The 283,553-nt window shown below is 56.1% G+C and overlaps 2 protein-coding genes across 6 annotated transcripts in view; one reads left to right on the forward strand and one right to left on the reverse strand.

Annotated features, from left to right (window-relative positions):
* Nucleotides 1–47,608: 47,608 nt before the first annotated feature.
* On the reverse strand, nucleotides 47,609–210,626 carry ITPR1 (inositol 1,4,5-trisphosphate receptor type 1; the record flags this gene model as incomplete). 5 transcript variants are annotated; one of them, XM_084248293.1, is made up of 60 exons in its annotated part: nucleotides 47,609–47,695; nucleotides 53,701–53,862; nucleotides 65,024–65,184; nucleotides 67,195–67,360; nucleotides 67,548–67,687; nucleotides 68,555–68,647; nucleotides 69,763–69,958; nucleotides 70,538–70,702; nucleotides 71,755–71,930; nucleotides 74,812–74,934; nucleotides 75,642–75,834; nucleotides 76,604–76,708; nucleotides 77,382–77,504; nucleotides 78,868–78,963; nucleotides 80,428–80,538; nucleotides 81,245–81,445; nucleotides 82,911–83,164; nucleotides 83,269–83,449; nucleotides 94,436–94,626; nucleotides 96,234–96,366; nucleotides 101,108–101,158; nucleotides 102,118–102,153; nucleotides 107,896–107,928; nucleotides 111,396–111,507; nucleotides 112,265–112,413; nucleotides 114,504–114,688; nucleotides 116,034–116,154; nucleotides 117,978–118,106; nucleotides 120,211–120,336; nucleotides 121,454–121,705; nucleotides 123,147–123,347; nucleotides 124,028–124,153; nucleotides 125,196–125,333; nucleotides 126,187–126,252; nucleotides 126,444–126,614; nucleotides 126,712–126,873; nucleotides 127,807–127,865; nucleotides 128,294–128,432; nucleotides 129,039–129,226; nucleotides 129,808–129,961; nucleotides 130,589–130,730; nucleotides 130,876–131,127; nucleotides 132,730–132,924; nucleotides 133,311–133,430; nucleotides 134,023–134,195; nucleotides 135,802–135,960; nucleotides 136,685–136,826; nucleotides 137,166–137,326; nucleotides 138,183–138,282; nucleotides 140,047–140,201; nucleotides 143,069–143,113; nucleotides 144,379–144,474; nucleotides 146,198–146,344; nucleotides 146,423–146,506; nucleotides 147,047–147,145; nucleotides 148,742–148,900; nucleotides 149,826–149,912; nucleotides 155,052–155,167; nucleotides 208,441–208,511; nucleotides 210,535–210,626. In XM_084248293.1, 60 exons carry the CDS (start codon nucleotides 210,624–210,626, stop codon nucleotides 47,609–47,611), a joined length of 8,250 nt encoding a protein of 2,749 aa, XP_084104419.1. The 5 variants fall into 5 exon arrangements, with proteins under 5 accessions (XP_084104419.1, XP_084104418.1, XP_084104420.1 ...); XM_084248292.1 differs by having other exon boundaries at nucleotides 101,108–101,155; nucleotides 129,039–129,248; nucleotides 129,803–129,961; XM_084248294.1 differs by lacking the exon at nucleotides 143,069–143,113 and having other exon boundaries at nucleotides 101,108–101,155; nucleotides 129,039–129,248; nucleotides 129,803–129,961.
* A 35,606-nt stretch (nucleotides 210,627–246,232) lies between these two features.
* SUMF1 (sulfatase modifying factor 1) overlaps nucleotides 246,233–283,553 on the forward strand; it is a gene marked incomplete at both ends in the record, with an annotated part of 39,748 nt that continues 2,427 nt past the window's right edge. The window contains 8 exons of the mRNA XM_084248297.1: nucleotides 246,233–246,514; nucleotides 250,871–251,044; nucleotides 251,601–251,682; nucleotides 263,869–263,944; nucleotides 265,607–265,729; nucleotides 266,344–266,458; nucleotides 267,441–267,554; nucleotides 279,694–279,753. Of these exons, the coding sequence (XP_084104423.1) occupies nucleotides 246,233–246,514; nucleotides 250,871–251,044; nucleotides 251,601–251,682; nucleotides 263,869–263,944; nucleotides 265,607–265,729; nucleotides 266,344–266,458; nucleotides 267,441–267,554; nucleotides 279,694–279,753 (1,026 nt within the window). The remainder of the gene's footprint in view (nucleotides 246,515–250,870; nucleotides 251,045–251,600; nucleotides 251,683–263,868; nucleotides 263,945–265,606; nucleotides 265,730–266,343; nucleotides 266,459–267,440; nucleotides 267,555–279,693; nucleotides 279,754–283,553) is intronic.

Raw genomic sequence — 283,553 nt, forward strand, 5'->3', positions numbered from 1 at the left:
ATTCTTCGAAGAGGGGGACGAAATGGTAGTAATTTAATAGGATGTTTCAGACAAACACATCCAAGCCGAGCCTTTGAAACCCAGCGGGGCGGATGTCGCTGTTTCTGCCAGGCGGGGATACGAACCCCTAACCAGAGACTGAAGGTGTTTTTGGATGGAGGCTCATGATGGAGCTGATATGCAAATTACCAATAAGACATCAGGCATGATAAACACTTGATCTGGGCATCACTTTCTCCTCCTTAGATGTTATGTCCTCAGGACTCCGCTTAGAAAGCTCCCTGAACAGATGCCTTTCCACGCGGGAGAAGCTCTGACGGAGGCTCCAGTCGTTTGTCCCACCACCTCGCCCCCACCCTAGGGTCCAGGCACGGGAGCAGGCAACGGCGTGGTGGGGGCTTCGGAGGAGGCAGTGCTGGATTTCAGTCCAGGGCCGAACACACACCTTCCTTGTCTCAAAAACCAAGCCACGCCTCTTTGGAACGGCCGCTGGTCCAAAATTCTAATATGAAACTATTGTTGGGCCAGCAATTCTCCCCTTGGACAGCCAAGGACCCAGGAGACAGGAACCCGTGTGCACACACGGACTGCCCGTGAGCGTTCACAGGCGCCTTGCTCAGCGGCCTGTGCTGGACGCAGCTTGCGCGCGCGTCAGCCGAGTGCTGGGGACACAGTGTGCCCGGTCCCTGCCGTGGGGCCAGCTGTGACCCACCCACAGCTCCGAAACATTGTAAGTCAAAGAGACGCACACGAGAGAGCATGTTGAGTTCCCGGGACATGTGCAGAAAAAGCGCGCTTGCAAAGACAGAAAGCAGGCTGCTGTGCCCGGGCCAGAGACACTGTCGAGGGCCAGGAGGGGTCTTGTGGGGGTGAAATGAGACCGACAGTAGCTTCAGCTGGTGAGTCCCTCAAGAACACTGAATTGTGCACGGCAGGCGTGTGCTTCATGCTCTGCGGGGCAAACTCCACTGAGCCGTGAAAGGGGGCTGCGGTCACTGCCCCCGCCGCTGGCAGGGGTCTGGCGTTCGACGCCGCTGGATCTGGGAGGGGCCTTCGCTGGACCAAGGCTGGCAGGAGGGGAGAGAGGCAGTCCTAATGTTGATGAGGGGCCTTGCTTTACCTGTGACAACAACCCTTGAGAGACCCTCCGTCTGTGTGAAAGGGAATTAACTTCTCTGAAACCATCACTTTACAGCATTTAAGCGCCACATTCACGGGGCAACTCCGGTGCCTTCGGTGAGTCCCAAAGCAGGCACAGGAGGACGGAGGAGCTGAGACGTCTCTCCCCTGAGCTGTTCTGGCCGCCCCGTGCACCTTGGGAGGTAGGAGGGCCCTGAGGAATTGACTTTTTAAACATTCAGAGAAGCATTTGTTCTCCCAATGGCTGAAATATTCTGCTCCGAGTGGCAAGAACTTGGCACCAACATTCTGAGCTGGGCGCCGTGTGAAACCATCTTCCGGTTCATTTTAATTTTACAGGGACTAGGAGAAGAACGGCTGCTCCGCAAGAGTCCTTCGGGTAAATGAGGCGCTCCCGGAACAGCCCCAGACTCCAGGCCAGCAGCGGGACCCTAGGGTGGGCCCATCCCCCGGCTGTTTGTCTTTTCTGGTCGGTGCCCGGAGGACAGTCTCTCCCTCGGGGCTGTCACGAGGATTAAATAAGGCAACATCGCCCTGTAACGAAGATTACATAAGGCAACATTTTAGCACCTAGACTGTGACAGCCAACCAAGACGCAATCCATAAATGTTGCTTTGTTTCCATGGAAAATGCCCATTGGTAGGAGTTTATAGAGTGCTGAGTTCTCTCTCCTCACAGTCCTGTCTTTTCAAGAAGCAGAATAAAAACCAGCGCATGCGCTGGCCTCTGAAAGAACAAAGCCACCACCACCATCGGCAGGATCGCATCGGCACCAGCATTTTCAGACGCCAGCGGAAGGGGGTCCGGGTGGATGGTGGGTCCGGGCAGGAGGGGTCAGCCCCGCCGTGTGCCCACAGCGCAGCCACGCGCGCTCCAGAGACCTTGACCAACTGGCTCAGCTGCCCTTGGCTGAGTTTCATTCACGAATTGGGGCCGTGACGGTGGCACCTGCGCCATAGCATGAAGATCACGTGACAGAATGAGTAGAAAGCGCAGCACTCTGCACATGGAGCCCAGAGAGGACCATGAGGAGGGCAGGCCTTAGATACTGTGTCTTTAAATGTTTTAATTTGTGTCTTACAAATTCACATGGTACAATATTCACATGGAACTGAGACGATTTTCCTCTTACCCTGCCCTCCACCCCAATCTCGTTTCCTTCTCTGGAGCCCATTATTTTTAATTGAGGCAAAACACATTCACATAACATAAAATTCATCATTTTAACCACTTTAAAGTGCACAGTTCAGGGCCTCCCTGGTGTTGCGAGGGGTTAAGCACCGCACTATGAAGCAATCCGCAGCCTCTGCAGCACAATCCCCAGCCCGGACAGGGAGCTACCCACATGGCATGGCAGACCTCTCCTGTCTCCCCACTGCTCCCCTCGGCAGTGTACTTTGGTCAGTCCACCTGTTCTGCTCCCCTCTTTGTCTCAGGTGAATCCTCTCACCCCCACATCTCTGGCCTGTACCCAGCTCTTGTATGCATAAATAAAAAAAAAATAAAGTGCACAGATCAGTGATTTTTAGTCACAATGTTTTGCAACTATCATACCTATCTAGTTCCAGAATATTTCCATCACCTCTCGGTTGCCCTGCTCTGGCAACCACCAAACTAGTTTCTGTCTCTATGGATTTGCCTGTTTGGGACAGTTCTTATAAATAGAATGGTGTGATGTGGCACAATTTGCGTTTTGGGCTTCTTTTACTTAGCGTATGTTCCCAAGTTTCATTCACGTTGTATCATATATCAGAAGCTAATTCCTTTTTATGGCTCAGTAATATTCCTTTGTATGGATGTACCACATGTTGCTACCCATTTACCCACTGGCGGGCATTGGAGTTGTTTGCTCCTTGTAGCTATTATGAATTATGCTGCTGTGAACATTCGCATGTAAGTTTTTGGGTGGACATCTGTTTTTTATTCTTTCGAGTGTACTCCTAGGGGTGTAATTGCTGGATCCTGTGGTAGCTCTGATGTTTAACTACAGTCATACATTGCGTACGATGAAGGTATGTACGTTCCTAGAAATGTCCCTGGGCAACTTCCTTGGGCAAAGGTCACAGAATGTAATTCCACAAACCCAGCTGGCCCACCCCTGGGCTATGCATCGGAGGGTGTTGATCCTACGTCCAGCACAAGTTCCGTTGTTGGCCAGGTTGTAGGGAAGCGACCACAATTGTATTGGAGAAACTGCTAAGACATCTCCCGCAGTGGCTGCACCAGGTGTCCATTTCTCTACATCCTCACCGACATTTGTTATTTTCTATTTTTAGTTTTATTTTTTGTATGACCTGAGTGAGTGTTCATTGCTCGTGCATAGAACCACAGCTGATTTTTCTGCATCCATCTCATATTCTGCAATCTTGCTGGACTTGCCTATAGCTCTGAAAGTTGCCTGGTGGATTTTTCTTTTTAGAGGTATCAATAAAAAGATCATTCTCTGCAAATAGACAGAGTTGTACTTCTTCCCTTCCAGCCTATCTTTTATTTCTTTTCCTGGCTACTTTGTAGTAGCTAGGACTTACAGTACAGTGCTGAGAAGTGGCGCGAGTGGATAGCCTCATCTTGTAATTTGTTGTTATTATTCTGTTCTATTTTGTTTTTATCATTCCTTTTCATTCTCCATCACCCAAGAAAACTGTTGGACAGTAGGTTACTTTTTCTCAGGCCAACAGGTTGAATGGTGTCCCCGACCCAGATTCTTATGTTTAAGTCCTAACTCCCAATACCTCTGGGTGTGAACTTATTTGGAAGTAGGGTGATGGCAGAGGTAATTAATCAAGTTGAAATGTGGTCAGTGGGGTAGACCTTAATCCAATATGGCCGGAGCCCTTATCACAAAAAGGGGACATCTGAATACATCTTGAACCCTGAGCCTCCAGAAATGGTGAGACAGTACATTTCTGCTGTGTAAGCAGCTCGGTTTGTGGTGCTTTGTTCCAGCAACCCTGGCAAACCCATACACTCGCATCCCCAGTCTGGTAATCAGTTCCTCGAGGAATTGTAATAATAGCTCGTCGGGAAAGTAAAGTCATCACAGACTCTCTTGTGTAGATGTCAGAACCCTGGCTCAGTTGAAAAGGTCCATTTTTCCTTTTCTTTCTTTTTTACAAATTCTTTCAGATCAGACATGTTTTCTGAACTGTTTCTGGGGCACTCGGCTGCTCCTGCGTCTTGTGCATAGGTACCTGTGTGCAGGTGCGTGTGCGCACCCACGGATGTGACTGCTAACCTCGTCCTTTCGATGGATTTTGACTCTTGGTGCCAAGGAGACAGACTAGAACTCATTATTCTCTAACTGAATTTAAATATCTTAGTTGTTTCCGGATACATATGGTCGCATCTACCATACCGAAAAATATTATAATCAGATTTTATGTAAAAAAAAAAATCTCAATAATTGTTCACACTTCCCATATGGAGACCCAGAAAGCCATCCATGGCAGGAGAGACGAGGTGCCTCTTTCAGCAGGACCCTGGGGAATGCAGGTGATCTGTTCAACATTTCCTTTCCTTTGAAGTTTCGCCTGCTCTTAAAATGTGGAGCTCCCCACGCCCGCTAGACTTCCACCAGTTGTCAAAGCACACAAATGCAAAGATGCTCTGGCTGGGGCAGGTGAGGGGCTTCAGAAAACCCTGTGCTCCTCAGACAGTGGCTTCACCCACGTCCCAGCATCACCTGCTGTGCTATGGAAGGGCTTCTTGGCCTGTGCCCCAGGAGGCCAGGTTCCTCCCACTTACAGAAGGCTCGTCTACACATAACGGTGCCTGTGGTTAGCAGGAGTGTGGATTCTTCAGACACGTCCGTTCAAGTTTCAGATGCTGACGTAAGCCCCCAGCAGCGACTTTAACAGCGTCATCGTGTGAGCTGAAGTGACCAAGTCTGGCTTTTGTTATAAAGGACGTAACCGTCCATGCTTTTGATTATGCACGAGGGGAAGGGCAGAGGCCCGGCCAGAGGGGATGGACGGGTCGGAAGGGCGGGGGTGGGCGGGCGGTAGAAGGTCCCTCGAGGCCTGTGCTGAGTGCCCTGTGCAAATGCAGGCAAAAAGCACTCACGTGCCTAGAAAGCAGCTCCTCGGGCACAAATAAAGGCTTAGAAACTGCCCTGACCTGCAAAAGGCAAGGGGTGGGTTAGGGGGAAGCGAGTCACTCCTGAGGACTCCTGTGCTCTCCGAGGCGGCAGCCGCCGTGGCTCAACTCCCACGCTCGGTCGGGAGGACAGCGGTTTGCTCGGGCACAGCGCGGGCCGTGAAAATGCACCGCCCAGACGTCAGACACAGCACTCCGCTCCGGCGGGCGTAGAGGGAGCGTGGAGATTGCTAGGAGCCGTGTGGACCGCAGATTTTCCTGGGCACATTCACAGGGTCCCAACGAAATGAAAATGAACGAGCTGCTCCAGGCCAAGGGCAGGAATGTGGACTCTCTGGCCTGAAAGGCTGCCGTGGCCTGGCCTCAGGGGTGTCCTATAAACACGAGCGGAGGCCTGTCTCCAGGGGTGAATTTTTTCTCGTTTTTCTTTATTGATGCTTCCGGCACCCTAAATGGTTCCGAAAAGGACTTGGTCATCCATCCATCAAGCCTTCTGAGACTGTCAAGTTTGTGTCTGAAGATCCCAGCTCCAGGCACTTCCATCTCTGAACCCGAGGGCAGGGCGGGCGTGGGGCTTCCATCACAAGTGTCAGAAGCAGCAGCAGTCGATATTAGTCTGATTGCAGGTGTTGTAGCCATCATACTTTGCTTCCAGAATGATGCAAATAGCACATTTGTAAAATGTTGGCAGTTTTTTTTTTTAAAGATTTATTTATGCATATAGGAGCTGGGTGCAGGCCAGAGATACAGGTGAGAGGATTCCCCAGAGACAGAGCGGGGAGCAGAACAGGCAGACTGACTGAAACACACTGCTGAGGGGAGCAGCGGGGAGACAGGAGAGGTCTGCCGCGCCATGTGGGTAGCTCCCTGGCAGGCTGGGAATTGAACTCGTGCTACAGAGGCTGAGGACAGCTTCACAGTGCTGTGCTTAACCCCTTGCACCACCAGGGAGGTCCCAAATGCCGGCGTTTTTATGACCTCACTTCACAACCGCCCCTTCTGGGACTCACCTGGCTTTGCTTCCCTGCAGCTGCTCCCACCCGCACCTGTGCTGAGTTGGGTTCTTTTGTTCCTGTTCACTCACTTCAATTTGTTATCGAGGTAACTTGGCTTACGGCACTGTTTGTGTTTTAGAGCTACTGGGGCTCCCCCTTTGGGTGTTGTACACCATACCCACCACCCAAGTACCCGTAATCCATGGTGTTTTCCCCACTTTGTCCTCACCTCGCCCTCCTGCACCCCCTCAGGTAGCCTCAGTTCTAAGGTCAGATTTGTAGGGTTTGTTTTGAGTTTGGCTTTATCTGACCCTTTGTCTTATTTCCCTGTATTACACAAACGTGACATCATCTGGTGTTTGTCTTTCTCCTTCTGATTTATTTCACTCAGCATCATCCCCTCCAGGTCCACCCAGGTTGTCACAAGTGGTAAGACTTTATCTTTTTGATCGCTGAGTAGTATTCCACTGTGCACATGCTCTGATTCTTCCTGACCCACTCAACTGCTTTGCGGTACTTAGGTTGTTTCCTTAGCTTGGCTGTTGTGACTAGTGCTGCAGTGAACACAGGTGAGCAGATTTCCCTTCAAATTAGAGTTTTTGCTTTCTCTGGATAGGAATTCTAGGAGAGGAATTGCTGGGTCCCATGGTAGATCCATTTTTAATATTTCTTGAGTGAATTTCTCAAGGTTCACGTGTCTGACAGACAGAATTATTTTGATATTTACTCATCTGTTTCCTTTATTATTTTATAGATAGGCTGCCAAACATCAACTCATCGAGACTCCAGGAACAAGGGGGAGGATTAACTCTTCAATAGCTAATTATTTCCGTTTTGTTCGTGCCTATCTCCAGGCACTGCCAGACAGAGTCTGCAACTGGAATCTTCTCCCCCTGAGCGCTCCACGGTTAGCAGAGGCACAGGAAGTGAGGAAGACAGTGGTTCATACCAGCTAGTAGCCCCAGATCCAAGGCTCAAATGCATCCCTGCACCCCACAACCTGGTCTCCCCAGGCGCAGGAGAGGGCAGGCAGGAGTGCACCTGTCTACGCTCCTTCTTAAGGGCCGGCTGATGCTCACAGCGTGGACGCATGGCCCGGCGGGACTGGATGGGACGTGGAGTGATGATTGTCCCTTCTCAAGTGTCAGCTCTCGCTCTCGCCCCGCCTTCTGCTGGCGGCCATCCCCCGCCACCCAAGCCAGCACGGGCTGGGGGCCGGAGTCGCACAAGAGTTCACATTGTGATTCAGGAGTTTAGGCCAATGAGACACAAAAGAGTTTTCTGAGGGTTCCAGGGACAGTTCCCTGGCTCCTAAAACAGAGACCAGCCTGTGGGGTGTTTATCCGGGGCTGGCCCGACTGCCTGTTTCCCAGCCCACTACCGCCCCCAGAGCAGGGCCAGTGCTGGGGAGGCTGAGCCAGACACAGCCCGGGTACGCAGAGAAGGCTGAAGGACTAAATGGGGCAGCTGACTGGGGCGGCTCCAGCCCCCCACTCCCTGATGTCCAGCCCGGAGCACTCAGGGCCTTCTTCTGGAGTAGGGGGCTTCCTGCTTCTGGGGTTTGGGGGCGCACCTCCCTCCAGGCCCTAGCACGGCTGCCGGGGACTGGGATGGGCGAGCAGGCTGAACAGCGCCAGGGCCGCTCGCCTGGAAACTGGGTTAAAAAAAGGCCGTCCTCCCTGCCTGTTGCCTCTTCTCTTTTCTGAGTGGGCCTGTCAGTCCTAACTCAGTTTTTTTTCATGGCAGGGGTTATGTAATCTACGAAGTCTGACTTGGTATTTATTTGTTGAATAGTTTATGAGTAAATAAGTCTATAGGGAACTACCAGATCATTGAAATAAAAAAAAAGTTGGTCTGCTTTGTGGAGAACAAATCCTTCTGCTATAGTACATTTTTCCATTAAAAAAAAAAAGGAAAGCAAAACTGATTTTCAGAGTCCTGCCAGCAACACTCTAGATGTAAGCGCTAGATTTGCAAATGGGCTTATATTCACATTTAGAGAATATGCATATTCAGAGACTTATTATTCAGGAAATATTTGGTTATCTTCAGACTAAGTAAAACTTACGGCTAAAAATAAGAGGGGTAAAATATAAATAGTGGGGAAGTTGGGGAGCACGAACGGCAGCCGTGACAGAACAGCCTGGAGAAGGGCTGAGGGCTGCGGTGCTGTCTGTTTGGGTGTGTGTCTCCTCCATCACCTGACATGCAGTTCAGCTCAACACACTCTCACGGAGGTGGTTTGGGGGAGCGGTGGCCCCAAAGGCAGAGGGTCAGGACTTGCGATCTGGGGAACACCAGGGAAGAAGAAGACTGACCCCTGTACCACTGGGCAGCTGGCATCCATGGCGGCATTCAGGGTTTGGACCTCGGTTTGGGCGGGGCTGGGAACAGCGGAGGCTCCGAGGGGGTTAACAACGTCACGGTGTCCCACGCCCTGCCGTGGATTGGTGCAGACACCAGGTCTACGCTGACATCGCATTCCCCGGGTTCAGGAATGATTGTGTGACCCAGTTTAGACCAAGGAGCCACACAAGGGTTTTCTGTGGGTTCTAGGGGAAGTTCCCAGCTTTTTCGCAAAACCCCTATTGGGTACAAATAGGAGGCCCAGACCACTGCAGCCTCTTGCTGTTTGTGTGAGGGTAAAACTTGTGAAGTAAGATCTGTAGAGTCAATGAAATCATGGAGAAATGGGTGGAGCATCTTGATCAAACCTTGCCTGAAGCTGCTGACAATCTCATTTTAGTGATATGTGTCAATTGATCTTTTTTATTCAGTTTTTGAGTTGACTTCTCTCATCCTCACTGCCGTGGGGATGACCACGTGGGTACAGCATTCATCAGGATCAGTGGATGGGATCAAGTTTGTGCTGCGAAGCAAAGCCGTGTCTATCCGGCGAGTCCTGATCCTAGTACTGACTGGAAGCAGCCCTGACAAGATGAGCCTCTAGAAGCTAAAGTAGGCTTGCAAAAGCCATGCACCCCGAGCAAACAGCAAACATTAAACAAGAGAAACCTAAGTCAGAAATGAATCATAGAACTTGAGAGTCAGAGATCTCAAAGCTTAGATAGGAAAACCCCTAGATTTCCCGAGCAAAAATGCGCCGGGGAGTCTGAGTGGCTCCCCCGGCCCCACAGGACCGCACTGAGCCAGCCCGAGGCGCTGGTCTCCGGGTTCCCACCCGGTTCCTTCTGCTGCGTGACAGCGGCTCCTCTAAAGATAGGAAATGAAATGGGGAAAAATGGTATTTTAAAATGTCAGCCTCGGAAGGAGAGTGAGCAAAGACTGCATTTTCATTCAATGGGGATTTAGGAAGCTCATAATAGAAATTTGGGAGATTTTGTTTTTAAATACGACCGTGGCCTTTACTGAAAGGTTGAGCATATGCTCCCGCGTGGAGGCACCTGGGCGGCGCGGCTGCCAAGCGCCCCACCTCGCCAGCCGCTCCTGGTCCGGCGCGCCCCTCCCCAGCCGTGGGCCAGCAGCTCTGCGCGCCTTGACCCTGGCTCTTGCGCAAGATCAAACATCAGGCCATCGGGGGTCAGGCCAACTGCGTGTTCAGCCTGGCGGGGCCCAGCGCTGGCACAGAGGGGTGCTTTTCTCTCCTCATCCTTCCACGGATTGGAGAGCGTGAGAGCGGCCTGGGGAGCCCACAGAGCAAGGGAAGGGATCACTGGGGCGAGAGCTGCCCGCGGGCCTCAGGTGTTCCCCGCTCACTGCTCCGAGGGCTCCGACAGGCTGTTTCATCTCTGAGTCTCCATTTCCCGGTCTGTTAAATAACAACTGCCCGGCCTACCTTTCGGGGCTGCTGGGAGATCAAAAGAGGCACTGACTGTGAAAGCAAAGGGTGATTTCTACGGCTTCTGATCAGCAGCCCCCTCACCGCCCCGGGTTTAGAGATCAGACACCTGGAGCCGCTGAATGAAGTCCTGGGTGGGCCAGTGACCGGCAGTCGAGCCTCCTCCCCCCGGGAGAGCAACAAGAGTCTCTGGGTGTATCCCACAAGCACCTTACAAGCCCCAGCTGCACACTGGATGCTGCCATCTCTTAAAACGATGCCCCAAACTCAACACAACATTGTAGAAAACACCAAGAGGGAAGGGCATCGGCCATCTAGCTGAAGAAAGCCCATTTTAAAGAGTTTCCCGCGCTACTTTGCTTCTCAGTGCGAAGGGGCATCTACTCGGGACAGGGAGGATGTGTGTGGAAGGAAACGGGTATTATTCCCAGGGGCCGGCACTCACTTTCCAGCCACCCTGCAAACCCTTCTCTTCCCACACGCTCCTTAACCTCCCCTGTCCCCGAGTTGCCAGCCCTGCAGCCGGAGGCTTGAGCTACTCACTCAGAGTTAACCTCCCCAGGGTGAACAATTCAAATGAGCTTTGCTGCGCCAAAAGGACTTTGAGATCTTACAATCTATCCCATGAACATTTTTTCAATATTCGATGTGTCTGCTTGCCATTTGCCACAGGATTTGAAGCCACTTAAATGAATCCTTTTTCCATGAGAAAACATAAAACGACGTGAGTTTGGGGAAAGGAAAAATACATACATGGGTAAGACCATACGACGCACCACCAGGCCGCTGCCGCCCATGGCCGGGCTCCGCTGCTGGCAGCGGGAGAAGGAGCTTCCTGGAGCCACGAGGAGGGCCGGTCCTCGCACCCGGGGCTCCTTCGCCTGGCCCTTGGCAGCCTGCGCGGGGCTGGCAGGAAGGGGCCAGGGCAGCTTGCTGGCCGCCAGTGCAGAGTCCGCCCACAAGCCACACCCGGGGAGCACGCCCTTGCACCCCAGCTCCGTCACTGGACACGCCCGTCTGCCTGTCCCCCACCCACCGCGCCAGGGAGTGGCTGCTGGACGTCTCCAGGGAGGACCCGGTCCACAGACCCGCTTACTCCAGCAACAAGGGCAACCTCGGAAACCAAGGCCCTCAGAGGCCGCTTGGCAGGGGCTGCCCCTGGTCACTGGCCGCCCGGGCCACGGCTGGTCCCCTCTCCCGACCGAGTCCGCGCTCCTACCTGTTGGTCTGAGTTCAGGCTTCTCCGCGCCGGGGCCTCCAACCAGGGCCCCTCGGCAGCCTGTTTCCTGTCTCGCCCGTTGTGTTTCTGTAGTGAACTCCCTGATCGGAAGACAAGGGAGTTTGCTCGCTTGGAGCAAATTAAGACTTGATTTAACTCGTGGTGCTGGAATGTTTTCACGGCGAACGCTTGTCAGCACCAGCCTCGAGTTCTGTGTGTGAAGGAAGAGAGTGGGCTTGGAATTCCAGAAACAGGTCTTTCTGCAGCTCGGCCCCTCTCCTCCAGCCTCTTTTCTGACAGCTGCACTTTGGAAACGACCTCGGCTTGTGGACGGAAGGGCTTGTGCAGTGATGGGACAATGGCGGGGCAGGGGAGAGAGGGTCAGAGAGGGAAGGCAGCAGTGAACGGGCAGTTGGGCCCAGCAGCTCAATGGCTGGCCTCTCATCCTCTTTTTTTTTAAAGATTTATTTGTATTTATTATGCATATAAGATCTGGGGTGCAGGCCAGAGGTGTGGGGGGCAAGAGGATTCACCAGAGACAGAGTGGGGAGCAGAACAGGTGGATGGACTGAAATCCACTGCTGAGGGGAGCAGTGGGGAGACAGGAGAGGTCTGCTGCGCCGTGTGGATCAGCTCCCTGGCCGGGGATCGAACTCATGCCGCAGTGGCTGGTGAGAGCTGGATAGTGCTGACCGGAACCCCGGCACCAGCAGAGATGCCCTCTGTCATCTTTTCTTCATGATGATTATTAATAAGGTTTTAAAAACAAGGGCCTCCCTTCAACCTCGACAGATTGTTTGTTTTAAACTATTTGGTCTATCTAACAGCTGGTGAGAAATTACCAGAACCTTTCCGAGAAGAGTCTTTAATTCATTTCTACAGACTCAAATGTTGAAATCACATGAACATATCATCACTTTTATTTTAGTCACAGTTTTCTTCTCTTGTTTTGATCTGCTGCATGACTTTTTGCCTTGCCAACCCGGATTCGACTGTCTTCAAAGATGTCTTTAGCTATCACTTCAAAAAATCAGCTAGCTTTTCTTTGGATAATTCTGCAGCCTGGAGGATTCAAACAACACCGCCTTGTTGTGCTGTTGACTCACGGCTCGCCTCAGAGAAGTAAATCCCTCTCACGTGGCCTGATGAGGTTTTGCACGGAGCTTCCCGTGAAAACAGGCTCCCGGGAGGGCGGTGGCGATTCCCTGCTTTCCTTTCTCGGCCTCTGTAGAGTGAGGAGAACGAACAAGGGGTACACATCACGAAAATGCTATGTACCTTTAAACAGGTGCGTAGGGCCTGGTGGCGCAAGGGGTTAAGCACGGCACTATGAAGCTGTCCGCAGCCTCTGCAGCACGAGTTCGATCCCCGGCCAGCCAGGGAGCAACCCACATGGTGCAGCAGACCTCTCCTGTCTCGCCCGCTGCTCCCCTCAGCAGTGGATTTCGGTCCATCTGCCTGTTCTGTTCCCCACTCTGTCTCTGGGGAATCCTCTCATCCTCCACACCTCTGGGCCTGCACCCCAGCTCTTTTATGCATAAATAAATAAATCTTAAAAAAAAGAACTCTGAATTTTAAATTTTAAAATTTTACTCTGTCTCTGGTGAATCCTCTCACCCCCCGCACCTCTGGCCTGTACCCAGCTCTTGTAAGATAAATAAATCTTTTAAAAAAATAAACAGGTACTTAACTGTACCTTCTTATCTGCTATTCACAGCTTTTCCCCCTCCCATTGAGTATAGTTCAGCAGAGGAAACCAAAGGTCTGTAACACTGATCTATCGGAATTTTTCTTTATGGAGTCTAAGTTTTTTTCTTTTTTCCCACCAAGAGCTGGTGGGAAATAGCAATGATGATGGAAACAGAATAACCAAGACGGGGTGCTCTCCGGTTTGGGAATATCAGCGACCGTCTTCACCTGGGAAACTGCTGCGCGCCAGGGGAGTCCCGGGGCCGGCGAGAGAGAGAGTTAGATAGGATCTCCCAGGTCAGGGCAACGAAGAGCTGGGGCCTCGCCACACGCCTTCTCAACTACGTTCCCCGGTGTAGGATTTTAAGGCTAAATGCAAATATCAGAAATATGATTTATGGCCAAACCACGTCACTAGAGATTCCCAGATTTGGACGCCCAAGCGATGTCCGTTTGACATAAAGACCTGCAGATCCCCCCATTGCTCCTGTCTTCCCCCCACTTCGTCAGATACGGTGTCGATGCAAAAAAAAAAAAAAAAGACTCAAATTTTAAACGGTCTTGCTCATCCCAAAGTCTCATCCGTAAAACTCAGACTTACCTCATAGGGCTGTTTCAAGGAGGAAGTGAGAAGATGCAGAGATTGTTCACACACGGTGGCTGAGCAGGGCCGGAATAAGGTGAACTGCCGGATCGCCAGGACCGGCCCAGAACGGGGGGAAATGGGGTTGCAAACCCCCTGGCTTGGGGCAGGTTTAAAGGGCGCTGGGCAGCAGGTGTTTACTGTGACAATGAGAAACTTTCTACTGGTCCTTCGAGAACCTTGGAAAGAATAAGACACTCTTCTTTTGCACAGTGCTGAGCCAGAGCTCCGCAGGTCGAGGGCTGTTATCTCTCGAGCGATCGCTCTGCTCTCTGTCTTCTAGTATCTGCGACCACGTCACCTGGCTTCTACCTGTTATCTGTTGTCTATTGTTATCTGGCATCTCGTCTCTGATAGAAGAATAAATTTCAGTCCTGTAAAACTGGTAACTGTCCCCACCGCCCTCGACACAGACAGCTCACAGGGATGACACAGCAACCACTTCTGAAATTGCGACACTGGATGATTTTTGACCTAAATAAGCGGCGATGTCATATGATTCAACCTGGTGTCTGAATTCAGACATCCAGGCTAAGAATTAAAGGCTGCCTTTCGTTCTCAGCTGCTTTCAAAACATGCGAAACCAACACACAGCAAGACACGCAGCAGAACGTTCAGCGGAGTTGTTCGAAGTTTACAAAGTAGCTTCTGCCCCTTGTGTTGCCCATTTCCAAGCGCCATGGCGGTGCTAAGAATGCATTTTCTAAATATCAAACATGAATATCAACGATATTCTTTCAAGCTGGTGGCTCTTTCCAGCACGAAAGCCCCGTCTTTTCATGAAACAAAGACATTTTATTGATAAAAGACCGTAGATGAGCTTTACTTTTACAGGACGAGGTTCGTAATAAATTTTTTCCCCGGCCTTAGCCCACAGGTGCTTATTAAGTGTTAAATAGCTCTAATTTTGAAGCGTATTTCTCACAAGACTTTTCTACCTTCCTTTGCTGCTCTGCTCCTTAATTGCTCACCTGGCCAGGAAAACGAGCGATCTGAAACATCGTGGCTTCCCTGTCAAATGGGAGAAGTCAACACGCTGTAATTAATGCTGTTTTCAAGACTTGGCTGATTATACTCCTGCCCATCACTCCCTCTCGCGGGCACTGCAACTGGCCATTACCCGGCGTCCCAGCTCTCTCCAGGCAGACTGACCTTCAGCATCCTAATCAAATCATGGCCTGTCCTGCAGGCTGTAATTAAATTTCACTCAAGTTCAGGGGGTTTCAGATGTGACATCTTTAAGACAATTTCATCTGCAAGTTTCCTAAAGTGCACTCTCAGACAAATTATCAGTCACCGGGGTTAATGCCGTCCTCAGCTGAGCTCCTTGGGAAGGCAGGCGGAGAGCTCCGTGAGGTTTATTGCAGAAAGCCTCCCCGTGGCACCTTTGCTGAAGAGATATTAAGCCAAACAGCTGCTGATATGGAAACCGGCTGTTTGAACTGTAACTCGGTTAGATCCGTTAATAGGGAATGCTGTACGGCCTGAGAAGCGGATGCAGGAAATGACTGCATTAACTGAACAGTTAATGCTTATTTCTTCTTTTAAAAAAGATTTATTTATTTATGCATACAAGAACTGGGGTGTAGGGCAGAGGTGTGGGGGGTTGAGAGGATTCACCAGAGACAAAGCGGGGAGCAGAACAGGCAGATCCACTGAAACACACTGCTGGGGGGAGCAGTGGGCGAGTCAGGAGAGGTCTGCTGCGCCATGCGGGTCACCTCCCTGGCCGGGGATCGAACTCATGCTGCAGAGGCTGCAGATAGCTTGATAGCACTGTCTTTAACCCCTGCGTCACCAGGGAGGCCCAAGTTAATGGTTATTCCTTTGCAGCTCTCCGGGGGCCAGGGGGAGGGGGTGGCACGGAATGGGCACTCCTGGCCTCCCAGGGCGGGAGACTTGAGGGCGACCCTTGCTTTGCTCTTCTTTCTAGACTTCAGGCATTATAAATATTAGCCTGGCCGCCATCCTCCCTGGGAGCAATCATTGACAGGACGAGACATTTTGCAATGCCCTGAAGAAACAGCCCTATCAGTGGTGCAGGCCAGTTTTATTATCCCACTTCCTACAAAAAGCTGTGAGGCCTCAACAGCTTTGGCAGAATCTTTGCAAACGTGATGGAGTTTGGCCCTTGAATGACGCAAAAGAGGCCAGCCATCTGCGCGGGTTTTGCAAGCACATACTTCCACAGACAGAAATGCTGGTTTCCGCCGTGTTTTCACCGTTTTAAAAGAAAATAAATACAGATCCTATAGTATGTTCGCTCCAAAGTACAAGGAGTTAAGGGTATAAAAGTGCATCTGGGTTCTGTGCCAAATTCGATCTTTCACAACGGTTGAGAAAAGGGAAGCGAGCAGTCTCCTTTACGAACACTGTTATTCTTCTGAACGGGTGCAGAAGTCGTCAAGGATGCCCAGATTTCCAGCAACACAGCACAGGTCGACTCCAGCAGGATTCAAGCCAAGAAATACTTGCCAAGCCAGAGGTCAGGCAAACTGTAGCTGAGGACCAAAGGCAGCCCCCCGCTAACCTGGCGCTGAGAGTGGTTTGATGTTGTAAAGAGCACAGGGGAGTCCGAGCCACAAAGCCTGGGATGCTGTCCCACGTCCCGGGCAGAAAGGGCTCCCCCCCCCACCACCAACCTCAGGAAGCAACCCCTGCTCTTTGAAGGGAAATCGTTTCCCATGACAGAGCAGGGGAGATGAGTAAAACCTAGCAGGCCCAGCCCTGCAAGTGGTTTCCCGGGACTCAGAGGGGCACCTCTGTGGGTCAGGAGAGAAGATGGCGTCAGATAAGGCAGCCACCTGGGCCGGTGGGGTGAGGGAGCAGCTGCCAGGGAGGGCATTCTCAAGATGAAACTGGAAGATAAAGGAGATTTTGAAGGACAGAGTAGGTGGAGAGAAGAGGGGTGGGGAGACCGGAATGCAGGGGTGGGTTCTGGAACCAGTGGGTGAGCCACTCTCAGAAGCCCCTGGGGGGAGGGGGGTGCTCAGGAACAGGGGCCCCCAGGAGGCGGGGGAGGTACACACGGTCTTAGAGGCCAGAGGACCCAGTCCCTGCCTCTGCTTGGGTGCCTGAGGCACTCAGACGCTGACAGGGAGCCTTTCATCAGAATCAGTGCAAACTGAGGGAAAGAGCCGCTGTGGCTGTGGGTGAGCTCCTCGTGCTAGAAGCGGCTCCTGCCTGGGAGGCCAGAGGACCTGGCCACACTCGGTCACCAGCCGCCATGAGCGCCGGGGTGTGTTCCTCTCCGCGTCAGGATTCTTGAAAGTCCTATTTTCCAGGCAGTTCAAACAGAGGCGAGGCCGCCAGCTCGGGAAGGCTGCCAGGGACACGGAGTTCTGCTCTGCATCTGCCCGGCGGGCATGACCTTCGGCAGAGCCCGGGGCTTCTCACTATCTCAGTTTCCTTGGCAATAAAATGGGGAGAACAGACCTCCCCAGCACCTGGGAGGAATGCTCCAGGGTAATAAATGTCCGCAAGAAGCTTTCAAGATAAGTGCTCCTGGAAACCCGGGAAAATTCTCGAATTTCAAGAGCTGAGGGAAAAATGAGGTTTTCAAAATTAAAATAGGACACTGTTGACTGCTGCTGAGAGCCAAGAGCTTTGCGAAACAGGAATGATTATGCACGGACGCTGGCAGCCGGGTGCTTGGGGTGCCTTTTAACCCCTGGTCAGTTCCGTGCTGGTAGTTTCTAAATTAAAATTAGGACACAAAATGTTTTGGTTTGATGGTGGGCGAGAATGATGAAAACGGGCACCTCGCCCTGGACGAGGTGACCACGGGCAGCTGCTTCCTTCCATCCTGCCCGGGCCCCTGCAGAGCCAGCGCCTCCTTGGTGAGGGCCGAAGCCCCTCCCTGCTGCCTTACCCCCCCAACACGCCTCCTCTCTCTGTCTCTCTCTCTTTCCCTCTTCCTCTTCCTTTATTAAATTTAGAACTCTTTACCTTATGGGTGGCCAAACAAGGGGTCAGGCCAGGAGGCCCCACGTGCAGCAGCTCACCCCCTGCTGGTTGGACAGCGCTGGAAACCACGGAGCCCCGACTTCAACCCTGCTGCTCTGCGGCTACCGCTGACTCATTTTGATAATTATCAGATTGAACCTTCTCTCCTGGTGCGATGACAACTGATGAGTGGAACAAGAACTTCAATCAGAAGCGCTTGCCTAATGGCCGGCCTCCTCACTGCCCGGTGGACGCACTCCCGGGTCTCTGAGGGCGGCAGGCGTGTGAGAGGGGCTGTGCCCGGCTGCCCGGGAGCCCCTGAGCCCGGCTGGCAGGCCCCGCGCGGGCCTCGCGTGAAGAGGTCCCAGCTGGGGGGATGGGCAGGTGCAGTAAGCAGTGAGCGTGGCTGAACAGGAGAAAGTGCCCCCAAGGAAATCTTGATTTTCTGTGGCTTCTCCGTCTTTGAAGGGCTGCTAAGCAGAACAGGAACTTGCCAGTGGCCGCTCTTTTTACCCTGGGAACTTCTCAGCCACTGAGGAGTGCCGCCCCACCCATCTGTAACTTCTCAGCACGTTTCCCTCCAGGTGGGGACACGCCCCAGAAAATCAGAAAATGCCTCTGTGACTTAGCAAGGTGCACCTGAGTCTCCCAGGCCGCGGAGCAGTGGTGGGGACTTCAGCTGCTGACAGCGCCCTGTGTGAGACAGCTGCCCCTCCCCCCCCATGATGTCGGGGTTCTGCAGGCCGTAGTTTGATGGTCACGTTTTAATCTTTCAATTAATTCGTTATTTGTGGGGTTTGGATGGTGTCCTGAGCCTGACACTGCTGAATTCATCTCGATGCTAAGTGAGGTGGGACAACGCCACGTTTCTGTTCAGGGAAGTTGTGTACTTTCTGACATTGAGCTACTTACAGAGCCATAGAAATTCTCGTGTAAATGGCCCCCGCTGCAGCTCCACACACATACACACGTGCGTGCATGCATATATCTGCACGCACATGTAGAAGGGAGTGTATGCCTGTGCACTCAAAAATAACATTATTCACGGCAACGTTATTGGTAACAGTCAAACACTAGAAAGAACTCAAATCCTACCCCCTGTTGGATGGGTAGGTCAGTTGGGGCACGGGATGGAGTAGCCATAGCAACGAGAAGGCGTGAATCGACGCTCCATGCAGCACAGGTGAGCTTCCCAAACCCAGTACTGAGCACAGGAAGTCAGACGCCTAAAGGCGCATGCTATGAGTCCATTTATATGAAGTTTATCAACAGTCCAGATGGGCTCTGGAGACCTAGTCTGATAGAAATCCTAACAAAGGGGCCTCCCTGGTGGCTCAAGGGGTGAAAACGGAGCACTATGAAGCTGTCTACAGCCACTGCAGCACGAGTTCGATCCCCGGCCAGGGAGCAACCCACATGGCGCAGCAGACCTCTCCTGTCTCCCCGCTGCTCCCCTCAGCAGTGGGTTTCAGTGGATCCACCTGTTCTGCTCCCCACTCTGTCTCTGGTGAATCCTCTCACCCCCTGCACCTCTGGCCTGCACCCGCCTCTTGTATGCATAAATAAATAAATAAAAAGTTCAGGAACTACATCTCTTTAAAAAAAAAAAAAAGAAAAGAAATCTTAAGAGAGTGTGTTTTTGGGAAGGTGGGGTGCAGTGACTTAAGGGGGACCAGGGAGCTTTGAGGGTTGGTGAGGATCACCTAAGTATCCTCCCCTGGTGAAAACACTGTACAATAACGACTTGTGAACTTTAGTGTCTATAATATACTTGAATAAAGATTTATTTAAAAACACGCGTCATCACTGAGGAAGTTGAGCTTAGCGGAACTTCACTGCGCACCAGAGTAAAGAGATCAACATTCTGATTAAGCTGCAAATAGCAGGTTAACAGCAAGGGCCGGCAACCTGTCCATATATGGGGACGATCAGGAAAGCCTGAAGGTCTCCGGGGACATGTGGCTTCTTGTCAAGACTGCTGGGCACGGTGTTGTAGCACAAAGCCCAGCTGAGGTGCCAACAGAGGAGGCAGCTCTGTTCGCCGAAACTCAGTGACCTTGGGGGCCAGCTGAGAGTTCCGCCTTCCGCCCGTGTTAACCTGAAAAATTAAATCAGGTAATGTCACAGCAGAAAATTATGCATTCAGAAGAAGCAGCTTTATTTGGCATTCTCCCCGCGGGGAGGATTTATATTTAAAGCACAAACTCCATAAAAACAAAGATAGCACAAAAATCCTAAAGGATCTTCAGTTATTTGCTGAAGCAGGATTGTCAAAATACCAACGAAAATACTGAACTGTTTACATGAGAACGATCAAAGTGACAAAGACTTTTTATTTATTTTAACTTTTATTTAGTTATTTCTGGATTAAGTAAGACACAAGATTCACATTTCACAGAAGACGGGGTGCCTGGGAAAACTCTTTCCTAGTTGTTCCTTCTCCAGAGGTTACTGATGGAGCAGGCCCTGTTCACCCTTGACTTTGCAGATGGTCGTGGAAACCATTCACCCTGGAGCATGAAGTGACTCCTCATCCTTTTTAACAGCCGTGTGATATTCCATTGTGCAGGCGCAACCGCAGCCTATTGATGGGCACGTTGATTGTTTCTAGTCTTTGACTATTACAGAAATTCTGTTAAATAGTCTAGCACCCACATCGCTTCTCACAAGGCCAAGCACATCTGCTGGGAGCCCCTGCAGGAGGAATTGCTGCATCAAAAATGTGCCCATTCATAATTTTGACATATATTGCAAAAGTGCCCATGATGGACCAATCTACAGTTTCAGCAGTAAATTGAGGTTCCCTGATGGACCATGTTTTCCCCCCACAGTGATTTTAACTTTTTCATTCCCGATGTGATCAGGGGAAATGAGATCTTCTGCGAGTAAACTAGAGCTTTGCTCCATTTCTTCCTTTTTTCTACAAACTGTCTTGTTAATTGAAACATTGATCATTTTCTTACTGACATGTAGAAAACTTTAATCTGTTGTATGACTGTAATTTTTGTAAAGTTTCTTGTCTCTCAACCTTGCCAATGTTCTGTTGTTGTTGTGACACCCGGAAATGTTTATTTTATGTATAAATCAATCTTTTATGGACTCTGGATTTTTTCCTATATGTCAAAGCATCTACCACGCTCCAAGATTATATAAAAAATTATCTAACATCTATTCTGGCACGCTCAGATCTCCTTTCTCCCTGCCTCCCCCCACACCCCCCTGCCGCTTTGTCTTTCCAACAATGTATTCTGTCTGGAATTTATCCTGGTGGAAGGTATAGTGTTAGGATTCAGCTTTATTTTTTTCCCTCCAGAGGGGCTACTCAGTTACTCAAACCCCATTTTTTCTCCTGCTTTATTGAGATACCATGAACAAAGGACACTTGTAAAGTCGACACTATATGGCATTTTGATTTGGTACATTTTTAAATTGCAAAATGATTCCTGCATCGGGATTAGTTACCACCTCTGTCCTATCACATCAGCACCATTTCCTTTTTTTTTTTTTTTCCTGTGGTGAAAATATTTGAGACCTACTCTCTCTGCTAATTATATCGTATCTGAGATGTGAACACTGAACAGGCATCTCTCTCTCCACTGCTGAGAGACTTGATTTTATTATATACTAATTTGCTTTTTGTATTGAGTCTATCTCTGTCCCCCTGAGTTACTGGCTACTTCTTTACCACCTCATCTAGTGACCATAAATTTATATATATATATATATAATATATATATATTTTAAAGATATATTTTATTTATTTATGCATCCAAGAGCTGGGGTATAGACCAGAGGTGTGAGGGGGTGAGAGGATTCACCAGAGACAGAGTGGGGAGCAGAGCAGGCAGATTGACTGAGATCCACTGCTGAGGGGAGCAGCAGGGAGACAGGAGAGATCTGCTGTACCCTGTGGGTAGCTCCTTGGCCAGGGATCGAACTCGTGCTGCAGTGGCTGCCGATAGCTCCATAGTGCTGAGACTTAACCCCTTGCGCCACCAGGGAGACGCCACAGATTTGTATTTTAATATCTGACACAGCGAAGAACCCCTTATTTTTCCACTTGAGGATTTTGTGTCTACTCTTGCTGATTTCTTCTTTCATATTGATGTTATCACCAGCTTGGATAGCTAGAAAAGTTCTTTTCATTGAAATTTTAAAAAATATTTCCAGATTTTGGGCGAGCACGGACATTTTGTCAAGTCTCTTTTGCTTCCATTTGTACAAGTCTTCTTTTTGACCTTGGTAACTTCAAATCTTTCCATTTCTTATTAAGTGAACTCTTGGGACTTAAATCTTCTTGCTGTTCATGCAAACGGGGCCCTTTCTTTTTCTCTTGTTTCATTTATTTTTGTCTCAGTAAGTGGAATTTTCTCGACCACAATAAGTAAGAAAGCACTTATAATTTAATTCTGTTGAAAATAGTTTCAAAGAAAAGAATCCCCAAGTTCATCCCAGTAAAAGGATAATAAGAGTCAATAAAAATACAGTCTTTATAAAAATTATTTCTTGATTCACCTTTTAATCTTAAAGTAGAATCAATATTTTCTCATTCTCAGGTCATCCTCCGTTCTTCTGCTGCCTAGCGGGCACGGATGTCGCTTTCACGGAAGCTTCTCAGGCTCTGCTAATTGCCTACCTCTCCCCGGCAAGACTGGCAGCTCACTGTTCCAGATCTTTCTCCCTAGATCTTCAGAGCCCAGGCTGCTGGGAACCGAGCTGTGAGGAGCAAACAGAGGGAACGGCCTCCTCCCCGACCCCTCAGCTGAGCCTGGAAAGCAATGGTGCCAGGGAACATAGCCCACCCCGAACTGAGGACATTTCCAAGGTCAGGGGGAGGAAGGGAGAGGGGAGCCTTTGAGAGGAAGCAGGGTGGAGGAGAGAGCCGTTCTTGGGGAGGAGGGAGGAGCTGGGGCTGGAGGATCTTGGCCTGGGGCTTAGGTCCTGGACAGGGTGGAGCAGGAAGCGTCTGCCTGCTGGGACCTTTCCTTTAGAGGGTGGCTGCGGGATTCTTGGGCGCTTCTCAGGACTGCATTGCTGGGAGATCTGACTTTGGAAGGAGGAGTGAGTGGATCAGGAGCCCAAGAGTAGGGTGACACCTGAACAGCCTCTCACAGGCAAAACCCCTATGATCACTGGGGGATCTGGGGGCCTCTATATTTACTGACTGGCAAGCAAGAGGTGCTTTGCAGTCATACTAACAAGGAGCAGAAAGCCTACATTTGGGGTGCTAAGCCCAGTGCTCAGCCCCCTCTTCTCACCCCCATACCAGCCCTAGATGTGAAATATTACTGTTATTTCAAGTCGACAGATGAGCAAAGTCAGGTTCAGGGAAATTAAATAACGTGCTTGCGGTCGCATGGCAGAGAACAGAATCAGGATTTGAAACAGAGCGTGACGTGGGCAAACATGTCTTTTACCACCACCCTTGGTTTTTAGGGACATTCGTGGCAAACCTCAGTCTTTTCAAATAAGGATGAGCAGAGGTAACAGTTGTCGATACACTAAATACTTCTCCCTGTAATTTTATGTATTACAGACGCATTGTAAAAATGTGGGTTTCCTAATATTTCCTAATTTCCTAATATTCCTAATATTGGCCGAGGTCAATTCCACGCACGGGCGTGTCATATTTCCCCCCTTAAGTGACAGATGTGCTCATATAGAAATTGAAGTGTAAACAACAAATCACTTAGAATGTTTATTCTACGCTGATCCAAACGCTTTTCTAACTTGCGACTATCATTCTGCACTCACAGTTTATAGCATTTCTTCCAGCGATGTCAGATGTGTGTGCGTGCATGTGTGTGTGTGTTTATGAATAATATGATTTCCTCGTGGGTGTGAATTTCATCCTCTCTGTGATTCCTCTGCCCTAACCATATTGCTAGGCAACACCAAGCAACACACATCCCACATTGTCCTCGTTCTTTGGATGTTTGACGAATGGACCTTTGCTTTTCTGTGCCGGCAGAACACCACCAGTGGGGCGAGGATTTGGACTTTTTAAGTAATCAGGGGTTCACTCAGATCAAAGCCAAATGAATCTGACTCTTAGAAACTGACAGAAAAGAGAAAGCAAGCATAAGGCGAATGCACGTGTTCACTTGAAGACTGGCGGGTGACCCATCGGTGACAGGGATGGAAGCCTCCGCGGTGACATCAAGGATGGCGCGTGCTGGTTTCCTTGTGAAGCCTCCTGGGGCAGGCCTAGGGGTTGTGCTTTCTGATATCGTGAGCAAAGAGGTTAAAGTCTTTTCCGTAAACTCTGTGTAGACGTTGCACGTGTGTCATCTGCTAGCTGGAGATCAGGTGTTCCCTGCTGTTCCCCAGTCTCAGGGACTGAGACTGCAGGCTGCAGTTCAGCAGTGCACAAAGGGTGGAACTTACATCACAAGCTAATGTGGGTCATCATCCTCTCACCCCAGTTCCAGGGAAAGGCCAGAGAGAGGCGTCAGAGGAGGCCTCAACGGGACCTGTGGTAGAAACACACAGCACTTCCAAACAACCCCTTAATTTTTCCCCGCACTCAGGCGCAGGCAGTCACAGGGAGGTGGGACTGGCAAGTGTCCACACTGCTCATCGCCATTGGGCCAGCAACACTGCCCGGGCTGGAGAGGCCCCGTGGGGTCTATCTGAATGGACCGTCGCCCGTGGAAGCAGGGGGCATATTGGGACCCATGAGTGCCAGGCCAGAAACACTGCCAGCCGGGAGATGAAGATGAGTGGAGGTGCCCCCAGGGTGAGAACTACACCTGTGGGAACTAACGACCCAATAGTGTTCTGACACTGCGTGCCAGCCCTCAAAGGTGGCGGGTGAGACAATAGTGCACACAGCAGGGGGCCTGGAATGGCGGGGTCACTCTGCATGTGTTTGTCTCCTGATCTGTTGTGAGTTTGCTGTGACACCGTTAAGCCGGGTCGCAGTCATCTGAAGGTCTGACCGGGGCTGGGAAAGCAAGCTTCCAGATGGGTACGCACGCCCGTAAGCGGCCTGCCAGGCTGGCTTCGGCAAGAGCTTCCGGCAACTCACTAGGTGGTTGGCTCCCTCCACGTCATCCAAGATGGTAGCTGCTTCCCCAGAGCCAACAAGCCCAGAGAGACCAAGGCAGAGGCCAGAATGCTCTCCGCGGCCTGCTCGGGCCGTCTTGCTGCATCCTTTCTGCAGTGTCCCGTGGTGATGGGGGTTGACCCTGCTCAGGGTGGGGGTGCTGCAAGCATGTGAACACCAGGAGGTGGGAGTGGTCTTGCAGGCTGGCCACCAGCACGATGGAGAGCCTCCCGCGCACACAGATTGAGAAGAGAGCCACGCGGTGGGGAGTGATGGACGGCTCTGGATTAGTGATCTCAGTGCAAACCGCAAGCCAAAATACTGGCTTCCCTGTTGCTGTCCTCCATGTTGGTATTAAGTCAGGGACGACGCCGAGGCTTGGGAATGACTAGTTTCAATGACCTTCAAGGCCAAGTGCAACCTGACCCCTGTTCCCCAAGCTGCCAGCTCACACATGTTGCCAAGGGAGTCGCTGAAAACACAGGTCTCCATGCTCTGCCTCCAGCTTCATGAATGAGAACCTCAGGGAGGAACATTTGTATTTCTCCTTAATTTTTAAAACTTTTGACCAGATCACACATTCCACAGGATTGGGAATTGGAGAAGCTATAAACGAGTGTCACTGAAAGCCTTTTCCAGTTCTGTCCTTTGACATCCCAGGTCACCTTCCTGGAGGAGGTGGCCAATGTGGCTGGGTTTTTTGTTTTTTTTTTGGCGTATTCTCCCAGCAATATATGGGCAGGTAAAACACAGAAGGTAAAAATTTTATTTTCCATATATATGCGTGTGTGTATGAATTATACCTCTTTGTTTATATAATACCCTTTTGTAATGTATAACACCCTTTTGATTTGCCTATTTTATAAATCAAAAATGAAGTGGACAAATCAAAAATCAGAAGAGCAAGCAGCGGAAAACAGCTTCCTTCCTGGTCCTGACTCCAGTTCTCTTTCGCCTCAGATCCTGTTGCCAGTTCCTACGGCCTTTCAGGGGTGACAAGACTTTGTCTTCACGAGTGACCTGGGTGATGCTGTGACCGTTGCTTTGGGGTCCCCAAGTCCATCCCAAAATGTTAAAACTGCCGGGAAACGTCACCTGGTGCCACAGGCTGTGTGAAATGCACTTCCCTGGCGTCTACCCAGGCTTGGGGAGAAGCCGAGCCCCGACCTTGTTGGCGTTATTTACAGAGACCTCGTCAGCCCGCTGTGCTTGGGGTGCCACGCGGCTCCGGGAGCGGGTGTCTCCTGGCAGGAGGCGATGTCCACCCCGAGGCCGGAAGGATAAAGAGGCAAACTGGGCACATGGGGAAGGAAAAGGGTCCTGCAAAGAGGAGAGGAAGTACCTGAGTTTCCATCCAGCGTTGCCCCTGGGATGCTGAGGAGAATCATCTTTCTGGTGGTGGCGTGTGGGAGAGGCTGGAGGGGAAGCGAGAGAGGTAAACTGAGGTCAAGGCAGATGGGGAAGACAGGCTGGCGCTGAGGGCCAGGGGTTGCTTAGGGGATGGGCGAGTCGGTGTGAGGAAGGGGAGGTTGATTCTAAAACCAGAATGGCAGCGGCCAGCGCGGAGGGAGGGCGGGCCAGCAGGACTGTGAGGGGTCACAACCCTGAGGGACGGATGCGCTGACTTGGAAGCTGCTGCAGGGGTGGGAAGCTGGGGCGCACGGGGAGTCATTCAAAAAGCAGGTTGAGCAGGACTAGTGCCCCACTGGAAGGAGAGCCAAGGGGGACACGCCCAGCTTCCTCGTCCAGGCAACTGGGAGCACCAGTGGGAATGGGACCTGGGGAGAGGCTATGGCAAGTGAGGGGTGAGTCTGACATGTTGATTTGGAAGAGGGAGGCGCAGCGAAGTTCCAGGTCCCAGAGCAACTGAGGAACACGCTGGTTGGTGGCGGGCAGAGGCGGGCCGGGGTCTCGGCCCCTCTTGCAGCCTGGCTCAGTTTGCATCTCCGCCTCCATCCCCCAAGCCCTGCTTTCTCCTGCTCCACTCTCCCTCCTGGTACCCGCGGTCCCTTCAACCCTCCGCGGCCCTCAGAGCAGAGACTGAGCGGGGAGGCTGCTCTGGCTCTGCAAAGACATAACGGCCTGGCCTTCGGTGCTTGTGAGCATCACCCCGGGGCTCCCTGCTCACCACAGCAGTGGACAAAGCAGATTCGATGCCTTTTTAGTCGTTAACTTATGCCGGGTACCACTTGAGTATCTGATTGGCAATGGAGTGCACCAGGGATGTTCTGAAATGAGGTCAGCCTGCGGCCAGAGTTTTCTTTGCCTTGGGGAGTTATTTATTCCTTTTGCCAGAATGAACAGAGCTTAAGCTAATGAGCTGTTTGAAAATACTCACCTTTGTTTTGTGCTGCGAACAACCAGCCAGAGGCATTGTGAAACTGCGAGGGTGACTGAGAAAATCAGATCTCTGCTATTGTGCGGAGAAATGTGAAGAATGTTCTCCGGTCTCCAGTCCTTTCTAAATGGTTCATTGTGTGCTGGGGATGGCATGGGTCTGGGACAGATTTCGCTCTGAACTTCACAGCATGGTGGGAGAGGCACTTCGCCTTTAGTGTTTCCTGGCAGCCGGTGCTGGTCCATTTATATGGTATATGTTCACAGGGGAGCTGACAAGTGTTGAGAGGTTTTATTTGATATGCATTTTTTTAAGTAGAAAAAAAATCCATAAAAATAGGTACTTGTTAGCTAGTTTTTCTAGTTAGTTTTAAGATCATCACCAATTCTGCTTTGTGGAGCGCCACCTCACATAGATGAACGAGCTATGTTAAATTGCCAAGCTGTTTTTAATATTCATGATGAGACCGTATAGGATATGGACAGTTTTTAATGATATAATTGCAAAATCACATTATTTCTCTGTGTAACTTGTAAAAGCCGTTCCTTCTAAAATGGGGCTGCTTATGCTAATTTGTTATAGTTAGTGAGTTGCAGGCAGCTCTGTGAATTTACTTTTCTTGGCAGTTCTAGAATATCCTGCCATAACACATACTGAAAAACTGTTTGATGGGTTATGAAAATCTGGATGTACTAAAGGTACATCTTGTGCAAACCAGACAACAAATACAGGATTACATTTTTAAAAATCTGTTATCTTATCAGGTTAAAGAAATTGTCATTACAACAACCCAAGGAAAATCCAATGGCCGCGATGGAAGCTATTTGTTCCGTTTGTGCAGGCTGTAAATATTCTTAATGCCCTGTGCTGGCTCGATTGTGCCGGCCTTTCTGAGATACCGCCTGCCGGGGGTAAGCCGTGCACTGTCTAGAACTCACCTTGGCGAAGGGTACCCCTCACCGCTTTGGTTAATGCTGTCAGTAAAGGATTAGCTGTCAGGATTACTGGTGCAAAATGTATTTTGAAGTTTTATCATTATTTTTCATCAAGCCAGCCAACTTTTATTGCTTCAAGGATATTGAATGGCTGGGTCTGTCGATAGTAATATTGCCAGTCATACCCAATTACCTTGTTAGAATAAATATGTAACAGATATATTTATTAATAAATATATATAATACTATGTATCATATTATAAATATGAATAGGTATATAGTTCTTCTGTAATATTCTACCTAAACCATCAGTCTGCAAGAGTCTCTCACCTTCCAGGAGCTTGTGTTCCCAACCGAGGGAAGGATGTTGGGGAGAAACAAAGGCAACTCATTTCTTTCTTTATTCACCCAACATATACACTGAGTCCAGGCACTTTCCCGGGAGCCAGCGCGTACACTGCGTGGAAGAGGAGAGAGAGTCAGCTTCTCTCGTGAGATTCTATCAGGGAGGCTGACCCGAAACAACAAATTATAGAATTAATTATTTAATAATTATGGGGAGTGTTTCAAAAGATACCTCCAGGCTGGATTGGGGGCAGATAACTGGAGTAGGGTGGAGGAGCCAGCTTTTCCCTAAGGGAGCACCTGAAGTTGAAACGGTGTTTGGATGGACTGGGATAAAATCTTAATGGTGTCAAGTCGTTGAGGTTGTTTTAAAGGATGAATCCTTATATTTAAAGGCGGAGTCAAAAGATCTCCAAAAGAAATGTGGGGTCATCTGGTAAGAATCCTCCATCGGCAGGAAAATGCTCTTGCATGTGCTGAAGACAATGTCTTAGCACTTGAAGGAATGAGTTTTAACCTTGTCATAAAAGTAAAATATTATCTTCCAAGTGAGGAGGAGGGAAAATGAATAAGAAATGCAGATGGCCAATTAACTTCTTCAGTCAAACTTTATGCACATGTAAAAATGTAAACTTTAACATAAAAATCTTTAACATACTTACATGCTTATGAAAGCTTCACATTGATTAAAATTCTCCAGTGACCAGGTTAGTCTCCTTGATCAGGGAACATTCTCACTCATTTCTAAGAAAAACGGAACGATTATATTTGAAGTAGACACATTAGGGTGGAGTTGTACAAAGAAAGTCCAAATTGACTAAGTAAAGTCAAGTATATGATTAAAATAATTTGTGGTGTTTACTCTTTCAATACTGAATTTCAACCAAACCTAACTAATTTTAAGTTTCTAGCGCAACATGCAGTCTTAGAAAATGTGTCATTAAGAGAAATATAATCAGAAGTAAATATAATCATCTCCTAGGCTTAGATTAGGTGAAAATGCTGATCTGAATTTAATTTTTGAATACTAATACCTATATTATTGAAAAATGTCAAAGAATTCCAAAGTTGAAATGCTTCTCTCCAAATGCTGTTCCCCATCCACTACCAAGATCTTAAACCACACACACAAACAGCCAGGCACTAGAAGTTATTATTGTTTGTATTATTGAAGTTATTACAGTTATGTGGCACCATAGGCTTGTCCCTTTTTACAGGAAAGGTGGGGAATACACACACACACCACCTTATCTTTATTTTTTTTTTTTGCAGTAAACACTATCTTAGACATCTAATTGCATTAGTAGGTAAATACTTTTACTCTGTCTTTTTTACTGCTGTATACTATTCCACTGTATGGATATGCCATGATTTATTTATCCAGTCTTCTATTGAAAAATGTTTGGGATGTTTCCAGTAAGTAATTCTTCAGTGTGCACCCTTGTGCATGGTCACTTCACAAGTTATGCAAAGCATATAACCATTAATAATTTTAGTAGATATTGCTAAAACGTGCTAAAATGCCCATAATGATTATACCAACTTACATTTCCACCAGCAACATGAGGAGGTTTGTTTTCCACTTGATGTTCTCAATCTTTTTTTTTTTTCAAATGACAAAAAACATTAAAAAAAGCATCCTACTTCTAAATTGCTTTCTATCTTTTAAGGTTTTCTGTTGGAAATTCAATTTGAAGATTTAAAGCTCTTTTATATTAGGAAGACCAAACCTTCATTACTAATGTGAGTTGCAAATATTTTTGTCTCAACTTATTTGTCTTTTGACTTGCTTGTGGTGGCTTTTGTTGGGGACATTTTAGTCCTGTATAAATGAATTTATCAATACTTTTTATGACTTCTGGATTTGATTCATATTTGGAAAAGACAATTATAGTCCAAGGTCATTAAGGGAGTATCCGGCTTTTGTTCTAGGGCCTGAGTAGTTTTCAGTGTTTATCTTTATATTTGTTGTCCATCTGTAATTTGTCCTGTTTCATATGTTCCCTTCTACTCTACCACCCCCCAGGTCCCCAATGCTACTCAGTTACCTCCTTACCAATTATTGAATTGTCCATATTTCCAGACTGGTTTTGTGAAGTCATTCTTATCCCACATCTATTTGGATCAATTTCTGAACTGCTTTTGATACATATATTTTTATCCATTTCAACTCAAAAATGTTCCCAGGCTGTTTCTGCTTTTAGGTTCTTTTTAGGCAACTGCAGAGTTCAAGTTTTTGTTTTAATTATGATCTTTCCTGTTAACAAATTTTGTATTAGCTGTTTCCTTGAGCAACATCTCTACAAAGTTATATGGAGTGAAAAACGAGTTTTGTGATTATGTGAATATATCCACAATGGAGCTAATTCTGCAAAAGCTGAAATCTTGTGAAAAAGAAAAATCTATTTCAAGTGAATCTCCTTAATCCCAGGGAACCTCCATATACTCGGACCAGAAATATTTTTTGATTAAACATAACATATTTTAAAGTGAAAAATGGACCAGTGGAATGAAGAATGGGAAGTAAGTGATTTCGGCCTGCCTCAGAATCCCTGGGCATGTTACTTAGAGGCTTAACCTTAAATCACATTTATTACAGGCTGGTTTTGTCACTTTATAAACATATTTTTAACTGGAAACAACAGCGGGCAGGTTATATAACACTCGCAGCTGCAGGATGGCCGTGAAAATATCAGGCCTGCAGGTTTTAGACCATCACATGCAAAGTCATGTGTCAGAGTGGGGAGGGGGAGGGGCAAAGAGCCGTCTGCTGCTATTTACTCTCCGTGGGGTGTACCCAGATTATTTCTGGTGCAATTTAATCTGGAAGATTATATGGCTGAGAATAAGAGATGAGCTCCAGCCATCATCCAGACTCCAGAATCTCAGGAGTCAGCGGTAAGCGCGAGGCACGTGGCGTGCACTTGACACTGGACAACTGGCTCATGTTCTATTCCTGACTTCCCTTCATCAAATCAGGTCTGTTCGCAAAGCTTGCAATTAGTATTCGTACAAACAGGGAAATGCTGGAACCAGCTGGCACTCTGTAAATGAAGTCAATAGAACAGGAACTTGCAATCCTTTTTTTCTCGATGATTTGGCTAGGGTAGCGCCACAAATGGCCCAAACCTACCATCATTCTCCGATGCTTCCGAGAAGACATCAGACCCACTGTCTTACAGGGTTTATTGAGTTATTTTCAAACACACGTGGAGGCTAACAGAGACAGCTATTTATAAGGACACAATGAATATTTGACATCCACGGAAGAGTTATGTAACAGGCTAGAAAAAACAAGTCTCGGTGCTGTCAGAACATGGGTAGGACTTAGTCTTAGCCGGAGCTTACATACAGGAAGGAAATCAGCAAGGAAACAACATGATTTTCTCCCTTTGGATCAGATGTCCCTCTCAGAATATGGATCCCCCAATGAAAGGGAAACAAAATGCAAGTTCAATCTCCTTTTCGGAAACATAACACGATCACTTGAGAAAAAGCTCGGAACTGCACACTGAGTATTTTGGCCCCATCAATAACATGTATAAAAGTGAAGTCAAAATTAATTTTAAGTTTGCTCAGTGCATGCCTGGATCTTTATTTTTTCATACTCTAAAGGCTGAAAAAATAAGCATCGCTGAGGAAATATCCACATGTCTTTTAAGAAAGTTTACGGAATAGGAATACAACTTTTTTTTTTTTGTTCTGAGAATAAGGATGCGGGCAAATTAAAGCTGGGATTGGGAACTGGGTGATTTCAGTGCTATGTGTAATCAAATGTTTAACCATGTTCTAAAAATTGTGCTTAGATTTTTCTGTGGCAGGGTTTGGCTTACTCTAGGAGGTGACTTGTGGTGACTAAGCGGTAACCAACAGCTGGGAAGAGCAGGTGCAGTTACTGTTGACAATGAAGAAAGGTCTGGAACAAGAGGACAGGAGAGAACAGCAAAGACACCCGTGTGGCTCATGTCGTCTGAGACAGGACTCTCCCCGTTTAACTGCTTCTCAGTGGTTCTTCATGAAAACTGCCTGTGACAAATGAGAACTGAAAGGGTGGTTTTCTTTTGAAAGGAAAATAAGACTGGTAGAAGATCAAATTTCTCTTTAATTAGTACATCAGAGAATACAATGACATTCCCGCAAAACTTCCTTTCCTGTTATTTCAGACAGTCTAGGGTTTGTGGTTGTGTTTTGTTTGTTTGCTTGTTTAAGTCAATGGGTGTATGAAGCCTCTCCTGTGCTTACTGGGATTAGACTGGGCCCCTGCTCTCTAGGCAAACGGTTTCTGCTCAGCAGCCACGCACATAGCCAGAGCAGGAATAGGTAAGCCTAAATGGCTAAATTAAGGTCATGGATTTCGGAGCAGGGAAGGCCCCAGGAACGAGAAGCTCAGGAAGGTTCTCCTGAAAAGAGAGATGGCGACTCTTCGTGCTCGGCTTCCACTCGTGGCCTGCGTTGTCCGGGAACCAGGGTCCTGGCTGTCTTGCACTTAGGAAGGAAGGCAGGACGGCGGAGGTCCCAGAACTTGTACTCCAGCTCAGAAAAATCACCTAACTTGGAGAGTGTGGGGTCTTCATGTTCCCACCCCAGTTATTTCTCTTCTGGAATTTTCCCTTTCCTGTGTTAGGAGCTGCAGATGCCCAGAGGGAGTGGCGCTGGTACCGAGAATGGTGACAGTTTCAGAGGGCTCAGCCTGAACCCGGGGAAAGACCTTGTGGGTGACACTGTTTCCTGAGAAACAAGAAGAACACGAAGTTCCTCTCAGGGGTGGGTGACGCTGACCCAAGCGGGACCAGCCGCGCGCATGGGAGAGGCCGGCGCCTGCTCTTGCTGGGACGGGGCTGGGCAGCCATAGCTCACCGCGCCGCGAGGCCCCTCAGGTCCGATTCATCTTCTCAGCAGACTCCTGGGCGTCGTTCCTGCCCTTTGGGAATCTTCCGGTTTCCATCTCAGGCTTCTCCCTTCCAGCAATGAGCACAAAGCACATCAGCAGGCCCTGACCGCTCCTTTCTAGAAATAATCTCTTCCTCTGAAAGAGAAGCGTCGTGTGCAGAGTCAGTCTCCTGCTTTCCGCTCACACTAAGGATGTCCCTCTAAAGTCCGAGGCCCTGGCGGCACACCTTTGGATGAATGACTCAGTCCTCAGGTCATTCCACAATCCAATGACTGGAAACCACCCTCTGCAGACCCCTGCACCTCCGGACGCTTCTTCCAGACCTGAGTTGTCCCGGAGGAGGTGCTCCTTTGGGCTCAGCAGTCTGCAGGTCAGCCCCGGGCCCAATCCGGCCTCTGCCGAGCAGTGGGTTGCTCAGCAAACTTTTCTCTTCTTTTGAAATCTAATCTCAGCTGAAAATCCATGACGACGCGTGTGGTCAGTGCGTCGCCCTGACCCTCGTGCAGCAGCCGGAGCTCTAACTTGGGACGCGGCGCCACGGCACTCGCTTCTCCCTCTGGGAAGGGCTGCGAGCACCTTGCTTCTTTTTTTGGAAGATGAAGTTGCCACTTGACCAGCACGTGTGACTCCCTGTCGCATTTCCTCTCTTTTAGTCTAGGTTTTTCTCGGTCTCCTGGATTTTCTACACAGATCATATAGCACTGCCATAAAAAAAAAATCTGAGTGAAAACATTTCTTTAAATTTCATCCAAATAGATAAAAAAGGACACTTTAGGAAGGTGATCTAGGGAGACACATGCACCCCATAGTAAGTGCAACTTTTTTTTAAGATTTATTTTTATTTATGTATGCATACAAGAACTGGGGTACAGGCCAGAGGTGCAGGGGTGAGAGTGTTAGGGGGAACAGGCTGTCCTAAAGCTAATCCCATACGGGCTTTGTGGACTCCACCCCCACCCCAGGCCAAAGCCAAAGACACAGGAAACTCCAAATCCCATCCCCACCCAAGGGAAGGGGGCTGGGACCTGAGGGTGGGGTTCAGCAGCCAGGTGGATATAAAAGGCAGACACGTGGGCTTTGGGGAGGGTCCCCCATTTTGGCTCCCACCAGCTCGCAGCGTCCAGCCAGCTCGGAGAGTGCCTTTGGGTCTCCAGGTCTGCGGATCGGGTAGGACGCATTAAAGACTTTATTTCCCTATTTTCTCCCTGAGTTGTACATTTTCCTTATTTCCTTTCCCCTTGTCAATAAACCTTTTATGAACCTTTTGTGTGTGTCTGTAGTGGAGTATTCATAAGTCCCTTGTAAGCGCGCGGGTGAGGACCCACAGCCAGGAACCCGTTCAATATCGGGGCTGCTCTATAACAAGAGGACTCCCCAGAGACAGAGTGGGGAGCAGAACAGGTGGATCCACTGAAACACACTGCTGAGGGCAGCAGCGGGGAGACAGGAGAGGTCTGCTGCGCCCTGTGGGGAGCTCCCTGGCTGGGGATGGAACTCAGGCCTCAGTGGCTGCGGACAGCTTCACAGTGCTGAGACGTTAACCCCTGCACCCCCAGGGAGGCCCCAGAAAGTGCAGCTTTTCCATGAGGGTCCTGGCTGGAAGCTTGCACAGCAGCGGCTCTGAGAGTCTGTCATGGCGGCTGCGTGTCCTCCTGTACTTGATGTGCAGGTGGAGGAGCTGAGGAGTTAGAAGTCAGTCAGCTCAAACCTTGCCTGGGCCTCCTTCCAGATGCGGCACAGGCAGGTGCCCGAGTCTCTAGCCAGCGCCGGTCTCGGCGTGTCTTGGTGAACTGAGGATCGGGGGGACAGCATGCCGAACGAGCTTCGGGGTGTTGGCCGGGAAATTCCAAGTCCGGCAACTTGATGTCAGCTTCCCCCCAGAACACTCCTGTGAGGTGGTGGGGCACGGGGCCTGGCTCCCCTTTACCGGTGGGGTGTGTAGGCGGCCTGAGAAACATACTCGAGTTTTGAGACCGAGTTCCAGAGGCGTGAGAATCAAGACTGGGCCACCGTCAGCCGAGCTCACGGGCCTTTCTGTGGCTGGAACAACCCCACCAGGAACTGGAAACACCTGCTGAACCAGTCTGGGGGGCAAGAGAACCCCTAAAGAGCCCACAGTCAGGTCATCCCTATGTCCCAGCTATGGCCTAAAGTTCAACTTAGGTTGAACATTAACAGGACAGGCTCAAATCAGTCTTCCCCAGGGGCCTGGGTGCGTGAGGGGGTGTGGGGGCGATGCACACCCATTTTATTAACTTCAGTAGCTTACTCATTTCTAAATGAAAATTACTTGCCTGAGAATTTCTGTGAGTGAGCAGCTCTCTTGGTTAATGTGGTTTGCGAGGGGCACAGGCCGGCTGGGAACCCCGGGGGGCTGGCTGGCCCAGGCCTGATTTGGCCAGAAGTGTCAATCCAGTGGTTTTACGTGAGGCAGAACTTGCCTTTTTAAGCTGCTGGAAAAGTTACACGTCTTATCAGCTGTGACAAAGACGCACGCTGATTTCTGCTCAGCGATTGTGTTTCCTACCTGATCAGACGTATTTTCTCACGGTGTTCCTCCCCGTGCCTCGGCACTCAGCCTGGTTTCGTTTGCTTTTTTGCATGTTAGCCCTCACGTTCTGCAGTTGTGCTTCTTGAACAGTGGTCTTAGCCTGCTCGGCTTCAAGGGAAATAAACTAAACGGTGAAAAATGCCCAGTGTGCCACTGAAGGGTGAGAGTTGCTGTTATTAGAGAGGTTTTTGTTTGCTGAGAGATTCTGTGACATATTTAATTTACAGGCGTGAGATGTCAGGGATCCGCCGGCCAGCCGGCTCTCTGGAACCACACTGTGGAGAAGATCCTTTCAAATGCCAACATTTTATACGCCGAAGTTTTCCACCGCTATTTGGTAAACTTCAAAGCGGAATCTCCAGCAGGAGTCTGGGAAGCCAACATTAAATATTCATAAAATCCTATCTTTGGATTATGAAGAAAACAGAGTTTGGGGAAATAAGCTGGAAAAAAGACGTTTTGAGTTCAGGCCTCAGATAGAGAAGTAATTCACATCGGTATGATAACCTGCAAAAATATAGGCTATTTTTACTTGCAACAATGCCAAGAAGTCGCTCCACAAAACAATTGCAAAATGCAGCTCCCTTGGGGTCCCTCATGTTTTTTGCAATAACAGTTTTTTGCAATAACAGAAACGACAGCTTTGCTGTTCACACAAAACCTTCAATTGGGTTCATTAAGTCTGAGGCATAGCATGACTTCCACCAGAATCCTACGCCACGCCCTGCGGCTGTCCTGACCGCTTGAGTGTTGCTAGGCGACAGATAAACAGGCACCACATACCTGTGCCAGGTTTCAGAAAAAATGAAACCAGGTGAGCTGGGCTGTGGAGCTGGAAATCCCTGGGGCAGGAAAGGCACCACCGAGTGCGCTGTGTGGTGCGTGCAGGGGTGCAGGGTCTTCGCGGTCACCCCGAGCTTGTTACCGAGCGCACAAAACTAATTTTCTTAAAAATATAGGGTTGCCCGAGCCAGATTAAATCCATGCCTCCGCCGTGTTATGAATGCCCCGCTTGTTTCAGCTGTAAGCAGTGAATCTATTTTTTTAAGTGGGGGAGGTTTACCAAACAGTGGATTATTCATGTTGCCCGTCCCCACGTCTGGCTCAAGTCTGGGGGGGGGACCGCACCCCCAAGTCAGGTGTTCTGAAGGAGCAGGACCTCACTCCCCCAGTGCTGGGGTGCGCGGTGGCCCCTGCTTGCCGCTTTCTAATCAGAGCTCATGGAATTAGTTTTTCCGTCTAGGATTTTTCCCGAACCTGAGGTTCCCGGGGTGCTCAGGAGCCGGGGCGCGGGCAGGACGCGTGGGAAACGCGGGCGCTGCTGAGCCCCAGGGGGCTCCGGTCCCGGCCACGCGAGGCCGCCCCGCGGTGCGAAGGGCGCGCCCAGCCGGGGAGCCGGGGCGCGGGGCGCACACGCGGCCTGGGCCGCAGCGGGGGCCGCGGGCACGCGTGGGGAGCCCAGGGCCTGCTCTGCGCCCGTGACCCCCCGGAAGCCGGGGCCTGCGGTGTCAGGCTGGCGAGGCGTCTGGGGTCCCCTGGGGCGGGGGCCTGGGGGGGAGCCCCGCTGGCCGGGAGCCCCGAGGGGGGCCGGCGCCCCGGAGGCGCAGGAGGAGGCGCGCGACCCGCACAGGGCCCTGAAATGGGGAGACCCGGAGCGACGCCTTCTGACCCCCCCCAATGACAAGGGGCCTGGGGGTGGCCTGCGAGCCCCACCCGGGTCCTCTGGCCGGACGACGCCCTCCGCCCGCGGCACGTGGGGTGTGGGGGTGCAGGCTCGGGCCGCGGGTCCAGGGCGTTGGTGGAAAAGCAGGGGCGCGCCCTGGCCCAGGCCCTGTGCGCCCTGCGGCGGCTCCGGCCAGTGCCCCCCCCCCCGTCCTCCCCCCCCCCCCCCCCCCCGGCCATGCCCCCAGGTTCCCCCGAAGGGCCTGGGCCGGGCCTGTTTCCCGTCGCCCCCGGGGGGCCGTGGCCTGGGAGGTGCTGGGAGAGGCAGGGCGCCCCGTCGGGGCCCACCTGCTGGCGAGCGTTGGGGGGGGCAGCTGGGGGCCTTGGGTTCGGGCCGCCCCGTGGGGGGCGGGCTGCGATGGCCAGGGGGTGCGCGTGGGCGCCAGGGGGTGCGCGTGGGCGCCCCGGCAGCTGAGGCCCCTGCAGAGTGGCGTGTTCGCAGCGCAGACAGCCCGCGGGCAGGGGGCGCAGACCCAAACCAGGCAGTGGGGTGCGGGGAACACAGGCCCAGCCCCTGCATCGGGGTGCGGGGGGCTGCAGGTCCAGACCCTGCAGTTGGGTGCGGGAGGGCCTCGGCCCCAGATCCTGGACTGGGGTGAGGGGGTGCTTCAGCCCCAGATCCTGCAGTGGGGTTCGAGGGGGCACAAGCCCAGACCCTGCTGTGGGGTGTGGGGGGCGCAGACTCAACCCCTGCATCAGGGTGCGGGGGTGCTGCAGGCCCAGGCCCTGCAGTGGGGTGCGCCGCGCTCACAGGGGAGGCCTTGGCGCGTCTGTCCCTCTCTGGCAGCCGGAGGACCGCGGGGGGGCGGAGTGTCCGTGGAGCGCGGGCGCAGGCGGGCTGCGGGGTCCCTGGGGTCCCTGCTGCGAGCTGGAAACCCTCGCTGTTTGGTGGTGTTACCTTTTTTTTTTGGGGGGGGTGTCTCAACAAACCCCTGCCGCCTGTCTCCAGGGTGGTCTCCAAAGGCTGGACGTGCGCTGCCGGCGCCCCAGGAGATTCCGGGGACCCGGGTTCCGGGAACCCCTCGCGGTGCGGATCCCAGGAGGCCGACCGCGCCCGGCCAGAGCCGGGGAGATCGAGCGGCTTCTGCTCTGGAGCGAACCTGCAGCTGAAACCGGGACTGGGGAGAAATAACCCGGCGGGTTCCCCCGAGCACCAGGGCCAGGCCCGACCCGCGTCCGCGCGCCCCGCGGCCTGCAGGGCGCCCCGAGCCCCGGGGACTGGCGGGGGCTCCCCGGGGCCACGCGGGGCTCCTCGCTGGGAAAAGGAATCATTTGACGAGGCTGCCGGTGAATACCGACGTGAAAATAAGTCAATTTTTCATTTTAAAGACGCGGAGAGGCCGCCCGCCGCTGCCGCAGGTGCCTGACCCTGCAGAGGGGGTGTCCTTGGGGTGACCTTGGTCTGTCTCGGTACCTGTCTGTGATGGACGGTGCGGGCATGCGGCGCACCTGCAGCCGTCAGAATAAGCGTTTGTTGGGCCTCCCCAGTGGTGCAGCGGTTGAGCGCTGGGTTGCGAAGCTGCCCGCAGCCTCTGCAGCGCCAGTTCGATCCCCGGCTGCTCCCCGGCCACCAGAGGAGGGTCCCACATGGCGCGCAGACCTCTCCTGCCTCCCGCTGCTCCCCTCAGCAGTGTCCTTCGGTCCTTCTGCCTGTTCTGCTCCCCGCTCTGGCTCTGGTGAATTCTCTCACCCTCCCGTGCTTCTGACTGTATCCAGTGCTTGTATAAATAAATAAATAAACTTAAAAATAAATAAATAAATAAATAAATCTTTAAAAAAAAAAAAAAAAAGAATAAGCGTTTGTTGCGGGTGTGCCATTTACAGCGCATACTGTTAGGATTTATAATTTCATCTCACCAGATTGGACACTGGAGAATCAAAAAGTGCTTACGGTATATGTTCTTCCACCCAGGAAATTTATATTCTCTCTTTTTTTGTTATTATTAAAGGAAAAACATTCTTCCTAGAAATGTAAACCTTTTAATTGTGATAGAGATTCTGGATATTCATAATGTTTCATTGAGAAATGCTGGTTTCCCTTAACATTTTTGTTTTTTCTTTGTTTCAAATAAAATAACTAAATCTTCCAATGTCCGTTTGACCTTTAGCCAAAATCAATCATTTATTTCTTTAATAAAGGGATCAAGAACTTTAAATTAGCACATAGTAATACTAAAGAATCTACTCATGAAATTAATATTAGACGATGGGGGTTTTAAAATAAGGGTTTTAGATGTCAGGAAAAGAAAGGCAAATGTGTACTTTATCCTGTGTTTAATTAAAATAAAGAAAAATTGAAAATACAGGAAGACAGTAGCAGAGAACACTGGTAGATAGAAATAAGCCATTAGACTTTGGCCACCATGAACTAGTTAATGACACAGATGATGTACATATGTGGAGACTGGCACACCGGGGTAGGCACCTAGACATCTCCGTGTGTGTATGATACAGCTACACATCCACTATTGTTTGATTTACAAGTGGCTTTCGCTTATCTCCTCTCATCTAATTCTCTTGTATCACTTTGATGTGGGTTTTTTTTTAAGAATTTTGTATTTTAAAAGATTTATTTATTTATTTATACAAGCACTGGGTACAGTCCGAAGCGCGGGAGGGTGAGAGAATTCACCAGAGCCAGAGCAGGGAGCAGAGCAGGCAGAGGGACCGAAGGACACTGCTGAGGGGGGCAGCGGGCGGCAGGAGAGGTCTGCGCGCCATGCGGGACCCTCGCCTGGCGGCCGGTTCTTTTTTTTTTTTTTTTAAAGATTTATTTATTTATTTATACAAGAAATGGGGTACAGGCCAGATGTGTGGGAGGGTGAGAGGATTCACCAGAGAGAGCAGGGAACAGAGCAGGCAGACTGACGAAATACACTGCTGAGGGGCGCGGCGGGAGAGACAGGAGAGGTCTGCTCGCCATGTGGGACCCTCACCGGCCGGCCGGGGATCGAACCGGCGCTGCAGAGGCTGCGGGCAGCTTCACGGCACAGTGCTCAACCACCTGCGCCACCAGGGGAGGCCCCCTTTTCTTGTTTCTTAGTGGAGGCTTGTATCGTTATGCATGACCATCTGAAAACTGCTTTTTCTCCATCCCATAGGTTTTGTTATGTTGTGCTTTAATTTGTTTCCTTTTTAATTGCGTCTTTTATTTCTTTGTTGACCCTCCCGTATTGACCCTCTGGTGATTTAGTTTCATGTTTAAGCTTCACATGTTGTGATATTTCCAGTTTTCTTCTCGTAATTGATGTCTAGTTTCCTACTGCCATGGCTAAAGAAGATGTCTGATATGATTTCAGTCTCTGTAAATTTATTAAGACTTGTTTTGTGACCAAAACAATTGATCTGTTTTGGACATTGTTCCACACAGTCCTGAAAAGAATGTATATCCTCTGCCTTTGGATGCAATTTCTGCATCTATCTGTCATCTAATGTGTTGCTTGGGGCCGATGTTCCCATACTGATTTTGTCTGGGTGATCTTTGCATTGGTAAGTAAGGTGGTAAGCCTTCCTACTCTTACTGTACTGCTACAGCTCCCCCTTTAAGTGTGTTGTCAACATATACTTTGGGTATTTTGGGGTTCCTATGTTGGGTGCATCAACATTAATGCTATGTCCTTTTGGGAGGACTGACTCCTTTATTATTGTATAGTGCCCATTTTTCTTTGTTGTAAAGTCTATTTTGTCTGATATAAATACAAGCCATACCAGCTTTCTTTCTGTTTCCATTTGCATGGATTTTGTCGTTGCATTTTAAATGGGTCTTTTATAAACTACCTATAGAAAGACTTGTTGGCTTGTCCATTCAGCATTCTCTTTTCACGGGAGACTTTTGTCATTTTACATTTAAAGGGATTATTGATCAATTTGTATATACCGCCTTTTGTTGTTTTCTAGATGTCTTTGTAGTGCCTCTTTGTTCCTTTGTTTTTCTCTTGCTTTCTTCCCATGTAGTTTGGTAACTTTAGATCTTTAGGTGCCTTCTGCATTTCCTTTTGTTTCTACTATAGGTTTTTGCTTTGTGGCTGCCATGAGGGTCACACAGAATATCCTATGTAAGTAACAAGCTATTTCAACTTGAGAGCATTTTTACTCCCCCTATCCCACCTTAGGATTTTGATGTCATTTTTGTACCTTTTTATTCTATTTCTCATAACTGATTATTGCTATTTTGGTTAGTATTTCTTTTGTCTTTTAGTTTTCGTGCTTGCTTTATAGTAATTGGCTCATAGTAACTGGCTTATATACTCTCCCAGTGAAATTTTTTCTTTTATTTGTTTTCTTGTTCTTAGTGCCATCGCCTTTCAGTTTACAGTAGTCCCTGTACTATGTCTTTAAGACTTGTGTAGTAGTGATCGCTCTTCTAGTTTTTGGCTTGTCTGGCAACCTCTCTATCAATCCTTCAGCTCTGAGTAACCCTGCAGGGTAAAGTATTCTTGGTTGGCATGTTTTTCCTTTTAGCCCTTTGCACCACTCCCTTCTATTGAAGAAACCTGCTGATATAAGAGTTCCCTTGAAAGTAACATGTTTTCCTTTTGCTGTTTTTAAGATTCTTTGCTTTCAACTGTTGACATTTTAGTTACAGTGTGTTTTAGTATGGCTGTCTTTGGGTTCTTTTTTTTAAACTCTGTTTTTCTGGATCTAGAGATGTTTTCTCGTTAGGGAAGTTTTCTACCATTAGTTCTAAAATTTTGCCACATTTTTGGCTTTGACAAAGCATTCATATTCAATAGTTTCTAATTCATAGATCCTCTGATGAGAGAGAGTTGAAAGGAAAAGCAAATCAAGTTGTATTAATTAATGTTGCAGCTCAAAACAACTATTAGGCCTCATGAGTCATCTATAAGGGAAAGCTATGATGGCAATTCCAAATTGAGACAATTATGACCATTGCAAAAAAGCACTTTTCCATCTTGGGTGCTGCATGCCACACTCTCTTCTCTGGCATCTCTATAATGTAAATAATGTTCTGCTTGATGTTTTCTGATTGGCCTATTGAACCTTTTTTTTTCTTTTTTTAATTTCTTCTTTGTGCTGCAATTCCAGGGGAGACCCACTGCTATTCAGATTGGGCGAATGTGTTATGACCGTCACTGTGGCTTTTTACCAGGTAGATTGTGTATCTCCATCTCATGAAGGCCTTCCCTGAGGCTTATCCTCTTTCTTTCCTCTGGTTCTGTGGATCGGGTGAAGCAGCCGCTCTCCCAGTCTAGACAGAGCAGCCTGGGGAGGTGTTGAAACTTACTATTCACCTTCACCCCGGGTCCCAGTTGTCTTCAGAAGCTTTGTGGGTGCCTGGGCAGCCCAGTTAATTCTTGAGAGACCCTTGGTTGAGGGTGTGATGGATCCTGTCAGTGTCCCCAGGCTCCAAGTGTTCCTGGTTACAGGCTGATTGGTGGTCAGACCCTCATTCAGCTGTCTGCTTTTAAAGTCCTCCAATATTTGTGGTCCTATGGATCACACGCAATACAGAGTGTCACTTTGGGGATAGCACCAAGAAACTAGGTTATAGACAAGTGAGTAACCTCCTTTCTGGGAGGTACTGGCAAGCTGTCGCTAGGCCAGGGGTGAGCAGACAGTGTTCCTGGTAACATTCCCCTGACAGCTTCGGCAGGGGTGCGGTGCTGGGGCGTGTGATCTTGGAAGTTACGGAGAGTCCTGGGAGTCCCTGCAGTTAGGTGAGGTGTGGTCTAGAGCTTTGATTTGACTATTAAATGAAAATAAAATTTAGGACCATGCAGACATCAGGGGTAATAGCTACTTAACAGGGTTGGGAGATTTAAGTGAGAATGTTGACAAAAGCACTTCATGAACTAAGGAAATAGATCACAATAATATCTTCCCTTGGAAAAAAAAATTTTGCTTCAACATTCATCACACATATGAAAATAAAGATCTGAAAGTTATGAACTGTATGGTCGTCTTCTTTCTGTACCATGTCAGTTCAAACTGGTAGCTAAAATGCAATTCGGCTGTCAGAGTTAATTTTGTAAAAACGACTCAATGTGTCCCAAGCATGTCATGTCAAGGCCTGGGGATTTAAGATCCCAGTTAGCAGGAACAGAAAGCGGCGCTGGTCATGCAATATTTAGCAGAGATTGTGGATGGGTGTGAGAAAAGGGAAATGACTGTACTGCCAAGGATAGGGAAATAAAATGCTCGAGTATCCATTAGACCCTGGACATTGGTACCTTTCTTATCGCTCCTGACAGCCCACAGAAGTGCTGGTACCCCCATTCGCTCCGTGGGGGTGAAGAGTCAGATGGTTGAGGAACTTGCCGAGTGGCTAAGCTCCAGCTTCCCGGTGGCCTGACGTCACTCACGCTCGGCACCCAGTCCCACACGGGGCAGGCCTCCGTACCAAGTCTTGGTTGTTTCCTGTCCAGGGAGCTTTTCCAGAGCTCCTGCAAGACCCTTTGGGATGCTTTAGGTGACCACATTTGGTCACTGGCTCGAGTTCTGGAATGAAGGGTTTCATTCCTGGGTTGTCTCAAGCTCTGCTGGGACCCACCGTCTTTCGTGAGGTAATTAGAGAAATGCCGGCAAACTCTTTCCATTAGTGGTTCTTGCACAGAGTTTGCATTTCTTATGTTGCGGGGCTCTTTTTTGTTGTTGTTGTTCAGAATTCACCTTAGGGGTTTTCTCAAACTCTGCATTCTTATACTACAGTGGTTTTTAGCTTTCTTTTTTCTTTCCAGGCTGGGTGGATGATGCAGTTTCACTTCTAGGTGTTAGGATTCTCTTTCACACTGGTTTGGCGTGACCTTAAACTATTTTAAGTTTCTCCATTGGTGATTTTTTTATAATGCAGTGCTACAGTAAGCTCGACATTTGCTTTACCGGATGCGTTTAAAATACCACAGCTGGGAGGGTGGCATGCCCACAGTCCACAAGAATTATCCGAGGTGACCAAACAGCACCATCCACCTGGCCTCTCGGCCTTCTTCCTTTGGGCAGGGATGGGGGTCCCGGCTGGAAGGCTACTTATGCTGATGAAAGGCTGCGGGGGTTGTTAGATGTTGCTGAATGTGGGAAAGTGTTTGTTATGATGGTGATTGTTTGAATTCACAGTTGCCCTCCCAGCTCTCCCCTGTAGATCTCTGAGGAGCCGAAGAGTCATCTTGAGCTGCAACCACCCACAAAAACCACACACATGGCACTTTACTCAAAACTTTACTTTAACCACTGCTTTGTGATGCAAAACTAGTGGAATTTTGGGTACTTTCTGTAAAATCGAAATCTTTATGGGGGTTTTCCAACATTCTAGTTGATTGTTAATGCGTTATCAGTGTAATGAAGAACAGAGCAGTTTGCTAATAAACATCGACTTGTGGGGTAGGACAGGATGCTAGCGTGTACCCGAGCATTTTCACATGGAGAACGCCCCCTTGCCTGGCCCTGATGGAAAGAAGAGCTTCCATTTCACAAATGCAATTCGAGGGGTGTTTATATGAGATTTGTAGTTGCAAGAGAGAGATTTAAGGAGCTTCTTATCTTTGCCACAACATTTTCAGTATGCAGTACTTTCTAATTTGTGAATCCTCTTCTGAAAGAGATTTGAAAAAGAAAAGCAAATCCATTTGCATCGTGACAAGTTCTGCACAAGGGGCTGTGAGACGCCCCAGCCCTGTCCAGGAGGGACGGACGAGCCACCTGTGCGGCTGGAGGAGTCAGGGACCTTCGTTTATTCCGGAGCGGAGTCCCGGAGCGACCTACTGTTTACCCCTCGGGAGACTTTCTTTTCATTAAAATTAAATGGGGGAAGATACCTCAAGTGTTAGACAAGTGGAATGGAACTTGCCATATCCCTTTAGGGACAAATGGCTTAGTTAAGGAAATAAGAAAAATCTTGAACTCTAACTTGGCACTAAAGCAAACTTTTAAAATTAAGTAATCAAAACCCCAGCAGCTTTCTTACGTGTCGGCACCTTCCTGCCACGCCGTCACTCCTGCCTAGTCACAGCGGCTCTTCATCTCAGTAAGTGGCTTTGAAGGGGGCTTGTCCCTTGATCCTTGAAACTGAGGTGTTCACAGTGTCTGGAGAAAGGTGAAATCCATCACATATCAAAGGCCACAGGAGTTTTAACTTCAGATTTTTGTTTCAGTTACGCTCGCTTTGTGTTCACACCCAACGCCAGGGGCAGGCTCTGCCGCACATTGGGTGGGGCGGCATTCCAGTCATTTATTTTCTGCTGAGGCTAGCAAAACTCGGAGCGAGGATTTCTATCTTTAGTGACAGGACTCAAAGGAAACGTGACAGGCCTGTGAGAGCTGCAAACGGAACATGTCAGTGCAGAGCCTTGACCTGGAGGGGACTTGGGGGGCGACCACACGCACTGACACAAGGGGGTCCAGGAGCGACCAGGAGGAGCACGTCCTTGTAGGCCAGCGCGAGGGTGGTGGGGTCAGCAGAGCACGCCATCTTTGCTTGGCCTTACTATGGAAAAGTTTTGTGGAGATCGGTTGCACTGAATGGAAAATCACTCACTTGTTTTGAGTTATCAAATTTATAAACTAGAAGCATCGGTGATGACTAGTCTTTTAGCTGGATTTTAATCCTGACCCAGTTCCCAACATTAGCTGGTGGTTATTCTTAGCTGCCTGAACACAGGAAAATCAGTGAGAAAGAGCAGCCAGCGCGATCACCGCTTTGAGACTAGAACAGTGAGCTTTTGCCAAACATCTGGCTTATTCTGTGAAATGATTGTCTGAACGAAGGACGCTTACCACCGAGCAGGGATGAAATGGGCTTCCTGCAAAAGGTCGCTGGCTGCACCCAGAGCAACACCCCAGGAGCGGGCACCACCACCCAGAAGAAGGGACCAACTGCAGAGTCACCTCCCCAGTGTTTGTTCCAGCGGATCTCACCGGGGGTCCACAGACGGGTGAGCATTTTCTGATGCTGGGAAGCATCCTAGTCATGCTTTCAAATTGTCCTAGAGAAATACATAATGGAGTAGCTGTTCAGACACAGACGAATGCCCCAATGAGAGCCACAGCCGTCCCTGTATATTATTCTGCATCATTTATTAAATATTTTCGTATATGCATTTACAAACTTTGCTCATTTCAGAACTCTGCTTCCGGATACATTTTTAAACTTTTTGCAGAGATTCTCCTGTAAAATGAGATCCAGGTAAAAACTAGGCAACAGATACAAAATTTTCCTGTCATACTTTCATTCATCAAGAAATCACGTGACAAAGGAATAAAATCAAAACGTGGCTCTTTCACAAGAATAACATGTCAGTGTTCAACCGCGGGTCGAGTGGGAGAGGTCGTGTTGGCCTTCGTCTGGATGTATATGATAGTTTTAATGCTCCTGACCTACTGTAGCATGTCGGTTCAGATGAAGAAAAAAATCAGCTCTACTGTTTGGACTAAGATAACCTAGAAACCGTCGATTATTCATTGCTTTATAAAGTGACACCACAATTCACCCAGGAGATGATACTGATTAGCCAGCAGTATGCATTTATCACAGACATTGCATAAAAAGTTCCCTTTAAAAAAGTCATCCACTTCTTCACAAGCTAAAGTTTGAGCCTCTAATCTAGCTCCTATTTAAAGCAATAGTTTAAATGTTCAATTCATAAGCTTTAAAGGATCTTCGAAACTAAAGTTGCTTTTCTTAAAATGAATGCTGACCGGGGGCACTGCCGCGACGAGACAGAGGCACTAACGCCACTAGCAACGAGGAGCAGGATCACCACAGGATAGTCACAGGCGCAGAATGCCCAGGGGCCTGAACTCACTAGTAATAGGATTTTGGCAGCAGCATCATTGGACATTTAACCATTTATTACATAGTCGTAACACACCAGCTTCAAAGATGTGCGCTCCCCCCAGAACAGGGAGTTACAAACTGACTGTGACTGCATCATCTGTATTGCACAGTTTCATAAAAAACATAAATACTGGCTATTCTAGTTTTAAATACAAAATACATGTCATATACTTTTGAGTCTATTCTCTGGTTCAAGTGCAAATCAGGTGCTTTCTTTCAGTCCTTCCAAAAAAGGCATTTTTACTATTTTTGGCACACATGACATGTCTTTGTGCCAACAGTTGTAATTACAATGCATATCTCCACGCCTTGAGAGTAGCAATCATATACATACAGTATAAAACCGAGTATTTACAAATGTACTAATAAGCCTCGATGTAACCTCCGTGGGCGATGCAGAACCGAGTAGCCACACCCACACTAATAATAATTAAAAAAGGTAAATCCGGCTCTTTATTTCACTTGCTTATGCTGGTTGCTGCGGGTTGACATTCATATGAGGAGGATGTCCTAGAAGACCGATTCTCTGTTTCTGCTTCCTTTGTTCTGTCATCTGGAAAGTTAAAAAGTTTCATCATTAGACCCAGACGCTTCCTGTACGTCAGATCACATACTGAACCATAGGTTTACCTCTGTGGTTATGGTTTGTACTGAAACCCACTTTCTACCAACAGTGTCCCGTCACTGTAGCAAACTCGCACAACTTCAAAAAGGACATCATCCTGGGCAGGGGGGGATTCTGTGGCCTAGTCATGCAGTGTGACATTCAGAAGGACCGCCTGCTGCTTGTTTCACAAACAAACAAACAAACAAACAAAAAACAGTAAAAGCAAAGGATTCTTGATTGTTTCCCAAATCCATTTCCAAGTGATTTCGTCTCATTGGAAAATGGTGGCTGTTTACAACGGTGACAACACATCGAACTATCGAGAAAAGCGGTGTGTTTAGAATGCCAGGTTTGAGGGGTTATGCCTGGTCTCCTGGGGTCTTGACTCCTGTCCTGTGACCCCCGAGTTGTCTGTGTGGGAGAGAAAGAGGCGAGGCCTGAGATGCCCCCGAGGTCCCCGAGGGACCGCCACGGAGGAGATGGCGGCGCTCTTGCTGCCTGTCCTGCCGCAAGACACCGAGGGGAGGGGGAAACCCAAGGGAAGATGCCTTCGTGACCGGAGACGAGAGGGGCCTATTCTCTCAACTGCTGAACCACTTCTCTCAGCAGCCAGCGCTGTTCTGGGTGTTCCGGGGCATGTTAATTCTCTGTATTAACCTCCTTCTCGCCCCAGTCGGTCCTGGCCCCACGCTGCATCCTGGGCACTCCGAGCAGTGAAGACGGAAAGGCCGCATGGGGGAAACACTACGTGGCTGGCGACCAGCGGCCCAGGAGCCTACTCCTAGATTTCTGGTTTGCTGATGTCAGAGAAGTGTCACAATATAGAAGTGAAAAGAATAATGGGGTTTGGAGCCAGACCTAGTTCCTTATGGTTACTCAGTTTCTCAGAGTCCGCTGGGATGATAATCCCTTTGACGCGGGGAGGCCTGCGAGGACGCACGTCAGGCCCTCAGGGCAGCGCCCACCGCCCCGTGACGCTTACACCTGGTCTCCTCAGACTCATTTTGGGTATGGAATATCCTGAGAGAATATAAAAATGGTTATTCTTTCATTTTCATGACAGAGCAGTTATCTTTTCAAATCAAAATACTATTTTTAGCCTCCTGTGAGATGCCTTCTCTTAAAATTTAGAATATTCACAAAGAATATTTCTAGAAGGTAACTTCTGATGAAGCTTTTCATAAGGAGCTGAATTAAGACAGTCCTGCCAGCCTCTGCGTCTCCGTAGGCCAGTGACAGATCTTTAAAGGCAGACTGCACCCCGCGCGGCCCGCGTCAGACCCAGGAGGCCCTTGTGGGCGCGGGAGCAAACGTGTGGGTCGTCATGCCACGAAGCTGCTCCTCTTACGGCCTGGAACTTAGGACACGTGGCTCAGAGTTTTCCTCTCAGCTTCTGTCTTTGCAAGTAACCCTGCGTGGGGTCCGGTAAGACAGCTGCAGTAGATTTAGCAGCTAAAGGTTTTAGCCATCGTGGTAAGTTCAAGCCCACTGAAGGACATTTACAGCTGCTGAAACACTTCAGTCGTTACAGCTGGCTATTAAAACTTTTTTCTGTAATTTAGCTACAAATAAACTCGTCTATCTCCACCTTGTTTGTTAAATTAGCTTATCTTCAACCTGTCGGTTACTGAGTGTTTCTATAACAAGTAATTTATACAGGATTTCCTACAGCGTGAGTCTTGCTCATTCTGCTTTCCACCCCTGTACTCTCCCCTGAGACCTCAGTGTGGTCCTATTCCAGCGGTTAGGTCTGTCTTTCTAAGATAACCATCACCTCACGCTCCTGCAGACCGGGCAGCTCCCTAACTGATGTACACAGTAGCCAGCTTCTCCACTCTCGCAGTCATCTTCCTGGAACCGCAAAGGTCTACACAGCTGCCTAACGCTGTTTTCTGGTTCCTTATAATGCTGGTCCTTAAACTGGAGCATATCCTAGGAATCAACCTGAAGCTTTGTAAAACCAGAGATCAAAGGCCACTGTTTCCGGCTCAGTAGGCCCAGGGCCCCCGGTGGAGGGGACACTGCAGGTGTGGGGAGCCTTTCACTGCTTGTCTCTGAAATAGGCCAAGTTCACTCTGGGTTTTTCCCCCATAGACTTGAACACTTCTGTTAAAAAGGTGCTTGGTGACATGTATCATATTTACCAAATGAGATCAAACTGGGAGAAGATTCTCGGCAGTTGAGCACACAGTAGGTACCTAAATTTGACTGAATTCTGTCTTGATCTGCCATGAACTTTAGGCAGAGTGGCTGTCATGTCAGGGACTGATGAAGACAGCACTTGGCCCCTCTGGCAGCAGTCGCCACCCAACTGCAGTTACAGGGAACTAAGACAAAACCCACAGGAACTGACTCTGTGCTATAAGAAGAGTGGTCAGTGTATGGCCAGCTAGGTGTCCTTGGTCCTTTAGTGCGTATCTGTCTGTCTGTCTACATAGGTGGACACACAAACCCTGTATGTCTGTTACCTAAATCAAAACAAATAGGGCCAAAGCTTGCCCTTAGCATATTCTCACATAATATTCTCTACCTACTTTTGAAAAAAAAAAAAAAATGACTCGATAAGATACCCATCAGGAAAACAACCCATCAGACTCAGATCCAGGTAACTAACCATGTTCAGAATTCTAACGCTGAAAAATTATTTTGAATATTGCAAAATATCCCATTTGTAATATGTAAAAATCTTCAAAATTCCCACCTAGCTGAGGAGAAACGTAGAAATAAGCTTGAATGTCAACATTCCTTCTTTCAACTCATTCTAAACAAGAAGCAGAGTCCTGCAGCTTTACAACAAGTCAGATGCAGCTGAAAGATCTCAACAGACTGGAAACTGCTCTCGTGTCGCACGGAGGCCCCCGGTTCCGAACTCCCGGGACCCAAACCAGCACAACTAATTCTCGCCGTCCCGTGACGCTGGCCTGGCCCCGGGCGCTGAGCCCAAAACACCGAGTAAAAGCAAAGCGACTCTGAGACACAGTCCCGGGTTGGGCTCGGGCCCTGTCCTCGCCAAGTCCCCGGGCTCTTACACTGAACCCCAGTTCCGGGGAGGTTTCTGTGGTCATTACTGGAACCAACCTCGGAGCAGGCTGAGCTCATCCCCCTCTCTCCACCCGGCCCTCTGCTCCTGCCGCTGCCCCACTTACCGCGCCGACCGACCAGGCATGTGTGTGTCTCCCTCTCTAGGCTCAGGGCTACGCAGAAAGGGAAATGGTTCTGCTCCTCTGTGACCCCGTGCTGGGGCTGCACCGGGCGACAGAGGTTTTGTCAGTGGGGTTCAAAGGAGGAAGCGCGTTCACCAGGACGGAGCGCCATTCCTGAGCATGCCATGCGTCTCATGCCTCTGCTCATGCCGATTCCTGTCCTGGGCGGCCCCCAGCTGCAGCTCTGCCAGCTCAGAGGCACCCGCCTAAGACTGGAGCTCCGCTCCTCCGGCCTCCCTCCCTCTCCGGGCTCCTTGGAACTTTGCTCCTGCCTCAGTGGAGGGGCTTTGCATACCGTGGCCCTCTTAGAAATGCACTTTGTCTTTCTTGCTAGACGGTGGGGCCCTCGGGGGCACACGTCACCTCCGTCCTCTGTGGTTCCAGCACAGGGTGAGGAGCACAGAGACGCAGAAGATTTCTTTAACATTCCACTTTCTAGCTCTGGGCAACTATGGTGTCTTTTCCTCTTCCTTCCTTACGCAGTGAATGTTAACAAGATAACCCTCTTGCGTGAGAAATGCCAAACATCAGAACATGCTGTCATCATCTGAACGTCCAAGCACTTCTTGTATTCCTGGCAGACCAGGTTCACTGTCCTGCAGAAGCAGTCACATTTCCAAGAAGTGAACCCTCTCTCGATAGTTGCCCTTTTGCATTATGAAGTAGACATGCAAAAAAAATTTAGGTTCTTACATTAGCTCTCCTCCTTGGAATAAGAATGTAAGAGAATCACATTTCGTATTCAGAATCTCGCGGAGGGAGACCCACGGGAGAGCACGTCAGGAGACCTGGGCGCGGCCCCGCTCCCGGCGCGAGGGAGGCACCGCCGCCCAGGCCTGACTGACGTCGCCACGGTGACCCCTCCGCAGATTGGGAGTTTAAGAAAACAACAAACAAAGAAGTCAATAACCGTAAGATTAAAACTGAAGACAGCCACGCGGCTGCTCCCTCGTGGGCTCCTCGGGCCAGGAGGTCTAAAGAGCGTCAGTGACGGGGCCGTCCCGTGGCCCCAGAGCTTGCCCAGGGAGGGCCCTTCACGGCTGTTTGTTAAATAACACCTACAGGAACCTCTTGCTCATTAAATCATTCGTGGGGCTTTTGGTTTTTAGCGTAGAAAACATTCCCTTCGGAAAAGGATGCCAATTAGGGACCGCGGCTGCAACGCAGCGCCAGGACTTCTAACGTGAGCTTCGTGACGGCTGCGTGCGCTGAAGTTGACAGTTCAGTCTTTTCAACAAGTTGATTCTCAAGTAAATGCATTAAAGCTGCCTTAGAAATTACATAATCAGACAAGAACACTGCCTAGTTCCTGCTGAAAGAAGCACATTCTCCCCAGGGATTCTCCCCGAGATTTTGGGCACCGTGCGGCCCTTGGGAATGTCCCCACCCCCCACCCCCCCACTCTGCCTGTGGCGCTACCCAAGAGGTGGCTCCGTGTCAGACTTGTGGGGGAAGGGCTTTTTGAAGGGGGTTCTAGGGGCCAGCTATGAAGCAAAAAATGTGCAAAGGGCTGAAACCAAGCGGTTAAACTGGCTTTTAAAGCCACTTGATGCACCCGAGTCCACACGCAGCCCGGCCGTAGGTGTTCTGGCTTCACAGAGACAGTTCTGTCTTGGGTTTAAAAAATGCCAAGGCTCTGAGCTGGGTGGTGTGGAATGTGCTCATGAGTCAGGTGAGCGCTGGCGACACTGGTCACAGTCTGGCCGGGGAGACGGCCCCAGGACACGCCAGCAGTGAGCGCGTCCCTCGTTTTCCTTCCTGCGGCTGTTCCTCATTTCAGGTGGCCACCAAGTGTCACCACCTTCCCAAACAAGGCCTTCCCCCACGAGTCCTTATTTGCCTTTTAATACATGTGAGAGTGGAGAACTGGGGGCCGAGTGCTATCTGGGGGACCTGGAGTAACTCAGTGGGGAAGGGCCATTCAGAGCAGGGCTGCTGGACGCACGCGGGGAGCCCTCTCCGGGGGTGTCCGCCCCAGGTGGGGCCTTCGCTCCTTATGTACGGAACAGGAGTGAGCCACCTGCGGACGCACCTTGCAGCTCACCCCGGGACAGTCTTGCCAGGTAGCTACAAGCTTGGAACTTAGCCTCTCATCTGTGAAGGTGACGGAGTGGCTTTCAGGAGCCAGGACAGACCGCCCCTCCTGCCCTGTGCAAGTCCTGACACACCCGCGCCTCATGCCAGGGGACCCTGGTGACCCTGGGGCTCAAGGGAAAGGGGTCCGGGAGGTCTGGCACAAACCTGCCTGTTCCCCGGCCCCTCCCCTGCTGGCCCCAGCACAGGAGCCACGCAGCAGGGGTCTGGCCAACGGATGAACCAAAAGGAGTCTCCACGCTGGTCTATCCCAGATACTTATTTAACCATCTTGGGTAAGAGCGGAGAGCTGAGGACTCAGAAGCAAAACCAGAAATAGCCTCTAGTCTTGTCGGTGAAGAAGGCAAGCTAGTGCCTCTTTACCCGGCCTGGTTTGCACAGCACCTCACTGACGTCATTTGCTTTTGCCCAGTTTTTGGTTCTGTTTTTCATATTAAAACCTCATCCTAAGCAGCACTGAAAGCACGCTCGTGGGGTGATCCTGTAAATGGGCAGTGAAGGGAGGCGGTGGACAAACGGGGGGCTCATGGGCGTATCCCTCTCTTCTGGGGGACAGAAACATCAGTTTGTAACATGAGATTTTCCCTCATCAAGTCTTATGTGTGTGAGGGGGGTGGGGGGTGTGGTCTGGCAGATGGGGTGCGTTTTCTTTACCTGATCCTTTAACTCTGACAGCTGGCCAGAGAGGTTGGTGACCAGCTTCATCGTGGACTCCAGCTTCTCCTGCAGGTGCCTCAGCTCGTTCTGCTCTCCTTCCGAGTCGCTGCTGACCAAGGACATGGCTCTCATCCTGGGGAACCAGTCAAGGTTTCTTTCCTGAAATTCACATTTAAAAAAAAAGCGGGTCACTGCTAGGAGTTGCGAGCAGGGAAGCCAGCCTAGCCAGGGCCCTCGCTCTGCTGCCCCGGAGGCTGTCTCTGTCTCTCGCAAAATTAATTTGTCATTTTTTAATAAACCATTCAGTGAAAGTCTTTTTAATTGAATATAACTGAACTCTTAATTCTTAGAAATCACTTACGATATGGGGAACCGGGCTTGCACACAAGATCCCCAATTTGTGTCTGTGAATATCACTGTGTTGTTGATCTCTGCAAATTACATGGCTGAAGAGTTTTGGGCTTTAAAAATGATAGGAAAAACCTCATTCCAGTTTCCATTTCTATCATTTTTGGGTGTGCAGTCCAGTGGCACTGAGCGCACACACACTGCCCAACGCCCCCCACCCCATCGAGCAAGGCCATGCACCACTGAAATGCCCGCCCAGGGGTCCCCCCTCTTCTGCTGTCTCCACACGCTTGAGCAATTACGTCACAGTCCGCCGTGTCTCTCACTTGGAAAGTCATTTGCCAGCACCCTTGAAGCGTCTCCACTGCTCTGGCATCCACCAGACGTGTGTGCCTGGTGCTCAGGCAGGTGGAAGTCCCCACCAGCCCTTCCTGCGAGTCATGGAACTCAGTCGTCTGGCTGAGCTCCTTCTTCCTTCCAGCTTGAAATGATGGCTGGGTGCATTCGGGCCCCGCCCCATCCCCCTCTGTCCTTTTGCCGGGGACAGCTCCGCCTGCACCAGTATCCTCCCTGCAGTGTGGGGCAGGCTCCTCCTCCCACTCCCTGCCCCCACCCGCCCTGCGTCCTCCGAGGAGCAGGCCTCGCAGACACCCCTGTCCAGAGAGGCGGGAAGGAACAGGAAGAAAAGCTTAGTGGGCAGGAGGTTTGGGGAAGAAAACGGTCTCGTCGCATAGCGCGTGTCACTTCCCACCTGGCCATGTTGCTGTCATCAGCACAAATTCTAGGAGACATTCCAACACAAATCATGCCCCACCCACCCACATGCACACACACAATTTGTTGCTGTTGCTTTGTGTTTACAACAGGGCTCAGAATTTTTCTGTGTAGGTACTTTCTGATGGTAACTATCTCTGGCTTTGTGGAGACGTGGCCTCTCGACCACTCCACCACCGCAGCCGGGAGACAGCCACGGCGCCACGCAAACCAAAGGCTCTGGCTGCATCCAGTGAAACGACAATTCAGGGTGAGGCATGCCGGGCGGCCTGGAAACCTGAGTTTGCAGCCTCTAGCTACAATGGAAGACATCCGCATGTTCGAGTGTAAAAAGAAAATTTCACGAGACTTGTCTAAATATTAAAAAGCAAGTGAGGCAATCGAGCAGCGTGGAGGCCAGACAAGACCCCATGGGGAGACGTCACAGGAAGGCACCGTGGGTGCTTCTGGGCCATGTGTCGGACAGCTGGGGCCGCACAGCCGCCACTTAGTATGCAGACCACAGACCCCTGGTGGGGTGGAAAGGGAAAATCCTCTCACCGTCCACTCGAGTGCGCCCATGGGGACCTCAGTGGCCACGTCACCACTGGAGGGGTAGGACCATCTCCCCCTCTAATTCCAAACACTCTGCGCCAACTCCCTCCACCTGCATGTCAGCCTGTATTCATTTCATTTCCCTACATGGCCATGAGCAAGGGAAACTTCAGACAGCCAGCCTGGAACCTGCCGCCAGGTCTATAAAGATTCCTGCTGTGTGTGGACAGTGGAGGAGAGACCCACCAGGTAGCCAAGGCAACCCATGGCCGATGGCCTCCACCGCCAGGTCAATCCCGGGGGACAGCCACACCCACCCAGGGCAGCGCCAAGGATGGTCCCAACTGTTGAGGGTGCATGCGGAGGACGAGGGCACGCAGGCCCCTGAAGGAGAGGTAGTGGGGCGGGGCTGCTGGAGCAGCCCAGTGCACAGGACAGCAAGGCCACACAGCATGAGGCTGCCCCAGTCCCCTGGGGACTGTGGCGCACATGCAGGCTGACCCCCGAAGAGCAGAGCAGACCGGAGCACCCACTGCACCTCTCAGACCGGAGACACCGCATAGTGTCTCCAAGCACCCCCAGGCGGCGAGCGGTGCCAGGCCAGGCCTGGAGGTCAGCCGCCCTGCTCCTGTGGCTGCTACGCAGATGACCGAGCCCTGCAAGGGACACAGTTATCCTGGGGGAGAGGGCCCGAGTCCTGCATTTCAGAGGGGACGTCACCTGGTGCCCACAAATTGGAGGTGGTGGTTCTTGCTTATATTTGGGGAGAGGGGTGGGCAACTGGGTAGTTCTTTGGATTCAAATCAAAAGCAGAAGCATCCTTAGTCATCTTGGAAGCTTTTAAAAAATATATTCAACAAGTACCTGAGGACGTCCTTTCTGTCCTTAGCACAAGGATACCTGAGCCTCCCGGGCTTCCTCAGTGAGGCAGGACCGTGATCCAGTTACGCAGCGTGGACAGAGAGGGAGGGAGGGAGCGTGAGGGGCTTGCCAGGTGTGGGCAGCTCAGGGTCATTCCTGTGGGCTGGAGGCAGCTCGGCTGGAGTTGGGGGGGTGCAGGAGTGCGGGGTACGGAATGCAGGGGGTGGAGGTGGTGAGCCAGTGTCTCTTTGCGGGTCAGTCTGCCTGCCTGAGGTGGGGGTGAAAGGGCGCAGGAGCTGGCACCCACCTGCGGCTGCACATGGCATCGCGGGCACGCGAGCTAGGTTCAGCTGCGACCTGGCTCTCAAATCTTCTCTGCGTTCATTTACTTAGCAGACGCGCCACACATACAGAAAACCCAGAGTTCCGGAGAGTCCACATTAACGAGGTCCCCAAAAGCCACTCAGAAGGGCGCTAGGGCGAGCTCCAGGCCGGGTCCTGCCCGTACTCTGAGGCGAGTGGGCGAAGCGCCACAGATGAAAGAGCGTTTCTAGGGTCCCACCCACTTTTTGCAACGTGAGAGTCTGGCTTTCCATGCAGTGATTTCAGAAGGTCTTTGAACAAATGCAGAAGTGCAGATGTCGTGCGCCGCGCTGTCGAGGGCTGCAGACAGAAGAGGCCCCTTGTGCTCACCCCCGGCTGTGGTTACGGCGACTCCGCACGCTGGGGCTGCTGGGGCGCGCGGGAGCCTGATGGGCCTGTGGGCAAAGGCAGCTGTGCGGCTTCTCTCCCTCCCTCACCTTCTGCCCCAGCAATCCAGGCAGGGAGCCCTGCCTGTCCCTGGAGCCATAGAAAGTCCTTCTAGAATATCTAGTTTGGCTAACGGTAAACTGAAAATATTTTTATATTAAACTCAAGAAATGTCCCTGGGCTGAACATGAAATTGAATCCAATTTTAAATGTAAAGATGAGGAAAATTCCAAGTGCCAGGGGCCACGTGTCCCTACCCGAGGGGTGAGCCATTTTCCATCTCTTGGGGCCTTCAGTGCAGAGGCAGGAGGCGTATTGCCCAGCTGGGTGCTCGCCAGCCCCACGTCTGCTCCTCTGACCTTGTGTCCAACCATGAAGAGCCAAGTGGGGGATCCCACTAGAATCCTAAACTCTGGGAAACCAGCTCAAGCTCAGACAATTCAAGAACTCTAGACGCCATGGGGCTGCTGTCTTTCCTGCCATTAGACAGTCATCCTGGAGCATGAAGGCGTATCTCCAATGACCACGGGGTACCTGGTAGTTGAAATTCATCGGCAATTCTAGCCAAACTGTTCTCTCCATTTCCACTTGGTTTGCACCCCAAGCAGCTGTTCATGGTTCCTCACCCACAGGAGTCCTCAGAGCACGTAGGTCTTCTGATGTTGAGACTCCCAGTCACCAGGATGGGGGCGGAGAGACCACCCAGCTCCAGGTACTTTCTGTTTCGCTCAGACTTACCCAGGCTGAGCTGGCCTGTGAGCTGGGCGACGCTGGTGCAGCCCGGGCCCCGGCCCCCCAGACCCTGAGGTCGGCCCGTGCTGACGGAGCCTGCCTGTGTGCCTGTTCAGAGCAGAAACGCTGCTCAGCCTCTGGGCTCCTGCTGTGTTTGAGAAAGTCACCCTCAGCTGAGCTGTTCTGTTGCTGCACGGGCCCTCCTGGCGTGGTGTGTGCACGGTGTGTGTGTGGGGGGGCTCTGCCTGCTGCCTCGGGGGTCCGTGCTCCAGGGGCCCAGTCACTGCTGGCGCCTCACATACCCGTGTCACCAGGCACCAGCTGCCCTGGTCCCAGCCGGCTGCTGCCAGCCCTGCGGCGCTGCCTCTGTCAGAGCTCACAGGCTGACTGAAGCCGCAGCCGGAAGCTGGCTGACCACAAGCGCTAGAGTTCTGGTTAGTTCTTTTCTAGGTAGAGTTGGAAAAGTCCCTGCAAAGGCAAACACTGAGTTTTAGAACTGGGGGCGGCACTGACCTCTTGAAATGTCCTTGACTGGAAAGAGGAGGGTGTGAGAGCACACAGAGGCTCAGAGGAGGAGAGGAAGTTGGATTGTGTGATGCAAATGCTAATCTTTCTGAGAAGTGTTTTTTTTTATTCCCAGGTTCAACTGAAGCGGCTGTTCTAAGAAAGGGCTGAGGTAATCACCTCCCCCGAGCCGCCCAGGTAGTTTTGTTTACCACATAAACAACGGACCTTTGTTGTTGGGTCTCTTGCTCTTACAGGGAGCAGGGACGCTTTTTTGGTGGGGCCGAGAAGGGCCCCTGGGGCACGGCCACTGCTCCCCGGCCCCCTGGAGTGGAGCCCCCCGGAAGGCTGGAGGCGGCGGGCGCTGTCCTTTCACCTCAGACAGCAGCTGTGTTTCTACTTAGCTCACAGGGCAAGAGGGAAACTGACTTCCCCAGAATGCTGGCGATGCTTGGGTGCCGGGGTGACAGCAGGAGTGAGGGACGGGTCCACGCCCTGGCGCTGCTGGGAGGGAGGCCTGGAGGTGGTACGTGATGGTGATGCTTCAGAACAGGACGCAGGACACTGGGCGGGCCGAAGCCACCCACCCCTCTCGTGAGCCGGGGCGCTTGTTCCCATGAAGGTGAACAAAGCAGTCCCGGGCTCCTCCGGATCCCCGCAGGAACGCCTAACAGCCAGACACCCAGACTCCGCGTTTGGGTGAAAATGGTGATTAGGATTTCCTGACAACCACCGATGGCTCTGCATTCGCCATTCACGCCATTATACGTTTAAAAACACGTGAACAGTGGATCCCCACTATGGACGTGATGGGTTGGGGGAAACTGAAGAGGGGGGCAGTGTTTTCAGGGCCCTCAGGCTATTTTGGGGGACACAGTGTCAGAGAGCAGAGCCCCAGGAAGGCTGCCCAGGCTGTCTGAAGTCTGGGCGTCAGTGAGGTTGGTCCGGAGCGCTGGCTGCCGTGACGCAGGCGGGCCCCACGCTGCGGGCCTCTGCCGGGCTAGAATGACATTCCCTGCCAGACCCGGGCAGTTGTTCTTGGATGACACAGTGTAACAGAGTCGGGCCGCACCCAGTTCTGATGAAATCCCCAGGAAAGCCAGCTGCAGAATCATCTGGCGAGGCGCTGTGGGCCCCCAGGTGACGTGACCGTGAGGAGGGGTGCGCCGGCGCAGCAGCAGCCGGGCCCACGCACCTGCGGCGGCAGGTCTGGGAGGAGGAGGCCGGGTGGCCGGGCTAACCGCCTTCTCCACGGCTGCCGGGACACTGCCCAGGGACTTCCGCGTCCAGCTGGTCAGCTGAGAGAGCGCTCGGTTCCTGGGCACGGATGCCAAGGCACCTTGGCAATTTTCATTGGTTTTCCTCTTCTGGATCCTGTGGACTTTAAACTCTGACCTTTTACGACCTTTCCATAATATTGGCCTTGATTTACGTCTCCTCTTTTTGTACCAGGGCCCTTGGCTGTGGCCCAGAGGAGGGTGGCTGCGTCCGCTGCGGAGAAGCTTCACAGACAGGTGTCCACGGACGCGTCTCGTCGGGCAGCTCCCTTGGGAGGCCGAGTGGGTTTTGCTTCAGGCCAGCCCTGCCCGGAGGCTCTGGGGAAGCAGTGCTCGGAGGTGTCCTCCTTGTCACGGGCGCGAGGGAAAGCCGTGCTGTGCTGCTCCTCCCCGAGCCCCATGGCACTCTGACCCCAGATACCCCTCACCCCTTGTGGGGTCCAGCCCAGCCCCCCTTCTGAAGCTCAGGGTGAGGGCACTTTGGATCAGCCTCACTTTCTAGGTGGGAAAACCTGAGCAGCTGGAGCCTCGCAGAACCTGTCCCTGCAAGTCCTTCCTGCACCTCAGCTGGGAGCCCTGCCAGCTATGCCGCCCCACAGCCAGCACAGGGAACCCTGAACCCGCTCCGTGAGGCAGACAAATTCACAACACCCAGGTCAGAGGACCACAGTTAGGCAGTGCCGTGACCCTGCAGGCCAGAGGACAGCAACGGTCTCCACTGGCCTCTGCCCCACCAGGGCGTGCTGGCGGGGGCTGCGGGAGGGCGGGGCGGGCTCCAGGCAGGAGGGAGGTGCGCCGTGGAGTCTGAAAGTGCTGAGCTGGGGAGGTGCATGTGGGAGCAGGGATTTCCTACGTGCACAGGGGCACGCACGAGCACACGCTCCCACAGGTGACCGTGCACGCGGGGATGGCCGGGAGGCTGCGGCGGAGGAAGCGCGTGTCTGCATGCCCCGGCGGGACCCCACTCCTCAGCATACGCCCTCCTTCCGGCTGGCGGATGGCCGTTCTGCCCCCTCCCCTCGTCCTCACAAACCCGGACAGGCACCCTCCCCACCGTGGCGCTCAGGAGGGAGAGTGCCCCCGGGCGTGGGGACCAGGGCAGACCTGGGCTCTGGATGCCACATCTTCCCGACACAGACAAGGGTGACGTCAGGCCCTGGCAGCGGGCATGTGCGTGAAGCCTGGACGGGAAGAGCGCAGCTGCCGAGCCAGCTCCAGGGCCGGGGCGGCGGCCCGCTGCTGACGCTGTGTTTCCAGCGTGAAGCAAGGGTCCAAGCCCCTCTGCCTCTCCCAGGCTGGCTGCTCACTCCAGCAGGCTCCCCAGGGGGGTCACCTCACCATCCCCGACTGAGGGCCCCAGAGCCCAGGGGACCTGAAGGGACGCGTAGGCCTGCCAGGCAGGGACACTACCCTGAGGGCTCTCTCTGCTTCTTCCTCCCACGTCTGGCCAGAGTCCCAGCGTGAAGGCCGAGCCCACTACTGCGCACGCGGAGAGCAGGACGGCCTGCTCACAGCCTGGCCGGTGACTGAGCCCCAGCCAGTCAGCACTGCCGGCAAGATCCTCTTTCCCACGCTCTCCCAGCCCCACTGCACCTTCTGAAGGCGGCTAATTCAGCCCCCCTGGGGGGGGGGAGCGGGGGGGGGTGTCCCTGGAGGAACTTGCGCAGCTGCAGGCTGCTGTCACGGAGGTGGCCTGGGGTGACTGGGCTGTGGCACTTCCCCGTGTGGTCCTCCAGCTTCCTGGGCCTCAGGGTGCCTCATACGATGGTGTCATGGGGACTGAAGGACCCCTGCCTGCAGATGACCCGGACTCGGCTCGGTATCCCATCTGTCCTGGTCTCGGCTGCCCCGGGACACGCGGGCGCAGGGCAAAGCTCTCAGGGCCTCATGGCCCGCTGCTGGCGTTCAGCTGTCCACTGGCGCGCGGTCTGGGGGCTGGGATGCGGACAGGAGCAGGCAGCCCCTCACCCTGGCTTTAGGCGTGCGAGTCATCCAGAACCACACTTCTGAAAACACAGGCTTTCAGCGACAGGTGGAAGCGCAGGCCACGGAAGGGAGCCTTCTGCTTCACCAGCAACGCGGGTGCCCGCGGCCAAGTCGTCCGCCCTTCACTACGTCTCCTCCCCCACTCTCCTACTCTCCTGTTCCTAACTCGCAGCTCGTTCCGTCGCTTATCAAAGGAAGGGTCAGCTCTTCCGCTGAGGGTGACTGTCACGGGAATTGGGGACGCGAGTCTGCTGGGACCCTGCGTCGTGCTGGGCCTCTGCCTCGGGCAGAGACAGCCGGTGGCCACGTGCCGGGAGGCGCCTTGGCCTGTCCGCTCACCGGCTCCGCAGCCACAGACGAGCACACTCCCATTTTCCGTGGGCACCAGAGGCAAGCTGGGCGGTGCTGAAATTACTCAAAAGAGGCGTGGGCCCACACGCGGCCGGGACGGGCCGCTCAGGTCAGTGCCGGCTGGCTTATGGTCAGCGTTGTCGCCGAAGCCCCGGTTCCTCTGGGTGGGGGGGGCGCTCGGGGCTTTTCTCCAGCTTGACTGAGTGAGGCCACACTGGAGCGCGTTTCCCTGAAAGGACAGCCTGTCGGGGCTGGGTGAATGGCCAGGCCGGCTGCCTTCCTCCGGCACCCGGGGACACGGGGGCCACCAGCCGGCCTCGGACTCCCCCGGACCCTGGCAGGCGGTGGGCGGGGGCGCCACTGACCACAGGACAGCAGCCACCACTGCCCGCCAGCAGCGGGATGTGAGAGTGGCACATCAGTTCAGCCTCAGCACGCGAGGCACGTGGACACCTTAGTTAAGGGAGGACAACACGAGTATTTCCCCCGGAGGAAGGTCTTGGGGCTCAGATGCCCATTTGACTTTTCTTAGCAACAGCACGCCAGGGGCAGGTTCCCACGGTCTTGGCCTCGCCGGGAGCTGCTGCCTCACCCACACCCCTGCACACGTGGGGTGGTGGTCACCCGCTCCACCCGGCGACCAGGTCGGAGAAGTCCCGTGGCGTGTCTGGGGGTACACGCCAGGAGGGAGCAGTGTCCAGACGCAAGCCTGTGAATTCCGTCTCCACGTCCAGTTCTTAGTGATGACGTCAGAGCAGGCACCAGGCCGGCCCTGCTGTGCCAGGGACATTCCCACCCCCAAGGAACGCTCTGCTGGTGTGTATAAAACTCATCCGTGGGTTAAGTTCTCAACTGTGAGGCGCAGCTGCCTCAGGTGCCCACTCTCCTTCCAGAGAGGCACGGACCCGGTCTCCATGATGGACAGCGGGCCCTGGGGCCTTGAGGGTGAACCTGTTCCAGGGGAGCAGGTGACAGCCAGAGCAGCAAGCTGTCTTGTTTGCATGTGCACCCCCGTCCCCCGCTCCCCCCACCCCCGCCACTGGTGCGCACCTGTCAGCCGCCACTCTCCCCTCTGCAGGATGGAGCTGCAGCATCCCGACCTTTGCTACCCTTGACGCTGTCAAGGGGCTTTTGTCAGGGTGGCTGTGCAGCCCCCATCCTGGCGCTGGGCCCTGTCGGCAGGCTGCAGTGCTTGTCTCCGCCTGGTGCCCAGGCAGGCCCTCCCAGCACCTGGGGCCTTTGTTCCTTAGGGACAGGCCACCAGTGGGCAAAGGAGCCGCGGGCCCAGCACGTTCCACTGCAACCCTGAGGTCTGGGGCATCTGCTCCCCACAATGATTCAGCTAAGTAGCCCTGTTCCTGACTGCTGGGGCCAGTTCTCTCTCCAGGGAGTCCCCAGCAGGGGCTTGGATGCTGCTACAGCGGCGCTGCCACCAGCTGGTGGTCTCAGGCGCTCAGGACGCTGCAGAGAGCAGCGTGGACGTCTGGCCGTTCCCACACAGCCCAGACTGACGGGACGAAGGGCGGGGCGAGGACTGGAGCAGGTGATTGGGCCCTGGCAGAATCCACGACTGAGGAGGAAACCCTGGAGGATGGGCACTAATAGACGGGCCCTTGAAAGCCTCAACGGTCAGGGTGAGTCCAGTGCAAGGGCCTGACCCAGTGAGGAGAAAGCAGGCTCTTCTCCACCTTGAAGTTAAGGTGAAACACCGGCCAGCCTCATGGGCTCCAGCCCGGCTCATGCCAGTTTGAGTTGGCAGCTTCAAGCCACTGGAGGGACAGCGAGTCTGCGGGCTCAGCCCAGGCACCCCGGCCCAGCACCCTGTGGCGCGTCGGCACAGGCACCGACAGGCTTCCCCATCTCCTCTGGGCCCCACGTGCCTGCTGGGGAACCGCTCACTCCGGCCTCCAGCGCCAGGTCCTGCCGCTCTCGGCCCAAACCTGCCCCCTCGCGAGCAGCTGCAGCAGGTCCACAGCTCCCGGCCCGCTCTCAGGCTGCAGAGACCGCTTGTTCTCGAACTTGGGTCATTCCTCCCCTTGCCTATGCCCGGTTTTCCTCCCCCCCTCTCTAATCTACGGCCCTGGTCTCTCTACCCTGGTCTTTCAAAGTCCTTTTCCGAAGTCCTCTCCACCACGAAGCCTCATCTCTCTCTACCCAGGCCCTCTTGGGGCAGCCGTACAGGCCTCAGGGCCCAAAGCAGGCCACCAGCCTCTGGCATCACGCAGCCCATTCGGGGCATCGTTTCTCATTAGTCTGCCTCTTCCTTTAGACCCTCAGGACTCCGAGTCCCGGGTGGCAGCCCCAGCACCCCCTGGGAATCCCCAGGGCCCACCAGGTCAGTGCGAATTCTGGCACGAGCTGCAGCTGCCCCCCTGTCCAGTGACAACGGGGAAGCCTGAAAGGAGACCTCAGACCTCCAGCACAGGCAGCACAGCAGCCTCAGGAGCCCTGGCACCCGAGGTAGGGGTGTGCTAGAAATACCCCTGGGGCAGGCAGCCAGCGGGTGGGCCAGGTACGGTGACCCTGAAACAGACAGACAGGGGATTCTTCACAGCCGCCTCCGCGTGAACATCACAGGCCTGGGGAGGACGAGGCCGCATGCTCCAGCCCCCCAGAGAGTGCAGCTCAGTGAACCATGGGGTCTTCCTTGACAGTGAGCAACCCGCCTGGGGTACAGGAATGCGAACCAGGACCCCTGGCCTCACAGGGGTGCCCTCGCTGCCCCCCACCGCTCTGGCATCTTAGTGGCCTTGGACACCAGGGGTCTGGGAGCACAGCCAGCCAGGACCCAGCAGTCCTGCTGCCCATCAGCAGGAAGTGATCTTGGCATTGGCTCCTCCATCATCACCCCTGCCGGGTGATGAGCAAAGGTCTCCCAGAAAGGCCTGGCCGAGGTCCCGCAAGTCAGGCCTGCGCACACGAGTGGCCATTTGCTCATGCCTGGTAGAGACCAGGCCTTACCGGTCTGTTGGAGACCAGCTCCATTGTCTGGAGGCGAGGAGGCGGTGGCCCGCATGAGACGGAGGCCAGGCTGCTGCCCTGACGCGGCTGCCGCCCACCCAGCCACCGGCCTTCCTCCCACCAACCCAGAGCGCTCAGCCCCGGGAGGAGTGGCGCGTGGACGCCGGCGCATCCTCCTGTGCCACGTGCGGCTCCCTCGGCTCCCAGCACGCAGGCCCCGGCCGCCAGCGCCGCCCACTCACCGCGATCATCTCGGCCACGTAGCTCTCGGGCCCGGTGTACTCCGTGGAGTCCTTCACCTTGACCAAGACGATGAAGCACAGGTAGTGCCACATGTTGTGCTCCTCCTTGATGTGCTCCTCGAAGGTCACCGTCTTGTTGTCGAACTTGTCTCTCTCCAGGCCTGGCAGGAAACAGAGCCGGCCTGTTAGCGGCTGCCCCAGAGGGGCGTGGAGGCCAGGGGCGCCGCCCCAGCCTCAGGGACAGTGTCGACAGCACGGCTGCAGGGCACAGACCGTGGACAGGGGTGGCCCGGCCTCAGCCGCCGCGCAGTCTCCAGGGCGAGCGTGCTCATGCGGCGGAGGCCAGGCTCGTGCAGAGCCGGCAACCGGAACCTGCGTCCCTTCCCCAGGTAAGTGCCAGTGGGCAGACACGTAGAGGGTTTTTGAGGAGACAAAGAAGACTTTAAATGTGATTTGAACCCTAGCTGCTAAGTTCGTACTGAGCAGAGGTCTGGGTGAGCCGTCCCGGACTGCGTCTTTCGGACTAAGCAAATGTGCAGCAGATACGGGGGCAGCCGTGGGGAGGGCAGCCGTGGCGTAAGCGCCAGCGCAGGAGCTGTCAGAGGTTTCAGCGTGGACTTGGTCCGCAGTCACGGGCACCTGAAGGTGCGGTCACGGGCATGCCGGGAGGCACACTCCCTGGGCCTGGGCCTTGCCTCCAACACCCTTCCCACGCCGAGAACCGGGGCTCATAGGGGGAACGGCCGGCCAGGGCAGGGGCAAGTGAGCTTGGAATAGCTCATGCGCCACAGCAAGGCGCGGAGATGCCCAAGGAGAGAAGACACGACTGGGATGTGACAAAACACAGGCGCCAGCGTGAAGAGGCCGTAGCAGGAAGATCTGGGGCACGGGGAGCAGGAAAGTCAACCACGACAGGACAGAACTCTGATCTCCTGGGTGCGTCTCCGAGCCCGCCTGTCTCGAATCCCAACAGAGTATACATCCGAGAGAGAAATTATGCCAGCTAACAAGAGCAGGAAGTAGAGCAGGAAATCACCACCTGGCACTCAAGCAGACGTCACGGTCAGAGGCCGCAACTGATGGGTTCATGTGGAACCCGGGAGCGACAGGACCGCTGTGGTCTCCACATCTCTCTCTGTGAATGCTTCTCAGTTACAAGGACAAGCAGCCACTGCACAGGCGGAGACCTGGCAGCTACCACCTCCCCCAGGGGCCCGCACCCGGGAGGCTGCCATGGTGCTTGGCAGCTCCTGGGAGATGCACGACCTTGTGTTTCCCTGAGGAAACATCAGACGAACCCAGACTAGGGGACGTTCTATACAGCAGCAGCCCATCACCTTCAAGAGTGCCCGTGGAGGGCAGGGGCAGGCTGGAAGAGCGGCCCCGCGCCCAGGCCCTTGCAGTCGTCGGTGGGGTAAAGGGTGGGTGTGAAGCAGCGGGGCCAAGGTGCTGTGCCTGGCCACGTCCCGACCTGTTTTGGGGAAACATACACTGAAATGCTGAGGGATGAGATGGCATCGTGCCAGCCACCAGTTCTCAAACTGTTCAGAAAAATAACGTGTGTGTGCGAATCAAGCAGACGTAAAATACTAATATTTGGGGAATCTGGGTAAAGAGTACAAAATTCAGGATACTATTCTTGTGACTTTTCTGAAATTCTGCAATTATGTCAAAACAAAAAGCTCTAAATGGTGTTAAGGGGGGCAAAAAGCAAAGAATTTAAGTTTTTAAATAGAAAATGCTCATTTTTTTTGAGTATACATACTAGTAGATTTACATATTTAGTAACTTTATTATGAATAATCCTGACATGATTACTCAGCTCCCAGATTTCTGCCTGATTCGTTTACATTTATGTGCATTTCCCTAAAGCTACAGGGAAAACGTCCCTGGGACCCGAGTGCCACTGTCCTGGGGCAGCTCATGCCGTGGGGCACCCGCGGGGAGCGATGGGCGACAAAGCCCCAGAAGCGAGGGGCTGAGCAGCTGGTCAGAGCCCGCAGCCCAGCTAAAACCCAGCTGCCCCTTCCCCGAGCTGGACACTGCAGGGGGGACACCGCGGGCCAGGCCCGGGGAGACACCAGGGCCCAGGGCCCTGGGATGCTCGGGAGCCCGACGACAGCAGGGCGAGGGCACCGCATTCCCAGCCCGCGCCGGCCGCCCCGGCTCACCGCAGATGAAGCACGTGGTCTTCAGGATCTCCTCTTTCTTCTGTTTCTCACTCCTCAGGTCGGCAAAGGTGTCGATGATGACCCCAAAAATCAGGTTGAGGACGATGATGATGACCATGAAGAAGAACAGGAGGTCATAGATCACTCTGGCGGCAAAGAGCGGCTCCTGGAGCGGAGGGGGTCATCAGCCGGCCCGGGCCGAGGGCTCGGGGAGAGGCTGTGCCGGCCCCCCCCCATCGGCCCACCATTAAACTGGGTGTCACGCTGTCAAGCCCCCCAGTAATTTTTTCCCACCCTGCGTCTGAGGGCTGCCCCCACCCCATCCCGCGTGAAGCAGCGGCCCCAGACGGCACCTCCTTGGACGGCTTCCGGAGCACGTCGCCCACGCCGCCCCCGCTCCTCAGCCCGTGGCTCAGCACCGTGACGATGCACATCAGCAGCGTCTCGCATGTGTGCTCCTTGCCCTCCTCTGGCTCCTCCACCGCTGCCGGCTCTGTGGACACGGGGACAGACTCAGTGGGGAGGGGCCGGGCCGGGCTCTGCGGCCACACGGCCGCTCCCGGCTGGCACCCGGCAGGGCGCAGTGACCCAAAGTCAGATACTTGACAGTCACCCAGAGCTATTGAGCCAAGTGTACCCCTTCATGCCCCCCCGCCCCAGCATGGCAGTGCTGCTCTTCCCGCCGCTGTGTCTGAAGCTGGCCCCTCCGGGCAGGCCGGACCCCAGGTGAGCTGCTCGCCCTCCGAGCCGCCAGCCTCTGCGCTAGGTGCGGGTGGAGCCAGGGGCCTCAGGGGCTGCTGGGAACCCAACCGCCCTCACAGGGGCCTCAGGGCCCTTTTGCTGGCCTCTGCAGGGAGAAGCAGGCCTCCGCCCACTCTGCTTTCCTCTCCCCTGCAATGAGATGGGTCACAGACCTCATCGCCCTGCAACTTCCAAGCACAGACTTCCTGCCTTCACCTGGCCCTCGGGTCCCCTTTCTGCCTCATTTTACTTCTGCCTCGTGACCAGCACCATGCTGAGCACGTGTACCCACCTCTAGGACGTCACACGAACTGCCCCCTATGCAGACACCATCCACCCTCTTCCCGGCCTGGGATACCCCTAGCTCCCGGATCAGGGGACCCTTCTCTCCGCAGTCCACCCCTTGCCCGGCACTGAGCCAGCGCTTTCTGACCACGCTCTACATCGCTGCGAACACCGGCCCCGCCACACCGGCAGCGGCTGCTCGCTCGGTGGCCGTCTGTTCTCACCCCCTTCTGCTGCTCCCCTTGGCTCCCGCCCGCCTTCCCACAGCGCGCCCCCTGCATCCAGGCACCCGTCAGCCCAGCACAGGCCCGGGGCCAAGGCTCCGAGGTCCTACCTTCTTGGGGGGCCGCAGAGGAGCAGTTCTCCCCCGTCTCCACCCGACACACGTCCGAGTACAGAAACTCGCCTGCCAAGCTCTCGCCGGCTTCTGGGGAGAGACGGGGCCCTGATGACGAACAGTCTGGCAGCATATGGTTAAAATGTTTGAAGTCCCCAATTCACTGCTGATTAAACAATTCTTTACATAAATAACACCCGACAATCCTGCATATAAATTCAAAGCAGAGATGCAATTTACACTTTCATTTGGTGATCCGGATGGGAAAAAAGCCAGAAATGTCAATTCCTGTCGGCTTACTAGAAATATCGCACTTCAATAGCACCTCTCCGACTTTAAGGACAGGCAGCCGAGACGTCGACGACTAGCACCGGGGGTGCAGACTCCGCGAGTGCCCCACTAGCAGAAACTCAAGGTCCAGCCAGTGTCCCCCACAGCCGGAGGCAGCAGGCAGCGGCCGGGGGTGCTGCGGCTTAGCCCCAGCGGTTCCAGGTGGCTCCACGCGCCCTGGGCGCCGGGCTCCTAGCGGTGACCCCTTGCTCGTGGCGTGAGATATCGTAACTGAGGGAAGAGCTCCTGGGTATCATTCAAGCTTGTGATTTTTCATTCTCAAATCTGGAGGTCCCGCCTATTGTTGCCGTATAAAAGTAACAAGTGGGTCGTGAAACCTGCCAACAGTGGCCGCCCTGAGGCCACCGTACTTGATAGACGGGGGCGGCTTTTTCCTTTTTTAAAAGTACGCGTGGATCCTGCCATCATTCTTCTCCTGCAGCTCCCACCCGGGCACCAGGCTGCAGCTGTGCACGTGCGCGGGGGGATGGCCACCGTGCCCCACTGCACCCCTTACGTCAGGTTGCTCTGGTGTCTCACCACGGTGAGCCCCTCCCTCCACGCACAGGGGCAGGCGCGCCCTTCCAGTGAATTCCTGCGTTTGTGAGGTCACAGGAAGGCCCCCTCCTTAGCTCTCCAAATCCACGGTCAAATTGTTTCATGGAAACAGTCGTACTAATGTTAAATGTGACTCTGGACACTCATGTAGCTCTGAGGCGCCCTTTGAGAAGACCTGAGCCAGGGTCCGAGACCCAGGGCCCGGGTGGGAGGGCGACGCGGCCGGGAGGAAGCTGCTTGGCCAAGGCCGCGCTCTCACGCGGTCAGTCAGGAACTGCTCTAATAACGTTAAACAGGACCAGAGGGTCCCAACTCACCTGGAAGAGCCGTTTCGTTGGGCAACCTGTCGACTTCCAAGATGAAGTCGTGCTTGAAGAAGAGATAGCCCACGATGGAGAACAGGTAAACCAGGATCAGCGCCAGCACCGCCGTCAGGATGATGGAGCGCCCGTTTCGCGTGACGCTCTTGATGACATTGAGCAGCGTCTCCTCTCTGTACACCAGGTCAAACAGCTGCAACACAAAGACGCAGCACACTCAGGATGCCTCCCCGTCAGAGGTCGTCCACACCCCGTGGCGGAAACTCCCGCACAGAGCAGGCGCCCCCGGGGACAGGTTGCCCCTAACAGTTCTCTGCCCCTCTCAACAGTGGCAGGCGAGCTGGGGAGAGTGAGCCGAAGAGAGCAGTCAAGTCATGCCTCCGAGTTGCAGCACAACTGAAACTGGGCCGGCACCGTGCAAACCTGGTGGGGGGAGGAGCCGACCCGCCTCGGCCCATCAAGACAGGAGCTGTCCCTGCCCAGCCCGCTTGTCTTGAAGCGCTCGCCCCGCCTGGCATGGGGGAGGCTCTGCTCTTACTGCCGGATATGCCCCCACTCTCCTGGCCTGGCCTCCCTGTGGGCCTGCCGAGTCCAGTGGATGGGGTGCTGTGCAGGACCCGTGTGCGTGGCTACCGGGGTGAAGGGGCCCAGCTGGCTCCCAGGGAAGCTTCCTCTGAGAGCCCCGGGGGGCTCTGACCTGGAGCCCAGGCACAAGGGTCCCCCAGGAAGGCGGGCTGTGCTGGGCTGGGCCCGATGCCGCGTGGGCACTCACCAGCAGGCTGTAGAAGAACTCGTGCACGAAGAGCCCCATGGCGCAGATGAGCAGGTAGAGCAGGTGGTACAGGAACTCCACGTCCAGCACCATGGCGCGGTAGCCCCGCGTGAACGTGCCACAGTTGCCCACGAAGCTCACCAGGAAGATGATCTTGTTGCAGACCTGGGGGCAGATGGGGGCGGTCAGACAGGTGCAGTACCTCTCGTGGCACCTGAGGACGGAGCTGCCCCGGCCACATACCTCGGGGCTCCAGGGCCTGGAGCGTTCCAGGCCACCCTGCCCCTCCCCTGCGTGCCTCAGGGTTTCTCTTTAGTTCCCTCCAAGTCACGGGTGGTGGCAGCCGCGCCCGCCCCCCAGTAGCTAACACCACTCCAGATGGTAAGTCTTTGCTAAGTTGAGTCCTTCTCTCAAATGATTTACGTTTAAAGAAGCTGACGTTGTGAACGGCTGACGTCGGAGACACAAATGCGGGGGCGTGCACAGGAGACCCCTCTGGGACAGTGGGACTTGGCCTGCGTCCGTCTGTGCCTGCCTCCTGAATGGCCCCTGCACACGGCCCTTCTTCTCAGACGGCCGTCCTTGTCCCTCCCGGGACGCAGGGCAGACACGGACCCGCAGGGCAGACCCAGCACCACCCCGGAGTCCAGGCCCACGTGCCTCACGCACCAAGCTGGACGCCCTCGAGCCATGCCCAGGCCTCCCGGGGACCCCGGCCCCACGGCCTGGCCCAGCCCATGCCTCAGGCCAGCTCCCCAGGCTCCCCCCACCAGAGTCCCTGCTGTCTCTGCCACCGAACCGGTCTGGGGACACTGCTGTCACCCTGAATGACAGGCACCTACTGCAGCGCCACCCCATCCATGCAGGGACCTCGCCTGCCTAGGACAGACCCCGTGTGAAGGCTCTGTGGGCCCAGTGGGCACCTCTCCAAGGGCAACCACTGCTGCGGGGCCTCTCGGGCCACCTGCTCCTTCTGTGTCGGGACAAAGCCTCTAACCTCCTGACCCAGCAAAAACGAAACCTCAGCTTCCTCCTTCCCGCCTGACTCCCGCGCTCTCGCCGACTGTCTCCAGCCCAGGGCGTCGCACCCAAGGTTCCACCCAGCCTGCGGCTGCCCAGCCCAGCCTCCTCTGCACCGGATGCAGAGGCTTGGGGCCGGCCGGGAGGCGTTCCTGCCCTCGCCTGACCCAGGATGCGAGCCTGGGCACTGGACTTACATTGAAAGCCCCCAGGAGGAAGAGCGTGGGCTGCAGCCCCACCGAGAAGATCAGCCGGAGAATGGTGCATGCGATCAGGGCCCGGATGCCGTGCGGCTTGGGGAGGGCGATGACGATGGCCAGGGAGATGAGCATGGCCGTCCACAGCAGCCCCGACCAGTGCGGCTCCAGCGTGCCTGCAAGACAGGCGGGCCTCAGGGGACGGCCACCTCCAACCCCTCACGGCCCTGCCTTCCCGGTCTCCTCGCCACTGGGGCTCAACGCCAAGTTCCAGTGCTCTGCCCCAGACCCGTGGGCACGTGCACCTCTTCCTGCCGGAGCCCTCACACAAGCTGCCCCTGCCTGGACACTGGTCCCCTCTGACTCATCCTGGGCTGTAGCAGGGATGCCACCTGCTCGGAGGCCCCATCCCTCCGCTCACCTTGACTGGCAGGTGTATCCCCTGCTGTGTTCGCTGCCCCCCTCAACCCAGGCAGCCTGTTCCTCTGTCTGTCCCACTCCTGCCCCAGCCACCCAGCCCAGGAGGTGCTCGTGGGTGCTTGCTCCCTGTGAACCCCATCCCTGTGTCCCGCCTGCTCTGGGAAAGGCACCCAGGGTCCGTCCTGCCGGCTTCTGCTGAGGCCTGGGAAGGAAAACGCAGGCCCTGCCTGGCCCGGCTCCCCCAGGGAGGGGAGGGCGACCCCGCGCCATCACGTCCTGCAGTTAGATGCTCCCTGTGCAGCTCACACCAGGCTTTGTCGTCTCTCGCCCCCGCGTGTCCTATTTAGGGTGTCCCCTGAGATGGCCTGGCCACATACATGCGTCAACGAGGCTGGAAAACACTCATTGAAGAAATCACCCCTGCATCAAATGCTGTCACGTTCTGGGTCTCCTTCAGATGTAAGCAAGCAGACCTGGCCATCGAGGCCACTGACATAAAGGGGTCCCCCGGCTGCCGGGCCACAGAGCCCCCAGGAGACGCCTCGCCAGATGCTGCTTGTGCTCCCGCCCCAGCCGAGACTCACGTGTCTCTGGCAAAGGTGCCTTGGCCCAGCCCCTGCCTCCTCCCTGGAGTCTTCACACAGAGGCCTGATGGGAGGAAGCCGGCCAGGGCGGCAGCTTCTCAGAGACTCGGGAAGAAGAGGGCAGGGAGGCCGCGGCCGCACCCCTGCATCTAACCAGTGAGAAGCCCATTATCGCTCCTTTAGTCCTCTCAGCGTGTTGTCTGTCAGGCGTCTGACGAGTCTTTTGCCTGTCATTTTAACCGGGTATTTTATTATTGAGCTGCAAGAATTCTTCATAGATTCTGGACATGAGCCTTTCATCAGATACTTGCTTTGTAAGCGTGTTCCCTCAGCCTGGGGCTGGCCTTCCCTTTTGTGATGTACTTAATCATCACCCTAAACTGCCTCTAAGGGGGCTGGTACAAGGCATGGACCTGAACCCTCAAGGGGCCAATGTAAAAACCTGCCGTCTTCCCACTGTTCAAAAGTGTTTAAAAAATAATGCTAGATCATCCCAAAAGACCACTTCTTGAAGGACATCTCTGAGGCATCTGGGAAGACATGAATACGGACACGCATTACATGACTTACTGTTAGTTTTGTAAACATGATAAAGGCATGGTGATTACGTATTTTAAAATATTCTCATAAATTGAAGGTATATGAGGAAGTATTTACAGGCCAAACGGCAAGATGTCTGGATGTCTTTAAAATGTCTCTGAAGCTGCAGGAGGAGAGTAGACGAAACAGACGCAGTAGGTACAGCTGGGCTAGTGGCTGCATAGTTTACTCAGCTGCTCTCACTACCCGTGTGCTTATCTGACAGTCTCAGCAGTAGGAGTGTTTAAAGCACAGGACCACACTTGCTTCTACCCTTGGCGGGAATGCTGCAGGCCATCAGCTGTGAAGGGGGAAGCAGTGCTCTTGGGAAGGAGCTTTTAAGGCCACCCTGTTCTTGGCAGCTGTGTGCTGTCAGCCACGGAGCCACACCTCACATGTCCTCACAGCCTGGCGGGAGGGAACTTTTGGAATCCTTTAGGGCTCAACAGGAACAAACACTGATCTCAAAGAAATGCTTTCAGGTGAGCAATCAGACCTTATTTCTAGATGGGGTACAAGCCTCCTCTTAGAGATGGTGAGCAGTGAGCATAGAAGATGGCTGGGCACATCCGACAGAAGAAAAGGCCAAACCCCTGACTCCAAAGGGGCATCTGAGGCTCCTCAGCTTCTCTGCAGTGGGCAGGGTGTCCCAGGGTCCTGCCTGTGTTTGCAGGGCAGCACCCACATGCTGGAAACCACACTGCCCACCAGGAACCACATTGCAGATGGCGGGCCCCTGATGGCCACCTCACTGTGAGTCTCTACGCTAAAGGCAAGTACCAGGAGCTGGAGCTCCTGAGTGGGTGGGAGACCCTTCCCTGCACACACCTGAAACTCCAAACCCACACTGAAGTTTCACAGCCACGGCTCCATGTCCATGGGCCAGAGGCCCGGCAAGGCCACCCAAGCCTGGGCACCCTGTCTAGTCACTCCACGGACGAAAGTGTCACCACAGGGAAGGGAGCTGCCACTCACTGTCCCTGGAACTGTCCCTAGATACCGGCCTCGACACTGCCCCAAGTGACCAGAGAAAGGTGTGAGATAAAAACTGACCTTAAATATTTATGGGGACATGAAACGTAAATGAAAACACACCCAACGGCACAGCTGAAGAGCGTGCTGGGCAAGCCCCCGGGAAGACAGGCCCACAGGTCTCACCCCCTGGGGAAACCCACAGCCCAGGCACTCAGGATGCATAGCAGGAAGGTGCCACAGCCCGTGCTCAGCCAGAGAGTGGGGAACCCTGGCATGCCATGTCATGGCTCAGCCGGCGGCCCGAGACACAGCCCCCACGGGACGCCAGGGCCTGACGGGAGCAATGTCTTGCAGGGGTGACGGAAGCGTGGCCTTTCTTCCCGCCAGCAGACACCCGAGGAGCTCACCTCTTGCCCAGCTAGACCCAATGGTAGGCCACTGGCCCTTGCGTGCAAACAACCCTCCATCCCACACCAGAAGGGCCTGTGGGGGCAGGTACCTCCTCGAACGCCCTTGAAGGGGTAGAAGAAAGCCACGAGCAGGTTCATCAGCACGGCCAGGTTGAAGGAGATGCTGCTCCAGAAGGACATGTTGCGGGCGCACCAGTACAGCACAGGTTGGGCTGTGGGGAGGGGGGTCGGGGGTTGGGGAGAGTGACCCCAGCCTCTCTGCCCCCGGCTGCCCCCTCCCCTGCCCGAGGACTGTGCCCAAGGGTGTGTGGATCTGCCATGGGGAGGCATGCCAGCAGGAGGCCTCTCTTCTCTCAGTTGCACCCCGAGGGGCAGAGTGGGCTTGGGATGGTCTCCTTCCAGGTGGCATGTACCTCACTGCCCCAGGGGTGTGGCTGCTGGGAGCTGCAGGCTCCAGGTTGCCCTGGGGGAGGCTGCCTGCCTTCACCGCAGACCAGGGGAGGTGGGGGCGGGCCCAGCCTCTGTGGCCAGCCGTGTGAGGCAGGGGCAGCACAGACAGGACAGAGCTGCTCCAGCTCAGCCCGCAGGGCGGGGGGGCAAGGCTCCCAGAAAACAGCCCCGACCACCTCCCTCCTGCAGCCCCATCCCTGAAAGAGCAGAACACACCCCGGTGAGCCCCCCAGGACAGGAAAACGGGCGGGCGGCCCCGGAAGAACAGTCCAGGCCACAGGCCTGTGCCCCTCAGTTTTCTACACCAAGAATCCAAAATCAAGCTTTTTGGAAGCTTCCCCAGAGCTCTCCAGTCCAGCCCCTCAATGCTGCCCTGGGGGACACCTCTCCAGGGGCCTCCCAGAGCCGGCACCCCATCCTTAGTGCTCCCCGCCCTGCCCTGGGCTCCAGGTGCCGGCGCCACACCTACCCCGCAGCTTCTTCTGCCAGTTCATCTCGTTGAAGAGGTCCTCGGAGCGCAGGAAGAAGTCATTGATCTTGCTGCCCTGCTCGTCCCGCTCTGTTGTGTAGTAGACGCGCAGCTTGGACTCCTGCGTGAGGAACTCGCAGATGCTGGGCACAGGGAAGACGATCTGCTCCATGGTCCGGTCCAGCCTGACAATCTGGGGGACACAGCCCCGGCTCAGCCGCCTCCTGGACTGCTACTGGCCTGCCCATCTGCCTCCGCCTCACAGCCCGGGCGGGCCGCGTCCCCAGATTCGCTGAGACCCCTGGCGGAGCCTGCAAGCGCCATGGCCGCGGGCCCAGACTCTAACATGACCTTGGCCCGGGACAGGAGGCTGCCGGAGGCGGTGGCTGGGAGAGCACTTGGTGATGCCCGGGTCTGTCTGGCGGAGGGTCTCCATGGCCAGGGAGCAGCAGTGCTTGCGGGACTGACTGGTTCTCCATAATTTTAACAGCCACACAATGTTTTACGTGGCTCACAGGAGTCTGTCCTGCACAATCTCTGTCCCTCATGGACAGTGGAACTGCACGGCCAGCACCTGGGGCCCCAAGTCTGCACCAGGGAAGCCCAGCCTGGGTGACCTGATGACCAGGTGAAGGACCTGGCTCCTCGGAGCTGCTTCGGGGTGCCCTGCCCAGGGTGGGACGCCAGGGGCCTGCACAGCTCTCGAGACCGCTCTGCAGAGCCTGGGCCCCATGCTCTCGCCTGCTCGGCAAGGCCCGGCCCCCCGCTGGCCCTCATGGGCTGCCCCCAGCAGGCTCCTGCCCTCACTCCTGCTCCCGGAGACCCTGCACTTGACGCCACTTCTCAGACAGCCTCCCTGCGCCTGCCTCAGCAGCGGCTCTCGGGACTCACGGCGCCCTGAACACTCTGCCTGCAGGAACCCTGACAGGCTGCGGCCGCCCTCTCCAGCCCCAGCCCCGCACCTCGATCTGGGCCGTGTGCTTGGCGTAGAACTCCAGGGCCTCGTCGCCGTCCACCTGGCCCCCGGGCTTCAGCATGGTCTGTAGCTCCTTGTTGTGCCGCGCCAGCTGAACACAACACACAGGCCCACACTGAGCCGCAGGCACACGTGCACCCCAGCTCTAGGTGCCAGTGCGCCACGTCATGGGCCCTCACGTGCGCTGCACCCTGCTGCTTGGGGAACAGAGCGGCACTCCCAGGGCTCCCCGGGTCCTGGACGTATCACACAGCATTGGGTGTCCAAGCCGCCAGTCACTTGCAAGACCCTAGACCCCCTCACGTTAAATGCTGGTCGGGACAGGAGGGGGGATCAGGCACAGGCACTCGGGGTGCACCAACCTCCCGCCATCCTGATTTGGCCTCGGAGCTACTTCCCGTGCCCAAGAGAGGCCACAGGGATGCACCCGCAGGCCGGCCCCGCCGGCAGCCCCCGCCGGCAGCTCCCGTTGCCCAGGAGTGGCAGGACACTGACAGGGGTGCCCGGACGGGAGGTGTCTGGGCTCAGTGCTGGGCAAGCGAGTGGCCAGGTGTTCCCTGTGCTGGCAGGTGCCCCGGCACAGTGCCCACACCTCGGGCAGCTGCTGGGAGGTGGCAGTGTAAGGCCTGGGACCCAGGATGCTCCCGCCACGTGGGGCTGGGCCTCCCAGAGTCCTGCGGCCACAGCCAAGGGCGACACAACCGGGCCCGGTCCTCCAGGAAAGGCGGGCAGAAGGCGTGTGGCGGGCCGGGCGCAGGGCCTACCTGGTGGGCCAGGATGTAGATGTTGTGGCCCACGTTCCTGGGGGAGGCAGCGCCGTCCTCTCCATTCTCACCGTCCTCGAACTCCACCTCCCCCTGCAGGTAGGCCTTCTTGATCACTTCCACCTGCAAGAGGGACAGGCCACAGGGTCGGCCTCAGGGCCCCAGCAGGGCTCGCTCACACGCGGCCCACCCATGGGCGGCTCCGCCTCTGCGGTCGCTGCTGCCCCTCACTGCAGCAGTAACGTGCTTGTCCTGCCAAAGCCCCGAGGCCACTATTTGGGGGCAGGGGCCCCAGCACGAGGTGCCATTGGGGAGCAGGCTTGAGGCGCTCCCGCGGCTGCAGCTCTTCCTGCCAAAGCTCTGCCACGCCCATTGCCCACCTGCCTCACATCCAGGGCAGGCTCCCAGGCACAGCCCCTGGCAGCCGAGAGGCCACCCGACTCTAGAAGGCCCTTCGCAGGGAGCCCCCGTCTGCGGGGCAGAGCAGGGTGGCCAGTGAAATGACCAGGACAGTCAGCTGGCCAATGTTTCCCAAATCCACGCAGCATTCTAGGTTAAGTCAGTCTGAGAATAGGGACAAAACGCCTTCAGCTCGCAACTCAGAGGACAAGGGAGCCATTTCTTTGAGCCTCTCGGCCTCCTGCACCCCGCGGGGCCTCTCGGCGGGGGGTTTCTCAGGCTGAGACCTTGGGCTGCGGGACCGACTCACTGGGCTGAGAGGAACGTGGGCACAACAGCTACATCTCTGGGCCGCTCTGCAACAGCTGTGACCACGCAGAGGCAGCAGGCTGCCTGGGGTGGGGTGGCCACACGCATGCACATGCCCGTATGTGCTCAAACCCACACACACCTGTGCACACACATGCACACTCACCTGCACACGCTCACACGCACGCACACGTGCCAGGGATATCAGAGCCCCTGGGGCCCGGTGCCTGCAAGGGAGAGGCCCACGTGCCCCGTCTCAGCCTCACTCTGTCGCTGCGTCTCACGGGTGCGGCACCACCCCCAGTGACTGCGAAAGTCACCCCAAAATAGCGTGTTTTGAGAGAAAAACAAAACAAGGGCACCTAAAAAAGCCCCTTCAGTGTCCGGGACGCTGGCACCAGGGCTGCCGGGTCCTCTGCTCTGGATGAAGAGTGGCAGGAAGAGTGTCTGAGTGGGGGCAGCGGCCAGGCTCCTGGAGGCCTGAGCTCACCGTCATGCCTGGTCTCCACAGCAACAGCCCTCGGACTCGGGAGCAGCACCGGCTGTCTCCCAGCAACGGGGGCAGGACAGTGGCCGGGCTCTCTGCCGGCCACCGAGGTGACCAGGAGAAGGGCAGAGCCCAGCACCGCATAGTCCCTGGGGCTGGGCAGGCAGGGCTGGGGGGCTCACCCGGGGTGCCAGTCTCGCTCCTGCACAGACTGGGGGTGAGTGTGCCCCTGACCAGATCCAGACGTCTGCGGGGACCCATACGGTGCACGGCTGGAGCGGCCAGACTCACCAGCTCCTTGGGCCGCATGTTGTACAGGATCCGCTCGGCGTTCTCGCTGTCGTGCCGGCTCTCCATGATGGCCAGCAGCAGCTTGGAGGCGTTGTTCTGTGGGGCGGGAGGGGGGACAGGAGCTGTGGGGCTGCCTGGGCACGCGCCCCCCGTGGGCGGACACCGAGGCCGCAGTCACACTCCCCAGCGCCCTGCCCCACACGTGGCAGCCCTGTTGCATCACAGAGGTGGGGGGCGGTCAGCCTAGCCCCCTGCTGACCATGTGAGCCCAGGTGGAAGCAAGAGCACACCTGGGCGGCGGGAAGGCTGTGCCCGAGGAGAGCGAGGTCAGAGGTGGCTCTGGGGCCACGGCCCACCGTCACCCGGCTCCAGGCACGGAGCAGGTGCTGGAGCTGACCCCTCTGCCTAACACACCCCGTCAGCGCCTCCACCCAACGCCGGGGGTCCCGCTGGTACCAGTAACCCCGGGGCCCTGCCCCACTTTGCCCTCCATCTCTGGTGCCAGGGTGCCGGGGGGGCGGTGGGCAGGGGGCCCAGCTGGGGCAGGCACCCTGGTACTAGTCCTCGGATGGCTGGGCTGGGTGGGGCCACAGGCTGCTGAGCGGGAGCGCCTGGGCCTCCCCGTTTCCAAAGGTGCCCACGAGCCGGTCAAAGGGCCGGGCGCAGGGCCGGGTATGCGAGTCAGTTCTACACAAAGTCCGTCCCAGGAGGAAAGAAAAGCCACAAAACCACAAAATCCACCCAACCCTTCACCCAGGACAATCACTCTGGACTGTCCGTGTAAACGCGGAGGGAAGAATCGAACGCCGGGGACGCTGTGGGCTTCTGGCCGGCCCTCCCCGCCGCGCCTGCGAAACACGCCGCTGGCCCTGGAGTCCTGGGCTCCGCCGGGCTGCTCGGCGGATGGGGTCCCGGGACAGACCCCCAACACGCCCAGCAGGGCCAGTTAAAAGGCAATGGGCCCCAAGAAGCCATGGGCCTCAAAACAGACGCGAGACCAGGAGGGCTGACAGATTCAATCCCGGGGAGATGCCGCAGCCCACGGGCATGCATGGGGGCTCGGCTGAGAGGAGCCAGAGCCAGGGGTGGGCAGCAGCCCGAGCCCCCGAGGTCCCATGCCACGTCCACCCTAAACACATTTGGTTCTGAGGGGCTGGGGCGCCGGTGGGGCCGATGGGCCCTCTGCACCCTGCGGCCTGCCCCAACCCACAGGGGGCGTCAGAGGTCACAAACTCCCCGTATTTTAGACCAACACAGTGAGGCCGCCTTCTGCTAGAGCAACGACAGGGTGGATGACAGGGTTCCCCGACAAGGGAGACAGGAGTGGGGGTTCTGAACAGGCGTGGTTGGACTGACCTTCAGCCACCTCTCATGCTCATGGCGGGACTCGGAGACCTCAGAGGGAGGGCCGCTGCAGCCAGCCCCTGGGCCTGAGCCCTCGGGGCACACCCCTAAGCCCCAAACTTGGGGGCACGGGAGTTCGTGTCTCAGCCAGAACTCTTGCCGGGGACCCGCGGGTGAGCCCAGCCTCCCCACCGGCCACGCCCTGAGGACACTTGCCTTCAGCTCCAGCACAAGGTCCATCCTCTTCTTCCCCAGGGGGTTGATGTCGTTGAGGATCAGGGCCGTGATGATGTCGATGCCGTTGGACTCGTGGGTGGCGATGCAGTTCTGGGCACAGACACACGTGTTAGGATACGGGCCTGAGACACGCGGTGCTGGCCGGCCAGCCGCCCACGCCGTGTCTCTAAGAGCCACGTGTTTTCCGTGGAAAGTGGTAAAATGAGACAGAGGACGGTCTCCAGTTTCAGAATTAGCAGTGGGCAGCAGGAAGTCCCCACGCCCCACAGCTGGACAGTCGGCCATGCCCAGGCCACCGCACGGGCAGGAGGCTTTGCTCCCGAGGACACGGAGCCGACGCTGGGCTGCGGCCACCCTGTCCCTCCAGAGGTGTGTCCCCCTGTCCACCTCCCGCGGCCTTCAGTGCCAACTCCTGATCAAGGCTGCAGCCTGGAGGGCGTGTGCCCTGTCTGATCCATATGAGGCCTGTGGCGACCACCTCGCCCGGGGCAGGAGCCCAAGGCACGGCCCCAAGTCCAGCCTCTCGGGCAGGCAGCACCCGGGGCTAGGAGGGAATTCACCTTGATGCCGTCTGTCTCCTCCCCCACCGTCCTCGTTTCCCATCCCTTTCTGCTGTAGTGGGACCACCCGCCCGTGCTGGTGGCCAGGAGAGGCGGCAGCGTGGACGGGGCCAGCCGTCTCTGTCAAGTTAAAGCTGGACACTCACACCAACCAAAGCCAGCCAAGCACGGAGACCGGGCGTCTCTGCCAACGGCATGTCCAGAACAACCCCCACCCCCACCCCACACGCCAGTACCTGGTTCTCGTGGCAGGGCCCCTGGCAGTACTCGGTCAGGCTCTCCAGCGTCTGGTTGATGAGCGCCACGTTTTTCTCGTTGATGTACAGGCCCAGCAGCCCCAGGCCGCCCGTGGTGCTCCCGCAGATGCAGTCCAGGAACTGCAGCGTCTCGCACACCAGGTTATAGTTGGTCTTGTTGTTCTGGCAGCGCAGGAAGTTCTGTGACGGGCCGTGCCGGGGTGGGCGCAGGTGGGGCGCAGAGGGGAGAGCTCGTCAGTCCTGCTACTCGAGCAAGTGGGGGTACCTGCCCTGCTCAGCATCCCACAGAGGCCCAGAGCCCCACTGAGCCAGCCGTGGACCTGCCTGCAGCGCTGCCTGCAGCCACGCCACCACGGCCACCATGGCCACCCCCAGCTCCAGTGCCACCATCACGGCCCACTGCTACCTGCTCCACCGGCTCCTCCTCCTCCACCTGCATCTCCAGCTTCTCTACCTCCATCTCCACCTCCAGCCACTCTCCCAGGTGTGGGCCCCGGGAAGCAGCGGGGGAGGCGCCCCTTTGTCAGCCGGCTCACACACCTGCAGCCTTCTCTAGTCATCTCTGTTCATTTCTTATCCCTTCCCCCCCCCTCAGGGGTGACGTGCAGAGGTGGTGACACCCCCAGGGGCGGGACTTATGTTGGAAAGGTGACAGTTACGGGCTGGCTGAAGCACGGTGCCAGGGCCTGGCCGTTTCCATGGTGAGGGGGCGGCCAGTGCGCAGCACAAAGGCCCGGGGAGTGTCCCCCGCAGCCGGAGGCTAACCGGACACCTGGAGCAGGCCCTACCTCCACCCGACACAGCAAGACCCTCCTCACACGCAGAGCAAGAGACTCCAATGGTCTCTTCTTAAAATCAGGGGAAATTAACTACAACGTTTCTTTTGTTTGGTTGTAAGTGACACGCGTCAGCTGTGGAGAGGTTGTGGCGCAGGCAGGGACGGAGGATAAAGCACTGGCCCCGTGGCCCTGCTGCCAGGGCGTGCTGCTCCCACGCCAACCTGGGCAACAAGACGTGCACAGAAGGGACTGGGGGCCACGGACATGCCCAGCAGCTGGGCAGCAGCTAGATCATCCTCAGCGTGCCAACGCCACCTCCAGTGTGTGTAGCGACGCAGACAGACGTCTAGGACGTGCTGTTACGTTTAAAAGGACAAAACGGCAAAGCGCAGCTTAGTGCACAGGCGCAGTGTGGGGAGGGCCGGAGCATAGCACGGCCAGGCGGGGCCCGGTGGGCACAGGCGAGAGCAGAGACCCTCTGCCTTCTGAGGGCTGGTTTTCACCTGAGCCTCCACAGAGAGAAACTGGTGTGTTCCTTGTGGAACTGAAGCCTTGCTAAGCACATGTGTCAACAGCTGGTAACAGCCTGTTCAAGGCGATGCTCGGCCCTAACAAGGGTCCTCGCCCTCCAGCCTTCAGGGGTCTCAACCTTCCAGGTCTGGTGGCGGTGGGAGGGGCAGGTGACTCTGGAGCAGGTGATGGTTCACACGGGTACATTTTTCCAAGGGTCCCTCTTGCCGGGGGCAGGAGAGGGCCTGGCCCATGGGCTCGGACTCACCTGCGGTGTGGCTGCTCCGACCTCGCCCCTGCCCTGCAGCACCCCCACGCTCCTCTCAGCCCCGCAGTGGGGGTGGGCGCGGCCTCACCTGCAGGTCCCGGTTGTGGTTCTCGCAGAGCAGCTGCAGGAAGCGCAGGATGGGCTGCATGATGGTGATGACCGCGCTCATCTCCAGCTCGTCCTTGGGCTTGTCGGCCGCAGCCTGGGCGCCCTCGGCGGCCTGGTAGTGGTCATCTGGGTCGGCCTCCCTCCGGAAGGTGGCGAAGGCCTTGCGGGTGGCAGCGGAGGCCTCCAGGAGCTGGTCCCGAGCCTCCTCCGTGATCTGTGTGGCGGGCTCCTTGGCTGGAGCGCAGACAAGGCGGCATCAGCCCTGCCGCCGCCGGGGATGGCCCGGGGCCCCACAACCTCCCACTGGGGGCGGCGGGGCGGGGTATCTCGGGCCTCACCTTTCTTCCGCGATGGGGCGTCCCTGTCCGCCTCGTCATCTTTCTTTTTATTCCCCAGGTCGCTGGTGTTCACCGTCACCGTCGCCTTGATTTCCTGCTGGGCCACCTTCATCCGGTCGTAGAAGACCTTGAAGAACTTCTCCGACTTCTTGTCTTCTGTCAAGCGGCAGAAGAAGGAATGCTGCCCGGGAGACCAGACGGCCAGTGAGGGGCGGCGTGGCCCACGGCCCCAGGAGAACTAGACCAGCCCCAGCCTCGCCCCAGGGCCTCGCCTTTCCACATGGGCCCGGCGCTGCCGTCCCCCAGACCCCGGGGCTCAGCTTCCTGGGAGTTTGAGGCCACACGTGTGGCATCTTGGCTGGAGCAGCGCCCTGGGCCTGGGCTGGCCTGCGGCGGCCACTGTCACCCCCAGAGCCCCGGGGCCCAGGGCGCATGCCGGCTGAGGGCGGGCCACGAGGCTGACAGGTGAATGGCCCCAGAGCTGTCCGAGTGCAGAGAACAAGGATGCCCTTAGTGGGACACAACCTGCGTGGAAAACGTGCTTCTCCAGTCAGAAGGACCAGCCAGGGAGCGTGGCCAGAGCGCGGGGCCCTAGGTGTGCACCGCCGCCACAGGCACGTGGGCTCAGGGGCTGCTGTGAGCAGTGGTGCTGGTGTTGACACAAAACACAGTCTGGTGTCTCCTCTTCCCTAAGACTGCTGCTTTTTGCCTCTTCACAACAACTCCCTGCTGTGAATTGTTTACATCAAAATACAACACGGTCATCTCCAGGGGGGTAAAACAAAGCCCCAAGCAGGAAATGGCCCTGCAGCCGATCTGCAGACAGCACTCCCCAGAGGGCAGGCGGCCTGGCCTAGATGACACAGCTTCTCAGCTGCCTGGGGCCCCAATTCTTCCCTCTCGCCCAGAGCCAGCTCAGCAGCCTGGGGACCCACGTCCTCACCTGCCCACAGGCCATGGTCATGCTGAACCTCCTCCGGCCTCCAGCCACATGGCCGAGGGTTGACACCGAGCCCCCAGCCCTCCCTCGGGAGCTTCACCAGCCCTGCCTGCTCCCAGCAGACAGCACAGGGCGCCTCCCACCCGCGCTCCGCCTCTGACTCTCCCTGTCAGCCAGCCGCCCCCAGAGGCCAGGACATAGGTGGCTGCCCCACGGAAGCTCAGCTCCTCGCTGCGCCCGGAGGTCTCGAGACGCCCACGCTCCGGGCCGAGCCCAGGCAGCAGTGTCCACAGGTGCCCCCTCCTTTTGTTTCAGTTCCTGGTATTTCATCCACTCACCCATCACTCCTTCCATCCACACACCCACCCATGCAACCGTCCAGTCACACACCCATGTGTCCATCCCCTGCCACAAGCGCCCGCAGCGATCCACCCTCTGTCCACCCGTCCAGCCACCATCTGCAGTACGCCTGACATCCGCGGGATCCGCGCCAGCCCCAGGAGGCACAACAGGGAGTGAAGAGGTTGGACCCTGTCCTCCATAAAAACAGCCACCAGCCGAGGCAAAGACAATTCAGTTACCACCAGTCGCCAGTAACCACGTGTCCCTGTGAACAGGCCCCAGCCCGCAACGGCTGTGAGCAGCAGCGAGGTGGACAATGGGCCACGGCCCCCTCCATGCGGTGGGGCCATCCTGACATAGCCCAGCCGGCGCATGGTGTCTGCTCTTCAGCAGGGCCTGAAGGAACTTGTGTGCTCACCTGCGTGCCATCTGACAGGTGTGTGGGCCCCAGGTCGGGCTCACCTGGACGCAGCCAGGGCAGGGCCAGCACAGCCACAGGCCTGCTGAGCCTCCTCCTGGACTGTCAGAGGGGGACGGGGGAGCATGCTCTGAGCAGCCCCCACAGCAGGCACCCCGCCTGCAGGACTCAGGCCCCCACAAGGTGCTCATACCTCTCTCCTGCAGATGGGAGAGCCAGTCACCGAGACGCGGGTCTCCCCAGCCCTCGCTCCCCCACCTGGCAGGCTGGAGGACACCCTCAGAGCCGCCAGTGCATAGCAGCGACAAGAAGAACCTTCTGGAGTGCTCTGGTGGTGCCCACACAGGCCGCCATAGTGGTGTCGCTGGTCTCCTCACCCCGGAGAGGACAGACTCCTCTCCTGGAACCGTGACTACGCCACCTCAGGGGCACAGATGGCTCTGGATGCGCATAAGCCCACCTTCCAGCAGGCGGGTGAGGGTGGACGGTGCGGGGGTGACCCCAGCCCACGCATCGGATCCGTGGCTGGATGGGCCTCAGAGGGGTGCAGCCTGCCGGCACCCGGGTGTAGCCCAGGCAAGACTCACGCCAACTGGCAAGATATAGAAAGTGGTCGTGTGTGGCAGCAGCTCTGCAGAGCCTGTCACAGAGACGCAGAGCGCGCCCAGCTGGGGCCAGCAGTGGCCAGACCTGGGGTGCCCGCACTCCCACCCTGAAACGAGGGGGCCCGGCAGCACGTGGGCCTGAGGGGCGAGAGGAGCAAAGTGCCAACAGCTGGGGCAGTGGTGACACTGCCTGAGGCTCGCTGCTGGGCCGAGTCCCACGGGGAAGTGCTGACCGCTGGGCCGCCGGCGCTCAGTGACTGACGTGGGCCAGGCGGAAGGTCACGCGGGCCCCTGGCTGGGGCCGGCTCACCCCCGGCCGAGAGCAGCTCAGTGGGCTTCTGCCAGCCGCCTGCCCCCGAGGCAGGGGCACCCCAGAGTCCTGAGCCCCAGCGAGTGCCCTGGGGACGGCAGGTGCTGCACCACTCCAGGCTCAGGGCCGTCATGATGGAAAAGCCCAAACCCAGGCAGTGGAGGCGGGGAGAAAAAGGAGAGGAAGGCAGGAGCCTGGGGAAGAACGCGGCCTCGATTTCCCCCTGGGAAGGAGGGTCGTGGCCAGCGGCTCGGCAGCCGCCAGAGCCCGGAGCCTGGACTCAGCCGCTGGCAGCTCCTCCCCAGACGGCGTTCTCAACTGCAGGCCAGGCCGCTGGACGGGGCCCAAGGGGAAAGTCCCTCCGGTTACTCAGAGGGAAAAAAAATTACCTTCTCAGTGTGGAATCTGGGGATCTTTTATGCAGATGTGTCTAGCAAGAGTTATGAGGGGGAAGTCAGCTCGCCCTGGTTGCTCCAACAGGCTGCTGCTGTTGAGAATTGCACAACTCCCGGGCACGGCAGGGGTGGGTTTGGGTTTTGTTGTTTTTTTTTTTTTCTCTCTCAAAGCCTGCTCCTGGGAATGACTGATTCTTTTCTAAGAACATTTCATTACAACCTCCCCACGCAGACCCTTAATTGCCTGTGCTCTGGTGGCAACGTGGCTGGAGGACAAGGACGGCCCTCAGGAGGCTGCATGGCCAGGCCGGCGGGCAGGCACGCCCGATGCCACCAGGGCTTCTGGAAAGCAGCTCTGCTCCCCTGCAGAGAGCTGGGGGGCTGAGTTGTAGCAACCTTCGACCTGCAGATAACAGAACCCCCTGAGCCCGGGAGCAGCTGAGGCACACGGGTCTCTCGTTTCCTTGGCTCCAACCGATAACGTGCTGGCGCCACAGGAGCAGACCCGGCCGGGGTGGAGCACGCAGGATGGAGGGTTTGCAGAGCCCTTCTCCCGGGGTGTCTGTCCCAAGGACCACAGGATCCTCGTGGTTTCAGGGACAATCCCATCACAAGGAGCGAGCTTCGGTGTGGGAGAAGGCAGGCGTCCAGGCCCCGGCCTGGGAGGGAGGGCTAGAAATGAAAAACGGGACAAGCCCGAGGGCGGGTGGACAAAGGCACCTGCAGGCAAGCCCTGCTGCCCCAGGGCTGGAGGGGGGGCTGCTTCTGCAGACAGCCCGGGGGTCCTGAGCAGGTGTGAGAGACAGGGAAGCTCACAGGCTGGAAAAAAGAGAGAAAGAAAGGAAAGAGCGGGGAGGAAGGCGCCGGGAGGGGTGCGAGGCCGAGAGACGGAGCAGAACGCCATGGCAACGGGCGTCCACCTACCCGCCGCCCACCGCCCGCAGCGGAGCCTGTGCTGACGCACGGAGAGTAAGCAGCTCCCGCCTGCCGCCCGGAAGGTGAGCGCACCCAGGAGCTCTATAAGCCCTTCTCAGGCACCGTCTGCCTGCAGACAGTGAGCAAGGAGCTATAAATAGCAGTTATGTAACATCGCTGCTGATTCCTGTGCTCACCAAAAAAATGCGGCGTGACCTTGTTTTCTGGTGCAGCATTTCCCGGGCGCTGGCTGAAGCTCCCCAGGCCAGAGAGGGGTTTTCTGAAAGTTTGCACAGCAGGATCACGTCCATGCTGGGAAGCCCCGGGGTTCGAGACAAGTAACTCTCACTGTCAGGACTCTGGACGCCCCTCAGCGCCGTCCTGAAGACGCCAGAGCAAGACCCTGCCATGTGGGCACTTCTGGGGGTGCAGCCCCAACACACGCACTGGTGGGTTTCAGAATGGACCCGGCACAAGGGCCAGACAGGAAGCGTCCAGGGGCCGGGGTCTCCTCCTTACACAGGGGAATGCAGGAGGACGGGTCCAGGGTCTGTGGACAGACAGGCTGTGCCGTGGGGCTGAACGGCGCGTCCAGGCTGCCCACAGGATCCTCAGAAGCGCCTCCTAGGACGCACCCTTCAGTATCCTTGAAAACCCTCAGACGAGAGCTCAGTGCCGGGGTCTCCCAAAGTGTCCCTGTGTCTCGGAGTGTGTGGGCTCAACAGGGAGACCAGGGCAACTGTGTGCAAGGGTCCCCCGGGAGCATGGTCGGGGCTGAGGCAGCCTGAGGACACGCGGCGGCCACCGGGCCCTCCGCCCGCCCAGTCGCCTCGCGTCTGCAGCGCCGCGGTGACCAGGAGACGAGCCGTGGGGCGGGACATCTAGTCCACACAACAGGCGGGTGAGCACAGAGGCCCGGACGCAGCCACAGGCCCTGGTGTCAGGCAGCCTCGGCCCCACCTCGGCCCACCCCGCACGGAGCCGTCCCTCCTGGACTCCTGCGCTCTCCAGGGTGGACGGTGCGGGTCGGAGGAACCCGGCAGCCCCGTGTCCCGGCGCGGCGATGTTGCCAGGTAACAAATGTGGAAATATACTCAGAAAACTGTATGTGACAATATACAGCCTCCGCGCTGCAGCTGATAACCGAGGGAGTGTTAAAACACCATGTTCTCTTAACACTCGGGCTTTTGGTGTGAAAATAAAATTAAACGGGATACTTCCTCTTGTAAATATAAGACAGGCATACAACTCACACACGCATCCACTAATTGGGGATAGTAGAGGGCTCCCCGCAGCCACCGCAGGACCCCCTCCCCCGTGCGAGTTCCAGCGGACTCCAAGGATCACAGGTAAGGGGCAGGGTCACCTGTGGCCACAGAAGGCGCCTCACAGAAAGGACCCCATGGGGCAGAGAGGAGCGCCCACCTTATCATAGCACTGTGCCTTCCATTGTCCGTGGGCCCCAGGCCCACCTTCGGGGTTCATCAGACAGCCCAGGGTCTTCCTTCCCAGCCCACCTCACCAGGGATGAGGCTGCCCCGCCTGAAACAAGAGGCCCTGCTCTCGAGTCTGAAGCAGAGCAGGGAGCCCGGCCCAGCACCCATGGGAGCCCGGCGACTGGGGCAATCTAGCCTGGCAGGAGCTGAGATCAACTTGAGGGGCACAAAGCTCAACTTGGGGTCAAAGCTCCGCTCCGCTAGCTGGGGCTCTGTTGAGACCCCCGGCTCCTCTCTGTAAGCAGCGCCTCCTCCCCATGCCCTGGATGAAAGGCCAGGACGGGCACTGTGAGAGGCACGAAGCCGCTTCCCGCCCCTTCCACACAAGAGGAGGGTCTCAGCCAGCCGTCGGCCTGAGTACGGAGTGGGCCCCGCGCCTGAGCTGCTTCGTGCAAAACGGGCAAGAGCAGAGACGTGATGTGAGTGCCCCTTAGGCCAAGCCCACGTTGCCTCCACGGCAGGGAGGCCAGCCAGCCAGGACCACGTCTAGCCTCCCGGAAGCCCTGCTCAGTGGGCTGGTCGGCTGCACGCTCAGGAAGCCGTGCCTGTGTTTCCTGGTCACTACCACACACTGGGCGCGGGGGCTGGCCAGAGGCGAAGGGCGGAAGCCAGCCTGTAACGTGCAACGCACTGCCCAGCTCGGAGGAAAGCAGGTCCCGGCTTCCTCCCTGTCACCCACAGGCAACATCAGAAACAAAGCAGAGGCTCCGGCCACGGCCACCCGAGCCAGCTCCCGGCACTTCGGGAAGGCAGAGGCGGTCCACGGACAGCAGGGAGCAAAGCCCCCTCCCTGCGAGCTCCCCTGGCCCCGGGAGGGCTGTAGGCCAGGGTGGGGGCTCTGCCTGCAAGGATCCAGGCCCGACTGTAAACCCCAGACACAGCAGCTGGCGAGGTCTGGACCCCGAGCAAGGGCCTGACCCACTCCCCACTGAGCAGAAAGCAGCTGTGTCTCACGGGATCACCACCCCGGACAGTCACCCCAAGGAGACAGAGCAGTTACCCAAATGCACGCGCCTTTCCCGAGGCCCCAGGCACGGCGAGCGGCCCCACCTGCAGGGGAGGAGCCCGCTAAGCGCGCCCAGCACTGACCTCCCGCCGCCTCACCCGACGGTGGCTCTCAGGAAGGGTGAGCAGGGAAGTGCCTGGTGGCCACTGGGGCCGGAATTCTGTTCCTCAGTGACCATCTCTCCCGCGCCCACCTTGGTCCCCCCTCCTGGACGGAGCTGGCCTTGAACCACAGAGTAGCCACAGGGTCAAGGACTCCGTGGAAACGCCAGGCCCAGCTTCCCATGCCATTTCCTTCAGCCCCCACTGCGGGCGGGGGCTCCTGCCCTGACTCCCAGAGCGAGTTCTCTTTCTCCAGATTCTTCGGGAGATGAACACCCACACGTGGGCACACCCCCTCTGCCTCGGGGGTCAGAGGGACAGGTCAGGGCAGAAGGCATTTCACGTGGGGGCGGGGAGTGGGCCGGGCAGGCTGCCGTGGAGCAGCAGCTCTGGTGCACACAGGGACGGGTCTAGGAGCGGCCGAGGACCATGGCTGTGGCGGGCAGCGTGCCAGCCCCGGAGGAGCCTCTGCAGTGGACGTCTCGGGGTATGGGGTCCATCTTCCATGCAGGGCTGCTGGGCCGGGGACAGGAGGGCAGGTGCTGCTTGGGGGGCCTCAGCTGCAGCATGGAAGAGAGAAGGGCCGGGATGTGGGGGAGCAGGCCTTTTGGGGGTGAGTGGGACCGGCCCTAGAGAAAAGTGGGCAGGCGGAGAACCTCAGAGCGAGTAGAGGGCTCGGAGCTACCCCCCTTCAGGCACCATGCTGGCCCGAGGAAGGAGGAGCCGGATGTCCTGCTCCAAAGACCCCACACCCACCCGCCTGCAGCTCCGCACAGCCAACCCAGGAGCAGAGACACGGGGTCCCCAGTGCTGCCACAGCAGGAGCCAGGACATGTGCCCTTGGGCTCCTCGGGGCCCCCAGGAGTGCGCCCTCTGACCAGGAGCTACACGGAGACCCTCTTGGGAAGGCCGTGTCCTGAAGGATGACCCAGAGCTGGCCGGTGGCAGGTCACCTCCCTCCCACTGCCCTGCCCTCCCCCCCAGGTCATGGCGGGAGGCCACGCAGCCACGCCCTGGGGAAGGGCCTCCTTTCCCGCCCCCGCCAGAGCCTCCTGACAGTGGGGTCACCTGCCCCGGGCAGAGCCGGGAGCGCAAGGCAGGCGTGTCCACTCTGGGGGCCCAGCTCCCCGTGCCATGGGCTTCCCTAGCAGGCAGCCTCCCTGGAAGGCTCGGCCCTGGGCCCCCGAGGCGGTGGGTGCGGCGCAGGCCCTGCTGAGGGACGGCCCCCGCCTGCCCACTGGCCGGCGGCCCCCGGGCAGCCGGGCCTGGTCCTTGTCGCTGCTGCCTGCGCTGCTTTCCCACACGGACAGAGCCTGAGGTCAGAAAACACCACTCACCAGTGACTCACTCCCGCCTTCCCTGCCAACAACAACACCCTTTTACGTAACCGCGCTCACACCACTCTCTTCCTCCTCCCGGGGTGCCGGCGCTGCCAAGCCCGGCCGGCCTTCCTCCCATCGGCCTTCCGCTGCCAGCAAGGCACACACCGCCCTTCCGCCCCCAGCGCTGCCCGGGTCAGGGGCCCGGCTCGGCCCTGCGGGGTCCCGGGGAGGGGGCGGCGCAGCTCTCGGCCGGCCTGGAGGAGGGGGCGTGGGGAAGGGCGGCGCGGGGGTCCCCCGACTGAGTGTGCAGCCGCTTCCCGGCGGCGCCCTCTCACATTTTCCAGCCGAGCTGCGTACGTGCAGGAAAGAGCCCGTTCTGGGCGTGTCTGCAGGCCAGACTTGGCAGAGGGACGGCGTGGGCAGCTCTGCAATCCACACAATTCACTTGGCTTCTGCGCCCTGCAGCCGGCGTCCAGAGACTCGCTGTGCCGGGCCCTTGATCTGGCCGCGGCCTCCACCCCCAGCACAGGCGTCTACCCAAACCCAGCACCACGGCTGCAGGCCCCAGCCCTGGGCCTTCCCAGGTGAGGCTGGCCCTGCCTTCCTGCGGGAGAGGAGGCGCGGGAACCCCCCACCCCGCTGCCCCCCCTCCCCCGGCTGTGGGAACAGCTCAGGAGGAAGGAACACAGGCGCTGGCGGGGACGCCAAGGACGGATATGCGGGCTGCGAGGCTGGCGGCGCCCCACGCGTGCCAGAAATTAATTCATAAGCAAATGCTTATTTTATGGTTTCCCACTTCTGCAGACATGAAGGCGAGAGGCAAGAACTCTTCTGGGGCTGGCAGGAAGGGGGTGGGCAGCGTGGGACAGAGAAGGTTGACAGCGCATCCCGGGGCCCAGAACTAGGGGTGGGGGGTGCTTCCTTCTCCTGGAAGCGGGGGGGGGGGGGGGTGGGGGCTGACCCTGAGGTCTGAGTGGCCAAGGACACCTGGGGGAGAGGGCCTGGAGGTCAGGCCGGCCTCGGACGTGACAGCCCTCAGAGAAGCCGGGCCGAAGGAACGGGGACGGCCTCGGGCCGTGTCGGGCCAGGAGAGGCGATGGACCCTGCACCCAGGCCTGTTAGGACAAAAGGTGATGCGGCGGGTCACAAGCTTCAGAGTGAGATGCCAGCAGCCCACAGGACCCCAGCAGGTCCCACACATGCTTGTTTTGGGGGTTCCCATAAATTGAGTTCTCCAAGGTCCAGGCAATGAAATGCAGAACTTCTGGAGAGCCGCGGTCCCAGAGACTGCTCTCAGGACCAGTGCAGCCTCCCCCGCCCCAGAGCAGGCACAGGAGCCAAGCGGCCTGCTCACCCCGGTTATGGCTGAGGACCAGGCCACTGCCAGGACACAGCATCATCAGCCCAAGCAGCACATTTCCAGCCACTGTCCACAAACCAGGCTTTGGAGGACAGAGGCCACCGCGGGACGGACTGGAAGGTGGCTCTCGTCCCTTCCTCCTCCGAGCATGCTGGCAGGACCCAGAGCCACGGGCTCAGAGCCACAGGCTCCCCTGAAGCCCTTCCGCCTCACTTCCAGAGCTCCCAGTCCTGCAAGCTTCCCTGCAGAGGCCCTTACCACCCTGACATGGTCACTGGGTCCGGCGCAGCCTAGTGACCACAGACAACCTCCCCCGACCCCCCAGGTCTGGTCTGTGGCCAGGCAGTGACAGGGCAGCTGAGCCTGCCTGCTGGACGACCACCGCGTCCAGCTGAGCCCCTCGGTCTGACACGGGAGCTCCTCCAGGGCCTCCTGAGGGTCGCAGACTTCGGCGTCACCACCTGACTCTCACGGCCTTGCGTCCCAGCCACATTGCCTGTTCCTCTGGGCTCCTTAGAGGAGTGAAGCTTTATTAAAACTCGGGGAGGGGAGGGAATAACCCGCGATTTCCAACTTGCATTTAGCTGCAACAGACAGCACCGCCGTCCCTCAACAGCATTCCATGGAAGGGGAGACGCCGGAGCCAGGAAAGCTGCAGGGACGTGTTCTCAGAAGCACGTGGTCAGGCCCTTGTGCCGGACGCGTCTGGGGCCTGAGAGGTCACCCTGTGCCTTGTTTGGCACACCTGGCCCACAGGGGCAGTCCCAGAGGTCTGGGCCTGGAGACTAACGCCCGAGGAGGCCAGGGAGGCCAGCAGGCGCCCAGCTCAGCCGTGCGGTCCTGGAAGCCCCGTGGCCAGAGACCAGAGCAGTGTCGGCGCCACAGGGGCCCCGGGTGAGAGGGGCCCACGCACCATCGCATGTGAGGACATCAAATGGCACCCCTGGGCAACGGCTCGGTGCCCCTGGGGCCCTGGGCCTGCGAAGGTCTCTGTCGTGGGCCCAGTCCCAGCACCGACCTCACAGGTGGGTGTGGGCAGGTGGGGACGTGGGGTAGGTTCAGGGCACCTGCCAGCCAGTCACAGGAGCAGACACAGGGCCAGAAGGTACCTTAGTGGGCACCTCAGCCCAGCTCACCTGCCACAGCCAGAAACGCCCTTTGCTAACTTACACGAAGAATTCTGACTTTATTAATCCCGACTCTGAGTTTAAATTCAAGACCAGAAATATGTCAAGTCCAATAGACACAAAGGTGAGTTTTCTGGAGAGTTTCTCATCTCAACAAAGCTGTCATCAGAATATGTGCACACACACCCCCTAAGCAAACCTTCACGCAGACGGCCAGCATGGAAGGAAGACTGCACAGAGGGCGCCACAAATATTTAAAGAAATATCCTAATTGCCATGTCTACACAAAAAGTTCACGTAAAAGTAAAATCATTCAAAAGTGCTTTTTTAAGGACGCTGACCAAGAGCTCCAGTTGCTCTTATTTAAAAATGGTCAGCGAACCCGGCTGACAAGCGTCATCTGCTCGACTTCCACTCCAGCGCCTGGCTGTCCCGCGAGCGCAGGCTGCTCTGCTCCTGTGGACGACTCTGCTGAAAGGCAGACACGTTCACAGTCAGCAGTGGCTGCAGCAGCTCCAGAAAGACAAGCCACGTGCGCGTGCACACAGCTCTTTTCTGTCATCTGTGGGACCCTCTGGGGTCCTGGATAAAAACGGCAAATGGACCTCAGTGCGTCGGTCACGGAGCAAATACTGACGGGCTCCTGCGGTGGCCCTGGCCGGCTGCCTGCACGGCCGCCCCTTCTACCAGTCTGCATGTGTCTCCCGGCCAGTCCGGCTTCTGGCTGAGTGCCCACGCGGGCTAAGGGCGGGCTCGTGCTCTCGAGATGGCGCGTCCCCCAACCCCCGTGTCGGGTAGGACCCCACGAGTGGGAAGCCAGCCCCTCCTACCTGAATGGTGGTGTTGCCGCCTTCCAGAAGGGCGATGGCCAGGAGGATGCTTTCGTGGAACACACGGTCACTGGACGCGTTCATGATGAGGTCGATGACCAGGTTGGAGGCGCCCTCCTTGTCCAGGTGGCACTGGACCTCGGCCAGGCTCATCTCGCCCCTGCTCACGGAGCCCGGCCCGGCACTGCCCCCTGGGAGAAAGAAGCACATCAGAGGCTGACCCCGACCACACGCTTCCTGCAGGCCAGCGCTTGAGACGCCGAGGCCAGGATGGAGTTCTCGGCCTCTGCACAGCCTCCCGAGGACAGGCTGACCTAGCAGAGGCCAAGGCCTCGAGGCCCCGGCCAAGGACACCAGCTCTCAGTGGCAGAGATGGCTCAAAGGCGGCAGGTACAATGGAGAGAGTGAGACCCCTGCAGCCAGACACCCCAAGCCGGGCAGCCAAGACTCCCCCTTAGTTGAGGTACAGTGATCCAGGGAAGAGGTACTGAGAACTGAGCTGAGTTTAAGGGACAAACTAAACCTCGATACTCGCTCCAACAGTCCTGAGGGCACACGGCCTGTGAGGATCACATCAGTCCTCCTTCTAACAAAGCTGCCTAAGCCCCAACCCGCCCTTTCATATCACTCACTAGCTGGTTCATTCATTCAGCGAGTATTGACTTAGTCTTGGCAAGGAGCCAGAGGCTGGGGAGAGAGGTGTGAGCAGAACACATCTTGTTCCTGGGGAGCTTTGGGTGAGAGGCCACTTAGTGGACAACTGTCTAGAAGGAACCTGCCCTGCATCTCCTCTGAAACACGGAGAGACGGCTGCTCGGCTTCAGTCCTGCCCTGCAGAGCTCAACTCAGATTCGACCTCCTCGGCACTGCCTGCCCTTGACCCTGGCTGCCCTTGATCTCTAGAGCCCATGTGTGGCAGACGCACGCCTTGTCTCCTCCAGCTTCTCTGACACATTCCCAACCCCCCTCCTGACACCTCCAGGGCCTCTCATATTTATGGCATGACCACATTCCTGAGAGCATGTGAAGGGAAATCGTTTTGAGATCAGATGTGAGGCACCTCTCGTGAGGCTCCCTGGGTGCTTCTGGAGGAAAAGCTCAGCTTTGGGGTGCCCTGACAAGCATCCCTGTGGGAGCTGCAGCTCTGTGAATGAGCAGACGGGCTTCAAGTGAGCATGGGGTGAGAGCCCAGGTCCCTCTGCAGAGATGCTGGAGAGTGGCCTACCAAGCCCCCCACCCACGGGACCCCAGTGCCCACAGTCCTGATAGAGGGGGAGCCAGGCAAGTCAGAGGCACTCCTAGCCCCACCTTAAAACCCAAAGCACACCCACCGCGAGCTCAACCTCTACCCGTAACTGTGGTCACGCTGCTTTAGAACAGCTTCCAGGGCTTGCTTTGAAGCGGCTCTCCACGGGGATGTTTTTGGGCAAACTCCCATGGGGGTGGAGACTCTGGGGAGGCACACAGCATGGCCTTCAGATGGGGACACACTGAGGCCCAAATCACAGACCAGTCACTACCAGGCCATAGCGCATCCTAGTGGTTACAGGGAAATGAAGTTTCTAGATCATTCAGTGGTCGCCACGAGGCCCACTGACCAGGAAGAGGGGCAGGAGGCTTCCTCAAGAGCTCGGTGCAGCCAACTCACTTGAGACATTCTTTTGACGGGAGGCAGGACAAGCTGCTCAAAAGCTCCCTTGCACCCAAACCCACCTTCAGAGCTTCACCCTGTTCTGCGGACCCCGGCACCTTGCGCCCAGGGCCGGACAGAGCGGCCGCCAGCATCTGCACGGCCTACCTCCACCCCCAGGCTTGCTGGGTCCTCCAGGCGACAGCGGGCCATTGCCAAAGCTGGTCAGGCTCTCTCTTCTTCCCGAAGGTCTGATGTTTCCATAGTAACGGTTGACCAAAATCTGCCTGAGCGCCTCACCCTTAATTCAAACAGGATAAGGAAATCAGGCTCTGGATGTAACACATAAGTGAGAGACTAATATCGAGAAAATAAACACCACAGGAGACTCGTTATAATTGGTTCTGTTTTACTCAGTGAAAAGATATTAAAAGCATCTAGAAACTCTGAGGTTAACGTCAATATTTTTTCAGGAAACCCGATTTTTAAAAAAGCAGCCATCTAGAATGATAAATATCTGAAATCCTCTCTTGCATGATAAAGATAGAACATTAATTCTGAAGGACATCTCACAGTAACAAGAGTCAAGGATAAGCCTTGGGGATCTCTTTGGGATCAGCCAGTAAAATTCAGACAGACTGAAATTTTGACAACACTTTCCACATAGCAATGTGAAAAAGTGACACCCCCCCCCCAAAATTTGGGGTTTATGCCCCAGGCCCTAAGGGTATATTAAGCAGCCACAACGGTGCCTGATGACAGCAAATCTGCAAGAAAGCCTTTCTTACACAAACAGCCAACTGGCCAAATGCTAAAGAAAAAAACCACCTTCAAGAAAATAAATCAATGGCAGATATCAAATCACATTAAAAAAAAAATCAAAAGATCAGCATCATGGACATGACACTGGGATTTGCCTGGAAATAACCAGGGAGGCTCGAAGGGAGACAAGACGGTTGTGAATCGGGGGCTCTCAGAACTCCTGCCACTCTCTCTGTGGGTGTTCGAACACGTCCACCCAGAAGTTTTAAAACTATGAGCACGAGAGAATCCCGGACGGGACACGATCACTTTCCGCAGCCCCAACAGAAAGGAGCACCCTGAGGTTCAGGGGCCCGGGGAAGCAGGACTGCCCCAGCCCTGCCCGTCTCGGTCAGGCTAAGGGCCTCCGACCCGTCCCCGTTGGGTAGTTTCTCCAGCAAAGCCTGTATGGGCTTCCCCTGGATGCGTTCCCGGGCCGGAGCGCCAGGCCTGGAGTTCCTCCCGCACAGCGCTGAGAGGTAAGTGAGAAGTCTAGCGGAGGGGGTGCTGAAACACAGCAGGTCTCGAAAATAGAGACTCAAGGGCTCTTCTGACGAGACCTGCAACTGAAACATGAGTCAGGAGAATTTAAAGTGATTTGTTAATAAGCTCCCAGAATAGGCCTGGAGATTTCAAGGGCGGGGTGTGCAAAACAAGACAGGAGGGCATGGTGGGGCGCGGGGGGGGGGGGGCGTCCTGAGAAGGGGCGGAGGGTATCCAAGGGCGCCCCAGGGGGGGCAGGGGAGAGAGGCAGGAAGGCCTAGTTCAACGTCACAGTGGTGGGAGGCCCAGGCCCCGGCAGCTTTGCTCCTCTGCCGGGGACCGTTGCTGGTCAAAGACAAACTGGGAGGGGATGGACAGGGGGTGGTGGGGCAGCGCTGGCTCTGAAATGACAGTTCAGGAAATGAAAAATCTCCATCTCCCCTGCTCCACTCCACCCACAATGCTGTCTCTCATCACAGCTCAGCAAAGGCAGCCGCCTCGACTAGCTCCCGATTCTCATTTCCCACCTGACTCCAGAACACTCAAAATTCCATCAGTGCGCCCACCCGGGAGGCCGCGTGTGGCTTTCAGCACTTTCTAAACGGACTGAGTTGAGGGTAATCTTTCCTGGGAGGGAAGGCAGGCTTGGGGGCCAGGCGCGCCTGGCCGGCATCGGGCTCCAGCCCCGCACGGCCCAGCGACACTGCCCCGGCCGGCCCCACGGCGCTGCGGGCAGAGAGGACGGCCCACAGGAGCAGCGCGCGCCTCAAGGGGCTCAGGAAGCGCACTCGGAAGGGGACGCAGAGTCGGACGTAACGGGGTTAAATGTGATTTCTCTCTGATGTGATGATGAACCTGCTGCACCTTCCCACGTTGAGGGACAGACTTTGAGTTCCTGCAACGGGGGTGCTCGGCTGGAGGCCGGCACGCGGGTCCCTGCGCAAGTGGCGGGACAGGAGGCAGCCTTGCAGACGTCCACGCTGCAGCCAAAGGAAACAGCCAGTGTGGTTGTCGCAGACAGAACCTGGAAGGTCAAGGCCTGAGTGGCCAGGTCAGAAGGGGTGAGTGTGAGCTGCCCGCGGACGGGCTCTGTCAGGGTCACCCCTCAGGCCGGGGTGCCAAGAGGAGTCTCCAGCTCCTCTAGGGCCTCGGGGTCAGCGGCCGGACCCCGGCCGGTCAGCAAGCGGGAGGGGAAGGGACACCCGCTGTCCAGAGGAGGGCTCGAGGGACAGCGGCTGCAGACGATGCCGTCTGGACGCCCAACTGAGGCCGCACGGGGCTCTCCCCTCACCATCCGCCTCGCCTCCAACAGAAACCCTGGCGGTTTCCATAGCGACCGCTGCATCAAATGGTACATTTTCCCCCCATAGGGGAATATAGGGAAACGTGCCAATTGTGGAAAGCACACACTCGCACACACACTCTACAAACTTTTTCCCTCTTAATTACAAGACTTCGGGCACACCTGCCCCCCCGCCTCTCCGCATGCTCAGGAGAGTAAACTGCAAGGGGGTGGGAAAGCCGGAGAGCGCGCGGGCTCTGCTTTCCTTTCCTCTTGCTGTGAACAGACGAGGCTCTCTCCTTCCCTGAGAAGACGAAGACTACGGATTTCAGGTCGAGGGACAGAGAGAGAGAAGAGACACTCATCATTAAAGTTAAGCAAATCCCTAGCGTGGGAACGTCGGTTCTCGGAAGACTGCTTTTCTGAGCCGGTGGTTTCCTTTAGGAAAACTTAAAATCTGCAGAGCAAAGCCTCCCCGGAGCCTCCCGCAGGAGCTGCTCCCAGCAGTGGGCGCTCGGGGGCGGACGGCCGACGGCAGGAAGGGGCTGCACGTGGCCAGGCCCCCCCCTTGGAAGAAACACTCGTCTTTCCCCAGCAGCCCGGGGGCCGACGGCTCCCAGGGGAACGCCAGGCTGTCTCCGGCGGGAAGCCGACACGTCGGCAGCCAGGGCTGCGGAGGGACAGCTCACGGGCCGCCAGGCCACGTCAGGCAGAGGAAGCGGCTAAGCCGGGGGCTCCTGGGCCACGAGGGGTACCGCTGGGTGGGACACACGCGGGAGGAGGGGACACGGCCCCCCAAGGGAAGAATCTGGGTTGTGTGGCTTCTCAGGGCCCAGCTGCTCTAAGCCGCGCGCCTCTCCCGGGAGCAGGCCTCGCGGCTTCGCCAGCGCTAGGGCAGCTTCCCCCTTCCCCACGCCTGTGTCTGCACCCCCGGAGCGGCTCCTTCTGAAGGCGGTGACCCCCGCAGGAGTGATGTTCCCCGTGCACGGCCCGGGGGAGGGCACCCCAAGCACCCCAGGGCTGGCCACACAGGAGACCTCTGATCCACGGCTGTGGGCCGAGTGACACTGGTACTGCCCCCCCGAGAGCGGAGACCCAGGACAGCCCCGGGAGGCCAGGCCCCGGTGGGTGAACTGCTGAGGGAGCAGGGCCTGGCGAGGAAGGTAAGAGGACAACCCCCCGAGTCCTTTCTCGCTTCGAACTAAGGATCACAACTCACAGAGGGCAGATGCGGGGTGTGGGGGGCCTGGCGGGCTGGCGTGTGAGCAGCACAAAGGTGCCCCAGGCCACCCATTCACCCTGCAGGCAGCCTGAGGCCGACGCTGCCAGGGCATCTTTGCAGGGATGGCTCATCTTCTACCCCTGGGTCTTTGGGTCACGTGCCCAGCCTTTCTGAGCCTCAGTTTCCTCATCTGTGAGATGGGGATGAAGGTCGTGCCCTGGCTCAATGTCAGCACCGACAGCACGGTAATCAGCAAAGAGTGAAGACATCCAGCTACTACCTAGCTATAGACACCATGAAATCGATGCAGTGCACAGAACCTTCTAGAAATGATTTAGCAAGACCTGGTCAACACCTCGTGAAAGTACCCACCCTTCAGAATTCCTCGTCTAGGAATCTATCTGGAGACATACACATTGGCGCATTTCCTCACAAAGGAAAACAAAGCACCCATTTGTGGAACATTAGGCAGCTGTTAACTTTCAAAGACTTTCCCAAAAATGCAAAAAAAAGTAATGAAAAACAAGAGTCGGGCTTCTCCTGGTGGCACAGGCGGTTGAGCTCAGTGCTGTGAAGCCGTCCGCAGCCTCTGCAGGGCAGATCCCAGCCTGCCAGGGAGCTACCCACATGGCGTGGCAGACCTCTCCTGCCTCCCCGCTGCTGCCCTCAGCAGTGTGCTTCAGTCAGCCTGCCTGTCCTGCTCCCCGCTCTGGTCAATGCTCTCACCCTCCCGCACATCTGGCCCATACCCCCGGTTCTTGTATGCATGAATAAATACATCTTTAAAAAAAAAAAAAAGAGCCAGGGACAAAAGTTGTGCACTTAAGAGTAACCCCAGTGTCAGGGGACGGGACCACGAGGTCAGCGCCACGCGTTGTAAAAAGTGGGTGGGAGGAGACTGCGAATCATTCGCAGCTTTTATAGCTGGGCAGCAAAATTACGAACGTTTTTTCATTGCACCTCTTAATTATAACTTAGGGAAAAAACTGTTTGTTGGAAGATGTCACTTGAGTAGAGAGCCAGTGAGCCAAGGCGAGCTGGCCGGCTGGCCTGGCCCTCATCTGGGGGGCGGCCGGCCGCAGCCTGGCAGGTGCGGGTGGCGCTGGGGCCGGGCGGTTTCACTGAAGGGACAGGCCGGGACTGGCCCTGAGCGATCTGGCCGCAGTGATGGACACCCACCACAGGAGCATCTCCAAGGCATGGGGGCCGAGGGAGGGGCCGAGCTCCCGGCACCCAGACCGCACACATACGTACCCTTTTGTGGTCTTCCAGCTGCCTCAGCGGCGGGCTCGGCTCAAGCTCCTGCTAAGCATGCAGAAATGCCATTTTAAGTCCGATGCGGCCATCTTCAGCGTCAGTCCCAGACCAAACACACAGAGCCCACGGAGCGCCAAGTGACACGGGGGAAGGCGGTTTTTGTCTCCCCAAACACTGGCCCAGGGCCTCTGGATCCTGCCCAACTCCCCGACCCCGGTGTGCCGGTGATGGCAAGCAGGCAAGTGGCTTCGGGGCCAATGCTATTTTTTATGATGATGACAACAGCAAGTTGTGTATCATGAGTACCATGTCCACTTTCACACACATCCCGAAAAGCTGGGAAAGCAAGACTCGAAGGGCAGCCCTGGGATCTGCGCATGCACATGCAGACACCATGGGCCCAGGGTGACATGGCTCCCCCCAGCCACGGGGTTCCGATCCAGGCCACCCACGGCACCGAACTCCAGCCAGACACTGCAGGCGGAGCGTCCACACTGTAAGTCATGCACTCAGCAACCCGTTTCTTCTTGCACACGTGCACTAGAACCGCTTGGATGCCATGCACGCCTCTCTCGGTGGGACTACCAAGAGTGTAGAACAGATTCAGAGAACAAATTTTGATACTTGGAGATACAACCCCCCAAGAAGCACCTGCAGGACTGCGGGCACCCCCATCCCTCCCAGTCCCTCATTTATGGAATTAGCTGGGAGAGCGGAGCATGTGGGGAGCTGCAATCCCAGCAGCTCATGCAGGACACAGCTCTACCCTCCTCTGCACGGACTGGAATCTATTCCAGAAAGGCCTTGACATACCAGAATCCCTAACTGAGATGCACAAGACGCGGAGGAGCCTGTGGAAGGAGCTCCACAGAACGTCCTTCCCGAGAGTCCCTGAGAGCTTCACAGCACCTGCCCCACCCTTGCCCCCAAGACAGACGCTGCCGGGACAACTCAGACACGCAGCCAGGACGACCAAGAGTAGCTTTTCTACCACGAGAGGCACACACCTCAGAGGAGTTCTCCGCCTCTGGGGCCTGGGGCAGCTGCTAGGGTGTAAAATGCAGCATGTTAGTTAAAGCAGTTGGGCGTCATGAGCCACAGAGAGGTCCAGACCAACAGTCAAGTACAAAACACGGAAGACAAGGTCAAAGATGAGGGGCCCGCCGCTGCCTCACCTGCAGAAGGGGCTTCGGCCAGAGGCAGTGAGCACTTTCCTTTGAAACAGATGTGCCTGTGCACGTGCTGCCACATGAGGGGCCTGACACGGAGACATCCAGGACAAGGACGGAAGCCGAGGTCTGCCTCTGGCCAGAGGGGACAGGCAGCTCTAGAAGAGCAGATGCAAAGGAAGCACCACCGCACACCTGTGCATTGTTCACTCACAGCGGAGACAAGGACACCAAGCCCCTCGGAGGCTCAGGGAAGACAGGGTGATGACAGCAGGGGCCTGCACAGTCCTCTCCCAGGGGCCCAGTGCTGGTGAAAGCAGTGCCACCAGTATGTCATAGTGCAGGGCCAGCTGTAACCTGGCCCCACTCAGTCGTCTGGGACCAAAGTCAGACGGCAGGTACGGCTGGTTCACGTGCAAGCAGAGCTCAGGCCTGCATCTTTCCAAGGTGGTGGGGAGTCCATCACACACTTGCACTGCACCCCAACATTCTGTACACTGCTGTGTGCCACGCAGACCCTGCCGTGCCCCTGCTGTCTATGCTGGTGCCGACCGGACCGATCGGAAGCAGCAGAATCATGGCAACTGCCCAGGCATCTCGCAGCAGCGGGGGCACTGGGGGGGGGGGGGCACTGGTGACCTGCCCACAGATACACCCTCAAAACTGAGCCTGCGGGATCGAAAAGGAGGGTCACAGGCACAGGTTCCCTGCAGGACCCCAAGGCTGGCCTCCTCTTCCTCAGCCAAAAGCTAAAGAAACGAAGATGAACGGGAGCTGGCGTGACGTCTTCTGATTCTCCCGTCTGGGGTCTGTGTCCACAGCAGCATCTTCGGAAGGCGGCCTGCGGCTGTCTTCACCACCCAGGTCCGGGGCTGACGGCAGGTTCATGGATCCGCCGATCATCTACCGCCTCCCAAAACTGCTGTCACACTTGTTTTAAAATCAGATCATCTTTCAAGATTCAAATTGATTGTTTTTTTCCTTCGAACTTTCCATGAAGCCCACTGACACAGGCCCAGGACTCACCTGGGCAGGCGTCTCTGACCGCAGCTCACCCAGCATGGTGTGTGACCCTGAGCCGGCCACCTCCCGGCCCGAGGCTCAGGGAGCAGCTCTCCCCCAGGACCCTGCCCAGGCACTAGTCACATAATGCCTGGAGGACTTCAGTGAACTGCACTTCACGGTAGCTAACCTGCGAGCCCCCTAAATCACAACCTGCCAGCACCTGACAAGATTCTAGCCAAGGCAAAAGTCAGTTGTTCGCGGCACAATTTGGTAAGAAGCAGCTCTCACGAAGGCTTCCTCCTAGCAGGATTTCAACTGTATTCCTTTGGGGGGAAGCTTATTTTTACGGCAGCAAGCTGCGCTTTGAAATATATAAGCATATTAGAGTTACATGTGCTCAAATAAGACGGCGGCTACGTAAGCACACAATAGCCACAGCAAAGGATGCTCAGGGAATGAGCCCACGTTTTCATGGAGTGTTTACACCAAAGGCAACCCGCTGTGCCGCATGGGAGGGGAGGGGGCTTTAAGCAAACAGCACGTGGGAACCCCCGCCCCCCTTCTCCCACTGGGCTGGGGCCCGGGTCATTGTCCGGGGCTGGGAGACCGGATCAGGGCAGCGCCCCCAAGACTGGCCAGGCCTGAACTCGCCCGGCTGTCCCCTCTGCCCCTTCACATGGCCTCCTTGACCCTAGGCTCCCCTGGGCTTTTAGACGAGGTCAGCAAAATAAAAATGAGTAGACAAAAGGAGTTCCAATGACCGGCTTTGAAACAGGATTTCAAAACGTGTCTCCAATCACCAAGGTGTCCTTCCTGGAGAGCCTGGACGCTTGCACAGAAGCTGGTCAGGTGCGTGGGGCTCACTCTCAGGGCTCAGAACCCACGCGCCACCAAGGGCCTCGCCGCTCCCGGACAGCAGCACCCCCGTCCCAGGCACACATGTGTAATGTGTGCCTCCAACAGGCCAGCGCGGAGCATGGCCACGCGGAGGCTCCCAACAGAGATGCTTCCACCCCCAGGCCTCTAGAATGTTCCTTTGAAACACCGTGTCTCCTTGCTGGGTCGCCCCAAATGACAGCTGCTGAGAAGTGGATCCAGAGCACCGAGTGGATGCTGCCCTCCCGCCCTCGGGACGCAGCCGCCAGCTTCTGCTCACCCCCAGGAGCCATGGGGTGGGGCTGTCGCAGCCCCACTGGGGATCAGGCAGCCCTCGCGGCCCAGCAGGAGGGGCCCCTCCTTGCACCTGCTGGCGGGCGGGCTTCACTGGCGGTGTTTGTGCCGGAACCAGGAGGCACACACTGGGTTCCAACCGGCAGCTCTGCCTCGATTTGCAGAACGGGCTTAGCAGAAACACTCATTTCCACAGAAGCATCCTGACGGCACCGAGGGCACCCCACTGCCACAGTCAGGTCGGCACCAGGCCTCTGGCCGCGGCCGCACCGTCTGTGCCGAGCAAGCCAAGCCCGCCGGCTCTTGGCTGCCGCGTCTAACAGTAAACAGCCCCACCGCATTTATTGGCAATTACTGCTGAAGGTCACACATCAGCAGCGAGCCTAAATTCCAGGAAAAAAGGGCTCTTATGTAAGTGCCACTGAATGCTGGCAGGTGCCCAAGCCAGCCGCCCAGGGCGAGGAGGAAAGTAGGGCGTCGTGAGGATGCCCCCTGAAGGCGAAGGCTGTCACCACAGCTCTCCCGGCTTTCCCGGCTGCCCTGAGCCCGTGGGGCCGCCCTGTGCCGGCAGAGGCCGCCCGGAGTGGGTGGCGGGCAGTGGCCCCATGAGCAGGCGGTGTCTGTCTGGCCCCTGGCGGGCAGGGAGGCGAAGGCTGGACATCTCGTGGCTCCAGGTGGCAGGGACGCCGGGACATCTCTGATGGGGGAGACACAGCCTGTCCCCGGGGCCGGGCACCCGCACGAAGCCCTCCATCCTTTCAGGGTGTTCCGGGGACACCAGGGCACCGCAAGCCCCGCCGCAGCCTCCCGTCTGGAGCCTCCCCCGAATCACCCCATCACTCAGCAGCACCTCACAGTGCGGAGCAGGACTCGCGATCCCCTGCGGGGGCGCCTTGCTGCTGCCCCCAAGCTCCTAAGCCACCAGGCGGCTCCCTGCCTGGGAGGGGCCCCGGATGACCGCTGGTAACCCCATCTTGTGGCCTCCTCCTGGTCGGTGGCTGGCCTGCAACATTAACCTGAGCTGCTGCCGTCTCCCCCCAAAACTGTAAGCTCCAGAAGGCCAACACCCCGCCTCCCGCAGGCCCGACTGTACCCCAGCCCCGGGCCCCTCAGGTTCAGGTCTGGCTGAACCAGGCACCTCAGTCTCCATCTCAGCACCCATGGGTGCCTGCTTCATGGGCAGATAAGGACACTTCCTGGGGTGACGGTGTCCCTCGCCTGGCCCCCGCGTGCCGCCCTCACCCAGCAGTGTGCAAGGAGCCCCTTACTCCTCTGCCCCCTCAGCCCCCAAGGAAAAGGGGGCAGCAGGTGTGAGGATGGAGCCACCGAATGGTTGGGAGGAGGGAGAAGGACACAGAGCAGGAAGAAGTGAAGGACAGGGAGGTGGACGGGTCAGGGAGGGTCAAGGGGAGGGCCGGGGGGGGGGACACGCGGTGGGGAAGCAGGTGGGGGGAGAGAGAAAAAGAAAGGGGTTGAAAGGAAGCAGCAGCGGCCGTCCCTCCTGGGGCTTCAGGCCGACCCGGTTCTGGAAGACCCGGGGAGGCCAGGCCGTGCCCGTGTCCTGCCCGGCTCTGCCTCTGTCCTTGTTTCACCCCGATTCTGGCAGGCCCTGCGAGCCCCTCACCGCACAGCTGCCCTCGCACCACAGCGGGGCCCCTCCCTGCCAGGTGTGCTGGGCCACCCCAGGGCCTGGTCCTGGAGCCCCGTGGGGTGAGGGCTCCTGGACCAGCCGGAACCCTCCGCACGCAGCAGCTCCCAGCGGGCCGCCCCAGGTCGGCAGCGGTGCAGCACTCAGGGGGCTGCAGACGGCTCTGCCAATGGTCCGGGAGGCGGCAGCGGGCCAGTCCCCAGCAAGGGCAGAGGCCAGGGTGGGTGTCGGCCGGGGCAGGGATGGGTGCCGGGGCTGATGACAACACACACTTGCCTCCTCGGGGGATTTTCAAAGAATCCAAGCGACTGCCAGAACATTCTTCTTTTATAAACAGACAGTGTTCTATTTCCTCGAGGATAATTATAAACACACCTGCTCCGACTGGGAATCTTCCCGAGCCAGGGCCGCTCCCAGCCGGAGCCCCACGCCTGTCTCAGCGAGCACACGTGTCACGGACTGGTCAGGAGCGAGGTAGGGCCCGCAGACCCCCGCCGGGAGGCCCCTCTCCTGCAAGGCTCGAACCACCCAGGGCAGAGCCGGGGCCCGAGGGGAACCACCGCCCGGCAGGCATGTGCCTGCCAGACAGCAGGGCAGAGGCCGGCAGGAAGGGCAGAGGGACACCCCCCACCGAGTGCCTCCCCGCCCCTCACCGCCTGCGGGCACGTCCCACCCCCAGCCCCAGGAGGGGCAGGCTAGACCCGCTCCAGGATGGCTGTGGGAGGCCCAGGGCCGCACAGCAGGTACAGCAGGTGCCCTGAGCGCCCTGGAGTGGCCACTGTCCAGCTGTGAGCCAAGTCCAGCCATGCAACCTCTAAGCTCCTTCCTGAAAGACCCGGACCATTTCTAACCACCAGCAGACTCAGTGTCAAGGCCCTGGTGGGTCTATCAGCATCACCACACAATTCTGCGATCTGGGGGTAGATATTGACCTGGCCGATAGAGGGGACATCGGAGTAATGCCACCTCCAGCTCCTGCAAATAAGGGACTGCTTAGCCTACCAGAAGAGTGAGCAGGTGAAGCAGACCAGACAGGTGCTTTTGAAGTAAAAAAAAAAATTTTTTCCAACTTGCCAAGCAATTCAACTCCCTCCGTGATGTGTATTTATTCTCCAAATTCTTCCCAGGACCACTAGCTAAGCATGTCTCTCTCTTAAAGAAGGGGGAAGAAGAGTTCAAAACTTCACAAGACAGACGACGTCTGAGGGTCCCCAAATTCCACACAAAACACCGCCCTGGGTCTCCAGGGTGATTCTGGGCAAGCGACGCCAACCTGACCCTTAAGTGCAGACAGCATCGGAGACGAGGCCACCGCCCGGTCTCTAGATGCTCTCCCTCGAAGACAGATGGCAGCACGGCACATCCCATCCTGCTGCGGCTGGGGTCAGACCGCCACCCTCAGCCCTGCCCCGTGTGTGGACCAGGGGAGAGCGGGCTCCCCACTGCCCACACCGCACCAGTGCAGCTACTTCTTTTTGCATCTGACCTTTCTTTAAAGCATCAACACTGAGTCTCAGCAACAGGTGAACAGCCAGAGTCCATGAGAAATTCAGGGGAGAGTCTAGACTCCCCTGACTGAAGCGTCACAGCCGGTGAGAAGACCCTTATCTAGACTGGACGGGCTCCCAAGGACAGAGGCAGACACACCCACGGGAGATGCTGACACAGACACAGCGGGCGGACTCACTCCCAGGGGGCACGCTACACCAGAGGGCACGACAGAGCACAGCGCTGACGGGGACAGGGCCACGGAAACAGGACCACGGGACACTTAGAAAAAGTGAAATTAGAACCTCAGCATTATCCAATTCATCAATGGAAATCAGCTGGAAGAGAAAAAAGGGGGAGAGAGAAGGAGGAGAGGTTAGGAGAGGAAATACAAGCCAGCTCAGCGACAGAGACCTCGTAAAGGACCCCGCGTGGTAGATGGGACTTGAGGCAGGGCCCCTGGGGAGGGAGGGCATTCTGGACACGACCCCCCGCCCCCGGGACAGCTGCTCTGGCACATCCTCCGCCACTTCTGCTCCCACGCCAGGTACCAACCTCACAAGGGACATGACCCAGGGCCCCAGACCGTGCCTGTATCACCTCCCATGCACCTACCACCTGAACCCACTGTGACGGCCCCCAGCCGGGAGGCAGGTTCCTGCAGAAGAGAACAGGGCAGAGGGACTCGGGGGCTACGGCGCATCTGGAAAGAACATTCTCTAGACTCATTCACCCTTCATGGAGGCCTGAAGTCTAAAGGCCCCGTGGGTTAATCAGTTTCAGGCTCAGCAGGTGGTAAGCCCCACCGTCCCCAGCCCAGAGGCCCCAACTCCTGGCACTGCTGATGACCAAAGAAGACATTGTCTCCTAAGGTGGCGGTGCCAACGCGATGACACCACTAGCAGCCTGGAGTCCCAAAAAAAGAAAAAACAAGAGCATCGACCACGCGGCACCCTTGGGCAGAGCAGACGGACGGCCCTCGGCGAGCTCTCATTATACGTCGTTAATATTCAGTCCGCTTGGCAGAGCCGGCCCTGGGAACACCGACGGCTGGGAGCTTGGGCGCCATCCTTGCCCAGAGGAGAGGGCGCTGGTGATAGCCACCTGGCCATTCCTGGGGGGCACTCGGGCACCCCCGAGCCACTGCCTCTCTCCTGGAAGACAGCTGCTGCCGTTCAGGAAGGAGAGGGCTTAGGCAGGTCCTGAGCTCGCCCTTCCCATCCACTCTTGGCCCCTGAATTTCTTTCCAAAGCTCTTTGATGATGTAAGTCAACAGCAGCTCAGTAACCCCCAGGGGCCGCACTGCAGCCTCACCCTAACTCCGCCGTCCCCAGGAGGGCCGGGGGCCCGTGCTGTCCCTGGGAGAGCTTCGGCCACGCTTTCTAGCCTGCGGCCAGGAGGCCATCTCTGCCGCAGGGATGGGCCGCTGGGACCTTGGCACGCGGTGGCTGTCGGCCCTGGAGGTCCCCGCCCTGAGTGGGCCCTCACAGGGAGCACCTGACCGCGGCTGCTCTGGGAGAGGGTCTTCAGTACGCGCCACTCCGCGGAGGACGTGCACGGGGCCCTCTGCACTCTGGGGACAACCGTTGACAAGTCTTCCACTTCCTAAGCGGTCACGACTACGTTCTGCTGACGGTTGCCTTCGGCCAGCCCCTCCCTTGCCGTCAGATGTGACCGGGTTGTAGCTGGGACCCTGGGCATCACGGCAGCCACCCCTGCCCCCCACGCAGGCAGAGGCAGAGGCGCCCTGGACCCCGGGGAGGGGTGCACCCCAGCATGGGCTCTGCATCAACAAAGCTGCTGGCTGGCCTGGGAAGGCGAGTTCCGCGGCTCTAGCTCCTCTCAGCCACGAATGCACTGGCCTGCCTGCCCATCAAGGGGTCATTAGTCAAACTGACCGCCAGGAACGTGGAAAGCACTTTCAAAAAGCCTCAGTGAAACTGGACAAAACCGACGCCAAGGACCTGAGCAGCAGAAAGAGCGCTCAGTGCCAGCCCTTTCTGTACGTCCAGTCCACGGCCGCGGGTCCTGGAGGAGCCGCACAAGGGATTCCAGAGAAAACGTCCTCCAGGGGCCGCGGGGCCTCCCAGGCCTGCCTGGTGGGCGCTCGCCTTCACCAAGGGAGCACAGGCACGCCCGGGCGGAGGGCGGCCACCCTCCCCCAGCCTCGCTCTGCTTGGCTGTGACGGGGACTCTGGCCTCAGCAGCCAACCATTCTCTGTCCTCAAGCCCAGACCTTAGCAAGCTCGTGGGAGGTTCCCACGCCCCAGTTCCGGGCGTCCAGGGCCTGCATGTGACTGGCCACCAGGCTCGTCAGAGGGGGGCAGGGTATGGGGTCCGGTCTTCTCCTGCCCAAGACCCGATGGCTCTCAGCAAGCCACGGGGACTCAACAGAGCCTGGGCTTCCACTTCGCATGTTATAAAAAGAAAGCTGAAGAGAAATGAAAGTATAATCACCACTTGGAACACTCACTGGGGTAGACACTCCAAGTTGACTTTAAATACTGCCACAGAAAGGCACAGACAACGCTCCAGAAGCGAAAACTGTGCTCTCTGCATTTTAAAATCAAGTTTTATGTCCCAAAGGTGCAAGTATGTTCACACCTGGTTAAGAGCCTTTGGAGACGGTCACCTGACCACGGAGACAGGCTGGCTGTCACCAGGACACTCGAGGGGCACTTCTCCAAGCTCTCTTCACGAAAAATAAAGTGTTGCGGAAGAGGCTGTCACTGTAGTCTGCCTGGCACTGCCCTTCCTGTGTCTCCTCTTGTGCTTTCCTGGGAGGGGACCAGGGCAGGTGTGTGTGGACAGGCCAGCCCACCTGCCGGCCTCCCTGGACCACGACATAGGACTCTTCTGGCAGCTCCCCCACCCAGTTTTCTACTGAGTCACAGGTACACATTCCTGCAGCGGCCGCGTCTGCCCGCTATACAAGTGTGGGGGAACACTTAAAAGCCCTGGGCTGGGGACAGTGGGGGGACATCCACTGCGTACTCCTGCTCCGTTCTCCACACTCAAACACCCCTGCCTGCCGCGGCTCCGATGCTCGCACGGGACATTGTCTGCCGAGAAAGTCCCGCGTTGCCTGCGAGAGCGCAGCCGCCCCACCCGCCCCAGCCAGGAGAGCGGTGGACCGGCCCTCGAGGCTTCTCCAGAGGTAAGGGGGGCGCCGAGGGGCCTGGTGGGCAGCGAGACCCATGAACGTGCTGCGCCACATGAAACGCGGGCTGAGTAAGTCGGGCCTGTGATGCTTTGCTGGAGACACCAGGGGGGCGATGGGTGTTTTTTGTCCAACTCAGACCAAACCGGTGGAGGGGGGGTAGCCAGCACCCCAGCCCAGCACACACATAACGAGTCCCACGCCCAGGACCACCCACGCCAGTACCTCAAGTAGGAATGTCCGCCTCCTGCCTCCTCCACTCCAGGTAGGGCTGGAGGGCATCTCCTAATAACCGGAGGCCTGTGCAACCTCTCGCCAGAAACGAGCAGCGAAGCCTGCAGGCACGCTGAGCTGGACCCCGTCCAGGAAGGCACAGACACAGGCGTCTGCGTCCTCGTCGGGAATTCAAGCAGACGGGAAATCACGTCATCCCACCTCTCCAACCACAGACCACGCGGCAAGCCGCCTGGGAAAGCCAACTGTGCGCGCTGGACTTCACGGGGGAGTGTGTGTCTGTGCTATCTTCAGGAGGAGCGGAGCGTCCAAACCAGCCAACCTTGGTCAGGACGCCTGGACTAAGGTGGTTTCTGAACCCATCCTCTGCCCGAAGAGAGATGCGGTCTGACCTGAAGCCAGGTGTGGTACCTTTTCTCCATAGCCTCTGTCCTTGGTCATCATCTCCCGGAGGGTCTGGAGGACCTTGATGCAGAGCTTCTCCTCGTTCTCCTCCAGCAGCTGTTTGGTGTGCTTGATTAACCTTGGGGGGAGGGGACAGGGTTACAGCAGGGCGGCTGCACGTGGACGGCCTGCCCCACCAGCAGCACGGCCACGGCCACGGCCACGGCCACGCATGGCTCGAACAGGCATCGCTCATCCAGGGCTCGGGCACCACAGTCAGGGCTCAGCACGGCTCAACAGCGACACCTGCTGGCCCACGGAGGGGTGGCCGGGAGGGGACAGGCAGAGGACCCCCAGCTGTCCCTAATACAGCGTGGCCACTCGACCACCAAGCACGGCAGCGACCCGGCTCAAGTGTGCCGGCGTGGAAAAGCCTCATGAGGACGCTGCTGCGAGCACACGCTGTTCCCTTATCCCCAGGCCTGCCCTGGACTAAGGTGGTTTCTGAACCCACCCAGGAAGGACTGAGGTTGGGCAGAGCCCATGAGTGAAAGCGCCCACAGCCTCAGTGGGGAGAAGCCAACAGAGACTCGAGGTTCCTTTGGATCCCACCCCATGAAGGCCGACAGGAGACCAGGGGGGCTGGAGATCACGCCCTTCCTAGCCTCCTGGCTCCTGGGGGCGCTCCCCACACCCCCCGAGCAGGCCATGAGAAATGGCTGCAGCCAGGAGACTCCCAGCAGCATCAGCAGCTGGCGTCATCCACGCTGGCTCTGGGGAGGTCGCTGGGGTTGCACAGGCCACATCGCACCACCGGGGTCCCACCAGGCCCACTTCGGGACGAGGCTTTGCCCTGGTGCCCAGAGCCTGCGCTGGCCGGAGGGGGCGCCGCTTACTTGCAAATGAAGCCCCCGCTCTCGCACTTCCTCCGGGCATCCGTGTTCTCAGGGAAGAGCAGCTCAGGCCGGTGGAGCACGTCCACCAGCACGGACAGCTCGGCCTGCACCAGTGGCCGCAGACGGTCCTCCAGCGCTGACACGATGTCCTGGAATGGAGGACCACGGTGAGCTGGGGCCGGGGCGCCTGCGGGGCAGCGTCCTCGTGCCGTGAGCACACTGGCGGCCTCCCTGGGGGCAGGCCCGACACACCAGCCTCCAAGGCAGAAAACAAACCCAAACCAGGCAGCTTCCCCACCTGCCCCATTAGGCCTCTCAAGGATGAGTCCAAAATGTTAAAACAAAACACAAAAATCACACTCAATGCAGAGAAAGCCTACAGCGTGAGTGTGGTAAGTGGTGGGAGACCAGCAGGGCCACGGGACAGATGCCCATGGATGGCAGGTCGGGGCAGGGACAGCGCCTGGGGTCTTCTCCAGGGGATGGGGACAGGCAGCCCTGCGCTTCCAGTTAGCAGCACATGTGAGTGCTGTCAAGCTGTTCCCGAGAAGCCGTGACCCATGCAGTAAACACAGCACAAAAACGAGGGCTCAGCCCACGCATGTCCACATGCTACAGTGTACCCGACAGCACAAGGGTCCTTAGACGCCACATACCCGGCTGTGGGGGAGCAGAAAGAAGGTGAGGAGTGGCAGCACCCAGACACGCCACCCGGGGGCAGAGGGGATGTGCGCGCCCTAAGGTGCTGTCCTCTGCATGTGGCAGGGCCCTGGACCTGTCTGGAGCCGGCCAAGATGCGCAGGACACGGCACTGGGAAGTGGAGGGGCCCCAGCGACGGCAGTGGTATGGAAAAGGCCCCTGCACACACCTCAGCGGGGACCCACATGGCGCAGGCTCTGGCCAGGGAAGCCCTGGTCCAACCTTTTACCCGGAAGTTAAAGCTAAAACCCAGGATAGTCTTTGATTGTCTTCAGCCAAATCCAGGCGGCGCCTGTGTTCACGCAGCGCTACCGAGGACGCATAAAGAAAGCACCAGTGGATCAAATGACCTCTTTGGGGGGCAACGTTCCCACGAGACTGTGAGATGATGCCTTGCAACATCCCTTGATTCAAACCAATCTCACCACATAGTTAGAGAGGGTCAGTTTTGTAAACGACCTCCTTGGGGACCCCAAACACCCACATCGCCCATCAGCAGTCACCCTTCCTAACTCAAGCAGCACTTTGCCCACAGGACCCTGTCCCAGGAGCGCGGGCTCCAATAGCCCAAGAAGTCCCCCAGGAGGGGGACTCCTGCACCTTTGCGAGGTCGGCCAGACTTCAGGCTGCAGTTGATGTGCATGGTATTGCGAGGTGCATGGTATTGCGAGGTGCGTGCCTTTAGGGGCCAGGGCGGGCCAGAAGGATGGAGAAGCAATGGGGAGGGTGTCCACATGGGATGAATCACAGAAGCGGTCAGTCCGCAAGGGGCTCCTGTGACATCACGACAGCTTTGCTGCCACATCCCGTCACAACAGAGACTGACAACAAATGGCGATATGAGGGTCCCCTCAGCCAATAGCCAAGACTTTTGGAACGAGCGCCGTGCAGACGTCAGTGTTCTTTCTATTGTCTTCCCTGACAACACAGGTGAGACGTCTGAGAACCGAGACACTGGGCGTCTGTCGCTGGCCTAGAAGGCCGTGGGTTCCCAGCTGAGCGGATGGTACCTGGCCCTTCTGCAAAGCAGAGAAGGGCCAGGACGCATTCCGTGGGGAATGGTCTTTGCTCAAGAAGTGGCTCAGAGGCCCCTCACGGCGTAACCTAAAAGGGGAGGCTCCGTGTTCCCTGCCCCAGCTAACTGGGGGAGGGAAGGGCTTGGCGAGGGGACTTGGGGAGAGCCCTGGAGGAGGTACCTGGAGCAGAGACAGGTGAAGCAGCACCAACCTGCCTCTCAGCCGTGGACCTGCCCAGGGACTGGGGACGTGGAACGAGACTCGGGGGCTCGAGACAAGTGGAGAGGCTTGGAAGGGACGGGATGTGAAACCCGCCGGGGGGCTAACGATGGTCTTGATTTGTTCTCTGGCTTTGCTCCTTCCATCCCAGGCATGCCTGGCCCTCCTGCCCCTCCCCTATGGGTCCCCACCAGAAGGTCCTCAGGCCTGGACAAGCTTTCGCGCCTCGGCGGCCCGGCTCTAGGCCAAGCCCGCACAGCCAGACGGTGGCCCACAGGGGCTCCCTGGGCCCGGTGGGTGTTACCTGCAGCCGCTCGATGATGTTCCGGTAGTCCCTGGAGGCCGCCAGCACAGAGTCCCTGCGGGCCGCGTTCCGGGCCGTCAGCCGCCAGTTCATGGCCGTCTTCTGCACGATGTTGTGGGACTTCAGGAAGAGGTTGTTGACCTGGCTGTCCAGGTCCACGGGGATGGCGATGGCCCGGCTCTTGGCTGTGCAGAAAGGGGACTCGTGAGCCTGGAGCTCCCAGGAGGGAGCCCCAGAGATAGACTGAACCTCTCTTGCCACCGCGCCCAGAGTCTGTGTACACGGCACAGAGGGTGAAGACTGAGAGGTTACACTCCACGGTACCTTGGGGGCGGCAGCTCTATGGGGTGTTAAGACACCCCAGGATCACAGTTAGGGCAGCTCCCACCTCAGTGGGTCTCCCCCAGGAACAGCGTTTCAGGGTCTCAGAAGCGCTCACACAAGTTAAGAATCACCAAGCCATGGAACTCATCCAGCCGGTGAACCCTTCTTCCAAACTTTCTCAAGTTTGGGGTTCCTCACAACCAAACCTACAAAATGCTGACGTAGGCCCAACCTAAGCCATTCTTTCCACACAGGTGATTCTTCTCCCTCTAGAAAATTGGCCCGCTTCGCTGGACACTGTGCCGGACACCCTGGCTCAGCTCAGCGAGTTGAGAGCACGTGGGAGGGGGCAGCCCAGGGGGCGTGAGGCTTTCCATGGAGGCCCCTCCAGGTCATGGAGTCGAAGCTCAGGGCTGCACACGCCCCCAGGGCCGCTGAGGTGGCATCTCTGAGCACGGAGCCAGTCGGGAGGCCAATCCCACCGGCAACTCCAGGGAACACAGGGCAGGCCAGGATTGGGCGGGGCAGGGCTCAGGCCTGGCCCTGGACAGCCGCTCAGGACGTGGTCCTGGCCCACTCTCAGGAGGCTCACCTTCCACCACAAGACCGCCTCCAAGTTCCCCAGCGGCCTACCCTCCCTGCGAGAGCACAGGCGCCGCGCCCACCCTGACCAATACCCTGTGCGTGGGTGCAGGTGCTGGACGGGGCGGGGACCCCCGCGGTCCACGCCGGGTGGCAGGCTCCGAGGCCCAGACAGCATTAACCCTTCAGAGCGAGGGCGGCAGAAGAGCACCCCTGAAAGGCACTGATGGAGGCCAGGGCGAGGGGCAGTGGCCCTGCGAGGGGCAGGAGAGGCACAGGGCGGATTTCCGAGAAAGGGCACTTCTCGGGACTAAAGGATGCCTGGCGGGGGAAAAAGTTTCCATGTGGTCAGATACGTTCGTGAGATTAAGCAGACGGGTTTCCTGACGAGGGACTTCCCAGGCCCTGAAGCAGCTGTGTGCGCGGGCGCCTGCCGGGAGCTGCCTGACGCCGGACGTGGCTGCCCGCTCAGCGCCGGCCGGCCCTGGGACGTGCTGGCTCTCACATGTGTGTGGCGGGGGGGGGGGGCGCGAAAGGGGGGGTAAGGCTGCACTTTGGGCTCTGGCCCAGACTTCCTGGAGGGGCTCGGGAGCGCCGAGGGCCAGCGCTGAGTCAGCATCTTACCTACGTCGGAGAGCACCCGGATGCAGCTCTCCACGGAGGCCTTCTGGCTGGGTGCCAGCCAGTTGCAGTGGTAGACCCTGAACACGCCCTGCAGCAGCTGCACGAACACGGGCTGGCGCGTCTGTGGGAGAGAGCCCCAGAGGGCGGGAGGTGAGCCTGGGACTGGGGCGCGCGTGCGAAAGTGAGAAGGGGCGGCCGCTCGTGAGCTGGGGTCCAGAGCTGCCTGGCCACGGGGGCAGTTTCAGAAGCACTGGCGGGCGATGCCCAGACATGGCGCGATCTCAATCTGACCACCAGGAGGCGCAGCGGGGCCCCAGCGGAACATGGTCTTGCTGGTTACCAGGCCGGCTCCAGGACCGCGAGCAAAGGGCGCCAGCTCCCGGCCTTGAGGTCACCCACACACGACATAAACGGAATGGGCACATCAGCCCAGGCTCCCCCAGACGTGACGGCCATAAGCAGCACCCACAGTCTCAATCAGCAACAGCAGGCTGGGGAGCGCCGCTCAGAGGACTTGTCTGCTTTATTTCAGTGACACAAACTCAGTCTGGCGGGAGCTCCGGGGCCATCACCCCAGAGACCAGGACTTAGAAGCGACTACACGGGGTCGACCCCTGCGCTCCCCAAGGAGGCTTGCTCCTGCACTCCCACGAACACCCACCACGTGGTGATCCCAGCTCTTGGGTACACGAGGGACTGCCTTTGTCCCCACCTGAAGCCACAGGGTCGGGTGGTTTGGGGCCTTGAGGGCAAAGATGCTGGGTTTGGGGCACCGTTCCCCTGCTCTCTAGTTATGGGGGGAGGACTTGCACAGCCCCTCCAAAGACCAGCGAGAGTTAATACAACAAAGGGAAAAAGGATCAATAGACCCTAGAGAGCTTTCCTCAGAAAAGGCTTGGGGGAAGGACGGCTAGGGCCAGGAAATTCAGGGAGCAGGGAGTTTGCAGGGCCCCCGGAAACCCAGCCAAGGATGCACTGATGAAAACCTGCGCTTCACGGGATCTCATGGGGACCCACAACAGCCCAGGCCAGGGAGTCGTCCTCTTGCCGCCAGGGGAGAGCAACGGCCCGGGAAGGGGAAGTCCTCCACAGGATGGGAAGTGGCGCCGAGCCCTTTCCCCAGTTCAGTGGGAGCCAGGGTCCCCGTGCTCCCGTAGGGAGGACTCTGCCCTGCTCCTCACGCCCAAGAGCACCGGCTGAGGAACCCGGCCACTCAGTTCCTGGGCCCACGGGGCAGCGGGCGACTGAGCACCTCTGGGGGGGCTCAGCACACCATGTGCACACAGGAAAGCACCAGTCCTGTTTAATGGGCTCACAATTCACTGGGTGCATTTGCTCTGACATTTTGGTTCTGCAGGAGAATGGGTCCTGCCGTGGAGACTGTCACTGTGACAGGACAAGTCCACCTGCTCGCAGACAGTGCCCGACAGGGTGCACCTGGCCCCCAGGAAGGCCAGTGGGCAGGAAGCAGCTGACCATGGCTGAGCATGGGAGTTACACCCTCTGAACCTCAGTTTACCCAGGGAGCGCCCTGCCTCTGAGGCTGCACTGAGCTCCTGTCAACTCCCCCACAGTCAATGGAAATAACCGTTGCCAACCATACCCCAGTGAGCACTCAGTGGACCCCAGTTACCCTCCCTTTGAGCATCACCTGAAATTTAATTCCATGTCACCTGTCTGTAACCCCCGCCCCACCCCAGGTACCCATCAGCCCCCTAACAGCTGCCCCCTGCCCACGCCAAGGATGGTTAAGGCTGCTTCTCCTGCCACTGGAGACTGGGGCTCCTAAGCCAGAAGGGGGTGGGCACAGCTGGAGGGAAGGAAGCGTCTCAAGAGAAAGGGAACCACTGGGACAGGACAGCAGGCTCGGACCGTCCTCGTGTGGGGCCCGCGGCAGCCCTGGGGAAGCGCCGTGCAGGCTGCCGGACCCAGCCGCACGCTCACCTGCAGGGTGGTGCTCTGGTCCGAGAAGGGGGAGCTGAAGAAGGTGGTGACGATGCTCATGACAATCTCGGTGACGTACTTCTCCAGGATGGAGTCTGCGTGCTTCCTGTCGCTTGTGTTGTTGCAGGCCTGGGGACACCGGCAGGGAGACAGCCACCCTCACCCACGCACCCACGGCAAGGTTGGAGGCCAGAGCCGCCCCCTTGGAGGTAACAACAGTGAAAACCTGGCCCATGGAAAGAGGGGGGCCAGCCTGGACACCACAGGGGGAGACACAGGACAGGGAACCCAGTGCAGCCCCAGCCCAAGTGGCAGGCGGAAGCCCCAAGGGCCGCCCGGGCAAGGCTCCGGCGTCTGCACCCTGACCCAGAAAGGCGGAGGCAGGCCATGCAGGCAGGGCTCCACGCACTGCGTGGGGGTGCTGGGTTTGGTGATGGGCACGGTGAGGTAACACATTTGTGGAAGTGTGAACCGGTACCCCTAAAACACTGCCCAAAACTGACATTAATTCAATAAACATCATTAGAACTAAAAATAGTTTAATAAATAAGGAAACTTCTGGGCCTCCCTCGTGGCGCAGGCGTTGAGCGCAACGCTGTGAAGCTGTCCGCAGCCTCGACAGTGCCGGTTCGATCCCCACTGGCCAAGGAGCAACCCACATGGCGAGCAGACCTCTCCTGCCGTGCCCACTGCTCCCCTCAGCAGTGTATTTCGTCAGTCTGCCTGTTCTGTTCCCCACTTTGTCTCTGGTGAGTCCTCTCACCCTCCCATGCATATGGCCTGTACCCCAGTTCTTGTATAAATAAAATAAATATTAAAAAAAAAATAAGGAAACTTCCCCGAAGTGAACAGTCCTGGTAAGTGACTCATCCACCCTGGCCATGGAGCTATGAGTGCACCGCAGGGAGAGAAGGGGGTACAGCTGCCACGGCAGGGAGCGCCCCAGGCCCACGGGCCTTTGAGGGGTGTGGGGCGTGATGGGGCTGAGATCTTAGGCTCCGTCTCTCCTCTGATCTTGCTGCTTTGAGTATCATTAGCTATTTACAGGGTTCCAGAAAACATCTGACCGTGTCTATAGAGTAACTTACGCGTTTTCAAAGAAAATTTTTTAGAGAGATTTTGATTAATGCCCAAGCAAATCATCCAGAGCCTTACGGGGGAATACTCCCCCCGCTTTTCCTCACCGAAGAGACTCACTCTGCATGTGTGATGACAGACCCAGCCTGAAGCCACCGCCCCCTCGTTGTAACAGCACCCCCCTTCCCCAGCTGAGTGGTCCCGAGAACACATTGTTTAAACTGAGTGTCACTAGCCACTATCGCGTTCAGCTCAGTGTGGGCAGCGTGTGGACACATCCCAAGAGGGAACTGGGCAGTGACCTCACAGCACATGTGACCAGCTCAGCGGGGAGTCGCCAGGTGAGGGTTGGCGGGTGCTCCGCTGACTCATTGGGTCACGGGCCCGCCCGCGGGGTGCTGGGCCTCACTCGGCCGCCACACTCAGGCAGGGACCCGGTGGCCAGACGCCTAATCCCAGGGCCTCTACAGAAGGCTCTGCCCAGCCCCGGCTGGCAGAAGCGAAGTTGGCCTCGCTCTGGCAGAGCCCCAGGGCCAGCGGGCTGGAGGCGCGGGGTGGGGGACAGGAGACCCCTGAGCATCAGCACCAGCCAGCCCGGCAGGGAGAGCAGCTTCCCATCCCCTGGCGCGCCGGTTAAGGCCCAGCCAGGCAGAGCCACTCCACACTGGGCTCTGGTGCACCTCTTCTCTGACATCAGCTAAACTCCTGAGGAGGCTCGGCCGTGGCCCTCCCCATGACACCTGACTATAACCCTCACCATGGGGGCGTCCCAGCAGCGTGAGCCACAGACGGACTCCGGAGCCCGGGCACACGCTCCCATCAGGAGGGGCCTGGCTGGGGACCGTGCTCCTGATGGAGGAAGACCCTGCGGGCTCGGCTGAGCATGCCCGGGCTGTCACCCAGCCCCCCAAGTAGGGGGCGGGAAACCAGAGAGAACCGTCTCCTGGAAGCAGGAGGTATAAAGTCTATTCTGGGCTCAGATCAAAGGTGGATGGAAATGAGCCTCCGGTGCCACGTGTCAGTGGCTGAAATCAAGTGAACACGCCCGCATGCCTGCACCGAGGGCCCAGGCGGACACGTAAACATGTGTGCACACACATACATACACACACACACGTGCACACGCAGGACCCTAGCTGCCAGCCCAGGGCCTTACCCGGCAGATGTCCACCAGGAAGTTCTCGAACAGCTTCCACATGTGATTGCTGGTGTAGATCTCCTTCATCTCCACCTCGGTGTCCACGTAACAATGATTCAGGAAGTTGATGTAGGCGATTTTGACCTGGAAGGTAGAAGCGGGCCTTTGTGCAACGCCAGCCTGGCGCTCCACTTCAAACCGGCTTGATTTTCTACACCGAGGTTGTCTCCGACAAAAGCAGGCTAATATTTCACCTCCCTCACCCACAGTAAGAGCAGTGTGCACCAAAGCTATGTGAACACACCCTTTTCACCAGCAGCTACCGAAGAACCCCCAAATTTGATATCATGCTGTGTGGACGTGGCTGTGTGGACGTGCTGGGGAGAAAGGCAGTCTCGTTATTTTTTCTTTTCATATTTAGGAATGATCTGGACCTCATTATATGACAAACATGTCAGACTGTCATGGAAGGTGACCAGCCCACGCACAGCGGCATGTCACGGGACTGGAAGGAAGAACAAGGGCCCTCTCTCAGGACTGGCGTGAAATGGGGCTTGTGCCCAGACGTCACCTTCCTGTTAAGAAATAAATAGGGGGCAGAGGGTGAGCGCAGGCTGGTGTGTGCTCACAAGCACGGCCTGGAGCGCCAAGGAAGGCCGTAGGAAGCCATTTTCTGTGTGGTGAGGGGGTGCAGGCTAGATTTTTCAGTTGCTTATCATTTGCTGCCTGACTTCAAACTATTAGCTTTTTAAAAAATTAAACTAAAAAGAAACCATGTGTATTTAATATATAGCACACATGCTCTGTACATATAATGCATAGTTTAAAACAACATCATAAAATATATAACACGCTGTGAAATTCCTGCTTTGGTCCCTGGCCTTATAATATGGAAGGGGAGAGACAGCCTTGAGGAAGGGTTTACGTCAAAAACCCAGCAGGAGTTCATTGCGGGGGCAGGATCTACAGATTATTTTCACGTTCTTCTTGGAAGTGCTTTTCCCGTAGGTCACCTGCAGCAGACACGCTGGATAACCACCTCCCTGCTGCTCAGGCAGCCCCACCGTCAGGACAGCCCTGCGCTGGCCAGGCTCACGCTCAGCAGGCCGAGTTTGTTCCTCAGGGAGACACAGGAGGGAGCCGCCCGGCCCACACACACTCCCGTCACACACAGCGGGACTGGGCCTCACCCCCCAGCACCAGGGAGCCCACCCCAGCCAGCGCACGCCCAGGGGAGACACAGAGCCACCCGCCTGCTGACCTCGGGGATGCAATCCTCGTGGGTGACCACGCGGACGATGTCGTCCAGGGGCAGCAGGGAGTTGCACTTGATCTCCGTGTAGACATTCTTGCCCTCGGTGCACACAGCCAGCAATTCCACCAGGTGGATGTGGTACATGAGCGGGCTGTTTTCATCCATGCGGTCCCGCTCCGAGCGCATCATCTGAATCAGGGTCTGGAACGAGGCCCGGTCGTTGTAGAAGACCAGGACGTCCTCTCCCGAGTTCACCAGCTGTGGGAGCACAGGGCTGGTGAGCAGGCGGCGGAGCCCAAGTGTCCCGAGCGGAGCAGGGGACGCTCCACCCACGTCACCCCAAACTGGCCTCGCTTCTCTCATCACTGAACAACTACACGTCCTGAGCACCTTACCCCCCAGACGTGGGACTATGGGGGCCCCACAAACCCACCGGGGCAGGAGCGTCTGCAGACCAGAGGGGAAAGCAGAGCTGCTCTTGCACCCCAGCCGAGGCGTGAGAAGCAGGGCCTCCGTCCGCTGTGCCAGGAGTCCCCTTACGGCTTGGCCATGCTGTGCTTGCCCCAGTCACACCTGCTGGCCTCGACTAAGAAGAGGCATCTCTGCCACACTTGGCCTGGCATCCTTCTTCTAAACTGGCCCCCAGAGCTGGGGTTGCTCAAGAATCTACTGAGGTGAAGTCCATTTGAGCACTGCCTGGGTGTGCGGGTGCAGAAAGGGCCGGCGCAGGGGACAAGTAAGCAGGGCCACACCCTCAACAGCAACCCGGTGGGCACCGATCTGCAGGTGCCTGACCAGCCTGTCAGGCCAACCACCTTGGCTGGGTGCCCACCCCGCCGGGACACCAGGGCGAGCCCGGACCTGCCCCGGCACTGGCACGGAGGCTAAGCCCAGGACCAGACAGAAACTGCCACCACAGTGGGGGCTTGGGGGCTTCCAGCGGGTCCCCATCACTGCCCCACGACCTCACTCCATGACCACCTCTGCAGGAGACGGCGGTTCCTCCAATGCGGTTTGAGAAACAACACGTGCCATGTTGCGCAGTCAGTGAAGTGGCACCGTGACCTCCCCCGAGGTGGCACAGCCCCCCTGACCCGGCACCACTGACGGGCCCAGACAGATGGACAAGAGCTGCAGGCGTTGAGTGTATCCGCATAAGCCCCCACTTGCTAGGAAGCCACAAAGACTTAATGAGCAAGTACTGGACTCTGGCTCCTGGTCACTGGCCCTCCGTCCACAACACGGGGGCACTGACATCCCCAGAGACTGGGGGGACAGCTCCCACCCCACAGCCCGCTCTCAGGAGTCACCAAACAACAATTTTTCCAGCAAGTGAATCTGGGGGAATAATGAAAGAAAAAGTCATAAAATTCCCAAGAAGGGAGGCTCCGCCCGGTCACTCTCCTCCCTAGGATGGTTCCTTGCTCCTGGGTTTCTGTTTGTTTTCAGGTTCTCTTAGGACAACCTGAGTCCAACTTTCGTAAAACAAATGGATTTGTTACTTTTTAAAAAAATCAAACTGCTGCCTAGATCTAGACTCCGCTCACAAACATGAGAAGGTGCACACGCACAATCACGTCCCGCCCTCAGAAGGGCCCTTTGTACGGCTTCCCGTCGGCACCAGTTCCTGCTGCTAAAACCCAGTCACTCGGCATCCCCACGCGACACCAGCACAGGAGCACAGGGACACGGCTGTCACCTCGGCCATGACCATGTCTTGGCACTTCTTGATGAACTTCCCTTCGGCCTTGACGATGGTCTGCAGGAACTTGATGTACTGGACGCTGCGGCCGTGCGTCTCGATGCAGTGGACGAAGTGCTGGACCACGCGCTCGTTGATCTCGCTGCACAGCTGGAAGCTGTTCATGAAGATGTGCTGCATGGTCACGGCCTCCAGGATCTGCGGGAGGGGTGGACAGGGTCAGGGCGGGTGGCCGGGGCAGGCAGCCGAGGCCCAGAGGGTGTCTCCATGCTCTGCTGTCTCCATCCTGCCTGCTTCTTCACTAACCGGTTCTGATCTCATGCGACAGTGAAAAAATCACGAGCACTCAGCTAAACGGAAACACCGGCTGCAGACCCAGGCCCAGACAGGCTCCTCTGAGCCCCAGCCCCACCCCAACCGCTGCTGCTTCCTAGCAGAGGCTCCTGCTGTGCCTCGCAGCTAAGGCCTCCTCTCTGCCCGGCTGTTTTGCTCAAGGTTGAGTCAGCGATGTCGTCACCCAGGCCGATGCACGAGCCGGTGAGGCGTGAGCCCGGTGTAGACACCCGGGGCGGGAGTAGGTGACATGTCCACCCTACTGCTGGCTGCGGGCATTCAGGTGGGCAGTACGACGAGCGCGGCACTGTTTTTGTTATACATCGCCTGTTCTGAGCATCCTTGCTTACCGTCCGGCAGACCCGACAGATGGGCTTCTGCTGGGCCGCCCTCCAGACGTCACTGGTAGAGACACGCCTGCCTTAGGAAGTTACTGCCCAGCGGCTCTCCCAAGTCTGCCCCATTTACATCCCCTATCACAACTCTTCCTCCCCCAGACCCCCAGCCCTGCCTGACCCCCCGCCCTGCCCCCAGCCCCGCCTCACCCCAGGGTTGAGAAACAGGTTTATATGCTTGTGCAGCAAGGCTTGATTCTGCTGGTTGCCGGCGCAGAAATTCTGCAGGAACTCGTGCGCCAGCCGCATGATCTCCTGCATCTTGGTGTCCTCGGCCTGCAAGGGAGGCGATATGGGGAATCGGGCTGGGAAGGCTCTGTCCTGATGCGGCTGCGTGTGTGATGTAGCCTGGATGTGAGTCCCTGCTGGTCCATGAAGGCCAACGAGAACTCTTGCCCTGCCAGACGGGAGGAGGCAGGCGGGGGGGTGGTGCTACCTCGGCTCCCAGGACCCCACACCCAGTGCCTGCCAAGGGAAAACAGCGAGGGCTGCACTGCGGTCCTGGGAGAAGCTGGTGACTGCTTACGCCCCTTGGATGGAAATGAGCTCCAGCCGCTGGTCCAGGAGAGACCAGAGATTTCACTTGGGGAAAGAGAAACAACACTGACACCTGCAAGGAAGCTGCAGATGCCCCCGCCCCAGAGAGGAACGGGGCTGACCTGACCCAGAAGGGACCCAACCCAGGCACAGGACCCTTTAGCCACCCAGCTTTGGGCTACATTAATCTGCAGCGGAGGAGAGGGCACCAGCAGAGCGGGAAGTTGGGCAAAGCCACTGGCCAGGGGCCTCCTGCCACTTCAGCTCATCCTGTACCTACACTGAGCCTCTGCCTGCAAAACGGGGTGATGGCATGTGCGCTACCTGCACCACAACTCACAGCTGCCTCACCTGGGCCTGCTACCTCCCACGATAGGAAGTTCCCTGCAAAACCCTGCCAAGACCGACTCCCCTAAATCCCATCACCACCGATGACAGAAGCTGCCAGGAGACAAAGCAGAACTCTGGCACCAACAGAAAGACCCACCTGGAAGGCCAGACAGGAAGGCCTGCAGCCCCAGGGAGCACTGGGGGGCAGGTCCAGGCCCCACAAAGAACTGGGCCACCCCCACTACCCTGTCCCAGCCACGTGGCGTGGAGCAGGCAGTTAGTGGACAGGATCCTCCCTGACAGAGCTGGACACTGGAGGCAGGGCTGTGACCTCACTGACCATGCTCTGCTTCGTATAAGCCCCCGCCCCTCGTGTCACAGCCACCGTGGACACGTCCCTTGTGTCTCACCAACATCCGGATGGGGACAGAGATGCAGGACAGGCGCTCACCTTCTCGTAGGGAATCTGCAGCAGCTCCAGCACCACCGCGTGGGCCCCCATGTTCCTCAGCAGGCGCTGCTGCTGCTTCCGGCTCTTGCGCACAGAGGCGCCCTCCTGCACGCAGAGCTTGCTGAGCCGGATCAGGATCTGGGAGAAAATGCACCAATGTGGTGGCCACTGACCCACGTCTCATGCTGGGGGTGGGGGTCGAAACAAGCAGCTTGAGGACTGTGGTTGAGACACCCGCCTTGAAACAAGTGGGGATAGGTCTCCCCTGTGGGAGGTGGACTATGCAGAGGGGTGGACCGTCCACCTGACTGTCACCCTCTTACAATGAAACGTGCACACGTCGTCATGCTAGAAGTGCACCGCAATTTTGTCAGCTGCGCCTGGGTAAGGCTGGACGTCTCTTTTCCAAAGCAAGAATAAAACCCAGCAACCATTGTTAGAAAAAGATTTCTGGGTGGGTGGTGGGCAGGGAGGCAGAAGGGTCACAGCGCATGAAGGAACAGGGTGATATGGCCCAAGTAGTGTCCTGCCGGTGGTGTCCAGCCAGGCCCACGCCAGGCCAAGGGAGAACAGGCCCTCCAGGAGAGTCACGGGATCTAGCTGCAGCAGCAAGTGGGGGGCTCCAGACGGGCCCCGGAGATGCCAAGCTGGGCATCCTGGCCAGAGGAGCAAAGCCCCCACAGCCCCAGGCCCCAAACACCCTCATGGAGACGCGTGAAGCAGGACAGCCATCACAGGGCCGGAGGCACCCTCCCTGCAGGTGGCCAGTCCTCCACCTTCCACAGGCTGCCAGGCCCAGGGGCTCCTTCAGGGAGGGAGACGAGGCCACAAGTGAGCTGAGAGCCAGACACTAAACCCAGCACTAGGCCTCGCAACCGGCTTTCTCCCACTAACTCACACACAGGGAGAAGCTTGTGTCCGCACCTTGGGCTCACCTGCCAAACCTATACCCCCTTGGAAAGCCACGGAGAGGAGCGGGGCACGGGCTCACCTCCTTCACCACCCGGTAGTTGTAGCTGCTGGCACTCTCGTGCTTCTGCGGCTTGCTGTTCCCCTCCTAGGGACAGAGGGACATAGCACGGTAGGCACGGCTCTGCGACCACAGCTGCGCATCAGGGCAGCTTCGTCCCTCCGGAGGAGAGCAAGACCCCCTGCGAACTGCATTTATACCAAAACCACCGGAGAGGACCGGGCAGGACTGGAGAGGACCAGGACCCCGCCCCAGGTGGCACAACCCGGCGCACCCACCTCTGCTTTCTTATGTTCGTTTTCACCGGACACGCCATCCATGGCCTCGTCTGGGCCCTGCCCCTTGTACACCCACAGCTCTGACTTCTCCACGATGGACCGCAGCTGGTCCAAGTCCTGCTTGATCTGTTTGTAGTTGTCCACGTCCTGGCTGGTAACAAGCAGCTGGACCTGAGCAAGCACAGCCACTTAGTGACGCGCAGCTCACGCACGCACACCTGCACCCACACACCTGCAGACACGCCACACGCACAGCTCGGCGCGCTACCTGCTTGAAGGCCTGCAGCACCTCCTGCCTCTGGCTAAAGTGGCGGAAGAGGAGCTGGAGGGCCCCCGACACCAGGGGCGGGTAGTCGTGCATCGTCAGGTGCAGTAGGACGCGCAGGAAGGTCCGGCCGCCGTGGTCGTCCAGGTCCAGCGGGGTGTTCTCCTCACTGCAGGGCACGCGGTGGAGGCCGGTGAGCATGCACCCTCCTGGCCGGTCAGACCCGGACCCGGTGCCCCATGGAGCCATCTTCCCTGAACTCGGGCAGTTCAGAGTCACAGTGGTCAAACGCAGCCCCCCCACGGACCAGATGGCCCTGCAAGCCGGTCCCCCACCCCTGAGAACTGCTCTGTGGGGGGCAGGGAGGGAGATAAAGACCCCAGCTTAGAGACGTCCCCACAGGAGCACAAGGGGGGCAGTGCACCACGGAGGTGCTGGTTCCAGGGACCCACCCACAGTCACACCACAGACCTCTGCAGGCCCGGAGCGCGGCAGCCCCTGCTAACTCACAGCACTGTCAGTGCAATCCAACGCCTGCTGGCTGAACCCAACACTGTTTGGGGGGACGGTCTCCCAGCAGGAGACGACGCAAAGGCCCCAATGTGCGTACTGGGAGAACCTCGTGCGGGGCTGCTTTATACCCGGGTGTTCGGTCTCGTGGGTGTTTGAGTCTCAGTGTTTCAGGTCAGCACGGGGCAAATCTGGCTTTTGCAAAAGGCACTGATATGTGAACAGAGCACTGGGGCTCCTGCGGTGAGGTCGCTGAGGAGCTCCGGGTGAGGCCCCAGACGCGCAGCCCCAGGGGACAGTCCCCTCACCTCCCACTCCCAGCCCAGGCCCTGCTCTTCTCACCACTGGAGAAAACCCTGCAATGTGCGTGCTCCGGGCGGTCTCCTGAAACCCTGTCCTCCCAGGCAGAACGCACGGACACACGCACTCTGAGCCACGGCAAAGGCCAGGGTGGCTTCGGTGCTGAGCGTCCCCAGGGGAGCTGCCCCAGCTTGAGCCCAAAGCCCACGCCCTCCCCGGAGAGCCAAGGAGAGGCCCCGCGGCTCCTGGATGCCTCGGCACCACCCACGCCAGTGGCTGAAAAGATACTTTCCTTCCTCCGAAGATGCCTTCCGCCTGCTCTTCGATGTGTTCAAAGTCAAGAGCACCTGGAAGTGAGAGCCGGGACTCAGGTGACGGGCTGCTGGGGCTGACCCCGAACTGCTCGCCCTGCCTGTGGCTACACCCCCAGTCTCACACAGGGGCCCCCCACAGAGCACCAGGCGCCCCCAGATCACACCACTCCACAGGTGGGTCGGCACCAACACGCCCCCCACTTCCTACTTCAGCAGAACTCCCGGAGAAGCCGCGTCATGGCTTAAAGGCCCTTGTGACCCATCCATTTTCATGGACATTTTGCTTTGTTACAGCAACCCCTGCCAGAGGGAGGGTCGGGTCTGCCTGGGGAGACGGGCGCTCTCAGCAGTCCCCGGCCAGGAGGTCACCTCCAGGGTCCCCCTAGGGAGCCATTCGGACCCCTGGCTTTCGCCACCCCCGAGCCACTCCACGGCTGACATCCGGTCCTGGAGTCACTGACCTGGCACGTTGCTTGGGCCCTCCTGGCTGCTGTTCCCGGAGGATGTTTCCGAAGTCTGGGAATTGCTTTCATCAAATTCCCGCTTAAATATACACAGGAGGCAGGAGATCCTATAATCCAACCTCACATTCAGAATAAACTACGGAGTCAAGTGGAAATGGAAACAGATCGGTTACTGAGCACACACAACTGCAGCCGCCAAGCCATCCCCACAGCATTTCAGAAAGCGCCTCCAGAGAGAGGGTCAAGTTGGCTGCCCCTGCCTGAGATGGGACAGAAAAAGCTGCGCTTTTACCGCTGAAAACTAGCTTGGTTATTCCTATTTCTGGTCATTTCCTCTGATCTAGAGGCTCCGGGGCGCCCAGGTCTTTCTCGTGCCCTCTGCTCCGACAGGAGGGAGGAGGGAGAGGCGCTGCAGAGCAAAGGGCCCCGTGAGCTGCGTCGTGAGTGGGGCCTCAGCCTTCTAGGCAGCAGCACAGCAAGGGCGCTCTCAGCAGGGGGGAGCGTGGGTGGGGTGAGGCCTGGACGATGGGAGGCTCAGGTAAGATGGGAGGCCTGGCCTGGCTGGAGGGCCGTGGCTGAGGGGAGGGCAGGAGGTGACAGCAGAGGAGTGAAGGGGTCAGCTCAGAAGAGGCCTGACAGGCTGAGTTGGGAACTTCCTCCCCATTCTCTTGCCAGGGGTCCAGGCCTTCATCAAAGTAGGGAGGGGACTGGACGCCCCCCTGCGAGCCACCCAGCACGTTACCTGGAGGATCTCGATGATCTTCAGCTTGGTGTCCATAACCATGATGTCCTCCTTCTCCGGCTCCGCCTGCTTCGTGGTGCCCTCGGGGGCAGCAGCCATGGGCGTCACGGGCAGGAAGCCACCACCCCGCAGCACCACCTGCGTCATGAGCTCCCCGACGCCGTGGATGGACCGCATCACGTTACTGCCTAGAAGGGTGGACACACCTTGCTCACGCCGGCACCACGACCCGGCCGCCACAGCGGCCCCTCCTCGAGCGCAGCCATACCCTTGTGCTCTCAGCTACATCACGTCACCCCTGTGCATCCCTCAACAGAGCAGAAAAAGGGCACTCGATGGCACAAGGGGCGACACGCATGCAGACGGACCGAGCAGGGCCACGGGGTCTCTGTTCTGGCTGCAGACACTGAACCATGTCTGCGCGAGGCTCCAGCAGGTGCCTCTGCCCGCCGAGGGACCCACGAGGGCAGGCTGCCACCATCCCAAATGGGAGGAGGATGCCCAGATGCCGGATTTATTTCTCAGTTAATGCACACATTATCAGGGAGGGCTCCGACATCCCAAGAACCCCGAGAAGCATCCCAGCTGGTGGGGACCTCCCAGGTGGCCCCATGAACACAGATCCCCACGCAACACAATGGCCGGGAAGCTCCAGCTCGTGGGGTTGGAGCCAGGCTGGGGGTTCGTGGCGTCCTCCAGCTGCCCCCTGTACTTGAACATGTCCCAGGGACCAGGGGGGAGGCCGGGCCGGGCGTCGGCTCCACCTCACCTTTGTTCTCCTCCCCTTTCGCCATCTTGCTGATGGGGAAGATCGTGGTCACGTGCACGCAATCCAGGATGGCCAAGAGGATTTTGGTTAATCGCAGGAGGTCAGAGAAGTTGTAGAAACCAAAGTAGATGAGGTTCCTAGCCAAATTGACCACCTTTTGTGTTAAAAAAGAAGAAAAGAGCATTTCGCAGCCTGTATCCCTCAGTTCTGCTGCAGGCTGACTGTTCATAAGTGGCCGACCTCGCCTTTCCTGACTAGAAAGCAAGCGTGTGCTTCGCTCGCCCTTTCCTGGCGGTACTTCGCTTTATCTCGTAAGGTGGGGAATTAAATGCAAAACCTCTAAAGCTAGTGACCTGCCTTGGTGACTACAGTGTCTGACAAAAAACAGACCTAACCATCGCGTCCACGCAGCCTCCCCGAGGGGACGCCAGATGTCCACGTCAGCACTCGGCCGCCGTGGGGGCCCGCCCAACAGCGCCACCCCGGGACCCCCTCCAGAGCGGGGCCCAGGGGCAACAGCCCAGCTCGAAGGCACCGGGGATGGAGGGGCCCTCAGCAAGGGACGGCCGAGGCAGGCTGCAGGCACAGCGTCCCCTCTGGCCCGTCAGCGGGAGTCCTGGCACAGCCGGGCCCTGCTCTGAGGGGGCCCCGAGGGCCTCCCTGTCAGTTCTGCCCCCCTCTGGAGCAGCCAGGCCCGGGCCTCCCCACAGCGCCGGGCTTGTGAGGCCCACAAGGGCGCCCTCTGTTCCCCAGAGAAGCCCCCCGACGGCGGCCACGTCACCTCGAAGGTCAGCTTGTTCTTCTCCTTGTCGGAGAACGGGAAGCGCTGGCACACCACGTCGCGCAGGTACTCCTCCACGAACTCCATGGTCTGCGCGAAGCGCTCCTTGATGTCGTCCTTGGACGTCCCGCTGCTGTCGTAGCTGGAGGGGGGAGGGGTCAGGCCGGCTCTTCCTGGCGGGCTCCGCAGCCCGGGGCGCATCGCGCCTGTTGCGTGGACAGAGGCGACGCGCCCGGAAACCGCCCGGCCCGCCCGCCTCCCGCCCACCCGGCACCGCCGCGGCTCACTCGTCGATGGCGATCTCGGAGGGGATCTCGGACCAGAGGCGGGCGTATTTCACGGGCGTGACCTGCTCCTGCGGGTCGCGGTCCACGTGCATGTGCAGCATGAGGCGGCAGAAGGAGGCGCGCAGGTCGTAGGGCAGGTTCTCGTCCGACATGCAGCGCAGGATGAGGTCCACGTCCAGCTGCCCCGAGATCTCATTGATGGCCAGGTACTGGCGGTCCAGGCACATCCGGGCAAAGAGGTTCAGCTGGTACCTGGGGACGGCGAGGCCGGGAGCTGACTCTGGGCGCGAGGGGTGGGAGGTGAAGGCTCAGGGGACGGTCCAGGACCGACGCCCACAGGGGTGACATCAGCCCCGAAACTGCTTCCGCCCCCCCAGCTTGGGCTCTGGCACCCCCAGCTTGGCTCTGGCACCCCCAGCTTGGGCTCCAGGACCCTGCAGACTGGCCAGTTCAGGCTGGACCAGCAGGCAGGCATGTCCTGCCCTGTTGCAGGTGAGCATGGACTGCCCATCCCACTGCGGCCTTGTGAGCTCTATAAATGGGCAGGGGCACCTGACCAGACGGGCCGTCTATTCTGCTGTGGCTCCGACAGCACTTACAGGCACTCGCAGGGAAGCCACATGTTGGAAAAGCTGGCATCAAGATACTGCCTGCCATTGATCTGATTAGGACTTCTAGAACTTTCATCCTGTATCTCTCCTCTGACTTCACACGCACACAAAAAATAAGACACAGGAAGCAGGGGCCTCCTTGAGCGTCCCTCCTCTCTTCCTTGCCTGATCACAGCCACCTGCTAACTTGCACACCTGACCGGCCGAGGCGCGCCTCCTCAGGAGGTCATCAGGCATTAGAAGAGGAACTCGCTTATCACGAGAAATCCAACAGACATGGCTCTGGCGGCCAGCGCCGCCCTCCAAATTTCAGACACTGTCACCGACAGCCAAGCAGGGACGCCCTGATGTGAAAGACTGAGCCGTGCCGGGTGCAAGGGGTGACCGTGCGGTCCCTCAGGGAGTGGAATCCTGCCCACGAGTCAAGTGGGAGGAGGATCTGCCTCCGTAGAGCCGGGTGTGCCGCCCAGACCCAGGCCTGGGGGGGCGGGGAGAGGGGCACGTGGCGTCCTGAGAGCAGGCGGCAAGGCACACATGGCGGAGGGCGGGAGCCCAGGCGGTCACGGGGACAGTGTCACCGCAGGCGGCTTGGGTTAGCAGTGCTGCAGCAGGTTCCCACCTTTTTCTTTTAAATGCATCTATCAGTTCTTTCCCTTCTGTTCCCTTCCTTCCCCTTGAGGTGCAGGGCTGCGCTGGGGCCCAGGAGACCCTTGATGGGAGAGGTGGCCACAGAGCCGCAAACAGGTGCACACTCGGGGCGAGCCCCAGGCCTCTTGCTATGGATCAGGGAGTCACAGCAGGGGGCTGGGGTGGAACGGGAAGCCCTGATGGCAACTCACGGTCATTATGAACCTGTACAGAGCCACATGGAAACAGACCCGCTGTGCTGGGTGGATGGACAACAGACACAGACAGACAGAGCTCCCACGCACGCACATTTCATGACTGTCTGCAAAAGCGCTGTGGGGCTGGCATCACTGTCTCTGTGCTGCAGAGACAGGAACCAGCCTGCAGAGGGGCGAGCTCCCAGAGGAAAGGAGCCAGCAAGCAGAAGGCCAGGGTCTGAGCCCACGCCACGCGACCCCACAGGGCAGGGCCTGAATCGGGGCAGACGCAGCCACACGCGGACAGCAGTTTGTCCCGAGTGCCAGCAGCACCAGCACTCTAAACCACACGTGGTCTCGAAACCTCTCCCGCTGGCCACCTCCAGGGACGCCCGCAGGGCCAGGGGCTCGCAGCCCACCTGTAATAGCTGAGCACGTCTCGGTCCTCCTTCTGGCCCTCCTTGGCGTCCTGCGCCAGCTCCCTCACGCTCTTGCTGCGGATCTCCTTGTTGCTGTCTCTCCAGAACAGCCACACCTCCTCCTCGTCCTCGCCTGCCTCCAGAGCGTTCTCCCCGGAAGAGACCCCTTCAAACTCAAAACGAGAGAGAACCAGCCTGGAAAGGAAGCAGGGTGGGCAGGGTGGGGGAGTTATTTTTGAGACCTTGGCTGACCTCCCACCAACTAGGGCGAGTCCTGGGATCGGCCTCATGGCCGCGTGAAAATACCAGTAACGACCACATGCAGAGAACTTTCAACTCTTAAAATTCAACTGAGCACGTGTAAAATGTTCCCTGTGAGCTGACGTCACCTTTAAGGCAGGTGGGAGATGGCAGGACAGGTCCCAAACCAAGCGCTCGGGGAGAGATGGCCCAGGCCAGGGAGCCAACTCAGGGCGTCTGGGGAACTTGAGGGTCAACAGCTGAGCCCAGATAGCCCTGAACCACCCATCAGCCACCTGCGCCCCTTTCCTGTCTTCGCCTGGACCCCAGGACCCACTCACTTGGTCTCAATCAGGATGTCAGCGTTGGCTGGATTCAGCACGGCCTTGCAGATGAGCTCCTGCGTCACCGGGATCGACTTGTTCATGGACACGCAGAGGTCAGACAGGTAGTCCAAGAATCTGTGGGCGCAGGAGCGAATAGTTCCCACAGACAGCAGAGGGCCAGCTCCCAGAGTCCCGCCCTCCTCACACGGACACTGCACCTTCCCCTGCACGTGCCGTGTCCCCAGCACCTCAACCCCAGGGGAGCCAGAGGGCAGCAGGGAGGAAAGACGCGGTGCCTGATGGGTGAGGAGGCGGCAGGAGAGAAGCTGGGCACAGTGGCCTGGAGGCTCAATGCCCAGCCTGCCCTCATGAGGATAAAGCACGAGTTCAGAGGAGAGCATCAAATGAGCTAGTTCCTGTGCTCAGCCCCACAAAGCATCCTCACGGGTGGGGCAGCCTGTGGGTCGCAGCACTCTCCAGGGCTCACGACACCCTCGCTGCAAGCCGGGGGGCAGGAAGGGGCGTCACAACCCACAGGGAGGAGAGAGGGTATGCGTGTGGGGAGGGCGGGTGCCACAGAGGGGCACGATTCAGCAACGCTAACTGAACCCCCCGGGACAACTCAGCCAAGGAGCAGCCGACTGAGGGTGCTGGGGTGGGGGCTGTGCCCGAGCCCCGGGGACATGGAGACCGTGAGAGCCTCGAGGACCAGCATCGCGCGGCTCACCTGGGCTCCCTGTTCTTGCGCACCAGGCTGACAAAGGTGTCGATCTCAGCCGCGGTGATGTGCTTTTCCAGCAGCTTCCGGTTGTTGTGCAGCAGGGCGGTGATAGTGTCCTCGGCCAGCACATCGTAGCCGATCTGCTTCTGCATGAAGCCGAACTGCTTGGCGATGTACTCCTTGCAGGGGGGAAAGGCAGGTCAGCAGGGGGCACTGGACGCTGGTCAGTCCAAACTCATGTACGGCAGCATCGCTCCTGACGAGAATTCTGCTCAGGAACCACCAGACAGCATCTTCCCACGACCGGCTCCCCCGCCCCGTTCAAGAGGGTTTCCCTATGCGCCCCGCCCCGAACTGAATGCAGGGACCCTCCCTAGGGATTCACAACAACGTCGCCGCACCCCACGCCTCTATGGGGTGAAAGCCCGCGTCTAAAAATCAGGGGCAGCGGAAACAAGCTGGACCGCTGGGCCCATCAATCACATCCACAGGAGCTCCTCTTCGCCTGCCCTCCTTGGGATCGGACGGCACTGTCCGTGAAACCCCGAGACCCGAAGGAGCCTCTCCCAGCGCTTCGATCTACTGATCTACCGCAGGACCCACTCCTGTCAGCCTGTCTGCTCAGGTCCTTGGCAGCTGGCTTGGGTTTCTCTTATTCCCAGACCCCAGAACTGCTCAGGCCTAACACGGCGGACACACGCCCCTTGTCAGCATCCACCCAACGTCAGTCAGCCTGGACCGGATGCCCGTGCACAGGGGCACAGGCAGGCATCGGCTTCCTGTCCAAGGCAGACAGGGCAGGCGCGGTCTGGCCTTGTCCGCGGAGGACGGCAGGGCTCTGTTTGACTCAGCATTGACACCCTGGAGCTGCGTTTTGGGGGCCACAGTGCCCACGGCCACCGTCCTGACCACAGACCCACAGGCCTAGGTGCTTTGTCCTTAAGCAACAGCAGAGGCTGAGGGAAAGGTTCAGCAACACTTGCCCACGAGGTCTGTCCAGTCTGTCTAGTCCTTCACGGCGCTGCCTGAGCCTGACACTGTCGTTATGACACCACAGCAAACTTAAACTAAGCAACGTCTAGACTTAAAGGCTGGGGACAATGGCAGATAGAAGCCTGGAACAGAAGCCCTTTGCAACGTCAGGCCGGCTGGGCGGGGTAGGGGGGTGACAGGAAGCACCCCCGCCGCGCGTGGGCTACAGGTTTCCGTCTCAGCCCCACTGACTCGTGGATCAGATCGCCCTGCTGTAGGGGGGCTGTTGTGTGCTGCGGGGTGTCTAGCTGCTTCCCTGGCCCCCACCCACTAGGTGCCAGGAGTGCCCCCAGGTCCCAACATCTCAAAGGGCCCAGACCCGCCAAGTGTCCCCTGTGGGATGAGGGGACACCCAGGTGAGAACCACGATGCAGGAGACAGTTGTTTCTTAGAGGCTCAAGCGGTTGGGGACCCCAGCAAGGCCAGACACAAGGCTCTTGGGGAGAGAGGCAGCCACACTTCCGTATGCAGGTTGTGGCTGAGAATGGCCAGAGTCAAAACCGAGACATTAGCAGCAGAGACGGGGGCACTGGGGGGCTGGGAGGACAGGAAGGGAAGACTGGGCGCTCCTGGCACAGACACGCGGAATCGCTCGGGCCAGGCCGGAAAGGCGGCACGAGGTCATCACCAACAGTAACAGGGAATGCAGTCTGCTTGAAGATGGGAGGGGGGGGTGTGCTCCAGGGAGTCCCGCCTGAGGACTCTGCTGGGTTTTCCCGGGCTGCAGACAGCAGTGTTCCCGCCGGGGCCCACCTGGTTCTTGCGGTAGTCCTGCTGGGAGTGCCGCAGCACGCGGTAGCACAGGCGGCAGATGTGCCGGAAGGGGGCGTGCCGCTGGTCCCCCAGCTCCTCCAGCCGCAGCATGGGGCCGTCCCCGCAGTCCGTGAACGGGGCCTGCAGCAGCTTGAAGATCTGGGTGTGAACAGAGAGAAACCCTGTCACTGCCGGGCTCACGGCAAGTCACCGGGCCTAGGACACAGTGTGTCTCCCTGCCCAAACATACGGAGATCTGCCCATCCAGCCACACCACAAGCCTGCGACCCTCTTAGCTTGGTCTAGCTCCATCTACACTGGCGAGACATGGGGAGGCCCCAGCACAGACGGAGGCTCGCTCGGCCACCCTAGGACATGCACCTCTTCACCTAGACTAGCCGTGCAGAGGCCGCCGGGCCCCACCCTGTCTCCGGGAGAAAGGGGCCCTCTGCAAAGGCCACAGACTGTGATTCCAACCACAGACCATTCTGGAAAAGGCAAAACTCTGCCCGTAGCAGAAGCGCCAGTGATCGACCGAGTTGTCGGGGAGAGCGTGAAGGACACAAAGGGCCTGGGGCAGCGAGGGCACTCGGCTGACCCCTCACTGAAGCCACAATGCCCAGCGGCTCCCGGTCCCCAAAGCTCTGGACGGCACTGGGCGTCCACGCAGGACCAGCTTCCACCGCACACCCACGCTGGCAGGACGCCGATGCTGGACGTGGGGTGCGGGGGTCGTGTGGGGACATGGAGTCGCCAGCTCCGAACTTTTCCCTCACTAACCCTCAGCCACTCTGGGAACACCAAGTCTGTGCTCTCCGGGGGACACGCCTCGTCCTCCCGGGCGGGTGCCAGCTCCCACCACAGCCCCGGACACCCCACTGACCTGCTTGAGGATGTTCTGCTCCCGCATCAGTTTCTGCCGCTCGCGGTTGGGCTTGGAGAAGACCACCTCCAGCACGTCCTGGCCCGAGTTGGCGCCGCCCGTGACGAAGTACACCAGGTCCTCCAGCAGCTTCGTGACAGACCTGGGGCCGCGGAGGCGGGAAGCAGTCAGCGGCGAAGCATCCACCCGTGGCCAGGCACAGCGTCCAGGTCTTCCTGATCTGCCGGCCGAGGCCGATGACGGAAGAGCAGGAAGCCCACGACGCAAGGCCGTCACCGGCACGAGCGCCAGCATCACGGCAGCACCCGCCTGACACCTGGTGGCGGCACCAGAGACTCCTGCCCAGCGGGAGACAGGGCTCGCCACAGGGGCAGCCCCCAAGAAACCCAGCGTGAAGGCGACGCTCTCTCTGCAGTCACAGCCAAAGCCACCCTGCCCGCGGCGACAAGCACAGCGGGTGTGGGCGGCACCCGGCCCTCACCTCCTCTCATTCTGGGTGATGGTGCCCTTCTCCAGCTTGCCCGCGATGGAGCCCAGCACCTTGCTGGCATCATTGGCGAAGTCCAGGTCCCGGACCTCGGCCGGAGAAACCGGGACGATGGCGAAGGCCTCCTTGTCCTCCTTCACCGGGGAGGTGCCGATCTGAAATGCAAAGAACCCTCGTGGGCACCGACTCGGGGGGAGCGGCGAGGCTTCCACCAAACACTGCACATGCGGGGGCCGAAGCGCCGGGCTGCTCTGCAGTTATAAACACGCGGCTGTAGGAAGCACCAGGGAGGGGCCCGAACCATGAGCCACGGTCAGGCCTGGGGGCCGGAAACACGGCCTCGCCCCTACAGCTCCCCCGCCCAGACAGCGCCCGGGATGCCTGTCCTCAGAGACGTGCTCACATACACGGGGGAGGGAAACATACAAGACGTCATGTTGACTCAAGAGTGTTATGAGGGCAGATACTCTACCATGTTCTCAACTTCTCTATGCACTTGAAAATGTTCATGAAAGCAGAAAAATAGGTTCCAACAACCTTCCTCGTCACCAACGCACGCATGTGAGCGGATGGCCCGTTTACTGAGACAGACACCCGCATCTATGCACCCACGCTCTGTGACCCAAGAGAAGGCGGGCCAGGAGAGGCGGCTTTGGGCGGGGAAAGACAGGGGCTGGGAGAACTTAAATGCAAGAAAAGCTTGCATCTACACACAGAGAAACAACAAAGTCAGGGAACTCATCGTGGTATCCGGTGTCCCCGAAGGCAGGGCCAGCGGCCCATCAGCTCACCCGCAGGCAGACGCGAACCAGCGCCCGCCCCTCTGTCGGTGCTGATTATTTCAAAAGCCCTGGGTGTGCTCCCCAGCTCCCAGGGGGGACTCGTCATCACACTGAGCGTGTCCGGGGCCACTCTTGCCCAAGCGCCTCACGCCCAGGCCACCTGCGCTCTCGCATCCCCGCAGGCGCCTTCTCGGCGGGCGCAGCGGGAAGCAGCCAGGCTGGGACTCACCTTGAGCATCACCGGCTTTTCCTCTTCCTTGTCGATGGGGGTGTTGGTGCTGTGAACCCAGGTGTTCGTACACAGGTGTCTGAGCCGGACATAGGAGTTCCTAAGGGGAATAAAGAAGAGTTTTAGGGGCAGGAATGCTTAAGTCTTCTCTGCAGCCAGCAGTCTAGACGGTATAGGTCAAAATAGAAAAAACACCCAAGCAACTGTCTGCCCATACGTTGGACAACACAAACTTAGGAGCCCGTGGTTCTGGCCCGACAGACATTTCGGTGCGTGTACAATGGACGGTGGCTCCTAACGGCTTCCATTACCGTGAGGCGCTGTGCTTCTAAACAGAAGGTCTCACCCTGTGCCTGGGGGTCTCAGGACAGAGTGAGCAGGGGAGGGACCAGAAATGGTCACTGAGCATCCGCCATGTTTATAATGAGAGACAGCGAAGCAATATCTGAAGGTTTCTATGGTAGAAAACGAAAAATGAGATCACGAAAACTCCTCGAAGAAGATGAGCGGCTAGTTAATAACCCTGGGGAGGGAGAGCACGGAGCAAAGTTCAGATCCCTAAATTCAAAAAAGTAAAATGGTTGATTGTCATGAGCATTTTGTATCTTCTACGCGGTAAAATAAAAATCATGAATCAAGCTGGGAAAGAAACAAGGCAAGCTGGGAAATAAAATAACAACACAGAGCATGAAAGGTCACTTGCCTGCCTGTGTGAAGGGACCCCAACACCGGGGGAGCCACAAGTGTGGCGGGGAAGCCGGGCCAGGACCTGGCGGTGCTTCAGTGATGGAGCCCGGCGGCCGACACGCGGCAGAAGCAGGCGCCCAGCCTCCCGAGGGCACGACTCTCACCTGCCAACTCTACCGTCCGTCCCCCGGGCGGCCTAGAGGGCAGGGGGCGTGCCCCCCACGCAGCCGGTGTGAGCTAGGAGGGCTCGGAGCCAGCCCAGGGGTCAGGTGACATGTAAGGAGTCACCCGTCTTCCCATCCAGAAGCCCCACTTCCCATGTTCCCCCAGCAGGTGACAGCCTGGCACAGAGAGAGGCTCGAAGATGCTAAACAAAGCTTTCCTCAAACAGTGACAGGCAGACGGCAAGACGCCGTGTCTCGGGAAGGGCCGAGTTCATCGCAGTGACGGAGAGGGGCACCGTCACTTAGCACGACGCTCCCGACAGCCCCTGCTGGGACGTGTGTCTGGAGCATGGGGTTCAGAGAGCACTGAGCCAAAAACAGCTGTGAGCCTCAGGGGAGCCTCAGGGTCACCTGTATCCCGGGAACCCGCGTGACACCACACAAGCCGAAGGGCTAACAGCAGGTATCGCTGAGGGCTCGGTTAAAAACTAAAAGTGATTTCCTACTTGCTTCTTGGTGAGCATTAAGATATTCTTGTGATTTCTTCTAAGCGTGGGTCATTTTATAATTTTCGACTTTGCTTCTCCGTTAACGCAGGTGTGGTGGTGATGACGCCATTCTCTCCCCGAGGCCCCGCCTGGCCGCTGTGGAGGGACGGCGCCTGCCACGCAGACACAGGGGCGGCCGCACAGGACCAGGCGCTCAGTGGGCACGGCCAGGTTCGGCGCAGGCTCGCAGAGCCGGAGAGCAGGAAGCTTAGGGGTGTCACAGACATTTTTTGTTACAGAAAACCTGAGCTGGAACTTCAAATTTTACACGGCAGACAGGAAAGTTGGGACTCGCCTGCGTCGCAAGGAATTCAGACAAAACTAAACCAAAACAGACCCTGGAAATCTGACTGCAGCACTGATGCCAGCAGAGGGGGTACGAATCCTTTACCAGACGCTGGACCAGGAACTCCAGAGGCCGGGCCCACACGCCACCCGGCTCCCGAACAGGCGCCTCGAACCCACCTGGGGACCAGGCTGTCACCTCCCCGCAGAGTGGTGGGGTCGAGCTCGAAGATGGAGGAGATGTCGTTGCCCTCGGGCACAGAGACCAGGGAGTACACCATCTTCTCCTGGGCGTTGCGCAGCCGGCTCCTCGAGGCGTCCTGGTCGGGGTCCACCTGCGGGGGAGGGTCCGTCAAGGCGGGTGCAGGCCAAGCCCTCAGCTTTCCGCCACCGCCTCCGTGCAGCCCAGGGAGGGCCGCAGGGCCAGGACCGCGGGAGGAGCCTTGGAGCTCTGCGCAGCCACACAGGGCCCTGCAGCGGCAGCAGCCACCCCTCTCGGCTGTACTGATGGCCACGGCGGCTCAGGGAGGTCCCTGGGCAGAGGGCTGGAGACAGCGGCGTCTGCAAGGCAGGGCAGAGCGAGAGCACCGAGCAGCCCATCTTGAGGCCCGGTGCTGGGCCATGGGTCCACCTGCAGGGGTCACTGCCCCAGGACGGCCAGGCCAGGCCCCTTCCCAGGAGAACAGGTCAAATACATCGATTATAGGCACTCGTTCCTGAGCAGCGATCCCAGGGCAGCCAAGAAAATATTTGAGATTCAGACTAGCCCTGAAAAAAACCTCGGCCGTTAGTCCAGGAGGGTTGCCGGCGACACTCAGTAGCGAAGGCTCTCCCGAGAAACTGGATAGCAGCCTGGGCCCCACGCCCACTGCCCTGGAGACCGGAGCAGCCGGCTCCCGAAGCCGCTCAGATGCCAACACCCCGTGGGCACCAGACACCTCGTGGGGCCATGTTCAATGCCCAGCATCCTTAGAAGTCGACAGAACCCACCCACCCCACACCCCTGCCTGGGAAGCCACAAGTCCTCGTTGCTGACCTGCCACACTGGGGGAGCAAGTCTGATGGGGGAGCAAGGACTGAGCCCCGGCCAGCCACGAGGGCCCTCAGCTGGGAAGCTGCAGCAGCCGCCACTGCTGGCCACCAAACCTTCCCGACCCCAGGCCTCTGCCTCCCCATGACTATCCCCGCTGACCCTATCCGCCCTGGAGCAGGACGCCAGCTGTGGGGCCAAAACTGGGGGCCTGGACTCAGCTTCCTCCAAGTGCGGTCACCACAGGGGCCCTCGCACACCATGTGCACACAAAGGCCAGCCCGATTCTGTGGAGACCCAGGCCCAGCTGCAGGCCGGCGAGTTCACAGACCGTGAGGGTCTGGAGAAAACTGAAAAGGGCAGGAGGGTGGGGACACGGGCCAGGCCAGGGTATGGGCGGCAGGTGCTGCCTAGTGGGGGGAGGGCGCAAGCGCCAGGCCCAGAGGGGCTGTGCTGTGTCCTCCAGAGGGGCAGTGTGGGTGCTGAGCACTCTAGCAGGGCGAGTGAGCAATGCTGGGTGGGGCCCAAGAGCCTCCGCCAGCCTCCAACAACTAGGTGACCCGCAAATGGGCCCCACTCCTTCCAAACAGAGCCAATGCCAGCTCCCCAGGGGTGTGTCCCGGCCAGCGGCGGGGCCCCGGCCCAAGGCCAACACCCTGGGCAGAGGCAGGAGCCTCTCACTGCTGCTCCTGTGAGGACCATGGCACGGCGGTCGCTCCGCCCCAGCCCACCCAGCCTGCCACCCCTGGGGAGCATGAACACTGAACCCAGACTCCCCGAGACACAGGAGAGGACAGGCCAGCTCTGCTTCCTCGTCTACGGAGCAGAGATGAACTCGCCCTCACTCCTTCCCGAGGCCGTGCACACAGACGTGCTGGGGCTGCGAAGGCGCCGACAGCCCTGACCGCTCTGTCCCCTCGGGGTGATGCCGCTTACCCAAGAGCACGAGCCCCACAGCACCCCGACCCCACGGCACCCCGACCCCACAGCACCCCGCCACACAGCTGCAGACGAGCAGCATGCGCCCGGGAAGGGAAAGCCCCGTCCAGAGCCACACACCCTCACAGGGTCAGCCTCCCCCATGTCCTCAACCCAGCTGTCACGAGCCGGGCTCTTCACGTCCAGGCAGAGAGCAGCAGGCGCCCAGGGCCCCGGCCCACCGAGCATGTACTCTCCTGCAGAGGGGAGCCCATTCCGTGCCCAAGGTGGGGCCCCCAAGGTGCAAGCACCCCGTGGCTTGGCCACTCCTTCCGACAGACCGGATGGGCACGGCTGTGCGAACCATCAGGGCCTGCAGCCCAGACTCAGCGCGGGTGTCCCTGTGCAGGCCGCGCTGGCCCCGCCAGTGTCTCCGGGATGGGGCAGTGGGGAGCAGGCGCCGAAGGGGCTCCAGAGGGAGGGGAAAGAGGAGGAAGGCGGCAGCAGGCCCCTCGGGAGCAGGGAAGAGAGGGCCACGGGCAGGAGCCAAGGGCAGCGCCTCAGCCCCCCGGCCCTTGGCAAGCGCCTTCCGAGTCCAGCTTTCTCAAGCTCCAGGGACACACCTTCCCACCCCCTGTGTCTGTCCAGAGATGTCCAGGAGGACACGGCCCACCACACAGAGACTGCTCACTCCCGGTCCCGTGCTCACTCCCAGGGCGGACCAGGGCAGCCCCACCCCCATCTCCACGCGGCACGACCCCTGCCCCCAGCCCCTCGGCTGGGGACTCTGAGCCCCCGAGGGCCCCAGACCGGCATGATCCAGCAACACGCCTCTGAGAAAGGACAAAGCCAAGGAGCCAGGCGTCGAACCACACAACCGAGTCCATTCCTGACTTTGCAGGAAGCCAAGCCCAGGCTTAGACAGCGACGCGTCTCACCCCCACTGTCCACCTCACGCCCGCCCCGGGACTGACTCTACGCCCGGGATCGAGGTCGACAGCATCTATATGTGGTAGTTACAAGCGGCTTCTCAGGATGGGGGCTGGGGTTGCCAGGACACATGGGAGGTGCAGGCCCCGCCGGCTCAGACTGGACGTGCTGCCCGACGGCCCCCTTAGGCCCTTGGACACAGGAGCGAGCACAAGGCCTTCTGCTGAGGGGCAGGAGCCCCGTCCCCAGCCTCAGCGGCAGCGGCGCCCCTGAGCTATGCCCTCGCCCTACAGAGGAAGACGGGCAGGCTCCCGCCATACTTACGGGGGGCTGAAACTCCAGGCACTCTTCCTCAAAGTCAGGGTCTACCTGATGGAAAAAATCATTGGGAAATTAAAACATCCATTGCTTTCTCGGGCTCGGCCCTCTGCAGGAGACCCCGCAGCCTGCACACGGCTCTCCGCCAGCAAGACGCCGTCCCGTCCCTCCGGCCACGGAACCAGCATGCCACAACGACGACACGGCACACGAGCACGCCACGACACACACACGCCACCGGACACGCTCCGTGGTGCAGACCGAGTGACAGCACAGTGGGTTCTCGAGCGAAGCGGCAGCTGGAGCCCGAGATGGACACAGGCCCTCCGCGGGCGCTGGCTTTCCTGCGGGGTTTGTGAAGGACGGCGATGTGGGCCCAGCAGGGCCTGCCGGGAGCCGGCCCCCCACTCTGGCCAGCCCCATGACCAGCCCAGCTGGGGCGCTGGGTCCACAACTCTTTATGGTTCCATGTCAGATTTTAAGGGCATCTTGGTCTCTGGTTCTTTTTTTTTTTTTTTTTTTTGTGGGACGCTCGCCGGCGGCCGGGGATTGAACTGGCGCTGCAGAGGCTGCGGACAGCCTCACAACCCAGCGCTCAACCGCTGCACCACCAGGGGAGGCCCTTCTGGTTCTTAATTATTTCAAAATCATACATTCGTCCAAGGGCAGCCCCGGGGGTTGGCACGGGCCCCTCAGCCACCCTCGGTGCGCTACGCAGGCGAGGTCCACACCCACTGGAGGACATGCCCTCGCCATCCGTCCGCTGAGTCTGCCCTGCATGCACGTCCACATGGGTATCTGCCTGGCAGTCGCCAGGCCAGCGGATGCGCCTCGAGTGAATGCCAGAGTCAGGGCCGAGCCCTCAGTCCTGCAGCAGAGGACTGCCTTTCTGCAAAACCCCTCACAGACATTTAAGGTCAAGTTAATTTGGGGATTTCTGCATACTCCTACAGGTAAGAACCAAGACCCGTCCGTGCGGCTGGTGCTCCGGGAACTGAGATGCCAGCTCTTCACGTGTCTCACGTCCCCGCAGCCTGACCTCGCTGCCCAGCAGCCCAGACGCGTCCACGTGCAAGGCGGCAGGAGCGGAGAGCAGGAGGCAGGACAGACCCCACAAACGATCCTGAGCGCCAGACTGGCCTGGCTTCTGACTCAGCAGGGCTCCAGAGGGAAGCCCTGGGAGCCCTGGAATGTGGGCCTCTTGGCTTGGAGCAGGGGTGAGGTGGGAGGAAAAGGAAGGGGGCCCTACCAGCCATGGGTGAGCCGGGAGAGGAGCCCCTCAGCCCAGAAAGAGAAAATCTTGGCCCTCCACTTACCTCAGCCGCCAGGTAATGGCCCGTGGCCAGGTGCTTGAAGCGGAAGAGGCTGTTCCAGTACCCGGCTCCGCCCCGGCACGGGTCGTGCTGAACCACCTGCAAAAGGAGGCCATCAGGAGTGGCGCAGGGAGCCAGGCCACCGCCGCCACACGGGCCGCATGTGTCCAGCAGACCACGCGCCAGCAGATTGGACAGGTGGGGCCTAGGGGGTGTGGCGGGCCCACAGCACCAGGTCTTTGGACGGACTGAAAGCCCGTGAGAGCCGTTGCCTTGAGATGGGTGAATTGTGTGGAATACGGGTTGTATCTGAATGAAGCTACTGCTTTTACAAAAAAAAAAAAAAAAACAGATTTTGCATCAGTGAAATAAAGGTATTTCCACACAAACATGAAGGTAGTTTCCTGTTCCCTAAGGAGTGCTGAGAGCACTGGAGGCCGCAGGCACACCTCAGAGACCTGCGGAGGCAGCTATTTGGGGAGAAAGTTAACCAGGCGCCACTGGGGACCCGTGAGGGGGATGCCGTGCAGGGCCAAGACCCCCGGTCTCCACGGTCACATGTCCTAGAATGCAGACAGCTGCTTAAACCGGCAGAATAAAGACAGTGGAGCTCGTGACGTACTGAAAGCCAAACAGACGTGACCCGCAGGCAGGAAGGGGCAGAGCTGCCACCGCAGGACAGGACGGTCGTGGGGAGCTACTGGTGACCAGCCCCGGGGCAGCGTGAAGCCTCTGTCGTCGTTAAAAATATGAAAATGCACAGGGCTGCCTTTTATTTTGAAGGGACACTTAAGTTTCCAGCCTCTGCAAGGAAAAAAATGCAAAAGGAAGACATTCGATGGCTTCCTAGGATGTTCAGGGAAAATCTGGCAGGGAACCCACTTTTGGAGACTAAGACTCAGACAGCTGTTTCTTCTCAGTGGGAAAAAAAGAGGCAGCTGTGATGACGACATCAAGTTAAGTGGCCTGAGAGCTGAAGCCCATGCCTCACGCTCTCTACAGAAAGCTGAGGTTTCCGAATCCGTGAAATACAGATCACACTGCCAGAACCAGCTCGGGGCGGCCTCTCCAGGAAGTCCTCCGTCCCTGCCCAGCCCACGCTCCCCAATTCAGCCAAGCCCCCCGAGCACAGGGAGAGGGCCCGTCCCCTCACCTGCCACCCGCACAGCGTGCGTCTTATACCCCAACACCTGTGCACCCGGCAGGTGCCTGACAACACGTCATGGTGACGGGTCAACCAGCAAGGAAAGGAACCAACAGGAGCAAGAGGAGATCAGCAGCCCAGAGAGGGAAATTTCCACTGTCGGGGCTGGGCTTGCCTCCAAAGCAGCTGTCCCTGTTTCAGCATAATTCACACCAGCAGAGCCCAGGGAAGGGCTCGAGCGTCCACGAGCAGGACTGGGCAAGGCGGGGCCCTGTCCACGGGCTGGGATACTGTTCGGCCGTGAGGAATGATGAAAGACACACCGGGCTAGTCGACGTGGGGGGTAATTTGAGGAAACAAAGGGAATGCACCGACAGCACGATAAGCGAGTGGACGATGAGCTCCAAGCTGAGGTTGCACAGGTGAGGCAGAAGTGAAGGGGGGAAGGGAAGGGGCATGAAGGGGAAATAAGGGATGAGGGGGTCTTTAAAAAAACAAGGAGGTTGCTCTTTTCCTCCAGGAGCGCATCCGGCATCTTTCTGGGGGGCCTGGTGTGCTGGTTTCTCTTGAGTCGCCCACCCGTGTTTGAGCCAGGGTGGGCCTGCGGACCCGGAGGCGCTCAGTCCACCCGCCCACGAGTCCCGTCCCCCAACCCAGACCCCACCCGCCAGCCCTCACCTCCACCTCCCACAGGGCCTTGGAGCTGGTGGCCGAGGTGGCCGACTGGCGGCCGGTGGTCCTCAGGAAGACGTGCTGCTTCTTCCGGTGCTCGTCACAGGTGAGGAACTTCTCCTGCTCTGCGTGGAATAGCCTCACCACGTCGCCCTGCAGTGAGGCCAGGAGTTGAGGGGAGAAGCTGGGTGGGGGGAGCTAAGGACACTCCTGCATGAGCCCAGCACTCACCCCCTTCAGGATGTCGTCCTTGTTGTCGCTCCACTTCATGAACAGGACTATTTTCCAGCTCGTGTTGCAATTGACGGAGTTGACCTGAAGAGCAAAGCAGCCCCAGCTTCTCGCTGCCGCCCGAGGCGAGGCCATGCTGCGGCCCAGGAGCTGCCCCAGGGCCAGGACCCAGGGGGTGGCTACTCGAGGGGCCGACCGCCAGGGCTCACGGACACACTTTCACACACACACTCTAACAGGCACAGATGGACTGTCCCTGTGCCCAAGACTGCCCACGGGGGGTTAAGCAGACTGACCCGGGAAGCCAAAAGCCATCTCTCGGGCTGCTGACCCACCGAGCTGCTGCTAGGGCCCACTGCAGGCCCCAATAAAGAGGTAGCACAACTTAGGGGGACCAATCAGAAAAGGTGCCCCATAGCTGGACAAACTTCACGGGAATGTCCAGCTTGGCTCAATGAGTTCAAAACCAGTCTACCCATGAAAGGCTGCAGCGAGGGCGGCCCCCACCCACCACCCACTGGTCAGCCACGCCGGATGCTGGGCCCTGGTTTTCTCTCCTGCCACAGGGGTCCACCCCCTGCGCCCCGGGGCCCATGTGCCTGTGCCGGCCCACGGCCACCTCACCTCGTTGCAGCCTGGGTTGTCCACCAGCTGGTGGCTGCTGGCGTGCAAGGGCTGGCCCGCATTGACGGGGTTCAGAACCACCTTGTCACCGATGACCACCTGGAAAGGAGGAGCAGCAGAGGCTGCACATGGGCCAGGTGGCCCTGGAAGGAGCTGTAGAGCCTGCGGGGAGGGGACCCCCAACCCTCGCAGGAGGGGTGTTCCGAGGCCAAGGTGACTTCTGGGCCGCCAGGCACTGCTGCCTGTGAGGTTCAGTTAAGACACCTGTACGCGCCAACTCTTAGAAGAAGAAAAAGTATCTTTGAAAGAATAAAGTCCAGAACAATGACCTGAACACTTTTCTGAGCACAAGTCACACTGAGAGACTCGCTGTCTGTCTAGAGCTGGTGGAGTTGACGCCACGTGCATGCTCGTGCGCCTGGTGGGCACAGACGGGGCACAGACAGAGGGCACAGATGTAGGTTTCTATCTGCACAGAGCCCCCCCACCCCCAATACTTAACACAGCCGGATGCTTCCTACTCTAGCCCACCTGCAAAAGCACCAGTCATGGCCACTAAGCTGGCCCGTGGCCTGTGAAGGGAGCCCCTGAAAGCACTGTTGGGGACAATTAAGGACCGCAGGCCTCTCGCCTGTCACCAGGTGCAGCCACGCAGGTCAGCGCGAGGACAGGTGCGCTGTCCAGGCCGAGAATGGAGTGAGGACAAGACGCCCCCGTCTTTCCTCAGGGGGTGGACCCGAGGGTGGGGGTGATGGCATCTGGGGAACAAAAGCAATCAGCTTTTTCCAGCTCCATGTGAACGCAAATTCCTCAAAAAACGCCAACACTGAAACTTCAGCGTCTGAACTTGTTATTCCAGTCTCACTGGGGACCAACACTGACCGTGTACCAACTGGGGCGGGGGGCCTGATGCTGGCCACACACACCCCCAGCTGGGCACGTGTGTAAGGGGCCTGCAGCAACATAAACCGCGACACTGAAAACTGGCAAAGCTCGGTTGTAGGTTCAGGCTGGTGGAACATGTTGATGCGATTCCATTCTGTTTTAGGCACATATTTTTTCTAGTACAAATTGACAATTTCCGGATTGTAACAAGGTCGGAAATGCAGCTGGCAGCACTTGTCACACAAGCCCGTCGTAAGGGCTGTGCCCACGCCCTGAATTCTTCATGTGGCTAAGAGGACCACGCTGCCCGGTCCCCGGTGGCCTCCACAGCCCCCTCACCCGGGGCGAGGCCTCTTGGGACCAAGCGCCACTACAGAAAGGGACAGAGACCGGCCGGCAGCTCGCGGTAGAGGACACGGCTGCTCCTGGAACCCACCGCGCCACGCACGGCCTCCAGCTCCCAGCAGCGCACTCCCGCCCCAGTGACCGGGGTGGGGCACACTGGACGGCCGTGCTTTCCCAGAGGCTCGCCGATGTACAGGCTGCTCTGACAGCTTTCTAGAAGCCCAGGAGGAAAAGCACAGCCACCCTATTTAGGTCACACACACTCAGCACTGTGTTCCAAACACGGTTGCCATAGTGACCCCCTCTTTCCAGACAGGGTGAGCCCCGATTCCAACTTTAAAGTTCTCCCAGTTGACTATCACACAGCTGGGGGGGCAACAGGCCCAGGGCAGGCCTAGGTTGGGAAGGGCACCCCGCTGGGAAGGGCACCCTGCTGGGAAGGGCACCCTGCGGGTCTGCACTCACACTGTCGCCAATGGAGCGCAGCTTGTAGAAAGGCTGGATGTAGAACCAGGAGCCCTCGTTGCCGGCCTCGTCCAGCGTCACCCGCATGGCGTTCTTCTCCAGCAGGGCCGGGAGCCTCTTGTTCACGGTCAGGTACTTGTTACTCTTCAGATGCAGCAGCTGAAACCACGGAGACAGGGCAGCGCTGCAGCTGTTTCCCTCCACCTGAGACACAGGCCTCCGACGTCCCCGCCACCGGGGCTGCCCATGCAGGGGCGTCTCAGGCCGGAAGATGCAGGGGGAGCTGCACTCCCAGCAGCCCTGGGAGGGTGGAGGATGCTCCAGGCCGTGGAGAGGGGCCGGCCCCACACGAGGGACGGAGGCATCACAGGCGCAAAGCGGGAGCGAGAGGCTCACAGGCCATTACTGGCACAGTGGCCGTGAGGCTGTTCCACGGGAAGGGCGTGGCCACTGCAGCGTCCACCTGGACTTCTAAGCCCCGTATCTTTAACCCTCAGGAATGACGATGTGAAAAGTTACAAATGTGGAAGGGAAACACCGTCTTCTGCTCAGTCCAGACCAGAAGCACAGGCCACGGCTTCCGACTAGGAAGGGCTGGAGGGGAGCGTGAAGGTGGTCGCCCCTGGACACGGAGAGACAGCGGGACACCCTGGCCACATGCAATACCCTCTCTGCACCCACACACCTTCCAGGCTGCTGGGGTGTGGGACAGCTGGTCCCGGGCAGGCACCCCTGTTATCCTTGGCCAGCAACTCTGGAGCCAACCGGTGAGAGCATTCCAGAGTCCCGGGGGAGCCAGGCTGACCCCACAGGAGGAATTTCCAATCTCTGCAAGTTACACCAAGGGCAGGGCCAGCCTACTCCTGTGCGCAAGGGAGCGCCCCACTGGGGACACCAGGACACAGTTCGAGTCGGAGCAGGGGAGCGTGGACACCGGCGCGAGAGGACCAGGAAGACAGCCTCGTCGGGCCGTAACTAGAAACGCCAGGCCCCGGTCGGGCAGCTACCTGGGAAGGCGGGGAGGTCCGGGGTCTGGTTCTCGCTCCCTCCTCCCTGACGGGGCCCAGCAGGCCCGCGGGCATACCTGGATGACGTTGCCGTACTGGATCACGGTCCCCAGCAGCTTCCGGTTCTCCGTCTCGTTCTGCTTCTTTTCCAAGTCTGCGGCGTGCTGCGGGAGAGGGACAGCGGTCAGGGAGGGCGCGGCGGCCACACTTCCCTGCCACACCGCAGGGCCAGGAAAGGCGCGGCCACGAAGCCGTCTCTGAGGCCACGCGGGGCGGGTGGGAGCCCAGGGCCGGTCCTCCGCGCGGGTGGCCTGCTGGCTTTTAAAGATCATTTGTTTATTTTATGAAATTCATGGACATGTGCTTAGGGCGAGGCTTGATCAAAAGTATATACTTTTCAAGAAAATGGGGAAGGGGTGAGAGGGGATTTGCTGAGCCCACCTCTGATGGATAAAAGTTTTATCTTTTAAGGCTTTGGAGTCAAGTAAAACTGGGTTTCAATGCTGGGCTGGGCGATGCTTCTGGCTGTGTGACCTGGAATGTGTTATTAGTACCTGTGAGCCTCAGTTTCCTCTTTTGCAATGTGAGGATGAAAGTACCTCCCAGCCCTGGGCTGGTCCTGGTGGCATCCGGGGGGGCTGTCATTGTTAGCTCTGATTGTAATTTAGTTTTTATGGCTGTTCCTTGCCAGGAAGGACATCACCCCAATCTTGAAGAAGAAGAAATAAACCAGCGAGTCTGGTGGAGGTTGCGCAGGCAGTGGGGTACAGGGTGAGAGGGGCTGTCACACCGTTTCCTCTACTTCTAGGGACGCCTGGGGTTTTGCTTACCAATTTCGTTTTTACAGACTACACTTTATTAAGGCACAGAGATGATCCCCAAACCCACATCTGGGCTAACCCCAGCTCTGCGCAGTTACGAAGGAGGCCGGGCAGCGCTCCCCATCCAAGATTGGCGGGCGAGAGGGGAAAGCTGCACAGCGGGTTCCAGGGTAGCCAGCCTGGCTGCACCCCACCCTCCACGTTCACCCCAACCTTGTGACTCGGCTACTCTACTCCAGTTGTAACAGAGCTTACAGCAGGGGCCTGGCTTCCCCAGCCAGTCTGTGAATTGCCCTTTCAACCTGTGTCCCCAACCTGGGGCTGGGGTGCGGGGCCCTGACCAGTCATTTCTCCTCCCAGAGGCCAGATGCCGGTCCCATTTCCAGGACCTGCCCATCCCGGTCCTGCTCCCCCCACACCAGCTGCAGCCCTGGGCCAGGCAGCTCCATCCCTGCTCCGAAATACAGCCCCACTCAGGAGACGCCTGCACATGGGAGACGAGGCATCCTCCCGGGGCTGATGTGCAGAGTAGAGCCGCGTGCACGTCCATGGAGCATTCCAGCCTCGTGCCTGTGACCTGCTGCCAACACAAGGGCCATCCTGCTGCTGAGACTGTCTGAGGGTCACCAAGTTGGCCGGTGGACAACCTTCCCGTTTCCTTCCATCTCAGCACCCCTGGGCCCTGCTAGAGCACAGGCATCGCTAGGAAGCCGCATCTTCTGAGGAAAACGAGCAGCAAGAAGGGATCCCGCACCCACGAGACCCACGTGGCAGGAGGGGAGGCTCCTGTCCTAACAGGCAGTTGCAGCTTCACGGCATCAGCCTTGTCCTTCCAGGAGCAGGGTGGACTCAGAGGCCTCCTGCTCTCACTTTTGGGCTCAGTTCCCAGTTGCTCTTCTTAGGGACAAAAGACAAACCCCCAGTTCCGTGGCGCCTTCATGAGTATCAGCAGGCAGAAGCCGGCCAGCCTCTGCCCTGCCCCCTTCAGAAGGCCCAACTCTTCTCACCTCACCCGGTTTTCATGCCGATGCCCCCCCTCTGGAGGGCTCTGCAGCACCCATGGGTTTTCTAAACAAAACCCGGGGCAGGATCCATGTGGAAGGCAAGCGAGACCTGGAGAGAGGCGTTTGTTCTTGCTAAGCAGCTCTCGGCTAATTTGGACGGGAAGTTCAAGAAAGAGAAAAATGCCAGAGGGCGAAAATCAATGGGTTCAGTAAAATAAACATTCTCCAACAAGGAAGTGTGCAAATGTGGCTGTTCTCTGCTCAAAACACACACGGACAGGATTCACATCAGAGACCCACACAGCGGGGCTCCCGGGCCTCCACACGGCGCTGGGCGCGGAGAGAGGGCTCCCGTGGACATTCCTCTCATCTGAAGCACTTCCTGTGGCCTCAGTTAAGAAACACGCATCTGAAACATTACGGTATTTCCTCCCCTTGCTCTCAGGGCGCCGGCTGGCCCAGCAACCCGCTCCGGGCGCGTCTCCTCGGGAGAGAGCCGGCACATGCGCAGCCCACGCGACTTTCCCCACAACAGAGGAAGCTGTCAGGACCCTGAAGGCTGCTGCCCACGCGGGCCTGGGCAGGGAAGTCACAGCGCCGACCGCCGACAACGGGGAGCCGGGAGCCTGAGCAAGAGCAAGTCTGCTTGTGAGACCAGATGGGAGAAGAGGCGGTTAGAGACTGAGAAGACTTAATTCATAATTTAAGATGACTGGGCCTCCCTGGTGGCGCAAGGGTTCAAGTCTCAGCGCTATTAAACTATCTCAGCCACCGCAGCATGAGTTCGATCCCCGGCCAGGGAGCTACCCACAGGGCGCAGCAGACCTCTCCTGTCTCCCCGCTGCTCCCCTCAGCAGTGTATTTCAGTGGATCCTCCTGTTCTGCTCCCCACTCTGTCTCTAGGGAGTCCTCTAACTGCCCCCCACCCCGCAGCTCTGGCCTACACCCTAGTTCTTGAGTGCATAAATAAATAAATCTTTTTAAAAATTAATAATTTAAGATGATTTAGGACACAGCGCGGAGGCCTGGGGGAGGGGCTGGGTGCACCCCACACACCAGCCAAGGCCTTCACCCTTAGCTTTCCTTCCTTGGTCCATCTGGAACTCTTTTCCTAACGACTTGGGGACGCTGAGTCTCGCCTCCTGCTGCCTCTCCTTCACGCGAGGGCTGCTCTGGACACCCACGTCACCAGACTCACTTGGGCCCTGGGGACACCTGTCGGCCCAGGCCAGCCCCCTGCTCTTTGATTTCAGAAACACAAAAGCCCCAGGAGATGGCCACAGCAAGGCCCCCGGGACAGCAGCAGGGCTGCCTGCTCTGGACTGGGCCGCGGGGCTGTCACACTGGACAGGCCAGGCGGTCCTGGGCTCTCCGGGCTGCTGGGTGCCCTGCAGGCCTGACAACACAGGGGCCACCCCAAGGGAACAGCACAATGCTGTCCTGCCGGGAAGAGCTGCCAGGCCTGGGGCAGGAGCCCTTGGGCAGTCGGGCCTAACAGTCGGCACCCCGGTAATTCCTGCAGCAGAAGTGAACACAGGGCCACCAGCCACTAGATGTCATGCTCCGTCAGAGCTGCCAGCAGGTCGCTTCTCCCAGTCAAAAGGAAGTCAAGTGGTCTAGACAACCAATTCCTTAAATGGCATTAATTTAAAATACTCTGACCTTTGATTAGGCTGCTTCACAGGAGTTGACAAAAATAAAAATGGAAACCCACTGGAGACTGGCCGCTGGCCCCCAAAGGCAAGTGGCGGCCCAAAATACATCACTCTGGTGCAGCCGGCAGCGAGAGGCTGGGGCGTGCAGGGCAGGCCCAGCGGCGCAGGAAGGGGACCCACATAGACCATGGCCCTCTCGGGGACACTCGGCCTCCTCTGAGCTTTCTCAGAGGCCTGGGAGAGAGCCCACTGTTCTCTCGTCAACAAGGAGCTCCGGCCCCTCACCAGCGGGATGGGTCTTTCCAATTGCGCAGCTTTCACGGGTGGCTCGCCAAGGGGCATCGGAGGACCCGCTGTCCAAATGAGGCACAGGGGCTGTGCCCCGGGCTGAGTGGCAGCTCAGGCTTCATGGGAGGGTCCTACAGAAAAACTCGGCTTCTCAGCTCCTCTCAATAAACCCAAGGCTTGCAGCCCACGTCCCCAAGCGGCAGGATGCGGGCCACGGCCTGCGTGAGGACACGCCGGGACTCGCAGCCCAGCCCGCCAAGCCCTTCCTCCCAGCCAGCTCCCTGCCCAGCCAGCAGAGCCTCAGTTTACACTCCTGCTGACGGAGGTGGAGGGGAAATGAGGGCTTGAGAGTCCCCAAGAAGATCTCATTAAACAAGGAGTTTCATACCAGAAAAGGCAAGGCAGGCTCTCCCCACAGACACCATCACCCTGGCTCACCCCACAGGCACACACACTGGACAGTCCTCCCAGGAGGCCCCCCATCCCCCTTCAGATGGGCCCTGTGCTCCCGACACGGACCACAGGGGACCCCAGACATGACAGCAGTGGAGGGAGGGGCTCCGAAGCTCAGTGGACGGGCCTGTCCCATGCACGGTCAGTGGGCTGGACGGTCACTGGGCTAAAGCAGAGGCCACAACTGGAGCCCCGCCCCGACTCCCCTTCACCCCAGCCACCCAGCGGGGTCCCGGCCGCTGCACCACGCAAGCACATCTTCCGGAGTGCAAGGGCGATTGGTGAGGGAGAGGACACTTCGCATTCTGCGTGACCCCACCAGGACCCCCAGGCGTTTTGGAAAGTAACATTGGGAAAGTGGGCCTCTGGGCTGTGAGGGCTGCACCCCTGCACCCGTGGGGAGCGAGGCCAGCTGTCAGGGCACAGCACAGACCATGGGGCTTCAGCGCCTCTGGCCCTTGGCAGTGGGGCCTGCTCTCTGCTGACTCACAAAAGCTACTGTGACACCTGCCACTTTCCTCCTGTGTCTCCCTCACGACTGGTCCCTATTCAGCTCTTCTGTGTGTCACCTCCTACTAGCCAGGGTCAGCACATCCACTGCCAAGGGGGCGCTGGCCTGCTGAGGTGAGAATGTCCCCCTGGAAGCCCTGAAATAACACTGCGGTCCCCAAAGTCCTGAACCAGAGGCTCAGGTGCGGCTGTGGTCACACAGCACATCAGAACAGCGACAGCCACGACGTGAGCCAAGAGCTGAGATGCACGGGGAACGCCCACGTGTAAGGCCCTGTCCCGGTGTCCTCTGCATCCCGTCACACCTTCACTGCACCCCGTCAGTGGACAGCACCACCACCCCCCTTACCAGACAGGGAAGAAGGTCAACGTCACCGAGTCATTGGTCTGAGACACTGCGGTGGGGGAGGCCGGACTGGTTGGTCACCAGCTGCGCCCAAACACCCTGGGAAGGGGACCTCAGGGCGTATTGACAGCCAGTCCCCAAGCCGGAGGGCACAAGCCTAGGCCCCACCACTGCCGGCCAGGCCTGGCTGGCCCCGCGCCTGCCCCCCACGGCCGTCCCTACTCACATGCAACTTGTTGAGCAGCACTGCATCGGTGGTGCTGTTGGCCCCGGGCTTCGCCGCCTTCCAGAACTGCTTCTGGGCAGAGTAGCGGTTCATGGGACACAGCTTAAAGAGGCAATCTGGAAGAAACACACAGATGGCTGTCAGCAAGGAAGCATGTGCCCACTGCCTCCCTGGGACAAGGTGCCCCCCTCAGGCACCAGCAGAAGTGACAGGTTACAGGCCCTTTGCACAGCTCCCTACTGGCCCGCCTTGCAGCCCATGCAGCCCGTGCCAGGTGCTGGCCACCCGGCCGCGCCCAAGTCATCCGGAAAGGGGACACCTCAGGGCGACCACAGCCCTCTCTGGCCATTCCCACACAGCCAGTCTGAGTGGCGAGGGCCCAGGGTCCAGATGAGGGCTCCTGATGCAGCCCGAGCCACCTCCTGTCCTAGTGATGGGAACACAGGGACCAGTGTCCTCACTGTGTGCAACAATCATCCCAGCACCTTTGTGGAAACCCCACACACGTCAATCCACTTAGCATCACTCAGGAAGCTGATCTGGAGGCGCCTCCCAGGCAGCGTCCGAAGAGCTGAGTACAGCAGCCCCCTCTGGAGAGACAGTGCAAGCCTGGCCCCACACTGAGCCCGTCTGACCCTTGCCCCTCCTCTAGGACCACCGGCCAGGGCACACAGGCTCTACAACTTTAGACACTGCCTGCAGGGCACTAACCCTGGCAGGTGGGCTAATGACATCAGATGGTTTCTGCAAAAAAAATCAAAACATTGCACATGGCAGCCACGCAAACCCAGCCCATAAATGACCCTGCTCTTACTCCTCTTGTCAGTCACAATAGGGGGAAATATGATTGAATCAGACCTGAAGGTGTTACCACATATAAAGAAGAGTACGCAAACCACTTAAAATGCTGTCGTTCAAGTGGATCAAGATGCGGTGTATATACACACAATGGAAAACTACTCAGCCATCAAAAATGATAAACTCATGCCATTTGCAGCAACACGGATGGAGCTGGAAGGGATCATGCTCAGCGAAATAAGCCAGATGGAGAAGGATAAATATCAGATGGTGTCACGTCTATGTGGAATACAGAAAAACCAAAGGGTCAAAGACAAAATTGAAAACCAACCTTTGCAAACTGACCACTGATCTTGGGCTTTCAGAGGGAGCGGGGAGGCAAGTGGGGTGAAAATGTTGGGGTTGTGAGGGGAGAGGTAAGGCCTGTGGGTGCTGGGGGGGGCGGGCTACAGTGACTATGCCTAGAGGGGATTCTTATACTGTCGAAACACTAGCAAGGATGGAAAACAATGGTGCCTCCATAACAGGAATAAAATATTGTCCCCCATGATGTGCGTGGCCCAAAAGCACCTACATCCCCAAAGGTATTGTTGATGAGACTGTAATCACAATTAAAAGGATACCGCATATTCACTCATCTTTTTCATTAACCTCTATTCTCCTTGTTTCTGTAAAGCTGACAGTTTATTGGTAACACATTTATAAAATGCTTAAATACATGTGTTGCTTAAATACACCCACACCCACGGGTTATATCATCAAAAATTTTTTGTAAAGGACATGCCATCAGAAAAGTTTAGAAATAACTGCTCTAAAACAGGAATTCTAGGGCCTCCCTGGTGGCGCAGCGGTTGAGCGCTGGGTTGCGAAGCTGCCTGCAGCCTCTGCAGCGCCGGTTCAATCCCAGTCGCCGGGCAAAGGTCCCACATGGCACGCAGACCTCTCCTGCCGCCCGCTGCTCCCCTCAGCAGTGTCCTTCGGTCCCTCTGCCTGCTCTGCTCCCCGCTCTGGTGAATTCTCTCACCCTCCTGCGCTTCTGACTGTACCCAGTGCTTGTATAAATAAATAAATAAATCTTAAAAAAAAAAAAAAGATTTATTTAAAAAAAAATAAAACAGGAATTCTAAAGATGATGCTCTCTGGAAAATTTACTTTTGACATACTGAGTTCTCAAGTGGTATTTATAAAAATAAAGTTGGAAAGAATATGCATAGTTGGGAAAATGGGTACCCTGAAAACAGACCAGGCTTCTAGGAATACCCGATCTACTAACTGTGCATTAAGGCAGGTGCCCTTACAGCGCCTCGAACAGGTAAAAACCTGGTGACTATCTTCGCTAAGTAACTATCTCAAAGTAAGAAAAACTCATATATTGTCAGTACAGAAACACTAGGATTTTCCCTTAATTCTGACTTGAAGTTGTTCAGGGAAAAAAAAAAAGATGGTTTACCTGCAGGAATAAAAGGCACTTTCCCTGCTCCTATCCTCTCCTTCACCACACAGCTGACCTAGTCCCAAGCAGTTCTAAGACACGCCCATGGTGGCTGATGCCCCTCTCGACAGGACCAGCCCCACTCGGACAGCAGGCCACACACCAGAGACACCATCAAGGGCTCCAGGGAACAACAGTCACGGCAGGAAGCAGGTTAAAAAGCAGGGAGGCCTCCCCACCTCCAAACAAGCCCACAGTCACTGTCTTTTGCTGTATCCTCGGAGACGTCGTGATGCACAGCAGAGACCAGGGTCTTCTGCCCGGCGGATGTGGGCAGCGTCTCCACCCGCCAGGTGAGGCACACACACACACAGCCCAGCAGCGCCGTCTACACTGCCGCTCTGTCTTTGGCACAGAGCAGGGGGCGGCACCTGGGCTGGGCCGGGGCGCCGTCCTTGAAGATCACACAACGTAAAGCAAAAGCTGGCGTTCCCGATACTGACATCACTGGCGTTAATATTTGATATGTGAGTTACTCTCAGAATCACATGGGGTCAACGATTTCAAATTTCATCAAAAAGACATCGAGAAGGAAAGGATGTAAAACGCACGTCCCCCGACAGACTTCACGGGATGATGGATAAAGAACGTGCACTGCAAAGTTTTCCAGATTTCGGTTGATTCTGGGAAAATTGGGCTGGATCCCCGATGCCATGTGCCCCCCACAAGGCACAGCGCGTCCTGCAACTGCTCCGGACAGGGAGGGCAGCGCCCCCCACAGACCAGGGGCCGCACCCCAGGGTCACACCTCAGCTTCGCGTTCCAGAGAGTGTGGCTCAGCAGCGGGTGCAGCCAAAGCGGAGCTGTCAGGGCCACACCAACTATTTCCGGGGCAGAGCGGGGATCTGCATGGGATTATGTGTCTTCACCTCGGCCGTCTATGTAAACAGAAGCCATGCTCACGCGCTAGTAACAGAACTGAATTAGCCTTGCTGATTCTGTCCTGCCTTCTGGTTGCTTAGCAACTGATTCCAAGTCAAAATCAAATTAAGCAATTCAAATGGGATGTTACAGTAACCCTCCCAAATTCTTCACGTTGCTGGCTCCATGTTGTCCTTTGCTATCTGGACTGTACCGCTGGGCAAAATTAAAGTTCCGCTGGATGCGAATACTGTGCCAAGGATAGAAACCCGCAAATAGAGGAAATCCAGTAGCAGAATATACGTAAAACCTACTTGGGGGAAGTGAGTGTGTGTATATACACACACACACAAACACACCCCACACTGTGGCTCAAGCTCACCCCAAAGAAATGCCATGCGCGTATCTTGTGTGACGAGTGTTATTTTATTTTAGGCCTTTGCAGAATAAACTAAAGTTTTCCAAAAATTCTCTTTGGAATAGTCCTAAACTTTCACACACGCCACGCTGGACTAGCAGCAGAGGCGCAGTCGGCTGAACCGGGGCCTGACTAAGAGCTCAAGGGCTGGGGGGCTGTAGCGAGCGCCTCCCCTCAGTGGGCGCTGCTTGAAAATGGCCTCCAGAACCTGGCCAGGGAGCGCGTGGCTGGCTCAGGAGGGACAGCAGCCAGTTGAGGAGACAGGAGCACAAAGGGCCTCCAGCGAGCCTGCAGCCCCCACAATGGGACCCCCAGGAGAGTGAGACAGCAAAGCAGCCTAATCCACAGGGAGTCCTGTCAGGGGCTCAGTCTGAGAACACAGGCTGCAGTGACACAGCTGAACCCCACTTCTCCCACGGTCCCCCAAGCCCGCGGCAGGCCTTGCCTGCTCTGCACACTCGGGTAACCGCCAGCTGCAGGGAGCGTGGGCTTCCTCGTGGCTGTGGAGTGGACAGCTCCCGGGTGCTGGCGTCCCTCGGGCCCCCTCGGCTCCGGAGGCCACGGCAGGCACGTCCTCTGAGGTCGCTGCCAGCTCTACGCATCTGTTGCCAAATTCAACACCGAGGACTAGAGGCGGGCACAGCAGGGGCACAGCAGGGGACACTCGGGCTGCTGGTCACGCACAGCGGGGGATTCATGCAGAAGTAGCAGGATGCGTGCGCCCACGGCCTTTGGGCTGAGACCCCGCTCATCTCTAAGGACACGGTCTTCTTGGCAACGGTGCCCACGAAGGAAGGGCAGGCCGGAGAGGGCAGAGTGGGGACAGGAGAGGAAATCCAGAGATCCCGTTTGCTCATGCTTCGTCGGAGCTTCCTGGGACACAGCCCGGGTGAAACGCTGAGAAGGCGGCCCACGCACGGCAGGTGGGAGGCGGACAGTCCACTACTGACGGTGACACGGCAGGAGGGCAGGGGACAGCGGGCGCTGCGAGGATGGAGAGCTGAGGAATTTGAGTTACAGTTGATGCAGCCCCCGACCCTGAGCAGGGAGCACTCGGCAATCCAGAAACGACGTTCCGAGGTTAACAGAAGCTTGACCTGGAGTCCACTGAGAAAAATAAGGACCCTCTTCTCCACCCCCAAAAAAAATCCCACGTGAGGAAAACTGAAAACAAAAAGCCCAACTTCAGCGTCAATGAAACTCAGCTCTGGCAGCAGTGAGGGAGGCAGGAGGAGTTTGCAGGGTGGTGCGTGGCGGGTGGGGTGAGCCCACAGGGTGCAGCGAGAGGCCCACCCGCCCGCCCAGGGGGTTCCCCAAGGGCTCAGCAGCCCTGGCTGGGGGGCAGCACAGCACCCGCACATGCTGAGGCTTCAGAGGGGGCGAGGGCAGAGGACGCACAGCAGAGCTATGCAAATAAAGAAAAACAGACCGCTAATGCCAGGGGAAGTTGCATATTAAAATCCAGAGTGTCAATATTTACACAGTTATAAGAATCTGAGCCTGAGTATTAGTCTGGCTGAAAATAAGGTGGGGGGACAGGTTACAAGGCCAATGGGGTGACGGGGGCGGAGCAGGAGGGCAGGAGAAAGCCTGTCTCATCCAGGACGGAAGTCAGCAGCCGAGATTCAAAATAATCGCCAGATACCAAGAGACACACATCATCTAGACATACAGCAAATGCCAGAAGAAAACACTGGAGTATCTTAAAGCACAGCCTCTGGAAAGTGGGGAGGTAGGCACGGGGCGTCAGACATGGGACTGTTACTTTTATTCTTCATTTTACCGATACTGGTAAAATGTTACTGGTATGTTACTGGTCGTAACATAAAACAACCATTCTGAAGTGAGCAACCCGGCGGCATTTAGCACGCTCCCTGTGTTATGCAACCAGCCTCTCTAGGCAGCCCCACACCGGCCTCGTCACCCCAAAAGGAACCCGCATCTGTGAAGCAGTTCCCTGCCGGCCTCCCGGCCCCTCACTGTTTCAGGGCTACGCAGGAGTCCACAGAGCTTGTTTAAAGGCTTGTGACCTCCATCGCCCTCCGCTTCCTGGCCCCCACTTTGCAGCGAGAGACCCCTGCCCCTGATGGCTGCGGCTCTGTGGGTGACCGTCAAATTCGGCAACACACATAACCTACAGCCCGTGATTCACAGGCCTCTGCCGGGCTCACGGGCCCAAGAAGTGCTCCCCCTGGGCACCAGCACCGCACCCCTACTTGAAGAGGGTGTCCTGGCACAAGAAGGCCCTCCGGCAGCATCAAACTTGTCCACGCGCCATCAGTGACAACCCAGGACCAGCTCCGCCATGGGGCAAAGCAGCTGAGAAACCAGAACTCGGTGGAGGCCGGGGGAGAAATGCTTCGTGTGCACCCGGCCACCCCCAGGGCCTGTCCTCGGGCCACCAAGCAGCCCTCACACCAGTCTCCCCATCCGCTGGACGCAGCCAGTCCCCGCCCACCCAGAACCTGAGCTCTTCAAGCAGTCGCCAAAAAGACAAGCAACCCACTGGCCACCTTTTCTGAGTTCTTCATTCAGCTGCCACATACACACCACAGAGTTTGTGGAGGGAGAAATCAAGGGGGTTTACATAAGGTAGAAACAAGAAAGATTTAAGCGCTGGTCATTCATCTTGCCATTTTTTTTTTAAAGGATTAAGAGGCAACAGACAAGGTGACCCACGAAGAGAAGCGGGGTGAGTCTCCCACCTGTGGAGGCAGACGCCATGGAAGGGAAAACGATATAACCTGCACTTCGAGGGCGCGCTCAAGTCAGGCCAGCAGCTTCCGAAACACTTATCTGCCTCGCTCGGCACTGTGACCTCGGCTGCTCAGCAAATCACAGGCCCGGAACTGAATGCGTGGCTAACCCAGGTGGAAGAACGCTCTAGAAGAGCAGCTCGCAACAGGAAAACCTGCTGATGTTGTCACCAGCAAGTAATTAACCCCCATTTACTCCAAGAGGAAGCCAAGGTGACATCTGGCCTCCGCTGCACAGGAACCACGTCCCCGCCAAGCAGGACGTCGCGACGCTGTGCAGGTGGGACTGGCGTGTCAGCCCCCAACCTGTCGGCAGAGAGGGGCCTTGTCATTAAGAGACAGAGGCCACCGAGGTCCCGCCTTCCCACGGGGGCGACCGGATGCTTCCTCCGCACAGAAACCCTGGCCCGCAACCCTGCCGGCCGGGCCGGCCTCCCCCGAGCCGTCCAGACCTGGGCACGCGGGAACACGCAGGCGCTGGAGCCTCCCTGAGCGCGTGACCTTGTTTGCACACGTTCACACCCAGGGCAGATCTCACGGACCAGGGGCAGTTCTGCTTTGGAAATTGTGATCCACCTGAAAACTGCTTTTCCACAGTGACGGGGCCGACTCTCATCCCACCCACAGCGCAGGGCTCCCCTCCGCCCCAGCGCTGCTCACGCGGCCACCGCTGCCAGCAGCCCCCCACCCCACCCCACCCCCGCGCCAGGGCCCTGCGCGGGGCTCCCGGCTGTCCGGGAGCCGTGCTGGAAAGCAGCTGATCACTAATGGCAGGTTTCCTTCCCTTCCCTTCTCAGAGGCGGCTGATGTTCACACACCCCTCCCACATCCAGCACCGCCACGACGGGAAAAAAGGACTCGATGTTCAATCAGTTGTTCTGGAAACTCATCAACGAAGCCTGTGAAGCGCACCAAGGACAGCTGAAGACACCGCAGTTCCTCTAGATGTTGAACAAAAATGGCGCCTACGCCGTGCCCGGGAGAGAGAGCGCGGGGCTGCAGCTCAGCTGCTAACCCAACCTGTCAGGAACAGGAGGGGCAGGGGCGGCTGTGGCCGCGGCTCGGCCGACACGGGAGACCTGGGAGGCGGCGCTCAAGGCCACTTTTTTTTCCTGCTGCGCCTTCTGAGCACAGAGATGCCATGTTCTTTGGCGAAGTTCGCTCTGGGCAACTTCTGTTCCCGGAACCAGGGACACGTGACGCGCAGCGTCCCTCTGAAGACCACGGAGGCCTGAAGTGGGGTCTGGCTGCAGCGCCCAGCCGGAGGCGGCGGGCCTCACCTTGCCACTCCTCCCTCCTGGGCTGCGGTGGCTCCTGACTGTCTGTGGGACTCGCTTTCTGAGAAACCAGGCTCCGAGGGGCAGGCGCAGAAGTCAGCTGACCGGCACAGTGCTGACCTTCTTCCAACAAACGTGTCCACCACCGTCACGTGCACATTCCCAGAAAACCACCTGCCCCACCACAGTCTCCACACGACAATTTCCAAAGAGCCCACACACTATCAATTTACATAGAAAACACAGAAACGTTCACCTATATTTGACAAATGCCAGGAATCCCTAGCTTCTCCATTTAGAAGCCAAGAATTAAAGCTATTTCAGCTCTTCTCAAAGAGCAGAAGAGGCAGTTCCCAGAGAGGGTGTTCCTCCTGTGCTCCGGCCCGGAACCCCCAAGAGCCCACGGGCCGGTTCCCGCCAACAGGCAAGCGCAGGCTTGGAATCTCAAGAGAATCACAGACCACGCGTGAGCTCAGGAAGGCTCAACTCTCCCCCACGGGAAGCCAGCGGGGGTGTGATGAGTGGTGTGGGGTCCGGAAAGAGGCCAGGCTGGTGCCCACCGACCACCCTGAGTGATAAGCCAGCTGAGGTGTGCTGTGGGGGGCACCGAGCCGGGAGGGCAGGACCAGCAACGCCGATGACTCTTGACATGGTTGTGCGGTGTGGAAGAGCCCAAAGAACACACTGGATATAGTCCTAGGAAATGCAAACTGCGCTACAGCGACGTGTCATCGGGGCTCCCGGGGGGCGGGGGGTAAGAAGGGGGAAGGAGGGAGGCAGGGGAGATTAAAAAGGGGCAAGATGACACTTGGGGGCAATGAGTATCTTCATTATTTGAACTGTGGTGACGGTTCACTGGTCTACACAGGCGTCAAAACTTTTCAAATTGTACATGTTTAAAATATGGGCTTCATAAGCTATTTTTAAACACAGCCTCTGTAATGTTATCAATATTATTCTCTAAACGAGAGCATGCCTCACTGCAGTCGAGCTTTCCCCCAAAGAGAGAGATTTCTATATCGAAGCCATAAGTGGTGTGACACCTGGAGTCAGAGTTTGACCCTGGAACACGAGTCAAACAGCTCCGCGGCCCAGAGGTGGGGACAAAGCAGCCTCTTCACATTATTTTCTGCTGTGATTTTTTTTTTTTTTTTTTATAGAGGCATGCTTTATTTATTTGTTTGCTGGTTTGTTTGTTTGTTTTGTTTATACATGCACTGGGTACAGTCAGAAGCACGGGAGGGTGAGAGAATTCACCAGAGCCAGAGCGGGGAGCAGAGCAGGCAGAAGGACCGAAGTACACTGCTGAGGGGAGCAGCGGGCGGCAGGAGAGGTCTGCGCGCCATGTGGGACCCTCCTCTGGTGGCCGGGGAGCAGCCGGGGATCGAACCGGCGCCACAGAGGCCGCGCGCAGTTTCGCAACCCAACGCTCAACCGCTGCGCCACCGGGGAGGCCCCTCTGCTGTGATTTTTATTAAGAAAATGTTGGCTGACAACACTGTAGGTGATTCAGAGGTACAGGATCACAGGTGGAGGTTACCACACCACATCCACCACCGGAGCCCTTCACCACAGTCCCCGGGACCCTCCACACACTGCTCTCCACCCTCCCCTCCCTGCAACAGCCTCGATGCTAGTCAGGTTTCCAGACTTTGTTCCTGGTTTGACTCTGTCTGTCCCCTCGTTTGGCTTCTCTACACTCCACACCTCAGTGAGACCATCTGGTATTTGTCTTTCTCCTTTTGACTTACTTCACTCGGCATCATTTCCTCCAGGTCCAGCTGTGTTCTCACAATTGGCAGGGTTGCACCTTTTTCATGGCCGAGTAGTATTCCATTGTGTAAAACAGACCACAGCTTCTTTATCCCTTAAGCTGTTTCCACAGCTCGGCTATTGTGAACAGTGCTGCCACCGACACAAGAGTGAGTGTGTCGACACACTTACAAATAAGCTTTGGGTGGCGGGAGGGGGAGCAATCCTGCTTCCTGAGACAGGGGAAAAGCACCTGGGAAGGATGCGAGGGAATGCACCAGTGTTATGTGGCATCAAAGAGTAGCCTTGTTGGGAACGGCCCTAATATCACCAATTTGTAGTGAGTGTTAACAACCCAAGCCTGGAACATGACTTGAGTTTCAGAAGCCACACTCAGGAGCAGAAGCACGCTGGGTAGAGCCGGACAGAACGACACGCACCCAGACAATCTGGCACCATTCTGGGAAGAAAGCAAGTCACGCTTAAACATATGACCTGGTGCTGTCAGACTCCCAGGAGAAAACAAAGGGAAGAAGCTCCTTGGCAATGGTTTTAGGGGTGACTTTTCTGCACCTGATACTAAAGAGCATCACGCAACAGAGACAGCTGACAAGAGGAAAAGGCAACCTACAGGATGGGAGAACCCCCCCTGCCAACCCCACCCTGGACAAGAGGCCACCGTCCGCGAAGAGAAAGAACTTCACGTCAGCAGCACGACAAGGAATCGGATCCTAAAGCCCAACAGAGAAAAGGAGCTGGTTCCCGAGGTGGGCGTCTAAAGGGCTCGCCCTCGCTCGTCAGGGAAACGGGACTGGAAGCCCCGGGGAGCGCCCCCCCCACCCCGCAACCACAGAGCAGGCTGGCGCGGGTGCACGGCTGGTGGGTGTGCCCACTCTGGGGACTCGCACACACCCATGGAGAGAAAACAGGAGCTCAAAGAGGAGCCTCAAAGAGGAGTTGGGGTAAGTGGAGAGTGAGTCTCCAAGCTGACCGTGGTGGTGTCCACAGCGGCCCAGACACAGACAGCTCTCGCGACACCGCTTCTCGGCGGGCCGACCACGGCTGGCCCTGCAGGAACGGCGTGGAGCAGGGGACCCAGGGGCCGCGGCCGGGAGGAGCCGGCAGGTGTTGCTGAAGGAAGACGCCCGCACCCAGAAGGGGGGCTCCGAGCTCTCCGCGCAGCACAGCAGCCTGGTCCCCTGCAGTAGCGGCGGCTTCACAGCCGCTAAGAGTGACCCTCGCCATTCCAGCCACCACCAAGCAATGGCAGCTATGTGGCAGAGGGGTTAGGGAGCCACGAAATGCAATATAAACGCATCCAGTCAACAAGCCCTGAACTTCCACAATGCGGCATGCCAGCTACGCCCCGTATGAAAAGGAACAGGGAGGGGGAAGTTGCAAGGGAGGGCCGGCCTCCTGCACCGGGAGGTGAGAGGCGAGGCAAACCTCCGCTGACCAACTGACCACACCGGCTCCTGACCAGGGGCTCCGGCCTCCGCTTAGACTGGGGCATCGGCCACAGGCTCAGGGGTGGGGGTCGCAGGAGGGGCTGGTGCGGGCCTGAGTCCAGTCTCTCACACTCTCGGCCTCCAACACACCGCTCTGCTGTTTGCAAACCCAAGCGTGGAAGTGATCGGCGGCAAAGACCACTGGGCCCCACCAGGCAGCCAGGAGAGGCCTGCTGGGCACTGACCACCGGCCAGCATCCCCGGGGAAAACACAGCACATGGTCTCAAGCCAAAGCAGGTGCTCCTGCGCCTCCATCGTCACCAGGCTCCTCGGTACCCACCCTCCCTTCTCCACAGAACTCCAACGCCCCCTTTCGCAGTGACCCCAGCAGGGGCAGTCCACGGCACCTGTGTGTGGCTCGTGGTGTACCCTCTGCATCACGAGGGACGTGGGGCTCGGGTGACACCCTCATCACCCAAACCCAAGGCCCCACAAAACCTCACCCTCAGCTGTCTACACGGACACGTTTACTGAGCTAACAGAAGCTTCACCTAACAGCATTATCCTCAGCGCCAGCTGCCAGGGGTGACTTCAGGCCTAACTCGGCACACGGACAGCTGTATCTGGCCTCCACTGTCAGGGCAAGCGGAGAGTGACTGACACTATTTAAAGCGGGCAATTTCACATTAAAACCCAGCTCTCTCACGCTTCATTACACGACACACACACACCAGGACTGGGCCATGCTGGGTTCCTGGTCCCTGGGCAGCCAGCAGCTGGAGGTGAGAGGACCTCACGAATGGACACACACTTTCTCATGGGCCCCAAGTCACTGCTGAGCAGACATGTTCCCCTGGGGCCCTGAGTTCTGGGTCCAGCAGGCCGCGACCCCGCTGACTCTCGGCCTCCAACGGGTCACACACTTTACTGCCTCAGAGAAGCACAATGGAGGCAACTTGTTTCAAGGAGGCCTGCGGCACAGCCCGATGCCCAGAGGACTGTGAGAGTCCAGAGGACTCTGCCTGGCCGGTGCCGCTAGCGGGGAAGGGTCTGGGTGATGCCCTGACCAGCTACACAGACGCGGGTGCCTGGGGCGGACCAGAGGGAGGGGTCTCTGAGCTGAGAGGTGGCATCCAGCTGTGGGGGTTCTTGGGGGGCAGACAGCCCGTGTGGATGGAAGGAGCCAGCCGAGAGGCAGTCAGTGGACGCACGGAGGCCCAACCTGGGGGCTGACGCCGGCCCGTGGCTCCCAGGGCAGGAGCTTTGGCACGCGGGCACGTGGCCTGTGACTGTCACTAAACCCTTCTGGCCCAAACCAGCCAGACTCTGAAGCAGGACACGGAGGCATGGGGGGGGACTTGCCTGTTTGCTCGTCCCCAGTTTTCAGGTGTGAAGGGAAACGCTTTACAGCACTCACAATGCTTGGCTCGCACGGGAATTCAACCATGGAGACTCCCCTGAAACAGGCAGCGACTTAAGCGTCGTGACCTTTCTGCAAAGTGGGGAGCTCCGGGGCAGGCCGCCAGAGCTGTCGGGCTTGGCACAATTTTATAAATGCTGCTGGTGTCCACAGCAAGCGGTTTCAACTCCAGCTTCACCCTAATCACTTGGGGGCGGGGGAGCCAGGTCTACAACATGACTGAGCCCTGACAGCAGCCAGCTTTTCGGAAGTGAGCGGGGCTGTGGCCCTCTGTGTCCTGAAGGGCCCGAGACGCGAGGGTACAGCGACAGGCGCGGCCTCGCCAGGAAGAGACTACACACTTCACAACAACATGCGAGGTGGTGCAGGCACCTGAGAGGGCCCAGTCACTGGGCCTGAGTGTGCGGGGCACCAGGCCGGGGCTGCAGCTGCTGAGGCTGCCCCCCCCCCCGTCTCCCCAGGGGCCACAGGAGCCAAAGTGGAGGCTCAAAGACGGTGACAGACCCTGCCGCACTCACACTCACGTTTTCTCCTGTTCTTTCTCTAGGTGGGAAAGTCCTTCGCACCCAGCTCTGAACTACCCGGGGGAGGAGGCTGAGAGCTGCAAGCCGGCCCCCAGAGCCTGCAGAGTGAAGGGAGCTCTAAGCCCTGACTGTGATGCCTTTTCAATTTGCATCCTTAAGAGGCGGCTTATGTAACCGGTTATGTCAGATCTGTTAAACTGACAGGGCTCCAGGGACGACTTAGCAATATCCACCAAGACAAAGGCAGTTGTTTAAAGACATCACCTCCAAATCCAAGCTCAGGGACCCCAACCTCGCAGGCTGCTCCGGCCGAGGAGCCAGGGGCTTCTGTTATTCCATCAGAAGCTTCTCTCCCCCGCCCCACCACCAGGTTACATGAAAGCTTCCCAACCCTGCCCGAGGAGCAAGACCTGGTGAGAAGACGACCAGGGGGCCGTCGATTCAGGAGAGGATTCAGGAGAAGAGCTGGGTTCCCCGAGTCATCCCTGCTCTTCACACTCCTGCCCCAGGAAACACGGGGCCGCGTCACCCTGGTCCAGACGCCAGGAGCCCGGCAGGGCAGACAGCAGTAAAGAGCCGGAAAGGCCGGGACCCAGACAGACGTGGCCTCTGTCCCCAGCTCTGTCCTCATGTACCTTCGATTCTGGATGATTCTCAAGGGGGCCAAGATTAAGGAAACAGACACAGCTGGGTCTGGGAAGAATGGAACACGGCAGAGAGCCCAAGAGGGCTGGGGCTACTGAGGGGACCGAGGCAGGGAAACCAGGGCCGCTCTGGGGTGCGATGTGAGCACAGACACGTACACACAGACGGGAGGGGGTGATTCCTGGCAAAACACAAGTGAATTCCAGGCAGGACAGGCTGCCCGGGGCAGGGCAGGGCAGGCCCCTGTGGGCCGCGACACCGCAGGCGCTGGAGTCAGTGCACGAAGGCCTCCTGGCTCTCAGAAGGGGCTGGAGAGACCCGGGTGGCTCTTCCGCACCTGGTACCTTGCAGGACTGAACGGGACCATCCAGAGAGGAGACGGAGCAGAGCGAGGGTCAGACTGGGATTCAGGGGTGACAAGGAGGAAGACACAGTCGGGAGACTCAGAAGGAGCAGCCAGGAAGGTTCTGGAGAACCAGCCCAGTAGGTGCCTGCAAAGCCAGGTGGAATAAAAGACTTCACAGCTGCTTGGAAACGGGTTTAAAGACCCACCCTCAGTGACAGGTGAAACTGGTGGATGCGTGACGAATAAATGCAGAGGGCAGAGCCTGGAAGGTCACAGGGCCAGGGGCTGACGGGCAGGAAGGGGCTGGAAGACGGGCAGTGTCCTGGTGAACTCGTTACCGATGCAGCCTGAGCTCATAACCTCAGTGGCCCCAGTGCGCAGCCTTAGCCTTCCCATCGCCACCCTCGAGGTGACCCTTCAGCCCACACAGTCCCCTCCTGCCCCCCGGAACTGCTACTTAGTGCTCAGAGTCTAAAAGGTTTATTTTGTGTATTAATTTGCTCAGCTTCTACTTCTCACCTAGTGAGGGCAAACCACCTTGCAAAGCGCTTAAATGATTCTGAGCGGCAGCCAGGCCGGGGACCACGGGGTGGGGATGCCCAAGGGGAGGGACACAGGCCAGCATCAAAGAGCAGCGGGAGCCGCATGTCTCTGAGGACACTGAGGTCTTCCACGACTGATCTCCTCCCCAGAGAACAAATCAGCCCCACTTCGCAGAGACGCCCGGTGTGGAGCCCGCCGTGGGAGACTCTCCCTACACACTGCTATTTTGGATCCCAGGCGGCTGCGCAGAGTCAGAGGGGAGGTGTGAGAACCCCGCAGCTCCAGGCTGTCTCGAGAGGACGCAGGCGGCTCGGGGTGCAGCCTCCAGCGACAAAGATGAGACACCCATTAGGAGCGCCTGCCTTTCCAACAAACCCGTTACGAACGAGAGTCCCCGCCATGCTCCTAGGTTCTGCTCCTTTTTCTCACTCCACCCTGGAAGCACCGCCAGTGGTTGTGGGGAACCACCGCTCCCTGCAGGTGCGACTCACCACATCAGTTGCAAAGGACGCACAGTCAGGATCACGCAGGCTGGTCCCGCCTCTGCAAACCAGCTCTGGCCAAACCCTGCGCTGGCACCAGGGCACCGCTGGGGCTGGTGAGAAATGCAGGGTCTTGGGTAGACGATTCTGAATCGGCACCAGAACATGACCTGGGCGCCACCCGTCAGGTCTGAAGACCACCACGTGAAGGGCCAGCGGCAGGCGTGAGAGTGTGCACCCCAAGCCCATCCAGCCTCAGGGAGCTCCTGAGGCCCAGTCAAGCCCACCAGGGCCTCCCAGGACCCGCAGGGCAGGTTTTCACCCACCTGCGACGTGGACCGGCCAGAGCCGAGCACAAGCATGAGCAACAACACAGGAAACAGGTGGCGTGACAGCAGGGATGCTGGGCCACAGGGACCTCGAGAGCACACCCCCAGGTCACCTAGTGCGACCGACACCTCTGTCTCCAGACGTAGTTCGGCCAAGAACGCCAGGGCCCTGGCTCAGGCAGGTGCCTGCACAGAGCATGGCCCTGGGCAGCCGGGGCCTCTCGTTGCTGGAGAAAAGCACAGAAAGAGGACCTGCCGGGGCACCTGCGTGGGAGACGTGGGGGAGGCAAAGCCCTAGAGAGCCAGGCTGTGAGTGAGCTGGCAGGGGCGTGGGGGAGGGCAGGGGACGGCCACCTCTGCCACAGGAGGGCCCACGGGCGCCTGTCATGGGGTGAGGGTCCCCCTGACGGCCAGAGCGGGGCTAATTCTGGGACCTGACACCCAGAGGCAGCCCTCTACACTCCTCCTCTGGCCTCCACCCCAGGAAGTATCTAGACATCACACAGGAACCTCTTCGCTCGCCTTTGGGGTACCCTGTGGTGCTAGCACCCCTGAACTGCACCCCAAAACTGAACTGGAGGCGAGGCCGACCAGCCGGAAGCTGTCAGAGCAGGCACTGCAGAGAGCCAGTGCAGGGGAAAGGCTGCAAGGCCCGTGGCTGAAAACGAAAGTGGCCGCAGGGGGTGGCTCTCCCTGCAGACGCCCCCGCCCCCCGGTAAGACATCCTCTGGGGCAGGGCCCTCCCGACAAACCCGGGAGATCCAGCTTCCTCCTGCCTCGGAAACAACAAAGAGCAACAGCCAGCCAGAGCAAGGACTCGCTCCCACCAGCCTCCCTTCTGCTCCATGCTCTCCATCCCCATCTTATTTCAGAGCACAAGCATCCTTCGGGGTGGGGGCGGGGGGTCTACAAACTTCCTTTTTAGGCTAAAACACTAAACAAATGCACGCTCCAAGAAATAAGCCTCCCTGCTCTAGCTCTCAAATTTAGGCTTTTTTTTTTTTTAAACGAAGCTACTTGGAACCACAGAGGCTGTGCGGTCAAACTCTAGACGCCACAGGGTTAAGGAAGGTGGGGGGGGGGTGAGAGGTGCAAAGAACATGACTTCACACAGGGCTAAGGGGGTGATAGATAAGGCGTTTTGCTCTAAGTAACATTGAAAGTGGTACTCAGAGATGAATAATCCATGAAAACTTTTAAAACTTGGGGTGTCACTGCTCCCCTCAGCAGTGTGTTTCAGTGGATCTGCCTGTTCTGCTCCCCACTCTGTCTCTGGTGAATCCTCTCCCCCCTGCACCTCTGGCCTGCACCCCAGTTCTTGAATGCATAAATAAATCTTTTTTAAAAAAACTATACTTCTGGAAACGTAACTTTAAAAAGAACCTGGGGTGTGACGCTCTTGTGTGAGCGAAGTTATCTCTCCCTTCCAAAGGAGAGGGAAGATCCCTGAGCAAGGGAGCGGACCACAGGCCGAAACAATAGCGGGAAACAACAGCGGGAGAGGTGGGAGGACAAGCTCCCAGGAAGGGGGAAGGGCAGGCCCGGCCCAGGAGGACCCAGGCAGGCACTTCTGGCCCGGGGCCCTGCTCCGCAGGGAAGCTGAGCTGGCCTGCCCTGTGCACGGGGCTCTCCACCGGCTGCCCTGCGCATGCTGGAGGCTTCAGCCCCACCACGCCGGGTTCGGGGACGGGCAGAGCTGCAGGCTGGTGGGTCTCAAGAGAGAAAGTGGGAGCAGTCCTTGAAAAGGGCGAAACAGCCCCTTCCAGGAAGGAGGAGGCCCAGAGCTTTACCAAATAAGGCAAGTGAAAGCCGAGCCAGGGAGAGCAGGGCGAGCTGTGCGTCTCTAACCAGCCACGGGCTCCCAGAGCCACTGGCCCCAGGGCAGGCAGGGAAACTGCGAGAAGCAAGGAGGGCAGAAGGCAGGTTGGCCCAGGAGCCTGTGGCACTGCCTGGGCCCTGCACCCCCAGGAAGCCGCGGCTGCTCCAGCGTACCCAGACCACAGGCAGCAACGGCCTGAGATGAGTCAGCATGAGCTTTTTGGGCTCCAGGGTCACATCTGTGCGACCTTCCACCATGGAGCTCAGTGACTGCATGGTCAGACACCGACATGAGGTCACCCCACAAATTTTCGTTTTCCTAAAATGAAAGCATTTACGAGGATACGTGCATCTCATCGTTTAAATATTTGTTTTGCTTCCAAAGAAGTTCCAAATCCAACTTCCCGTTTTAGCAAACATTTACAAGAGAATTGGCTTTTCTAAAACATCTTTTCCATCGCCCCCACCCCCAAAGTGGCACTGAGTGTTTTAGACATTGAAGATGCATTTAAATTCTAGAGGAGAAAAGCGCTGAAATGAAGGCCTGCAGGGCGAACACAGCTCCCCCCGGCTCCCCGCAGACCTGCCGCTGTCTCCTGTGGTTCAGGCCGCTGAGCCCCGAGAATGTGCCCCCCAGGGGGTGGGGGCAGAGCCCGTGAGCACACAGCCCGGTGAGGAAGACGGCACCTTCCATGGGTTATTCCAGCAAACCCTGGCTGTCACTTTCCTGGAGCACTTGGCTTCTGAGAGCCGGTGATCTCCGAGAAATCCAACAGTCAGGCAGACACTTGCACGGTCAAGAGGCTGTTCCAGTCACTGCCTCACGCAGGCAAGGCCGTCAGCCACTTCTCACGGCGGGCCAGCACTCCTGGACAGCAGAGAGCACGCAGCGCAGGGGCAACATGGGCACACAGGCTCACACCCACCCTGGCACTCTGCGGGCAGCGCAGTGCGGAGCTGGGACCAGGTGAACTGGGTCAGGGGGCTCATGGGACCTGCTCAGCCTGGAGGGAGTTTTCCTACAGACCAGCAGCAACTAGCCTCGAGGCATCCAACCAGCCGGCTCTTCTGTGGTCAAGCTCTGATGTGTTTCTGGATCCAAAATCTTGTTTATTTGCTAAGAGAGAAAATGACTATTTGATGTAAAGAAGAGGCCTCTGGCCCCTGATCCAGAGCGTGGTTTTTAGTTTTCCAGCGCATGTGACAACACTAGCAAAGACAGCCTCGGGGTGCGGGGACCCCACCGGACCAGGGACCTGGAGAACTCGGGTCCCCACAGCACAGCTCCAGAAATGTGTCAGCAGGGGGAACGTGAGGAGGACTCAAGAGGGATAACCTCCTGGCTTTCAGCGAGTCTAACCCGTGGTCTGTTTACCTCCATTGCTCGCGCCCTCTTTTTCACAAGGGCTAAAGACAAAACTCACAAAATCTTCAAGCCACAAATAGACCATTTCTTTGGCAATCAAAAAAAAAGGAAGCAGCAGCCTGTCTAAAGTGTTTCAAGTGTCTTGAACAGTTGGTGTGGGCAAGGCGACCTTTCAAGTCCACGGGGAAAGCAGGTCCCTCCAACACCAGAAACGCCCGATGACCGGCAGAGCGGGCTCGGGGCATCTGGCCCGGCCACTTGGCAGCCTGCGGGCAAAGGCAACTCGGTCCCCGCAGGCATTTTTACATCACAAATGGTTTGTGAGCATTTGGTTATTTTTAGCGCTCCATACAGTGGAGTCTGCACAAAGCCAAAATAGATGTTTGCTTCCTATAAAACTTGTAACGGGGTGGGCGGCACCCGGCCCAGGCTGATTTAACGCGGAGGCGGCACAGTCCCCACGGACACCCCACTTCTGTCCTGCGTGTGCAGAAGGAGGCTCAGGGGCACAGGGCGAGCCCCTGCAGTTATGTGGACGTGACCTGTTGGGCTGTGCTGGTCTGGGAAGCTCAGGGCAGCCTGACCCGGGGAGCTGAGCTGGGACCCCATCCACATCACAGGGCCAGACGTGTCCATGGGCAGCTGTCCCCGACGGTGCCCCTCCAGCCTGCTCCGCTGCCTCGGCCAGACTCCCTCCAGGGTGGACAGACACAGAGGTGCATTCTGCATGGGGATGATTTAGAGCAGGAGGCACCCGAGCTTGGTGTGCAGAGTGGGGATTGGCTGAGGCCCAGGTGAGCACAGCCGAGTCCCCTGGCTGTGGCATCTCAGACGCGCGGAGACTCACGAGCTGGTTGGCACCAAACACTCTGCCCGGTGTTCACAGAAACAATAAATACTTGCTAGGACAAGACAGGACCCTCCACCCGCTTCCTGTGTTTCCCTGGAGGGGTAATCTGCCCCAGGGTGGCACTCGCCCCTTCCCCAAACCCCTGTCTGGCACCTGCTAGGAGGGAGCCTGCTCTGGATGGGACTTGGAGAAAGCCAGCAAGCTCGGGTCAGCCCAGGCGAGGGCACACAGTGGGCAGCTCCCATCGGCTGGGCTCTGAAACTCAGGCCCTGCAGGGGGTGGGGGAAGGGGCAACACAGAGGGACAGCAGGGGCAGCTTTACCTGCAGTTACTGGGGACGGGACAGCAGCGCTCTGTCTGCTCATCGAAACCTTCCTGCAACCCTCCCTCTGGCTGCCAGGGAGACCAGGAGATTAGATAACTATGTAAATTTGAATAATTCACTTGGTAGTTCCTATAAAGTGAAATGTGGGGGATTTGTGGGGTTCTTTGAAAGGGTGACGTGGGTCATAGGAATAGCTGGAGGAGTAAGTTTGAGAGGCCCCGTCTCCAAGCCACAGCCCAGCCATGTCTGTATTTAACTGGCCTGAAACTTAACCCCCTGTACCCGCGAATACTTAATAAGGTGAAAACTCTGCATCCAGGTGTCTTGCAAGGTTAATTTTCTTTTAAAAAGAATCGACTCAACAGTCAAAATGAAGTTATATTTAATTATCCAACCCAGATGAGCTATGCCTATAATCTGCAAAGGGTCTGCAGGGATTTTTAAAGAAGCAGCGAAGGAAAACAATTTCACAGGAAGTCTCTGGCCATGACACGTCACGCCACGTGTCACCAGAAAGGACCCACCTCCCATCTGAGGAGGCGACTCCTCTGTTCTGTATCATCAAAGCCACCAAGGCCTCGAGCTCACGCCGCTGCCTGACACAGACTCCAGCGGAGCGGAAGCAAGATTGGCGTTGGCCTGTCTGTGTGAAGACGGACACGCTCTTTTGAACCATATTGTATGGACAGACGTGACTCATGTCCAAGACAGGAAACAAGCCCAGGAACGCGTGTCGGTGAGGCGGCGTGCTCATCAGTACACAATGGCCAGCATTTACAGATCCGTGTCCACACGCAAACTTTCTGTACAGTATCATCATGTTGTCCTCAGAGCATCGTCTTTCGGATGAACCATGACAGGGAGCAGGTAAGTCAGGGCCAGCGTCACAGAGCCGACGGGCTGGAGGCGGGGCCCCAGGCCAGCCACACGTCTCTGCACAACTGTCACGTTCCGCTCCCGACAACAAGGCGTAACTCACACCAGGCGACCCCGTCTGAGGGCCAGCTCCGCAGCGGTGTGTGGCTGTCAGAGGTCTGTCTGAGTCAGCACTGGAGAGGCCTCAGGATGAGGTAAAAGGAGGACACTTTGGCCCTCCGGCCCTCTCGAGTTGCTCGGGGTGCGGGGTGCCCGCGCTGGGTGCGCCTCTGCACAGGGAGACACAGGGCTCTGGGCCCCCAGGTGAGGAGCATGAGGAGCTGGGGGAAGAGACTTGAGGTCTGGCCCTGCATTCACTGCAGCAGCTCCTTGGGACAGCTTTGTGCCCCCGCCCCCAGGCTGTACCCCGGTGGGGCAGGGACCCTCTGGGCCGGACCCCACACCGTGGTGCTGCTGGGTGATGGAGTGTGGGATGAGGACAGGGATGGTCACAGGGGCCCCGAGGCCCCCACTGGCCCGCCATCCGCAGGGCAGGCGGACGGGGCAAGGCCTGGATTCCCGCCCTCGCCGTCAGCCACAGGAAGCCCCACCTGCAGCTCGGAGGCGGGTCCACAGGGGCAGGAAACGCACGGGAAGGACAAGCTGCCCCCGTGGCTCTCCTCGCTCTTCGACGCTGTCATTCAGAAGATGGGCGAGTCACTCGCAGAGAAAACTGGCAGAGAAAATCTGTTTTCTATAGAATCTTACGCAATTAAGTTTTTAACCTCCTATCAAACAATTTCAAAAAGGAAACACACCTACACGAAAGCCCAATTTATCCACTTAAGACCTTTAAAAAGCCCGACAGTGTCAAGCTTTATAGGAACTAAAGCGTCGATTTTCTCCTTCCGCTTGCTCCACTGAACGGGAAGCGGAGGGCTGGCCCTCGGGAGGGAGGAGGCGCTGGCGCTGCGGTGGGCCCTGCCCAGACCCCCGCCCGGACAGGCTGCCGGGGTACAGCCTGGGGGCGGGGGGCACAGGGCCAATGCGGCTGCTATCCACAGGCACCCCACCAGGGACCCCCAAGGCCTCCGCATGGCCTCTGTGGCCTCCGTCACTCTTGTCCTGCAGCCTGCTCTGCTCTGCTCTGACGTGGCAGCCGGGGAGCTCAAGAACCTTGTTGTATCCAAAATGATGTCGCAATTTTTCCATGAGATAAACAGGAGCGAGGGAGACGAGGATCTGCAATCGGGAAGTTGTTCTTCTGGATGAATTTCAAAGGTGAATGTATTTTTGCCGTCACGGGGCACCTTCTTATCATACGCCGAGGAGAACACAAATCCGCTGGCCGGCGCTGGCAGAGACCAAACTCATTTTCACGGAGGAGCTGGTCCGTGGCCCCGAGGGTCTGGGTGGCGCTGCCCGTGAGGCCCCCCGCCGCGCCAGGATCCCAACCCTCACTCTGGACCCCCAGAATCTGATTTAGGACTCCTGGGGAGGAGCCTTGCATGTTAAAGGTCAAGAAGCTCTGCAGTAACCGGCCCGAATCAGCCACAGCAGCTCGTGCGAAACTCAAGGGCTGGGCCCACCGGCACCTCCAGGAAGGCAGCAAGGCCCAGGGAGGCCCGGGCTGCCTCCCAGCGAGTCGCAGCCAGAGCGCACAGTCCTCACGAGGTGGCCCTGCGACACTCGGCACCGATGACATTTCAGGAGGGGCATTTTCATTTAGACAACAATCTCGCATCTGGGCCACCGTCACATGAAAGCAGGACGTGCGTCAGGCCCAACCGCCATTCTCTGTCCTGCCACCAGCCCCCGCAGCAGCAGTCTGACGGCCACGTCGGCGCCTTCCACGTGCAGGGCTTCTCCCCGGATCAGCCTTCCCGCCTGAACGCTGCTGCCCGGTCCTTCCCAGTTCCCACCGTCCCGCGCCCCGCTCTCCCTGCCATCACTTCTGGGCATCATTCTCACAATACCGTCTGACTGTCCACACCTGCAGAACCCTGGGCGCCCCCAGACCCAGGGGTCACCACCTGGGAATCTATGCCTTAGACGTGTGACCGAGAGTTGCGCGGCACCCCACGTCTGCAGTCCAGTGATCGACAACAGTGAGGTCTCCAGCCAGTGCCCTCCGCGGGCCGCCCCTCCCCCAGCCAGGGTCCTCTGTCCCCTCAAAGCAGGTGCCCTGCTTGCCACACCTTGCTTGCTAGTTACTACCTGTGACAACCTCACTCCATGGTGATGAAAAGAAACAATAAAACCACTTTTTGTCTCCTTTGCCTTGGGTGCAGGCAGCAGGGTAATAAACAGGCGTGTTTTTCAGCTATGACTTGCCTCCCACGCCTTAGCCTTAATACCACAGCATCAAAGTCACTCTCCTCCCTTACAAGGTCACCGCCAGCCACTGTCTCTTGCACATCAACAAAGCGCATGGACAGACCGGCCAAGTGCCTCTCTCCTGTCCTTTCGTCCACGGCAAGGCCAGGCAGGCCTGCAGGCCAGTCGCCAAGCTCCCCGTGGCGCAATAGTCACAGGATATTTTTTGCTTTTGTAGGCAATGATATTTTTTAGCTTCCAAGCATGACAGCACAGAGCCAGAATCTAAGGGACTTACTTCCTCCCTATAAATCCTTATCGCGTGTGGAAGAAGCCAAGAAAGGGTGGCAGAAAATCCCTGCCTAGCTCCCCTCTGGCCTCCGCCATCCTGCCCTCCAACACGAGCACGGCCTGCCCTGTGCACTCGGACCGCGTGTGTAACCTGCCACTCGGCATGGCCCCCAAGTTCTCCTTGCAGGCGGGAAGCACGCCGTATCCTCTCAAGGTGGCCTTTGTACTGAAGCATGACCCCCGAGCGGAACAGCCCGGGCTGCCCTGGGAGAGGCCTGGATTCTCAGGAAGTCACCGTGTCCGAGAAGCAGCACGCAGGCGAGGAATACACACCCCACGCGCTGTCATCTTCGCATCCCCAGCAACTGAGAGGCCCAGGAGTAAAGCGTCATTGTGCTAACAGGCAAGGGAGACGTCTCAAGGCGCGAGGGGCACAAATGGGCAGAGATGCCGTTCCCCCTGGGAGACCGTCACTGGGCGCTCTTCCCCGGCCCGGAGCACCATTGAGGGGAGACGCTCTCTGCTCGGCAAGTGCGTGCGCATCCTTCAGAATTTACTGGATGCTTCCGCCGGCATCACTGCATCACAAGCTAGGCTGGGAACAAAGCTGTTACACACGCTCCGGTCCCACCCCCGGTGCAGGGAGGCAGGTGGGAGAGCGCCAGGAATATCCCCACAGAGCGGGGAGACAAGCCCACTGCTGCTGACATTCCGGGGTGTTTTATAAGGAGAACAGGAGAGCCCGGTACGTAATCAGACTCACCAAGATACCCTCTCCCCTGCAGGAGGAGTTTCTGGCTTTGTGGATACTTTAAAACCTCTTTCCAGCACCCACTGTGCAAACAAGCCGTGGCCCTCACACCCCGACAGGAAAGGTGGCTGCAGGTAACAAGCAGCCAAGACCCGCTAAGGATGGGCGGTGAGGGCCACGTGGACAGGGACAGGCACACCCCACCCATCCTCAGGTTGGCTTTTCCAACAAGAGATGGTGGGGGGCGGGGAGGCCTCCCCGGTAGTGCAGCGGGTTGAGCGCAGCGCTGTGAAGCTGTCCGCAGCCTCTGCAGCGCGGGTTCCATTCCAGGCCGGCCAGGGAGTGACCCACATGGCACAGCAGACCTCTCCTGACTCCCCGCTGCTCCCCTCAGCAGTGGATTTCAGTGGATCCGTCTGTTCTGCTCCCCACTCTGTCCCTGGTGAATCCTCTCACCCTCCGGCACCTCTGGCCTGTACCCCAGCTCTTGTATAAAAATGAAAATAAATCTTTTTAAAAAAAGAGAGAGATGGGGAGGTGCTCTGCCTCCGTCAGGTCTGGTGAGCAGCAGCCACAGGTGGAAGGCCTCACACAGGCAGGTGTGTCTGCTGCCACAGCCAAGCTGCAGAGGCGAGAAGGACAAAGGACACTTCATCCACGTGCTCAACAAGCACTTGCCGGGCACCATGGAGCCCAGCACTGTTCTGATGCCTAGGCAGACCCCTCACTTGTGGCGCTCGCACACCCTCGGAGGGGCAGCCAGTGACAGAGGCAAGGAAGGACAGCAGGGGGTCGGCAGGAGAGCGTGGCGTGCACAGGGCGTGCCCGCTCCACCCCATGGCCACGCCGGCTCAGAGGCCTCCCTGTTCAGGGAGAGAACACCGAGTCTAGAGGAGTGGGTCCAGCCACCCAGGCCGATGCATGGTCCCGATGCACGACCCTGCAGCAGTTCCCGCCCTGCTCCCCCACTGCCGCAGGCTCCAAGGCAGGCCTTGGGGAGTTGCTCCAAAGCCTCCCTCTCACCAGCACCCATGCCTAACAGACGCCACGTCCCGACCAAGTACATCTCCCACTGCTCTCTCCACCCCACAGCCCGGTGGGCTCCATCCCTCATCCGCACCGTAGCTTTCGCGGTCACCCCTGTCCTCACCACACATCTGTCCACAGTGCTCCCTGAGCTGTCCTCCTAAAAGGCCAATACGCCAGACTCACTCCTCTGCCAAAGTTCCTCTGCAGCACCGTGGCTGAGGTCAAGTCCAAGCTGCTTTGCCGCTCAACCCTCCAGGATCTGGGTCCCTGTGCATCTATCTGGTCTCCTGTTTCTGCACCTTGATCCTCAGCCCTCCTCCCGCCCTGGCGAGTCTCTCGTGCAGGCCCCACAGTGCTCTCGCTCTCTGTTCTTTCATGTGTGAGGTTATGTTTTCCTGGAATTCTTCTTCCTATCTTGCCTGCCTGACAAATGCCTCTCCACCCCCAGGAGCTAGCTCAAGCATCACCTCCTCTGTGAAGCCCTCCATAACCAACACTTGCCCCCAAGCCTGTTCTATACAGTTGACAATTGACTTCCTTTGGCATCGGGGAAAAGGAGAAACCACATGCACAGACTGAAACTGGACCACTACTTCATGCCACAGATGGAAATTCAACATAAAGACTTGGATGTAAGACCTGAAACCATAAAATACACAGATGAAAACAGGCAAAACAGTTGGGTCATTGGAATGAGGGATGCCTGTGGAAACTACCCCAGCAGCAAGGGAAACAAAAGCAAAAAAAAGGGGGCCTCCCCTGGTGGCGCAGCAGTTGAGCACTGGGCTGCGAAGCTGCCCACAGCCTCTGCGCACCGGTTCGATCCCCGGCTGACAGCGAGGTCCCACATGGCGCACAGACGTCTCCTGCTGTGCCCGCTGCTCCCCTCAGCAGTGTACTTCGTCAGTCTGCCTGTTCTGGTCCCTGCTCTGGCTCTGGTGAATCCTCTCACCCTCCCGCGCTTCTGACTGTACCCAGTGCTTGTATAAATAAGCAAATAAATAAATAAATCTTTAAAAAAAAAAGTCACGGGACTACATCAAACTAAAAAGCTTCTACACAGCAATAGAAACTGATGACAACAAAAAGACACTGCACTGAGAGAAAATATGTGAACATCATCCGTCAGACAGGGGCCTAAAACCCAGTGTCTACAAAGAACTCTTAACAACTCAACAAGAAAACAACGCGACCAAAAGAAAAACCAAACACTTTTCCAATGAAGACATAGAGATGGCTTATGAAAAGATGCCATCGCTCATCAGGGAAATGCAAATCAAAACCACAGGGAGAGGCCACCTCACCCTGCGAGCACAGACCAGACCAAAAAGACCAGAAGCAACAAGCGCTGGTGAAGATGTGGAGGAAAAGGCCCCGTCCCCTGTCCACTGGTGGTGGGAATGGAGGCGGCCCAGCCCCCGTGGGGAACAGCATGTGGTTTTCTCAAAATATTACACTAGATCTGCCATCGGGTCCAGCAGCGCCACCCCTAGGGCCCAGCTGAGGGTGAAGGGACACAGGCCCTCCGGGGCTCACGGCAGCACTAGTCACACGCCAGTGTGAAGACACCACGAGCCCAAGGGCAGCGTGGGGCAGGGAGATGTGGCTTATGTACACGGCGGGACACTACTGAGCTCTTCAAAAAAATAAAACCATGAAATTATGCCATTTTGCAACAAATTGGATGGAGTAGGAGGGGGTTATGTTACATAAAGTCAGTCAGAAGGACAAAGAAATCCTGGAGGAGCTCACTATTTGTAGACTGTAAAGAAACAAGCAAAGGGACAAAACTAAACAAAAACAAACCCCAGAAATGTAAGTGCATGATTCGGACCACAGGGGCACAGCGGGGTGGGGGCGCTGAGGCCCAGGATGGCCTAAGGTGGACGGTTAGGGGTTCCGGGGTGGGGTCTGAGGAGGTGTGACCCTTTACCCCTGAAGCATATCCAGTGCTGCGAACCAGCATTAGCTCAGGGAAACAATCACATTTTTTAAAATCTGAGGTCCCGTTTCCAAGTTGGCTCCTAATTTGGCTTACAATGCCTCACAAGTCGTGATTTTTAAATTTATTTGTCCTTTGAATTGCTCTCCTCTCCCAGCTCAAACATTCTTTCCCGAGGTTCATCTGAGGATTTGTTCTAGCTCATCGTAGAGGGACTTGGCTCCGGGGCGCGCCGCGGGCGAGGCAGCCAACTTTGTGCCACTCAGCGAGCAGGGAGGCATCTGAACATCCTGGCACGAACTTTGGGCCAAAATGGTGACAAATGCAGAGGACAAGACGACAGAGCAGCCCAGCGTCTGGACACCGGGGCCTCTGCTGGCGCTAAGACGCTTCGTCTGGCCTCCGAATCCCGCTCCCGGCTGCGCCCAGCTGAATTCCTCGGGAGCCGACGATCAGCCACGCTTCTCCTCCGCGGAGCCGGCCGCCCGGTGGCTCCAGAACCCGGCCAGGTCAAAGAGTGGGTGACCGGTCCCCACGTCCCCTGGGGCGGGTCCTCCCATGGCCTGCCCTGTGAGGACACCTCCCTGACCTAGCAGGAGCCTCTGACCCCAAACGGGAAAGAGAAAAACTCTTCATTTCTTGGCAGCAGGAGACAAAATTTAATTTCACAAAGTGTTCGTAAGCGTTTGCTCCTCCCGAGCCCTGGGTATGAGCCTCTGCGGCGCGGCCGGAGGATGTCTTTCAAGGAGCAGAGTGAGGGTGAGAAACCCCCACGGCGAGGAGGCCCCTTCCCCGTGGACGGAGGTTTCTGGAACTCAGCAGTTTAAGGGCAACACGAGGAGCCACACTGGACGTGCTGCCCGAGCCCAGGGCTCCCCCAGGACTGAGCCCAGGTCCTAAGTGGGAAGTCGGTGGATTACAGAGCCTGGAGGGTCTGAGCGGGACCCCACAGGGGCCCCCAACCCGCCCTGCGCAGAGGAGCCAGGGCCCAGCAAGAGCCCAGGGAACCGGCGCTGGGGTGGGAAGGGGCTCGGCCGCCCCGGCTCCCCGGCTCCCGGGAGCCTCAGCTGGAGAAAGGCTTCGGGCACCGCCCAGCGCTCCCTTTGCCGGGGAACGAAGAATTTAGCCAAATTATGCTAAATCCAGTCTCTGTCAGGGCTCAATTGTGACCCCCCAAAAACTCATAGGTCCAAGTCCCAACCCTGGGTACCTCTGAAGGGACTTATTTGAAAGTCCCACCTGGCGCAGGGCGGCTGCAGATGCGACAGGACATGAAGGGGTGGGTGGGGGCTCTTGTGCTTGGGAGGAAATCAGATGTGGGTCACTTCACCTTCAGATGCTGATCAAACCCACTTACACCCCAGATTCCTCTGGGTCTCTCAGGGTGAGGATGAGTGGCTTCCCGTGTGGCGCGGGCTGAGGGGTGCAGTGGCATGGATGAGGACATGGCGAGGGGCTCCAGCTTTCTTCGTGTTTCTGCACGTATCAACCTAGATGACCCCCCAGAAGACCCCCTGCCACCCTCCTCAGGGCGGCCACCCCGCTGCACCCACCACCCCCTGCAGGCGCACGCATCCCTGCTCTGCTCTCACCCTGCTCTGCGGGGACACATGTGCTCGGGGTGCAGACGCCCCGGCTCCGGGCTCCGCGGGGTGCGTGAGCACACTGCAGCACCTGGTATTTTCTGAATGGATGCATGACCGTCACCTTTGGAGGTGAGCTATTTTCTGCTAGGTACAAAGTCCTGCAGTTTACACAAAGGAAAAAGGAAAAACACTCACGGTGCAATTAGAAGATTCTGGAAAGTCTCAACACACAGAGCTGGCAACCTGAAACCTGAGGTATTGGTGGGCCATATTTAAATGATCCCTGCTGTAAACAGTCTGCTCAGTGTAACAGAAACATGTCAGACAGCTTTCCTTGGGAACCTCAGCTGAAACAATTAGTCCAACTGCTTCACCCACTCGGAGCTTTTTTTTTTTTTCCGCCCTCACTATCAGTTGTTTTTCTTATTTCAAATCTACGGTCACCACAAGACAAGGCTTAACAAAATTGGGGACTGTTCCAAGGCAAAATGCAAAGCTAACTTGTTGCAACTTGACACTGCAATCCAACCATTTTTTTCCTGATTAAAAACAGGAATTAAGAATTTTTCGGAGTATCAAGGTATTCTGATGGGGTGCGTCTACCTTCCAATCTCTCCCACGTCCAGAATGTCAACAAGCATGAAAAGCAAAGCGGGGCACATGTCCCTGAGCGGGGCTTTCAGCCCAGCCTGCCTAATCCGCCTAAGAGCCAGCCGTCCCGAGAGTCCCCAGCTCTGAGTCCGCTGTGACCCTGGACAGCACGCACAGCGCCCTGGGCTGCAGTGATCAGCAGATCGGTCACTCGAGCTCCGTTTACCCCACATTTAAGAAATGCCCGTGACTCAGGCGGCACCGGGGATGTCAGCGGCTCACACGGTGAATGAAGCAGCGGAGACTCCTCCAGGCACGTGCACCCTGTCCCTGCCCAGCGCCCCCTCCAGACTCCCAGCCCAGAGGTTAACACAAAGCGCCAGACGGTCCTTCTCATTTGCTCCCTTTTTTCCTTTGCCCTTTCGGTCAGCATGTCACACTGGACCGAAGAAAGTCAACATTTGAACACAGAAGCGCATTTTCACGCGCCTGGGGTCTCAGCACGCCAGTTCTGGACAATTACATGTTAGCAAAGTTCAAAAGGTTGAAAAAGCAAAAGCCAGGGAAACCAAGCGAGGATTCTGGAGCCGTCGGTGACCCCTGGGCCACGAGCTCAGCGTCCCCGGGCAGGCCACGTGGTGTGGGTCAGGACGGTGGCCCCGCCAGCTGTCCTTTCAGCGAGGGCAGTGGCGGACTCTCGCCCACATCGGCAGCAGTCACAGGAGGACTCCGCTCCAGGCCAGCCCGACCACCTCCTCCCATGGACACGCTCTCCCTGTCCAAACCAGCCGTCCGCCGGCAGCTCAGCACCAGGAAGGGGCTGCTGAAAGCGGAGCAGGAGGCGCTGACCCCCGCGGCCACACGGCTGCTTCCTCAAGGCCTACAGCACCCATGGGTCCCCACATGTCCTTCCTCCCCAATTGTAAGGACTAAATAAAATGCACCGAAAGCGCAGAGGCTTGCACCTGACAAGGAACCCACTAGCTGTTAGGTCAGAACCTCCAGCAGGGACATGTGCAGACCCGCCCTGTGGCTAACAACGTCCACCTTTGCACCCCAATAATCCTGGACAACACAGCTGAGAGATGAACGCTCCTGCTTTAGGGACAGCTAAATTTAGGCATTAAAAACGAATGTTTATGACAATGTGCTTAAAAGTTAAGGAGAACATAAGGTTTGTAAAAATAGACAAGGCTGCCTATACTTACAATCCTGCAAAGTTTTTAATCTAGTGCAAGCACGTGTTCTTACTATCAAGTTAAATTCAGCCAGTCAAAGGTGTGACAGAGAGGAAAAGGGGAATATTCGAGATTAAGAGGGACTCAGAGGGGATGGAGACATAGCAGAGGAGCCTGATGTGCAGCCTCGCTGGAATGTATTAACTATTTTTTTTTAAAGATTTATTTTTTATTTATACAATAGCTTGGGGGTACGGGCCAGAGGCGCAGGAGGGTGAGAGGATTCACCAGAGCCAGAGCGGGGAGCAGAAGAGGCAGACCGACGAAGGACACTGCTGAGGGGAGCAGCGGGCGGCAGGAGAGGTCTGTGCGCCATGTGGGACCCTCGCTGGCAGCCGGGGATTGAACCAGCACTGCAGAAGCTGCGGGCAGCTTCCCAGCCCAGCACTCAACCGCTGCGCCACCAGGGGAGGCCCTGGAATGTATTAACTATTAGGAAGGAGTTTTCAGGGAACAGAAAATTCAGGACGGCAACGGCAGGAAGAGCTCGTTTTATTAGATGTGGTGACGGCTTTGAGTTATCCAAAGAGACGGCTTTTTTATTTTGAGGTGCGGTTGTAAGAACTTAGAGGCAAATGGCCCGATACGAGAGCTGTTCAAAGCGTGGCAGCAGAAAGCATAACCAGAGGCAAGCAGTGACCGGCCTGTTCCTCAGCCTGGCGGTCGGGTCCCTGGGGGACGGTGATGCTCTGCGTTAGGGCTGGGAGGAAGGTTTTCAGAGTCTAATGAGCTGACAATGCAAAGCAACACCCCCTTCCCCTGCACCCCGCCCGCCCTTCCCAGATGCCCTCTGTACAGGGCCCTGAACGCTTCTGTCCCTTCTTCATCCTTTTCCTGTTTTAAAAAGAAAAAATTGCTATTTCCTTGCCCGTGGCTTTCTGTTTTAAAGAAAACGTGTGGCCCCTTTCGCCTCCCGCTGCGTCACGCACTCGGCCACGGTCGCCCACTCGCTGCCCTGCCCTCCCTGACCCGACTTTCCCTCCCCGAGGCTGGGGGCGGGCGTCCCGAGGAGAGTGTCCCGCCTTGCTCCGCGCGCTGGCGGTGCCAGATGCAGTGGGAACACACTTCCTTTTTACTTTAGTTCTGGTTTTTTCCTAGACTTTCTAACTGCTCTCCCTTGTCTTGCACTGTTTGCCTTCAGTCAATCAAGCGTGTCCAGACTTTCTTCTCCGCATTCCACCGGGCAGCTTGGCCTCCCCTGTTCTTCCTGCCGTGTTTGCACACGCGCTAAGCCCGTCCAGTGACAGAAGACACTCCCCCTCAGAAGGCCGATTCCAATGTTTTTAAGCTGTTTTTAAATGGAATTAGGAAGCCGACTGGCTGAAGAACTATCCAAGCGCTTTTAGTTTATTCAAAGTGGGGAGGGGGTTCTTGTAGGGAACGGGGGAGTGGGTGGGGGGCCCAGTATATGTGGTTGTGAGAAAACTTACTTTAGACTCGATGAACTCACAAGAACTGCAGCACCCCAGTGACTCCCCCTGGGAGGCTGAGACGTCAGCACTGCTGTGCAGGTGAAGCGTGTGTCCACATGAAGCTTCTGATTTACATTTAGAAAAGCGAGTAACGTCTCAGCCCTCACCTGGGCTTCTGACTCACATCCCTGCACTGTGACGTTACAGAGGGAAAAATACAGAATCTGCAAAAAATAATCTGAGGGTAAAAGAAACCTCCAACAGAATTACTCAACCTTGTAAGCTGAATTCCAAATGCTAAAAAACACATAGTTTTAAACCTGAAAGCCACACATGGGTCTCAGGCCAAAGTTTTGGCCAAAATATTTTCTTGCTGGAGGCCCAACCGAACGGGCAGGAAGAAACCCAACAGCATGAGAAGCGTCCCAGATCACCAGCTCGCACGCGCCCAGCAGTGATCCGTCACCAGCTCGGCGGTGGGACTGTATTGGTGGGACTGGAAACTGGTGACACTACCGTGGAAACTAGTAGGGAGGAGTCTCAAAAAATTAAAAATAGAACTACCCTATGATCCAGCAATGCCAATCTGGAAATGCACACAAAGGAAATGAAAACACGGTCTCCAAGAGATGTGTGCACTTATTTGCTTCTTGCAGCATTCTTTACAAAAGCCAAGATAGGGCCTCCCCGGTGGCGCAGCGGTTGAGAGCTGGGTTGGGAAGCTGCCCGCAGCCTCTGCAGCACCGGTTCGATCCCCGGCTGCTCCCCGGCCACCGGGCGAGGGTCCCACATGGCGCGCAGACCTCTCCTGCCGCCCGCTGCTCCCCTCAGCAGTGTCCTTCGGTCCTTCTGCCTGCTCTGCTCCCCGCTCTGGCTCTGGTGAATTCTCTCACCCTCCCGCGCTTCTGACTATACCCAGTGCATGTACAAATAAATAAATAAATCTTAAAAAAAAAAGCCAAGATAGGAAGCAAACTTTCTGTCCATTAGCGGATGGGTCAAACTGATATGTGTGATAGGCAGGATACACGTGTGTATATCTGCAGACACATGCGTACACAGGCCTGTGCATGTGCACATGTATAACACAGGATGTGGTCAGACACAGGCACAGGAATACTACGCAGCCAGGAGAAAGGAGGACAGGCTGCCGTTCACACCAACCTGGATGAATCTTGAGGGTATTATGCTAAGTGAAACAGGTCGCTTAGATGCAGAATCTAAAAACGTCACTCATAGAAATAAAGACCAGACAGCGGCCACCAAGGACTGAGGCGGTGGAGGAGAAAAGGCACCTGGCCGAAGCACAGGCTCCCAGTGACAGGAGAAGCAGGTCCTGAGGGGCTGGCACGCCGCATGTGGTTGCAGTTGGCGGCTCCACGCCGTACGCCTGAGAGTTGCTAAGGGCAGGTCTTCAAGGTTCTCATCACAAAAGAGAACCGTGATGTCAGCTCATGACCTCACGAGGATCGGCCTGCAGTGTCCGCGTGGAAGCAGGACACGCACGCCGAAACACACTCAACGTGAGATGCTTGGCACCGCTCGACGAAGCAGAGCGGGTGGGTGGGTGGTGGTCTGGGCTCACAGGAGCCTTAGCACATGGCAGTTCCCTGAAAGAAAAGCCACCCCAGGTGCCACCAGGGGTGACTCTAACGATGCACAGAGCACCGTGTCACCATGAGGCTGGCCCCCACTGTCAGCGCCGGGAGCCGGCTTGTGTCAGAATGGTGCACCACGTCTCCATAAAAATTAATTTTTCTGCTAATTCTAGACTGATGTTGCCCACCGTGCAGAAGTGTCCGCCAGAGCCAGCGTGAACAAAGGCCGCACCGGGGTGTGGCTGCAGGGACAGTCCCGCTCAGCAGCGGTTAGAACAGGCAGAGCCGGGCTGCCTGCCTCCAGGTTCTGGCGTCAGGCTACGTGGAGAAAAGCAAATTACTTAATTCTTTCCTGTTTCTTGGTAGGTAAGGCAGACAAGCCTCATTAGGCAGTTACAGTGATTAAATTAGTTAAATATTTATACAGCATTTAGCGCAGCATCTGGCACAAAGTAGGGGCTGGATGAATTTTTGATAAATTGCAGTATTGTTTATGATAGGGAAAAAATGTACGTGTCCATCACTCAGAGCATGGCCACTGTCGCGCTGGCACAGCCGTCCTGTGGAATAAGCCTCATCTGTTAAAAAGAACGAGACACTGATTTTTTTCTTAAGGGTTAAGGCAGCAACACTCTGGTGGAGAAAGCAAGATGCAGACGACTCCCAGGTGTAGGAAAACTCTTGAAAATGTACGTTTTACATACTTCCACCTGCTGCCAATGAACAGGGGACCTGGGAGACGCGTGCCTGCTGCGGGAGCCCAGCAGCCTCGAGGACTGGGCCCCCTGGACAATGGTCACCAGCTGCTGCACCCCCATGAAGACTCTGACTGGGAAACACCCAGACTGTGCCCCCACGGAGAGGCTGCTGGGGTCCAGGAACCTGCCCATCCATCCAGCCCCCAAGCTTCCTGACTTTGTCCCAGTACTCCCCAGAACCAGAGCTCTGCGGCGCCGCAGGCCATGCACCTGGGAACGGGGCGAGTCGTTTCAAAGCGCAGTCCAGGCAAAGGTGGTGATGGTTTGCATCAATTATTATGTACCAGGCACTATGTGGTTTCCAGGAAGCCGCCAGTAAAGCCATGGCCACATTCCCACCAGGTGGACCCGGGGTGGATGGGGGCCCCGCACCTGGCCCAGGCCCTGCACCTCCCATCCCCTTTGGGTGTCCCTCGCGCTCTGGGGCATTGTCAAGGCCCCCAGGGGCAGGCCCAGGAACGTTACGGGGCCTTGGGGAACTCTGCGTCGCTAGAAATTAACAGCCCCGAGAATGACTTGCTTTCCGGCATGTGCCAACCTGCCGGCAGGTTCAAGGGCAGGTGAGTGCCCCAGCTCTAGATAGAAGGCACTGGAAAGGCTGCAGACCCTGATTTCATCAGCAAGGTCTCCAGAGAACACTGGGCCCCAAGGGCTGCTCAACAAGGGAGCCTTGTCTCTGTCTGGGGTGGGGAAGCACCGCCTGGCTGTGCAGTTCCTAGAAGCGCCACATCTTTCGCATTTCCCCATGTCCTTCCTCCAGGTGCTGCCCCGGGCGGAGCCCCGGCTCCAGGCCAGCACGCTGGGGAGCCCCTCCTGGGGGAGACACATCCACTCCACAACAGGAAACGTCACCAACGCAGAGATCCCAGAATGGTCCAGGTTTAAAAAAACCAAAACCATTGCGAGCCCCCAGACACCCCCAGCAGCAGGACCCAGCCCTGGACGTGTCCTTAGCAGCTTTTTTGCAAGAGAAAAACAACTGGAAGTCCCTCTGCCTACGCAGCTCTGGGGGTCCGCTCGCTGTCCGGGGCTTCGTCTCGGCACCCTCAGAGCAGACGCAGGCCGACTGCTCGCGTGGTCTGTGCGGAAGCGCGTGTCTGCCGAGCCGGCACGGCAGGTAAAGTCATGAGGATTTTTAAAAAATGCTTTCGAGTGATACTTCTCTCACTAATCCCGAATTTACAGAAATGGAGACGCATCAAGAGGGCCTAGGATTTCCCTGCCCACCGGACAAGCAGAGGGCTCTGGAGTCACCGCCCTCCGGAGACCCTGCGGAGCCGGGCCGGTCCCGAGAAGCCATTTTTTGCTGAGAAGGGAGAGCTCACAGCCCACGTCTTCTTTTCTTTTTTAATTATTAATTTATTTTCAACTGAGGTGATGGTAGGATCCCCCCTATCAAGTTCGGCCACGGCAGTGTGCCCACCACCCACATCACCCACCGTCCGCCCCTTGCGCTCACCTCCTCTGTCCCCACCCCCGCCCGGCCCCCGGGGGCTCCAGCGCTGCTGTCTGCAGTCGGGGGGGTGTAAGCCCGTCTTACCTGCCTGTCGTTCGGTTTCTCTATCGTCCATACATTAAGGCCCCATCCAGTAGTACCTTCCTCCTGACTTATCCCTTCCAGCTCTGTCCTTGTTGCTACAAACGACACGAGTTTCTCTCTTTCTGATCACTGAGGAACAACCCAGTGTGCACACACCAGGTCTTCTCGACCCACCCCTCTGGTTTGGGGCATTTCACTTGTTTCCAGAATTTCTTAACAGGGTGATGGGCAGGTGGGGATGGGACCCGGCCCATGTGTGAAGAGCAAACACAGGCAACGTTTCTCTGGCCTCAGAGAAGGGGGTGGTTTTAAGCTGAGATGAAAGGATCATTTAGGCCCAACATCCCCAAACCAACTCCTGACTCAGGATACTTCCCCCACACACACACAAAACGTCCTTCCTGTCACCTTGAAGAGCCCAGGTGAGCCGTGCCCGGGCGCTGGCGCCCATCCGAACGCAGGACAAAGGGCCCTCTCATGCTGCCCAGCGCCCAAGGGCACGCGGCCGGGAGGCGCTGAGATGTGTCTTCTGCATGAGGGAGATTGAACAGCCGCTCGACTTCACCAACCAAATTGAACTGAAACGCCACCCGGGGAACGAGAATGGAAGGCCTGCCTGAGAGTTTACTAGAAAGACAAGACTGGCCCCCCCACGCCCGCACATGCACGCACACGCACGCCGTCGCCGGTCCTCGGAGCACGGGGCTGCAGAAAGGACGTCGTGCCAAGGGGGAACCGACGCACACTCAGTGTTTCTTGTGAAAGTGCAAAGCGAGGATAACATGGGCAATTAATTAACCTGATTCGACTGCACTGGGCTTTCATTCAACGGCAATTTCATCTTGGCAGAGCCTCTTCACTCACAGCCGGCGGAAGGTCTGATTAACTTTAAAATCCTGAAAACAAACCGGGCAGAGCTGGAGACAGACTCCACTGAGAGGAGCAGGAGGGCGATTCCCCAGCACCCCTCGGCCGGTGCTCGCCCGGTCACCCCGCTGGAGCCTGCCAGGGCTTGGCACTACGTCAGGGCGAATGCCCGTGACAAATAAGGAAGCAGGATGGCAGGCGCCCAGCCTGAGCCGGCCCGTGGTCCTGCTGCCTAAGAGGGGAAGGAGGAAATATGCCTTTAGCTGAGTCAAGTGCAGCGACCTGGATGACACGGAGGTCCTTCTGCAGACAGGGCCCCCACCCGCCACACCTGGCCCAGGTCCCTGTGGGCAGGAGGGAGGGAGATGCCCACGGTGCATCTGAGGCTCAACCCCTTGGATATGGGCAAGTGACAGGGAGAGGCAGGGGTCAAGAAGGACCATCACTATGACGGGGGATTTACCTGCAACAGAAGCCGCTGCGCTTGGAAGACATCAGCGCCAGCATCTGGCAAAGCTAACACGGGGGCCCAGGGGCACGCGGCATCTCTGCCACACCACCACGCCAGCAGTCCTGAGTGCGCTGAAGCCCGATGGGCCGGGGCATCAAGGGGCATCCCCCTGGGGGGAGGTGGAGGCAGGACTCCAGGGGCAGGAACACCGGGGGTGGCTGAAGACGAGCCTCCATCACGGACACACTCGGGCACTATTGTCACTTCTCAGCCACGTGGGCTTAGTAAACGCTTAGCGTATTTATTCATAAACCAAGTGTGGGTGACCAATTTGGAGGCTTGTTCTTTGCGTCTTACAACTGGGATGCGAGAACAAAATGTTAGACCTAACCTTGCATAAAACAGAGATTAAAATAATCATCAGTGCAGGGACACGAGTGATGGAGGAGGCTGCAAGCACAGACGTGTCACAGGCCGTGAGGAGGCCAGGCCCTGCCCGTGCGAGGCGCTGGAGGGGCTTCACAGCCAGTCACCACGCTCACATCACACACGCACCAGCAGAGGCCCGAGGTCATGGAGCTCAGGGGGCAGAAGCGGAGGCTTGGGAGGCTGGCAGCTTTCTGGCCACCCCTCGTCCCTGGTGCTGCCTCTCATGCCCACGCCGACCCCACAGCGCGTGCTCCAGAGTGCAGCGCTGCCCGCGCTGGACGGGCTCCGTGAGATTCAGGCGTCACCTATTACATCTTTGCCATCGGTGACATGCCCACTCCCGACACAGACACAGCCCTTTGAGGAGGTGACGTTGAGAGCAAACAGCGAGAACACAGCTTCTGGAGTCTGGGGGGTGAAGGCAAGGTGCCCGTGCCCCCCCGGGGACAAGGCAGCAGGTGGGCGGGTGAGCACCTACAGAGGAGCCGAGGGCCGAAGCTGTGCACCCTGCAGCAGTGCTTGCTAGGATTCTGAATTTGGGGTCATCTTCCCTCAACTCTGAACTGGATACAATCCCGCGCTCCGCAAAGCCGCCACGGGACAGGGTGGCGAGGCTCCGCCAGCGTGTCCCTGCCTTCCAGGCGCCTCAAGAAGCCGCTCTCCGCCGTCCGACCCGACGCTCCTGAAGAAATGGCAACCCCTTCTCCCAACAGGAGGCCGAGCTGCATCCCAGGAGCCACACGGGGTGACAGGCAGAGGGTGGGGACGTGCTGCGACGCCCGGCCTTGCCCTCGGGATGCCCACGTCCTCCGGCCCGTGCCTCCTAAACTGACAGCTGCCATTTCACTCGTGAGCGAGTCAAGACAATCAAGACGTAGACGACTCAGGTCCTTTGCCCACGACCACACATTCGCCAGGATCTGCAGCCACCCAAGGCGCTCCCGGGGCCCAGCTCCGCACGTGCCGCCGGCAGGCCCCACAGCGCTCGCGGGAAGAAGGGGAGGCTTCCCCGCCACTTTCCAGGAAAAGTGACTTCCCCCTCAAGACGAGACGGGAAAACATATTGAACTTAAAATAGATTCTGCAATTTATTTTAGGTTTTCTCTGAGGCTTCATCTTTTTGAGGATGTAAGTTACCAACCCAACTGTTTTGGAGACCGCAGGGGAGCTCAGCTCTGAGAAGCGTTTCCAGGGAGCGCAAACCCCAGGGTGAGCTCCCGGGATGACCTTCTGACGTCCCCTCACACGGCGGTGACAGTAAGTGAGGAGTCGAGGACTAGCCCTCCTCTGTGCAAACTGGCAGCGCCGCCCCAGACGAGCTTCACAGAGAACACTGGGCTTGGCCAGTGCAAGCCCAGCCGTGGGGGCGAAACGCTCTGCTTCATCCCTTGCCTTTCCCAGCCCAGGGAAGGAGTTACCGATACAGGCAGAGGTTACTCGCGTGCACGGGACACGCTACTCAGGTGCTCGTCAGTGAGAGTGGCAACTGCTCATCAAGTCAACCGCTTTCAGTAACAGTCCTGCTCTTCCCGGCTGACTCCAGTTGGGAAAATTCTGCTGTTCTTACGGACAGGTACATTGCATTACTTATAATATGGAAATAAAAGTCAGTATTCCTCCATCACCAGGACAGGAAATGAAAAGGAAAAGATCTGCGCAGTCGCCATACCGCAACATGGAAACCCCGATGTCCAGCCACTTCCCACAGCTCTCTCCCCGGCTGATTCTGAATGCCGAGGCTGCCGAGACAGAGCATCACTCCCTCAAACCCCTACAGGCCCTTACAGTGCGGAGCCCAACAGACCTATGAAGTGGAAGCAGGCTGCTGAGCAACACAAGCGGCTTTCACTGCTGCGTAAAAGGGACGGGAACGAGAGACGTCTTCACCGTGCGGCCCCTACATTCTTCCCATGAATGCAAACAGGATGCCTGGAGCCACAGCAGCCATTCTGCGACCATGAGGTAACCAGTTCATGAAAAGTCCATATCCTGATGATGTGGCGCAAAATCTAGGGCTCCTGCGTCCTTCTCTCTGCCCAGCACTGCCTCTGTGACCTAGACACTTAGAGTTGCGGGAAGATGACCTAGACGGGTTGTGAGCCACTGGGATATGGATTTTTCTCTTTACTTGTAGTCAAAATCATTACGAACAGACTCAAATGCCACCCATTTCCCCACAATTTTCACCCAGCAGACAATCAGGAGCATGCCCAGTGCCCCCTTTTTAGGAATGGACTCCCAGCCCAGGTGACCTCCTGGGAGGCTCCCTGTCAGCACAGGTAACTCAAAGCCCACAGTCTAAGCTGACCAGCCCAGAAGTCATTGGATCCAAACTCAACCAGAATCCTCTTCTTGGAAATTCTAAATATTAAAACTACACAGCCCACTCTCCCCAAAGGAAAAGCTATGAAACTATAAATTTCGGAAATTGATGCCGTCCATAATTTCCATCACACCAACATGGCCGCTGCAACGAGGTGAAAAGTAGCACAGGTATACATCCATTTCTGAAAATATGACCAACTAGCTGCCCTGAATGAGCCTCTGGATTAAAACAGAGGAGCCTGATCAACCATGAAAACACACTTTTAAACCACGTCCCAAGGCAGCTGGCCAGGAGGGACCCGAGAGCCAACACTGGGGCGCAGGTCAGAGGCTGCGGGCAGGCAGCCCAAGTCAGCGGTCAGCCTGCAGCTGTCTGGAAAACCTGGGGACCACAGACTATGATTCTGGTCCTGTACTGGGTACAGGAGATAAAACTCTGAGCCTACAGAAGCCAGAAGCCGTCAGGTGACGTGGCGTGGGCCACCCAGCACTCACACCTCCCGAGCCCCGCTGAGTAACCAGCCAGGCACCCTGGAGAGTGGACGGGTAAGGTGGCCTGTGTCCCTCGACGCTGCTGCTGGACAGGAGAGGAAACCCCCATTGTTCATAACCACAGTGACCCACTGCTGTGTCCCTCAGGTTCACACTGTATAGAAAATCCTTACAACTTTAACCAGAAAACAAGCCAACAAAAAAAAAAACCTTAAAGACAAGTCTGGGCAGAGAATTGGTTTAAAGTCGTCCAGAGTTGCATTTAACTGGCCCTCAAGCAATTGGCAAAAGGAAACCATTTTCTCTGGAGGAACATTAACTTTAACCCAGGCCTTAAAAAATTCCACAGATGAAATTCCAAGTAACAGAAGCTGACAGGAAAATGAGAAAACATATAGGGAAGTGAGACGCCATTTTTAGAACCAGCCGCTACGAAAAATAGAATAACCAACCATCCACTACAAAAAATGAGATCTGCGGAGATTTCACCTACTAGAATTTTTAGAACTAGAACATTTTAAGAATATGGCTTTTGTGTTACAGGAAGCAACATAGAGGCTTGAAAACATTGAGGCATGAGAATGAACAAAAACTTTTAGAAAACAGAAATTCTACAAATGAAAATATAGCTGAGATTAAACTCTCAAAGAATAAAGAACACATTAGAACAAAATTTACAGACAAGGAGAATTAGTCATTTTAGAACAAATTACCCAGAGTACAGCCTGCAGAGCAAAGATGAAGACATGAAAACAGGCACGTTGCGCAGCCCCAGAATCTCAGAGAGTGTGGGGAGGCACTGCAATAAGTAACAGCTCAGAGTTCTCCGTGATGGTTAGCGAACAAGTGCAGCTCGGGGAACTAACCAAATATGCAAGATAAATAAAAATGTACCCTCACCGGGAATTTATAACTCTTAGAAGTGGAGAAAATCAAAGGCACAGAGAAGATCCTAAAGTCAACTAGAGAGAAAATACAAAGCATAGTTTCGGTCAGTTGCTTTTAACAGCTTAATGAAGGTGAAGCTTCATTAATGAAGCTTCATTAACAGCTTAATGAAGGTGGGAAAATATCCATCAACCCACAATTCTATACTTGAGAATGAAGAAATTTTCAAATAAGACATAATAGACACTCTAAAGTCAAAAGATGGTTCTTAAGGCAGAGAGAAAATTATTCTACATAGGTAATATTTTTAAATGGCAGTAAAGAAATCAATTAATATGCAAGTTTAAATTAAAAATAAATAAAATGCTAAGATTATGATCAATGAAAGCATAAACTGGGAGGGTAACAAGATTTAAAATATTCTAAGGTTCTTACACTGTAGGAGAATGACAATGGTCATTAACCTCAGCCTTAATTAGAAATGCATTTTAAACACAATTTAAATTTCAGAGTAGCTGCTGATACATAAAACATAACATATAAAACATAAGCCTCAAAACAACAGTAGGGAAAATGGAATAGAGAAAAACAAAAATCCTTCAATGAAACTTAAACACACCAAGAAGAGAAAATACAGACACACACAGGCCATTTGAGGTTGGAAAAAAACAACCACCTAAGATTGTAAATCCAAAACCATCAGTAATTACAACAAATGTTGATAGACTAAAATCCCAATTAATAGACAAAGGCAGCCAGTTATAGGCAATCAATCAGAAACACCTCTAAATCACAATGACAAATAATATAACAGTTAAAGTTAGTACCCAAGGGGCCTCCCCGGTGGCGCAGCGGTTGAGCGCTGGGTTGCAAAGCTGCCCGCAGCCTCCGCAGCGCCGGTTCGATCCCCGGCTGCTCCCCGGCCACCGGAGGAGGGTCCCGCATGGCGCGCAGACCTCTCCTGCCGCCCGCTGCTCCCCTCAGCAGTGTCCTTCGGTCCTTCTGCCTGCTCTGCTCCCCGCTCTGGCTCTGGTGAATTCTCTCACCCTCCCGCGGTTCTGACTGTACCCAGTGCGTGTATAAACAAATAAATAAATCTTTTTAAAAAAAAGAAAAAGAAAAAGAAACTTTATAAAGTTAGTATCCGAGAGATACTAACTAAAAATTCTGGTGTGCGTTTGTTATTAAGATAACAAAGACTTCAGACATAAAATATATAAACAAGTACCCTACACAATGATAAAATGCTTACTTCCCCAGGAAGTCATAACAATTTTATAAGTGTAAGCCTTTCTTAACATATCCTCAGTATGGGCCTCCCTGGTGGAGCAAGCGGTTGAGCGCAGCGCTGTGAAGCTGTCCACAGCCTCTGCAGCACTGGTTCAATCCTGCCAGCCAACGAGATACCCACATGGTGCGGCAGACCTCTCGTGTCTCCCCAATGCTCCCCTCAGCAGTGTATTTCAGCCAGTCTGCCTGTTCTATTCCCCACTGTCTCTGGTGAATCCTCTCACCTCCTGCACCTCTGGCCTGTACCCCAGTTCTTATGTAAATAAATAAATCTTTAAAAAAAAAAAACACACATAGCCTCAGTATACCTAAAAGAAGAACAAGAACTTAAAAATGACAAGGCAGAACTGCAATCCCACTGCCAGAGCTGGCAATTTCTAAACCTGTTTTAAATGTTTACATACATTAGAATTCACTCTGTCCTGTCGTAAACAATCTATGAGTTTGAACAGACACACGTACCACCACTGTAAGGATGTAGAACAGCTTCATAACCCCAAGAGACCAATAGTGGGACATTTTAACGAGAGTCTTTCAAAACCTGATAGATGAAGCTGACCACCAAAGGCCCCGGTGGGGTCCACTCGGGGTGTGCACTCCAGCTGCAGGGTGACACGTGCAAAAGGCAGGCCCAGGCCAGGCTGCAGAGCACACCCCCGAGGCTGAAGGATGGCTGTGATGGTCAGACAATCTGAGCAACATACAGCGAAGCCGACAAATGTATTTGTAAGTGAGAACTAGAAATCACACACACACAACATGAAACACTTCACATTAGGAACAAAATCTACTACACATCAAAATCCATCGCTGCGACTGAAGTATAAAAAGGAATTCAGGGCCTCCAACGCTCACTGTTGGAGAGGGTTCACAATCTGATGAATCCAATCATCCCTGAGAGTAGTCGAGGAAAAGTAAACACATCCCCAAAAGATAAAGGAAGAAAATAATAAAAGGGCAGAAATTAAAGAACTTCAAGTCAGTCCAACCAACAATGCCATTAATAAAGCCAAAATGTTTCTGTGAAAACTAAGAAGACAGAAAAACATGTCCATATTCATCCAGAAAATAAAATGCACAATGACATAAAAAGTATTATTATATTAACCCTGCAGATGCTGAAACAAATCACCGAAACCGCAGTGGTCTAAGCCACACAAGGCCTGTTCTCTTAGGGGTCGACAGGGCTGCTCCTGGAGGCCGCAGGGCAGAACTCTGTCCATGTCTCTGGTGGCTCCCTGGGCTGCAGCCTCCCTCCCTCCACACACCTCCGAGGACAGCTCTCTCCCTGCAGCTGCCCTCTGAGAAGGCCCTTGAGTCCATCACCACATCCTGGAGCCCGGGACCCTTTTCCTAGCTTAAGAACCTAACCCTGTCCACGAAGCTCCTTTCACAAAGGAGTGCGTGTGGTCACGGGTTCTGGGGTTCCAAAGTGGACACCCTTGGGGGGACCAGACGGACACCGTGGGGATGGGAGAGATAATACCAGGACACGACAGGTCCAAGCATAATTTAGAGGACATAGGTAACTTTCTAGAAAAATACAGCTTATAAAATGGACCCAAGAATAACCAGCCCCCGGAGGACACGGGAGCATGAACTGGCAGCTCATGCTGACATGAAGAAGCGCTGAGCCCGCTGGGCTCCCCGGGGCCCGGCGGCAGACAGGTGACACGGATGGCCGGGCTCTCAGAGGGCACAGCCTCGGAACACCCCACCACTCGCATGAAGGGTGCCGTATGAGCCCGAAGCCCAACGAGGTGAGGACAGGACAAGAGCACAAAGGAACAGTGTGCGGGGGGAGAGACGGACACGGCTGCCCGGCTCAGGCTGAGAGGCTCCTGCCTGCGGCCTGGGCCGGTGTGAGCTGGCTGCCTGCCAGCACCAGTGCCCTGACGAGTCCCCCTTCCACCAAGCAACTGCCACATCCAACCTCCTCAGTGGCTGTTGCTCAATGTCCCAGACTCAGGTGCCCCCGTTCAGGCCAGGCCGCGGGCTGGGGGAGCCGGGCCGAGCCGTCCTGGGCATCACCTCCCTGACCAGCCCCCGACAGCATTTTTCCTAAGTTGTTATTACGATGAATTCAGCTCATCTGAGCACCACGGCCTGATGCAACGGGCGGAACGTGTCTGGAGCCCAGCGTCCCCAGAAGCAGCCGTCACTCGTCGTCCCTGACACTGCACATTCCTCCCGGGCAGCCGCCGTCCTGGCGTCCAGGTAGACGACCTCGTCAACAGGCAAGGCGCTCGCTCCGCTCAGTCCGGCGACCTTTGGGCTGCTTCCCAGAGTCTTGCCAAGGACATATTTTCCACTGCAACAGTTAAGATGCCACGGCAGCAGCCAGCAGCCCGGGAAACAAGTCAAACGGAAAAGGTTTACATTCCCCGCATCACACCCCACACTTCCACTCCTGTAAAGACTGTTCTCAGGCTAAAAAAAAAAAAAAAGAGCTGAAATCATAAAAGTGAAATTGAGAAAGAAAATGTGTCAAGTGGCCGGGGATCCACCGACAGAAGTCCCAGGAAGCCCGCCCTGAGGAGCGCTCCCGACCAGAAGCCAAGCTGACAGGGCGGCGAGCCCAGCGGCGGCTGAGCGGCCCCCATGCAGGCCGGGACAGGCGAGACCAGCACACGAGCAGCAGCTGAGGGGGACGTGGGGCCTCGTCTGTCTGGGCCCCCACGACATTGGTGACATTTTCAGTCCTTGTGAAGGAGATGAGCGTTGTCGGGGGTTCTTCCCAGGGAGGGGCGCGGATGCCCAGCTCCGCACACCCAGACAGATGCTGCCTGGGCCTGCTGGGATGCGCCGGGGCTCAGGATGGGCCCCAGACAGCCGCCAGCCCCCCGGACACACGTCGAGCAAAGAACAGGCATCTGGAACCCAGTTGCTCAAAAACACGCGGACAGGGAGGAACTTGTCCAGGCCCCTCTGTCCACCCGGCTGCCCAGGAGGTCGCGGGCAGGTGTGTGCCACACCTTGCCTTCTGTCCACAGCCCGCAGGGCACACGGGAAATCATGCTGCATGTTCTGTTTTGCCCTCCCAGCAAGCTTTCTATGTTCCTCCCTGACGAATCTGAAAATAAAGGCAATGCTAACATTAAAAAAAACTACAAGTTCGAGCTCACGAGAGACCAGCGGAGACAGATTCCGGGCTTCCTCCCTCCCGCCTGCCCCCCCCACCCCGGCTCCAGGGACTGCATTCCCTCGGGCTTTCACATCCTGGTATGATATTTAATTAAATACTCCATTCCTACTGGTTTATGTACTAGAGAACACTAATTTTAGAAAACCGATTAGCTAGTTCTTTTAAACTGTATGTTATTGTAGCTAAGGTCAAATTTTTCACTGAAACTATGGCAACAGAACCCTGGATTCTGTGCCGACAACACTGAAGCAAAGTTCTCATGAGCTGGGCCTCCCCGGCGGCGGATCAGACCCGCTCCTGCCTTCACCTGGAGTGCGGCCCGGCCGGCCGAGGAGGGGGCGCTGGGGGCGTCCGTGGCGGCAGGAAGGTGCCGCCTGCGTCCACGTCAGCACACAAAGAAGTGCCATCACCGTGACATTTTTAGACACGTACAATTTTAGCCTCACCAAACATCCAGACATTTCAGAAACACCCAAATTGGAACTCGAATGTACCCGGAAAAATACCAGACAAAAAAAGGAACTTTTTAAATCTCGAGAGGCGGAATCATGCCCGACTTATTTTCCCCATGCTCGCAACTGCCCACATTGAAGTTTTTCGGCACTGGCCCCCGCGCTCGCTCGAGAAGGAGAACAGACCGGCTCTTTGAGGAGACACGGTCTCCCCAGGCGCGGCCGCCCTCCCCCAGCCCCTGCACCGAGCACAGCCCCCCCGGAGGTGGCCACTCGCCGGCCATCCCCTCCAGGTGGCCACTGACCCGCCTTCTCCTGGACTGTCCCAAGCCAGGGAGGGAACCCGAGGCAGGCCCCCCAGAGGAGCCCCTCTGAACCGACCACACGCTCACACACACACGTGCACTCACACAAGCATGCGTGGGGGGAGGGGCTTTCAGGAAAGCGGCAGAGCGGCCTATCTCCCCCCCCCCGGCCCGCCCAGCGTGGTGGAAACGCCTGCCCCTGGCTTGAGATAAACACGCTTCCTCCCTGGCGGGCTCCAAGTCCAGACCAAGGCAGGATCGTCATGTGGGCGCATGCCCCATCGGTCAGGACCAGAGCTGGGCAGGGGGAGAGCTGGCCTGTGGGCTTCCTCCAAAGGCCACACACTCCAGAGCCGCCCCCTCCTGGTGCTGGGGCGCAGCAGACAGATGTGGGAGACCAGCAGGGGTGAAGCCCCGCGGCCCCAGGGACGGCTGCAGACTCCACGCACTGAAATCCCCAGGCCGGGTGTCAGTCCAAGCCCTCTGGTCGGGGGTCTGGGCACGGGAGGGGCCTCTTCTCCATACACGGTCAGCAAAGACTCTCCAGGCAGGGCCACCCCAAGGGCTTTCACTGTCTTGAGCAGAAGGTGCCGGGGCCCCGTAAGAAGGCGCTCAGCTGTCTCCCAGCATCGTGTGTGAAAGGGGCCAAGAAAAGGCCAAAACCACAGATCAAACGGGGTGGGGGGGGGTGTCCAGGAGAGGAGGGGCCAGTCTGCTGGCCGCAAGGAACACTGTCACCTGCAAGAGACCCCGCTGAAGGCCAGACCCGGGCAGTGCGGGGAGAGGTCACACAGGCAGCCGTGCAGAACGTCCGTCCCTGATGGACAGACGGGGAGACAGCGAAACCCTTTGAGAGCATAGGTCAATCCTCTCCACCCAGCTTGTCCCTAAGGGCCTGCACCTGCCGCATTGGGCAGGGGAGGGCAGGGTCAACTGCCCCCGCCAGATACTCCCCATCTGTCTGGAAGTGGGCGACAGTGAGAGACACCTCGCTGGCAGCAGAGTGGGCAGCTGCGTGTCCATGATGCAGGGACACGCTCCCAGGTCAGCGCAGCCCAGAATGACTTGTTCTGGAGCAGCAGAGGTGGAACCGGACACCAAAATCCACAGACTTCCAGGCCAGCACCCACTCCAGGCAGTTGGGAGGAAGCATCAAGAGGGCCTTTCGGCTTCATTCTGGGCTCTGCCGCTTCCTGCTCTGCCACGACGGAGGGACACTCGGCGTCCTGCACGACCGTGTCCACAGGGGATGCTGATGGGTCGTGAGGGTCCCATGGAGGAAAGCATAAAAAGCAGCGATTCCGAGTAAACGAACAGACACAGGTGGCGCCTGGAAGCGCCAGATCAGGCACTGTTACCTGCATCGCTAGAAAACAGATTATCACCGACGACACAGATGACTGAAGAGGAAAAATGTTTTAATCCTTGGTGCGAGCACCGCAGCTAGAAGACAGTGCGAGCAGAACTCAGGGTGAGCTCCAACCCCAATCTCGACACAGACATGCTTTTGACCCCAAGAGACTCTCTCCAACTTCTGCATTTGTCAGAAAAGGAAGCACAGTCGTCGGGAGCAAGGGGCTCGCCGCCCAGCTTCAGGGGTGTCCCGAACACAGGACCGACCGTCCCAGCCCTTCGCCCACCACGTGTGCCCAGGGCACGGCCTGACACGGCCTCCTCTGCGTCCTTCGCGCCGGCTGGCCTGGCCCCGCTGGAGGAGCCGCGCAGCCCCGCCGCTCTCCGACCTGGGACAGGGCGGCTGTGGGCTGCTGGAGCCTGTGTACCTCGGGAGAGGGCGCGGCTCTCGGCTGGCGCGGCTCTGGGCTGGCGCACGGACTGCACGGGAGGGACGTCACACGGGGCCTGGGGTCTGCTGCCTGGAGACAGGTCTTCCAGGGGAAGCTCCTCAGGGCTGAGGGAGTGCGGGGCCAGGCCCACGTGGGCGGCCCCGAGCAAGCAGGCGGGAGGCCAGGCGGGCGAGAGTGCGCGGGCTTCCAGCACAGTCCTGCCCGGCCGTGGCCCGGCCACCGGGGGACACGCTGTGAGCGTTCCCTGTTGCCCGGGGAATTGATTTAAATTATAGTGACGTTTCCTTTCTCGGGCGTCTGTTGGTTTGATTGAGATAAGCTGGTAAATCCGAAACGATTATAAAAAACCTACTAATTTTTTTATTAAATCTGAGTTGATTTTGTGAATACAGAACAAGTTACGGGGACTTTTCCAGGCGCTGCGTTGCACACACAAACTGGCTCACGCCTCGAGGCACTGGCGTGTCGAGCACCTTAAATAGATGCGTTTTTCTGCCTAATTTAACCAGACGGCCTGAAACGAAGGCCTTCAGCCCCACTGCGAAAGGCCTGTCGTGGGTTAGAATCAAAAGGACAAACAAGATTTAAGCTAGGCCCACCCCTTTTGCATGTGGTATTTAAAACTCAGTCAGATATGGGTTCATTCCTTGGATGCCTTTTGCCAAGAGGAAAAAAATTAAAAAGATCGTTGCTTAGCAACGCCTGAGACAACGTGCAGCCGAGGAGGGCGGTGGAAGGCCAGCGAGCCCGGCGGTCTGTCCAGGCCACCCGGCCCAAGTGACCTTTGTGACCCTAGGTCCTGGCTGCGTCCCCAAGAGGCTCTGGGGGCAGGCCTGGCCGCCTCTGTCCGTACGTCTGTTCTAGACGAAGACCCCCGGCAACCCCAGGCAGCAGAAGCTTCTGGACTGCGCTGGCTCCTGCGCATCCCTGGGACGCTGTCTCCCTGGCGCGGATTTCAATGTCTCACAACAAAAGGGATCTCAGGAATGACTTCGCTTACACTCCACTCAACAAACGGGGAAAGTGAGGCCAGAAGGGATGAAACAACACCCCTCCCCAAGCATCAGAGGGGACAGACACAGCTGGGGTGCTTCACGTGCACCCCCATTTCCTAAGTCCTTTAAAAGCTCCCACATTGCAGGCGCAACAGGCCGGGGCCCCTCTCCTTCCTGACTCCCCACCCTCTGCTGGAGGCCCCCTTCGAGCTGCTGTGAGCCTCAAGGCCAGTGGACAAAGCTTCACAGCACAAAACTCTTCTCCCAGCCAAGCCCTGCAGCGCCTGCAAGCCCCGGGCGGGAAGGGGGGGGCCACACGACCAGCTCTCTGTGATGAGGACAGAGGGTCCTGGAGGCTGGGGCTCAAGTTCCTGGCTGTGGTTAAGGTGCGTGAGTGGCTCTTCCGAGACAGCCAGCGCCCTCCTCTCGCACTGAGGCCACCAGGGCACATGCTGAGCAGTCGGGGTCTCCAGAGGGGAGTGCCAGCGGCAGGGCCACACTCCCAGCGCTGCACCAGGCATGGGACGAGCCGCAGGTGACACGCCGCCACCCGTGGCTGGCACTGGGGACAGCTGAGAAAGCATTAAAGAATGCACACGTCCGCCGGGCACTGTTTGCCCTCTTCCCGCTGGACTTTGGTCCTCGCTGAAATGCCCCATCGGAGTCACGAGGAGAGGCCACGGGCATCTGAGGCAAGGGCCCCGGGCCCCGTAGGAAAGGGTTGGCAGGGGCGAGCACAGGAAGAGGGTTCTCGTCTGACACTGAGACTAAGGGGCCTCGGCACTGAGCCAGGTGCTCAACTGCCATCGGTCAACGTGACATCAGCAAAAGTCAGACGCCCCCGAAGGTGAGCCGCTGCTGCCCTTATGGAAAGCAACCTGGATTTGCCTTAAAAAACTGAAAACGGAAATACCAGACCCCGGCCACCCCTCTCGTGGGCATCTGCCCAAAGACTGTGACCCCTAAGTGACAGCCCTGTGCACCCGACAACGCTCATGGAGCTTATTCAGGACCGCGGGACATGGAAGCAGCCTGAATGTCCACTGAAGGACACCGGTCAGACAGTGTGGTCGATCTACCCCAAAAGGACAAAATGCAGCCATTTTCAACAAAATGTAGGGAATCTGAGGGAATTACGTGCAGCGAAGTCAGCTGGACAATGGAAGCAAACACCGGACACATGCAGCAGACAATGCAACAACGCAAAACACTTTCAAAAACCAGGGGGCACCAAGAAGCACCCTGAGGTTAGGGTGGGGGGAGACGAGGGCACTGGAGTGTTGGGGAACATAAGCAACAGAAAATAAGGTTCTGCCACCACCCACGGACACCCGTGCCGTGTCAGTCAGCCCTGCAAGAGCAGGCCTGGCCAGTCTCAGGGGCTCACACAGCCCAGGGGCAGGGCTGCCGCCCACACACATCCAGAATGCAGACCGCGGCTGATGGGCACCAGTCCTCTCTTCCTACGGGCAGTCAGGGCAGCAGGCCCAGTAAGAAATCACCCTGGGCTGGCACCTCTCTGCAGCAGGGAGAAGCATGGTGGTAACAGCCCAGCCTCGCACGCCTGGGCCTGAGCATTGGCACCGGGCACCCCGTGGCACCTCGCCAGCTATCACCCACCTATTACCTCCCCAGGAAGGAGCGCTCCCCACCCTGCTTTGCAGGCTGCAGGTGGGGCAGCAAGCCCTGGAAGATCAAGCACCACACCCCGGGCCCTCGGCTTGCAGTGGCCATCAAATCTGGGCCCAGGGGGCCATGTGGACACCCCACCCTCAAGGGCACTTCGAGACAGAGAGGGGGGCCGCATCCGATGACTCGTGTGAGGGACTGGCACACAGCCCTACCCTTCCGCCTCCACCTGTGAGTCCAGGCTCAGCTCTGGGTCCTGGGAGCAGAGGCGGGAGCAGCATCACTCACCGCACCCTTGGTGAGGCCCAGGGCCCCCAGGACACATCAGGGCACACATCAGGGCCCACACACATCAGGGCCAGCACACATCAGGGCCTCCACAGCCTGACAAGCAGGAAAGGTCACCGCCTCCCTTTAACAATGAGAAGACCCGGGTCTGCAGAGGCTAGGCCGCTTCTCGGGGGGCACAGGGCTGAGAACAGGGGAACTTGGATTTGACCCCAGGAAGCCAGGTCTGAGGGCCCCTGTTATTAACCAGTAGGGGAGCAGATTCCAAGAGCCATTTACAAAATTAAAAACCCAGCGTCGGAAGCCACAGGGAGTATTGCATAAATAGGCCTTTGGTTTCCATTTACTTAAGAACAGGTTATGATGGTTCTCAATATAGAAAATAACTTGGCAAGGAAGCAATGGAAGCCACAGCAGAACCAATGACCGAACGCAGTTCTGCAGGGCTCCGGTGACGACGCCTCCATCCAGCGGGCGTCGGGCCAGCACCTCACTCCTCTGGGGGCCTGCGGAACACCGGGGCACAGAGGCACGGCAGTGAGGCCTCCAACTGCCCCGCGCCCGAGGGTCACTTAATCAACAGTGGAATGACCTCAGCTCAAAAACACACTCATACTTGGGCAGACACCCCTCCGCGAGAGAGGCCTTCTCCTTTCAGAAAGCACAGCTGGCGAATGCTCAGGGATGCGGCCACAGACCGGAGAGTACGGAGCCTCGCTGCCCGGGGCCCAAGCCGGATGAGTTCTCCCCGGCACTCCAGGGTCTCACCTTGAGCAGGGCCCACTGCCCACGAGGCCCGCAGCCAGCCTGTGCTGAGCCAGGCACCCCCCGTGCAGAGCAGCTCCCAACCCAGGGGCCTTTCCTTTCAACTGACGGAGGTGGTCCACCTGTGACCTCACGGTCTGTCCCCGACAGCACCAGGCCAAGCCGGGAATGGAGTCTGGTTCTTTCCAAAGGGCCTTCTCTCAAAACATCCCTTCACGTCGGCCGGGAAAACACGCACCTCTCCCGCCCCGTCCCCACCGCAAGGTCCTAGGCCTGCATTCAAACAGCCATTGTGACCCCTGCTCAGTGCTTAACCTTCCAGAGCTCCCGTCCCAGCTGCTGGCAGTCAGGAAGCCCAGCGGGGCCAGGCTGTCCCCCCCCCATGGCAAGTGGTGCAGCCCGGCTCTCTGCCAGAGGGAAACCCCTGGGGAGCTTTCGCAAACCCCCACACCCAGTGACATCAGAGCCCTGAGGCTGCCACCTGGCATCGGTCTTTCTGGGACTCGCCCAGGTGAACTCACCACACAGCCAAATTGAGACCCACAGCCCCACTGTACCCACCCAGCTGTGGGATCCCAGACAGACCACTTAACCTCAACTGCGGAGGCCCCTGAGCAGCCCCCCGCGCCCCCTCCCGCCGGGGACTGAGGCACCAGGACCTAAAAGCACAGTCTCGGGCCCCGGCTCCCAGTCCACTAGGATTGGCCCTGGGAAAAGGTAAACTGAGGTACAGCAGGCTATCAGATGGGGATTACTGCCACGACCGTGGTCGCTGGCTCGGGCCCTCCTGCACTCAGCACTGCTCCGGAGGTGGCACCAGGGACTCAGCAGCTCCCTCGGCTCCTGTCACACGCACTTATGGCAGCGGTGAGTGTAACAGCCCCTCCCGGGCAAAGCACCCTCCAGACAGCAGCCAACCAGACGCCAACTGGATGCGGCGCCACAGCCAGCATCTCCAAACGGCTCCCACCCTCCAGTGTCTGCCTTCTGTTTTATTCCAATTTCTTTAGCTTTTCTCCAAAAGAAACCAAGCCCTCCCTAAATCCCTTAACAATAAGCACGTGTAGCTCAAACGATACCGTCGGCAAAGGGCAAGGCTTGGGGCTGAGCCCTCAGTCCAACTCCTGAGCCGGGTGCTCAAGCCCCACTGTGTGTGAGACTCACTCGGGAAGCCTTAAGAAATGCGGGTGCCCAGGTTCCCACCTGCAGTGGAGGGGAGCCCTGGGCACCTGTTTAATGTTAGATCCCTCCGGATCATCCTGCCTGCAACTGGCACTGCAACTCACGGTCACTGCAAATCACAGTCACTGCAAATCACAGTCACACCAACAGCAAAGAGGTAACAAAAGAGCTCATCTCACCTCCAGATACCAAAGGTATTTTAAACACCTCCAGGAATAAATTAGGCTGCTTCGCAGGGAGCTGCCAAATGCGAGAGAGGCGTTTCTGGGAGAAAGCCACCGGGGAAGGCTGTCTTGCCTGTGTCTTCCAACTCAACAAGCAGGTGCCATCACCAAGCACTTCCCAGCCCCATTCAGGCACTTCAGAAAGTCACCGTCCCCCAAAAAAACAGCAAGACTGCTAACACAACAAAGATCCTTGCGACGGGACCCACAAACCCTCTGTTTAGAGACCAATCTGTGCCAAAGTACACCTGCAGACTGAACACGCACTTACCAGCACGTGCTCACCAGGTCAACTGACCAAAGTCGCCCGAAATCTTGACACTGAACTTCTTTATGCATTAGAGACACCATAAAGCTCGGAACCGAAATCATACTTGAAAACACACGTCGGTAAATAAACGTACAGTTGTTTTAAGAGCAAAAAAATCGCACCCAGCAACAGAGTTCGAGAATTTTCAACAGAGGCAAGGCTGCCACACCAGGAAGGCCACCAACTTACCTCTGAATTTCTTGGGTGGGTTGTTGAGGTCCCCAGCTTCAGGCTGCACAACGCAACGGTCGTCAACCAGGCTGCGGGGGAGACAAAGACAAACGCTGTAGCAAGCCCAGTGCAGGAAAAGAAAACCTAAGCACCTGAGCATGCCAGACGCCCCAGGCAACAATCACATACCCGCTGCCCCTGTGCAAAGCCTGGACACCTGCTCCCGCCAGGGCCCGTTTCCACCGGAGGTTTCCGAGTCAGGGCCTAATAATCCTGATCCCAAAGCTGATGCTGTGGACACACCACATTTTAGGCCCCTTTCCCTGTGCACGTCCAGCGTGGGGCTGAGTCCACACACAATGGTTCGGAAGCTGGGAGCTGGGCTCAGCAACAGCAAGTAAAAGTAGCTGCGGGGGCCTCCCCGGTGGCACAGCGGGTTGAGCGCAGTGCTGTGAAGTTGTCCGCAGCCTCCAAGGGACCGGTTCGATTCCTGCCCAGCTGAGGAGATTCCCACGTAGGATGACAGACCTCTCCTGTCTCACCCGCTGCTCCCCTCAGCAGTGTATTTCAGTCTTTCTGCCTGTTCTGTTCCCTGCTCTGTTTCTGGTGGATTCTCTCGCCCTCCCGCGCCTCTGGCCTGTACCCCCGCTATTGTATAAGTAAATAAATCTTAAAAAAAAAAAAAAAAGTAGCTGAGGGGCCAGTCTGGGCGCTGGGATGCTAGACCTACTGAGCTGGGTTCCTGCCCTGGAACCTCGCAGTGGGGGCTGGACCCCTGGAAGCAGAGTGATGGGAATATACCCCAGACCCTCTGTGGACAGCAAGAGGAAAGCAGTCAGAAACCCCCTGCGTGGGCGGGGCGTGGCGCTGCTGGAAGTTGAGGCAGCTGCAAGGATGCAGAGGGGGCATTTTCAGAGGGAGGCGACTGCCTAGGCCGGACGCTCCTATCTATTCAGTGGGGGGCTGCAGAGGTCCGGAAAAGCCTGCCAGCTGCTTGCCTCCTGGGCTCCAAAATTCAACAGGAGGGAGAGTCAGGGACAGTATCGCAGCTGGCCTGAGACTCTATGAAGAACCCAGAGCAGAATGCGCACGTGGCAGCCCCCCACGCATACCTGACCTACTAGGTGAAGCAACTCGGAACCAGAGTGAAGCTGGGGTGACTCCAGTGAGGAAGAAGGGGCAGGAGAGTGGCCCAGGTCTAGGGCGACATCCAGAGGAGCTGGGGTTTCACACCTGAACCCCTCCCTCCTTGAGGCTGGGGAGACTGGGGGAGATCTGGGGCAGCCTTCGCCATGGACAGGGGACAACAGGGGACAATAAGGGACAGCTGTGACCGCGCGGTCCCGGCGGCAGCGAGGAGGAGGTGCTTGGAGAGGCTGCTGCCTTCCTTCCCCCATTTATTTGAGATGAGCTTGTGCCAAGTGCAACAAACTGCCCGGCCCCGCTCTCGCCACACACACACGACAGAGCCCTGCGCTCTGGACGTGAGCACCGGGCTCCGCACCGCTGTCCACGAGGGCCGCGCGCCTCACGTCCTCTCCCAGACAATGGGCGTGGGAGGAGGGGGAGAAGACAGTCAGAGGAGCGCACCCGGGAACGTATTTCTATCCCGCGGAGCTGTGCGGAAACGGAAGAAAGCATAAAAGAGCAAAAATCTGAGTTCTAGACCTGTGCGAAATTCCAACTTTCAAACGCAAGCAGCAACTGAAGGAGGTTTCAGCTTTGGAGGAGAGAGACGGCGCGGGGGCTCCGGGCCTCGCTTCCAACACAGCCACCGTCGAGGGTGGCCGCGGTGACCCAGCTAAAGGCACTGCTTGGGGGGACTGTAAACAATCATCTTACAAACGTCACCCCAGGTGCTTTGCGCCTCCCTCACGATAGAGGGAGAGGAAGCTGAAACGAAGAGTCCTGTTCGGGAGGTTTTACTCTTTCAGCACTGGCAGGAAAACTCTTTCTGTGTAAAAGGATAAATTTGGTGACCGTGGAATTTCAGGATTCGAACCATCCTGGAAAAGCCAAGTAAAGTGGCAACACGCTGAGCAACACGAGTTTGGGGCTGGCGGGGCGATGTCTCCAGCAAATCTGGCCACATAAGAAATCGGACGCTCTTACCCCAACGTGCTAATAAATCCATTTGTGGACCCCTCCGCGTACAGAGAACAAATGTCTCCGATGTGTAGGAAACTTGACATCTTGTCAGACATGTCTGTCTTTCTCGGGGACCCTAAAGAAGGGAGAGAGAAGGGAACATTATCACCAGGACAGCAATGCTCTGGGGGGGGAAAGCGGCCTCGGCGCTGGTGCCCTGGTCCCAGCGGCGCACGGAGGGCGTGGGGTGGGCAGGGAGGGGGCGGGCATGGAGTCTGTCCCATGCGCCCCTCACCTCCACACACTCCAGCCGCAATGGGGAACAGTCCCCAAATTCGACTCTGCAGGACCCTCAGTACAAAACTAACTGCTTATTATACACTGATCATGGGGAAGGCGGCCAAGGGCCCGGCAGTCCCGAGGAGCTGCAAAGTCTGACAGAACATGGCCGGGGCCTGGGATGTGGCATCACGGCGAAGCACCTGCCACAAAGCCTGGCCTGGAGGTCAGGCTGAGGGACGAGCAAGGACTCAGAATGAGTCCGGGGACGTCCAGCCACGGAGCTCACCGCCCTTGGCACTTCAACCAACTGCTACTTGTCACCAAGAAACTGCAGAGGGAGAGGATCTCCGACGGCAGGGGCTAGCCCTTCCCGGTGCGCAGGCTTGGAGGCCGGGGTCAGCAAAGAGCCCTGGTGAGGAAGCCACGTGGCCAGCCAGGGCAGTCCTAGGAAACTGCCTGGTTGTGTGTGTCTACCTTGCCCAGGAACTGCACTCAGGCGCGCACACACACCCCAACAAAAATATTGACATGACTCACGGAAACGGCTTCCATCAGGCCATAAATATTAAGGCGTGGGAGCCAATTATAAAAAGCTAAGGTGACATTTAAACCACAAGCTGAGCTCTGGGGAGGCGCAGGGGCAGCCACCGCTGACCCCTCCCACCATGTGCGTGCAGCTGGGGGTGCAGGTGGCCGGGGCTCCCCAAGATCTCGCCTCCAGAGCAGACCTCCCAAAACATCTGTGCCGTCTCAAGTCCCCAGGCACTGGGAGGCGCAGCAGGGTGGACAAGCTCTCGCCTGAGGCTGCTCTCCTGCGGCAGTGACCACAGGGCCCTCAGCAGGAGGAAACAGTGAGAGAGCCCCGCTCACTGCCCGGGAGAAGCACCCCCCAGAACAACCAGACTTGGCAAGGAAGAAGCGCACCCCCTGGGCATGAACTTCTGTACAGACCGCAACTGAGAGCAAGCTGCCTGCCCCACCCCTTCCCTGCACATGGCCCCGGCCTTGCCCTCCGCTGCCCAGTCTCCACGGGCAGGCTCTCTGTCTGACTTTGCTGCTCTTTGCAAAGCATCACCCACCTCCCGCTCCTGACACCCCAGGTTGGGCAGTCACTGAAGAATAGGATCACAGCGCTGGGCCCAAAGTGAGCAGGTCATCTGGACACTGCAGGAGGCCAGCCAGTGCTGCCACCCCTCGCCCACACCAAGCCTTGCCTTCCGTATATACAAAATGGGGGTCTAGGAATGGCTTTCTCTGCAGGCAGGGGATATCCGAAGCACTCAGCACCCAGTGGGAAGCAAGGTGCACACAGGACAGCTGTGGAAAGACCATTCCCCCAGGGGGCTGGACCAGGCAGAGCAGGCGAACTACTTCTAAGGCCTCATGCCAAGCACACCTGGTTGGGGAGGCCCTGGGGGTATATGGGGGGCACCACCGTGGCTCATTGTGAGCTCCCCAGCAAAGTGCAGAGGGTTCTCTCCATTAGGGAGGAGGCATCTCCTTGGAGAACACGAACCAGGGGTGACGGAGCTGTGAACCTGCAGTCTCTGCACCTGTGGGGTCCCCACCTTCCCCGCCCCCCACCTCCCTGTGTCCTGTCCCCTCTGCTGGCTCCAGGGTTTCTCCCTGGTGATGACGCCCTGATCTGCGTCTCACGTCAGCAGCAACTCAGGTTCTGCTCCTGGACTCCCACAGCAGCTCAGCGCATCACCACCTGCATGCCCGCCCTGCTGCTCCTCCACGCCCACTCTCAGCCACCCCAGAGCAGCACCAGCGGCCTCCCGCCCCTGGCCTTTGCTGCAGGGCCTCGGGCCAGCTGTCCCCCAGCCTGGAACATGCGCATCCCTCCCCAGCCCACCACCCGAGTTAGCACATCTGCTTTGGGCTCAGTTTTGCGCACCCCAGTGTCCCCACGAGCAACGCCAGCACACAGTAAGGGCTCAGTAAACACTCAGCAAGTACATGAGCTTGCCTCAAATCCCAATTTGATTAAGGGTTAATCGAGCATTAAATTTTACTGATTTTAAGCCTTAATTTATCTCCTGAATCCTCCCATCCTTTCAAACTCCTCCTCCCCCACCCAAATCTCAGGATCATTTCTCAACTGGGCTCCATAAAACCTTCCTAGTCCTGTCTCTGATGCATGTTTCCTTGGCACCCGATTCCATACACACCGTCAGTACGATCCTTTAGAAACGTAAATTAAACCATGTTACTCCCCTGTTTAGACACTTCCAGAATCCCTCTAGGGCTCTTCATGATCTGGTCCCTGCCTACCTCTCCTTCCTCATCTCTTGGCCCTTCCCCTCCTGGCCCCCACACTCCGGGCAAAGTAAACGTTGCCCAGGTGCCTCGTTGACCCCCGGGCCTTTGCACATGCTGCGGGGCTGCCCCAACATCCTCCTTTCTCCCACCACTGCTAACTCCCAGTCACCTTTGCAGCCCAGTCTGATGTCACCACCCCTGCCCCCCCACATCTGGGCCTGATGTCCCCAACACGCTTTGCTGTGTGAGACCCCCTGCCCTATCCGGGTCTCTACCCTTCTCCTAAAACCGCGTGTCCACTTGTTTGCTATTTGCGTGTCTTCTCAAGGATGGGACTCCTCCAACCTGCGGCATCCCAGCTCCCAGGCAGGCCGGGCAGGGCCACTGTCAGACGTGGGGGCACAGCAGCACAGTGTCACTTCACCTGCTGCCTGGAAGAACCTAAACTGTTTTCTGAGTGACTGCTTTCCTGAAACTAATTGAAGCCACGTTCATACTGTTGGATCAGGGAGAGAGAAGAGAGGCCTGGGGCTGTTTTCGGCAGACTATTATGAGGAATTTGGGAGTCGGAAACTGAGTTGCTAAACTTCCATCCCTGGAAAGAAGGTCCCTCCGGCTGTGCGGCTGCACAGGCTCAGCCTGGACTCAGACACCTGGGGCTGGTGCCCGCTTCCTCGATGGCCTGCGTGTGCTGCGAGGCACCTTTGGGACTTCTTTGAGCCTCAGGTCCTCACCCAGGGAAAAAAAATAGAGGGGAGAGAGAGGGGGTCAACCCGTCCATCTGGCAGGGGCACCAGGAGGGCAAACCAAATCATCTGCCGAAGTGCTCAGCTGCATACTTCCCTCCTTTTTGGCCCTTTTTTTTTTTTCCCATTTTTGCATTTTCAAGCCAGGCTAAAGACATCCACTTTTCTCCCATCATAGTCCTCACACACGTCCACCCAGACTTGCTATTTCCTACCAGACAGCCAGCTCTGACTGTGCACACGTACACCAGCACGTCGGGTAAACAACGTCCCAGGAACGCTGAGGCCGGGCAGCCTCCCAGGCTGACGCAGCCCTCCGAGGTGCCAGCGCTTTCTGGCCCAAAGGCAGAATCCACTGCCCTCCCCTCTGCCCACATCAAACAGGCCCCTGGACAGGAGGGCGCCTCTTCAAAGGAATGAGAATTCATATTTAGAGCCTCTTCCACTTTGGTGTTAGACTAAAGCCTGTTCACCTCATTTTAAGCAGCTCAAGATTGGATTTTATGTGCTTTCGCTTAAAAGCTTTAAGTGGTAGGAAACTCACTTTCTGTGATTTTTCCATCTATTTCTTATGCACGCACTTAACTAATTGCATTATATTCATTTTTCTAAAAAAAAAAAAAAACCTCAACTTTCGCCTACACACAATTCAAAATTTAAAAGTTAACGAGTCCTGAGATGAGACGAAATTAGAACACGTTCAATAACCGAGAAGTTGCTTAAGGTGCCGCTTAACCCTCAAGGGTGGCTGGACAAGGAGGAAATCAGAAGCCCCCCCCCCCCCCCCCCAGCCAGCGAATGACCTCAGCTCTGGCTCCTGCGTGTGCGTCACCCACCGGCAACGCTCTCCAGGGCCGGGCCTGACTCGCCCGCCTTCCCATAGGCACGAGGGCTCGCCCTTTTTTAACAGCTTCCACCTTGAAGGCGTCAACACGCGGGTGACAGGACGAAGAGCACGAAGCGTGCAGACGAGCTCGCATCCATCCTAAGGCCCAGGTTTATCAGGGGCCGAGAGCTACGAGCCAGGTAGGGTTGGTGGAATCACAGCGATCCAGAAGTTTCGGGCAAGACCACTGTTCTCAGGCTGGGACAGGAACCTATGTGTTCTCGTGTTTCATGACCCACATCCAAATTCCCAGTGTTCCTTTGCAATTCAGGAGGCACCGCTAGAAGGATGATGCTTTGCAAAGACAGCCTGGGTGCGCCTCACGTGCATAGTTTGGAAGAGACCTCCGAGGCAGGGCCAGACTTGGGGGAACCAATGGCACCTGCCTCTTAAGCCTCCATGTCTCTTTCTCTCAGAAGGTACCACATCCCCCCCCCTTTTCCAATTACCTAGCCCACAAGTCAGTGGCTCTCGAAGGTGCCCCAGGGACTCCCTCCTAGGAGTTTCAAGGCCCTTTCAGGGGCTCTTCAAAGTCAAAACTACTCTGATAATAACACCAGGGCTCCCTGCCTTCCCCCTCATCTCTCATGTGTGTACAGCCGAGTCTTCCAGAGGCTGCGGGGCCAGGGAGGTCGCAGGCGCTGAAGGCAGAACCAGTGTGCGACGCGCCTCCTGCCAGCGCCTTTGAAGCTGAATTTTACAGCCACCTGCAGGAAGGCAGACCAACGCCTCTGTGCTTGCTGGCTTCTTTTGTTTTGGAAAATACAGCTATTGTTCATAAATAACACGGTGCTGTGTGACTGTGTAATGGGCTTATTTGTTATGTTTGCTCCGTGTTCATCTCTAATATGATGAATACAGGCTGTCACGACTCACATAAACAGAGGTCCTCTGGGGTCCTCCGTACCGTTTAGGAACGGAACGCACTCCAGAGATCCAAACGCTCGGAAAATGCCGCCGTAAATTTTCTTTAAAATCTGCTTTGGTGCTGCCTGTGCTTAGGACTCCTGCTCCAAGGAAACGAAACCTGAGCAGAACAAGACTGAGGTGCAAAGAACAGCCCAGGAGGGTCCCTGCTGTCGAAACTCCCCTGTATTCAGCTCACTGCAGAAGCGCCGGCTAAGTGCCGCCCTGGGCCAGGACCGGGGGTCAGCAGGCGGCGACGAGACCCCTGCCCTGGTGACCCTGTGTCCAGTGGGGGCACTCAGGCAGCCACCGAGCAAAGCAGAGGGAGGGAGACACAGGCCTGTGCGGAGAATTAACACTGGCCACGGGACAGTGACCTGGGTGCAGGAAGAGCTGAGGCTTCGGCGAGGCCAGGAGTCAGGACGGAGGAGGCCACGCAGAAAAGCACTTCAGAGGGGCCTCCCCTGGTGGCGCAGTGGTTGAGTGCTGGGTTGAGAGGCTGCCGCAGCCTCTGCAGCGCCAGTTCGATCCCCGGCCACTGGCGAGGGTGCCACCAAAAAAAAAAAAGAAAAAAGAAAAGCACTTCAGGCTGCGAGAACAAGGCCTGGACCCTGCCCAGCAAGACCTGGTCTGACCAGCTCACACGCGCTCCCCAGGTCTGAGTTTCCTCGTGTGCAGAAGGGGGAGGCGTGAGCGTGAGTGCGTGTGCAGGAGTGACGAGAAACAGAGGACACGTAGCAAGCCCAAGACGGAGCACCTTCCCGGGCTGTCACCCTCAACCTTCTAACCTGCTGTGCTTCGTGCTCTCCCAAGCCAATCTCGCTGAATTTTCAGGGCTTGGGTCAGTTGAGGGTCAGCCCAGTCGCCCAGCCAGTCCACGCCACGAGGATGGGACACCGGGCTCGCTGTGGGGGTGCCAGTGCCACAGGACAGCCCCCACCCGTGAGCCAGAGCAAGCGCCGGCCACCACCAGAGGACGGGGCTCCCCCGCAGGCCCCAAAGGCCAGTCGCCTGCTGAAAACCTCACCAACAGAAAATGCCGGGCTGGGGAACCTTCCCTGCTCTGCCTAGGCGGGCACCCCACCTCCACCCCCAGGACCAGGGCGCTGCCAGAGCCTCCAAGTGCCGGGCATCTGGCTGCCTGCTTTGAAAAGAATAAAATCAAAAGGCTTCCTCTAAGTCAGGCAGCAAAGCAAAGGGCTCGCGCTGGAGGCTTCAAAGCACTGTGGGGGGGGAGGGTGGGGGCCCGGGCAGCGGCCCGTCCGCAGACCAGACGTGGCCCCAAGACACCCACACAAAAGGGAGCTACTTCCCTTTTAGGTGCAAAACCTTCCATGGGCCACGACGGGCACCAGGAGGCCTCATAAGAGTGAGCCCTAGAAAAGAGGTGCCAGCGTCTGAGCCGCCTCAGACTGCCCCCCGCCCCACAGGTGCCTACAGGATGATGTGGCTGCAGCCGTGAGCGAGGAGCCACCATTCACGGTGGGCTCATGCAAGAAAAGGACCAGGCTTCCTCCACGGTGAATTCTGGAGCTTTCTCTGAGCAGACCCGCCACGCGCTCATCTCTACCGGGAGGGGAGGACAAGCAGCAGCAGCCCCAGCTGGTCCTCGCAGCACAGCTGGGTGCAGCCCCTCCTGGCCTTCTTGCCCCATCCAGGTCTGGTCAGACGTGCAGCCCCCAGGCCGGGTCGTCACCCGACCCCAGAGCCCTCCTCCTGGAGCCCAGGAAGTCACACTCTGCTCTCGTTCTCAGCCCGGCCCAAAGGAAGCCGCCAGCTCGGGGGCTCCCCAGGGCAGGGCCTGGAGCAGCCTCTCGGGACGAGCGGCGGGAAGCAGGGCCATTGCGGGCAGAGACACACACGGAGGTGAACCGGCTGCCCTTCCACGCACATTCCTGTGACGGGCTGGAAACAGGGACCGAAGCTGCTCGGGGACTTCTCAGCGAAGATGTCGACCCAACACGCCCCCGGTCTCCCGCCCTCACACCACCACTGAGGGCCCGGCAGAGCGGCCGTCAGCAGAGCCTCACCACCGTATAGCCCAGACTCGTTTTCTACATGGAAACAAACACACAACCTCTGCTGATCTCTGAGGCCACACAGATGGTTTGTGGCCAAAGCTGAGACCACAGGGCTCCAAAACCAGACTCGGTGGGGGGGGGGGGGTGTAATTGTGTGAAGTTAATTTAAAATCAGGCCAAGCCTGAGATGTCCCTGCCTGCAGCCGGGACCACGGAAACGGGCCATCGCTCCAGGGCAGGCCCCCAGCTCAGGGCCACGTAGGGTGGACACTTCTTTGCTCGGGGCCCAACCTGTACAGGGAGCTTTAACACACCCCGACCGCCACCTGACAGATGCCCACAGTCCCTCAGCCCCCAGCCGCGACCGCAGCAGCCACAGACAGCGTCACCGTCCCTGGAGGCGGGCCTGGCTCCGGCCGAGGCCCCACTGTCACACCTGGGGTTTTGTTTCGGGCTTTTCACCTTGACCTTCGGCAAGGGTTCCTTACTCTACCACTTGGCAGCAGTGACGCAAAGCAGGTATTGTTATACCTACTCAGAAGAGTCACGCAGATGGTGGCTTCTGGGCCTGACCCCAAGAAGTAGCCAACACTTGGCCCCCTAGGCACTGCCTGCGGTCAGCAGGGCCAGGCCAGAACCCCAAGCAATGGGGCTGCACAGCCGGTTCTGCCTCCTCTCCCTACCCAGCACTCCAGAGGCCCCCGGCCCGGTCCTCGGGGAGCCACCAAGGACCCACCCACCGGCCCCAGGCTGCACCTGGCTCTCCCCAGCAGAGGGGCCCTTCCAAGCTCTGGGGCCATTCAGGAGTCCATCAGGAGAGGGTGTGGAGCACCAGGCTCTGCGGAGAAGCAGGCTACACTTGTGTGAGAAAGCACAAGTACTTGTCAGGTGCCCTGTGGGCACACATCAAAAAGGCCCACAAGGAAAACGGGCGCAGAGTGCTGGGAGCCGCAGGTGCCAGGAGGCTTCCCAGAAGAGGAAGCATTTGGGCTGGGACTAGAAGGATCTGGCAACGTGCATGTGCGGCAGGTGGGGGAGGCAGAGCAGGCAGAGAGGACATCACATGCCAAGCCAGGGACAGGCCCAGTTCCTGTCACTCAGACACACATTACACTCACACGATTACACACTCACAGACATACACGCATGGACACACGTTCTCAGACACAGAGCCACACTCAGAAAGACACTCAAACACACTCAGAGACACAGACACAAAGACACACACACAGAGAAATAAATGATGGGCCCAGGCCCAGGTGTTGTATCAGCTTTTTCTGGTCCAAATTAGGGGCATGGGGTAACTTATAAGCTATTTTTACAAAACTAAATCAGCTCCCGAGATAAAGCTCCTGAGATGCAGGTCAGCAGAGGAGCTGCGAGGCGGGATGTTCTCTCCAGTGCTCACCTGTTCCTGAAGCCCAGGAACCCCCAGGCTGCGGCGCAGCTCTCATCCGCGATGGCCATGAGGCACCAACACCCCACCCCAGCTCACATCGAGGCCACAGGGTGGCTGGGGGTGCCGTGCCTGGGCCTCCACAGGGCCGGCTCTGCCGCTGCCTGCCAATGGACCCCGAGTGTCCGCAGGAGAGGTCCCGCCTCCGTCAGAGGGGACCCCACGGCCCTGCACTCGCTCCCCTCAAGCTGGAGACCAGCCTGTTGAGAAACCGAAAGTAATAGGGCTGCAGGTCAGGACAAAGGTCAGCTCCAGGAGGACAGCCACGGGCCGGGCCGTCCGCACAGGCAGCCGGGGCGCCGGGAGCCGCTGCTGCTCCAACACCTTCACGAGCAGGCTCAGCTCGCTGTTTCCAGGAGCCACAGGGACTTCTGTGGACGATGACAACCTGACGGGCACAGGGGCAGCAGCCCAGAAGGCTCTCCTGAGGCTGTGCTGAGATGCAGCTTCTGCCCAGGGGCCGGGGCCCGAGGGTCGGGTTTCTAGTGCTCCCAGAGCCAGCACAGAGCCAGAGGCAGGTAAAGTTCTCCAGCTGCTAACGGCCACTGCGGTGAGATGTACGCTGAACTTGCAGCGAAGCTGCCTGTGTGTGTGTGCATGCGCGCACGCGTGTGTGTGCTTGTGTGTGTAAAGAGACAGAGACAGGGAGAGACAGAGCTCAGGGGCCTGAGCTTGCTGCGGCACACACGGCCTTTTCCGCGCCCGCACTGCCCCCCCCCCCCAACGTTGTGGATTCCAGCTGACTCCCTAGCTCGCTGAGGCGCGCCGGGCCGACAGGCCATGCCTGCTGTCTGGAGATGTCTGTGCTGGGCCCCAGCGCTGAGGCTGAACCTGAGACCAACGTGAAAAGCTCAGAGCATGTTCTGAAATCTTTTTTAAAAGGCAAGGCTGTTTCGACTCAGGTAGGAATGGTTGGGTGTTAAGTTTCCTCGCCTGGAATTCCTGTCTCCTGATCTGCGTGAGAACGAGAGGCCTCCCTACCTGGCCCTGACAGAGGCCTCCCTGCTCATGTCCACTGGAAGGAGCCGGGGTCCTGGGGAAGGCAGACTCGGGTGTGGGACCAGAAACACAGAAGTGCCCGGGCGTCTCGTCATACAGAACACAAGAAAGCACGCCATGGTTCCAGGTGCCAGGGAGCCTCGGAGCGGAGGGGGAGTGGCCTCCCGCGTGCTGAGCAGCGACGGGCCGGGGGCACGAGAAGGATGGCGTGAGTGGAACACAGACTGTGTTGAGATCAGGAGTCCATGGGATGCCTGATGGACCACCTGGGTCCAGGCTTCGCGGCAGCGCCCCACTGCAGTGGGGGAGGTGAGTCTGACGCAGGGCTGGGCAGCGTCGGGTCAAGCTGCACGCTGGCCCGGGGGCGGCAGGGCCCTGGCGCCCGCTCCCCAGTTGAAAGAGCCAGAAATGTCCAGATGTTGCCCAATGCCCCTGGTTGAGAACCACAGCCACAGGTCACGCCAGGGAATCAACACATGATTTCTGAAAACTGGCAAAATGCAGTCCAGTACTGACCCGGTCATGGACGAGCTCTACCCCAGGGAACTGAAAACCAAGTGGAGGAAATTCCTTTTAATAACTATTCAGCGAACAAACACAGGAGGGAAGAATCAGGAGTCCCGCAGCCCTAAAGGAACCAGCAGGTCAAGGCGAGGCAGCTCCGAGGTGCTAACCCCAAGGACAGCACACCCAGACGGGCAGACTCAGTCCGGAGTGAAGCTGACGGAACTGACCCTAGTCAACTCCCCACATGGAACTAGCCGATGCTGGCAGAGACAGGGGCATGTTCAGCCACGGCACACCGAGGGCCGGCCAGGGCCAAACTGTGGGGAAACGTATCACGGCCTCCTCAGACACAACCTACAGGGAGTAAGACAGGTGGACCGAAAACGCACAGGTTCAAAGACAAGTCAGCCATTTGCGATGCTGTACTACTGACTGACTAGGCTCCAATGCAAACAGCGTTAAAAATGTGTATGTGCGCTCACATATACACACATGCATATATATGTGTGTGTGTGCTCTTAAAGATCTATATGGATCAAGAAAATGATAAGGGCCTCCCCGGGGGCGCAGCGGTTGAGCGCTGGGTTGCGAAGCTGCCCGCAGCCTCTGCAGCGCCGGTTCGATCCCCGGCTGCTCCCCGGCCACCGGCGGAGGGTCCCACATGGCGCGCAGACCTCTCCTGCCACTCGCTGCTCCCCTCAGCAGTGTACTTCGGTCCTTCTGCCTGCTCTGCTCCCCGCTCTGGCTCTGGTGGATTCTCTCACCCTCCCGTGCTTCTGACTGTACCCAGTGCTTGTATAATAAATAAATAAATCTTTAAAAAAAAAAAAGAAAATGATAAAACACAGAATTGACAAAAATTGTCTTTTCTGGAGATGGATAATACTGTGACTTAAAAAAAAGAATCCCAACCTCAGCGATAAATACTAAAATATGAATGTACCCACATGTGGGGGAGGGCTTCAAAGCTGAGAAGGGAGAGGGGTGTGCGTGAAGCCACAGACGAGGCCAGAACACAGGAACTCGTAAGCCCGGAGGGCAAGGGATGAGCAGAGAAGCTTCTCCACACCAAGCTCCATGCTACGGTACTGCAGGGGGTTCAATTTTTCTACAGTCAAGTTTTCCTTTTTAGTGCAAACAGCCCTACCGACCTCACTGGCTTCAGTTACTTTGAAGGACAAAAAAAAATTCTACACTGAAGCACGGACTGCCAGGCTTCCTCCCTGTACTAGGGCAGGTAGCACTTAAGATAAGGCTTTACCTTCCATTCAGTCATCTTATTTTTTTTTTTAAAGATTTATTCATTCAAGAATCGGGGTACAGGCCAGAGGCACGGGAGGATGAGAGGATTCACCGGAGACAGAGCAGGGAACAGAACAGGCAGACTGACAGAAATACACTGCTGAGGGCAGCAGCGGGCGAGACAGGAGAGGGCTGCCGCACCACATGGGATTCTCCGGCCGGGATTGAACCCGCGCTGCAGAGGCTACGGACAGCTTCACAGAGCTGCGCTCAACCGCCTGCGCCACCAGGGGAGGCCCTCCATTCGGTTATCTTAAAAAACAATATACACCGTGTGAGAAAGCCAGGATTCCGATGGTGATGAAGTCTGGCTCTTTTACCCAACGGACTCCACCCAGGCCATCACGCAAATGAAAAAGCCCCATGGAAGGGAAGGTGCTTTGCAAAAGCCACAGCCGTGTGTGTGCTTATTGATAAGAACATGTGTGCAGATATGCAGTCAAAAGGCAGGGTCCAAAGAGCTGGACCGGCCCTTGTGAAGTCTGAATATACACCCACCTTTTAGTTCTATAAACAGAAACAAAACCCCTAATCGTGGATGGTGGGGTTGGGGGTGCCTGGTGGCTCTGCTGCTTCTCTTTGCCCCCCCCACCAACTTTCACTATAATGAGGAGCAAACAGCCCAATATATGTTTGTCCTAAGTCTGAACCTGACTTCCCTCCCGGGGAGAATCACCCATCGGAGGCTTCACGTATCCCCTGGCCGAGGCTGAACAGCTGACCGGGTCCTGCTCCTGCGATTCCTGTGGAATGGGCTGGACGGGCCACAGGCTGGTGGGCGCAGAGGTCTGAGTCGAAGATAAACCCCAGGAGAACGCGTAGGCGCTTAGCTGGCACTTGTTGTCCGAACCAAGGGCAGGTTGAAAAGACTCCTTTGCTACTGAGCTGAATTTCAATCCCAGGTAAATCAGGTGATTAACCAGCCAGTCAAGAAATCTGAGTCTCACCCCTATCAAGTTCCAATCTGGTATGTGCTCTCGTCAGCCTCCCCAGAGTTCACTCTTCAGAAAGGATGGTGTTCGGTCAGGTGGAGAACCACACCGAAAATTCTGAGAGGTCTGCAATCCTTGGGGAAATAAACCCTTGTTTACCTGCAGCACCTGGCCCCTGCATGCTTTGACACGACACACTGTCCCAGCTGGACCCGTCGAGCTTCCTGGCCTCGGACCCGCTGCACACACACACCCGCCAGTCACCTCCCTCCCACCTGCCACCTCACCAGATCTCTGCCCAAGCATCTGCAGACTGAGGAGTCCGTCTCTGGCCCCCAAGCCCTGTTACTGCTCCTCTACCCTCTTTACGCTGGTCTGTAGCTGTGACTGCTCTCGCTTGCTTGACTATGCCAAAATACACGTGCTTCCCGAAACTCACCACTGCGGCCACCTTCACTTGGCCCACTCAGTGGCATTAAGCACCTCACACTGCCACGCAGCCATCACCGGCCTCCACCGCCAGGACTCTCCCACTGATCGAGCACCCCATGCCCTGCTCCCCTTCCCCTAGCACCCACTCCTCCCCTCTGGCAGATGCACTGGGTGCTCTCCATGCCTGGCATCGGTGGAGGCACACTCTGTTCACCTGTGTCTGGCTTATTGCATTTAGAAAGTTTTCAAGGGGAGTCTGTGTGGTGGCATGTAGCAGAATTTCACTTTTTTAAGGCTGAGTAATATTCCGTTGCATGGTTAGACCACGTGTTGTTTGCCCATTCACCCACCGGGACAAATCTGAGTCAACAACGCTGCTGTGAAGATGGGCGTCCACACCTGTCCCGTGCTGGGTTATGTGGTGACCCTGTGTTACGTGCTTTGAGGAAGCAGCAGGCTGTCTTCCACCACAGCTGCATCGTTTCGCATTCCCAACTGCAGCGCACAAGGGGTCCAGTTCCTCCCCGTCCTGGCCGATACGTGCTACTTTCTGTTTCCCTTCCTCTGCCTTCTCTTCCCCCATAGCACTTACTCCCCTTCATACCATGCTACCTCCTAAGTTATAATGCCTGCTCCTCCCCGTCCCCCCGCCCCCCACCCCACACACACTAGGCTTTAAGAATCTTTCCAAGAGGACTGCCATGGCCCCAGGCCCTGGGCCCCAGCAGGCGCCCAGGGAATGTGCTGGAGGCTGAAATAAACAGTGAGCCCTCACAACATCCACAGGCACTAGGACGTCTTGAACAGATTTATCGCCCAAACCACGTTCAGTGTAAGTGGGTGCAGTTCAACACAAGGGTCAGCTCGACAGGTGCTGCTTTCAGCCCGACACTCAGCTCATCCTCACCGGCAACGACCTCAGGGCCACAGACAGGGTGACAATGGGTAGGAGTCACAGAAATGATGTCTGACTTCGAGTTAGAGGGACTGTGTTGGAAGAGCCATGCAAAAACTTCCAACAGTAAAAGCTAAGAAATGGCATGCGCGTCCGGTTCCTGGAGAGCCTGGGCTGAGTGTTGTTTTACAAGATCCAGCCAACAGCCAACGAGACAGGCCGCCGGCCTCGGGAGGCTCCTTAATTAGACATACCCAAGGACAGCTCGGCCCAGAAACCCAACTCCTGTCCTACTTTCTCTGCTGTTGTCTCCGTACCTGTTGTTGTTCATTCTTGGTGTTTCTTGTCTAGTTGTGGTTTGGTTTTTTTTTTTTTTTTTAGAGCTGCCTGTGAGGGGTTCAGAGTTCCCAGGAGACCATCCAGAGGAGCCAAAAAGCCACAAGACTTTTGCTCTGGAAGTCAGCTGGTTCTAGACCTTTGGATTCAAAGTGTCTTTTCTCTTCCTCCCACTTTCTCCTCCTTTCTCTGTTGGGTTCATCTATTTTGAGGAAAGAGGAGCTGGCTCGTGGAGTCCATCTATTCTCCTCCACGCAACCATTTCCCCCTCACTCACTAAGACAAGATGCCAATCCCCGCAAAAGGCAGCCGTTTCATTAGATGGGCTCAGCAGCGCCACACACTCGCAGGGGTCCGTGCGGAGGGCAGGAGCAAGTCACTTAGGGCATGAAGAATTCCCCTGGCCTGTTAAGGAGGTCTTGGCAAAATATTCTGTTCTGATGGGGATGATTCAAAAAGCAGATTGTACTTTCGACACTCTCTCCCCTAACACTCTCTCTCTCTCTCTCTCTCTCTCTCTAGTGATCACACAAACACACACACACACACACACACACACACACACGAAAAAGGAAAGTGTCCTGCAAACTAGCCACAAAGTAAACTGCAGGGTGTGTGAGAAGCAGGGCACTGCAGAGCTCACAGCTGCAGCACTCACTGCCATTTAAACTTTGAAATCATTCAGAAGGAGAAACACCCGATTCTTTTAACCCGCTCCCAGGTCTAGGTGCAGCTGATCAAGACGTTTGAGGCACAAGCTGAGCCGAATGCTGCCACCGACAGTCCTGCCTGGTTTCATGGGCCCTGCTGTCTTTCACTTTGCTTTCTCTGCTCACCCCGCCTGCAGCACGCAGCTTTCCCAAACAAACTCCATCCACTGCCTCCTGAAATACCCACCCCCGGCCCCCGGCTACATCCTTTCCTTCTCACATCAGGGAAGTATCTTTCATTCACCATTGGTGGGACAGAAGCCAGAGCCAAGGTTCATCAACAGCCACAGGCTTATCACTTTCCCACTCCGGCTCGCCCCCACCCCCAACTTCCCGGCATCTTGGGACACCGACAGAGTGCAGCCCCACTGCTTCGGGGTCCACGCTGTGGCCACCGCATGGCCACTGTGTGAGTGGCTTCACCCCTGGCCCTCGGCTTCGCCGCCTGTTGCCATGATGCAAGCCTTAGACCTGGTTTGCCTCTGCACTGAATGGGTCAGTGTTATTTTTCAGCAACTATTTGAAGAGTCTGTGAGCCAGAAGCTGTGAAGTCAATCCTTGACCTTGGCCTAGGGAGTGCCCACGTAGTCTCAAGAGTCAACAGAGCTCCGAGAAGGACCTAGATCTCACACATCCAAGGCCCCCCCCAACCCCCACCCCGCCCCAGCACGCCTGAGGATCTTATCAGCAGGAAACAAGAGCACTCTACTACCATAATGAAGGGTCTGGCTTTTATTTTCTAATTAGAAAAGCCCAAAGATTGTAGCCCAGGGAACAGCCAAATATTTAGAACGTTCAAGAAGTTATCAAGTCCCTGCACCCCACCCCCATCGCCCCTTGTTTACCCTGCTCTTCACCATTCTGGAAGCAAAAGCTTTCGATGCCAAATCTACAAGCAATGGGGATGTCCATGCACTCATGGAAAGCTCCCTCTCTGCAAGTCTGACCATTTTGGGGAAAAAAAAAATGAAAACAGGAGCTGCTTGAGTACAGATAAACGCTGCCCTCGCTCCTCACCCACGGCAGGCTCCAAGACAACAGGAGCCCCACAGATGCTGTGAGGACCAGGTAGGTGTCAAGGACTGCCCACCACTATCTCAGGCTTCAAAGACCAACTTCCCTTTTTCAAGTTCTAACTCTCAATCTGCCAGCAACCGCTTTCATTTCTTGCATTCCAACCTGCTCTGATTGAACACACGCTCCCAGCGAGCAAAAAGAAAGTGACTCTGTGACCGACAGAGGCGGCTCATCCCTGCTTACGCGTCTTGGCAGGTGAAACGCTCTGCACCCTTCAGAACTGGGCATCAGCGCACTGTCTGGCAAGTTTGGTTCCAGGGCCGCCAACGGGCATCCCTGTTACTGCTCCATGGAAGGGCTTTTCCCTCTTCTCACAGCCCTTCAGGCTGCTTCAGGGCTGAGCCCTGGCCCAGAGCAGAGAGGGACGCCCCCTGGCTCCCCGGGCCTCCCAAGGCGCTCCCCGGGCAGAGACAAACTGTGGACACTCAGCCAGGGAGTTTCCTTTCCTGCCCCCTGTCTCCAAGGGCTCTTCGGAGACGGCTCACAGCAGCGAGGACAACCTCGGGTTTGCACACTCACCTGACCTGAGTCAGGTACTCTGTTGCCAAAGCAGGTGCAGCCAGGGGTGTCAGTCCTGCGCCTCTGGAGTCAGCTCCTGCGGGATGAGAAAGAAGAAAGTCAGAAGCTGCCCGCGGGGCTCTGACAGGGCGGCCCGCGTCCCACCCTCCTCAGCTACGCCCCCCTCGACCCCCTTATTCCCCGCGGCTTGGGGTGTCACCTGGGCGAGGATCACAGGCGGGCCACTGACAGCGCCGGGGCGCGGGGCCCCGGCGGGCGCGGGGGCTGCGGCTCCCGGGCAGGGCTTGGCAGATGCCCCTGCACTTGCCCCCCGGAGCCGAGGCCCCCGCGGAGCCGCATCCGCAGGGGCGCCCCTCGCCGCGCCCCGCTTCCTCCGCGTCCCCAGCCCGGCCCACGGCCCCGCCGCAGGCCCCCGCGCCCGCGAGTCCCCCGAGGGCTGCACGTGTAAGAAAGTGTTTCCTGCAGCGCCCTCGCGCAGGGCACCCCGCGCGAGCCCCCGCCCCCCGAAAAAATAAGAGCCGGTTTCCTGCAGCCGCTGCAAGAGTTTCCCGCCCGGGGGAGGGACGCGCCCGGCCAGCGCCCGCAGCCTCCACGGGGGGCCAGACCCCTGCTTCCACCTCAAGCGACCCCCAGAAAAGCCCCAGCGAAGGCGCCCCAGACGGCGCGGGCTGCGCAGCCCCCGCGACTCCCCGCGACTCCCCGCGCGCCGGCGGCCCGGCGCCCCGCCCGCGCCCCGCTACCTGCGCGCGCCGGGCGGGTCAGCGGCCGCCGGGCCAGCCCATGCCGGCAGCGCGCGGCTCCGTTAGGCGGCGGCGGAACCCGCAGCTCCGGCAGCGCCTCCGCCCGCGCCCGCCTCCCCCGCGCGCCGAGCGCTCAGCAGCGCGGCCACATGGTCACTGCTCCTGGCAGCGGCGCCGGCCGCTTATATAGGCCGGGGCGCCCCCTGGGCAATGTAGTCCGGCGCGGGGTCGGCGGCGCCCGGGGCTGCGCGGCGGGACTACAAGTCCCAGGATGCCGCGGGCGCCGGGCCGGCCCCCGAGGACTCGCGGGGCGGGGCGGGGCGGGGCGGGGTGGGGCTGTCGGCGCCCCCCAGGCGCTCGGCGCGGGGCGCGGGGCGCGGGTCCCCGGGGGCGCCCCTCACCCCGCGGGCGCGTGCCGGTGCCGCCGGCCTCTGGCAGGTCGGGGTGTGGCCGGGGGCGGGCGGGAGTCGGGTCTGCCCTGGGAAGTTTCTGCCCGCGCCCCCCCGCCCCGACTCCCCGAGCCCAGAACCTCAGAAACCCCGGGCGCCCCACGGTCACCCCGGCGCCCGCGGAGGAGGCGCGAGGCGGCCGCGGCTGCCCCCGTCCCGCCCGTGCGCGTCGGCCCCGAAGCGGGGTGCGGGGGCGCGGGGGGCGCGGGCGCGGGGTGTCCGCTGGCGCCCGCCGGGCCACGAAACACGCGAGGCGCGACCTCGGCCGTGGCCCGCGCCCTGCTCCGCGCGCCCCCATCTGGGCCCGCCCTGTTCCGGGCCCCCCTGCTCCTGGCCCCCCCGGCTCCCGCGCCCCCTGCTCCGGGACCCTCCTGCTCCGCGCCCCCCCTGCTCTTGGCCCCCCCGGCTCCCGCGCCCCCTGCTCCGGGACCCTCCTGCTCCGGGACCCCCTGCTCCCGGCCCCCCCTGCACCGGGACCCCCTGCTCTCGGCCCCCGCTGCTCCCGGGCGCCCCTGCTCCGCGCCCCGAGGCGTCCTAAGCGGTGACCGCGGGCGGGAGCGGCGGCGGCCGGGGGCGCGTCCCGGGGCGCGCGGAGCGGGGTGGGGGTCAGTCTCGGCCTCGGCCCCGCGGCGCCCCGGCCGGGCTGCGAGCGGCTCCGGGGGGGGGCGCGGGGCTGCGGCCCGAGGGTCACCCGGCCCGACCCGGCCCGGGACGCGTCCCCGGGGGCCCAGCCTCCCCGCGCTCGGGCGCATCAGCCCCGGGACGCGGGCTCCGGAGCCGGCCGCGCCCCTCCACGGGGTCCCCCCCCCCCGGCCCGGCCCGGGTCTGCCCCCCGGGGGCGCGCACCCGCGGCGAGTCCGAGGTGCCAGGAGCCGCCGGGAGGGCCGCGCCCCCAAGTGCCTCCGTCCCCGTCGGGGAAATCCGACGCCACGGCTGGAAAAACCGCTTCCCCCCCCAGTCGTGGGAGCGGCCTCGGAGCCCTGGGGCGGGTCGTTTTCAGCCCTTTGCCCCCCTTTTGAGGACTTAGAACCGACCTGAGGACTTAGAACTTTAGAACGAATCTGCTTCTGTCAGAGCCGCTTGGCACGAGTCAGACTTCGCCGCTGGAACCGTAACTCCCGGCGCGGCTGACCCGGCTGGCGTTTGCCGGTGCGCGCGGGTGCATCGAGTCTCGGCTGGTGACATTCCCGTGCGCGCCTGGGCAGCCCTCTCCATGAACGTGTATGAGGAAACTGAGGCGCAGAGGTTAAGTGACTGCCCTGAAGCCTCACCGTGGTGGGCGTCTGCCTCGGGAACCCTGACCTCGGCTGCTACCCGCCACCTCCCAGGAGCAAATGGACCGGGGGCACCTCCTGCTGGTTTTGGCGTTTCCTGCCAGCCCAGGCACCGGGCAGTCCTCTGCAGCCAAGCTTGGGTGCCTTTCCTCGCAGCGCCCTCCCGGGCCCTGGGCACGGGCGTCTCCACCTATTGCTTCAGGCCACCGCGCCAGCCACCAGCACCCGCCTGTCACAGCAAAGGGGTCCACTCCTTTCCCCATCTGACCTCTTCCTTCCCCCCTCATGAAAACAATCTATTCCATTTTGAAAGGAATTTAGGCTCTTCAAACAAATTCAGTAAAAACCAAAGGGTAACTTCTCCTGTGCTTGTCACTCCAGGCACAGTGCAGCAGTCGGTGGGTTTGCAGAGAAGGTCCTGGTGTTTGAGAGCTGGGTGGGTGATTTTCCTCCTCGCGTGCAGTGGACACCCACTCCCTCCTGCTGCACCCATGGCCTCCCCGCCCAGGCCGTTGGAGGCAGGGCGTATTTTACCCATGCATGTGTTCCCTGCCACCTGCATCCAGCAGGCTCCACTCACCTGTCTGCATGTTTTAGGCTACACCTGCAGGGAAAGCTTGTTGAAAAGTATTTCAATAGGCGTCAGCTAAATAAGCACACTTTTTTTTTTGTATTTATTTATTTATACAAGCACTGGGCAGTCAGAAGCGCGGGAGGGCGAGAGAATTCACCAGAGCCAGAGCGGGGAGCAGAACAGGCAGACTGACGAAATACACTGCTGAGGGGAGCAGCAGGCGGCAGGAGAGGTCTGCGCGCCATGTGGGATCCTCGCCTGCGGCCGGGGATCCAACCAGTGCTGCAGAGGCTGCCGGCAGCTTCGCAGCCCAGCGCTCAACCGCTGCACCACCAGGGAGGCCCTAAATAAGCACACTTTTTGAGCACACATGCCTTACAGCCCCCTCTTGGTCACCTGCTATTTCCTCTACCTGTGGGCTCAGATGATCCCAACCAACATGTTGCTATTGGCATCAAGTTCTAGAAGCTGCTAGGTCACCAGAAGGAAGTTTTTCTAAATTTGCTGTGATGCAAAGGAGCTCTCTGTGATGACGGGTCGTGGCTGATGACAATCTCTGCCCAATTCATTCTCCATGCTCAGTAGGGGGAAAGAGCTTTTTCTTCTCTTTTTTCCCCTGGAAGAACTTTCTAGACCCCTACTTTCCAATACAGTAGCCACCAGCCACTTAGGCACATCAGATGTTCTGACTAGTTCTGATTCTGAGATGTGAAGTAGGTAGAAAATCCACATTGAATTGTAAAGATGATGTAATAAAAGGCAAGATACCTAATTAGGGCCTCCCTGGTGGTGCAGGCGTTTGAGCGCAGCGCTCTGAAGCTGTCCACAGCCTCTGCAGCGCCGGTTCGATCCTGGCTGGCCGGCGAGGGTCCCACATTGCGAGCAGACCTCTCCTGTCTCTCCCACTGCTCCCCTCAGCAGAGTATTTTGTCAGTCTGCCTGCTCTGCTCCCCATTCTGTCTCTGGTGAATCCTCTCACCCTCCCGCACTTCTAGCCCGTACCCTGGTTCTTGTACAAATAAATAAATAAATCTTTTTTTTAAAAAAAGGTAAGATACCTAATTAATAGTTTTTATATTGATCACATGCCAAAATGATCATATTTTGGATATATTGGTAATATATATTTCATATAATAAAATCAGAGATTGAATTAATTTCGCTGCTCACCAGTCTGTGCTGGTCCAGAAAACCAAGCACGTGATTCTCAGAATCGTGTTCAGGATGATCATCAGCCCTGAAAGTTGCCGTCATGCCTTTGCCCTAGAAGTGCCTGTGGGGGAGGTGGGAGCACTCTGCAGATGAGGACAGTGTCACAGCCTGAGCGGAAGTCTGAAGAATGTCCAAAACTAGCACACCGGCCTCCCCCAGGGGGACCCTACAATTAGAAACAGGCCTCGGCCAACAGCACACACTAAAGACCACAACTGACTCCACCACGGGAGGCGGGGCCCTCAGGTGCCACCAGGGTAACAGCAGGTTGAGCTGCAGAAGGCAGGATCGGGAAACTTGGCTCTGACATCGGCCACACCCGATGTGACCTGTGCCCCGCCACCTCCCTCTGTCCACCACCTCCCTCTGCAGAATCTTCTGGGCATCAATCCTGCTCTGCCAGCCTCACTGATCAGATGGGCCATGGGCATGGAAGGGCTTTGCAGGCCCACCCAGGCCAGACCATCAAACACCATCAACAGCACAGAGAAAGTGACACATGCTCAGTGCCCAAGGGAGCGCCAGGTCCTGGCAGCACGGTTCCCAGTCTTCTCCCAGGTAGGAGATGAGGATCTCCACTGCCTGTGCCCGGGATCCTGAGGACTTAAAGGAACAGCGTCTCCAAACCAGGCAGAAGGAACCACACTGAAGCCAGAGAATCCACTTTATTTCTTCCATCTGGTTCATGACTCCAGCCCTCCAACCAATTTCTCTCAGTCGTTAACTCTCTGTGGGTAGGGAAGGATCCCCAGTCCTTTTTGAGGTTCTTATAAAACCCACGGACCCAACAGCACAGACAACTCATAATTTTAGCATCAGATCTTGGTGTTTCTTGTGCTGACCCACAAAACTCTTTCGCAGGCATCCCTGCAAGGCTGGATTATCTTCCTGTGCTAAACTCTTGGAAAGGGGAACCGTCCTACATTTGTGCCCCTTGCAGCATCTAGCTCAGCTCTGGCCCCAGAGCCAGTGCTGGGCATGAACTGGCTAATCGATTATCGGAACCACAAGGGGGGTCAGAAGTAACCTCAGGAAAGGCTTATTATCTTATCTTTATGTGTGACATGAAAGGAAACATCTGAAAAGAAAACAGAATTCCTCACGGAAGAAGTCAGTCCATACATGTCGCAGGAATTAGGATAACGGCAACTAGAAAATCACCACGTTGCCGTTTCCAGGGTGATGATTTACTTAGACTAAAACACCAAGTGATGCCAAATCCCTGGGGGTGAAATGTTGATGGGAAACAGGATAGTCACAGGGTCCTAAAAATTCCCCCATAAGTTACCCACTTATTAAGGGATGGAATGTGGACCTTTACAATGAAGTGACACGGCATTTACCCACGCTAACCAAATGATCCGATTACCCTCCTCCTGATAGGATTCCATGAGAATCCACCCTGCCACATAAATGTCCTTGCACAGTGTTTAAGGATTACATCACTCAAACCCAGGAGGTGGGGGCCATGACACACCTTGGGCCTGGACACAGCAAGTCAATCAGTTTCCTGGGGAGGAAAGGCAGAAGATATTTATATTAAAAAGGACTAAAGCAGTACCTCCCATGGTGGTGCAGGCAGTTGAGCACAGCACTGTGAAGCTGTCCGCAGCCTCTGCAGTGAGGGTTCGATTCCCAGTCGGCCAGGGAGATTCCCACATGGCACAGCAGACTTCTCCTGTCTCGCCTGCTCCTCCCCACAGCAATGCTTTCAGTCCATCTGCTGTTCTGCTTCCTGCTCTGTCTCTGGTGAATCCTCTCACCCTCCCGCGCCTCTGGCCTGTACCCCAGCTCTTGTACAAAAATAAATAAAAATAATAAAACAAAATAAAATAAATTGTGGCATTATTCATTTTCTTCGGTGTAAGTGTGGTGCTGGAGATCTATGGGCCAATGCCCTCATCCTTAGGAATTTAAAAGAGGACTGTAGGGGCCTCCCTGGTGGTGCAAGTGCTTAAGTCTCCAAACTATCAAGCCATCGCCAACCAAGGCAGTTCGATCCCCAGCCAGGGAACTGATCTACCTGGCACAGCAGACCTCTCCTGCCTCACCCGCTGCTCCCCTCAGCAGTGTATTTCAGTAGATCTAACTGTTCTGTTCTGCTGCACCCCCCCCCCTGCAGTGACCCTCAGGGCTAATGGCTGTTGCCATGGTCCCTGAGGTCCGGCATGGGCAAGGAACCATGCGCGCAGGGGGAGAACAGCAAACTCCCTAAGATGAAGAGAAGCCGAATGCCTGCCAAGAGATAACGACCACCAGAAGCTGCCACAAAGATGATTAAAAGAAATGCTGACCACCTGGAACCTTATCTCGCTTTCTCAAGGCCCACAAACTTTATTCTGCTACAACTGTCTCTCTAAAATCTTTCCTTTTTCTGGTCATTGATTGCTAATTAAAAAACATACGTAATTTAATAATTAGGCTAATGCAAATGAAACATTACTAAACACTGTGTTATAATAGAATTGTTGGTTTAATAATCTTTCTATTATGTGCTTGACTTTAGTACCTTTGATATTAACTGCATTATAATATAAATTCACCCATGACAATTAATTATGAGTAAACATAAGTAGGTAGTAGTAGTAGTAATTAGTACAAGAATATAGAAAGAGTTAATAGCCTGTCTACTTAGGAATGTAGCTAGGTCCAGATGTATTTTGGACATAAATCACTGCCCTGTCAATGATAAGCTAAACCTATAAGCAAGCTGATTTCTTTGATGTTCACCGATCCTATGCCTTTAGAAAAAACATATATATATACTGACCACTGACTAAAATAAAGAGCATTCAGATTTACACTCTCTCTTGAAGTGTGTCTGTTTGTCATTTCTTTAACCGAATCCCTGACCACCCTGCGCAGTCTCTCAACCCTGAGACGGCCTCATCGTCTACTGCTGTGCTGGTCCGCGGCACTGTTCCCCATTCTGTCTCTGGTGAATCCTCTCACTGCCCCGTACCCCACACCTCTGGCCTGCACCCCAGTTCTTATATGCATGAATAAATCAATAAATAAATAAAATAAAGGAGGACTTTCATGATGTCTGAAACTCACTCTCAAAAATGCAAATCTATTTAATATAAATATTATGTTTATGTGTTCCTACCTGTCTATCTTATTCAAAAAATCTACGACATTTTGCCACATTTATAGATACTTCTATGGCCATCTTTGCGATCATTTCAAAATGATGCTGGAGAGTGATTTTATATTTTTAAAGGTGAAGTTAAGTGTAAGAAGCTATTTTAAAATCTACATTTAACTTTTTAGAGCAAATGCAAAGTGAGTGAGTTACTATAACTAGGCAATTTTATGTCAACTGTCTCCAAAGTTGCTAGCAAGTCTGCGTGTTGCAATATATCCTTCCAGGGGTCTTTTCAAGTCAACCAGAAAAGCAAAGAGAATTATGCATGAGTAGAAGGAAGTGGGAAACTTGAGAATTCCTGCAGGTCTCATTTTTTTCCCTCCTCCTGGGCAAGTTCATTAATGATCAATAGACCTATTCACTAAACCAGTCCCTGAATTCTACTTAATTCAGTTACCAGTCAAGTAGAAAGCACACGTTTCACTTCCTCTGCTGTATCAGCAGGCGAACAAATTAACTGCTTTCTGTCCTGACTTAATTTTGTCACCAGATTGAAAATAGTTTGTCCCTCTTGTTGTAGCTCGAGGATATGGGTAACCTGTATTTGGAGTTCAATCCAGATGAGAGTTTGAGGTCAACCCTTCACGAAACACACCAGTAAGTCACCCAGGGAAGGGGAATGGGCAGGTGGGGTTGGGGCAGAGGGTGCTGTGTATGGGGCAGTGCCTGTCTGTATAGGGTCTACAATTAGTGGGCACCGTGGCATTCCACAGCTACCACACTGGGCACAGCAGAGAGTGGCACAGACTGATAGGATGCCTGCCTTTATCCTAGTCACCACGTTCCTTCCAGAGGAGTTTCAAATGCAGTGTTTAGCGGGGTACGAATGGGAAGGTTGGCTGCTTTTTGATCAAAGGTTGTAGTCCTCTGCGTGTCTTTCTTTCCATTCTCCCAACCGCTATCTTTCTAGTAATTTTTTTTTTTTTCAGATTGCAGCTGTGACCTAGGAAATCGCCGAGATGCCGTGCCAGCCCCCGGCTCGCCCCAGGTAGTTCACCACCATCCAGGCACCTGTCAGTTCATGTGCGGATATTTCCCCATGAGAGGACATGATGGCAACATGGTCCTTTGCCACTGAAGCACAAACTCAACATCGCAGCAAGTGACAATGGGAAATCTCTTCCGAGTACTTTCTCTACTCATCTTACAACAACAAGCCCTTTTATCTACATTTATAACTGTGCTACCTCTTAGGAGAAGGAGGAGGAGCAAGCAGAAAGCACATCTGTTTGAAAGGCAGTCTGAATCTCACTCTGCAGCTGAAATACCTTGAGGAACAGGTGCAATTGGCTCTCCCGGGAGCAGATGAGACATTCTGTAAGGTGAGGGCTCCTTAGGAAAAATGAAACAGGCACTTAGTACACTTCACATAAAAAATAAGAATATTTGCGGCCTCCCTGGTGGTGCAAGGGGTTAAGACGCAACCTATGAAGCTGTCCGCAGCCTCTGCAGCACGAGTTCCATCCCCAGCCGGCCAGGGAGCTACCCACATGGCGCAGCAGACCTCTCCTGTCTCCCCGCTGTCCCCTCAGCAGTGGATTTCAGTGGATCTGCCTGTTCTGTTCCCCACTCTGTCTCTGGGGAGTCCTCTCACCCCCCACACCTCTGGCCTACACTCTAGTTCTTGTATAGGTACATGCACAAATAAATAAAAACCTTTCAAAAGAAAAATATTGTTGTTTCCCCAAAAATCCCATTCAGAGGAAAAGCAAGGCCTTCCTTTCTAAGTGTTTGGATGTATTGTTTCGAAGCTGAATTGAAAAAAAAAAAAGCTATAAGACTCAATGAAAACATCCCTTGTTGTAACAAGTAAACAGATCCGGCCTTTCATGAAAAGTGATTTAGGTAAGAATTTGAAAATAAATTCTTTAAGTTCATCTGGTTTTGAAAAAGTTCGCTGGGTTTGAGAAGGAAGTAGGGTGCGATACTACTATCGGAATAAATTTATATTATATTTTTTTTTTAAGGAATGTATATTCTGACCCCAAATCAGTTTTAGAAATTAGGTTCTCAGATGAAATTAGCCTTTGCTTCTCTCCCACTTAACTTATTTTCAGAACATTATCACAGGGGAAGCGGCACCAATATTAAAAAGAAAAGGTAAAAAAAAAAGACTTATCAGGCTAACCTACTTTGGAACAGGGCTTTGAAGCAGTGGCCCCCGCAGACATGTCCGCGCAAGTGAGAAGGTAAAGAGAAGAAAAACAGCCAAGTGCTTCGCGGAGTAACTCTTAGCCAGCTAGGGATGACAGTTTGATTAACTGCAGCCATTAAATTATGGCTTTTATTTTGCATCACAATCTCAATCTATAGTGAAGCAGAAAAATGGTAGGGAAGTAAGGAAATGGTAGAGTTTGCCTGAAAAGTCTATTTTGGGGGGAAAGAAATCATGACTTGTGGTCAGTACCCATTGAGAAGAAGCTTGTGCCCAAAATGGGGGGGGGGCTTTGTTTCCAGGGGAGACCTCCGAGGTGCCTGTCTGGCCTGTGCTGGTGTCCCGACAACTCACCCCAGCCAAGAGAGCTGGCATGGTGGGAGAATTTAGAATGGGTAGGCAGCTTTCAGGATGCTCCCCAATGCTCCTTTTAATTCCATGGTTTCCCCAGTTTCGTCCGCAGTGCCCAGCACGTGGTAGGTCCTTAATATGTATTTACTATGCAAACACATGTGTGCCAATATAGTCTTCAGCATCAGTTATATGCATACATGGGTCCTTCTGTGGTCGTGGAAGTGAGAGTTGAGATTCTCAAAGAATTATAAGCAACCTTGGAGGCCTCGTTACTTAATTTTCAGCTACATGTACTAAGAAAACCCATTCATTAAAAATGTAGTATTAAATGAAGATAGAGCCAAACAGTGGTAAGTGATCTGCACACTGAATAGGCAGATTTCAGAAACTTATCTGCCTTCAAGGAGCAGGGAGTCAAAATACCACCACCACCCCCATTAAATGAAAACATATGTCTAAGGAAAACATGCTCAATATTCCTATCAGCATTTTTTGTAATCAGCAAAAAAGTAGAAACAACCCAGATAAAATGGAATATTATTCAGCCATGAAAAGAAATGAACAATTGCTGTGCTGTAATATGAGCAATCTTGAAAACACCATAAGTCACAAAAGGAGGGCGCTGAGCGTGAGATTCCATTTTCATGAAACGTCCAGAACAGACAAATCTGCAGAGACAGAAAGTAGACTGGGGACTTCCCAGGGCTGGTAGGGAGGGCGGGATAGGAGGGGGGGGTCTCTGGTTGAGGTGATGGAAACGTTCAAAATTGATTACAGTGCCGACGGTACACCCCCTCGGTGATTACAAACCGTCCGATGGCACACGTTAACTGGGCGAGTTGTGTGGTGGCTGAATCACTTTCCAGTATGGCTGTTGTAAGGAAAAACGCTGACTTGCCTCCTGGGACTGGCCCCAGACTAGCGTCGGTAGTCACTCCCCTATATCACGCCTGACTCCGGGGTTGTTGGTGTCAGAGGAGAGGAGATGATCCCGGTGAGAAACCTCGGCCAGAAAGGCAGGGAAGTGGCAGCGGTTACTAATTATTAAAGGACATGGATCTGCCCCAGGCCTAGGCCCAGAACCTGCCCTGAGGTCTCCTGTGAAAAAGTGAGCTGTGCTGAGCAAAGGCCTGCCTGCTCCTTCGGTTTCCACAGGAGACAGAAAAGCTGAGTCAGTGACTGTGAGGCGTCCGTTCTCCAGGTCACAGGGGGCAGGTGAGCCGAGCGCAGGGCAAAGTGATGAGAGCAGAACTAACTCTGGGCAACAGGGCGGGGAAGCGAAGGCAGCAGAGGGAGGGAGGGTGGTCAGTACCTAGGCTGCCCGCGTCCAGATCGTCCCCCATCCCATTCCACGTCATTTATAACGAGCGTGTCAGTGGGGCAGCATGTGCTGGACAGCAGGGCCGGCCGTCGGTCCCAGGGGTCCAGACACACATTCCATCAGGAAACGTGACTCTCTTCAGCTTTGAGTTCCCCAGGAGGGAAGGGAGCGCGGGAAGCCTCAGGTGCCTGTTCTGTCCTTTGGGTATCGTGATGGAGCTGCCTAATTGGGCTGCAGAGGAGATGGCGAGCCAGTCCATCCCGGTGCTCAGCGTGCAATTAGAGCCAGTGAACACTGGTTCTGTTACAGTCTTAAAAATTGACCAGTGTAACTCTACTCCTTGCGAGCAAAGACATTTGATTAAATAGCTGATTTTTCAAAGTCATTTACAACTCGAAGTCCTTCAGCTGAATTTGTATGAAAGGATACTTGGTAGTGAACATTACAGAGATGGCGATTTACTCCATCCCTTTATTTTCAGATGAGGGAGGGACATCCAAAGAGTCACTGGTCCTTCCAGATCCTACAGCCACATTCAGGCTCTGGGTGCTGAGAAGCCGGCACTGGGTGCACCGGCTCAGACCACTGGGTTAGAAGGACGAGATGAATTGAACTGTCGCACGCATTCTCTTAACCACCTTCCAGTATTATTTTTAAGCAGAAGACACGATGCAATCCCTAATGCGACTTGCTTGTATCATATAAATTATGAGTTAAATCCAGCAGGTTGTATTCCACTGAGCATTAACTTGCCCATCAATAAGGCCGAGTTCCACCAGGAAAGAATCACAAGGACGTTGCTGTGACACAGAGAATGAGTTGCTCCGAGTGGAAGGACAGCGAAGTCGCCAGGGGCGGGGGTTGGCATTTACTTCCCCCCACATGGCCGCGATGCCAATTATCGTAGGGCTGGGAGGGGAAATAAAGCTGCAGAAAGCCTTCCTTTCTCATCAGATTTCCCAGAGGAGCGAGCACGGCACACTTCCTTTTTCTTTTCTGCAATTATTTTCAGATTAATTTGCTCCTGGCCCAGTTTTCTTTTATTCTGTAGCCACTGCATCACACCCAAATGAGTTTCCTCTCTATTGTTGGGCAAATTTTCCCAAAATATTTTAAAACTTTCTGCTTCCTTTCCATTCTGTTTGATGGATGAAGCATTTTATTCAGACTGGTTATTTTCTGGGGGTCCTGCTGATTTACCAAGTTGTCTGCCACTCTGGGGTGGAGACTAGGGGTGCCCACTGCTGCGGGGTCTTCTCTTCCGGCACCCTTTTCTTCTGGAGACTACAGGTGCACATTTTCGGAGACTGCAAGGAGAAGAGAAAACGAATTCCCCTAGCATTTGTCAATCAGAGGGGTAGGTAGGCAACACCAAGGTCCCCTGATTCTGAGGCCATTTACAGAGACACACACCCGTGGTTTACACACTATATCGAGGGAGGAACAAGCACCGACAGCTCACAAGGCGCGTCCAGACCTCAGCAACAGGCGATGGGGCGGGAACGTGTCCCGCATCACCGCGATGGGCGCCCCGGGACCGCGCGCCGAGCTCCCCGCTCCTGGCCTGGGGCGTGCGCGCAGCGCGGCACCGCGCGAGTCCACGGGCAGGGACCGGGGTTCACGGCAGCCTCGCCACCCCCCTAAAGCGCCCGGAACAAATGCTGGGCCCCGGGGCCCTCCCCTTGCCTCCAGGGCTCTCCAAGCCCCGCGCCTCAGGCCCGCGCGGGCACCACCGCCTGGGCGTTCCCCGGGGGGAGGCGCGGGCGACGCCCAGACAGGTGCGCTCGGCTGGTGCCTGCGGGTCCCCCCCAAGCGGCCGGGGCGCTGGGGTGACGGCGCGCGCAGTCTGGGGGAGCCTCCGACATCGCCGCAAGCCTCCGTCGGGCGCGCTAGACACGGGCCGGAGGGCGAGCCCGCGGCGGGGGCCTCTGGGGTGCTGGTTCATGGGGCGTGTGCGCGCCGCAGCTCCCTCCTCCGCGGCCGGCCCCGCTTGGAAAGTCCGGGTGCTCTTCGTCCTCGTGCCGCGGACCGTCACGCGCGGCCCAAGGCCGAGGCCCGGGGGTGGGGGGCGGCCCTGGCTGCCCCCGCCCGTCCCCCGCCTCTTCACGGGGCGCCAGCACCCCTTCCTGGGGGTTTCTGGGTGCCGCGGCCGCGCCTCGGGTCCTCCGCAGCCCCGCTGGGAACCTCAGGGGTGAACTTGGGATTCCGGCCGGGCCGACTGAGCCGCGGGTGTCAATCACGGCGCAGCCCCCCCAGAGCCGGCCCCGGGGAAGCGGGGAGCCCCCTCTCTAAAGGCAGAAGCTCGCAGCCTTGGGGGCCAGCAGGAGCAGCATCCCGGGGCTCCCTGGACGGGTCACGACGCCCCTCTGAGTCTGGGGGCGCTTTCGGGGGCTCTGAGGCGCACACGGTGTCCCGGGCTTTGAGCTGTGCTGAGGAGCCCCTGGGGGCGCGCCTGGGGCTGAGGGGGCGGAGCTCGGCCCAGGCTTCCCGGGGCCGCTGGAGGGAAGCGGGGTGGGGGGGCACCTGAGTGTCCCCCCCCCTCCCGTCGCAGCCCCAGGAGGGCGCCGAGGGAGGGGGGAGGCCTTAAAGAGGGTCAAGAGCGCAGAACGGTGCGGGGCTGAGCGCTGAGGCCAACAAACACTTTAAAAAGAAAGGGAAAAAGAAAGGCTCGCTCCACACGGGTCCTGGAGAGGTGGGCCTTGAGCCCCGAGAGCGCGGGACTGGCGCCTGCGGACCTACAGCCCCCCCAGGCAGGCCCCAGAACCGCAGACCCCCAGGTTCTGCTTCTGTGCTTGGCAGAGCTCCAGGCCCTTCTGTCCTGGTGCCTTAAAATGCCTTTTTGGAGCATACGTTCAAGGAGAGGAGTCAGAACCAGCCATTGCAGGAGGAGAGCAGAAACAAGAACGAAAACATCCCCACGCACAAGCTCTTCCTTTGGCGACAGCCCAAGTGAGCAAATACCCGACCCTGGCCCGTCAGGTGACCCCCCAGCCACTCCCGAGGCGGCTGAGTGAACAGCTGCCAGGCTCAGTGTTTCCACCTCCTTCGTGTCTCATTCTCACTTCAAAATACACGGAGCAAAGTGTCCTCTTTAAAAACAAAACAAAACAAAACACTTTGAAAACCAAATTAATAAAAACCCAGCACTTTGGAATGCTCACTTTGCAGCTTGAGTAGGTTGATCATGGCACTAACCACAACAATCCTTTTGGAGGATTCCTGTGTACCCAGCAGTGTTCTGAGCCTTCACGGTTTACATCCTGAAGGTCGGTTCCACAGGGATGAGACTGGACAGAGGGTCAAGGCTGCTGTGTCCGCGCTGCTCCGCATCACTCAGTCAACACTTGTTGAATGATTTAAGGTGGAGTCACGGCCCCAGCGGGTGGAGGTGTGAGAGGTCAGCCCGCTGAGCCGGGCAGGGCGACAGCCAGCCAGTTTGACCGTCTCTGGGCAGACTCTGTCAGGCTGCAAACATCTGCTGGGACTCAGGCCCCGGCCTCCATGGCTGGTGTCACAATCCTTTGAAGCGCCATCACTGGGGGACTGTAAATGTTCAAATTTAGTCTTTTCACAGTCCGAAGGTTTCGATCCCTTTAAGTATTCATTGATTCATTGATTCATTCATTCAATGACCATTGACCTGGCGCTTACACACACCTGTGCTGTCCAGGCCTAAGGACATAGCTCTAAGTGCCAACGATGCTGTATGTGTTCCTGTGGGGAAGAGAACACAACGCGATGGATTTCAGAGCATGACAGTGTGTAAGGACAGTAAGAAGTGATATGACCTGCCTGAATGGGAAAGACTCACTTTCCATTTGGGAATCCAGGAGGGCTTCTCTGAGGAGGTGACATCTGTGTTGAGGCCTAAATGACAAGAGCCAACTAGGGAAAGGGTGGAAGATCACAGGTAGAGAGGCCCGTGCAAAGACTCTGAGGTGGGACTGTGCTGGTTGTCTTCTAGGGGCAAAAAGAACGACACCACGGTGGACCCCAGTGAGTGAAAGGCAATGTCATAGAAAACGAAATGAGAGGTGTGTGGGGGGAACCACGTGGTTGGCCACGGCAGCAGCCAAGAGGCACGGCTCAGCTCTTTCTTCAAAAGGGAACCCATTATGAGGAACAAAATCAACCAAAGGCCTCAGCACCCCTCAGCGTGGATTAGCCACGCATGCAAACTGAGGGCACGTTCTTCCAGGAAGGCAGCACTATGAGCAACCTTTGCTCTTCCCGCTGGGCTTTCTGGACAGCCCTGAATTGGCATTGACTCATGGCATTATACAGGATGAGAAGTGCTACCACCTGCCATCTGTACACTGGACACCCTGAAAGACAGCATAGTTCCAAGACGTGAGAGTGAGACAGCCAGTGGTGTGGCGGTGAGTCCAGGCCTAAGTCTCGAGCTCAGTGGCCCAGCTCAGCACTCAGGCAGACAATGAATTCAACCACCTCCATCCTCTGGCTCTCACTGGGAAGGGCCACCTGCTTTCTTCTGTCCAAGTCAAATGCTCATCTCTTCCAGAAATGACCTCCCAGACACACCCATGGAAAACGTGCAAACGCCTGGGCATCCGTGGTCTATCAGGCTGACACATAAAATGCACCATCATAAGCTCTGCCCCAGGGGCTTTTCCTCCGCCCTCCTCGCAGGGGGTCCTGGCCCTGCTGCCCACTCCTGCCCCTCAGGTGTGCTTGCCTGTCTCACAGGTGTTCTCACCAGTGCTGCTCATTTCTTATGGCATCTTGGCATCTGTCCTGTGGAAGAACCACATGGACATAGTTGATGCTGGAAGTGGTAAGATGGGTTTGGGATGGGTCACCCACTGCCTGGCTGGCCAGAAGACCCCAAAGTAAGTGACATGGGGGTCTGGAGGGTACCTGGCAGAGGGTAACATCTCGACTGCTGGAAATCTTGCTGGTGGTGACCCAGGCGAATGTGCCTGGGGAAGGCGGATTCGTGCATGTGCTGATCTGGGAATCTGGAAGGCTCAGGGGGACCATGCAGCCACAGACAGGGGGTGGGCTGGTTATGACCAAGTCACCTTGACCCCTACAGAAAGGCCGTGAGAAAATGGGGGCAGTTAACAAAGTCAAAAACTACAGCCAGTTCTCACTCAAGGCCCAGACAGTTTCCTGGAAATTGCAACCTTAAGTGAAACAATGTAGAAGGAAACAATTTGACCAGTTCTCCTTGATATAAATAAGAGCCTCCAATCTAAGCCAAATATATCTGGTTACATCAAACACCCCCAAACTTCTAAATAAGGGCCCAGCAATTACACTTGTATTTCTTCATTCATGCGTTTCTTCATTTTTCTACTCTGCTAACTCCTGTTCAGGGCCTTCGGCGGCGGGGACCCACCCTGGCGGCACAGGTGGAGCTGGGACACACCCCTGGACAGGGGCCTTTCCTCACAGGGCGCATCACACACCCACGGTCATTCACTGGGACCACTGACACCTGCCATGCACCCCAGCATCACAGCTTTGGGCTGCAGGAGGAATCCAGCGGATGAGGCGCAGGCCCACCACACATGGGCCTGGAGATGAAGACCACACTGCCAGGACCTTGGCTGAGAACAGAGGATTAGTGTGTTTCTTTTTCCCCTCATCCACCTCACAATGAAGCAACATTGGAAGACTGGCTGGAAGGGTGAGGGCAGGCTGGGGACAGAAGCACTGAAATAGAGTGATCGGGTGGCTCAGTAAAGGCAGGCCTCCTTGGCAGTCAGGAATTAAGTGGAAAAACCCAGGAGCTGAATGTTGGAGCAGGGACATCTTGGGAAATGCTCCTGAGAAACAGGGTGCTCCTGATCCCCAAGCCCACATAACCTGGCCCCTGCTGCCCTTCTCCGCATCCTTCCTCACCACCCCATACCTCTGCTGGTCTTATGTTGAGTAGACCCCCACCTTCAGGTCTGGGCCTTTCCTCCAGCTTCATTAGGCAGAAGGGGGTGAGAAGGACTCCCTTGGGGTGGGGTGGAGGGGAACTGCAGAGCAAGTGGCTGGCCTGTGGAGAGTGGACTGTGGAGCTGCATGTTTTGCTATAACTTCTAGCACAGACCTCCTCACCTGGGGATTTCTCATCCATCTTTTCCACTTATTCACAGATGAGTGACCAATAAGAAATTATTTAATGACCTGAGCAAGAAGACTGATACTTCCTGGAGAATCAACAAAACTTCCATCTTTGACAATGATTGTTAATAATAGCAAACATTTTGCTGAGGTATGGTGAAATGCCAGGTGCTGGGCTGCACCTTTTATTATCCTCATTTGATCCTCACAAAATCCTAAAGAAGGAGGTATTATTTTTCCCGTTTCACACATGAAGAAACAGAGGCTCCTAAAGGTCAGACCTCTGGTAAGTGGCCAGCTTTAATGCAGCTCTTTCTGAGCCTAAAATTTCTATCGTTTTCTCAACAATTTGTTTGCAGGTAAGAGAAAGAGGTCATGCTTCCTGTCATTCACTCTATCTACGAATTCAATTAATGTTGACTCAGTGTTTATTTTGTGCCAGGCACTGGCCTAATTTTGCTGATCTAGTGGTAAACGGATAGGCAGGATCCTTGCCTTCCTGAAACGTCCAGCTTGGAGTTCTGGCCGGATCACAGATCAGAGTGCAGGTTTTGAAGAGCAGGTGACAAGGCTGGTGCTGAGACCCTGGAAAATGTATTACTCACGCTGACACAGACGTAGTTCAAGCTTGGCCTTTTCGGCCTCATCAGTCTGGAAATGCATCCTTGCATGAGGTTTCTTGCCAAGTGGTGGTGATCGCAAATGAGAAAATGTGGTAATGCTTTTGAGGAAAGAACTTTTTCATTTATTTTATTTTTTTAAGATTTATTTATTTATGCATACAAGAGCTGGGGTACGGGCCAGAGGCGTTGGAGGTGGGGTGAGAAGATTCACCAGAGACAGAGTGGGGAACAGAACAGGCAGACTGACCGAAATACACTGCTGAGGGTCGCAGTGGGGAGACAGGAAAGGTCTGCTGTGCTATGTGGGTAGCTCCCTCGTTGGGGATCGGAACTCGTGATGCAGAGGCTGCGGATAGCTTCATAGGTTGCGTCTTAACCCCTTGCGCCATCAGGGAGGCTCCCAAAGAACTTTTTTAAATGAAAAAATTCAAACCTAAACTAGAGAGAACACTAAATAGACACCCAGATACTCACTGATACACTTAGAATTATTAACTTGCTGGCAGTCATGGTTCATTTCTGGCTACTCCTCTCCCCATTTATTTTTGGGAAGCAAGTCTTGACAGCATGACTTTTAATGCATTTTATCAATGGAACAGATTTTATTTTGAAAAGCATAAACACAAACACCACAATCATGTCTTAAAGAAAAGACCTAGAAACAAAATCACATTATCTACTTAATTTTACCAGATACCATGCTTTGCTTTAGTGGTCAGGTCCTATTTCTCCTAATTACCTCACACATCTCTCTGAGCCAGGTAGGTTTGAATCAGCATTCAGTCAGTTTCGCATGTTGCAGTCGGCTGAGACCGCACTTTTAACCTGCAATTCCCCCTTCATCTTCTTCATGTTTTGGTTTTGGTTTTGGTTTCTGCTGACGAAACTGGGTCCTGAGAGGAGGTTTGCAAACTCCAGGTTGCCTCAGTGGTATGCTCTGGAATCATCTGGAGAACTTGTTCAAAACAAACAGATGGTGTCCTTTCCGCGGAGACTCTAATTTAATTGCATTTTACTGAGTCGCCAAGGGAGCTGCTGCCCCGAGGCGAGGACTCTCGGGGAGCACCGCTGGACCTCTTGGGGTCTCCTTTCTGCCCTTCGCCTCCCTCCCATGTCCTGCAGGGGAAGCTTGTGGAATCAGCCTGGTGGCTAACCAGCAGAGCTTGAAGCCTCATTCCCCGGCTTTAGGCTCGTGCTCTGCACTTGCTTGCCAGGTGACTGCTGGGACCCAACCTGACAGGCCCCCGTGAGGCCTCAGAGGCTTCGCGAAGTGCTGCGCCTGGCACTCAGCAAAAGCTCAGTAAATTCGATTTTCACTATTTCAGCCAAGAGCAAACGTGGGCGCGCACCATCTGCGGGACACCGAGCTCTGCAGGCCTCGGCGGTGTCCCGGCGTCGTCAGGGTCCGGGAGCCAGGTGCGCGGAGGGGCACCACCTGCCGCGTCCCGAGTCCGCCCCGGGAGCGGCTCCTTTAAGGGGGCGGGGACACGTGACCAGACGGGTCACGTGGCTCGAGGCACAACATGGCTGCGCCCGCGCTGGGGCCGCCTCGGGGACGCGGCGCGGGGCTCCGGCTGCTCGCGTGGCTGCCGCTGCTCCTGCTGCCGCGCGCGGCGGCGGGGGGCGAGGGGGCCGGCGCGGGCGCGGGCGCGGGCGCGGCGTCCCTGGCCGGCTCGTGCGGCTGCGGCAATCCCCAGCGGCCCGGGGCGCCCGGCAGCGCCCCCGCCGCTCACCGATACTCGCGGGAGGCCAACGCCCCGGGCCCGGGCCCGGGCCCCGAGGAGCGGCCGCCGCAGCCCCCCAAGGTGCTCTCTCCATCCCCCGGGGGCGGGGCCGGGCCGGGGCGCCGGGGGCCTGGACGGGCCTGGGAAGCGAGGCCAGGGGCTGGCCGGAGGGCGAGTAAGGTTATGGCAGCCACACCCGGATCGCGCACCTGCGGGTCGGTGTTGGGGGAGTTCTGCTCCTTCTCCCCCTCCTACTCGACCCAGGAGACGCTGGCGCTTGGGGCTCAGTTTAATTCTGAGCACCGGGGAGTGGGGCTTGAGGACACTTGCTATCCCTCCACGTTGACTTCCTCCTCCCTCCACGTTCTTGATGGGGCGGAGGAATTAAGTCAGGCAGGTTCGGGTTCTTCTCTTACTGGGACAGAATCTGGGCACAGCTTCGTAGCGTCTCTAACAGTGTTGTGGGCTTTTCGGTAGGCTTTGCTCCTTGAGGGAGAGGACTTGTCTCGTTTATCTTGCTACCCCTGGCACTTCAGCCCCTAGGAAGGAGAAAGACAACAGTTTTCTTATCGATGCCTCTCACAGGCCTGGGTGTGTTAGCTGCGCAGCTTTACATATATATATATATATGTACATATATATATATAAATAACAATAACTACTACTTCATTTTCATTCTGTTTGGCACTTTGCATATTTTATGTTGTAGAAGCAGCTTAAGGAATTAGAACTCAGGACTTCTGATTCCTAAACTAGTGCTTCTTTTATTTTTATTTTTTAAAAAGGTTTATTTTTTATTACGCATACAAGAACTGGGGTACAGGCCAGAGGTGTGTGTGTGTGGGGGGGGGGGGTGAGAGGATTCACCAGAGTGGAGAACAGAACAGGCGGATTTGACTGAAATACACTGCTGAGGGGAGCAGCAGGGAGACAGGAGAGGTCTGCTGCATCATGTGGGTAGCTCCCTCGTTGGGGATGGGAACTCGTGCTGCAGAGGCTGTGGATAGCTTCATAGGTTGTGTCTTAACCCCTTGCACCATCAAGAAGGCCCACTAATGCTTCTTTTATACCAGGCACCCCCCTTCCGTTTCTATCTCATTTCTCTTCTGGATTAACTTGGACCAATTTTCAGAACCTAGGTGAGAGGTGACAACCCGGAGCAGGCTCTACCGGACCTCCTTCCTTTCCTTCCTGTTCAGTATTTCCATATACTCCCACACTAGTAGGGCTTCATGTGACACAGCAATTATTAGAGATGTTTCTTTGCTGGTTGGTGTCTCTCCTCAACTAGGCTGTGAGGGGCCATCATTTTGTATCTCAGGTATAGAGTGTTAGTAGCTGCATAGCTGGACTTCTCATTGTTGTCTCCGTCCTGCTTAATTATTTGCTTTTAAGTTTTTTTCTGTTATTCCTTCAAGAATGTTCTGCATTATTCATGTTTGTCTTTTGTGTGTTGGGGAAACCCCAGTTACTGGTGTGTGTATGTGTGTGTGTGTGTGTATGCGAACATGCACCATACTTGATTTTCATTCTTTTTAAATTTGGGTGGTAGCTGATAGTTTCTCTTTCCTTCTGAAGAGAAAGCCCTGTGTCTGTTTATCTGCTTTGTAAGTAATAAGACAGCTATCTTATTTGCATGTACGTGTTATTCTGTCTCAAAATTTTGCCTACAGCTTTCTGGCTAATCTTGATTATCTCATTTTAAATCTTCCAGTTGGTTCTAGAATGGGATGTGGGTACCAGTACCTTTTGAATTACATTTTCAAGATACATAATTTTCCATCCCTTTAGAGTGGTTTTGTGTCCAGACTGGGTCTTGTGTGAGTCATCTTTGGCCAGTTTTTATATTCACTTTCTGTAATGTTTGGGAACATCCCAAGCTATTAATAAACTAGTGGCTGCTGACATCACAGCCCACAAGCCTTTAAGGACTTAAGAGCTTAATCATTAAGCCTGAAGTAACCTTGTTATGCAGGGAAAAGGCTTCAGTGGAGACAATTCTATATTAGTTTTTCTTGGTTTAAATGTTTTAGTTCATGTGCAGATTACTGGTCTATTTCTGACATTTAGGCTTTTGTTCTAAACTTAGGAAGTCCAATATTATAGAAGAGTTAAATTATCTTAGTGTTTTCTTTCTTTTTTTTTTTATGCTAAAGACTTTAAAGAGTAGTTTTATGTTGAGATTTTCCAGGTCTCACACTCAAAGCTTCCCCCATTACCAACACCCACCACCACATGTTACATTTGTTACAAAGGATGAACCTACATGTCATAATTACCCAAAATCCATAGTGTATATTAGGGTTCAGCCTTGATGTTGTGCATTCTGTGGGGTTGGGCAAATGTATAGTGACATTTAATTCTCACCGTAACATCCTACAGAGTGTCTTTGTTGACTTAGACTGCGTATCCTAACCCCTTCTCATTCTTGGCAGCCGCTGATCTTTTTATTATTTGTTTTGCCTTTTCTGCAGGGTGTATAGCTGGAATCATGCATTATGTAGCCTTTTCAGATGGATTTATTTCACTTAATATGCACAAAACTTTCCTCCATGTCTTCTCCTAGCTTGATAGCTCTTCTTTGCCAACACTAAGTAATAGTCTGTAGTCTAGATGAAATTTGATGAAAGCTGCTATAAACATCAGGTTGCAGGTTTTTGTATGGACATGAATTTCTGATCCCTTTGAGTAAATACCAAGGGGTGTGATTGCTGAATCAAATGGCAAGAATATGCTTAGTTTTGCAAGAAACCCAAACTATCTCCCAACATGACTGTCCCCTGTTGTACCCCTACCAGCAGTGAGTGAGAGCCCTGTTACTTCACACCTGCTGCAGCATTTGCCATGGTCAGTGTTGCAGATTTTGGCCATTCTGATAGATTTGTGGTGGCATTTCATTAAAATTTGCATTTTTTGCATTGGCATCTGATGTGGTGCAAATTTTCATGTTCTTATTTGCTGCCTGTGGATCCCTTTTGGTGAATTGTATCCCCTTTGGCAAATTGTCTCGGGCCCACTTTTAAAATGGAATTGTTTCCTGGTTAAGTTTTAGGAGTCATTTGTTTTGGATAGCCGTCCTTTATCAGATGTATTTTCTGTAAATATCCTGTCCCAGCCTGTGGTTTGTCTTCTAAATCTCAGGACCTTGTCTTTTGCAGAGCGAAAATTTTTCATTTCAATGATTAGTGATTGTTTTTTCCATAGGTGGTGTTTCTGGTGCCACATGCAAGGTCATCTAGGTTTTCTCCTGTGTTACCTTATAGGAGCTTTGGAGTTTTGTGTTTTACATTTCGGTCTGTGATTCATTTTGAGTAAAATGTTGTGAAGGCAGTGAGATCTGTGTCTATATAATTTTTTTTTTTTTGCATGTGTACATCCTATTCTAGAACCATTTGTTGGAAGGTCTGTCTTTGTTCCGTTGTCTTGCCTTCATGTGGGTGTGAAGTGGAATCTGAGTTTTGATTCGCAATAACCTAGTAACTCATTGCTGTTGAACATGGACCTGTGATTATTCACTGAAAAATGTCAGTGTCGCCCTCAAACTCTCTCTCTCTTTTTTTTTTTTTTTAAGATTTGTTTGTTTGTTTGTTTATTTATACAAGCACTGGGTACAGTCAGAAGCGCGGGAGGGTGAGAGATCCACCAGAGCCAGAGCGGGGAGCAGAGCAGGCAGAAGGACCGAAGGACACTGCTGAGGGGAGCAGCGGGCGGCAGGAGAGGTCTGCGCGCCATGTGGGACCCTCTTCCGGTGGCCGGGGAGCAGCTGAGGATTGAACTGGCGCTGCAGAGGCTGCAGGCAGCCTCGCAACCCAGCGCTCCACCGCTGAGCCACCGGGGAGGCCCTCAAACTCTCTCTTTAGGGCTGGGCCTGGGGCAGGGTCACTGCAGTGGCAGCTCTCTTGGAGGTTAGAGGTTTTGTGAGACGGTAGGTAGGACCGACCAAAGCAATTGCAATGACGAGTTTTAATAGGGAATTAATTAAGGACAAAGACATAATAAGGACAAGACATGGCCCCTCAGCATTTTAGGTTTCCTACTTCAGTAATTTCGATCTCGCCGTTGTTGGTGGGGACCCAGGTGCATTCGGGGACTTTAAAGGATAGAAAAGCGTTTTCCACTTCCTTTTAAACATACTTCTAGAGAAACGAGAATGCACGGAAGGAAAAACGTCCATGTGTGCAGAGGACGGTGGGCTCTTCTGGCCTGTCCTCCGCCCTCCACAGCTTGGCGACTTGCTGGGCCCAATTCCACAACACACTTGTTCGTGTTGTGTAGACATTGGCGGGAGAACCGACTTCCCACTGGGCCTCGCTGCTTTGTGGCTGGTCGCTCACTGTGTCGGGGCAGGGAGTGGGGTGGCTGGCGGGCCGTGGTTTCGGACTCCCTTGGTGCTTCCTGTGTGGGGCGCCGCACCACGTCCCAAGTCTTCTCCCGCAGATGGTGCCCATCCCTGCAGGCGTGTTCACCATGGGCACGGACGAGCCCCAGATCAGGCAGGACGGGGAGGCGCCCGCGCGGAGAGTGGCCGTGGACGCCTTCTACATGGACGCCTATGAAGTCAGCAACGCCGACTTCGAGAAGTTTGTCAACGCGACTGGCTACCTGACAGAGGTGATGGCGGGAGGGCAGCAAGCTCATGTCTCTGGGGTGGTGGCTGTGCTCGGCTCTTCCTGTGGTTTTCAGCTCCCCACTCCTCATAGCACCCCAGGAGGCAGGCACTTTCCCGGGAACCCCTGAGGGTCAACAAACAGGTTCGCCTTGAAGTCTGGCCTGGCTGCCATGACCCCAGGACCCTGCTCTTCACTGTCGGCCCGGGTGGCGCCCGAGCACACTGGGCCACGCCGCTCTGAGATGCCGAACACGGGGGCCTTTTCCCTCGGACAGCCGCCCCTTGAGTGAGGCAGGAGCCTGTGCATTTCACAAGTGGTTTTGCAGTTTTATTTCGATGTCTGACCACCCACCAGCTCTCCCAGGCCCTCTCTTGGCTTTATCGTGAGTTCAGCCCATGTCAGAGAAGGCCCTGAGAGAGGATGTTTGTCCTGGTGGGAGACGGAGGCCTCTGGGTGAAGGTCTGTGTGTCTCAGGTGCTCTCGACCTGCAGGTTCCTCATCCCGCACTGCAGGGCTTTGCTCTGGCCTTCAGTTTCTGTCTCCTTCCTTCCTTCCAGGCTGAGAAGTTCGGTGACTCCTTTGTCTTTGAAGGCATGCTGAGCGAGCAGGTGAAGACCGGCATCCAGCAGGCAGTAAGTAGTGTGGGAACGGCGCTCGGATCTCCCCCGCTTCGTGGAAAGGGCTTGGGTGAAAAATCCGAACGACCAGGGTCCCGTGTCTGGTCTGACTCGAGCCTCTGTCTGTGGCGAGTGACGCCCTTGTCACCAAGAAGAGCTCAGCTGAGCCTCACCACTGCTGGGATTCATTGACTTCTAGCTGCTCCCGGGAGGGAGGGTCAGAGGTGGGTGTGTTCATGCCTGTTGTGAGTCTTTGTCTCCTCGGGCTGGTGTGGAATGAGCGTCCTACTGGAGCACGCGGTTTCACACCATCCTGCCAGGAGCCCACGGCTCTCACCTTCCTAGGACCTGGGCCAGGCCTCCCCAGCTCCGGGCCCTCCCTCGGAGAGGAGCGCGAGGTGGCCCAGAGGTTTCAGGAGGCCGAGGACAGGGCTGCAGGAGCCAGGCACTCCGGCAGGCTGGTTTTTGTCTGAGTGTTTGTACGGGTCTCAGGAGGAGGCCGAATACGGAAGACGCGTGGGGGTGGGGGAGTGTGGGAGGTTGGGAAGCAAGGGGTTGAACAAAGAGGCCAGGGAGGCAGGAGAGGCGGGGGCGGGCGGTGGAGCAGAGGAACCCGGTCAGCGCCTGGGGGGATGTGAAGGCAGAGCCCCCTCTTCCAAGTTGCCTCAGCTCCTGCTGGGAGCAGGGTCAGAAAAACTCCTCCACCTCCCATTTCCTCTCTCATCTAACCGCCATAGCAAAACCTGAGGAAACAGAGTGGCCTTGTTCTCGGCACCTGCGGGCGCCGCGCCCCCGTGTGTGCTGTGAGCCGACGTGGATCCGTGACTGGGCTGCGCTTGGGCTTCTGCGCTTGGGCTTCAGCTGTCCTTGTCCTCATGGGCTGACCCGGCGTGTCCGGCATGTAACCTGATAGGAATTTTTTGTAAGGGCTTGGCGGTCAGGTTAGCCTGGTGCTGATGAGCTGGCACGTCAGGATGTGGCCTTGTTTGCAGATCTGGAGGCCAGAGGAGGGGGACCTGGGCCCTTACTTTTGCACTTGTGCCTTGGGCAGCAGGTCCACTGTCCTTGGAGCCCCCACCACATCAGGGTGGAGGCGGCCGAGATTGTCACCAGGTTCTGGAGGCCGTCGGCTGCCGGGTGAGGCCGAGCTGGTCACCAGGAGCACCTTCCCATGGGTCCAGGCTGGGCCCCTCGTCATTGCACGCCTAATGGCAAAGCAAACCTTTTAAGCATGTTTAGAAAGCACCAGGGGCAATAAAATGGACCTGCCCGTGTCCTGGGAGAGAGCCAAGCGTTTGTTTTTCAGCCCCCTCCTTGTGGGGCTGACTGGCCCGCTCGCCTCAGACTTGCTTCCAACCTCTGTTTCCAGGGCAGGGCCGGGGAGTCGGGAGGTAACTGTTGAGGAGCAATGACCCCAGTCACCTGGGACAGGTTCTCCCTTGTCAGGGTCTCTCTAGACCTGATGAAGTCCAGAGGGAAGTCTCCCTTGGGTGCAGGCTTCTCCATACTCGCTATGCTTGTGAGCCTCCGGGAAGCGGGCCTGCTCCTTCCTCAGGCTCAGGCCCACCTGGGGTTTAACAACGCTCTGGCTTTTGCATAATGATTTTAAATGTTGAACTGTTTTATAAATTGTTTGCAGTTATGTGTTTACTTGCATGTTGTTTAAATGTTTTGTATAATCTGCAGTGTCTTAAGTGCTGTTTCCAATAGGTTACACTGGTGCTGCACATTTTCTTGGAAATAAACAACCCTTTGGGAAATAAAACACAAACCTAGAAAATCACACAAAGCAAAAGTGTAGCTTATGGAGTCACCCCAGAGCAGACACGCTGGAATCCTCCACCTCAGTCATGGTGGTTGGCTGCCTGCCCCACCAACCCCCTCCCGCGCCTGATCCCTCCTAACCATCACCCTGCGATCTGAAGGAGCTGCTCCCTGCTGTGAGACACGTCCTGTGTTTCTTCTACAGTTACCAGCCCAGCACTGCCCTCCTGTGCACTTGCCCACTCACAGGAAATCTCTAAGACTCAATCTACAGATTTCCCTGCAATTGCCCCAGCCACTCCCCTGTTTCCCCCTAACAGTTTCTCTAACCTGCACCCCCCGCCCCCTGCAGGACTTTGTCCACTGCCTTCTCACAGGGCAGCTCGCCTCTTGTCTGCCTGCATTCCTGCAGAGAAGCCGGTTTTAAATGTGTCCACCTGTATGTGCTCAGCCAGCGCTGCGCAGCTTTCTCTCACCTGTGGATCTGTGCGCTCGCAGGGTAAAAAAAGCCTTCATGAATTGCACGTTTCTCATTTCCATTCGGGCTGTCGTGTGCCTCTCCAGCTTCTCGTGAGTCCTCTCCTCTCTTCTGAACAGCTTTATCGAGAGAGAATTCATAGCCCGTAAAGCCCGTCATCGCGAGGGAACAGCTCAGTGCCTTCCGTGTATTTATAGCGCGACGTCACCACCATCTAATTTCAGAACATTCCCATCAGTCCAAGACGCAGCAGCAGCCGCCGCCGCGTGTCCTTTGCCGTCACCCCATCCACACCCGAGCCTCGGGCGGGTCCTGCGTCCTCAGGGGGCGCCCCCAGTCTTCCATGCCTTCTTTGCTTTTTCTAACGGTAGGATTGACGGCACCCCCACACCTTGCTGGGAACCAGCCATTTCTCCAGGCAGGTTCAGGAGGGCAGCAAGGCCGGGACCCGGGCCGGATTCTGGGGTGGCTGGTGGCTTAGCTTGGTCCGCGTTGCTCTGTGGACCGAGCGCTCAAGAAGGGGACTCACTGACATTTTGGGTTCCAGGCTGGCCCCTGAGCCTGTTTTGTCCCCCATGTTGCCTTTGCCCCGTACCAGAAATACCAGTTCTCAAGGGCGTGGGAGGCAGGAGCAGAAGAGCCTGGAATTACTCATGTCCTTTGTCCCAGATCACATACACGACCAGCGCCGCCACCACCAGCATCACTACTGCCAGGTGAACAAACCGCCTTCCAGGTGTGCTTTTCTGGGGTCTCGCAGGGGTGCCGGACTTGGTGCTGGTCATCCTGGGTGGTTCCCAGCAGACGGTGTGGCCACACGACCCACGGGTCAGTGGCGGCCGCGGGTCAGTGTCTTAGCGACAGTGACATCTTTGGTCCACATTTGTTTTTCTGGGTTACCTGGTAGATGTATTTTGTTTTCCTTTATGGGGGATTGTCGCTGACAAGTTGAATGACAATCTGAATTTCTCTCCCTTGAGAGTTACTCGCTTTTGCCCAGATACCCAGGGGTTCCCCCCACCCCCGTCTCTGCTTAGATCATCAGCGTGTGACTTGGTGTCGGTCGTGACGGGTCAGTGTTCTCAGTTCGCAGCTGCTTTTCCAGTATGTGGCTTCAGAATTGTTGTCTCCCAATTTCAGGAGAGTTTTCATATCATTTTTACTGTTTTCTCTGTGCCCTTTTGTTTTCTTCTTTGGAACTCAACAAATCCGTGGAATGGGTCCATTGTCAGTGTTCACACTTTCCTTTCAATCATTTCTCTTTCTTAAACATTGAACATTTTCTCCCCTTCCCGCGCCGTGTCTCTGAAGTGGCTTGTGTTCATTTCTGCGGTGACTTCTGCTCTTCCCTCAGCTGTCCCCGACTGCGTTCTCCCTCTGTCCTTCCAGGCTCCCCCGTGACATCATGGGCTCTTTGGGGGATCCCCCTCCACGAGAGCTGCGTGGTTCTCCTCACCTGTACATGGACGACTCCACTGGCAGGCTCCTCACACTCAGCACTCAGCTGTGGTTGGTGCCACCTCGCCGTCCTGCCGGGCTTTAGACGTGACTTGGGGAGAGCGAAAGCTGACGCTGCTGTCACCCGAGCCAGCGAAACAGATATGTCTATTATACGAGACACGAAACAGCTGCGTTTATGAAAATAGGTCTCTCATAAATATAAACCCACATATGTAAAGTCTTGAGGCAAAACTTTGAGCTGGCTTTTGGGTGTCACTGTAAAGTCATTGCAAATGGTCTATTGTGTCTATTGTTCTGACTGACTTTGGGCCTCCCTGGTGGCGCTGGTGGTTGAGCGCAGCGCTGTGAAGCCATCCGCAGCCTTTGTAGCGCTGGTTTGATCCCCGCTGGCCCGGGAGATACCCACATGGCGTGGCAGATCTCTCCTGTCTCCCCGCTGCTCCCCTCAGCAGTGTATTTCATCAGTCTGCCTGTTCTGCTCCCCGCTCTGGCTCTGGTGAATCCTCTCACCCTCCCGCACATCTGGCCTGTACCCCGGTTCTTGTATGCATGAATTAATAAGTCTTTTTTAAAAAAAAAAGTCATCGTAAATTGCAGGAATGGGATGATTTAGAGCAGAGTCCACATGCATGCTGAAATTGACCGACTTGGGCTTTTTTTTCCTTCTGGATAAATCTGTTTGGACACCACTGACATGAGGACATAAAGTTAAATGGTTCTTGGGCCTCCCCGGTGGCGCAGTGGTTGAGCGCTGGGTGGCGAAGCTGCCCGCGGCCTTTGCGGCACCGGTTCCATCCCCGGCTGCTCCCCGGCCACCGGAGGAGGGTCCCACATGGCACGCAGACCTCTCCTGCCGCCCGCTGCTCCCCTCAGCAGTGTACTTCGGTCCTTCTGCCTGCTCTGCTCCCCGCTCTGGCTCTGGTGAATTCTCTCACCCTCCCGCGCTTCTGACTGTACCCAGTGCTTATATACATAAATAAAAATAAATCTTTAAAAAAAAAAAAGTTAAATGGTTCTCATGATGAGCTCAGGATGGGATTTATATGAAAGGAAATCATTCTCTAGCTCAGCCTTATCTGTCTTGGAACTAAGAGGACTGGTAGTCTTTGACCCCTGGGGCTGGCCCCCCTGAACTGGCCCCCCTGGCCCACAGGGGCAGCTAGCCAGCGCTATACCCCTGGGAGAGACTCTGAGCTCGACTGGCGTGAGATGGGAAATTTCCCGGGCTGTCTGTCTCTCGTCTTGATATATATTTTTTTCCTATTTTTTTTTTACTACCTAATGCATAAATTGATATTTTATACTCCTTATCTATTTATTTTTACAATTCAGTGGCTTTTAGTTTCTCTACAGAGGCTGACCACTGTTTCCCCACCATCCCTTGTGTCCCCTCTGGCTCCCTCCCCCTCACCCCATTAGCTCAGAGCTCTCCTGGTGTTTGTTGACAACCCCTGGTTTCTTAATGTTTCACATGATCAAATGTCTGCTATGTAAATGGCTAGTATTTGTGTCTATTGTTCTGACTGACTTTGTGGCATATAAGTCTCTCAAATCTCCTCCACTTTATTGACAATAGCTGCTTGTCATCCTTTCTTATGGCTGTATAATATTCCACGGTGTGTATGCTCATAGCTTCTTGTTCAGTCACCGCAATGCACATTCAGGCGGCGTCCATGCCCTGGCGGTTGTGCAAATGCTGCTGTGGGTCTTTGCTGTTGCTTCGTGTTCTTAGAACAGACACCCCGGAGTGGGGTTGCAGGATGTATGGTGCTTCCATTTTTAGTTTTTTAAGGTCCATCAGATGGCTTTCCATGATGGCTGCACCAGTTCACATTCCCACCAACAGAGAGAAATTTACAGTGTAAAATAATATTATTTGGATGTTGAATTTGAAGCAAGGGTGTTAAACAGTGAGAGAAATCCTTGAGGGGACTAAGACTAGGTTTGGTTATTGTGTTATTATTTGTTTGGGGGCATTTTACACTAAAGGACATTTTGCTGTTGAAAAGCATAGTACTTGAATTATTTAATATCTAAAAATTATGTTTCATTTCGATAATTGCATTATTAATGGATCTTTGAAATCTTTTGACACAAGGAATAACCAGAGTGGGTAGAAAACAAGTTGCCCTTGGCGGGAACCCCAGAAACAATCACTGTCTTTTCTTGAGGTTTGGCACTTTTACATCGTTAACTGTTTAGGAAGCCAATTCCTGAGTAGGTGTCCTTGGTAAAGGAGGAGGCGCGTCTATTTTGAGAAGTGTTTTTCAGCTGAAAGCCTGTTTCAGGGGGACTCAGAGCTACCCAGGCATCTTCTTTCCAAGTGAAAACGTTCCTTCTGTCCATGCTGTGCTGGGGGCCCTCTTAGTGGGCATTGCTGGGCCAGGCCAAGAGGCAAAGCAGAAGGCAGCCCACCTTCCCCTTCGTGATGAACCACAGACCTGAGGACTCTCAGCCCCTGAGAGAGCCCCGAGGAAGGATGTGGTTCAGTAGTCTGAATTTACAGGCCTCGTCACGGGAAAGACCTGGAGGCCCAGCAAGATTCTCAGTTCACAGCCACAAATTAATTCCTGGGAAATTAATTAATTAATTGATTACTAGGAGAACTCTAGAACGTTAACTGCTGTTTGTTTACCGAGCCAGACAGTGCTCAGAAAGGTGGGTCTGGTCCAGGGGATGCGTCAGTTGAAGTCACTCGAAGCACGTGGCCTGAGGAGACCTTGCTGGCTTCCTTTGGGGGTGGGGGTTTGGCTTCTGCAGCTTCTCCCTGCACAGCATCCGCTCAGCTGCAGGAAGTCTCTTTTACACGCTCACCAGACCTTTTCTGTCCCAAGTGACCTTGGGCTGTGTGGGGAGAAGCCGTAAGGAACAGATCGTGGCCTGTGAGTCCGCATGCTGGCCGCGGAGCTCAGCACCGCCTTGACCAGCTGGTTTTGGGAAAAGTCACTTCAATCCCTGGCTACTCTTCTTGTGACTTCTTGAATAGGAGACTTAGTTTACATTTTTTTCTTTTTCAATAGGAACACTGTAGTCTGCAGATGTCTTTCTAGGTGATTGCTTTAGTTCCACAAATTTTGTAGTGCTTTGCTAACTGTGTATCACTATACACTTTCTGATGTTCAGTATCGTTTCTGCTTTGATTTGTACATTGCTGTGTTTATTTTTCAGTTGGAAATATTTTATTAGCGTCTTGGGTACTGATTTCTAACTTGTGGTCTGAGAATGTGTTTGGTGTGTTGTGGGTTCTTGAAACTTGCTGAGGCTGTCTTGGTCATGAATGTGCCTTGTGTGTCTGAAAAGGATGTATCTTTTCATTGGCTAGGTATAATGGATACATATCCGCTGTAGGAAGATTGCTAACTGTGCTATTTAATTTTTTCCCCTAAGCTTGTTCTCAGTAATTGCTGAGAAAGATGTTAAAACTTCCACTTACTGGTAGATTTGGTCATAATCTTTTAGCGAGTTGGTCTGTTTTGCTTTAAATATGTCAAAGTTACACTATTGAGCTTAGAAGTATAACTGCATGTGTTTTCCTGTTAAACTGAACAATTAATCATGGTTGAGAATTCTTTTACTCTAATCCCAAGGATTTTTTAAAAAAAGATTTATTTATTTATTTATGCATACAAGAGCTGGGGTACAGGCCAGAGGTGTGGGGGGTGAGAGGATTCACCAGAGACAGAGCGGGGAACAGAACGGGCAGACAGACCAAAGTACACTGCTGAGGGGAGCAGCGGGCGAGTCAGTTGAGGTCTGCTGCGCCTTGTGAGCAGCTACTTGGCTGGCCGGGGATCGAACTTGTGCTGCAGAGGCTGCCAAGGATTTTTATCTTCAAGTTGATTTTGTCTGGTATCCACAAGCATGTACCAACTTTCTTCCGGTTAATATTCATCTAAAATGTATTTTTTCATCTTTTCATTTTCAACCTGTGTCTTTATGTATTTTTGTAGATCACTTATAAACATACATTTAAAAAAAGTCCATTTGACAGTCTTTGTTTTTCAGCTCAGAGTTTGTTTCCTTTATATTGTGATTACTGGTATATTCATTTTTAATTCCATCATTTTACTTTTTGTTGTCTTTTTATTCCATTTCTTCCCTTCATTTTCATGCCTATGTTTTTTCTGTTTTCCTCACCTCAACTCTGCTTGTCTCTTCCCCTAACGAGACAGTGTTACTACGCCTGTATACACCTGTTCTCAGACCTGTGCCCTTTCCTTTCTGCGCCTTGGATGCTGTGGTCTCTGGGTCGTCAGTGTTCTTTTTTTTCAGAGAGAAACTGGCCACACCATCTCCTAGGGTTTCGGGCTTAAAAACATTCACTGTTGACATTTTAAAATCATCATTTTAGCAAGCACAGTACACTAAGCACACTCTTAGGCACAGGGCTGCCTCCTGGATACTTAGCAGAAGCAAAACATGTAAGTGAAGACACTTAAAGGTGTCACTGGTGTGTCCTCGAGTAGCAGTGAAGGCGACACGGGCTAGCGTCGCCCCCAGGGCTCAGAGTGAGGAGACGGTGGGTTATGACCCAGCAATGTCACCAGGTGTGTAGTTTCTGAAAGTGACTGTTGTGAGTGCAGATCCCACGCAGGAACATGCCGAGCTGAAATCAGCACAGGTATACAATTTGGACTAACTGTGCCGACGTGTACTCGTAGGTGACACTGGAAGACGCAAGAATTAGTCCAGTGGCGACTAATTTTTAATGAACGTGTGTTTAATGTTGCTGACTTGGGTTTTCTCAACGCAAAGTGCAGTCTCTTAACAGGAATCTGTGAAAATCTATGAAAATACTGTCTACACTGTAGATTGTAATTTAGACTTTAAAAATGGCATAAGAAAGAACATTAAACATTACCCACCATCTCACCACCCAGAAGTGACTGTGGCCGACATTCCAGTATATGTGCTACTAGTATTTTCTTTGCAGAGTGTGTGTGTGTGTGTGTACTTTTAAATGGTTATGTATAAACATACTTGTAACTGTCTTCACCTCTTCTAGTAGAGGGTGAACACTTACCCAAACAATCAGATTGTTTTGCATGTAATTTTTAATGACAGCTGTGTCCCTTCTCATGGACATGGGTGAGGCCCACCCCACCCGCCCCTTGCTGGTGGACCAGGTGTAGTCTTTTGCTAAGTTGTCAGATTGCTTTCTGGATAGATTATATCAATTTGCACAATCACCATTTTGCCCAAAAAGGTAAATTACTTTTAGACTATGAGAAACCCTTTTTTCTTGTTTCTTTTTTAAAGATTTATTTATTCATGCATACAAGAGCTGGGGTACAGGCCAGAGGTGTGTGCGGGAGGGTGAGAGGATTCACCAGAGACAGAGTGGAGAACAGAACAGGCTGATTGACCAAAATACACTGCTGAGGGGAGCAGCGGGTTAGCCAGGAGAGGTCTGCTGTGCCATGTGGGTAGCTCCCTGGCTGGGGATTGAACTCATGCTGAGTGGCTGTGGACAGCTTCACAGGTTGCATCTAAACCCCTTGTGCCACCAGGGAGGCCCCCTTTTTTCTTGTTTTTATTATTATTTTTAAAGCCCAAAATAATCTTTCCCCATATTTATGCATGTCTCCACCAGGGAGGAGTAAAATAGATGACTTTTCAGGGGTTGTTGAGCACAGAGATGTTTTTCATGTCATTTTTTCCTGCCCTGTCTGGTGAAGGGCCCTGCTGCAGCCGGCCTGCCTGCCTCACCTCTCAGGGGCGAGGAGTGAGGAGCAAGCTGTTTGCCTTGAGAACGCAGGCTGTGCTGGCCTCAGGGATTGCACTAAGAACTGAAGCAAAAAGTCTTAAAAATTTCAGGTCTTCTTGAAGTTTGATAAATGTTTCTGCTCTATTTGAAAAAACATGCATTTCTCTCTCTCTCTCATGAATTCTATTAAGCAGTCAAGATACCTGATACAGAGTTCAATTCGAAATAAACTGTCAGAGTCGACTACCTGTCTGTTTTCATGATAAATGTACTTTCACTCTCTCTTCAGGTCTAGTTCTCCGTTTCCCACCTTCGTGTTGGGGGCCGGAGAAAGAACTTTTTACTATGTGGTTCCCTTTCCATTTCATGCTCCCAGTTGCTAGCTTTCCCCCAGTTTTATTTATACTTGGTGAATTAGAACAGATCTGCAGTTTCTCATTGTTCACCAGTGCCAGTTGGAAAATTCCCTTGGGGTGTTTTTATAGGGGTAATTGTCATGTTTATGCGATGTTTCCAGAAACGCCCATCTTTTTAATTTGCTTTTCTAAATGCATTTAATTTATAAGAGAGCAGTTGTGAAGTTGCAGAACTTGACATCTTTGCACTTGAATATACATAATTATCCTTTTCCTGTGTGGACTTTATTCTGGGCCGTGTGCGTATCAGAAACATGATTTAGCGCCTCTGGCGTAGATGAAGGCTCTTTTGCTCTTTTGCTCTGTCTCCTTTTTGCTTGTCTATAAGCTGCTACTACAAGCCTGGTGATATCCGGGGGCGACGGGGGAAAAGATGCCTTTGCCCGGAGTCCACTTCTCAAGGGCTCTCCGTCCATCTCACACAGATCCTATTTACATTGTAATTGCGCGCCGCCGGCTGTCTGCTACAGCTGTTTCAACTTAGACCCAAGACAGTTGCCATGGAGATGGTTGACTGGAAATAGGTCAAGTTAAAGTCCTTTTCCTCCAGATATAGGGGGTGCTGCAACTCTGGAAGAGTCTCCTGGAACAGAGAACACGTCGGTGCAGCCACAGCCCATGCTGGTCCCCCTGTTCCGGCCGAGGGTGTTGCAGATGCCGGTGTACTGGCCGCCTTGGGCCAGGGAGAGAGGGGGGTGGGAAGCTGAGGGGTCCTGCCCTGTGCAGGACCATGCGATACCACTGGCCTGCCCTGGCTCTCGAGAGGCGTGTGCTCCCTAAGTTCCTAAACTAGAAGAGCAGTGTTCACTGTCACGACACCTCCAGGAGCTCAAGAACACACTTCTACAATTGTGGGGTGATGACATGTGACATTTGGAAAGGGAGGGCGGCAGCCGGCCGTGGGTGGGGGGCCTGCTGGGCTCTCCCAGCTGCTGGCTCTCACTTCCTGGTCCTTCTGTCTGGGTGTCGGGGAGGTGGCTCTGGACCTGCTCTGTGAGGAGGGACTCCTTAGGGCCTCACTCACAGTCACGCCTGTGGGCCTGTCCTACTTGGAGCCTGGCAGGGGTGGGCTTCTTCCGTGCTGTCCCTGGTGCAGCAGGGCACGTTCTAACAGCTCTGAACCTTCGGAAGAGGGTTGAACTGGCAGGTGGCTGGAGCTTGTGGTGGACTCTGAGGGGCAAATTTTCATGACTGGGAGACACACGTTCTTTGGCCCCTGTGAGGGAGTTGCAGCAGTAACGAGGGATGAGGACAGTGGCAGAGACCCCCTCCTCAGCATTGGGGCTGGGACAGGTTGGGTGAGTAGCCCAAATTCTCCATAGCCAAGAGTGGGGCCCCCTGGGCGCTCTGCTTGTTCGCCAAGACACAGAAAGAACCACTGTCACTGGCCCCTCAACCCAAGCAGCCAGACCCTGGGTTAGGGGATCTTCAGGGCCACAGTGGACAGAGACAGAAACCTTCACCTCTGTGGCCTCTGGAAGCCAAGTCACCCTGCGGCAGGGTCCCCCGGGCCACGGCGCCTGCTTTCTTGCAGTAGGAAGTAATTCCACGCGGTCCGCGGGTACGACAGCTCGCGCGTCTTGCTTGTACGGCTTCTCCCCAACCCCTGCCGACGTCCTTCGCTCCAGGCCCCTCGGGAGGTTTGGCTGTGGGAGGATGAGGAGGCGGCGGCCCGGCCGCTCGCCGTGTGTAAGGAGACACATCCACACGCCTCTTCCCTCGGCCGTCTCCGCAGCAGCGCGGCCTGTGATTCAGCGGCTGCCCTGCGTGTCCTCGGCAGAGTACGTGCTCTGCGCCCTCCTGGCGGTCGCCTCACTCCGCGGGGGCCACTTGCTGTTTGGGTGCAGAGGCCCATCGAGTAGGAATCAGGGTCCTGGCTGCCCCACCCGCTCTGTCGCGAGACGGCCAGGTGGGCTGCTCCCGTCTCACAGCTGAAGGTGTTGCAGGGCCCCGCGGGTCATGTGGGGCCGGCGTTGGAACCTGTGTCTCTAGAAAACACACCCGGCCTCTCTGCCATGCCTCCGCTTGGCCTGTGACCCTGGGGTCACCTTCAGCCACGCTTCATGCCTGGAGTCCCTGGGTTCCCCACCTGTGAAGTAGGCTCACCCCTCGCTGGCTCAACATCGAGCACGGGGCTGTGCGTCTTTTGGAGTGCTTGGTGATGCGTGCCATAGAACCACGTGTTTACCTCGTCACCCTGGAGCTCTTTGGTTAAAGGTTTATTTCCACCTGCACCTTTATCTTGAGGTCCCGGTCACAGCTCTCGAGGTCACGCATGTGGGGGCCGCAGACTGGGAGTGAGGGCCTGCTGCGCGCCCCGGCTCTTTCCCAGGACTCGCCGTCACTAACCTCCGCTTGTTCTGGGTTGCCTTGAGGTGGCAGCTGCTCCCTGGTGGTTACCTGTCAAGGGCGCCAGCTGGAGACACCCCGAAGGACCCGACTCGACTGTTCTGCACAGGTGAGGCTGCCGGACTGTCCTGGCCGACAGGGCTCCTTCCGGGTAGACTCTGCGCTGCTGAAAGGGAGCTCAGGGGCCATCTTCGCTGTGAAATGGGGAGAACCATGAACCTGAATTGATTTTGGAGGAAATAAAACTGCAGAAAATGAGGCAGGTGAAGAGCCAGACACTGGGCCGACTCGCGGAAGGCACAGGGCACCGGGCCTGTCTCCGCCAGCCGGGCGTTACCCCCTGCAGGTTCCCCCTCCCCGCTCAGGCCTCTGATGGGGCTCAAGCCGGGCTTGGTCTGCGGTCCGGCCCAGGCACGCGTGTAGTTCTCAGCGAGGAGGAGCACTAGGGAGTGAGCGGCGTGTCCTGCCCAGTGGCCGTGGAGGCGCCGGCTGCAGGCCTGGACCCGAGTCCCCTCCAGGCCTGGGCTGACACACTTTGCAGCCACATGGCCGGAAAGCCCACCGAGCGGCAAGGCGGTCAGCGCATCCCCAGGGCCAGGATACAATTATCTCCTGCAGAAATAGCGCGTGCGAGCCCCGGGGACAGAGGGCCTGGGTCAGCACTCAGAGCCTGCACCCCCAGGCCGCCCGCTCTCCTGACCTAGATCTGCGGACAGAGCCTGTTCCCGACACCATTCCCTGTTCCTGGCCTCGTTGTCAGGGAGCAGGGAGGCTGGCGTTCAGGCTTCAGCCCCTGGACGGATGTCGGGAGACTTTGAAAGTGAGACTTGGCAGACCTTTGGGGGAGCTGGCTGGTGCCGTCCAAAGTTACTGGGTTCTTGGGGCCTCCGGTTGACCAGCTCCCAGTTACTGTCTCCTTCGTAGAAGAAAAAAGAGGAAAAAGCTGAGGAAGGAAGGGGAACCCAGAGGGGCCGCGTTTCATCCCCTGAGTCCCTCCTGCTGAGGCATGCCCATCCCTCGTCGGTGAGGAACACGGGCACAGTAGGCTCCCGTAACGGGCAGCGAGGGGGAATGGTGCACGGCCTTCCCCTGGCGACCTGGCAGAGGGGGGCTGGCCTGGGAGCGTCCACTGAAAAGCGTCAGGGGGATATCCATGCTCTCGGGTGCTGGTGGGCCTCGTGGCCCTTATTCTCAGACCCCCCTTGGCCTCTCCTGCCCCCATGTCTCAGAAGAAGCGGGGATTGACCTGGACTCCCTAGAGGGGAGGGGGACCCGTTGGCTCCTCTGCAGTAGCAAGAGCCCCAGGCTGTGTGTTCTGGGAACAGCCGAGAGACGGTTGGGTGAGGGAAGGGCAGCTGCCGAACGGGGGGAGGAGGTGGGGCTGGGCTGTGGGGGCGCCCTGATGGCAGCGCAGGCCCAGCATGTCCCAGCCGGGGGTGGTGCCGCTGTGCGCAGTTGGTGGGGTCCCAGCGGGCTCCTCTGTGGAGAGCTCCAAGGAGCTGGCAGCGGGGAGCCGCTGAACACTAGCCTCACTGGCTGCTCTCCTTCCTTAAAGGGAGGATGGAGGGGGTGCAGCTCCACCTCCGCTGTACCCAGTGAGGCCCCGGGGGGTCCTGGCACACCCACAAGTGAGGAAATGTTTTGCATCTAGTTCCAAGAGTGGTTATAACCCATCGGGGAACCTGGGGTGGCAGGACATGTCGGTGCTTGGTGGAGGCCGGTGCTGCTTCCTCTCCATGACCCTCTCCCCTGCTCGCCCTCCACCCCGCAGGCCTGACCATCCGGTTCTCCATGTCTCCTGGAACGATGCCGTGGCCTACTGTGCCTGGGCCGGCAAGCGGTTGCCCACAGAAGCCGAGTGGGAGTACAGCTGTCGGGGAGGCCTACAGAACAGGTACTGGGGGAGGGGGGCCATCGTGCCCAAGGCCACGCTTGCCTTGCCCTAAACCCATGTACTCCCTTGCTTAGAGTGGACGTAAACTCACTCTGCCAGGGCCCTGCTCAGCCTCACTTGAGGGGTCCCCAGCTCACCCAGCCCCCCCAGAGCCACATATCTGGCCAAAGGGGCTCCCTGCTGTCCCACAGCACCCCAGAATGAAGCTCCCATGTTACATAGTCCTCCTTCGAGACCCCTGCAGCCTGTCTTGCTTCTAGCATATTCTGTTTCCTGAGTCATTGCTCTGCTTTTGGAGCCAAGAGACGGAAGACCCAGGCCTGGGCCACATCTGGGAAAGGCTCCTTGAAATAGTGAAGGCTTTTATGGTGCTGTTGGAAGTCCGGTCTGGCGTCTGCGCCCAGCCCGCCCCCGGCCGCTTCTGGTTAAGCCATTTATCTCAGGCCCTGCCGGCTCAGGAGGGACCCAGCTGTTTGTCACCTTGACATGAGCTGGTTTTGCAGAAGCTAAAAGAAAGGCAGCTCCCTCCAGAAGGGCAGACTCTGTGGGCTTCCCTGCGGCTCCTGGGACTCTTGGCCTGGAGCCTGCACCCCCTGATGCTTCTCCCCTGACAGGCTCTTCCCCTGGGGCAACAAGCTGCAGCCTGGCGGCCGGCACTATGCCAACATCTGGCAGGGCGAGTTTCCTGTGACCAACACTGGCGAGGACGGCTTCCCAGGCACCGCGCCTGTGAGTACCAGGCTTTGCCCGGGCCACCCGGCGAGCCCAGGGGCCGTGGAGATAGGCGGTGGGTGAAGGACACCGCTGCTGTCCCCTCCTGCCCTGCCCACCACCCTCGGGCCCGTGCCAACAACTGAGCAAGGGGTTTGTAAAAAGATTTAAAAAGCCCAAGGATGATTTTCTTTTCTTTCAAGAAGTTTGTCTTTACGTTTCAGAATTTCCATTAAAAAATGTTGGGAAAATTGGAAGTCATTAAAGAGCTGGACTGTTTTGCATTTACTGTTTGGTTCCAGCTATTTCTCTCGCCCCCCTCCGCTCTTCGCTGTTCATAATCGCTTCATACCTTGGGTCCCTGTCTGTAACAGTGACTGGTGGCAACTGTCTCACCTGCTTTGAAAGGTGATATAATTGCTTATGAAAAACCTGGACAGGTTGCCTCATATTTCTAGACCTCAGAGACTGCATGCCCTCTGTTCCATGGTACTTCTAGGCCCCAGAGGCCGCACACCCTCTATTCCACAGGCCTGATGGTACCTTAACCTGGTCCCTTCACAGACACGTCCCTTAAGGGTTTTGAGGCACAACCATGAGGGGGTGAGTGGAAGGGTTTGTCAGGTGGACAGGGCTGGCGTGGGGTCTCTCGGCGCTAGATGACTGAGTGGCAGGCAGGGTCAGCACGGTGAGACTACGGGGTCTGCTGTGCTGCTGTTAGGCTTTGGAAGGCCTGAAGATCAGCTGGCCCCTGCCCCACCACATCAGCCCCCTAGGAACCATTTTTCCGGGTTCTGCACCAGGAACTCCTTTTGAGGTGTCTGAACACCCCTCGAGAGTTAAAGCCAGCTGTGCTCGTCCCTGTCTGGCACTGGCTGCTGTAGGTGGATGAGCAGAAAGGGAGCAGCATCCCTGTGGCGGCCGTGGCGGGCTCCCCTCTGCTTAGAGGCTCTCTGAACACGGCGGGTGTGTGACGGCATCTCCCCGTTTCTCATGTCAGGTGGACGCCTTTCCCCCCAACGGGTACGGCTTGTACAACATCGTGGGCAACGCCTGGGAGTGGACTTCCGACTGGTGGACGGTGCACCACTCTGTGGAAGACACGCTGAACCCCGTGAGTGTCCTGCGAGGTGGCACCCTCCTCTGGGTGTGGGCGGGCTTCCCGGGCTTCCGGGTGGACTTAGCCGTTCAGAAATTCATCTTGGGATTTCTCCGGCGGGTATTAAGTACGCCTATTATTTCTGCCTTTATTAATGCCTTGGGTCATATGTCTGTGAGCATTGTGTGTGCTGCTGGCCTGGGATCGTGATATTATGTGAGGGGATCTTCCTGTGACTCTAGAAATGCTATTCAGCCTCAAAAACACCATCAGAGTGAGATGTATAAATAATTGTACGAAGTTCAGTAATGTATGATTAATAACCCGTAAGACTAATGGCTAGCAAGGCAGTGTTTTAGTGTGTTAGTCGTTGCCTAGGTTTCAGCTGGTTGAAATTTTTCTTTGGGAGCATTATATTTGGAAAAGATGAGAAAGGATACTTTCTGGGTGAACGCTGTGTCGGAAATTGAGTCATTTAGTGATTATTTCCAGAACTCTGCACTGTGCATTCATTGCCCTTCCTGCCTTGGGACTCTAAGACACCCCACTTAAAATGGTCTACGTTGAACCTGTTGTGAAGGCAGCTAGCGTACTACTCCATCTCTAAGATCAAGCTCTCTTAGCAGAATGTACAGAAATTGTGACACTACATGGGCGTGTATGTGGAAAGTACTTCCTTTAAAAGAGCATCTCTGAATATTTTTTGTTGTGAGAACAGATTGGGAGAAAAATATGATGTAAAATTCCTATCTCCAGCGCGAAGTAGACATTCATAAGTCAGATCCAAGAATGTATATTTATACCAAAACTGACTAGACTGGGAACTTAATATGCTTAATTTTTAAGCCTTTTGCATTTCTATGTGCAAACAATGAACTAGAAGAAAAAGAAATTAAGAAGACAGTCCTGTTCATAATCGCCTCAAAAAGAATTCAATGTCAAGGATTAAATTTAACAAAGGAAATGAAAGACCTATATACTACGGAAACTGTAAACACTGTTAGATGTGACAGAACAAGAGACAAACAATTGGAAATATATTCCATGTTCAGGGATGAGGAGAATTAATGTGGTCAAGAGGATGAATATACCAAAAACAATAGACAGATTCAATGCAATCCCTCTTAAAATTCCAATGATATTTTTTAATGAAACACAATCACAGCAACAAAAGCCACTAAAACTTATACAGAATCACAAAAGACCCCAAGTACTCGAACCAAAAATATTAAAGATGGAGGCATCATATTATCTGACTTCAAACTACATGCCAAAGTGACTGTCATTGGAACAGTGTGGTGTCAGAATGAAAATAGACACATGATCAGTTGATCAGAAATGAGAACCGAGAAATAAACGCTCACGTTGTTACTTACTCTGCGGCAAAGGAACCGTGGCAATGCAGTGGAGACAGGAAAATCTCTGTGACACACGGTGTTGGCAAGTCAAACAGCCACATACAGAAGAATAAAACTGGTCCTCACTCTCTCACTCCATATACAGAAATAAATTAAAAATATGTAGTTTATAAGTTCAACACAGTGTAACTTCTGTGTGAAATGTAGAGAAACCAAACAAAGGTCAAACAAAAGCAAACTGTAAAACCAACGCTTGAAAACTGACCGTAGATCTGAGACGTCCAGCAAGGGAAAGGAGATGGGGCTGGGGGGTGGGGGGATCAGAAGGCAGGGAGAGCACAGTACTGTGGTGGGGGTGTATGGGTGCTTTGGTGGTGGGGGAGCTGCGATGACCACACCGCAGGGGAGAAACCTTATGTTGTCAAAATATTAACAAAGATATACAACAATAATATGTCATTAAAAAAGAAAAAAAGAAAGACCAGGGTATAAGACCCAAAACCATAAAATACATAGAAGTTTAAAACACAGGGGATAACTTCTGTAATATCAGTGTTAGAGGTATCTTTGAGGGTTCTAGCCCCAAAGACAAGGGAAATGAAAGTTAAAAAAAAAAAAAGACTTGGGATTACATTAAATTAAAACAAAAACTTCTGCATAGCAAAAGAATAATGTGAGCAGAAAGAGCAGCTCCGGAATGGGAGAAATAGGTACACATCACGCCTCCGATCAGGGGCTGCTATCCAAGCTACTCAAGGATTCATGAAACTCAACAACAAAGACATACAACCCAGTTAACACACGGGCAGATCCCAGTAGCGACTTGCCCAGTGAGGACATACAGATGCCAAAAACATGTGAAAAAGTGTTCATCATCACCACTATTTTTTTTTTTTAGGGAAATGCGAGTCGAAACCACAGTGAGGTATCATCTCACACCTGTAAGGATGACTGATATCGAAAACACTGGTGACAGTGTTTCAGTGGTGGGGTGCTGTGTGGAGAAGAAGGAGCCCTTGTGCGCTGTTGGTGGGAATGTAAATTGGTATGACCATCTTGCAAAACAATAAGGCACTTCCTCAAATAAGGACCCACGTGACCCAGCAGTGCAGTGCACGTCCAGATATCTGTCCAGAGAATATGAAGCCATTAGCTGAATGAGTCATATGCCCTACAGTGTTTGTTGTGGTGGTGTTATAGCTACGATAAGGAAACAACCTATGTGCCTGCTGATAGATGGATGGATAAAGAGGATATGGTATCGATACACAATGGAATATTATTCAGCTATAAAAAAGGTGACATTTTGCTATTTGAAGCAAAATGGAAGGAACATAAGGGGATTATGCAAAGCAAAATAAGTCAGAGAGACAAATAATGGGTGGTTTTACTTCCATGTGCCATGTAAGGACGCAAAGGAGAACAGGCAGAACAAGAATAAATTCCAGGAGGTTATCAGAGGGAAGGAGGTGGGGGATAGGATTAAGGGTGGGGGAGGCCTAATGGGTGAAAAAAATTCTAAAAGGGAAATAAAATAGAATTAAAAATAGGGGGAAATTAAGTAAATGCTTAATAAATGTTAACTCTTACCAGCACCAAAAAAAAAAAAAAAAAAATTAGCCTTTTGAAAGGCACACAGAGTAATAATAAAGAAAATGAATTGTTAGCTCTCTTCTCAGGAAGGGGTTAAACAGCTCAGAGTAATTGAAGAAATTGTCAGACTCTGTGCCTCAAGCCATTTTTCAGAATGTGGGGATAAATTTGTTTGATACGCTTGATTTTCCTTCCCAGAATAACACGTGGGCTGCTCATGAATAATCTAGAGACAGATCTGCTTTCTTGGAGCCGATGAAACGGCTGACTTCTTCAGAAACTGTCACCCCCTCTCATTTCCCTCGTCCTCTCTGGCAGGCCTGGGGGACACAGCAAGCGCAGACCATCTCCCCCAAATGAAATTCCTGGTGGGCTTGTGGTTGGGAGACCCCGTTCTCTACTGGCAAGATGTGACTTGGCGTTCACTACCAGAATCAGAAACATGGCCCCCCACCCCATAAAAGCATCTGTGTGTTTGGAAGGGGGTGCTCAGGCTTCAGAATTCTGGCAAGTTGTGAATGTATCCATCTTACCATCTGTGGAGCTGAGTGCTTATTAGCTTTCAGTTTTAGAATGGCTCGTGTTTCTTCTAAAGCATTACTGAAAAATTTGCTATTTTTCTTGTTTTCTTCAATCTCAGGCTCGGTCTTGGATGTTGTCCTTGCTTCCTCGCTGGGTGACTTGTTCCCATTTTAGGTTTCTCTTTGTCACAGTGGCCTCATTTGCGTCCTGATTTGACTGAGATAAAATTCCACAGTTTTGAGAGTCAAACCTCAACTCCCTAGAAAACTCATGTTCTGTCGTCGGGACCTTTGTGACTTCCCCGCATTCCCAGCGCCACCGCCCGCAGCGGCTCGCTGTCTTCTCTCTTCGGGGCTGCTCCTCGGCCTCCCTCCGGGCCCTGCCTGCCTGTCTGTGCTGTTGCAACTGGACCGCCTTGATGGGGAACAAAGCTAATGTGTCGCTTCTCTTTAAAATCCCTCGATGGCTGCTGCTTATCTGCAGGGTAGAGTGCAAACTCTCGAACCTCCGAAGGGTGAAATAATTGCACCTGCTGCCCTCCCTCCAACCACAACTGTTTAAACTTCTTACAAACATTTAATTACAAAATGTTGCAGTTTCACAAAACACTGGGGACAGTGTAACCGATACTGTAGACACGCGGCTTTGTTCAGATATGAATGGTTTATTGTATTTACTGTATTCTTTTAACTAAAGGGGGAAAACCAAACTGTGTTTCTGGTCCGCACTTGGTTGCCAGAGTCTTCATCTGTGGCTGGTCCGCGTACAGTGCTGTCTCGGGCGGTGTCAGCGTCGGCACTGTCACAGCCCGCATCTGTTTGCTCTGGCAGCTGGCTGCGCGTGGCCTGCTTCTGTTGTCTGTCATCGTTCTTGTTTTTACTGGTGTTTGAGTCACCAGACCAGGCTGTGGTCTTCCCTCCTCTCTGGGCTTTGAACCCTGTGTTTGAGTCCTGTGGTGGTTCTCACCTGGTCCGGTTAAAACTCCTGTTTCTCCTAGAGGTCTTAACTGATCTGCCTTCCTTCCCCCTGGACGTTGTCCCTCCAGCACCTGGCAAAGAACCCAGTCCATGATAATCGACCTTTCAATAGAGCTGGTTCCAGATGCATAGAGCTGGGGAAGTGGAGCGCTGTTCATACTCCTGGGGGTTCAAAAGCACAGGCTAGTGGGACGTGGACACTCTCAGGGAAAGTTTTGAACCAGAGTTTGTGTTAATTAGTAAACATTTCAACCCAAGCACTGCCCTCTTCAGTGTGATGCTTTTCTGTTCACACCAAGATGGAGTCACGGAGGCAGATCTCCCTAAAGCGTCTTTGGAAGATGGGAAAACCATCATTTGCCAAGGCCATCCGGGGAGTATCTTTTTCTTACTCTGTGACTTGCGGGCTTTTGGGTTAATCATTAGCATCCATTTTATCAGAAACTGGTTTATGGCAGCAGCAGGTGGTGGGAGCAGCCTGTGTGCTCTGTACACACAGTCCTGAGGGGGCTGAGGTCTCTGGCCTCGCATGGTGAAGTCGGTCTGCCTCAGCGGGTGGGAGGCTGGGGGGCAGCTTCAGAGGACACTGCCCCTCCTGCGCAGACGTCCTGTCCAGAGCATGGCCATTGCTATTGCTGTTCTGTAACCACATCATTTTTTTAGAGGTGCTTTGTGTTTGTTCCCTTTTTCAGTTCCCTAACCCTGAGACTCATATTCATCTGTGGCCACATGTGGCCTTTCAGTAAAAAAAGGCACAGGGCTCGCGTGGCACCCTTGTTCCTCACCCAGGTGCCCTGCTGACCGGCTCAGCGTGGGGGCATGGGCTGAACTGGCTCTCCTCTAACTCGGGGTGCAGCTGCTCTTAGACAGGTGCTTGCCTGAGGGAGTAGCTCCAGTCCTGGAACTAGCCAGAGTAACTGGGCTCGTAGCTCTGCTGCGTGAGGTAAAGGCTACCTCTACACTTGGACTATGTCTTGAGTTTCTTTCCTACCAACTGGGATGCATGGTAACTAGCTCACCAAATGTCGTAAAAATAAATTTGATAGTGAATACACACATGCCTCATACTGTTGTTTAAAATGCTGCTCTGGCCCTCTAATTGGGATATCACGGCCCCTGGAGAGCAGGGTTAGTGAGGAATGGAGGCCTTTGGAAGTCCAGGGGAGAGAGACACGGGTAAGCAGTGAGCTGGGACAGCACGGGATGCCCACTTCCTCCTGGCACGCGGCTCGGTCTTCCTGCGTGTGCTTCATGACTCTCCGAAGTCCACTAGAGTCAGTTTTCCAAAAAGTATTAGTCCTCTGAACGCGTCCCTGCTGCTTGCCAAGTGCTGGTAGCCAGACATTCTGTTTGGATTGTGTCGCCCTGGAATTTGATGGCACAGTTAGATGGTCTGACTCCGGCCATTTTGGGAAATGTGTTCTGTTTCACGAGGTGCTTCGACATGGTGCAGAATGGACCAGGGAGCCATAAGCCCTCCTCACCGGCCTGCCATGGTACAGAGTTTGCACTCGGCTTGATTTGAAGCACACGCCTCTGAGCCCTCACCTGTCGCACGCAGCACAGCATGTCACACGTGCACGCCCCCACCAGCCCTCTGACTGGAGGTTACCCTGGGCAGTGTGCTGGCAGCTGCTCAACTTGCTGTCCTGCTTGGACACTTCTTTGCCATTTGGAGAGTGGACGTGGGACTTAAGTTCCTCGTATCCTTCCTCCAGACTCCACACCTGCTTCTCTTCCCAACACCCTACCCCGTGTGAGCCCGCATAGAATAGGAAGGGTGGCTTCCCACTCAGCCTGCCTCCTGGCACCCACCTGCCTGATGCTGGGACCACCCGTCTCTGCCTGGCCAAAAACGGCAAAAGTTGCTCCATTTTCCTAGTTGGACTGCCACCCCTCCCACTGCTTGCGCACCCACGGGCTAGTCAGCCAGCGTCCCTGCGTCCCCAGGGCATGCTTGACAGAGAAGGGACCTGGTGTGCAGAGTCACAGGCCGGGGGGGGGGGGGAGATGTGAGTGAAGGTGACTTAAACTCAGTAAGAAATTAATATGTTTGCAGAGTGTTCTTAGTGTCAAGGGGAAGGCAGGATGATGGAAACACGAGCTGTACAGGACTGCGTTTAGGAGAAGAATTTTACTGGGCTTCCCCCCCGGGGAAGGTGGAAATCTTCCCGGAGGAAGAGCTGATGCTTGGCCTTTGCCACTTTCCTTTGCGGTTCTGGAGCAAGGCTGATGAGCCAACAAAATGGAAGTATCGAGAAACAGAAATCAGCTTGAGCGCCTGTGGCCCAGGTATCTAGATCCCGTAACCACATTCCCCAACACGTCGAATTGCCTTCCGTGCCTCACGTTCCGGTGGCTGACTCTCTGGGCAGCTGGAGCGGGCGCCCAGGCGTGTCCTGCTGACCATCTGCAGGCGGGGAAGCAGCAGGCCTGAAAGGCGGAGGGGCCACCGCAGCCTGTGCCCCTGCTGGAAACTGCCTGGGGGTGGGCGCTCACCTCTGGGCAGCTGGTGTCCTCAGATGTTCTGGCCGCTTGGAGGCTCCCACGTCCGGATACTGCCCCCGGGTGGTGGCGAGACACAGAACACGCCTCCTCCACCTTGTGCGTGGCGTCTGCGCTGCCGTGGGCTGCCTGCGCCTTTCCCCGCCTCCACGGCCTGCCTTCCATGTCTCCCTGGGTGTAGTGCGATTGTCTTCTTTCTGTGAGGGTTGGAAAGCAAGCCACGTTACTGAGGAGAGACACAGAACAGTGAGGTCGCCTTTTTCCTTTTACCAGGTTGACTAGGAACTTGCTTCCCCTGTGTCCCTGGGGCACTTGTGTAATGGACGGTGTGTGTGCGCGGCCATCTCTGTGAGTGTGCAGCTTTGATCTCTCCAAAACTCTGGGCAGCCCCACAGTGCGACCCCCTGGCATCACGGGGTTCACCGATGCTGGGTGTCTGAGCATCACGTGACGCGCACACAGGGTTAGTTCTGTGTGAGGAGGACATGGCACGACAGGCCACATTTTCGGGTTGGGCCCATCTTCCTCGCCTAGCTACCTGCTCATCGCACGGCCCGGGCCACGGCGCTGAAACCCACCGGCTTCCTGGTCTGGTTGTGAAGCAACTGTGGTCCCCTGAGGGCAGCGACTGCAGCGCGGGAAGCTATTGATGTAGCTCAGTCATGACTGCCATGTTTCATGTGAGAGGGAATGTAGATGAAAGCAGCAGCCGGCTGTGACACAGTGTCTCGCTCTGAAATCTAGTCCTGGGGATACTTGCTTTTGAGGCCGGGGGAAGGGGTGAGCCCCGCCGTGGCTGTAGCCCACGTGCCCTTCTCTCCGTGCACCATGGCCGCTTTGTTCTGCTCGCCCTGAGCGGTCGCGCTGCAGCCCGAGCCACAGAGCCCACAGCGCCGGGCACGCAGCACTTGTACTTTCACAATGTCCAAGATAAAATCGCGGATGCCTTCGAGTGTTCTTGAAAATCACGGTCAACTGAAAATGCCATTTGGGACCAGCTAATTGCTTTGCTCGCCTCACTTGCTAATGAGCTGTCACTAGGAGCACGAAGAAGTGATTTTAAGAGAATGTGATAAACGAAACCTGGAGGAGGCCCAAACTGTCTCCTTTCCTTACTTAAGTAGAGCTGACATCTGACCGCGGGCAGGACCGCACAGGCCCACCCTGTTTTTCTGAGGCGTGCGGCCAGCTTAGTCGTTGTCTACCCTAGCTAGCCTTTTCACGGTAGTTCCGCTCATGCATCCCTCTCCCTCCTCCCTGGATTACTTGAAGCACTTCATATTTCATTTAAAATTCCATAGGTTTTTTTTGTTTGTTTGTTTTATTTTCATTTATAAAAGAGCTTTATTGTAGTATAATTGGCAGATAATAAATCGCACATCTCTGAAATGGTCAAATACACGCGCACACATGCACACACACACGCACGCACACATGCACACCCATGAAACCACCACCACCAAGGCAGGAAGCAGATCCATGACCGTAAGTTTCTTGTGCCCCTCGGAGTCCCTCCTCCCTGCCCCCTCCGCCTCCCACACCTAAGCAGTTACTGATCCACTTTCTGTCACAGCAGATTAGTTTGTGGTTTCCAGACTTTTAAATAACTGGAATCATACAGTGTGATTATTCTACTCTGGCTTCTCTCACAGCGCGTGGTCTCCAACTTCTTCTGCAGGTATTATTGTGCTTCTCCTCCATACCTGTTTGCAGGCTATTGTAATCCAGGTGATTTGGACCTGGGTGGTTACCATGGAGATGAAGAACCACAGTTAGAGATCTGCTTTGGAGGTAGAGCTGGCCAGCCTGGAGGGTGGGGCTGAGGCAGAGAATCCTGGGAAGGCCTGAGACTCGAGACATGGGGACTTGAGGGAACAGCGTGACCGTCCACGTTCTGTCGTCCACCTGGTGTCCAGGGCCTCTGTAAGCTGTGACTGTCATTGTTCAGCCTTAAGCAGTATTTATTTATTTTATTTATTTTAATTTTTTTTAAGATTTATTTATTTATTCATACAAGCACTGGGTACAGTCAGAAGCACGGGAGGGTGAGAGAATTCACCAGAGCCAGAGTGGGGAGCAGAACAGGCAGACTGATGAAATACACTGCTGAGGGGAGCAGCGGGTGGCAGGAGAGGTCTGCGCGCCATGTGGGACCCTCACCGGCGGCCGGGGATCGAACGGACGCTGCAGAGGCTGCGGGCAACTTCGCAGCCCAGCGTTCAACGCTGCGCCACCAGGGGAGGCCCCTTAAGCAGTATTTAATCTGCAGGTGGAAAGAATATTTAAAACACTTAAAAATAACCACAGGATTCCCAGGTCTTCTCAGAAATGTTACTAAATAAAGGCCGGCCGTCTGATCATGTTGAAAATGGGGGATTCCCACTCATCAAGGTGCTGTGTCCTGGGCTGGGAGGGGAGACGAGGTGCCCAGTAGGGCCCACTTCAGTTGTTGATGGTGAGGTCCTGCTGCTTCTGTGGGCGCGGGTCTGGCCTGGCCCCTCCTGCTCAGCCTGAGGCTGGCGACAGCCTCTGCACGCCCAGCCCGGCCTGCGGTCCACGGCAAGGCCAGTTCAACCATAGTTGAACTTTGAAAACGAGAAACAAAGAAAAATCTTGAAAGCGGCCAGAGAAAAAGGACAGCTGCTCTGTGAGGGAAAAAAAACAGTGGGTGCGGACCACTGGGTTCCTCACCAAGGCCCCGAGACAGACCAGAGCAACGGGCGATGGTTGTTGAGTGTAGAAAGAAAAGAACCGTTAGGTCCAGAATCCTCCACCGGTGCCGTGTCTGTTGGGAATAAGAGGACGTAAAGACATCTCCAAATGGAGGCAAATGAAGAGAATGTGTCGGCAGACCCTAGCGGCTAAAGGAAGCTCACTGAGGAGAAAGGCGAGGGCTGCACAAGGGCCCTGAAGGCAGGGGCAAGAAGCAGCACGGGAGGGTCCTGCTCACAGAAAGCTCTCGACGGCGCTTTCCTCCCTCTCTGGAGCTTTCTAAACTTGGTTTGATGGTTGGAGCAGAAATTATATCATTGTGTGATGTATTTCTAAATGTGCTTCAAGGAAATATTTGATACATTTATATTATAGGCTAAACTGAACTGGTAAAATAACTACCGAGATGGTTTCCATCATTTTAGCTTCTATGTATTCTATTTATATCAGAGTAGTGTTATTGCTGAGTGTGTTTGATGGAGAGCTGGGGCCTAGGAAGCAAGAGCTAGCAAAGCTGAGAGGAGAAGCAGACCAACTCCCAGCTGTGGGCGGAGGCTTGAACCCCTTTTTCTTGCCTCCTGATATGGTACAATCAGAGCCAGCTAACCCTAACCCTAACCCTGCCACCGTCACAATGATATTTCTAGAGCATTCTACCGTAGACGATTCCTCCTCAGGGTCCTGGAACATCCACCAAGGTAGGTCATGTCCTGCACTGTCAGGAAAACCTCAACGAATTTTTAAAAATTGAGCGCATCCAAAGCATGTTCTCCAGTCACAGTGGAATCGAACAAGAAACCAGTAACAAAAAACGGGAAGTCCTCCAAATCCTTGGAAACTGAACAGCGTGCGTCCTGGGTCACAGGGACATCTCCAGTGAGGTCAACTAAAGCAGAACTGAATGAGAAGGAGGCGCTGTGGGTGCGTCCGTGTCCGCGAGGAGCTGGCCGCTGGCTTCTTCCAGGAGGAGGGAGCCGCCTTCGCGCCTGCGGTCGACACCACTCTGACCGCCGGGCCCCTGACAAGGCGTGTGAAGAAAGTCAGAATCAAGGCTTGATCCGGGGTCATGTTTCAGTGGCGATGGCATTGTCACAGAAGTGCCTCGCATCTCTCTAACATGCATCATGATCATTCGAGAGTGTGGGCTGTCAGGTGGCGAGTCCCCCGGGGAGAGCTGTGCGGCTGCCCTTGGCTTTCACGCTCACACTTCCCGGTTACAATCAGCCACAGTGGATGGGTGTGACATGGCACTTAGGGCCACGCAGGCAACTGACGGTGTCCAGAAGGAAGCAGGTTGCGTGCTGGAGTGTTCTGCCCGGTTTGCTGCCGTGGAGGCTCTATCCTGGAACTGAAGCCGGAGGGGGCGCATTTGATCTGTGGCACTTCTATCCAGAGCCCTCTTGGAAGCCACAGTCTTCCCCATGACTGGCTGTTTGAGGCCTCAGTGTTCCTTCCTCCGCCTCCGGGGTTCCCTCCACGTCTGGTCCCCTGCTGGGGGCACAGTGGACTCCAGAGCCGGGCTGCCAGGGCATGACTCAGTACAGTGCTGCCTGGCTTAATAGCCACAGGGTGAGCCCTACCTGGTTCTTGCAGACTATGTAAATCTCTTTTTAAAAGACAAACTCAGTGCTGTTCCTGGCAGCTGTAGGACTCTGCGTTTGTAGGATCTCATCAGAAGTGCGTACTCAGAAAGGACTAAAAAAGAAGATGCCACCCCCCTCTTCCCTTCCCCGAAGAAGGTGATTTTGCCTGAAACAGTCTTTCTTTTCTTTGGCTGCTAACCTGGTCCCACCTCCTTTCTCCTATAAAAGCCTACCTCTGTGCCAGTCCCTCGGGGTGCTTTTCTACTTGGAGTAAATGCTTAATAAAGCCAATTAGCCTCCTTTAAAAAAAGGATCAAAAAGGTTAAAAAGTTTATTATGAGTAAATTATACCTCAGTGAATCTGAGCTAAACATTTAAAATATACACAAATAGGAAAAATAAATATAAAAGGTGAATGTCTTCATTTCTCAATAAACCTAACTTAAAAATTTAAAAAAGTAAATGAGAAGCAACTTCTTTTATTCCTGCATTTAGGCACCAGCGGGTCCCTTCCATGTCGCACAGTGGGTGTGTAAAAAACACCCTTCAAAGGGCTTGCTGTCCAGTCAAGCGAGCCAGTTACAGCGCGGGTAAATCTGCGCTCCGCTCGAGAAGGGGGCCAGAGCTGCTTCCAAGCTGCTGGTCAGTCATCCAGGCAAGAAATGTTGCAGGGGCGTAAGGCGGGATGGCTCACGTGCTGGCGAAGGTTCTGCCCTGGTGGGAATTGAGCTGCACGCCAGGGATGGGTCAGGTTTGGAGAGGTGTGTCCTGGAGGTGCATGGTGCACAGGCATGTGGGGAGGTCACACAGGGTGAGAGAAACGGTGGAGCCACCGGGGACTCTGTCCTGCCATGTGGGGCAGTTGTCGTGTCAGGACTGATGAGCTCCTTCTCTTCTTCTGCAGAAAGGACCCCCTTCTGGGAAAGACCGGGTGAAGAAAGGTGGATCCTACATGTGCCATAAGGTAAGCTGAGTCACTGAACTGGCGTCATTCTGCAACGTCAGACCTGTTGTGCATTGGGGACAGCAGCCCCCATGTGTCCCGTCCACTTTGGCCAGAATATACCTGTCCCCACTGCAACCAGAAAGAAGCTAAGAGGGTATCTTGACATTTGGGTACAGGCGTGGAGCAAAGCAGCACAGGAAGCAGAGGTTGGCAGGGACCTGCCGTCAGCCAGCTTCCATCCGTGGAATCTTGTCTATTTCCAGACGTTTGTTGTGCTGAGTGCAAGGGTGGGCTGTAGGCAGCTCACAGCCTGCTCATCTGAAGCACACCCTCTGTGTGTGAGGCTCCAGTCCGTTCTGGGGTTGCCTGCTAAGATGAAAGTGGGGGTTGCGAAGGGGGGGTGGTTTGTGGTGTGCTGAGGGGCTCACCCCACGTGGAGCAGCAGGGTGTGTGCTGTGTGCAACAGCCCCAGAGAGGGGTTCTGCCTCCGGGCTGTGACGTCAGTGTCACTGCTGGCTGGTGGGGCCAGTTGGGTAGACTCGGTGTTCATGAGTCACCTTTTAGGAATTTGGAAATTAAATACCACCTCTTTCTCTTCTCCCCGCAAATCATATATTTTTAGTGTTTTAGCACTTCAAGTTCTGTCTTCTATCCCTTTGCAAAGATGGCATTTTGCAGATTGTTATTGCAAGAATCTTCCCATAGTAATTCACTCAATCCAAGCAGTCAGAGACTTAAAACAACCTGTTATGACTCTAAATTAAGTTACTAATTTGATAATGGAAGCATTATCAGATTTTGCCCTAAAGTAGTGGTCCTCAAACTTTATTGCATATTAGAAACATCTGGTATCTATAGAAAATACTGATACCAAAAGAAAGATAATATTGATGCCTGACTCCCCACTTGCTTTCTTCTAATTTGATTTTTCTAGACTGTGACTTTTGCATCAGGTTTTTAAAGTGGATCCACAGGCCAGGAGAGGTCTCTGTATGCATATATGTGAGTTTGCAGTGGGTATATCTCCTGCATTTCTCACATTTTTTGATCCAGGTGGGAGTTCATTGAATTTACTTTATGCTTTGCATTTAATTTCTAACAAGATATGGATAAATTTATTGTTAAAATTCTAATTTTAATTTAATTTATTTTATTTTTAAAGATTTATTTATGCATAAAGAACTGGGGTACAGGCCAGAGATGCGGGGGTTGAGAGGATTCACCAGAGACAGAGTGGGGAGCAGAACAGGCAGACTCACGAAATCCACTGCTGAGGGGAGCAGTGGGGAGACAGGAGAGGTCTGCTGTGCCCTGTGGGTTTCTCTCTGGCTGGGGATCGACTTCGTGCTGCAGAGGCTGCGGATTGCTTCATAGTGCTGAGACTTAACCCCTTGCACCACCAGAGAGGCCATTAATTTTAAATTTAAAGCATTGCCCCAGATCTTTTCAGGACATGTAAATACACATCAGTCCTCAGTCAGTTTGTTTCTCTGATTTAAACTGTCACTACAAGTGTCTCTGAATGCTCTTATTATGGAACTGGGCTTCCATGAAGCACAACTGAATCTCTTAAGATACAACCGTTTCTCAAACCCTAATTGTCAGCTCTTATGTCTCTACCAGGTGACACTTTTATTAACTGGGAATCTACTTATTCTGTAAGAATTGAAGACCAGAAGATTTTATCCTTAAAAATAAGTGGGGAAAATAAAAGTTGTAAAAACATTTTAAGCACAAATACTGACCTTAAATATATATAGTTAATAGCTATAGGTGTTCTGTTTTTTCTTGATTAAATTCTGGCAATTTGTGTCCTTTGAGGAATTGGTCCATTTCATCTCAATCTATGAATTAATCTCTGTCTTTTCACAGACTGTTTAGACCATTTACATTTAATGTGATTATTGATATGGTTGAGTTTTAATTTACTATCTTGATGTTTGGGTTTTTTTTTGGTCTCATTTGTTTGCATCCCTTTTCTCTATTGTTGGTCTTTTGAGTCAAATATTTTTTAATTCCTCTACTTTCTCCTCTTTGGTTTACAAGGTATAACTTTAAAAATAATTTTTAATGGTTAATTTAGAGTTTATATTACACATCTTTATTTTAATCAGATTGTTTGCCCCATTCTTCCCTTTGAGTATGGATCCAACTAATGAATTCCTACCAAGATAGGCAGAATTGGGCCTCCCTGGTGGTGCAAGGGGTTAAGATGCAACCTATGAAGCTGTCCACAGCCACAGGCGCACGAGTTCGGTCCCCAGCCAGGGAGCTACCCACATGGCATGGCAGACCTATCTGGTCTCCCTGCTGCTCCCCTCAGCAGTATATTTTAGTAAGTCTGCCTGTTCTGTTCCCCACTCTGTCTCTGATGACTCCTTTCACCCCCATACCTCTGGCCTATATCCCAGTGCTTGTATGCATAAATAAATAAATTTTTAAAAAAAAGATAGGCAGAATTCTGGAAATCATACAGCACAAGTGAAAACCAGTAAAAAAAATAAAATCAATAAAAAGAATAATGCAATTTTATATTTTCTATTTGCCTTGCTTAGAAGGTGACTTTGACCATGCACCAGATCCAATTTTCATGACTACAGTGAACTCACATGATTATCAAATCTTTCTGCAAGTCCATCCAAAGTACAGCTTCTTTAAGGATATGAGGACACAGAAATTTAAGATGTGGGGTAGCCCGGCATTAGGTTAAGAGCAGGAATGGAGTTGAGCAGGTACCAATCCTGGACCCACCACTGGCGAACCCTGTGGCTGCGGGCACACCATTAGTGTCCCTCTGTCTCAGGTTTCTCCTCACATGTGCAATGTGGGGACAAGTGATAACCACCTCATAGGACTATTGAGGAAGGTTGAGTTAGTACATGTGACGTCCTTAGGTTAATTCATATACTCAGTTGTTTTGTAAACAACTAATAGTTGTCAGACTAATTCTCATTGTTAGGTTAATCCTGGTATGAGATTAATCCTTTCAGCCCAACCCACAACATTGAGGAAATCCTCACCCACCTGCCACTTCACACCAAGATCGCTAGGAAAGGGTGTTGATGCAGTATCGTGCCAGCACAGAAGGGAAGTTGAGAGAACCAGGTTCTAGTGTGTGATCTTCTATAATGATTTTGTTCATAATGAGTTGCAGTTGCCTTCAAATTTCTCTTTATCCCCAAAAGTCTTCCTCTCATAAAAACCAGACAGCTGTCCCGCCTGACTTCAGAGTCCCAAGGCTGGTAGGTCATTCTCTTAAATGGATTATTCCCAAGTCCAGGATCACGTTCTTAGCACAGATAGTGAGATCAATTTCACACAGTAATTATCTATTTTAATGAAATAGGGCTAAAACAGGTCCTTCCCACTGCCTCTGTTCTTAATTAATAAAATGACCCATATTTCAGCCACTCAAAGCCACTCATTTTTGGTGCTAAAAGTAGAGTTTGGGAAAAAAAGAGCCATGGGGGACACTTGTAACCAGGCCATTTGCCTCTTCAATGGCGGGTCCCATCAGTCGCCCATTACTGGAATTGGAAATGAACTTGCTACTAAGCGTCTGCCGGGTGAATGAGCACATTTGAAACGGAGGGGCGAGGACCCTCACATTTTGGGTCGGGAGTCTCAGCAGTTACTGTGGTGAGACTTGCTTTTAGGGTCTAATCCTTCATAGCTTTTCGGTCATGGAGGATTTCGGGGCCGCCTGTGGCCCGGTGGAGGACCGGCTCTTCTCGGCACCGATCGTGAGCATTTTCATTATACAACATAGCATTTCCCTGCACCAAAGGTAGAAAGCGAATAAGGAACATAAAGGTGAA

Source organism: Talpa europaea, assembly GCF_964194135.1.
Source record: "Talpa europaea genome assembly, chromosome: 11".
NCBI lineage: Eukaryota > Metazoa > Chordata > Mammalia > Eulipotyphla > Talpidae > Talpa > Talpa europaea.